Here is a 262,227-nt window from a genome sequence, read left to right as displayed (position 1 = left end):
TGTCAGGTGAAATGTTAATCAAAACTATGATTATGTGATGAAATTCATAGCTAGAGCTACGGTGTACTGATGCATCTTCATGGCCTTGACAGGAGTAGCTATCCATAACAGGTATATGACACCCGGAAACCTGTGACCGGGTGATCAAGTGAGGAGATTAGTCATAGAAGAACACTTAATATCGATCAGTTACCTTGTGCCCTTGCCGAGGGCTGCGGGAAATCAGCGTGCGACTAAGTGCGCACACGACCTAAAATTGGAATCGTCTGTTGCCCTGCTTGTTTGGCCGTTGCTAGAAGCCGGACTTGAACTCTCATGCGAGAACATACCTGAATAGGATCCACTATCAGGAATCCCATAATGCATTATTAGTATATACCTACCTCTGAAGCGACGTAAACACCGCCTGCCAAGCTCACCGTTCGCCATAACGCTCTTCATTATTCTTCAACGCCCATCCACACCTCGTAAGCCAGAATATCACCATAGGCGGTGTGGTCAGCAGCCCCAGCACGCCTCCCTGAATGAGCTTAAAGACCTGCGGTGCCCACACTTTGTCGTAGTACCAATCATTGCCCTCCCATTTACCCGCCAAAACGAGAAAGCCGATGCTAGGCCCCCATATCACGGGGAAGAAGGCCACAGCGATCAGCAGAGCCCGGAGGATCTGAGAACGGAAGAAACTCAACCAATGCACAATGCTCCTAACTTCGTGCGTCTCTTTGGGACGGTCTAAGAACATAAACCACCGAATGAACCGGTTTTTGGGTTCAGGGATAAACCCGATCGGATGCACGCCACCTTTTCTTAGATCTCGGTTTACGAGGAAGAGTTCTATGTGCCATGTAATGAGACACTGAATGATAACGGTGACTGCCGCATCTCCAGCAAGAGTATTCGGAAACAACCACAACCGAATAGGTCTTGTTACGATATCTTGGGTTGCATACATGGCTACCGTTCTGTTAGGGATTTGAAAGTTAAGAATCAAGAGATAATTGAAATGAAATAAATAACTATACCATATGCAATTGCAAAGTTGATACCACCGGAGAGAATCATGGCACCTAGTCCATCAAGAATGAAAATGTAGAAGATCTGATGAGCAGTGAACTTTTCCGTCGGCTCTTTAAATCCATCATCTACACTTCCCGCGACATCCTGTTGCGGTCTTAGATCGGGTTCAGTATCGGTGTCAGGATCAGGACTGGAGTTAGCAGCGGCAGCTTCGACATCAGCTGGGAGCTCCGCCGTCTGCTTGAAGAGAGGATTTGTCGCCCACGGCATAATTGACGTTTGGCAAGGCGGTAGGGAGGAACAATGAGGTAGGAAAGGGGCGGTATAGATAGAAAAAGAAGACTAGCTACCCGAAGCGTCATATCATGTTGATAGCTTATGTAGGAGGAAAGTAATGATGAGGACGAAGCTTTCTGCCAAATGCTGACACAAAGTGAGGGAATAGAAAGGAAAGTAAAAGGAGGCTGAACGTTAACAACAACAACAACAATAATAATAATAATAATAATAATAGAAATGTTAGCGGGGCCACTTTCCGTTCGACTATTTAATAATAAGCTTTTTTTCTTCTCCCTTTCCGTCTTATTCTTTGGGTGGCGGCGGATTAATAAAAAAAAAAAAAAAAGAAAGCCGGGGGTGTCTTCAGGGTCCAAGGGTCCAAGGAGATTCCACCCCCTTTATCACCGGGGGACCGGCTGGGGCACTCTAACATTCTCGACGTTCTTATTAGACATTCTGTAAACATTTTCTACATTCATATTGTATTGTCGTTCATGTGATTGCCGTGACGGTTCCTACCGGAAGACTCGGCATCCAGTCGGACCACCGCAGTCAAGCACAATCGGCCGAGGGAGCCGGTCATTGGTGCTTATGACTTGATCGCGATTCGCGATAGGAATTGTTGATAAGCAATGGCCTTTGTAGGGCGGGATGGACTTTTCTGCACATGGGATTGGGAGATTGGCGTATGTAAAAGTTAAGGTGAACATGGGAAAGAATTGCCAAGCCGCTTGAAACTGAGCTAGTCTCGCTTAAGTTTAGTTGATTCAAGTCCTAAGGTACGTACATGCCTCCTTATTGATGTGGGGGCTACTAAATTCGGAATTTCTAGCTCGAGGCTTGACTTTGTGACTTGTGACTTGTTTGTCACCGCCTATGACAATTAGAAATTTCTTAAAGCTGCACTTATGACTGGATTTCTAACTCCGAAGAGATAAAATCGATCATCTGGGCACCAACTTAAACTTACAGCCTAGGTACCTACCTAGGATGTCAGGTTGCTGGAAATAACCCACTGGCGCACGGTGAACGGCCCATGCCTTAGGTATGTTGATATGATACCTAAATCAGTATTGTTTTAATCATGACTTCGACCTTTATCGTCAGATACTTTAACCCGAACATCTTCTTACTGGTCGTCATAATATCAATCACCATCGCCTTCATTAGACATCCGATGTATACGAAATACGCGTGCACAAATATTATTAACGAGGAAATAAGCCTACACGATCTCTTAGTTACGCCCACTCGTCCAGCACGCACTGATAACACTCTGGACTATGCAAGATGCGCGGCACTACATAACAAATTGGTCGAATACGCTTGGGCAGCGGAAGGGCGTGAAATAAACGACTTGGAACGACATTCGTTCTTCCATCACTATGGGGAACAAGCAAATGAAATCAGGAGGCGACTTGATCCTGCTCTCGTGGCTTTCTTAGAATCCATCATACTAGCTGATGAGCTGCCACCCTTTTTCTTCTGGGTTGAAGGCATCTCACCGCCCGAGTTTATGTTTGCTAGTGACGATATTCTCCATCACGACGCATTGAGCGAGCCCGGACGTTTTCTCATTTTATACAACACAAATCCGGGCTTAGTAGGACACGCGATGGGTCTAATATACGATCAACAACTCCATTGTGCTACCATGGCTCTCGGAGTTGAGGATATCGACTTCACCCGACCAGTTGAGAGACATCGTCATCTGTGGTATTCGCTTGAGACGATACTTAGCAACTGGTGGCACATGGTTCAAATAGGCAAGATCACAGCTTCTCAAGACAGTGCACCTAATGAGAAACATGGCCCCTGGATCTGGCATTCTTATAGCCCCATGCAAGTAGTTAGTGCAATTGCCTCATTCGAACGACTCGTAAAAGCTATCGAAACCCGTATCTCACCTGACAAACTCTTACCCATTTCTAACAAGCCATTGTTCAGTCACACCGACCTAGATAAAGCCTCTGTTCCGAATCCATGCTTCATTCGCTCATTCCTATCAGGTGTTCGTCGACCACGATTCGACCGAATTGCTCCAGGTTTAGCTATTCCTCACAACCCAACTATATTCGCAGCCAATCAGAGGTATACCGTTATGAATATTAGCTCTAAGCACGGCACCATAATTCCGCCTGTCCTTATCTTCGCATCGGCGGAGAAGCGGATTGTGAGTTTAATATCTGCCAATTCCTACGTCTCGTTTAATCCATTCTGTCGGGCATTTAGCAAGGACATACCTTCAGATGGTCAGTCGATCCTATCTGGACTCTATTCAGAATCTGTAGAACGTTTCTCCGGAGACAATGCTGAAGAGGGCTTCAGGCTCTTGCTTCCATTTCCCCTTCGTGCCCTTGGCGAAGAGCACGGGGCAAGGAAGAGCGATATGAACCTAGTAGAAGAGAAAAGTGTAGCGGATCTGTTCCAGCACGGCTTTAAGCCGTTTGGTGGCGAGTGGTGGCGGGCACAGAGGTTAGAAATGCTATTCGACGCCTGGACACATTTGGTTGAGTCTGGCGTCTGGAAAGTAGGGGACAATGGCATCGACGGGAATATAGACATGTTTAAAGACGCGGATAGAGGTCAGTGGGCAGATTATCGCATTGACCCTAGTTGGTAAGGCCGGGTAAAGGTACCGTACACTACAACATGAACTCCAAGAATTCTCCTCTTATGGACTTTTTTTTTCTTTTTTTTTTTCAAAATACTATTCGGTAGCGAGGTAACTACCTATCAATGCCTACGTGTGCTACTAACCAAATCTATATCTATTACGAGCTGAACTTATTGCTCAGCGCATCGTATAGAGTTTGGTTAATAGGGAGGATACTCCCATGTCGTAGATTGCTTGGAAACCCGGATCGACTGCTTGCCGTCCATTTGTTTCCCTTTGGGTCTGTGCTCTCATACGGTCGATAGCCATCGCCACCGTAGAAATCCAAGAGGACGTGGATCTTGGCGTCGTCCTTGTTGTCGCGGTATGCGGCAGGGCCTTCGACACCAGATGTGATGATACCATTGTTTCCTCCGGCTCTAGTCCAGCTTCCAAAAAGCCCCGTGGTGGAATATTCCAAAAACACAGTCTTAGCTGATTCATCTTTCATAAATCGCAAGTAGTTTTTTCCTTCCGTATCCAGTGGTACAATATCTAGGTCGATGATGTTGGTCGGCGCATAATCAATGTACGTTTGGGGTTGCGTAAAAGTCTTGAAGTCACTTGTGTAAGCATATCTGATTCGGATATTGGATGGAGAACCAGTATGCCCGCTATCTGACGTGGAATACTACAATCCGTTAATAAGAGCCTCCGCTGATTTTACACGACAAGACCTACAAATTTCGAAGCCCAGTGGACTAAATATTGGCCTGCATCCATCAGTATCATTCTACATATATGTTTTAAATGGATTATCAACCTTTTGAAGCATCCCATATCGCTTCCGGAGCCCACACCATACCGGCAGTTGAGTCTTCCACATTGACTAATCGCTCATTGCCAAAGTTCACAAGGTCAGTGCTCTCCCAAACGAATATGCCCCTTGAGCCTGTTCGTTGGGATGCATCCCAATTTGTCTATGATGCTGTCAGCGAGAGACGACATATGGGACTTTTACAATGTAATCACCTTCCCAATATTGAGGTCAGTGCCAATAATGTACCATTTTCGGCCAGCTTCGGCACCGCCGCCTTGGACAAGATACGGGTCTCGAACACCACCAGTGCCCTTTGTTGGCCGTAAAATAGGTTGGCCTTTGTTCAACGCTTTGAAGGATAGCGGATCATTGCCGTTGCTAAGATAGAAGTATACGTAAGGATCTGCCCCGAGGAAGATAGCCCCAAGGTATCCAACTAATCCCGTGTCTGCGCGGCGTTCGGCTTGAACACCTAATTCACCTAGATCAAGCGGACTAGCTAGGGATAGATTAAGGAAAACGCCAATTGATAAAGCAAAGCGAAGAGCTTGACGAATAAACATGGTTGCGACGGTTCTGAAAATGAAAGATACAAATTCCACAGACCTAGTTCCTAACTTCATAATTACAATAGAGCAGATCCCTCATTTGTATTAACAAGCTTCGGGAGATCGAGGTCCGAACTAGCCAATCCCAAGCCCTCGAATTTTTCCATCCCGGCACTTTAGCCTTGGGTTTCCAAGAATACGTTTATGGCTAAAGGCCCGTGTAGCAGGCATCGTATATGTGGGGTACTATATCAGGTAGGCAAAAGAAAAGAGTCACGGATTGTGTTTAACATACTAAACCACAAGGCTCTAAGTGAGATATGGTTTATTTAGGTCTGCGTTGTTTCTGATGTTGGAAACGACGCTGCCGACATAGCGCTATTTTAAAGTATATCATGGGAGTGCTACGTTGAGTGACTGTATCGTGCTGTTGGCATACGCTCGAGAAATCAATACGGAGTGAATATTATATTATGAATACAGATATTATGTTCTTCAAAATAACTGCGGGACATATACCTTGGGTAGATAAAGCGTTCCAGCGCTGCCTCATATATACGCACAACTACCTTGATGAGCAAGTGAATACCTATATGCCAAGAGGTTGAATCGACTTGGCGATGCGGCCTGCATGAAGTTTAGTAGACTGAGCCTTTATATTCACGTCACAAGATATAAGTTTATACCCATAGCCCTTAGTTACGGAATCATGTTCCTATTTGTAACCTAAATGACTATATTGGTCCCCCGTTGCAACCGGAGACACAGAAGGCTTGTTTCTTCAACTTCCACATATGCCCACTCTACACAACATCGTAATCATCGATCCACCACCTCTTCTCACTTCCATCATCAACTACACGCAGGCCTATGGAATCCTCCGTATTGACGATTTTTAATGGTCCATAGAAGTTGTAAAGGAAGAAAGCAGCTAGGAGGATCCAGCAGAGACCCATGATGCCTATGATACCGGCCATGATATTTACTTGACAGGTAGCAGATGCTTCCATCGCAGCTGCCACATCAGGGGATGGATAGGAATAGATCGTAGCCATATTTTTCTACTATGAAATAAGAATGTGATATCCTAATAGCTGTTGGGTAGATATGGGGGGCATGTTTGTATATATGAGTTTGGGTACTTACGGATTAGTAATTTAGTTTGGGTTTTCCGCCAAGGCTATTGACTAAGTGCCCCTTTTATTGGCAGTATTATGAACGAACGTAATATGGAACGATATATCTTCGGAACTGCGTGATCGCTTTGGTGAAGAGTATCCTGTACCTGGAAGGTACTGACTCACTACCATACATTTCGAAGTGGCACCGTTCACTCTCCAGGCTGTCTGGAGGAAGGCAAGTCAAAATTCTCGACTAAGACTCAGATAATTGGCCCCGGGTGTTGGCGGTTTCTGACTTGCTCGAAGGAACTCTTTAGACAAGGGGTAGGCGGATATTTATGTAGTAATATTTAGGTAGGTACCTAGGTAGCTATAGTAGTTAAGAAAAAGAATAGTGAGAACATCACGGCCCATCGATGTGGTGTAGGCCCGGATTAATATGGTGTGCTACGGTCCCTTCAACCCCACGTCGAGGAAATATGCATCATTCTAACTTGGTGATGCCGGGTGCCGCGTCGAGTGTACTGATCTTCTGATGTTGGGCTGAAGGGCTAGTTGATAATTACGTTAGCTACGAATAGCACTTACTATACACCCACTCTCAGATATAGGAAGACAGGGTCCGCGGTCAGTATTAGCTGTCTAGGGCTATAGGAATGACCCAGTATGGACGCATGGCTGAGCTTTGCCGTATGAGGCTATTCCTTATCTGCTTCCATTAGCGCTCCGAAACGACGTCTTTAACGCTCATGGGTGCATTTGCCGATGTACGACGGATCCAAAGAGAGTGACCACCAAATTTTCCCGCACGTAGGTCATCAGATATTGCGGCGACGAATGCGAGGCGCTAATAATAATTAACTGTCCAAGTGACCGCGTCAAAGATTTAATCTTTGTCGCGATAAATTGTCGAACCAAGTAGTTCATATACCATCCTGGTCACATTGGAAAATGCTTGGCTCTCAAAAGGCCGTTATATTGTAACTTATTGCTGGGGCAAGCGCGTCGAGTTTCGGATGTCCGGCCGAAGAGGTATGCCATATATGCACTCGCCTCCCTAGGTTCCCAGACAGAACCGTGCAGCTGTATACTGACTCTGGGTCATGGGCATGGAGTACGGCCCGATAAGCGCGTGGCAGTATATTGCCTTCCTAAAATAGGCGCAAGCGAAACCCTCTTATGTCTAGCGAACTGCCTTACCCCAGATCTCTTGGCTAAATCTGCCATATTAACCCTACTATTGGGTAGCCTTACCATATAGGCCGGTTCCTATGCGATGAATTTCCGGGGAGAGGGTGGGGGGAGGTCAGGCCTAGAATTCATATTATTTAGCCGACTATATAAACTTATAAATAGGCCTTAAATCGCCCTCGGCTAGAGGGAATCTCTTATCGGCTACCGTTTAGTGATATCGTGTAGAGTGAGTAAACCAAGTTTGTAACACGATCTCGTATATTACGGGTAACTAGAGTGACGATCTAGTAGGGTTCATGCCCGAAGAGCACTTAGTGTCTTTTAAGAAGGTGTAGCAATCAGTAGGATCGCAGTGACAGACATATACATCGCCACGTTTGATATGATCCCTCTCCGTATATTTGATACAGAATAATGAGGTATGGGAAGCTAAGTAAGGGTTGACCAGAACGATATATCCCACGCTAGGATATGCCTTTCAAAGTAGGATATTGCTAAACTACTTTTCACATCTGTGGTGTAAGACTGAGAATAGCTTAGGCAACAAGGGGGACAACTGGGTCAAATAGCTAATTTATGTAGTTATTGTCCCATATAACTTGAATTACATGCGTAGCCACTTATATACATGTATGCGTATATCAATAAAGAGTTAATTGAAAGAAGGCGGGTCCTATCCAGTATTGTAAGATATAAATGATGAAACCCCTTATGAGACCATGCCAGTTCGAGCATTAATTGAGTCGAAAGTCCATATAGATTATATGTCAAGAGTGTGAAATGGTAAATAGTACCATCAATTTGTTCTTAACCATTACTAGAAATATTAGCAAGTTCTACTAACAGTAGTTGACAAAAACCATGATTGGTATACATGAGACATTTAAATCATCGGAGATATGTATACATATAGTCATCTCGGGCGTTCTATTCGTATGCGGCAGTCTTTTTTTTCTTCCCAAATCCAAACAACCAAAATACAATGTTCAAAACTTTTTTCCGTCATGTTCAAGCAGTGTCCCTTTGAAAGTACATCAGAACAACTGAACGTCAAATATAACAGGAAGAAATGGTGCGCACGCCGACTACAGTATTGACAGCAGCGATAGAAGTAATTTAGAAAATTGGAGGAAGAAGCATGCGATCGATAGTGATGATTAATAGAAAATGGCTGAGAGAAATTTGGGAGGGTTTAATAAGAAAAGGGGTCACTTACAGCAAAGCTAACTCTAGATCGCCGTGGATCCTCGCTTTTAATGTGACCTCAACCTCAAGATTGAGGTCAAGCCTGAGACGTAGAGTGTCGGATTTACCTCCGCCATCACCGCCGCCCTGATTGAGTGCACCACCAGCAACGTTGCCAAGTGTACCAGTCGCCGAGTTCGTCAGGTTGTTTGCGGTTTCGCCGACGTTGTTGACGGGGAGCAGTTGATCAACGCCACCAATACCACCTCCGCCAATGCCACCGAGCGGCCCTCCACTTTGCTGTTGCTGCTGCGTCTGCTGATTGCGCTGGCGTCGTCGTCGTTGTGGTTGAGGTGCCGCTTCGGCGTTTTCGGCGCTTTCGTCCTCTTCCGAATACCGCTGGTTCTGCGGTTCTGGCTGTGGTGCAGTGGCCTCCTGTCGTCGGGATTGGTTACGGCTGCGGCGACGGCCCTGGCGGGACTTAGATCCGGATCCTGAGGGACTGGGGGACGACATTTTCGATTATACTTATGAATTATCTGAGCGGACTAAGCTGTGAGAATGGAAAATATAGGTAACTGGATCAAAGGAGACAGATTTGAGAAATTGCCTTTCGTAAGGGAAAATTGAGGAATAAATCGCCAACGTTTATATCTTTCGGGTTCAAGTATTCACATAAGATAGGTATATTTACATAAGATACAGCTACATGTACCTAGGAAGAGGTTGTCTTGGCCTTGGGAGTCTTCGCATGAATGTCATACTTAGAAATAACACGTCACCAGTGGTCTAGATCGGGAAACTTGCCCCGGTATGCATTGTCCGATTCAAAACCCTGATTTTGCGCAATTGTAAGTTTTACATCTACTGGTCTATCTTTACAGCATCATCTTGTTTTCTTATCTTGTTTTCTGGATACACTTACGGGGATAGTTGGGGTGTAGCAACATCTGAGTGGCTTGGATGTTGACGTCAAGCCACAGATTAAGGGGTATGTATTAGTCGATCGCCAGCTCTCATCCGACAGGGGGTGCGGATAGGGTGTATTATGTAGGTATAACGTGAAGGTTATGTAGTTAGCTCTAAAAACAAGTATTTACCTAGGAGTACCGAACATGTACTTTATTATCGAATTATATGCTAGTCCCTCGTATATCGACTAGATACTCCAAGCTGCAGCTCGCGATGCAAATTTATATCTACTACGTCGCGGTCCAATATCTCGTCTAAATTTCCTTCCTTGTCGTAGTGAATATTCCACGAACCTTCATCGTTCTCAACGGCTACAAAATTCTGTCCGTTCTCGAGTGTTAACCACTCCTCATCTTCTGTCCAACTCCAAGGCCCAACGATGTGGCCAACGGTCTCCGATCTTGACCCGTGACGTAGTAGTCCCGTGTCCTTGTCAGCGTATATCCAGTTGAGCATCGGCGGGTCGTCCGCTATGGGCGCTACTAAGCCTTGGTGATTTTCGAGTCCGGGGTAACCAAAATAGAAGCCGTTAAACGGATAACCCTCCACTGGACATGCCGGGTGGTTTAGATAGAGCTGTCAGAGAGTTTAGAAGACGGATTGGCCGTTGGTGAGCTAAAGAAGCGAAATAGGTTCTGGCAGCAACATTCACCCAACTAAACTTACCTTCTTGTCCTTGAAGACTACGGAAGCATCTTGAGGCGGCGCAACGTCGTCGTGTGAGAAGTTTGCCGTTAATTTGAATTTTATTCTCTCCTTCGCTTGTTGGTTCTGCTTCTTCTGGGCGTCAATTGCTTCTGCGACACCAATGACTGTTGGGATGGCGCCGACCGTGAGTAACCCGAGCGTAGAAAGAGCCATAAGGCCAATTGATTAAGAAGTACAACGGATGAACTCCACTAACACTTAGAAGATCCCTCGTGTTCTAACAGAAAAGGAGGTAATACTTGTCGGAGTAGCGACTAATTTTGGCAGCATTGAAGCATGTGGAGTGACGAAACAGGTTTTAAGCCTCTTCGTGCAGGCCTTGGAGTGTACAGGAGTGTACATACATTAGGTATTCAAATGATGAAATTGAGCCAACGCCACATACCCTGTTCTTATACCAGCTCTATTCTCAGCCACGAATGCAGGGAGTTTCTCTAAACTCTACTACATAGTATGTATGTGCCGTAGTGTAATGCATATGATTTTGGTGTGGAAGGGTGTTGATTGGCAATAGGTAGTGTGCCTAGGTAAACGGAGAGAGTGGACAGGGGTTAATGCCATAAGCCGGTTGGACCAGGTCATCAATACTAAATATACGACTCAGTCAAGTGCCCCCATTGCGTCACGGCTATCCGACCTTACCGCAGTGTATGGATGAATAGATCAAGGTATTTTCTGAAGTGCCATTTCGAATCCAGAAAATAAAACATACAGAATCACCACCAAGTATTGGCTTATTCTAGGTTTATCTGATACCGTTTATAATATTTAAAATAAATCGAAGAGTTATTGGTGTATCAATACAACATGGGGTCATCTAACGACGATACTACATCTCAACAGCCCCGCAAAGAAAGCGAGGGACAGCAGGAGCAACAAGAGCAGCCAACTTCGCAGGCCGAAGGACAGCAACCAACGGAAGATCAGAATGACACTCAGGGTCAATCGCAACAAAATAGCGACCAACATGACAAAAATAAAGCGAGACAACGCGGCGACGAAGTGAACGAGGACGAAAGCGAGAAGGGTGAGGAGGCTAACCCTCAGGCCCGATCCGCGGCCGAATCTGAAAAGAAGAAACAACCTCAACCTAAACCAGCCCGCGTCGAGTCAGAGAAGCCGGGTCGATCACGACGCCGCCGCCGCCATAATCAACCGGCGTGGATGGATGAAAATATAGAAAATGACCACGAAAAACAGATGGCACCTCGTAGGCAACGTCAACCGCCACCACAGTACCAACCCCAACTCCAACCCCAACTCCAACCCCAACTCCAACCCCAACTCCAACCCCAACGACAGATGCAGCCACAATCTCATAATCAAGACGGAGGAAACAATCCACTGAGGTTGCGGTTGGATATCAACCTCGAAATAGAGATAACATTAAAGGCCCGGATCCACGGTGACCTGACTTTGTCTCTCTTGTAAGTGTTGATAACCCTTTTCTTACCCTTGAATATCCATTGCATTAGAATACTTCGAGATTGTTTGAGAGACGCTGGATACCCATTGAACTGACTCTACAAAAGTGAATAGCTAGTTCGGTTTAACAGAAGACAATTGACTAACAGTCTTATTCGCCGTTAATAGGGATGGGTTATGAGCCTGCACCACTTGGCTGTAAGCTGTGCGGGCGAAATGGAGTTACGAAACGAATCCTTCGTCGTTTCGAATATGCGATGACGGCTACATCTTAATTCGTGCCGATGGCAGACGGAGACGTTGCTGCGCTTCGATCTTCGTAGGCGTTAAGGGTAAAAATGCTTTGGAGGGGTCGAGGGGCTAGATGCACTAATATGTCTTATACAAACGATATAATTCTGTAATCATCATGGTGCTTCTATTTTAATAGGGTATAGAAGTAATTAAGTATAATATATTAGTTAATAACTCGGACTTGTTGTTCTTAACCTTCCGAGAATTTTTTGTGAAGCCTCCGCGTGAAAAGCCGAAACACGTAAAAGATAAATTTGAATTGAAGGTATGTACATAGGTTAGGTACCTAGGTACTTAGGTACTTTAGGTACTGGAAGAATGTGGCTGTTACCTCTTTGTGTTGAAAGCCACACACACCTAACGGGGAAATTTCTAAATTTGTAATTTTTTTTTCTTGCTTAAGCTTTCCCAGTTTTCCAACTTTTCAATCACTCGGACACCCTCTTTATGCATCACATCGCACATATCTTTCCACCTTTTGTCTTGCACTTTGCTGACTTAGGAGGTAGTCATCTTGGATAGCTTACCCATTCATATGTATTTGGGGACGCGAGTTTCCATCCAACCCACAAGCCCAGCGACCATGCTGGAGCTGGAGCCTCGCCTATCCGACATTTCCGTTTAATTATCTTAAGGGAGAACACCATCAGAACATAAGTACTAACTGATCTTATCTCCCCTTCCAGTACAAGTGTATGGTTATTCTACACATGGAGTTCTAAGCTTGTGTAGCCTTTTCCTAAGTTAAGCTTCTTTCACCCGCAACAAGTTATTTCATCTCAATCCAGGTACCTACACTATTTTCACCGCAGTATGGTGGTTTCCGATTTTCTATTAACAAAACACATGCAGCCACATACACTATGCATAGGTACGCGCCCAATGCATATATGGGTTACATGGATTGCGATTTGATAGGGCTCCCCTCTCCGGCTCGTGAGACTTGCTTACATAGGATTCACCTTCCCCTGCTACCTATGACGCAATTGAGACCGAGTCCCGTACCATGACAATATGGTAACTTGTAAGGGTCAGCTGCCTGGATATTTTACGTTCGCTTTACATAGTATATAGAGTTTCACGCTATCGCCCCTCCGCCTACATTTAGTATTTTCCATATCCATGACACGCGATTTACACTAGGTTGTTGATAATCTATGAGTAAATATGAGTAAATGCCCCCTTTACCGCCGGGGTCCGGGTTTGACATCTTCTGCCATATCATCCTGGTAGTATACCTTGCCATATTTATCTTCTTTAACGCAAGGCAAGTTCGAAACCTTCTCTTATCTATAGCCGACATGATGGATCCACAGACACCACGCAGGAAACTATTCAAGCCTTCAAGTATAATGAAGACGCCAACTTCTTCAACAAAGCAGAGACCAACTACTTCCGCGCATTCAAGTTTTCAATCTCACGAAGTCCTGACTCCCACAGAGACAGTTAGTCGAAGCACGGATACTTTTGGTGGTTTACTAGAGACTACAACGAGTATTGTAGATAATTTAAGAGTCGGGGAGGACGCTTCGGATCGGGCGAATGACGCTGTTAAGAGTATTGGTGGGAAGCCCCGAGAAATCCTCAACCCTTCAACTAGCGATCTCCCCGAATCCTCGACTCCTACAGACACCCTAAATTCGCCGACAGACCTTGCTAGATATTTCGCCGAACAGGGAAATTCAGAAATGAGTACCTTCATATCCGCGCTGACTGGCAGGACTCAACACGACCAGACAGGCGTGGCTAGCAACGGCATTGAAACACCGAGAGCCGATACTGAAACGAAGGGTCACGACGACAAGTTAGTGAATGCGGTGTCTGAGTCGATCAAACAATTACCTAGTGATGATGCTTCAGTCGTTTCTCCCAATGAACGAACGAAAGAAATACTCGAAAATTTAGCTAGCGACATAGCGAACAAGACACCTAATTTTACAAGTTTAACTGAGGGAGAAAGCAAAGATGATGACATAGTTGGCCAACATGCACCGAAGGTATCGGACACTGAGAAGCTAACTCAAGACAATAATATTATCGATAAAATACCGGATCATCATCGACCTGCAGATATCTCTAAAGAGGCCGAAGGGGCTACGGGCGGCCCGGAAGGACTGATATCTGGTGCTGCGCCAACTAATATTATCGGCGAACCCAACACGGGTATCATTTCGGAGGAAGCTCATATTAAGGTATCTAGTGAAGAGCCCGAATCAGGTATTTCGGCTCGTGATACTACGGACAACATGAAAGAAAATCCAGCTCCTAGCACTTCAGTAGTTTCAGATGACGATACGCAGGTTGCGGACAACATGGACCAACCAGCGCATATTGAACGAAGAATTGAGATTCCACTTCCTCGCCCTGAAAAGACTGTACGCGATCCTTCTGAACCGGCAAAGCCGGAAGCAAATAATATACCAGTTGGCCTCGGCGATCCCGATGAGCTGCCTGATGTCCAAGGTCTACCGGGTACGGACGAATTACAAGATCCACCAGAAGAAGTCCTGGATCCTTCTGTGCATTCTCCGTCTTCTAGTATTACCCCTATTCCAAAGATCCCAAAAATTACACCCATTGGCATGGCGCCGCCTCCTGATCTTCTTCGCCTCGCACATGGCCTTAGCGGAGGTGTTATCGACGACGTTGGCAGCATTGTAGACACGTCAGGAAAGGTACTCGGTCACGCGACAGGAGACCTCCCTGCCATGGTGGGTAGAACGGTTGCAGACAACGGCGAAGTCTACGGAGAAAGCGGAGAGGTCATTGGATACGTTTCTGAGAATTTTACCGGCCCACCGCCGCCTGTCGATATCCCAGAAAACGTGCTCGAGGGGTTGAAGATAGATCATGATGGCAACATCCTCGACACAAATGGCAACATCATCGGTCGCTTCAACGAGAAAGCCGAGGAGAATGAAAATTTGGCCTCTTTTATGAAACGGCCCAAGCCAGACGAATCCCAGGCCGACGATAGAAAACCTGATGATAAAAAGCCAAAAGTAAATGCTCATACGGGAGGGAGCCCTTCAGACATCTTCCTGGATGTAAAGTCTACGACTGATGGCATTCAACTTACAATTCGCATCCCTACGACATTTGGAAGGCAGCCACAAGATTCATAGGCACATGTGCATCTTAGGATTTGGAGTTGTGTTTTTTAATTACGGCCAATGGTGTATCAAACAAGGTCCCGTAACATAGGAGGTAAATGTTAATGAGCTTATAATCTTGGATTTTTTTCTTCTTGCCCCAGAGGTACGGGTACTTCTGTGGCGATATTTCATAGGGAATTAAAAGTCTCGATACGACTGGTGTACCTCTTACGAAATTAGTGTAACTACCTAAGCAAGCTATCATCTTTAGAAAACGTGTACCTAACATGTATATAAGAATATGAGATGTGAGCAATTTGACTCTTAACGACATGTCGGCCGAGAGAAGGCCTACGCCACTGAATTATGCTGATGACGTTTCTGATGGTGACCCATGTCTAATGTGGCTTGCTGAACTGCAATGAAAACAGGTTGGGGCGGCCGAATAACGTCAAAAGGGTGGCGCGCCTACCAGCATAACTGTTAATACATCCCGCATCGAAACTTGAGTTGGTGATTGGACACCCCTTTGGTACAAATTGGCGAATAGAAAAGTCGGATCTAGTTCAAGATGACCCTGTGAGTACACTTGTAGCTTTAAGATGGCTTTTAAGATTATCCAGTACTGCTTAATACTACTGAAGTACATATGATACAGAATCGATCAAGCAGCACGGGACTTAACCTAACCTAACCAAACCGCTTAACCTTTAAAGGCGATAGTTACATGGTATCACTATCCCATAACCACCATCATCCATGCCGCGTATGCAGTTGGGGTGGGTTGAGGGTGTGGTAGGTAGCTGGTAGTTCACTACGATCGAGATTCGCAAACGATACCCCCTAGGGTGCCCATGGACTCGTAGCTAAAGCTAAGAACAACAACCCTGTTTTTCTTCCTGGAATTTAGTAAACCTTACCGAATGGTGACTTTGTATATTCGATCTCCCTACGAAACACTCAACCCCCTGGGTCGGTTGGTGCGGACAGACCAGCAAGCCACAGGCATAACACCCTGTGCTTGTTTGTGGCACACACCGACCAGAGATCGACGGAGAGATGGACCAAAGAGCAGCCTCATTCGTGGCTAAACTTCATCGCGAAGTTTGCTCCGGGACTTCATTGCCTAGGTATTCCCTACTGATGACGTTCGGAGCTCTGCCTTAGGTAGTAAAAACCATTGTCATGACGTCGAACATAATGTACGAAGGGTTTTCAAGCGTGGGAAGAGGAAGGAAACCTTGTCATATCTCCTTGAAGTTCAAGCAATGTTGGTTGCTCCCCTAAATCTGTGACGTAAGTATATTAGCTTTGGGGGCCGAGTTCTCCTATAGTACTTCATTGTGGTTATATTTCATAAAAGATTAAATTCGCTTTTTCGTGCTCCAAGAAGTCTCGAAATACGGAATCTAATGACTACCTCTTACAATCATACACCCAAATCCCCATTATCACAGCAAGAGCAACATAATTCCACAATAGTGCCTACAAGACGATATAATATCACCGACCGAAATTCAGTAGAATTTATACATCCTGCTGCCATGTCTGGACCCGGTGAAACGCAGAGTGTTCCGCTGAGCAAGGATCCAGAGGCTATTCCTAAGGAAGAAAAGAACAGCCAAGCAGCGGCGACGAAAGACTCAGTGCCGAGGACTGTCCCTGATATATCAGATGATAACGAGGGCGAGATGGTTCCGGCAGCAGGCCGCATTAACGAGAAAGGAGAAGTGACCGACGATGACGGGAACCCTATTGGTAAAGTAACCGAAGGCGACGCGCACAAGTTTGCCGGCTTCATTGTCACGCAAGAGGGCGATGTGCTGAACGAGGAAGGCAGTGTAGTCGGTAGAGCTGAGCCTTTGAGTGACGTCCCGTCCGAGTTTAACTACACCACCGAACCTGCAAAAGATATCTCGGGAGAACAACCAAGTCAAGCTGGTGGTGGCGATAGTGCGCCCTCTACCGGCAGCCTGGGTCAAGCCACGAAGAACGTTACCGGGGCTATCGGCGACACAGTAAAAGGGACTGCAAATACTGTTGGGGAGGCGACTGGAGCAAAACCTGCCACGGATGTCGCCGGTAATACATCAAAGGATACTACGGGTCTTGTCGGCGATACAGTTGAAGACGCATCGGGAGCTGTAGGTGATACCGACGACAACGCTGAGGCTGCTAAGAAAACAGCTCAAGATGTCGGCGATACAACTGAAGACACATCAGGAGCTATAAGTGATACCAATGGCAACACTGAGACTACTAAGAAAACAACCGAAGATGTCAGTGTCAGCGATAGAATTGAAGACACACCGGGAGCTGTAGGTGATACCGATGACGACGCCGAGGCTGCTAAGAAAACAGCCCAAGATGCCGCCGAGGGTGTGGAACAGGCTGAAGGAAAGGGAACAGTTGACGCCAAAGATATGGTCTCCAAACCTGGCTCGAATCTTGACTTAGGCTCCGAGGCTAGTGGAATATCTCAGCGAGGGCTTGCCCCTATTGATATCCCGCCGCTTTCACCATCTGTGGCTAATAAAGTAATTGCTTTATTCGAAGGCCCATTTACAGTCGCAGACGGTGGCAAGGTTACTGACCAACATGGCAAGATCATCGGCAAGTTAGCCGACGACTCGGACCTTCAAGACTTAGTCGGCAAGAATGTCACAGGCATAGACGATCAGGGAAACCTCCTAGCCGACAGCGGCACCATTGTTGGGAGAGTTGATATTGCGCCCGAGGGCTCGATTGCCGAGCGTGTTAAGGAGGCAGTTCCTGAAGCTGCCCCGCGCCTTGACGCCTTGAAACAACAGGCTCAACAAGCTGCGCCAATACAAATTCCATCATTCGCTCCGTCTGTTGCCGAAAAGGTCATCGCCATGTTTGACGGACCGTTTCACATCGGCGAGGATGGTCAAGCCACAGATCAGAATGGCAAAGTCCTTGGCAAGCTAGCGGAGGGTCAAGACTTGGAGAACTTGGTCGGTAAAGATATCAAAGGAGTCGACGGCAAGGGAAACTTGCTTGGCGACAATGAAACCATTCTTGGGAAGATTGACTTGGTTCCTGAGGGGACGATAATGGAACGCATAAAGGAAGAAGTCCCCGAGGCAGCAGACCGGCTTGAGGCGCTCGAAGCTGCCAAGTTGCCCGATATCTCCATCCTTGAAGGCATGACTATCAATAAAGCCGGCAACGTTGTAGATGATAATGGTAACCCGATCGGTAAAGTCAAAAGCGGAAATATCAGTAAGCTGATCGGAAAGACATCTGACAAGACTGGGAAGGTTTGGGACAATCAAGGCAATGTTATCGGCGAGGTTGAAGTTCTCCCTGAAAAGGTCCATAATGAAGCCGCGCCATTCGAAGATTTCCCAGACGCGACTGTCGATAAGTTTGGCAAGGTTATTTTTGATGGCCGCCAAGTGGGTGTGGTTGTCGGTGATGATTTCCAAAAATTAATTGGGAAAAAGGTGGATGCCGACGGTGACATCCTTGACAAGAATGGCAATGTACTAGGTCACGCTGAGCGCGCCGAAGCCGAGGAGCCTGCGGAGCCTGAGGAGGAACCCGTCGACTACTCGATGATTCGTGATAAGAAGGTTAATAAGCTAGGCAACGTCGTAGATGACAAAGGTCAGATTTGGGGCCGTGTCGTCCAGGGCGTTCTTAAGCTCCTCGTCGGTAAGAAGGTCGGCGATAACGGAGAGATCTTCAATGATGCTGGGCAAGTTATCGGTAAGGCCGAGCCTATCCCCGACAGCGAACGCGAGGAAGTAAAGGAGCCTGCGCCCTTTGAAGATTACCCCGATGCTATCGTTGGTGATCAAGGCCGAATTATGTCCAACGGCGAGCAAGTTGGGATTCTGGTCGAGGGTGATCCCAAGAAACTTAAGGGAAAATCTGTAGATCCCGATGGCGATATCCTCGACCAGGCAGGAAACCAACTGGGCCACGCCGAACGATGGGAGCAAGAAGAGCCTGAGCCGGAACCAGAAGTTGATATGTCTGCCCTAGCTGGTAAGCGCATCAATAAAGCCGGCAATGCTGTCGACAGTCACGGCGATATTTACGGTCGCGTCATTGAGGGCGACCTCCACCGTTTGATTGGTAGGATGTGCGATAAGAATGGCTTCATCCGCAACGAGGGAGGCGATATCATCGGGAAGTGCGAATTAATCCCCGAAGCCGAACGCGAGGGTATGAAAGAGGGCCCTTTCACTGAGCTCCCCGGCTGTACCGTCACCAAGGAAGGCAAGGTTGTGACACCTGGTGGCGACGTAGTTGGCCGACTCGTCTCCGGTGAGCCTAAAGTTCTCTTCGGACGCACGGTTGATGACGACGGCGACATCTGTGACAAGAACGGAAACGTACTAGGTCACGCTGAGCGTTGGGAGGAAGAGCCAATCCCCAAAGACATCAATCCTATGTCAGGTCGGAGGGTTAATCGCGAGGGCAACGTCGTCGACGAGAATGGTGACCTTATGGGCAAACTTACCTCTGGCATATTGAGCGAGTGCGCAGGTAAGAAGATCGACGACGATGGTGATGTTATCGACAGCAAAGGAAATGTTTTAGGTCACTGCTCATTGCTCGCCGAACTGCCTGAAGAAACGGAGGAGGAAAAAGAAGCCCGCCTACAGGTAGAGCAAGACCAAAAGATTGCTGGTAAAATTTCCTTCTGTATTGAGCAGTCGCTGGACAAGATAAAGCCTATTTGCAAAATGATCGTTGAGGTACGTCTACAACTATTTCTTTTTCTATCTGCTTTCTATGTCTCTTTCGAGGATGCTAATTTTACATGCAGAGAATCGACGCCGAAGAGCGCAAACCCGAAGATGAACGTGAAGAGGAAGAACTCGTCAAACAAGTCCGCCCCCTGATCGAGGAAGGCGGCAAGATCCTAACCGAAGCCAACGGAGTGATCCGGGGGCTTGATCCCGACGGCCGTATAGCGGCTAATGCTAAACATAGGACGGCCGCGCGTGAAGCAAGCCCTGAAGAATACCGGCTCGCGGATCTGTTGAAGGAGCTTACGGGCACCGTGACCGAAACCATCGAAGGCGCCAAGCGCAAGCTGGAGAATCTTCCGCACGCCAAGAAAGCGATTAACCCACTCTGGGGACTCCTGTCTGAGCCTCTCTTCCAGATTATTGCGGCTGTCGGCCTCCTTCTTAGCGGTGTCTTGGGACTCGTCGGCAAACTACTCAATGGACTTGGACTAGGCGGTCTGGTTAATAACTTACTCGGAGGACTTGGTCTTACGAAAGTATTGGATGGCCTCGGGTTAGGCTCAGTGTTGGCTCCCATTACGGTCAAGAAAAAATAGTTTATTAATTTTCTAGTGATATAGGTCTGGATGGGTTAGGTACTTTGGGTAGTTAGGCTACCCTCTTGTAAGGGGTGCTCTTTGTTGTAAAAATATTTAGGGCGAGGAGGTACATATAAAGCCCCCTTTGATGAGTAATGAGTATACTGAAGGATATAGTTAGGTAGCTAGCAAATGTATTTAAAATATGTTTCTCTTCCCGAATGTAATATTTGTCCAGTTTCGTCATTGGGAATACCCTCATTGCCAGTGACAATGAATAAGGTACCCGCGTACCGAATCTGAGACTCACATGTCAGGAGATACTATGACTACATCTATAATTGAACCGGGACTAGGAATTTTATCGGGATTCTGAAGTATTTGTGACGTTATTGATGACGTTTTACAATGGTAGGGAGGGTATGACAGCCTACATAGGAGGGAGTAGCTACGTAGATGACATACGCCGCGAGGTTAAACCTACATCTCCCGGACTACAGCTCGTGACCATCACGACTAAAATCCTCATTTCTAAAAACTCCCGCCTTTGAGATCCATATTGCTGTATCAACTCTTTCCTTGCAACTCCGACGCAGTATCATTCATTATATCAACTCGGTCCGCACATCTTATTCACTCTTATTAAGGTCTACTGTCCCAAAATACAATGCCTCGGACTTTGCTCCTTTGCTTCATACACGGGTTCAAGGTAGGATCAAACAGAGCTTATGTCAATATGCCTCCTAATAATTCTATTAGGGCGACGATGACACATTTAAAACCTTCCCGGTCGATTTACAGGAGAAAGTATCCAAGAAGCTTCCAGACCACAATGTTGAGTCTATAGTGTATCCAAAGTATGAGACGAAGGGGGAATTAGGACAATGCTGTGTGTCCTTTCTATCATGGTAAGTCCTGCTTGATGAACGTGTCTCATATATATAGGTACTTGACGCTCATGAGAGATTAGGTTGAAAGAGCGAGTAATGGACGTGAGAAAAGCGCACACTGAGACACCGTGGCCGCCGCATGATAGAGATGTGGGGGTAATATTAGTTGCGCATTCAATGGGGTAAGACCATCACAGACACAACATATGCGAAATATTGCTCATACTATGTTTAGGGGTTTTGTTGCTTCAGATACACTTTTCCTAATCCTGGATGAGATGAAACAAGGGTCACTACTATTTCCCCCAATCCAAGGGCTTCTAACCTTTGACACCCCTTACAATGGCCTTGCGCGTTCTATGTTTGTTTATGGCGCGTTCTCAAACTACCAGAAAGTAAGTACGGTTTTTAATGTCATGACGGCTCTTTCAGCAGCTCCGTCGGCTCTTGGGAGATCAGTCTTCAAACAGACGACGGCGACGACGCATTTGCCATCTGCAAAGCCTTCGCGGTCGGTCTGGAAGGGGTGGCAACTTGTTGCGGTACGCACAGGAACTGTTGGTGCGATAGCTGCTGGAGGTGTCACGGCTTATATACACCGCCAACAGATTATGGACGGTATGCGTAGCATGCGAAACATCAGTACGGAGTCCGTCAAGGAAGGGTATCAACAAGGCATGGATACGTTGAGCCAGGGATTAGCATATATTAACCGTGGAAATGTTGGACGCTCCTTCGAATATCTTTCAGACCATTTTACATTTGTTGGTACGCTTATGAAGCAACAAGAACTAAGTCGAAGATTAGAACGTATGGCAGCACTTAAGGGTATCGGCATCCACGACTTCTACACATCTTTAGGGGAAAATGGTATGTGGCATGGCGGCTACTTTGTCCCCGAGCGCACATTCTGCGCCATACCAGCGAAGGATAATCTGGCCTATCCTCTCTTCTCGCGGCAGGTCATCAAAAAGACAGAAGACGAGGTACAAGCACACGTGAGCATGTTTATTAGAGATAAGAACGAAGCGTATGAACAAATGACGGAAGAGGCTAGTAACCTCGTGATTCGCTGGTTCAATGATGACTCCGACATATTCGATGATCCTCGATTCGCATCACCTCCACCTCCTGAACCTGTGGACCAACTTATGACGACAACAGAAGACGGCCAGGAGATTCCGAAGATAGACCACATCGCTGAAGGCACGGACACAAGTCAGGAGGAGGTAGAAGACGAAGGGGATGATAACAACCTTCCCGACGCGTCGCCACTAGATATCACTGTGGCAGCGTCTATCGTACCACTACCAGACGACGAGATTCCATCAGAAAGCGAAGACCAAGATGCGCAGAAAAGGACATACATGCGGTACCTTATGGGAATAGCGCAACAAGCAGGTACAGGAGTCAAGTCTTACGTGCCGACAAAGATTCCGGAGATACCTCAAATCCCGTCGGGGTCTAGTTTCAGATCATATCTCCCTATCCAAATGCCACAAATGCCGAGTATCCCGAGACCGTCCGTTGGGATGTTTGGCAAGAAGCAAAAGCAAGCGACGACGGATACGGATAAACCTATGGAGAATCCAGAGCCCGATGAAACCACAGAACCTCACATAGGGAGGCAGAGAGCCGACAGTGGCGTGCAGCTATCTTCAGTACCCATGAAATCAACCGAGCTTCATCAAGACCCAAATACAGAGGCGAACCCCACTCTGACCTTGTCTAAATAAGCTTACGATATCGAAATGTTAAGATGATGGTAGTAGTCGGAAATGGATATACGCTTCTGGTGGTAGTGTTAGTTAATGTCAAGGAAGTAAAGTTTAGTAGGTCGTCATAGACGCGGATACAAAAAGGAACCATGAGAACTTAACGTATAAACTATCCAGGATTAAGGATTCAGAGCACTATTAGGTCCACGTGAACTTTAGACTCTAGAGTGGAGAGGTTGATGCCTGTTTTGATGATCCGTACATGGCTCAGAGCAGTTATAGTAAGTGAAGGTAAACTAATCGATGTCGTCCATATGTACCTTAGTCGGACCACGCGTACAACTTGTATGACTTCATATCCCATAGTTGAAGCGATAAAGATACGTCATAAAAACATCAAGTCCGAACCTAATTTGCGTGAGCGCCAGGGAATTTAAAGGGGCAACTTAAGACTTAGACTTACCTAGTCCTCCTAATTCAGGAACAATTTATCTCCTTATACCTTGCCTACCAACCCCCCTTTATGAATTTTTACTTAAACTATTCATACTCAAAGACATATTAAACAAGATATTCGCAAACACATACCTAAGACATTCAATCATGACCGATAGTACAGGTAACAAAGACCAGAGCGCCGGGTTCCTCGGTAGCGTGACCGGGGGCGTCGAAAACGTCGTCACGGGCGGCGATAAGGCCAAAGGCCAGGGGGGACTTGTCGGAGGTCTCAGTGGAGCGGTCGGCAAGACGACAGAAGGCGCCGGAAATGCCCTCAATAAGACGACCGAGGGGCTCGGTAACACGGCCGGCTCGGCAACCGAGGGAGTCGGAAATGTTGGCAAAGGTGTCACGGGGACCTTAGACAATACCGTTAAAGGAGTAACCGGCTCGGGATAAGGACAGAAATAGGATATGCTTCGTGTCAAGAATGATAAGGGCGGCAGGAAACCTTCACTATTATAACAATAGGTCGTGCAATTGACTAGGGTGTGTGTCGAGTAGGAGAGCCGGAGGGGATGACGAGGATTTGGAACACGAAATTTGTCGCCATAGTTGGACACATATTCCCCATATACCACTATCTTATATTCATTCGCCCTTTGGTTAACTGAGGCAATCTAATCATGTTTGTTATTTAATAGTTGGCGAAGATTGTGATGCTGGTGAAACTATAAGCTCAACTCGGGATAGAGTTAGAACATGTATCGTGCTCCTAGCTACCTTTTATATTAACTATCAAGCGGTCGATATCTTATTCTCGTAGAGTTGCTAGAAATATTATCGTTTGCTTTTAATTCACTTTTACGGCCGTCTCTTATTCGGAATTCATGCGCTACGCCTCGAACGCAGCAAGGCGCGGGGCTTCCGGCGATAAACAATCGGGTCTTACAGCGTCTACGGAAGTCCCCATCAAAAGTTTTGTCCGTAGGCCAGCCCTTATTAGCTTTTGACTAGCTTTGACAGGGCTTGGCAACAGCTGTAGGCCATCGAGCGCATGTACTATCCATAGTACACTACTTTCGCTTATACATAGGTAATAACTCAAAATCTTCTCCTCAAACAATAAAAGTTATACAGGCGTATAAAGAAGCTTTTGTACTTATAATAGATCCAATTTTAATGTTTTTATTGGCATATTGAAGCTAAAATTTTGTATACATTTCTAATCTTGGCTGCCGCATGGTGTCAGGTTCCAGACAGCTGCATCAAAAGCTGTCAGGTGGCACGTATGGACAAAACTTTTGATGGGGACTTCCGTAATCAACTGAAAATTACAAGAGACTCTTAGGTACCTACGAATGATGCCATATACAATTCTAATTGTAAGGGAGACTATAAATACCTTCGTGCCATTATTGCGATTTTCAGGAAATATATTCCTATTTACAATCCACAATATTTAGCTAGAAAAATCATTTATTTTAACTTCTCGAGGTCGCTAGTTACCTATATTTGAATTGATACATGAAGCTAATTGTGGTACGAAAAGCCCCCGTTCTATTAGATACCTCCTAAATTAGTGCGACACGAGATATTAATCGCCTGTGGTCTCGTCGTTTTAATAGTAAAGCGAAGTCTAACCACAATTCTAATTTATAATTTCTCTCTGTATTGTCTTTTATAGGAGGTAGTTCATAGACTCGGGACGGTGACATGAGCAACCAAAGAAGCTTGACCTCCAAGAATACCGACCTAGATCGAGGGGAAGTTTCCAAAGGATGAGTGCTTGGCTATGCCGGATGCATCGGCTGCTGCATGAGTAAAATGCATATCCTTAACTTACACGGTGCTTAGGTAGGCAGCTAGGGAGACTAGTAATGCCGTGGCGGAAAAGAATATGGAAACGATGGGGGTTTTGGAGTTAATTAACGACTTATGTCGTGCATTACGAGAGGCATTAGGGGTAACATCGCGGGTGAGACTTAGCAACCTTGGCGATCAATCACGACATGTAAACAACCACGCTTAATATCCCCCTAGAAGACAATTTTACATCTCGCATATATTAAGGTTCTCTATTAAGATAGCGTAATGATAATATAAGTATATAAGATTCGATGGACTCAACTGACCAAAGTTAGTGGGTTGGACTTTTTTCAAGAACAATACGTAAGTGTCGAGAGAAGAATCCTTTGGTCTAGGCTAACTGCCTCACCATGTATTGCACGTACGATAATAATACTTTATGTATGCAGGACAGTGGAGTTTATCCACCCGCCCCGGATTTTACCCCAGGTTTTGAACCTTTCTGTATGTACGTATATTAATAAATCGTTAACACTATACCCTTTTGCGTAAGTATGATGTTACAGTTCACCGGCGGAGCTCAGCGAACCATAGCTCGAGGTCACGCGATGAGCACACCACCAGTGTCTCGACAACACCTTACTGTAGTTCAACCCCGCCCAACCATTACGAAACTTAGCAGCAGAAACTAGATCAGCTGGTTGCCGATCCATCATGGTTCCTCGCACATTACGGGACAGGAGAGGAGGCCAGAACCCCTCTCCCTCCTCTCCAAGCCCCTTTTTACCTTTTTACCCTCCATTCAAATAGCTCTTCGTTCCCCTCCTCTTTCTCCTCTTTCTACTCTCTCTCTCGTCTTACAGACATTGCCTCTCCAGACATTGCTATTCTTGAAGTTATTGCTATCGTCAACACCACTAGCTAATAAGGTAGCTTCCCCGCGCTCTATTGTCTCTCACAATACTATTGTTATGCAGCCAATACTAATCATTGGCTCATAATAGCTAGGATATTACAAGCTCTAATCCTATACTTATATACCTCTCATCAACTCACTATGGCGGAACCTCTGACCAGAGTAGACTCGGCCGTCCAAGGTCTCTCTGAGTCCCCCCCGAAGGAGAAGATTTCCCATCGCAGGGCCAGCTCAAGTGCAAACAACACGCTACTAAGTATAAAGGACGTGTGTAAGTACTAAACCTGGGAAGGCTTCATGGGATGCATCGGATTATAGCTGATAGTTGGTTCTATATTCAGGGGAAACAAGGACGAAGCTCCAATTGGCACCGGAAACACAAAAGACAGGATGGTAAGCCTTAATGTTTCGTATTTACCAGCACAGGCATTACTTGATGTCTCTCATTTTCTAACATTCCTGCCATGTATAGGAAGATCAATACGTCTCCATCAAAAATCGATGATAAAGACATACTGAAGAAGCCCTTGGTTACACCACTTGTGAAGTCAATCGACCTGAAAACCAATCTTGGTATGGTGGTAACGGCGCGGAACCTCAAAGAAGGCGTTACTATCAAGGACGCATTAGACGCCATCTATCATAAGAATAGAAAGCGGGTAAGCACTATCCCTCCATCAGATTCAAATCCTACGACTAACAAAGGTTATTTAATAAAGGCCGACGATGAACTTGAAAAACCATACCTAGAAGGCTTCGAGTGGTATCCCGCGCATAGGGAATATGACGAAGAAAAAGACGACGAAATGGAGGAAATGAAACAAGACTGGCACACGCTTATAATACACCTATCCGAGACACCGGGCGTCTCAAACTTTGGCGGCAAGAAGAAGAAGAAGGCAGCCGAATAAGCGTCCTCATCTGCTTGTATAACCGCTTCCTATTCAATACTTCTTTTGGATGCTCCTACCCTGTCTCTTCTATATCGGCCCAGCTCTGGGGTTATCTTTCTGGATATGTTGTTATAGATAGCTCGGATGCCATTATCTATTGTACAACCTTTTTAGTCTAACTCATAATCCTACCATAATTGCATCTAGAATAGCAGCTTGAATCGTAAGTTTAAACTATGCCTCGTCAAATCATATCGTTACGGACCACCCCCATAGCACATACCTTATCATCAGCAATCCTCGGCTTTCATATACTGGATAAATCACCCCTTACTGCAAGATACGATTACTTAGGTACCTTTGTAGGCTAGGAACTTTGGTGCCGACGTAAATCCTCCCCAATACTAAGTGAGGCGTTTCATAACTTCGCCTAGGTTCTGTAATAACGTGTGCTAGAAACGACGCTGATTGAATATTTTCCTAGTCGAGCTCGGCCTCGTAAGAAACTTAAATACCCCTCTAGCCGTAGGCGGGTATGATGAACAGTACCTAGCGCCAGTATGAAATTTCCGACTTTCGTAATTATTGGTATTATATAAAGCTTTAATACCTATTCCGTCGCCTATTTACTTTCTATGCGAGGATTAGCGTCGAAAACTGTCACATATAAGGCGTATATGCTAGTTAACAATTACGGCGTCGTTTTTGCGATAAAAACAATATGTCCACATCATAATCCACAGATAACTTATTCGATGGAAACTCCAGGCCTAAATAATTTCAATGATTTCTTGTGGTAACTCCTTAAGTAGATCTCTTTCTAAATCGCATTCCTCGAAGTTGACACTTTCTTTTATGTTCGCGCACCCGACACGGCGATATGAAGACCGTGACTCGTCGGCGAAGACTAAAGCTAGACCATGGACGGTTACGGAGGAAAATTTTGGGTGAGTCCGAAAGCCGGACATCAAGATGACTACTGTTTCGTGGAAGTCATCTGGAGCGTCGAATTGTATATGGCCTCCGTAGCTACTCGCAAAGTCAAGGAGGCTGTCGGTTTTTGGGTGATGAAGGGAGCCGATTGAATACATGTCGCAATCGACGGGAGCCGTTTTAAGCAACTTCAAGTTTCGTGCCGTACATATATGGCCGCGTAATGTTATAGTGCCGCCGACAACCTTACCCGTCAAGTCATCCGTCTGGGGGGTTATTTCTCCCCTGAGGATATCGACGTGCCATTGGATCGGGGTTGTCTGATAATAGGAAATTTCCCCATCCAGGGACGCCCATGACCAAGAGGGCGCCCTGTATGGAAATATGCGACGTGCCCTTACCTTAGGTCTCCAAAATAACGTTTCTGGCATCATATGCTTCCATAAGCCAGCCAGATAAATATCGTTCCCAGGGCCATAACTCTCCCTCATTGCGTCACCTATTCGTTTTGCTAAACCTGAGAGAGCCACGAGTTTATCGCTGGGAAACGTTAAATTGCACTGGGAGTATATCTGGATTGTATTTGGCCAATCTGTATTCGAGATTATAGATCCCGTATTTTTAGGATTTATAAGAGACTTCCATATACGGCTACCGGACTTTAGGCTAGGTGCAAGTGAACGTGGCGAATGCCATTGACCTAGGCTGGTGTTTGGGATAGTCTCACAGCACTGGGTCTCAAAACACTCCCAAAAGACTTGTTTGCTTCCAAAATAAAGATTCCGGGTCGAAAGGACTCTCTCTTGCAAGACCCACGCACGTGAGAGAAGCGGCTGCCCCTCGAAGTCTTTCTTCCATGATTCTTCTTCGGCCTCGAAACGGTATAATCTCGCAATGCTGTCTCCAGGGGGGCTAAGATTAATAATTGCAGGCGAAACCAGTGCCGGGTCACGATCAAAAAAACAACCAGTTTGATCGTCCGTAGCACCTAACGCTGCGATGTTCAATAAGCCATGACTATAGACGGGCCCCATGATAGAAGCTTCCGCCTGCCAATCTTCCTCGGAATCTTGAACTATGCATAACCTATCAATCCACAAGTACCGAACTTTCAAACGCTCAATTATCTCAAATGCATCGCGAAAAGTTCTAGGTAGAATAGCTACTGGCAAACCATTCCGAAGCTCTTCTAGGGTCGACTTCTCAAGCTGTAACTTCTTAGTAGTGGACTTAGGTCCCCAGCAATGACTCAGAGTGATATATCTCTCATGAGGATCAAATTCGCTCTGCATGACGAGTCGAAATATCTTTTCGGCCCCCTTGTGCTGTAGTTCAAGCAGACGAGTTGGCGAAAAGAGTTCCGAGGCTTGGTGAAGGCATGACTCGTGGCTTTTCAGACATCTATCTACCCAACTCTGTATAATAGCCCACGTTGGAGCGTCCGAGGTAGAATGCGATATCGTGGAGTTAACGTGGTCGTTTTCTTTATCGCTGTAAGTTAGGCGAATTTACTACAAACATTGGGCTTTGACGCGGGAATTCGTACCATTGTGTGGAACCATTATATGTCCGAATGCTTCAAGAACATCACCTGAGTAAACAACCATCTCTGGATAAGACGTATTGCTCCGCGGGAAGGTTACTTGGAATACCGAGTAGTAACCTCGATCCGCAAAAGTCTCATTAATATCGTCACGATCGTTCATATCGCCAAAGACGTTACAAACGACACAACCTAGCGCCTTCGACCGTACCAATGAGTCATAATCTACATGGTGACCGAAAACATATCGTTCTTCCTCTTGTAGCTGTAGCTTGCCTTGTGAGCAGTTAGTAAAAGCACTTTGTAAAGGCACTCCCAACTTAATTAACCTCAACTCCTAGGTACTTTTTCCCATAGCACTCACTTAATTCTTCGTCGTAATTCCCATCTTCGACATCTCTGAATTGAAATTCTAGTATGTCGGGGAAATATTTGAGCAGCCCGAGCCTCCTGTTGTTATCGGGATCCCATATACCTTCGAGGCCTTCACGGCAGACGTCGCACAGCATGTCTTAAATTCCATATCAAAGTGTCTATCAACTCGTGAAGATAATCTCGCCTTCGCACAGCGACGAGTGAGCGGGAAAGCACCGCCCACTGATGAGTGTCATTATCATGGTGGCCCTCGTTAGGGCTATGTACTTGGATTTGTATTTTGTATTACACCAGCACTGCCTCTGTGGTGCTAAGGACGTAAGTCTTGTTGGCGCAGGGCAATTAGTAGGTAGATTTTGGGCTTCGGTCAGCCGCAATAAGCCGAGACATTTACAGGGGTATCATACCCATAAGTGTGGTCCACGGCGCTTACAAAAAAGGACCTTTCTTCTCGAACACCAGTCAGGTTGCCGTTCCACATTGTCGGGTCCTTGGATAATACAGGGAGCAGGAACTTCTTCTTCTCTTTTGTCGGGGATGATATGGTTAGACAAGATGCTTGCAAGCATTATGCACTCCACCACTCTTGAAATGCCTGTCCGCCTTGTGGGATTTGTTAATGTAAGCACCCCTCAGGTTTTTGATACGAAGCCAACAAGAATATATGGTCCAATACAATCATCCAATATAAACGTTGTTGGCACTATTGTTAACTCCTTTTCAGCATCTCAGCTATCGGGCTACGTCTTTGGTGACGTGTGCATTACTGCTTTCCTGATGCAATTTTTAATCGGGTGGCTTTCCCCACCACCCCGACATGCTTTAATTCAGGTATTCATCGTGTGTGGGTGAAATTGGACGGACATCTTTATGCAGGTATTTACAATATCCGTCACCCCAGAAGCGCTTGTCTAGTAGAGAGAATTTAGTAATGAGTCGTAACTTGATAGAACTTGAAGTCAATATAAACACACTAGCCAATATTTTGTATGAAGTTTAGGATGTAAAGCTCCGAGGACCGGTTTGGTCGGGAGCCTTACCATGCAAGTGGCAGCCAAAATAATTTGGACACTGAACTTGGCTAACAAATGACTGAATTCGAATAAAACGTGTACCACTTTACGTCGCTTAAATTTAAAAATTAAAGACGTTAAAATATTCCTTAGCTTTCCTTAGCTTTGAAATAATAATATTATTTTTGGTAGTTTTTTATTTTATTTAATGAATTGCCGTTACGAGTAATAGATGTTATTTCAGATGTTAGCCAAGTTTGATGAAGTATGCAAATTATTTTGGCTCTCGCCTGCCATGTAAGCTCTGAAGATCTCGATATGACACACAAAGAAGTAGACCTACTATACTAGGTTAGCATTAGGAGGTATAGATTAGCTCATTACTCTATATAGTAGGTACATAGCACTGGCTCTTGGAACAGTTCTTCTTCGCGACGCTAGCTTGGACGTGCGCAATAGTAACACATTTAGGTAACATTTACGACCACTAAAAGGGTCGGTGCAATGTATATGGTCGCAACCACTGACACGCGTGGATTAAATATCGACTTAAGGGATATACCTACCTCATAATATGTTACAGTTAAAAATAATCAACTCCTACCTCAGGTGCTGTACAATACATACCCTATTCAGCTTACAAGTTCCATTAATTAATTATACCGAGGTATTTTCTATGTATGTAGAGACCAATAATAACGCGTAGCTCAATGTCTTTGAAAGCATATGAGATAACCCCCCTCCCCCCGTAACAGAAGCATTGTCCCTGCCCTAGCAGATCCATAACAGGAACTAATAAAGTCCCCGAACCTTTCAGTAGCAGTGGGGCAGATAGTTTTGATGCGATCGATCGTCCTTTTGCTTTCGCCCTCACCCTCCCTGTTTCTATACTACACTATAACACGATGCTAGCAATAGCAAGCGATAGCAGCGGCATCAGTAACAGCAGAGCGAAGGGCGATACGGAGGGAATGGCATCATGGAGTTCTTCGAGAATCAAGTCGGCGAGGTGCGATACTTGACTACTCTGGGCGAGACCCCTGCTTCGGTGCCCCCGGTGTCCCCCGGATCTCAACAACACAACAGTGGCAGCAGCGTTACAACCGCCACCGGTGCTAAGAGGAAGAATAGCATAGATGAATCGCATGGTCCGAAAGGTCAGGGGCAGCAAAGGAGTAAGAGGAATAGATATATCTCTATCGCTTGGTGAGTCTTGTTAGTCTTTTCGTCCTCAAGCGCGCGGGCTACGTAACGACACGCGACGTAAATCCGGGAATTCTTGTGTTGACCACGTCTATGCTTGTCCAGCAACGAGTGCAAGCGACGCAAGATCAAGTGCAATGGCGAGACACCATGCCAAAGATGCGGAAATCTCAACCTCCAATGCCTATACGCGCCCAATTGCTGCTCAAATTCGGTCAAGGACTCGGATGAGTTCAAACAGATGACAAATAAAGTCAACCAACTACAAGAGCAGGTCGACGCACTATTCGCGAACATGAACGCCCTTAGATCGGAGGCATTCCGCTTAGCCCCTATTCAAGATCGAGCACCAACTTTGCCATCTACTTCGAGTACACCTTCGGCTTCTTCGGTCCCTTCCATCACGCCTATCCACAAAGCATCCGAATTGCCTCAAACTCGACAGCCCGGCTTCCGCGGACCAACGAGCACGCGATTCAGCCTAGATGTTGCTAAGAATACATTGCACAAGATGGGTTATAGCAATTCACCTGACGTCGGCGAGTTTGAGGGCCTCGGTCAAGATAGCCCCGCGCCGTCTCCAAATTTGACGGCTCAGGTGGCTAGTACTCCTGGAGGCCCGTCTCGGGATCCGTTGTGGGAGTTTGATAAGGATGAATTGGTGCGATTATGTCGTGTGCATGATGAGGAAATTGGCATCATGTATCCTGTGGTTAAAATCGAGTCGGTCATCCGTCATGCGCGGACCCTATCTTCGTGGATGGAGGCGGCTAGGAAGAACTTCATGGTCGCTTGGTCCGGAGAGGAGGGTGGTATCAAAGATCGCAATACCTTACTGCTCAAGCTCGTCGTCTGCTGTGCCATGCAGGTTGAGGAGCACGGAAATAGCGAGAAAGCCCATAGGCTTTTTCTCAGCGCTCGACCGACGACGGACAGAATGTTAATGTCCGATCCAAGCGATGTGAAGAATATGCCAATACTAGCTCTTGTGGTATGTCTTGCCTACCTTCATATTTAAACTATAATCCTTGCCGTGTCCCTATTCAAATATAGATAAGGGATCTCACGAACTCGCAGCGTTGCTAGAGACTAATATTTCGCATAACTAGGCGGGTTATTATTTTCTCGCCAATGACGAAATCCTCGCATGGCGTACTATGGGACAGGTAGCTCGTCTATGTTTCGAACTTGGGCTTCACCGTCGTGATGCGATCGAACGAATCGGCGACGAAGAGGAACGAAATAATGCAATCAACACGTTTTGGGCAGCTTATGTATTGGACCACCGATGGGCTTTTGGCACGGGCTTACCATTTACCGTCCCGGACGATGAGATCGACCCCCGTTTACAATACCCTGTAAGTAATTGATGTATCATGCCGAGCATAGTAAAGCATATACCTCCTCGCCTTGTTTGACATTGAGGAATTGATCAAGTCTAATCTTGCTCTGAAGGATTCGCATCCCTATCTAGTCGCGATGATCAACTACTCGAAGCTCAGCGCAAGCGTATGGCGACTCGTACGAAGTTTTGAGCCTAGCACAGAATCAGACGTACAACCAGGTGCCATCGAGGAACTTGATCGTCGAATAAAGGAATGGTATACCAAAGTGCCCCGAGAAACACAACTTGAATTGACCGATTGGGAGGCACTGCCTAGATATCTAAATCCTCCAGTAAATTCACAGAAGGAATACGATATCCAGCGGTTACAGATATGGACCTACCTCCGCTTTAATCAGATTCGTACTTGGCTATATACCCCTATTCTGCACACTCATGGCAGCATCATGGAGAATATAGAATTCGCCGAGCGTGCCGTCAAGCTAGCCAAAAATACAATCTGCTACTTAACGCACTTAAACAATACTACGAATATCTATAGGAAGATCCAGGTCTTCTACCATCAGTTTCTATTAGCAGCTATTGCGGTACTCTTCCTAGCATCGTGCCACGCCCCAGTTAACTTCAGCGCCTCATGTCGCAACGAGTTTTATATGGCTCTCGAGCTAGTAAAGGACTTATCATCTAAATCATGGGTGTCGCAACGGCTTTGGAGCACCATCAAGTCGCTTCGAGAGGTCGCCCCTCATCTCGGGTTAGCGCAGGATCCTCACTCTACCGCGGCTCTGACGATGGCCGGACTGGCCACCGGTCAGATGGGGGCCCCTCCCACTCTAGCTTCCGGCTACAGTTCGCAACCCTCGCCCGTATTAGGGGTGTCCCCGTCGTTCGGTAGCGTACAAAATGGGCACCAAATCTCGAGCGAGATGTCACGGATATTCGAAGGGTATATGGGCAAGAGTACTAACCTGAACGGCCTGCCGACCCCGGCCGGACCGCCCCCTGTTAACGGGGGCGTTACAGTGCCTTATGAGATGGGTAGTAGTGTATATGAACATTTTAAGGACATGTTTTAGAAGCCCGAAGAAACTAGTAAGAAATGGTTTATATTTGCATAGCGAATGGGACTGATGAAGAAGGGAGTTATGGGTGTATGATTACGATTTTAACTTGAACAGCTAGGCACTTATAGGTATATGGAGATATCAATAACTACTCTCTGGCGCTAAAGTTCGTGATATTATTAGAGTATCATACATTGTGGTTGACCCTTATATACCAACTACCTAGGTAGGTACCTAATGTATACCACAAATAATAAGGATTACAATCATGTAGAAAAAAGTGCCGCTTGATAAAAGAGTCGCCCTAAAGTACACCAGAAGGTCACATGGCAAATACCTCCAGGAGTCCAGTATTAGTGAAGAACCCATAGCAAAGTAAAACGCCCGTAAGCACCCAACATTTTATGCACGATCCAGATCGCCAGGCTCGTTTGCTAGTTACATCAGAAAAATAAGGTAACGCGGCTGCCATCGTCCTTTTCTTACACAATCGTAACCCGCGCATCTCCCCAGAGTATCGGAAATTCCTTCGTTTAAACGCTCACGAATATCGGGTACATATTCACTTAGAATGTCGTCGAATTTTCGTTTAAACAAGCGTTCGATTTCGAACAATTCGTGCATGCAGTCCTCTTGAACAATTATAGTTGCTTGACCATTCATATTTGAAAGATTGAGACATTCTCCATCCATAGCACCGTGAACATAACAGTCACCGATCATTTCCATTTCCCTTATTGCTTCCCTACCCCGTCGTGCCCGTCGTGCCCATCGCTCCAATAGCTGCTGTCGCCTAGTGTGCTCCCGTATCGTCCAAGAGACTCTTCGAAGTACGTAAGGGGTCTTGCCGCCGGGTAGAACGTATACTTCGTCGTAAGCTTTTAGGCCATCGGGTCCCCATCTCAAAGCAATGCTATGAGTCAAGAAGAAACGTCGCCTAGCAGACATGAACTTCAATACATAATTGAAACCTAATATATCTTGATAGACCTGGTTATCTGATGATGTTTTGGCTTCAAACCACGCCTGTAGATGTGTTTCATCTACGCCTTCGAGTCTTTTAAACTCCCCAGAAACAAATTTTAAATAAAAAACTAGAGTCCTTAGTGTGCCTATATCAGTTTGAGTGATGTCGGATTTATGTTTTGTATAAAACCATTGGCTTAAGAGCGACTTGAGTTGCTTCACATCTGTGAGGTCAAGAAGCTGGTCACTGCAGTATTCTATACTGCCAACGAAAGCTCCTGGAATTCCTAAGTGGCCAAACTGCGGCCTGTAGGCAGTCTTTTCATCGACAGGCATCTTATCCATCTCATCTTTGCTCATGGGATTTTCATCTAAATGCCAAGAGCGTAAACCGAGTTGATTAAATATTTTACGCACCTCGTCCCTTATAGGTGCTCCTGTGGTGGGCGTTTCCTCATAGTCAACGCTATTGCAAATTATATCCTTAAAATACTTTAGAGAAGTATAACAATCGAACTTGTAGCTTCCACAAGCATTGTATAACTTCGTGGCGACCTTCGTGCGGCGAATTTCTTCGTTGTGGCTAATGGCGCTCCAGTCAGATACCCATGACGGGAGGTCCCCCCTATTCTTTCATCCAAGGTCTCCGCAAAGTACGTCAAGGCTTCTAGTTGCTGGTATGATGTTTCGAACGACCTGAGTATAAACCCAAGGGGTTGCCAAACGGTAATTAGGGGAGATATAGAGATTAAAAGGTAGAAGACCAAGAAGTGCATATACTCTGTCTCGCTCGTCGGAGGCTTTACGGCTACCCGTTGCTCGTAGCAGTGTAAGCAGCAATTTGCCAGCAAAATCTTTGTCGGTATTGGCATAGCTAATAGAGGTATGTAGACTCCGACTTTCCTGGATATCAATAAGATTTTCCGCAAACCAACGTAGTACTTTGACGTTATCGGGAGACAATTTCTTGTATAGCGAATCCTTCACACTCGACATTTGAATGTTCCGCGCCGCGCGGATAAACAGCTCTAATGAAGATTCTGACAAGCCATACTGGATAAGAACCCTTTTTGATACGATAACCTGTGAGTCAGTAATTGAAAATTAGCATCTAACTACTAAGGTACCTAACCTAACCTAGGTAGGTAGGTAATAATGATTTGGACAAAATGGATATACTGAAGTATACTTGTCCTAAGACCAACAGAAAAATTAGATGGCGGATAACTAACCTCTTGGAAAACCCAGATGCGATTCCACCACCGACTTAAGAGCATCATTCGAAGATCTTCAAATATCGTCTGCAAAATTCTTTTGTTTTAGGGATAGCAATGCCCGCATATGTTGGTTTTCTTGTTAGGCAAACAGGCTAATGAGGAAAAAGATGCTGAAACTTTTGCATATCCTACAGACAGGCATAGTTCTACAACAAGAGGGGAACTGAGTGACGTATTGACTATCGTATAAGTCGTCATGGAATAGAAACTGTTGCGACCTTGACGCCCGAAGACGATTAGAGGCATGAGTTGTTCCGTCACCAAGAAATACAGTTGCATTTTTAGCACGGTGATAGATCCGTCGCACGATCCGTACTTGGGCTTCTCGTTCATCAAGATCGGCTTGATTAATACACTACAAAGCTGCATTAGCCATGATTCCTTAACTACCTAATTCCACATCTTGGTGTTTGAAATTTGTACAAAGCATCAACCCAGAGCACAATATCGGAATCTTCTTGTCTCAAGTGCCTGAGTGCTGTGTATAGGTTTATCGTAACCATCATGTTCATATCGTTGACAATGATTGGCCTAGTCACAGCTGGAGAGCCACAAGCATAGGAGAGTGCTTGATATCCCGATACCGTAACTAATTCGCATCGTAAAGGTGAGTCCCCCCCTGCCCTCGTTCCAGAAATATCAACCTGAAACTGTTGTAGTAAAGTCTGTCTAAATATAGACTCATAGGATAAGGTGCTTGGGTAGACATGTCGACTGACTTCGTCGAACTCGAATAGGTACTGGACAAATGTGGTATAATCGATATCACTCTCCAACTAATAGTCATCACCTTTTATTTTTTTATTTTTTTATTTATATTATCTCGAAGACATCAAGATGCATACCTAACCACCAGATAGGTGATGCGAACCGTCCACATATTTGGATAATTGAAGTCAGCGTTTCCAATAAAACGAGTAAAATAAAAAAAAATCGCCCTTTTCTTTCTTGATCAAATTCAAATAAAAAAATAAAAAGCCTGTTTATTTGACGAAATTCATACTTTTGTTTGACTTAGTCATCCAGCATAATAGGGCTAATATCAGCCCCTGAAACCCCTGAAGCCCCTATTTATACTAGCTACCTTAGCAGCAAAGGCGCCTTCACAGCCTTTATGTACAGTTCACCCCCTGAAATAATGTTACTTTTTCGGACGTGCACGATATAAAACAGGGCTTCGAATTCTAAATAAAACAACGCCCTTTAGAATATCTCAAGTATTATAACAGGGTTTTATAGCATAGAATACTCCGAAACAACGTTTTCAGAAAACTATAACGACCTCCCAGGGCGGCAATAGATACTAGAGGGCCCAAGCGCCTGGCGGTCCTTCTTCGCTAGCGCACCGAAGAGGGACCGCCAGGCGCTTGGGCCCTCTAGTATACGCTTCAGGATCTCGGCGAAGTAGCTCTAGGGGTCCGCTGAATAACATTATTACAGGGGGCGTACTGTAGACCCTCAAGGGTGTTAAGATTGTGGGGTGCACTATATATGAACAAGGTAAACTTACAAGGGCTCACCGCTAGGGTACAGACTAAAAGTAGGCCTGACAGGGGTCTAAATAGCCTCATATTTTTGGTATCCACTAAGAAATCGAAAATCCACACTTTTAATTGGCCAAAAAACCCAAAATTTATTTTTTTCTTTGTCTGTGCGGTAAAAACGTCAAACACATCAAAAAACCGTTCGACCTGTTAGAAACGCTGATTAAAGTATATATGCATATTATTATATGGCGGCTTAGATCTTAATGGTAAGTAGTTCGTGGCAAATCAGAGATATGCCGCGTTCAAGGCATATTACCTAGGGATTCTCTAGCACAGCCCTATATCAAATATGAAATATGAAATATGTACGCTAATTTTTGCTTTAACTATATCATTTCGTAATATGAGGCTTATTTACCAGATATGACGCAGGAAATACTATCAAAAAAAAGGGATGCCCTATCGACCCAACAATTCTGATGAATACCTTGTATACCTCTAGGTGCCTAAGACTTATTATGTAGAGTTAGACCCCTACATACGTTGTAGCTAAGAGTGGCTATAGAAACGGAGTCAATGATTGGCTGTGTCCGTAACCGGATAGCTTCTCTCCATGCTCAGCCTTTTTAAGAAATAAGAGGATGGTGCAAAGAATGTGGTGCCTGTTAAAGGGGTAGAGAAATCAAGTAGTCTATCATGTAACCCAGGAGGATCGCCAATAAACATACGCTGTAACATCCGTTCGATAACCCATAGATTTCTTGAGTATCCAATGAAGTATGTTCCAAATTCTTTCGAGCCGGGAGACCCAAATGGCATATTGTCCCGGAGGATATCGTGCTCGTTGCCGTTTTCGTCTTCAATAGTGGCTAGTGACTTATGCGACTGCTGTTGACCTGCTGCGGCGTCATCTAGCTCGACGTTATCTAGCTTCCTGCGCCCAATAATGCTCTCCTGTTGCTCAGCGGGGAGGGCATTCCATGCTTTCACGTTATGCACATACTTCTGGACCACAACATAACTCCCACCTGCACTAGATGCGTCCTCTTCACTCACGAGGATAGAAGCCGGGACGGCCGGTCCCACGGGGTTTGCCGTGCCATCTACAAATCCGAGAAGGTCGCGGACATCGAAATAACGAAAACCAATCGTCTCATCCACGACGGTAACGGCATCGCCAAGGGCATCCAGTAGTTGTCGTTCGAATTCGAAACATAAATCCCGTCGCTCCGAGCGGATATGGAATAGCAAATCCCCGGGTGTCGAGACGGCAGTATGTTTCTGCCCATGTATAGTAGGAAATGGATGAAGCTCTGTTGGTCGGGGGAACTGAGTCAATGAGTTCCACGCTTCGCTGCCAATGCCCACTGTACAGGCAAATCCGGCACTGAGGTCTCGAATAGAGACATTTTTAGCTAGTCCATCGATGCTAGATAAAACCGAGCGCACCACACCGACAGCTTCCAATGTATTGTTAATGGTAACTACCAAGAAGGTAGCAGTCTGAGTGAGGGGAGCGTCGACACGTTGGGGTTCAATGGGAACCCGACCACGCGACCGTGTGCTCATATTTTCTGCTTGGCTGCGCGTGTGAATATAATGCCGGCAATTAAGATTGTTCGGGCGGGAATTGATTTTAATTGCGAGATGTTTCCTCAGCTCGTGGCTTAAAGCCGCCCGATGTGCTGCTCGATGTGATATCGGGGTATGAGATATCGGAAATTGTCTGTTCAGGGGCTTGCGCAAAACAATTCCTAAAGTCCTAAGCGTGTTCATGTCGCTTTCACTCACAGCTTAGCCACGTTCGTTATTCAAGTAACACAGAAATAGGCGATTGTGAATGATTTCATTTTTGAAAATAGGAGGTACCTAGATAGATGATGGTTGCCCACCAGAATCTCGCCCCCTGCTTACCATGCGCCAAGTGATGCATGGCGCTTACGTATGATTTACGATTTCGAAAACTCAAACCGGATGGCGCCTCTGTTGGATAGTTTACCGTCCATCTCCGATATACGGATATGAAAACAACGTCGTTCTATATCCGTGTGCAATTGCCTATCTTGAGCTTAGATCCATTGGTCCCGATTGGCGTGATATACGTGCTGCAAGTATGTCGGGACCGACGACTCAAAAGTAAGCCGAAAGTAAGTCGAATTCTATGATCCAAATTTAATCTCAGTCGCGTAGCGGGTGTCTCGTATTAGCTGGTGCGAATTCGTATTTTTTCCTCAATATTTTGTTATTCTACCTAATCTGGCCGTTAAAGGGGTTAAGAACTAGCTGAAATATTACTGACGCGAAATTTTATATCATCCTACGACGGAGTTTGTTATTCGGACTTAATGCATCCCATGCTGTTCGGGGGAATCACAAATAAACTTTATTATAAAATGCAATGTTGAAGTGATGAGACAATTCGTTTAAAGGGTACTTATAATACAGAATTAAACGGTGATAGAGGAAATATAATTTGTACCTAGTATTGAGATTGAGCATTCTAGGTCTCCTTTCAAGTGAGCTAATTACAATCCTCTTGAGCCAGCATAAATAATTTAAATAGAGAAGAAATGCCGATAGAGTAGTATCCCACCGGTGGGCGACTTGTGATTACCAGTCTAACCCACAAAGTAGATGGTCGGCAACTCCCAATGAGAATGGGAATAGTTCAACGTGAAGTTACATGTTAGGCCTAGGGATTCTTATCCGCTCCCCTCGATGGCGGCGTAGCCTTCAGGGTGACAATCACTTTCCCTTCGGTATCATCGTCGGTCGAGTTCCAGTTCAAAGTCCAAACATTATCTTGACCAGAGGGCACAGCGTACCACATTGCCTTTAGATCCCCGTCGGTGCTCTTGTGCAGTAGAAATTCTCCATAAAATACGAACCCGGTTCCCGACCTATCGCCAGTTGTAGTCGAATTAGTGAATTCCACCTTATGAGAAGAAGATGTCGTGTCTGGGACTATGAACGTAAGGTTCGACCAAGTTGGTGTGTTGCCGGTGGTCGTGGTGTTGGGATTGGCCAACAAAGTATTGTCCGTACCGGCATTAACTGCCTGTGAGTTAACATAGCTGCATATACGAGAGGTTATCTGCGCGGCTTACACTCAACCTGAGCGGCTTCGCTGTCGTTTAAGCTAGTTACCTGCCCGATATAGGCACCATCTGCTGTAGAAGTTAGAATTATTATATTCTAGCAGACAGGTAGAATAACATACCGCCATCCGTGAACACAGGTGCGCCGCCGATTCCATCGCCGTAAGCGAACAATGCAAAAGGGGATGTAGGAGCACGTTCAACAAGAATTGGTGACCCAGCTATAACCGCTGGGATGCCAAGAATGAGGCTCTGTAATACGTGCATGGCTAGTGCAGTAGATAATTTCTTGCGAGAAGCGCTAAGACTTGAATATGATGATTGAAAATATAAGGTTATGACTTAGAGGAGGTTAACTAAGTTACGTTCCAAGGTTGCTTGTTGAACTTAACTTTTGATGGACAAGGTCTCCTTTCATATCCTCGATGCTTTACTTACCCCAACTATACCCCAACTATAGATTCGTCAGCTCTTCCTTCGACACGGACGTCTTGTCTAAAGATAGAGTTGTTTTCTCCGGCCTTAGCCTCTATATTCGGACTGTGGGCCGCGGGGTGATCGGGAGGTGCGGCAAGCGGGAACTTCGCAGGGTTCCCCCATGTAGCAACGCGTAAGCTCTTAAGCGCGACTAACATCACAGCTTTAATGCGACTCTCTCTTTCGGTAGATGATAGCATTGCTAATATTATACTTGACACTGCACCTCGTGATTTTAAATGGATTATATAACTACTTTTATCAAGATAATCAGCTAGCCATTGCAGGGCTTACAAAAAATCTCGTAATCTCCAAAGCTGATAATTACGACGATAATAGGGCGCAGGGCGTCTAGACGGTGCCTCGAAACGAAACCGTCCGCCAGATACAATATAGGTGGCTGTGGGTCACATATCGTAGTCCCTACATAGACCATCGCTTAACAATACCGTATTAATGTAATGGGATCTGGGATCTAGATCCTCGTCATGTTCACGGTCGATGTTCGTCGACGACTTCGGTCCAATTCCGGGGGAGTAAGACGCCGGCTCATCACATTCAAGCCACAGGCTCCACACTCCTCGCGGAATTCTGTACGTTTCGTTACGCGTACTACCGCAATACGAGAATATCTTCGACTCATGATATGCGCTCAGGTCGCCAGGGCCGACACCAGGATACTCTTAAGGGGGTGGATATGTGGTCTGATTGTCGGTCGTATAGCTATTCAATATTGTAACGCAATACTACGGTATAATGGGTCTTCACGATTCGGGGTTCTTATGGTGCCGATTCCTTCAGTCGGCAAGTGTGACATAGGAGAAGCTATCGTGGACATAAAGCCTGCCTCAGCTGCGCTCATAATGAATAGAAGTCATGAAAATATCACAGTCTTTCATTCTACTTCTTCAACTTCAAAGCCTACCTACCTAGGTAGCTTATCCCTACAACTGTCTTTTTTCATCTTACCCAAACTTATAATTCGAAGACTCAACGATACCGGAGCCTCCTTTCAATATGGTTGCTTCGAAAGTATCAGCTCTCTTGTTGCCGTTGCTATGCGGCACAGTTGCAGCATCCCCCTTTTCACCTTCCACGAATTTGTATCCTCGGGCAGCATGCTCAGGAAACACAGCAACAACAAGAAACGAGTGGTGCGATTACTCCATCGACACTGACTATACCACAGAGGTGCCCGATACTGGAGTAACTAAAGAGTATTGGCTGGATATCACCGATGTGACTGTTTCACCAGATGGAACTTCTCGCTCAGCAATGGCTGTTAATGTGAGTCAATTAGAGCTTAAAAGATTTAGTTTCACCGTTTTGTTCTATATTCATTTCCATCTTCTTATTTTGAACCGAGTAACTTACTTCATATCCTAGGGCACTATTCCAGGACCAACTCTCTTTGCGGACTGGGGTGATACAGTTGTAGTTCACGTTACGAATTCCTTAACTACCTCTAACAATGGCACATGTGAGTACAAGCTGAGGAATATAAATTTGCATTATCTTGACTGCAGACCTTTTTCGAGTCTCCTCCCCTGAGACTTGTTACCATCTTTTCGTTCCTTTTCCTACACAGTCAGGTTTTAGTAACCTTTCCAGATATTTGTACTTTACAGGTCAAAAGGTTTCACTAGCTAATTCTTTACAACAGCTATCCACTTCCACGGTATACGTCAGAATTATACAAATGAGAACGACGGAGTCGTTTCTATTACTCAATGTCCAACGGGACCCGGGGAGACTCGGACGTATACCTGGAGGGCAACCCAATATGGGACAACTTGGTACCATTCTCACTTTGCGCTTCAAGCGTGGGAAGGTGTTGCTGGCGGCATAATCATCAATGGCCCAGCTACTGCGAACTACGACGAGGATCTTGGGACCATACTCTTATCAGATTGGAGTCACTCAACGGTGGATCAACTCTGGACCCAAGCACAGACAAGCGGTCCTCCTACGATGGAAAATGGGCTTATCAATGGCACTAACGTTTATGATGATGCTGGTTCAAGATTTCAAGCTTCTTTCACTTCAGGGACCTCTTATCGAATCAGACTCATCAACGGAGCCATCGATACGCACTTTAAATTCAGTATTGATAACCATACGATGCAGGTCATTGCGACTGACCTTGTGCCAATCCAGCCATACGAAGCAACGGTGATTAATATTGGAATTGGTAAGCATATAACCATAACTATTCTCCCGGTTTAATACTAACTACTTAAAGGACAACGTTATGATGTCGTCGTCACTGCCGACCAGTGAGTATCCTTTATCAAGCCGGATGACTTCATAGGATATATGGGAAACTAACCTAGAGCATCGCAGGGCTTCGACTGCTGATAACTTTTGGCTCCGAGCTATCCCCCAAGCAGCTTGCTCCGAAAACGATAGCGAGGATAACATCCGTGGCATTATATCTTACACAGATACCGTCTCAACACCGGAGACAACTGGATACGATTATGTTGATTCTTGTGACGATGAGTCAGCAAACGTTGTTCCTTATCTTAGCAAAACAGTAGGCAGTACTTCAGCTGTCACAAACGAAGTAGCAGATGTCACTACCGTTAATGGGCTTTTCAGATGGACTCTAAATAGTACATCTATGCTGGTTGACTGGGAAAACCCTACTCTTTTGCAGGTCATGAATGGTGAGAGCACTTTCGAAACCGACGACTCTGTCCTTCAGCTACCCGATGCAAACGTGTGGGTATATTTGGCGATCGAGACAGACCTACCTGTTCCCCATCCGTAAGTAACTTCATATGCTCAATTTCCTCTAGGTATCATTCAGTATAAGTCTACTTGATACATTGGAATCGCAGACCCAATAAGATACTAAGAAAGAGTGCACACTAATTATATCCTTAGGATTCATCTTCACGGCCATGATTTTTTCATCCTCGCTCAAGATACAGGTTCATATTCCAGCAGCGTCACTCTCAACACGGATAACCCACCCCGTCGGGATACTGCCTTGTTACCCTCCAGTGGTTATCTCGTGCTGGCATTCCAAACCGATAACCCTGGAGTTTGGCTCATGCATGTAAGTATCGATTTCATTCCTTTTTTTTTCTTTGGTATATATTACAAGCACCTTCTGTATTAAAGGGCGATTGATTTCAAAGCTTTGGCATAAATCTACTGAACCTTTTTTCTTTTTTTTTTAAAAAAAAAAAACAAAAGTCTTTAACCACGTTTATAACTAATCTGGAATATAGTGTCATATTGGTTGGCATACGAGCCAAGGGTTTGCATTGCAATTCATAGAGAGATATGACGAAATAGCAGCTATAACCGATACGGAAACACTCACAGACACATGTTCAACGTGGTCTTCATTCCAGGCATCATCAGGTATTGACCAAGACGACTCTGGAATCTAAAATTATCTCAGAGGAAACTGAAATTCTTTTTCCAAAGAGATTCATAGTACTGATGGCGGCACGCTGTCAATATAATGAATTATTTGCAGCGAGGTTTTCCATATCATAGTGAGACAGTCAGCTATATTGTATATTATTCAGGGTACTTTAAATATAAATTCTATGTCATACAGGCAACGTAACATTTTCTGCGTAGTGTCTAAGTGTTGCTCCAACGATCTACGCGACAATCTCTGGTGAAGTATCGATATGTCCATCCCCACAGCATTTCAAGCAGCAACTTTGATACTTTATATAGATACTCTTACATTGAGATAAGCTACTAGGATATTGAATTGTAGTAGTTACCTTCTGAGAGAATCAGAATCTCACTCGGCCAACGTTAGGATAGAATTTAATTACTTAGGTAGGTAAAGTACAGATCCGTATTGTTCTAGAGGGAGGGGACTAGAAGAACCTACGGTTTAGCTTCATAGTGTTTGTTAAAGCTTATAGAGAAACAAAAGGATCAATCAAAATTTGCGATTCGCACATCTCTGAGACTAGCAGATTTCATTCCGTTGCCAGGATGTGTTTCTAGATCTATGTATGTATTTTCAAATAATGACCTCGCTACGCGGTTGCGCCAGCACCAACATCAAATTGTGTCTTAGGTTAGGTAGTACCGGGGTTGGTAGCTTTACATCTCCTTGTAGGTAGTTGTACCTCTATTTCGGCCCCCACCCCCTATCGGCCAATCAGATGGTCACCAGTCGCATTGAAATAACCATCTTTAAACCTCTCCAGGTCCGTAGCAGCGTAGCTGCCACGCTATAGGTCACTTTTGACAGGGTCGGTGGAAGATGGATGGTGTTCGGAGCCCCAACGAGAGGTAACCAAGTACTCGTTTGTCGCCGCTCGTTTGTATCTGCAAACATTCATTTAAATCTGCATTTCTCTACGCTTCTTTCTCTCTCTTGCTTCTTCTCCTACTTACCTACTTCAAGCACATCAGACCCCAACATCACACTTAAATAACCTACATATATCTATTACATTTTCTCCTACCTCTACGTTGGACTTGAGAAAGACCAACGACTACTTCAAAGAAATACACTTCAGGTCGCAGAATATATCGACTTTACGCAACTTACGAACACGGGATTCCGCCCTTCTGTCTATCAAAATGCATCAAGGAAAAGTCTCCATGGTCGCAATGGCTATCGTAGCTTGCGCTATGGCAGGGCCATGGACATATGCAAGCTGCCAATCTGCATGTGCTGCCGGAACTCTCTGGATCCCCGCCTTCGGTACTCCAGCGTATGCTACTTGCCAGAGCTACTGCGCATATTTTCTGCTGGCTCCCTGCCCTTAGCTCAGTCATGATATCGAATGCATAACGCGGCCTTTGGTAGTCTGTTTCAGTTGGATTTTGATGGCACTCTGGCGTTTAGAATGGATCATGGAAATCTGATAATACTATGGGTGGGGAGGAGGTTGGTGTAGGACTTGGACTACGTGGCAGACCACACAAATTGATGTTTAACAAGTGGGAGACTGAATGCAACTTTGCGGTGTTACTAAAGTACCAATAAAATCTATATGGACTTGTTATTATTGTCAATTTTGATGGCTGGCTGATGTGTAAAAAGTAGCAAGTGACATATCATATTTTCCTCTCCGTAACGTGTAAGTACAGGTAGGTTAGGTACTTAGTTTAAGTACTTGTAGCTCTTTGGCACCAACAGCAGATATGAACACTGCCTCTAAGTTTAATCCATTAAGTCTTTGTCATTGAGATAGTTTTAATCTGTTAATTACCTACTTCCCATGTATAAGTGAAGCTAAGGTATCGATGTACCTCCATACCTACCTTTCGGGCCGTGTTTAGCCACAGCAGCCACGATACACTGGCAAATTATCACTATCCTCTCCACTTTTTACTTGTACATAATATTTACCTACGTCATACCCCTCATTTTTAATGTTGTCTTAACGACATCTTGTCAGGGTATGAGTGGAGCTAGGTAGACAGGAACAAGCATACATAGACGTACATAGTAAAGGTACCTAGGTACCTTATAAGGGGCGCGCCCTCGGAAAAGGATAGAATTTTAAGCGTTAATAAATTCATACTACCACATGGCTACTATATAGTAGCTTTGCGACTGTTTCAAACATTCACTCTACGTATGACATACATCAAGGGTTCTTTCCGACAACTCTCTATAAGGGGTAGGGACACATGAGCCATGAAAACTAATTTTAATAATAGGTTGTGGTAGACCGACGATAATTGACTATACTCTAGTGTAGGTGTCAGTCAATGCTGCTAGCCAAGGTCTTTTCACCGACGGTATTAAAAGTACATTAGTTTATAACATTATAGCCAGCAAATCAATTATCTATGCTGAAAGAAATATTCGTCATCTGGGTCCAAAAACGTCGGATTAATAATGGTAATCCGTTGTTTATTGCTATTCTTTTTATTTTTAAGTTTCAAATGACATACTCGTGTTAATTACCCTGCTGTCGACAGACACTTCAAGGTTATACGATAGTAGAGCTGTCAGGGTGGCTACAGGGGGTCTCTACGACTATATAAGAGGCGCGAAGCGCCCTCGTCAGAAGTTAGAAGGCCAGGCGTTACTAACTTCAATATAATCACTACTTGGTCTACCTACCCTGTACACTCAATTTGTGCATGATTCACCTCAAAAGGGCATCTAATCCTGACAAGAGCGCCATGGAACGTGAGATGTGCAAATTGGACGTCACGTTCTTCGAGGGGCTGAGCTGAAGAGCCAGCAATGAGACTGATTCTAAACAAGGTAATGGTTGGGAACTTCATGTTGGTGATGGATTTACTCGGTAGTAAATGTAGTAAATGCGAGTGTGCTATGGTAGATAATGAAGCTGGGATTTATTGTCTTGGTGGAAGCGTGAATAAGGTAGGTAGTTTGGAACGAACCTCTTAGTTCTTAACACATGCTTTAAAATACAATTGCTATTATTCAATTTTTCAACACAATTGTCCTTGAATAATTCAATTATTATCGTTCAACACAATTGTAATCGTTCAACACAATTGACATTGTTCGTAGCTGTTATGTTTTAAGGTATATAAATTGAACATCCAAATCCAAATTTCCAACCAGAAGTTTCAGTATCTATCCAGAACAACCACCTTCCATCCTTCAATATTACCATCTCGATAAACCTCACACAAGATATCTTATTCTTGGAAAAATACCTGGTATCTATCACCGCCTCCATATCAACTTCAACCTTTCCTCGTATCATACCTAAATCTTCCTCCCGACGACAACTGCAATCCAAAATGGGCAAATGCACTTGTGCTTGTGGTTGTACAGCCTCTGCTCCAGATGGCAAGGCTCACTGTGACTCCTGCCGAAAAGGAGATTGCGTCGGTGATTCCATGATTGGCGAGCTCAATGTATTCTCAGGCACGTCGACCCAGACAGCCTGTGGCTTGATGGAAAGAGAGATTTTCACGCATGAAGAAGATGAAGAAGATGAAGCTGATGAAGCTGATGACGCTTCCGCCTAATTGTGGCTATAGTCATACACCAAGATGACTTTATCCTCATATCATTTTAGGAGTCTTTATCTCCCTATGTAATTTACGAATAAGAAAATCAATATAATTTACTTATACACGTAAGCCAAGTCTTATTAATAGATACCTACCTAGGTACCTCCCAGGCAGGTGATTAAATACCTACTAATAAGTTGCCTAAAAATGCGTTCTTAATAGTTTAAGAGTTTAATAACTATCTGTTTAATTTTTAAAAGTTTAGTAGTTTAATAATAACGCCTTTGGCGAAATTGAAAACCCATTTCAACTTGCAAATAATAATGACGATATGTGAGATCATATAGCTTTCGTCCTAGGAGAGGTACAGATCAAATACATGTACAAGGTATGTTATGACTTCATACGGACTTATTACTTAAAAAAAAAAAAACCTTTGGATTAGACGTTCCGTGTAGTATAATTACCTCATAATAGTTTCTATGTTACGGTCGACATCTAGTTGTAACTTTCCCTGGCAACTAAATCTGTCGGTCAACATGTCTTTGTTTTCAAACCCAACGCACTTCCAGCACTTCAAGAGCCCATTTGGATCGTACTTCTTTTTAACCTCGAGCAAGGCTTTATAGTTATCGCCCCACCAAGACTCTTGCCAGTTCGCAGTGAAGGGGTTCGCTTCGTTCGGGTAAGTCCCCCCATCGGTACCTGTCAACTCCTCCGCAAGAAGCGTCCCTCTTGTCACAGCTGTCATATTTTGCAAGCGATCGACGTATGACGCGTTCCAGGCAATCGCTAGGGATGTCGAAATATCCCAGAGGGAGTTATACCAGGCTGGCTGGACAGAAGTTATTGGCCTCGTATTATTTCTCACTCTCAGCTTCGTCCCGCTCTCTGCTACGAAGGGCGTATCTACCGGACAATAGAAGTTCCGCGGGTCAAATCCTAACTCCTGTGTAGTCTTTATGAAATCCATCAATTTGATAATTCCAGCATCGTGATTAAAGAACTTCTGGGGTATAAGCCTCGTTGCCAGCACACGCGTAACCCCAGCTGTGGTTAGAGCCCCTGGTAAGACGTATTTATTCCACACGTCGAGAAAGTTAGGGAGAACCTCTACTACACTACTACCCCCGTGGGCAAGTGCAAATTCCGATGCATTTCTCATGGAGCCCCTAGCAGCGGTTCCATCGTCGGTTAAGTTGGCTATCCCCGGTACAGGATTCATATAAGTCAGATATATGCCTCCCGCATGGCCTCCCCATCCTTGTTTACCCCAAGCCAAGGATTCCCGGGCCATTAACTCAATCCACTCTATGGATGTTTCTGCTGTGATATTTGAAGGCAGTTTGATGCTTGCGACTGCGACTGGTATTAACGGTTCAACACGGTGAGTAGCTTCCAGCACAACGCCGAATGTCCCTCCACCGCCACCCCGTAGAGCCCAGAACAAGTCTTCGTGCTGGCATTGATTTGCAACTCGAACAACCCCATCAGGCGTCACGATCTTAAATTCAACAACACGATCAGCTCCGAGGCCATACACTGGTGATAATACGCTATGTCCGCCACCAAGGACCCACCCCCCAGAAGCTGCAACTGATGGGGAATAACCACCAATAAAGGTGCTTTCATGTTCATATGCGAAATTGTAAATATCTCCTGTGCTGACACCGGTGCCCGCGGTAATGGTCCGGCCCAGTCTCAAGTCTGATCCACATCCCTCTGGGACGAAGTCATTATGGAGGGTAAGGCCTCGCAACTTGTGTACCCAAAGAGCGATTGACCTTTTCTGGCTGTTCCTAGTCATGTAATCATGTCCACTATTCTTGATAACTAAAGGAACTCCATGAAACTGGGTAAAGTTCAGAGCTGCAATGATATCCGAAATTCTCTCGACTTCAATATAGTACGACGGAACACTGCCTTGGTTGCATGAAGCCCCGAGGGCGGGCTTGGCTGCTGGAACTGCTGTATTATCCAACGTACACTGATTCAAGGGATCCCCTAGACACATCTCACCCTGAAGATTCATATAGCTGCTGGGCCTGTCTGCGCGTATTGAATTCGTAGTATAACCCTCTCGGACAACAGTGCAAGCCACCTCATTTATCGCGACTTTATTCCCGTTATAGAACGAGTAGCATGGTAATGCAAAAGGTTGAATTCCATGGAGACGTCCGCCTACGGAAATATTGAGTGAAGTCCATGACTCTTGACTCTGTCCCTCGCCACAGACCACGAGTCGAGCAAGCGACCAAACTAAGTATATCGTATATCCTTTCATATTAAGCGAGTTCGACGTTCTATACAAGAACTCAATAGCGGCATAGATAGTGGCATGGGAAGAATACTAAAGCCCGACTGGTATGACTTGACTTGGCCTGGGTAGATCGTAAATATTTTCTATTTGTGTAACAGGTACGGACATTGAGGATGTACGTATATATTTTTGATAATATGTGATTGGCGTATTTACTGTGGCTAACGTGGCTAAGACTATGGCTTTATAAGGGCATTCAAGTCAGTCCGAAGATATAACCAGGTAGCTAAGCCCTATAAGCCAATATACCTGACCTGACTTGACTTATCGAACTCGCTGGTATGGATTGCCCAATCTATTCTATTACTAAAAATTCAAAACCATAGAGTTAGGTAGTCCCTGATAGAAGGTATGATTATTGAACCTGACTGGTTGTGTCGTATTACGAGGGTGGTGATATTATGTGAGCCTGTTAGGACTACCCCGTTAACTCCGTAACTGGAATTTGTCGCATGAATACTACACAAAGTGACAGCTAGTCTTATTCTGTGAGCATTACCCCGGAGTCTGAAAATGAACTAATAATAAGGGGTTTTAAAATATTAACTTAGGTACCTACCTATCTACCTACCTATCTAATACCTTTTACAGTCTGTATTTATATTTCAGTTAAGATAAGCGCAAGGACATGGTACTTGTAAGTAAGTGAATCATTTTGGGATATCAACTTACGAGCGAGTAACGGGGAGTAGTACCTGAATTAATTTCTTATCCTGCATCCTTGGCGGCTGTCTTCATTAAGGCCGCGTATTGGGGTTGGAATCCCCAGGCTCCAACGTCAATACCTTCCGGGGTGCATCCAGTACGTGATCCCACTCCTCCCCTAGGTAACTCATCGCTACTGATGCAGCTCTGCTAGCCCAGCCAGCATACCACCTCTTTGGACAGCGATGCATGATACAACACCAATAAGTAAATATAACAAGTGACGTTGAATGTCTTTGCGAAAGAGCAGAGATATACTGCTCCGGAACAGCGGCTGGCCAATCTATGAACTGACGCGAGTTTCCAGGGTATCCATTAACCTCAATAATCCATTCTTTCAGGCATATAATCGACTGCAAGCAAGCGCGCTTAGTCTCGCCCGTAGTATCCTCGGGATAGTCGAGCGAATCAAGACAGGCTAAGATATTCAGTGCGAGTTCATCCAGACACATCTTGGGTGATTGTAGGCGAGGCTGGGTGAGGAGCATCAATGAACTCTTTCGTAGAAATGGCGCCAACTCAGTAGCCAACTGGAAGGAACCACGTAAAACATGGAATAGCTCAAGATAGTTGTCTATCGTGTCGGGTGCTTTTAAAAGGGCAGCAAATTGGAAAATTATAACTCCAATTCCAAATATCAAGACCGCCATCCAATTAGTCCCATTCACCTCCGGCCGTGAGTGTCTGAACAAGACCGATGCTTCGATATGATGTTGGTGTGCGGAAGTATATAGATCTGAGCGCGATGTACTCTGAGACCATTGGTGAAGCTCATAGAGCGCCGTGAATGTTCGATTTACGTACTCAAAAGTGCTCGCCAGGCGACTGAATTCATGACCAAAGATTCCACTTTCGATATTTGGTAGCAACGATAGGAGGTACGTCTCCTCCATGACTCGAATCATTGAAATCGTTGCCCTCGGGTTTAAAATTTCGTGCCACGCCCCGCATAGGCTCACATTACCAAAGAGAGCCTGAGGATTCAAATCAAACTTGGTGTTTCTAAAGTGTGTAAGGTCATTCGAGGTATTACCGACATTGGATTTCCAGACGGAGGCTTTCGCTTGTGACTTTGAAGACCGAATAGGGGCCAATTCATAAGCGTTTGTGGAAGTAAAAGAGCAGGATTCGTTACGTCTATGACAATTAGCACAGATTGGTGACTGCAGATTGCACTAAGCACGCTGTTAGATGATAGGGAGTTTGGGTATGTATTGGAAGAATGCCTCACCCTTACGCGACGCCTCCGACAAGGCGCACAGCTATTACGGGACTTTCTGTGATATTGTCGGGAACCGCTCCGACGCTCTCTATTTTGAGCATCCTCCATGGACAATGGGACTAAAAATACCTAACACTCAACTATAAGTTTTTCCTGAGATATAATATATTGGTGCAGTCTTTCAGGTATCCCAAACGACCTTAGATCTTGTAACTTGTAAACGATGGAAGCCCTATGTACGAGGGTTGAACCAAGACTATATAATTCGGTGCCGAGACCTATTTATAATATCCGACAAGTTGATCCTATCATGGTAGAAGAATAAAACATTACCAGGATGTCTCGAGCGCAGTTATACCCTACGTACGCGTGGCGGTGCAGACAGATCGATCTATCTCTTACTGTTCTAGGTCTAGTGTACGAGCATCCTGTAAACCCTCAAGAGCCCCTATTAATGTTACTCCACCATGCATGGCTTCCGGTAAAGAGGCTATGAGGTGTCATATCTACTTCTCTGCAAAATAAAGTAATACAAATTAGATGAGGTTGCCAGGTCAAGAATCTTCTGAGCGGGCCGGCCATAGCCTATCTTACCTCATATTTCTATTAGCAACTACAGTGAAGTCTCGCCATATCGAATTACATAGAAGAAACATTGATATGCATTCGTTATAGAGTGAATTCGTTATAGAATATAGGGTGCACGGGCCGTATATACAGTAAGCACTAAAAATAGGGGAGGGCGTACATAAAACTCAGAGCTTAAGCCGTTTTACAGATGCATTACATAGGTGGGTAGCCAAAATAATATTGACTTCACTATACATACCTACCTCATATAGGTACGCTTCAGGTTTAGTGTACGAGCTGAGGAGTTGCTCGTGCAAAGTTCCAATTGTATATCATATAATGAATATCCTTACGGACTCAGACTCGGACTTCAATTGCCGTGTCATGTGTATATAAAGCAGTTGCTTCACTCCCGTTTCCTTGTAATCCTCGTAGAATTATATAGCATGCTCTAAATAGCATTAGGCTCAACTTCTCGTCAATCTCTGATACCTTTTCTAGCTTCTCTAATATTCCTTGAAAAGATGCAGTTGAAACGTCTCGCCTCAGTTTTACTTACTCTCTTTAATTGCTCAAGAGCTTGTCTTCATGATCATGTTCGTGCGCCTCAACGACGCCATATAGAGGATGCTCTCAACAAGCGAAACGTATCGGCACCAGTGAAAACAGCAATAACGAATGTGCGAGTCTTCAATGGCTATACCATAGGCAAGCCACAGACCGTCATCATCGATGGCGGATACATTACCGATCGCCATGAAGGCATCAAGAAAACTATTGACGGTGGCAATCGCATTTTAATTCCCGGGTTGATAGACTCACACGCACACGTGTTGGACGTCGAAGGCCTCGAAAATATGACTTCATACGGTGTTACGACGATATTCAACATGGCCTGCTCAGACTTCGAACTCTGCAACTCTCTCAGGTCAAATCCAGGCCTCGCATCACTTTTTACCACCATGCTAACTGCCCTATCCCCAGCCGGTGGCAACTCTAAGCTCAACCCAGTGTTGCCCGAGCAGCGGCTTTATCCTAACACAGACCCCAAATCCCTCGTCGACTATTCTTTCAACAACGGCTCCGACTACTTCAAGATCGTAGGTGCAGCTGATGGGCCGACCCAGAACCAGTATAACGAAATTGTCAAATATACGCACTCGTTGGGTCACTTTACCGTCGCGCATTCGACTACTGTCTCTGCCTACACGAAGGCAGTGTTATCACAGATAGACGTCGTGCAGCATATTCCCGATGACGGTTTATTGTCCTCCTCCGTCGTTGGATTAATGAAGGAACACAACCTAGCTTCTACTCCGACTATGGAGATATTCCGCCAAGCGCACCTTATACAGCCAGCGATACTATATTTTCTCCGTGGGAACAACACGGACAATACGACATATGATAACGTCCTCAGCAATGTAAGGCACCTACACCAAGCTGGCGTTACCATACTGGCGGGGACAGATTCGGTCGGCACTCTACCCTCAATCAACTTTCCCTATGGAGACTCGCTCCACCAGGAGCTGCTGAATTTGGTGGGCATTGGCATGACACCCGCGGAGGCACTACGAGCTGCGACGATTGTCCCTGCAACAGTGCATAGGTTGAACGATAGGGGTGCAATTCGACCTGGTCTGCGCGCCGATTTAGTCCTACTAAACAGCGACCCTCTAGTGAATATCTCCAACACCAGAGATATTGCTAAGGTTTGGGTTGGCGGCATAGAATACGCCAATGTTGCGAAGCCAGGTAGTGAGGCTTGAGAACTTACCCAGGTAGAAAGCAGATGGTGAATTTTGTCAATAGGGGGCGGGTGAGAGCATTCGACTATAGATGCACTTGTTATTCTAAACCACAGGGTTGAGTACTATTTTAGATACTCGCCCAACTTGAAAATACCAATACTTATTCAATAATATAGGTCTTATATTCATATCTAAGTAGACTTCGCGGCCGTCTTTATGTAGTCTGACAGGAACAGGATTTTGTGCCTAATATGTAAATATTTCTTCAATGATAATACTTCTTCTCCCTACGCCGTATGAAATATTATGCCTTGTCTTTCAGCTCATCCAGGTCTATACTAGTCTGCAAGTTTACGTAATACTATTTGAACAAAGTCAACTCTATAACTTAGGTACCTAGCCTAAGCTTATATAAAGCTGGCTATGTTTACTTACCTGGAGGTACGATAAGATCGAAGTTTCTGAGAGTCTGGTTGTTCACCGTGGCCTTTCTCGGCGTTCTCCCTTTCGTGTGGCTTAGCCAACTTTGGTCAAGTCAACTCGAGTTAACTCTAATCTTATTCCGATCATGTTTTCAATTAGTCAATTTTACCTAGACTACCTAGTCTAGGTATACATTATAGTATTATAACTATACGAGTATATTATCGAGCTCCTTCCAGTAGCTTTCGCTCCCCTGATGGTCAAGCCGGGCCCTCACCATCGAAGAACTCCTCGTCCAGTAAACCCAGCAAAGCCTTTTGTCCCTCCCACTGTTCTTCAGCGGTAGGCCTAATTTGCTCGGGAGGCAGTACGAAACCAAATCTGCCCGTGTCCCGGAGTTCGATGGTATAGGAGAACTCGGCATATCCAATGCTGTAAACGTGGTCAGGCGCCGCACCTGTCGTTGGATACAGAGTCGCTCCGCTAGGTCCGAAAGTAAAGGTAGTTCGCGCGTCTGAACTATCCCGAATCGTTTCACTGACTATGCCAGCTGCCTTGGTCCACTTGCCAAGTTCGGGCGCATATAGCGTCTCCTTGTACCCAAACGGCGATAGAATATATTGCCCATAACTGTGCCAGTCTATGTATAGCTTGATGCCCGCGCCATCGCGTAACTGACGTACAAGTTTATCTAAACCCTGGTTCTCCGGTGTGTCAGAAGGTGCCTCGCCCTTGTAGCTCTGCGAGCATGGGTTTGTGGAGGCGCCTAATGGGTTCGCATCCCATGCAAATTCCCAATTACGGTTAATGTCCCGACCAATGCAAGACTGGTTCCCAGGTGGTGGTTGGCGGTTTTTACGCCACAAGCGATCAGTTGTTTGAGAATACACAAAACCTTTGGCTTGTTAGTTAATCGTCCCTTACGAGGTGTGGACTATATAATACTTACCGTCCGGGTTCACAATTGGTATAATGTAGAAGTCATACTTATCCAAAAAGGAACGAGTGAGATTGTCGCCGCCACTGTAGCCATTAACTAGCTGGAGCGTTATATACTCGACGACCTAAAAAATAAATAAAAGATAAGCCTCATATTATGTATATCAGCACAGCGCCAAGGCTCACCGGCGATGTAATCCATTCTCTCGCATGCACATTTCCATGGTAAAGCACTGCCGGTTTTCCGGGTCCACTCGCGCCCCATAGATGGAGACCGTATATATTTCTCCCCTCATAAGAGGTGCCAGATGAAATGAGCTCTGAGTTGTTTGGGAATGACTTTTGCAAATCCTCGAAATATTGGATATGATCCTGATAGTCGTGGTACGAATCATACCACGAGAGGTCCCCAGTCTGTCTTTTCCAGACAGAGTTAGAAATAGACTCGGATGCGATCGAGTCTCCCAGGTTCTCGTGCATGACTTCATAGTCAAGGTCAAGTGCTTCGAACGTGGCAACCTGATCAGGGGAAATGAGGATATCTAGGTGCTTGTAGACATCTCGGTTCCACTGTTCGTAAAGTATTCCCGAGAGTTTCTCTTTGGTAGACGATGGGTGCCCATGCGTGTTTATCCGCAAGACCTTGTATCCATCATAGGATACGACATCGTTCCTAGGAGATATTGGAACGCTTGCAACGAGCGAAGCTAGAATTGGAACTAATAGAGAAAACCTCATTGCGAAGAACGAAGCAGCAAATCAAGAGCTTATGAAGCGAAAAGAGAAATCCTGCAAAGCACCTGCGTATATATAAGGTACAATACCTAGGTAGGTAGGTAGGTAAGGTATATATATACAGTCAGGGCTTGGCTTGCTTACCATGAACAAACAATAAGGTGATATGATCCCTGATGGCGAGTTCAGCACTTAGCACTACGCGGTAGCATTGGAAAATGAACTGTTCTCTTTCAAAGATTCGTAATTGGTGCGAATATAAATCATTGGGGGGCGATGTAGGTTTTTTGCTTCATTTTGGAGAAATCGCCAAGCAGCGAACATCTTGGGATGCAATTCTACCTTCCAGATTGACTCTGGCGGCATCGACTGCGTGATTCTTAACATCAATTGCGCCAACCGGGCAAAATAATAGTTATGTCATATATAGAGTTAAAGTCTTGTCGTCATTATAGTGATCTTGTTTACTGGTGCCGGCATTGATTATGATATGAGATGAGATGATAACCTTCTTTGATACTTTCTGTGCCTTGTCAAACAGGGGGAGGGGAATATCAGCAAATTGCAGTTGCACTCCTTAGAAGAATATATTGAAGGTACCTAGGTGGTTATATGAATCGAAGACCCATTATGCACCTATACACTATATACTAGGTACATAACGAGGTATATGGTCCGAGCTCCAAGCAAACTCCGGATTCCGAGGTTCGAGCCATTAATTATTACTCGAATTAATGGGAGCTTCGTAAAAATGTCATCATTCGCATTTTTGAGCTTCTAAGTTCCATCCTCAGCTCACGATCCGTGACGTGGTTCTCAGCTTCTAACAGCTAGCCTGTTACTATTCTACCACCAATACATTCCAATAGTAGTATTTACTTTACTATAATAAAAACAGGAATTGTTTGTGTGTGTGTGTGTGTGTGTGTGGCAGCAGTCAATAATGTCGCTGACCAGAGCTGAGAAGATCGTCTCGTCCACGTTACGGAGAGGCACCAACTACCCGACATCACGAGCTTTGCTAACCCCGACTCTGACATTGGGCGCTCTGAAAACCTTCCACAACACCACGAAATCGCCAGCACCATCACAGCCCGGGATATCAGGCCTCGGTACCATCCCGCCCTCATACTTCCAACGCCCCTCCCTCCCCGCCAACACCATCATACGCTTCGTACCCCAGCAGACGGCATGGATTGTTGAGCGCATGGGAAAGTTCAACCGTATTCTCGAGCCTGGTCTTGCTATCCTAGTTCCATTTCTCGACCGAATCGCCTACGTCAAGAGCCTGAAAGAGGTGGCCATCGAAATACCTAGCCAAAGCGCTATCACAGCCGACAACGTAACTTTAGAGCTAGACGGTGTACTTTATACCCGGGTATTCGACGCGTATAAGGCCAGGTATGTCTAATATCCTATATACACCGTTCTATTTCACTCACGTATTTCCGTGTGCCCAACCATCTTTTCGTTCAACAGCCCACTTTACTAATACGCTACTCCTCCAGCTACGGCGTAGAAGATGCCGAGTATGCCATTTCGCAGCTTGCCCAGACCACAATGCGCAGCGAGATCGGTCAACTAACCCTCGACCACGTGCTAAAAGAGCGCGCCGCTCTCAACATCAATATAACCGCAGCTATCAACGAAGCAGCACAAGCCTGGGGCGTCACATGCCTACGTTACGAGATTCGCGATATCCACGCCCCGGCCGCCGTTGTCGAAGCTATGCATAGGCAGGTTACGGCTGAGCGGTCCAAGCGTGCTGAGATCTTGGAATCTGAGGGTCAGCGCCAAAGCGCCATAAATATTGCCGAGGGTAAGAAGCAGAGTGTCATCCTGGCATCTGAAGCCTTGCGTTCTGAGCAGATCAACCGCGCCTCTGGTGAGGCTGAGGCTATTCTTATGAAGGCCAAAGCCACGGCGTCCGGAATCGATGCTGTAGCCCGCAGTATCAGTAGCGGCGGCTCTTCGGCCCAGGGTGCCGTCAGCCTAAACGTGGCCGAGAAATACGTCGATGCCTTCAGCAAGCTAGCACGTGAGAGTACCGCTGTCGTGGTCCCAGGCAACGTGGGCGATATTGGTGGTATGATTGCTACGGGTCTAAGTGTGTTTGGCAAGGTAGGCGAGGCCCAGAGCCGCACCATGGCCAAGCAGCTAGTAGAGAAAGGCGAACCGACTTCAGAGGAATCAACTGGTCCCAAAACTAGCCAGAGCGTCGTAGACTCGATGGTGCGCGAGTTCGACAACACAGCCAAGAGGAAGTAAAGAAGCAATTCTGTAAGATCCCATTTTGAGGAGCAGGTGCATTATTATGAATTACGGGGACAACGAGGGAAGGCAGGTAAAGGAGAAGGGGCATGAAAATTTTAAATTGGGCTGGTAGAAAGCTCAACTGTATCACCAGGAAGCATCTCTTGTACCTTCAATTGGTATTTGAAAACTGTGAGCGGGGACTATTCGGTAGTGGTGAAGAAAAAAATATTTATAAAAAGGGTAGAGCATGGCGTCGGCGAGCATTAAGGGGGAGCATACACAATCCCTTCATCCCTTTGACCTCCATCACTAGGTTAGCATACTCGCTATCCCCTTATCCATCTAACCCATCTTATGTATATCTATTGTAACTTCCCGAGACATTATCACACGCACCTCACAACCCCTCGAAAGGCAAACCGTAGACTTAGGAGATGGTAGTATCAGGTGTCTAGGTAAAGCTCGCCCGGGAACATCGAGATGAATATAAATCTACTCTCAAATTATGACAAGTGAATTACATCTTCCTTACTGTTACGCTGCTATTGTGCATGCAAGAACCTATTTGGAATTGATCAATGTTTATTTAGTCTTATACGACGACAGTAAAGCAAGTCAAGTCGGCCAAGTTGACTAATAAATTTACAATAGCTAACCGACTAAGGCACCTACCTAGTTATCAGCCTACTGGAAAGCTTCAACATCAAATCCCCAGTTCGGACCCAATAACCTCTAATGCTTTCGTCAGTAGCATTAATACACTCTCATCCCCGCTGGCCCCTGTCACTTTAATCGCACTAACCAGCAACGGATAGAGCCTAAGCAGATGTTTGCGACTCTCGCTCTCAACATTAGGCGTATCTGGGATGGCTTCCGGTTCGCTCTTGAGCTCGACTAGCCTTTCGAGCACCCGCGTAAGCTCCTTACGTTGGCTCAATGGCTGCGGCATATGCCCACGCAACGGTTGGTCTGCGATATAGGCTCTTAGTGTAAGCGCGGCTCTCAGGATAAGATACGGCGCTGCCGTTTGTGCTAACCGCACATACAGAGCATGTGGAGATTCTAGTGTCATGTTACCCGCCACTGATGATAAATTGGGTGGCGGGAAAGCTGGAGTCGGCGGCTGGACTGTGATATGAGGCATTGATGTTTCGATGTGACTTGTTACTAACGCAAACAACTCGTCGAGGCAAACGTAACACATCTTCTCACGCTTGGCTGGGGGTGGATCCACCGTGCGACCATTTCGTGGCTTATATAGGTTCAACAGGCCAACTACATCACCTTCACTATTCCCATATATGAGAGAAGATTCTGCCGGGGCCGGGGTGTGTATAATAGACATGCGAAATAGGTTTTCTGCGAATACTTTCCTCGTCTTATCCGCTACTACCTCTGCGCCTAAGGAGGGGATGATGAGTTCGCGGAGTTTCAAGAACGAGGATATATCGATGTTCTGATCTTCTGCGATATTGACCCTGTCTGGTGGTGCATCACAATCTGCACTGATAATTCCGTTCGCAATGGTAACGATCATTTCCCAAATATCTTGTAGATTTGACCGTGAAATGTCGAGTTTCTGGAGCTGCGGGAGGGTAGCCTCGAGAATGACCAGAGCGGACGTTGTTGATTGCTTCCATGGTTGCTCTGCTTTGGTGATAATGGGGAATTGATACTTAAGCACAATTGGCCGCGACAAAGCCGTTAGCGCAGTCAGGAATGCGCCGTCGTTGTAAATATTTATATCGGCAGCATGGTTCACGATGAGAGATTGGAGAATCGACATGCTGGCTTTGGACATGGCAACGTAAGTGCGCTTCTGCGAATTTCGTTGATTCGACATGTCATATTCTTCGAGGAAAGCCAGCGAGATAAATTCAGATGTCTGAGATATCAGAGCAGACGGGGCCCCTTTTAAGTCGGTCCTGAGCATTTTGATCACATCGAGTACCTGCCCCTGCAGGGGTGTAAGATGTTCAATATCTGCCACATATGTCCCAGGAGTAGCGACTTGCATGACCTCTCGTAATAGTGTTAGCATTCGGCGAATATGGTCAACGGTGAGGTCAGCCTGTATGAGACGATAAACATCGCGAAGAGCCGCGACGTAGGCAAGAAGACAATTTTGATTATCTGTGATCCTTCCCGTGTTGCCATTCTTTGAAACTGGCACACCGCGGGACCATAAATCCCAGGCTAGAGCAATCGTGGTCTTATTGAAATTCTGCTTTGCACCATTCTGGCTTTGCGAGAGCATCTGAGTCAGCGCTTTGAATGTTGCCGTGCTTATTTCCAAAACTTGGAAATCAAGTAAAGAAGCAAAATGCCCCAGGAGTTGTTGCCAATAGGAGTTAAATGTGGGATGAATAGTCAACACATCAAGATAATTGGCAAGGAGGCTGGATATGCCATTGAGCACAACGACGGCCGTGTCATACCAGTCATGGCGGATTTTCTCATCAATTTCGGGTCTTCCAACATTTTCAAGTTCTTTCTCTATAGACGAAAGAAGCTTGAAAATAACAGATTTGATACAGACAGACCATGCCTCTGGGCTAAGCCTGTCTCCGTACGCATCAAAAATCCGTAGTAATGTCTGGATAGCACCTTGATGAGTTATTAGCATAGTAGCAGAGCATATATAATCTCTGGACACTTACTGTTTCTTAAGTCAAGTCTCTCATCGGTGGTTACAGTGGTCAACCTTAGTAGGAGGAGCATCCATAAAGCTGAATCAGACGATGCATCCTCTGCATTTGAGGCCTTCTCGACCAATGACACACCATTAGGATCATTAATCAGACTATCAGTGATCGGAAGCGACCGACTCCTCCCTGAAAGGAAATCGGAAAGCACCCAGAAAAAAGTAACAGTCTGGCACAAATACGTATTAGTACGCTGAATTTGGGGGGAGGGGTGCGGGGGTCAATCCGCGACTTACCGTTAACGCGATATTCAAATCGTCGTCCTGTGAGCAAAATTTATACAGGGTATCAACAAGAATCAGAAAGCATGACTTAGGCAATGACCCAAGGAAATCAGAACAGATCAACTGTAAAGAATTGAATGCGGACCTAATAAGTTTCCCAGACCGTGTCAATAGGATGAGGGATTGGCTTTCGACATCTCGTGTGCTCTCATTAGCGAACCTTCTCTGAATGAAAATGCTTCCAATAACCTCGAACGTGATTTCCCAACCACTCAGAAGCGCATCACCACAATCATCAAGTAGGCTCTTGAGACCTTCGAGAAGGATCCTGTGGATGTCAATATCAGTTGAATGGGTGGCCACAGAAGTAGCACGGTCTTCCGTTTGTAATGGCAATAAAGAATCGCGAAGGGCTTCCAGTAGGCGCAGCTGAACTCTGCTACGTGTCTCATCATCAAGACTCACGGCAGCTCTAGCGGCTTCTAACACAAGTTGAACGAGTATCTCTGCGGCACGAGTGCGAATCTGTGCGGCCGTAGGAGCAGAACCCAGAGTCTTGATAAGTTCAGACGTGATTCGTGCCCAACCTGAGACGTCAGGAGAATAGGTAAGGAGCCTCTCAATATTAATAGCCGCAACTTCGCCGATCTTCGCGAGAGCAAATTGATCTTCTTGGCTGGGCCCTGTGGGTGCTGTCCCAGATCCGCCAACAAGCCTCCGGTGTGGTCCAGTCGGGGTCCGAAGGCCTGGCAGTGGGGGCGACGAGGGCGATGACTGTGGTCGGCTCGACGGTTCTGAAGCTTGGTCAGACTGTTGATCTAAGAGGCTACAGATCGCGTCAACAACTTCCACAAAAGCAACGTTAGGAAAATCAACCGTGCTTTCAAAGAGTCTCGATGCTGCTGTTTCAACAGCTCTTATTTCCGTACTAAAGTTGGCTAGGAGCGAGGCAGCTTCGTTCTCTGCTCTTGGGTCCGGACCCTTGCCGGCGATTGGGGTTCTGCCAGGGGATTTCCCAGTTGTGAACAGAACAAGATCGGCCTGCTGAAGCGTTTCTAAGACAATCGACCACGAAGAGCTTAATGTCGGCCCCAAAGCTATCCCCAGATTTAAGAGCGCACGCAAACATAGGAGGTTCCGAGTATTCAGTGTCTGCGGTATGGTGTTGGCGTCCATAGATGCTTGCCTTTGTCTCTCACCAGCGGCGCCCACCGGGGTTACTAGACTATCAACGCTTAAAAGGCCTCTAGCATTACCCAGAATACTGTTCGGGCCTTCTACAGAGGGGCTAACAGTAGCAGATTTGGAAGAGCTAGTATTAAGACAAGCACTGAATACGTTTGGTGGGACAGCTGCTTTACCAAGTGTTGTAAGGAAAGCGTCTCTTGGAGTTGCGAGATGGAGTAATCCCGCAACATGGGCGAATTTTTGGAAGGCTCGGACGAGACCGTGATAGTATTCCGAATCGAGTGCGGCATATAAAAAGGTAGAACAAGTTGTGAGGATTGCTGGCCAGCATTCATCGATAATGGCCGCACATATCTTAACATCGTTATGCAAGGGGTGGTCCTTAACAGCTAGGGGGTTAAGAGGCACTGGATTCTTCTTGAATGATCCAGATCTCTCAATAGAACTCATCGTGGCAGTCCTTTCTGCCATTTTGTTCGAGGCACCATTATCGTCTTCATTTGGACCTGGCGATTCTCGCCCCATCTCTTGCTGCTTAGCACTGCGTTTGCGAACTCGATTGTCGGGAGGAACTGTGAGCGGCAAGATAAACTTAGCCAGTCCCTCAGACAACGAAGTAATGCAAGATAAAGTCAACGCATATACGTATGACTCGGGGATCGCAGGCGGTTCGGTCTTATCTAGCTGGTCGATGCAAGCAACTCTAACCGTACTCCATTGAGAGCTAATCCCGGTATTATGGCCTTCATTAACAGATCCGCTGATAATTCCAGTGACCCCGCTGGCCTCCAGCATCGCCTGATCTGAAGAGCCCCCTAGATTAGCATACGGGTTAGCGACGGGAATGGTGGATTGATGGCCTAAGCCAATAACCACTGGTTTCTCTGTGCTAACTCTAACGAACGTGGCGGTCAAGTTTTTTAGAATATCTTTCTCTCCCTCCTTATAATCGTAAAAGGCGAAAATACGTCTAAGAAGGGGAGGCTCGGAGAATATACCGCGGAAAACTTCCATGCATAGTGCTCTCCTCCAAGTAGCTGTGTCTTGGTCCAGCAACTGAGTAAGAGTATCAAGAGCCTCGCCACCCTCCGATAGTAAAATATCCAGATGCTTCCGCAATAGCGTGTATAGAATACGTACAAGCCGGACTGACGTCGCAAAGTTCGGTTTTCCAGATATCGCCTTAATGACGAAAGACATTACTCTCGTACGAAGTATATGTGCTTGTTCCGGATGACGTGACTCAACAAAAATAGCAGCGTGCTGGCTCAAGACTGATTCTATCAACTCCAGGCCAAATGTCTGAGGGAGTCCGGTAAATCGGAGATATTCTGGTCGCTGATTCTCTGTCATCAAGCATATGTCTCTGAAAATACGGTAGGCATCCATAGACGCGGTCCGGAGTTGAACATCACCATTACCAGTAGGGGCATGGCCAACAAAACTTCCATCGGATACTGATTCTAAATCAAGTCAGCTTCTGTAATTAAGTTTGAGACATCAAACTTACTGTCTTCAACCGCCACCTTTTCAAATACGGTCATAACAAGCTGCTGAAGTGTAGCGGCAGCAGTATTGTTAACAATTCCATTTTTAGTCGTCTGCAAAATGAAGCAGATGTTCAGTGCAGTGACTAATAGGTCACCTTGGATCTCTTTCGAATAATTCTGGAGTAAGCTAGGCAGAGCTTGTAGAATCTTGAGTTGCACATCAAGACCAGCAGAAGTAGCCTCTCGCAAGGCTTCTAAGACGGGGCTCAACTTGGATCGCGGGAGCGCAGTAGCAAGAATGAGCCGTGACAAGCAGACAATGGCTATCCCAGTAAATTTGGCATTTCTTGTCCCACACGCGATGACGAATGGGTTGACGAAGTTGACCTTTTGGGAAAGTTCTGGTTTTTATCATGAGTATTTTCCAGCAGAGGGGCTTGTCTAAAACAAGGGCATACCAGCAGCTAGTTGGGCTTCATTTGCGGCACGAATTCCCTTCAGCTCTTCCAAAGACTTCTCAGCTGCCTATACAATGAGTTAGTAAAAACCTAAAATGCAGAGAAATAAACCTGAAAGTCTATTATCTCAAGTTATAAGTGGAGTTTGGGTGAAGACATGCCTGTCTAAGATCGTTATGCTTTCGTTTACTCTCTTGTATGAGATTAGTTAACTCCGTGGAGAGGAGCTGAGTGGTCATCTTGGCCAATCAGGTTGAGTAGAATCCATCTGACGAAAACTACTCAAATCTCAGGTGTAGAAGTAAGGCGCTTATAATTATAAGGTACTTAATTTCATTGGGAATTGAACAAAGAATAAAAGTGTAGATCTGTTTAAGTTGAAGTTTAAGTTTCACTGGTGAGTTCAGGGTTCTTGCCAGATTCGTCGTAACTACCCTACCGGGATACCGGGAAATTGCTATGTACCTAATGTATGTACCGTTAGGTAATGACTACCTACATAAGAAGCTGCGCCACATGTTTCGGCCATATCCCTTACTACTTAGAGCCCACATGCGCAGATGAACAGCTACGTAATCACTAAAGAACCCGTGAAAGCAGCTTTGAAATATTGGGTGCCATCCAGGTCCATGCATAAGGTACATGTACCAATGTATACGTAGTACAAACATATAGCGCCCGACAAAAACCCCACCATCCCGCATCATCAAGATTCCATCTTTATCAACAGCATGAGGCTGCTTGCTCCTCTTCTCACAAAGTCAACTACTTACCTTCTCAACTTTTAAACAGCACAACCCAGGTCAAGGTGGGCCTGTCAAGATATCCAACCTACTCGACTACGTCTTTTTCTTCCTTGAAGCCCAGCGTCTACGTTAAATATGGCTAAAGTCCCCCGAAATTTCCGCCTTCTAGAGGAGTTGGAAAAGGGAGAGAAGGGCTTAGGAGCTGGTATATATACTCTACCCCCGCCAAATCGCCCGTTTGCATCTTGCAGGCCCCGGCTAACGTGTGATATATGATATCTATAACAGAGGCTTGCTCCTATGGCTTAGATAATCCCGAAGATCTACTAATGTCCGATTGGAACGGTACCATTCTTGGACCTCCCCACGTCAGTTGCAACTTCGGCGCACCGTTCGTTCGCTCGCGAGGAAGTTCAAGCTAATAGGTTCGACCGTAGAGCGTACATGAGAATCGAATCTACTCCGTCAAGATGCACTGCGGTGATCAGTATCCCGACAAGCCTCCCACGATTCAGTTCGTCAGTCAAGTCAATCTGCCCTGTGTCAACCAGAAGAATGGAATGGTAGACCCGAACCAGTTGCCTTGTTTGGCGCACTGGAAGAGGGAGAACACCATGGAGACCATCCTAATCGAGCTCCGAAGGTTAGTCCAACGAAACTTCTTGAAAGCAACATCAAATTAGGCTAGAGTCTAACGGATTTCTGACTATCGTTTGATAATAGATACATGGCATCCGGCGCATGCAAGAAGCTCCCTCAACCACCCGAGGGATCAGTATACTCTGGCAATTAGGATGGTATTATGCACAATCCCAACACGTGGTACACCGACATCCAATATCATATCAACTTGATAGTATCAAGTTGATACGCCTTGGCTTTTTAGTCTTCAGCACATTATTTACGAAAGGGGGCGGGCGTCACGAGTTTCTATTACCCCTAAGGACGCAATACGACTTCGTAGGTACTATCGGTACCAACGCAGGAGACGTCGATTCGGAGGGAGCTTTGGGAATTAGCCAGATTCATAGCATGAAATAAAAAGTTAAATCACCAAAGAAAACCCCTGCCATTGATGCCGTAGGCAGGTATCTCATGTAGTGAGTGCATGTAGGAAATGCAACAGATTGATCTCACGCTTACGAGTAGTCTGACAATCCCAAAGTTCCCCCGGTCCTACAGCCCAAACGCTAACCCAATATGGTAAAGCCTACTGTCCGGATTTGCTCTAGCGCCCTTTGGGCTCAACTTTAAAAATAAAATAAAATAATTAATTTTTAATTGATTCTTAATTGATTACTAATCAATTCGAGATCGATTATAAATTAATTCGTAATTAATTAAATTTTTTAAAAAAAATGTAAGTACGACGGATTGTACACAAACCAGGTTCACGTGCTGATTAGATAAGAGATTAGATAGATAGCTACAACTATGTACATGAAGCTATTCGCACATCGCACTATACATACTTATACCCAGACGTATGCAACCACTCGAGTTTAGCTAATTACCCCCTGTTTCGTGATTATTTCGTTGATAGATTCCTTTTGTTTTGACAATTGAATGAGTTGAATTGAATTGAATTAAATCGTTAGATTAGTCTGATGTGGGACTCTAAAATTTGACCAATCAAATCTAATCAATTAGTTGTGGCCCGTATCTTACTATATTAAGTTAGCGTTTGGGCTGTAGGACCAGGGTCACTTTGGGATTGTCTGTAGACTCCACGCTTACCTATGTATAAAAGTACCTAACAAGTACAAGGTATACGAGTACAAGGTACTTCTCAATGCTGATTTGAACACACGTGACCACGCGCAGCTAATGCAGGACGGAAATGATTCCGCCATTTCATCGAAACTTATATTTTGAACTTCGATCGCAAAATTAAAATCTCCCCGCGAACCCGGAATTGGTTGAAATACTACATATGTACAGAGGTGGCCAACACTTAGGAGCCTCCATGTCCATATGCCACAATACTTCATACCAGCCCGCAACTCAAGGCATCGGACAGCATGTAATTCAATCTCTTCTTATCCAACACAGTATCGTTGGACTAACATGACGAATTAACAAAAACCTAGGCTTCGCTCTCTACCGCGCACTCCTCCGGCAAGCCCCGCTCATCCCTCTCCCCGATGACCTAGCCAATTCCCGTGGTCCCGTCAACCCAATCAAGCACCTAATTCGACGAGCCTTCCGCCGGAACACCTCCGTCACTAGCCCTCGCCTCGTGTATCCCGCACTTAAGGCGGGGTACCAGATCCTCGGCCTCCTCAAATCCGCCAGCTCGTCTTCTCTCGAGAGCCCCAATGCCGACCACACCTCCATACTGTCATTCCTCCGTGATCGCCATGACGAGCGCAGCCGCTCTCTCGCTGCAAAAGCCATACATCCCCCCTATAGCCGCACCCCACGTAAACCGTCCAATGGGCCGTGGCCAGCTGCAGAACCTCTTCTCGTAAACGTAACGCCTGCGCCCACAGCCCAGAACCCCAACCCGAAACCCGTATTCGAAATACCGTCACGGCCGCGACCCGCGTCGGAACTTGGCGGCTCTGGGCGGAGGCGCGTGCCGCATATTGATCTGGCGTCGGATATCCCGTTCCTACGTACCAAGAAGCCCCAGCCGATGTACCTAAGCCATATTCTGAGACACAGGATCCGCAAGCGTGTCCAGCGCTTAGAGATGGTACAATCATTTTACGATGATGACATCCCCGCCGCGGAGCTCGAAGACAACTGGGAATGGATGTTGGGTACAATGTTACTTGAGCAGAGAGCAACGCAGGAAAGGGGAGAACAGTATGGGGGTAATAAGGTCAGGGATAGGGATAACAGTCGAGGTAGCGATGCTCGTTTAGATGTGAAAACTATCGAGGCAGACGCCGCACGAGGCGAATTCCGGAATGAGACATTCCGACAGACAGTATACCTTCAGGGCGTCATATACACGCAAAACGTGCTAAACCGCGAGCGGGAGGAACAAGTTGCACGGGCAGATGCCATGCGCAGGCTGATTGTAGAAGAAGAGAAACTAGCTAAGCAGGAGAAGGCGGAGAGGGATGCTAACAGGAGGAAGAAGTGGGAGGCCAAGATGCAAGAATTACACGGCGCAATGTGGAAGGAACTCTTCCCAGACTTGGATAAAGAAGATAGCTCGAGTATCTAGCCAATATCCCAGACGTTCATCTCGCCTCGTAAAATATAAAATATAATACGCCCAGGTATATAGGTCATAAATAGTCTCTTCTAACTATATAGATACCTATATATACCCCTTCTCTATTATTTGCACATAATAGCCAATAATACTCTGCGTCCAATATAATTCTAAACTGAGGATGGTATACGAGTAAAGAGATTTATATAGCGCAAAATCCAACGCCATCCCAAGTTCTAATCATCTAAACCAACCGCACAAATTTTACTTTGTTTAACTCCAACTTTAGGTATCTCATCATAAATATATATATAAGTCTAACCAATCACAGCATTCCAGAACGAGCTCACGATGTCTTTAGGTCTAAAAGAAGGGGCTCGTCCAAGACAAGTAGCGCCTGAAATCAATCCTAGTCACAAGAAAATCAGTCCTCGTCATCAATTTCGTTAAAAGAGTGCACATCATCTCACCTGAAATAAATTGATTTACATCCAAAACAACTCTCCTCGGTGACGCCGCCGGGGTCGGTACCTCGGTTTCGTGGTGCGGAAAATAGTACGAAGGATTAACAAATGCATTGGCCGTCACGTCGTCAAACCCGGTGAAAGACGGGGCGACTTGCTCCGCATTCTGTGCACCACCGTAGAAGTTTGAGTAGGTGGGCATAGACATAGATTGCCAAGAGTTGTCTGGCACTAATGAGGGAACTGTACTGGTGGTGGTAGTGGTATCAGACCCGGTCGAGAGGGAAGGGTCTCCTATAGTAGACGGAACGGTAGCAGGTATCTCTAAAGTGAATGATGCGTCTATGTGCGGTATATGCATTGCATTTGGGTGGATATTTTGCACATGTTGGGTATGAGATTGTACCTGTACGTCAGAAAATGCCCCTGGAAGGATCTCAACCGTGTGTACATCGGCCGTGGTCGAGATAATCACTCCGTTCTGTGCAAGATAAGTCTCCACTTCGTCCGAGTCGAACCATGTGCCCTCCCAACCGCTCATATTGATGTACTGAGAACCTCCTAGTAGGGTGTCGTTTACCCTCGTTGTTCGCTCATTGAAGGGTCCCGTCCCGAATCCTGAGCTCTGGTAAGTCAATGAACCCGAAAGACTGGATGGTCCCGCATGATCAGGGAAGTGAGTACCGGAACCGCCAAGCCTATGAAAAGGGTATTTCCAATTGTTCAAAGACTCATTCTTATTCCTATCGAGCATAGCCACGGTTCGCGATCTAATCTCATCGACGGTCTCGAACAACATGACGAACCCAAAAACGCGCGTGAACTTAGCCGGAGGTGGGTTGGGCATTGAGATAAGAGCTGCAGCTCTTTCAAGTGTGTGGCGGTGCAACCTTCGAGCAAACGTCCACTCGTTGAAAGACATGGTATGTGGACCAGTGAGCCTATTCCACGGATGACGCGCCCAGGAGGAATGTGCTGGGTCTAAAAAATTCGTGTTGACGGGCACGTTTGGACCAAAGCTAGCGTTTTCGAAAGTCGGTGCTGTGATAACTTCATAGTTGGGGGCATGAACGTTATTTGAAACAGGTTCCAGGCCAAATGTTGCATCAAGTTCCGGCTGGGCCACGGGCTCATGTGAAACTGTAATACCACTCAATAGAGCTGGCGTCTGATCATTAGGTAGCGTGGATACAGATTCTTCATTGATAACAAGATCTTCAGGATTCTGTACGTCTCCCTGGCCATCGTCGGAGTGTCCTTCTAGACTATTATGCTCATCGACTTGAGAATTTTCCCGTTCTTGAGTCCGTTTGATAAGCGTCTGTAGCTTTTGCAGTTGTTGGCCGAATTCGGGTGCCTGAGCTAGGAGTCCACGTTGGGAAGCATAGTTAAACAAGTCGTGATACGCATTATTGATTTCGCTGTTCACATTCTTAAGGTCGTCTATCTTCGCTTGAAGGTCTGTGATGGCATTTTCTTTCCTATTACGGTACGCCCGCTGTGCAAGTCGAATTTGTGTCCGTCGCCGCTAGGCCAGATGTAAGTATACATCTTCACATTAGGTAAGAAGGTTTCTATGAAGTTATATATCTTTAAGAGCAAAGTGATATACTAATTTAAACATGGAGGGGAACTCTATACAAAAATTGGTGCAAGGGAGAGGGATTGAAGGCATCCACTAACCTCGCCGGGATCTTGGTCCTTCGTTTCAAGGCGCGGGCGACCTCTAGACCGTTTCGTCTCCTCCGCCGGACCATCTGGTTCACGGTCGGCTGACTTTCTTCCCCTCTTTCTAGGGTTAGGAGCATTGTTGGTAGGGACGACGATAGCATTTGGCTTCCGATCGACTTTAGAAGCGGTCCGTTTAGGATATCGCCCACCATCATATTGCTCGGCGCTAAGCACAGCCAAGTTGGAGTGAAGGTGCCGCATTGGTGGCGCTTCCGGTAATGATGCCACCATCCCAGCAGTAGCTAATTGAAGGTTCGTGTTTTCTATCTGGGAAAGGGATTGTACCCCGCTATCCCAGGAAACGTCTCGGGCCAGTGACGTATCAGTAGACCGACTGGAGTCGTTATCCGCGCTATTTAGAGGGTCTATCAAAGATGAAGACGCATAAGTATAGACATTGGCTCGGAAAGGTGGTATTGACGTCGTCAAGAGGGGCTGCGATGATAAGTCATTTTGACTTGGAAATAATTGATTGGGTTGGCTCAGTTGTCCTCCGTAGTCCTGCAGATTGTCACCAACAGAATTCGACTGAATGTTGGTGTTTGACTGGGGTACTGAGGACATAAGAACACTTTAATAGGGTCATTGACCCCATGCTGTGTACCGATATAGAAGCCGGAAAGCCTCTTAAGTGTTCCGTATCAGATCCGGGGGCTAACGGTGTAATACTGTAATAGTAGTAGAAATTCAATAAAGCCTTAATACGGCTCACCTTTTCCCCAGATATTTCGTTAGACGATGACGCAAGTACTTAGCTCGCTCGCAGAACCTAAGAAAACCACTGGACGGTCTGTACAAGTGACTGAAGTCCCGAGGCTATGATTGTTGATTGGTGAACAACTTGGACAGTAGGTAAGAAATGACAAATGACAAATGACAAAGCTTTGTTCAACGCTCTGATTCGATGCATGCTGTGTAACATATAAAGAAGCACGTGATACTGACTAATCTACCTAACTGGCAGGCATTATGTACATAATGTAGGTACCTACATGTGATATGTACATACCTTTGTGGATCCGTCACCACTGGGCACGGACCACTATTCGCGAGGACCCACTAGTCCACGAATTGGGAATGCATACAAATTGTAAATAGCTTCCTAGATAGATTCTTCTCCTTTACTTACCTAATCAATCATACAACATTACGAGACCTACTAGATACGTATTACCATTGTAATATAGTATCACGGGTCCTTGTGTTGTGATACTAAGACGCACACCTTATGGTGGAGTTCAACATTCAGGGGAAAACGGAATAGGGGGTAAACATGTACCCACCTAAGTATAGGTTAAGTTAGGTACGTAACATCGTCTATTCAAGATCTATTCATACTAGTTATACCCAAAGTCATTATGAGAATCTTACAAGAAATTCAACATAGAAATATGTAAAATGCGCCACCAGTCTCTTATGCCTTGTTAGCCCTTCATGGCTTCGAAAATCCCATGATAGGTACAGTTCTCGTTCATGACTCTATATCTCTCTCCTCCACTGACCCCGCGGCTTGTTTTTCTCGTGTTCTTGAGTATGGCTGCGGCACGGGGTAGCCTATACTTCTCTATCTGCTTTAGGATTGCAGGGACATTATCGCGGGTTACGCCGGGCTCGATCAAAAGCCGGAATGCTTCTGCATCCTCAATGCTGATATTGGCGCCTTGGCCTTGCATCGGTATCATTGCGTGAGTTGCATCGCCAATGAGGATAGCGCGACCCGCAGTCCATCTATCAAGGGGCCCCGAGAGCTTTGTGTCAAGGATCTTCTACTTGTTTTCAGTCACATCTAAAGATGGATGAAACAGCAAAGATTTAAAGTACCGAGGATCTGATAACTTATTATTTCAGTAAATATCGATATAAGATACAGTAAAGTCCATAAATGATTGCAATCTGACCATGTACCATAGATTCAATAGCAGCTTGATGCCATAGCATGCTTCAAGATACTAGACAATACTCATCACAAGCTGAGGCCTTCCTGAGCACTCCCATATGGCAATTTAGGTGATTAACAATAACATTGTATGTTCCAAGACGTTCTCTTTCATCAAACAACATGCAAGTCACCGCTCGTTCAGGATTATTGTCCTTTACAATAGAGGGATTCGCATCTTTATCAAACAACGCGTAGGTATACCCAGTCAGGAATAGAAGCATTCACTTTATAACTTATATCACGAAGTGGTTCATGATTCACAGTCAGTACTACGATAGCCTCAAAAACCAACTTACTATAGTGAAGCAAGGCACCTCTTAGTCCTAGATATCTAGGTGCTTATATATCAATGATCTCCTGAGTGTTTTCCACCTTTATAATATTAGCCATCTTCAACTACTACACTGGTTTACCTTGTCTAGACTATTAAGCTGCAAACCATGGCTCCTGCCAATGCAACTAAGTTCTACGCCAACATGCCCGAAGCAATCAGAGACTTCAGACCATCAGGTCCTTCTCTACTAAGGCAGACTGACAACACTCTCTTAGTTCTCTGCGCTTTCTATGTACTAGTTGCTGGTACCATCGCGGTCATTCTCGTCACAGATCGAAAGAGGATCCCGCGGCGTATGAGGAGGAATTTCATCTAGGAATGGAGATTACATTGGAGATCACCCATGGATAGGCGCGCCAGATTCTGCTAGAGTTTACGTTATCCGCGTTTTACAGTTAATTACGATTGACGAATACAAATGCTTCTTCTCCTGAATATATTGAGCTACATGGTTTTTGCTGGTCTATTTAATCTACTGACTCTCTAGGTGGGTAAATAAAAAGGCAATCTCTACTACCCTTCCTCCCTAAGTCTGCACATCGATGGAGAGGTCACAGCTTCGCTTGATTCTTACCTTCGGCCCCGAATTTCGGCCAAGCATCTCTGTTTACGAAATACGGGTCCCAAGTTTATGCCTCGCATACATTTTGATAATTCAAAGATGTTGGTGACGAGCTTTGATTAATTTGAATATGGAGTCTAGTGCTCAAAATCACAGCTACATTAAATTATCGTACGATGTCAATAGCGTTCCAATACGAGTTGTTATGCTGAGTGACTCTGTCCAGGTAAGGTAAGGTGGTAATTAGCTCATATATGAGTGATTGGGATATAATAATTGAATCCTCTCACTATTTTTGTTGTTCAAGGTCTTCAAGCCTTGCACGCAACCAGGCTCCGTACCCTGCAAACATACCAACATGTTTCCATGACTCGCAAAAGTCCGCCAGTAACTTATATCGCTCCTTAATGTATTCTTGCTTACCACCCTCATCCCGTTCTTCTAGTTCACAAGCAATTGCGTAGGAAACTTTGCTCAAGCATACGGGACATAGATAGGGGGGTTGTCGGACATCTTCCGCTATCCGCGACGAGCCCTGCATAACACAGGCGTAATAAATGCAATGGTCCAAACCAAGGCAGTGGCCGAGCTCATGCACCACCGTCCTTGCGATTCTAGAGAACCATAGGCCCTTTCGGTCATCTAGAGTTAAGGGTTCTTTAAGACTTTTTACTGCCTCCATGGCCACCCATAATGGTCCAGACATAGTTCCCCCCTCACTATTCGCCCTAGGGTGTAATCGGAGACCCTTTACCGTACCGGCATTGTCGACGTAGGACTTGCAATGAGAGGCAGGCCACATGTGCGCGAAATCGATTCCGGCATGGCCATCTAGCGCGGGATGATATCGAGCAGTAGAAACTACCGACACACGGTTGCCTCCATATGCCCTACCGCAGCAGAAGTCATCCTCCTCGTCCTCGTACATGTCGTGATCGACGAGTAGAATGATAGAATACGCTTCTGTAGGTACCATCTCGATAGCGGCGTCAAGAAGATCCTCAAGATTTAACTGTCCTCCAAAAATTCCATCCGGAGATGGCCTTGCGCGAATGCGAGTGCAGTTGTTACCTGCGAGAAGGCCAACGTATTGAGTGCCGTTGCTCGGCTTAGCCGTCTTCTTAGACTCTGTCCACAGAACGAATTGCAACTGGATGGGAAATGCTTCAACAGACAACCCATGGTAAAATACTCTCGTATACTCGACGGCATCATTTGACGGTGATTCTAACTTCTCACTGGCCGATTTCGGACTCTCTTCAACCTTTGGTTCCAGCCATTTCTTCATATAGCTCACGCCAGATGTGATTTCAGGCGTGCTTGCAACATACAACGTCTTACGCTTTTTGTTAAGTTTGCGGTTCTTGCGTAGCGGCTCGTTAAGCCACGATCGGAACGACTGAGGTGGATATTTGGGATTGTTCGCCAGTTCATCGTCAGGTAGAACTAGCGGGCCTGGGAATACATCGAACAGCTTGCTCGCAGATTCCTCCGTGAGTCTCTCCAAGGCTCCAACTTCCTGGCCCCTTGCAGCCAGCGGGTTTCGGCCTGACTTCGTTGTCGCAGCCAACCTTCGATCAGGAGTAGGCCAGTTGTATCCAACTTCTTTGGCGTATGCCGAAGGTTCTAGCTGTAAAGCTTCGTGAATGCAATTTTTTCGAGCTCTTGACATATTTTCCGACCTGATGAGAAGAATAGAGTTATGTTAACTTGTCAACGTATACAACTAAGTTTAAATGCTGACTCTTGAATGAGAGAACAGGAATCAATAGTGATTGTTGCCTGGGTACCTGTTTGTTGGACTGTCAGCAACAAAATGATTTATTTAATTATACGCTAGTTAGAGTATTATTCATCTATCCGGTTCGATTCGTCCTCGTATCCTTCATTGACGATGAATCTATCCCTTTACAATACTTTACAATACAGCTTTTTAAGCATGACCCAAGTTAGATTTCTTATGGTGGGTTAGGTAGTGTCTATTTCTTTATCAAGCGCTTTTAATGGCATGCTTCATTGAATACTGACCTGCTCGATAAACCGTCTCGCATGTCTTACTTCAATATGATACATTCCATGTTACCGCGGGTTATTTGTGAGGAAGTTGAATAGCTTCGTTGCCCGTTGAAGATACCTACCACCTAGGTAGGTGCCTAATTAAGCCTCGTCGTGGACGTTATGCTCATACAATTTTTAGAGCCCCAGTGAGATTGTAAATATGGCCTATAAAATAGCCTCACATTGATATATCTAAGTATCAGGCTTGATCGACCTCCTTTTCACCACTCATCTCATCTACATAGGGAGCTTTGTTAGCTTATGTAATAAATTTACTAAATGAGTGCCAAGTGGCGATGAAGTCTTTTGCTGTAAAGCAGTTGGTATGCAGTCTTTTTCCCATTCCGCCAGCTGTTTTATCTCCGTACCGGGCCGCCAGTACCATACTTCTCAACAATTTCTCACTTCTGTTGAACTTATATACCTTAGGTACCTCTTAAAATATCGCTCACCTCAATTACACCGAAGGTTATTGGGCCTAGACCTACTGAGCTAAAGCTTGACATTTAGGTACACTTAGCGAATGCTTTGTCTTTCAAAATCACCAACGACATTAAAGATTAAAGTGTTTACGACGTGCGCTATTAGCTTGGCGTCATGGGGTCCGTCGAGCAAGGGTCATCAGTAGTGGAATCCAGCAACGATGAAGCTGTCATCAAATCCCATATCGAACAGCTCACCGCAGCACAATTACCCAATTCAGCCATCTACAATTTCCTACTTTCCGATGTACAGATCCGTCACGCCTCAAAAGGGTCAATGACTGCGCGTTTGACGCTCACCCGGAACCATATCAACTCGGGCGGTGGCATCCACGGCGCTGTCTCTGCTGCTATCGTTGATTGGGCTGGCGGCATGGCAATCGCTACATGGGATTTACGTCGCCGCACTGGCGTCTCAGTTGATATTCACGTCACGTATCTATCGTCTGCCGCGGAGGGCGATGAGATCGAGATCACTGCTACAGCCGATAGGGTTGGTGGCACCCTAGCATTTACTCGCGTCGTCATATACAAGGTCGTCGATGGCGAAGCCGGCCCGGTCATTGCGAACGGTTCGCATACGAAGTATGCTAAGCAGCGGTAGTAATGTCAGTTGCTGTACCGTGAGGCTTGTATTTCAAATATTTTTCTTACCTCTAGGCTTAGAAAGGAGTCTATACCTATATCGCGCTGTTTGAACATGATACCGAAACGCAGTTATTGACTAAGACAAAGGATCAGTCTAGTCAAGGCTGAGTATGCGGAGAACCTAGATCTGAGACCATAGATGCCCACTAACTTTCAGGAGCAAGCATGATGTCTGCCGCGTGTCGTTTAGGACAAGGGTCTAGCTTAGAACTTCTGAATAGAGGCTCCGCGGTATAAAAACGGGACAAGATCCCACCATCGGTAATATTCATACCACAATGTTACCCTTGGTTCACGTTGACATTAATGCGAATGGTTCAACTACCTAATATATTATATATTAGTCGGTTATTAATCCTCCTATCTCTTCCAATTAATTCCTTCTGCAATGAATGATATTCAACCAGGTGCTCACCCCTTTCAAGACATTGCCGTTAATCAATCAGGCAACCTAATCGCAACTTGGATATATATTATAATTGATTATCTTCTTCTTAGTATAGCCTAGATAAAAGATACCCTCTTAGTAAAAAGTTGCCATCTTGTGTTAAGGCATGTCCTATCAAAACCCTTATTCCCAATGAAAAACCCCAGGTTCAACCAGTGACGAGGCCACGGTAGATCGAAATGCTAATTCATTGCCATCGTCCTTATACTCATCATTGCAAGTACTCACCCTTTATAGTTAGGTGAGATAGCCACAATTACCTAGGCATATGTTAACGCATGCAATCACCTTCAAAGAAGCAGTGGCTGCCTTCTCTCTTTTAACATCAGCTAGGGCATGAATTCAAAGATAAGATGAGGAACTAAAGAGTACTAGAAGATCTTATACATCGTTAAGGGTCATCAGTCGAACCTCGTAAACTAGGATGCTAGATCTTATGAGTCATAGTTGTAGTAAGAACGCTGTCTATCATTAGGGAAACGATTGTCTTAAAGGTTCAAAATTAAAAGGCTCGTCTTAACTCCCATATAGCATCCTTAATTGGAGCCTGTCTTACAACATTGTGCATATTTCATTAAGGAGCCATAGTCGCTTCCAAGCTTATCTCGTTTTAATCTAGTCACCTTTCCCTGACTCATGAGTTACTCATCGTATTATAAATCGTTTCTTAGAAGGTATTTATTAGAAGTACTTTCTAGAATATCTCAGGAGCTCTAAACCTGTGGGAGCGCGAGTCCATTTTGGGTTATGTATCTAAGGCCAATATCTGTTGGAGCTTCCTTTGATCTACACCCCCGAAGTCAGTTGATAAGTTAGTAACCACTCATTGAGTAAATCGAAGCAAGTCTTCCAGGGGCATAGTATCTATTTATGTCCTTATATGCCTTGAGAGGTACTTACTTATCAGAAGGCACCTACGTCCGTTTATGGCCAAGTTGGATCGGATAGCGCATGTGCTATATCGTCTTGATGGCTCGTAGGGATAGGCAAATACGAACCGAGTGCATCGGGCTGGTTACCCTAATAACCACTACCGGCACACCCGGAGCGGAGCTGTCACGGCACTTGAACCTCACGGGGGAGACTTTGGGAAGTGGAGTTAGGGAATAAGTGGGGGACGGGATCCGTAGGATCAAGATCGCCCGAAAGTGAACTGACAACCAACCGCCGCAAGCGTGGTCAGTTTCGTATGCCTGTTAGGACAAACAGGATAGGGTGGTTTTGGACGTGGAACGTGTGTAGACCAGGTCTCGCATTAGGTAAATCGAGCAAACTACCGGGCAACACTAGCGGTGGAGGACCCTGTCCTCCCCTCAACGCCAGGACAACTACTACGAGGTGGAACGAGACACGTCGAGGTAGGCTTCGAGACAGAAATTGTTACTTTGGATGGTATTTGGGCCATCTGGCTTCTAGAACGCCCTTGCTTCAGTGATCATCTACAGAAGTTACGGATTAGGATATTCTTAATGTAATAGTGATGTGCATGAATAGTCTTGGGTGATGCGGGTGATCATTTCTAGAGACTCTGCCCGAGAACACTCGTTTAGAGGGCGTCGATATCGTGAGCAATGCCGACCACACGCCAAATGTGTTTGCAGTCTGGCTACCTGCGCATGGTAGCATCCACACCGGCACACTCTAAACGGCGACGTGCTTCTTGAACATGCGAAGGAAGAAGACGTGGCTGTTGACGAGACGCATTACCTACTCCTCATCGATATTTGACAGGTATGCCTAACTTGGTAGTACATGAAAAAAGGAACGTCTTTCGACTAGAGGCCCGTATTCTAACTATTGCGGGCTACTATGTTTGCTCCTGGGTTGTTTTTAATAGCCTTCTCTCTATGCATTGAAGTTCGACCGGAATTACCGGTACATATGCCCGGGAAGGACAACGCATGAGCGGGAACGATGTGATGACCCTGGTGATTAGCGGTCCTGCACCCCCTTCAGTGATGGCGTGAGCTCCCAGATCCCCGATGTAGGAATCGATGGGAAAACTTCCCCAGACCGGACTACACGTAGCTAAGCGGATTCTCCCCAAGATTTGGGCTCTATTGGGAGTTAACGACTAGGCCTAGGTGCATCGAAAGTCCCACACGAACGAAGCTGCTTTCCTGAGCCGCTTCGTATCTCTGCAGTTGAAGCATGCGTGTGTGCGTGTCCTTTTCTAGATCTTCAAGCTGTCGGCAGTGGCAAGGGTAATCCACCCACACAGTTACCTATACTGTACGCATCAAGCAGTACTAGAATGTATGTTGCTAGCGACCTGCCGTAGCATGTAGTTTAGGAAGCATGACTCTGGGCGGCATAGAGAAGGGGAGTCGCAGCAGTGAGCGATAGCAATATGCATCATCCTGGATCTTTGAGGCCAAGGTATCCGTCAACCATGGGCTACGACGGATCTTCCACGCTGTAAGGACGGCTACCGTTGACCAGGGGGGTGATGGTGTAGAGGAGGCCAACTCGGGTGGATTCCAGAGCTAGTAGGCTTGGAAGTTTGCAGTCCATCTTGGTCGACGAATAAGAGCTGCCCTTCTCTATAGGGAAAAATATGACACATGTATGTTAGGGAATAGACCGCTGACAAGAACGCCCCTGGTTCGCATTCGGTGTAACGGTGAGCTGGTGTGTCTCGCCATGTTGAAGAATATGAGAGCCGTCGCCGGTCGTCATCCAATCGTAGGGTTTTGCGTAAACCCACTTGTCGGTCAGCTTCGACGAATGATATGGCCGGAACGCTTCTATCTATCTAAACGCCTAAAATCGAGGGTATGTCTCCGATCAAGAAACAGTCGGTGGAGAAATGTCCTCTTTTTCTTCTTTCGTATATACCTACATACTTCGTACATACCTAGGTGTACATATCAGGAGATAGATATGTGTATACACTACCTACCTATCTAAAGCATCTAACCTAGCATCTGAATAGCGTGATGTTAGAATGATGTCCTATTTTCAACATTACGCTGTAGATCTATGCGTTGTGCAGAAGTATTGCAATTTTTCTGATTCTTACTGGAGCTTCCAGCTCACGCCTGAAAAGATAGAACAAGCGGCATGACCCTTCAGCTCGCATAGGTATGGCCCGAAATAGAAACAAGACAGCTGCAAAATATCATTTTAGGATAAGAATGGGAATATGCCCCAGGCGTGCTTCTAAAGAGAAAGCAACTATGGTCATGAGCAATCTGTACCTACAGCAGAGCCTACAATAGCTACAATAGATATCCTGTGCCGCAGGTGGAGTAGCCTACAGGATGGTATTATAGGTAGGCAGGTAGTATTAACAGACGCAGGAGTACGCAGTTCTGCGGCGAGGCAGGCATGGTGGATTATGGATAGACTCGATCAATCAAACAGACAGGCTTCGCGTGTAATTTCGTTGTTTGAAACGCGAAGCAGCTGTCATAATATTCCTTGTACAATATAAATTTCTTTATATCAACGTGCCCGGGATCATGTTATTATAGAGGAGCGTTATTGTTAAGTTTATGTCTCAGCTTTAGATATCAGCTACGGCGCTTTGTCACCTCATGTGTTTGGGAACTGCTCTGTGCCGGACGTGTATATAAGACTATAGCTACCTAGGTAGCCAGTGCATGGATTGTGTTTAGTAGGTGCCCAAGGCTTTTCAAGGTGTAAGGGTGTAAGGGTATATATACTATCATTAAAGAATGTTGGTGGGGAATAGAAAGCCCTTGATATCTTAAACATGGAGAGGGATCGCGGGAGCGGGAGGTCGAGATTACGGATAGCGGAAACGAGATTCTAGTACGAGCAGGGTTAAAAAGATTCTAGTTGGCTCTTGGTGGTAGTGGTTCGGTCCTTGGTAGTCAGCGAACTGGGCATTAAGTGTCCTGCCGCTTTTGGACAGGATAGGGTTCCCGGCTCTACTTTCAGCCAGTCTACCGGCTGAGAGAGGAGGACAAAAACAAGAAAAAGAAAAAAAAGCTTGCAGTCAGATTCTGCACTTCACTCAAAGCATCAATAGCATTGGAACTTATTCATGGACGTATGTAGTAGTATGTATGTATGGAGGTGGGACAACTCAGCACATGGCACCTGCAGTAGCGACTGCATCTCAGCAGCAGGGTCTTGTGTGCCGCTGTAGGTATCGTTGTATTGTAAAAATCGGAAAGGAACACCGCATCCGCTATGTTGGCGGACCGGGTGATGGCAGACGTTACAGCGCACGTGGATTTTGGGAACAGGGTAAAGCCGTTGACGAAATGCCGATTTTCCTTTTTCTTTTCTGTTATCTAATCCCACGCTGAATTTTGCCCGGGTGTATTACCTAGTCCTACGTGTAAGACTAATAAGTATCATGTTAATGTTAATGCGGCTTATATCAGGCATGTTGTTAAAATGTACCTCGATGTACTCGCGGTGGATTAATACAACACCATCCATGGTTAATTGTCTTACGGAATGCGGAGATCGAAAAAGAGACAGCAGGGAAAATGAGAATGACGGACATCTGATACAATGACATCCCTGACTTGAAATGTCGTGTAGATAATAGTATACATATAGATCGTATTAATTATAGCAAGGACCGTTATAATTCACCAGTTAATGCTCTATCTGTCTATGTCGGTATTTTAGACCAAAGTATCTTTTTTGACAGGCGTTCGGTTAAGACAATGAGTTGTTCTGATTGGATATGCTGGCAGGATGGCGTCGACATCGTTTGATATACCCTTGTACCTCTTCAGCTTTCAGGCTTGCCGGATTTAGAAATATACAATATCTGTCTGACAATGGATTTCCAAATGTGAACATAGAAAAACGCCTCTTCGTCATAAGGGTCTGGTCATAATTAGCCCGTTTGTCAAATCTGGGGTCTGGCCCATGGCGCTGGGAGCCAGAAGGGTGTTCCGGATACTTGACCGGCCTGTGCGTTTGCATCGGACTTAGAACCTGGAACGAAACGCGATGAGTGAGCCAACATAACAATACGACTCGAGACGCCCTAGAAAGTTTGTTATAGCGTCTAGTAAAGTACTACCTAATTCAGCCAACACTTCCAATACATACTGGAGGTGGCTTAGCGGGGATCGTTTCAGGTAAGAGTTGAGCGAAGCGATCGTTTGCTCCGTAGTAGTAGGGGAGGATGATGGATGGTGGGTTGAAAAGCTACGCAGCTTTTCCCCATCAATCAGCCCTTCGCATAATACAGGCATTCCTAGCAGCCACAGTAAGATAGTTAATATGTAAATGTACATACATATGTAGAAAGGAATCTTATATGTCTCGAAGGGGAAAGAGTGTATGTAGCTGTACCCAGGTAATGTATCGGCAATAGAGTTGTGTGGACTATGGCGTTCTTATTTATCTTAGGTACCTACATGTACATAATAAGCACGTTTTCAACGGTCGTTTTAGTAGCCATGCTAATGATCTGCTCATTAGAACCTAGTACCCTGCAACATCGTCATGGCGTAGCGTCATTGATGGCGACAATCTACCGAAGGAGGCGTTACCAGGAACAGCCGAGGTGCTGATTAGGACGAGATGAACACTTGAGATGGGATAAGTGCCGGGAATTGAAAATAAGCCTACTGGGATTAAAGATGATGCCAGGCTGTTGGTAAAAACCTGTTACGCGGTTTGTAGAGGAATCTCGTGGGGGAGGTCCCTTGAATCTGAAGGTCGAGACGAAAGACAAGGGGGGGTAAGTTTCCGTCTGACTTGGCATTCCTAGATCCAGGTAAAACATTCACAGGATGCATCGCGGCGGTAGCGGGCTTGATTAAGCTAGCATATACTATGTAAGAGTTGGTGCTACTATGCGGCTTATATACTATAACTCATCGCGAACCATGGTCGGACGATCCGTGGAGTCTAATGTAGGTACGGCAACGGAGTATGTGTGTGTGATCCCGTCTCAGCTTATGTGTGGTAGGTAAGTTCAAAAAAAATACAATGTAGATAGCCCTACATGACCACGGTCTCTTCAACTTTGGCTGGCATCTCACCATCTCACCATTTTTGCATCTTACCTTAACTCCCCCAACCCCAGATCGCGGATATCAATCTAAAAGCGGATGAAGATCTAGGCTGAACCGTGAGTTCTGATCATCTGGATGCCAGCTCCAGAGTTACCAGGAGACGCGCGAGGTTGAACATTGGTTTCGATAAGGCACCCATCTCTCAAACCGGGAGTCTCGAAGATGTGGCGGCAGGGATGATGACAAGAGTAACATGTCATGTTTTTGTTGGGCTGATATTGATTGATTGCATACCATTGCAACAATACGCGAGTCCATACAAGACAATTTCCCGTAGCTTCATATCATGAGTAGTAGGGCTCAATTCGAATATTAATACGGCACACACGACGGTATATAACGCACAATGGCTTACATCTGGATATAGTATTTGGCCCATCAAACCTGCGGTTGAGAAGTGAAGGCCGATCCCCCACTTCAAGCCACCGACTTGTCATGTATGCTGGTATGCCAATAACTATCCCATACTGGCGGTGTACGCATAGAGAAGATTTTGCATCGTCTTCTCGGCTTTAACACAGGTAAGGTATACCTGTCTTAAATATCTAACCCACCCATTACTACCGTAACCTCACCCTCACCCTCATCATTAGAATTATTGTTATCTTCTTCCTATACCGGTGACGAACTAGCCGGCCCGCTGGTAATATACATTAAAATATACATTAGCAAGCGAACCACCCGTCGAGTCCGAATCATTTTTGCAGTCCAATTTTCATGCACACCGAACCGGAATACACCCCACTGGTAGGTTCTCATCTGCAGTGCTCCGACGAAACCCTGGATATGCATGCACGCCAGTGGCCATTCCGCATGAGCTAGACGAACAGCATAAGCGAGACAAGTGTCTAAAGCCCTATCGAATGCCTCATTATGTTACTACGTTGGCGGGTGTGGTGTGTTTCATCGCGCTAGGTTGGTCAAGTGGCTCCCGAGGAAGTATTGTACGACGAGAGGAGGCGTTATTATTGTTTAGCTATTATTATCTCTCGCAGTATATCGCATCATCCTTCGGCGGTGTCCTCGTCATCATCGATCAGTATCACCATAGCTGCAATGATCATCCGCAAGTGCATGAGCAACGAATCATCTTACACTGTCAGTCATATGCGTTGAGAAATTTCTCCCTCTGGAGCTCCAGACTCCGGCCTGATCTCCGTCTTCCCGACAAGATCGGTGTGACCACGATGGGTCATGATGAGCCAGCAGTAAATACATACATAGGACATGTATGTACTAGGTATGCTATGCTATGTACTATGCAGGGTCAAGAACGTGACAAGTTTGGGATGCCCGATGCTGCTTTGACAGCTGGCCTCACATGTTACGACCAGCTACGCGCGATGCAGCTTCGATGCATTGCGCAGGTCAATGCCTTGGCGGCCACGAACCGCAGAGCTACTATGTAAAGTACAAAGCGTGCTCCTTCGTCCTAGGTCCCAGGTTAGGTATTCCTAAATAAGTCCTGGATACGTAGCTAGTTCTGCCGCTATCCAGGTTGTTAGGGCATCAATGCCGGTTCGCGTCGCGCCAAATCTTTAGGTAACCTAGGGATCTTTGGGTTGAGGGTTTCTTGCCGAAGCCTATCTCAACTCCCAAGGAAAAGCAGAAGAAGCAAGGATAACGCATCTCCGCGTCTCCCATCCAATCCTTCCCCTCGTTGCGCGAAGTTCCGTGGCGCTCTTACGTACATGGTTAAAATGGCCGATCAAGATCTGGGCAAACGTCAAACGTCAAACGTCTGCTTGTCCTTCCAGCTGTCTCTCTTAACTCGTTCCGAGTTAATATTGACCACGACCATTTCCTAATCCAGGTATTTTATATTGCTTCTTAATCAATCAGCATTGAACTATCTTGAAATGGTATGTGGGTTGTGGGAGAAGTTTCTCTGGCATCACTAACACTCGGGTCCTGGTTATTCTCACGTGCCTTGGTTTCATTGAACATGATACACTTGATTGATGTATTGTATCACTGCATAATTCTATAAACTAGTAGCCCGTCCTATTTCGTATACATAGATGTATACCTGTCTGACAACTTACAATACGCGACGTATATTATTCCCCCTCCCGCAACCCCGGGGTAGATGAAGGATGAAAGATGAAAGGAACGAAGGATAAAGTATAGCTCGAGTGCTAGCGAATCGGCGCCAGCGAGCTTGCATTAGTCTAATTCTGTTCTTATTCCTCCTACTCTTTCTAGAACGATAATGAAAGGAGTGTGGCGCGTCTAGTGCTAGATATGGACTTGGCCGGCTTTCAAGTTCACGGAGACTCCATTTGGCATGCCAGTTGCGACTACGTATACACTACGATACACTAAGACTAGAAGGCTAGAATACTAGGCGACTAGGCGACTAGGCCATTATGTAGACGAGGCTAGGGCTTAAGGATTCAGGAACCCGAAAGATTACTTCGCCACAAGAACGCTAACTACCCCTTTTATTATTAGTCTTAGGTAGAACCCTGAACCATGTCAAATCTCTTAGGGTCCTTGCAGCACGACATCAGACCAACCTAAAGTTTTGACGTGCTACAGCAGATGTCAGCATTATAAGGTAGGGGGAAGAGATGGATGCCGCGCGTGTTAACATGGAGGTGGTGAAGGTCGGATCGTCCTACCTATTTTAGCGTTTGATGGCTTCTCTTCTATGCGCATTCTGAACATGGGCTATAGAAGCTTCTGAAACATGGCCGGCCCAGGCCCGGCTAGAGATTCCGTCCGATCTTTGGAATAAGAAAACGGGATGGGCCTGGGTCCAGTTAGCGGTAGACCCGTAGCTAACCAGCTTGACCATCTTGACCAGTTAACCTCATGCATTTTTTCTTTGGTTTGGGCGCGGCATTCTTTTGCGGACCGGGTGCTAAGCTGATTCTGATTCGGCGAATTCGAATCTTCCATGACTACACGAATGTAACGGGACAGCAACCTAACGCAGTACACTACTGAATATTGCCCACACCTAATCAACCAAATGTGGGAGCATGTCACGCTCGGCAGGGCACCGGCCTCTTACATAGTATGATTACGAGAGAGGACTACATAGGACGAAGACGAGGATGGGGGACGACAGGAGAAATAAAATAAAGAAGAGAAAGAACACGAAAAAAATCTTGATGGGTTAATTTAACAAGACCTATGTAGTGGTCTTTTACCGGTAGGTCACTCAAGTCACCTTTTTTTCTTAATAAAGAACGTGCCATACCCTAGATACACTAGGTAGACGACCATGGGCCATGGCAGATCTTTTTAGTACATGGGGTTCCGGAAATCGTACCTATACATGGACGGCGTTAATTACTAGGTGGCATCGGCCCTCCTCGAAGCTACTTTAAAGAGGGACGATGCAATTGATGTACCATACTTGGCAGTGCCCGCGGATTACACATTACACATTTTGATGGGTAGTGGAGCATTTCTGTCTTCACCGTCCACGTCCCTCCACTTCGCATGCGAGGGGGCGTAGTTCTTTCGCGCATATCTGCACTTACTGTTCGGCTCTGGAAGGGGTTTTCTTGTACACTACATACCTTTTGTTGCCTACCAGTCTCATCACCCGCTACTGTATTATGCGCCTGTGTATGTAGTAGTCTTTTTCTCTACTGTATCGTTTATGTATTCTGGAGGAATTGTCTTAACATACATACATACACATACATGGAGGCCATACAAGCCGGGGTTCGGGTTGGCGGACTGTGCACACTGTGCCAGCTTCTTCTCGCCGGTTCAAAATCTGAAAGAATCCGCATATAACCAACCAGGCTCAGGCTCAGGCTCCAGTATATTCCAAAATACTCATTTTGAACCCCTACTCTTATCCGCTTTCTCCTTGTAAGTACCTATATTAATACTCGTGTAAGTCTTAAGAGCACTTACATTTATTTGAATCTACATATAGCATGCTAGATCATATATAGGTACGCACGTGGGGATTAAGAAGCGCGTAGGCGCGTTGAGGTTCCGCGTTCAAGAGGTCTAGTGCGGGAGTGCCACCATCAATCCCTCACCTGTCCGCTGCAGAGCACAGACAGATGAACAGGCGGCCCATGTATGTACAATACACTATGTACAATACGTACAATACATACAATACATATATCTCCAGACGGATACAAAAGCTTGAAGGGTCGCCCCCCTGTCGCTCTCTACATATACATACTACATATTTCGTCGTTGACAACGTCGACAACGCCCCATGTAGGCTCGTTGCTGTACCTCGCTGCGAGGTAGTCCTCCTGCAGCTAACCCCTGCCTGAAGAAGTATATGTAGTGTACTTTTATACAATCGAGCATGGTTCCGTCAGCAGAGGCCAGCTCGTTCGGTATGAGGTGTATGAGGTACTAGTAGCCAAGGCGGAGCCTAGGTAGGTACTCATTATACCAATCATAAACCCGCAGTACAACGTGGTCGAGCTTCGTGTACATCTATCAAGGGTATCTATCTCCTTAGGGTCTACCCTCGAGGGCCGAGTACATACCTACCGGTTGATCCCCTAGACCTTTGGGCCCACCATCGTCATTCCCCCGTACAATCACAGTGCTTAATGTTGGCATTTTTCTCTGGAGCTTTCTGCAGTTATTGGCCAGATCATACCACCATCGTTTGCGTTGAATATCTACTGTGCCATCTGTACATTCTTGGACCGTACATATTTGTCTAGCCTATGCCTTTCCGTTGGTAGTATGATATACCATACAGACCTAGGTTTATTCTTCTCCACATCGTAAATCCACCCAAATACATGACAAGCTCCAGAATCGCCTTCTAGACAGTCACCACGAGGACGTCGTGTTGTCTTCATTTATCGATTCCTTACTGGCCTTGTTGATGATCTTGGGAAAACCTGGCTACGGTAACGACGGTCTATATCTCCTTTGCACGACCACCCTATCGATGCTACTGGAAGATCCCGGAAAGCGGAAAGACCCCCACGAAGCTATCGCCCACCTTGCCGAATCATCTGTCTTTTCTATTTCGTCTTCTTAGGTTGGAACTTTTCTCAGGATTTGTAAAACTTGGGAATTGCATCACCATACGTACGACCAACCTCAATTCGTATAAGCCAACTCGGACGAGCATCTCACCGGCAAGAGGAACCTTGGACTACCGCGGACTCGTCCTTCTCCTAAGATCCGTTCGAACAACGGTACCATTCTAAGCTTGTGAGCTCCCGAGTTCACAAAACCAAGGTCTCAGTTTACACTTCCAGCCATCAGGACTGAGCAGTTGAAACCGACCGCCTTAAAACCGCCATCTTAACTGTCTATCGTTTTCAGAGCGCACCTCGATTACCTTCGGCTGCGACCAACCCTCGTGTGGATCAAACCGGCCAAAGGCTTTATCACTGCACGAATGCGAAATTGCGAGACCTTGGAAACTAATCCCCCGGCCAGGCATTAGCACCGCAATTCTTAAAGGATATCAGGTCTCCCGGCGCGAATCTTCCAAATCGAACGGAGCATCGTACTCCCGGCTGTTCTCTTTAACTCCGTATACCAGGCCGCCACCTCTAGCTTTCCCGCCAGGCCTGCCTGGTTTCACCCCGCGACCTATCAAAGCGACTTGCTTGAGTATACAAACGAAGCACGAACTAGAATTTTGCGTTCAGCTCTAATTACCAGTCACCAGTGACAGTCGCAGCTCCATAGTCTCGAAGCAGATTTCAACAGCAGGGAATCGGGATCGAGACTACCTACTCCTCGCGGTACCTTTTACTGAGTACATTTACATAGTCATGCGCCTATATACAAATTTCTGCGGGTAACGATACGTCATTGCCGCCCATTGAGAAGTTGAAGTAGGAAATTGGTATTTGAATGGCCAGAGCAATTCTTTCTAATTAGGTTGGCTTGTGATTAGGATCGTGTGAAAGAAAGATTGTTGGCCACTAATCAAGCTTTTACGGCAAAGCTGCCAGTGCATAAAACTCGCCTACGATTTGCAGAAGAGGTGCTTGGGTTTTATTCAGCCCACTATCGAAGAGAGGTTACGAAGACTAGGAACTCGGGCAAGAGAGAGGTCAACAATCGCGCAGAAGAAGGGGATAATAGGCACCTTTTGCACGAATCGTGTTGCTCAAACATCATCGTCGTGTGCCAATCTTGCTTGGAATCCCACAGCTATCGGCCTGTTCCGTACTAATTTCGTTTTGGGTGAAAGATCGGTTGGTGGGTTTTCTTGGACACAGTATACCAATCATACGGCACCGTCTCGTGAGCATATAAATCACGATCCAGAGTGTTTGAATTTCAGAGATTTGCCGTACGGAGACGTTGGGTTTGGGTACCTTGAATATCAGCGCTGGTAAAACGGGCCTTGTGTTGTAGGCGGACAAGGGATATACGACACGTAAAAGTTAGTTCCTCTAACCTTCGTCTTTGATTCTTATATGAACTCTTCAGCTCTTGGCCATCGGAGAGCAACCTCTCCTAGTGGTCTAGTTCGGATGAGGGACTCTTTCCTCAGGCCGTCTCGGATATATTGGATATATTGGTGTGGGTTGCAAAACCCGCTCTTAGTTTCCACCTTGTCCACTATTCCTACTTTATTGGCTTGCTCTGCTTTTCCCTTGCTAACAATAGATCAATAGGTAAAGGTCAGAATCCGTTTAGGTTCTCGATTTAGAGCGAGCCAATCCACGATTAGCTAAAGTGCTTCACGATTTGCACATGAGGTATTGCACGAGGACCCTCGTAAGTTTCTACCTGAACTCAAAAGAACCAATGATAAAACCGAGTACACTTTTAACCTTTCCATTTGCTCCAAGTAGAGATGGCGTTTCATACTCATCAAGGCGGCCATTGGGTCGGGCACGGACCTGGACATGGCTATATGCCAGCAATGAGCCCGGCAATGCCCCCTTTGTCAGGGCCTCAAGTTCACCACCAACCACATCCACAACCAAGTGGCCCTCAACCGCAACGGTAGGTAAATTAGTTGCATATGAATTTTTGTGATTCCATACGGAACGTAGACTAAACTTTAGCAGCCCCGAAACGTATCGTTTAGAAGTCCTACAGCAACCGGCCATGGCTAAAGCCGCCAATGGCAAAGACAAAGGTATTATCTGCTTATTGCAACTTGCTTAACTGAATACTAACTTGAGTAGACCGCAAACCCGTCGACCCGCCTCCTATTCTCCAGCTACACGTTCCGAGTGACGAGGACCCCGACGGCGTATATCGGCAAAGTGAGTAGATGATTTTGGCATTGAAATCAAGATTACTAACGCCCTTCAGGCCCCTATCTTATAGCAGTAGCGTATCTCGAATATGCCCATCCTCCAGGTCCGAGCGGCCAAGCTACGCCGCCAGCAAATATGATGGCAGGAACAACAGTTTCGTCCTTACATCGGCTGAAGGATCCCACTAACAAGGAGGGCGCGTTCTTTGTGTTTGGCGATCTAACGATCAAGAGCGAAGGAGAATACGTTATTCGCTTTGACTTGCTACAGATGACGATGGATAATCTAGACGACGGCGAGTTTTGGATAACAATATGCTCGGTGACGAGCGACCCTTTCAAAGTCCACGCTGGCAGAGCATTTCCAGGCATGGCAGAGTCGACTTTTCTCACACGATCTTTCAGTGACCAGGGGGTCCGCCTTCGACTACGCAAAGATTCAAGGCAAATTGCAAACAAGAAGAAAAACCTGCGTATGGCAGATCAGATGGACAAGCAAACAGCGCACAGGCAAGGAAGTGCTTCACAGAATGGCGGTATGCCGCAAATTGATGATAGGTCTTACCACGATTATGGAGACGAACCCGTAGCGAAAAGGCATCGATCAGACTACGCTACGATAAATCCTGGGACTCCCACGCAGGAGGGAGGTCCGGATATTCGTTGGAGCAACTATGGCCCCCCTGCCAATCCAACGTACGCTTTAGGGTCAGTGACTACGGGACCGCCAACTTCGGCGGCAACAGTATCAATGCCTCCGCCAACCGGTCGTATTGATACCCATTTCTCTCCTCTTACCCAAGGACCTCACGGATTCGAACGACAGTCGCCAATAAATCACTCGCCGATTCAGTTCAGTAATACTGCTCAGAGTTCCTCTCATCCATTCATATTTACAGCAGGCTCCAATAATGGAAATAATCCGCCCCTAAATCTCGCTCCGATTCCACCTCATCCCCAATCCGCTTTGGCTTCACCGATACATAGCGTCTCTCCTAGGTCACACGGTCCGCTGAATGGTGCGCCACCATCAGGAACCGCGTCACCAGTGGGCCCTAATATGTACACTACAGCACCCCCGACATCGAACGCACATCCGAGTCACCAGTCTCCTTACACTAATCAAGGTCCATATCAAAGCATGCAGAATGCTTACGATCACGGCAGTCTTCGAGAACACGGCTTAGGAACACCGTTAACAGCGACGATGCCATCCGAAAGTATGAACGGATCATACCCTATTGGTGGCGCCGACTCGTTCGACCACCATCTAAATCATATGGTTAATAAGACGCAACAAGACCACTAGGATTGGTCAAGTTGCTCATATACGCATAATTACTACCGACGGCGTCGTCACCTTACAGATAATGGATGCTACCAACATAACAGTTCATACCCCCTTTTTTGCTCGAGATCGACCAAAATTTTAGCGGCTTAGAATAATAATTATTGCAAATTTCTCCATGTTGGCACTTCATGACGGCATTTTTACAATTACGCGGCCACCCATTCGTTTTTTAATTCACTTTCCAAAATTAATCGTTGGGCATCGTACGGAACATTGCATCGAGTGGGAATTTCCAGTTCACAGGCAGGCAGGCAAGGCGGCGTTGGCGCGTGTGAATATGTGCGTGTGTGTGCGTGGATTGGTATCGTTTGATTTTCAGGGAAATTGATGCATGGTGAGGGCATTTTTGACACAGTCGTATTTTCACCGGTTCGCCCTCTTGAGTTTGTATTGGGAATACGGGATTTCAAAAGCACTTCTCTGAAAGATACCCAAATGGAGGCTATTCTGCGTCACTGGTTTTCCCACTATTACCACTTCCTACCCCTCTAGTTCCCCTTTGTTCCTACTATATATTGCGGTTTACGCACATCAAGGGGCTAATGGATTCGCCCCTGGAGTTTTGATATTACGATAACCCCTGCCCATGAGCAACTCCTCAAGAATCCCCCTAATTGTTAGAGTACAATAGACACGAAAAGCATCACTGCAATGCTAGCCTTGAAATCTGCAATCTGCAATGTGACTCAACTTACTACGAGCTTGGCACAAAATACAAGAATCTTACTTCACCGATCGCATGTCTAATTCCGTGACTATTTCTAGTAAGAACAACTCTTTTGTAGTTTCCCCATACAATCCAACGTAGTATAAAGCCTCTTCTACGAATTTGCTGGTGTCACGGCCAGAGCATCTCCGCTTGCCAACTCAGGAGATAGGTGTGATAGAAGTGCATTGTGCAGTTCTTGGTGACGTGTTATACACGCCGGGGCCGAGCATCACGGTAAAAGGTTCGGCTGTAGCCTCGTGTAGGTCTGTCGATAGAGATTTACGCTTCTCTATTAGATCTAGATGTCATTAGTCAAATTACTACAAAGCAGGTTGTATCTGCTTCTCCCGTCAGGTATCATGATACACTATAACGGAGGGGTCAAGATGTCCTCACAAAGATTTGCCTAGGTCCTAGGTAGCCAAGCTAACTAACCCCCGCAAGGGGCGGAACCAGACTTGCAAACTATTCGGGATGTACCCGCCACAGCGAGAAAGACAGACGCAAGGAAAATCAGGGTTGCCAGGTACGAGTACAGTGCATTACTACAGTCCCTCTCCCAGCCCTCTTCTTGGGCGTATCACTATTACAGAATTAAGTCTCATGTTCAAGTCTCCAACAGGCCTATAATCAGAGGTGTGGCAGTTGTTGTAAATATGATGAGGTGTTTAACTACTATGTGCTGTTTACTGACCAATTCGTCACGATCATTTGGTAGAAGCCTCTATATACCCTACAACCCCTGTCTAACGCGTCTCCTCTTACTGTTTGGGTACTCTCTAGACAATTTATTACGGACTTCATTAGAAGATAGATACAGTAGCTTCCTGTATTCCTATCCAACGATAGTGATTTTACCGTCAAAGGGACCCAGAATCAAACAGAAAAGGTAACTAGGCTAGGTACACTTTTACACTCCATTCTCAGCGGAGCTGGCCGGGTAGGTCATTCGTTGCAGGTGGCACATCTGAAATAATTTTCGCACTTACGTATTTATATTTCCTAATACTTCTACTCATGCTAAAATTTCCGTATCGTACACTACTCGAGACATAGTCATCTTGTTTCGATATCATCAAAGTTGGCTATATTGTCAGTGCTCAGTATTCTAAACGCTTTGTTGTAGTTAGACGATGAGCCTCCTTTTTCAATTTATTCTTTTTCCCCTAAATCTCGTCTACTTTCCTAAGGAATATGTACATACATGCGTGGATATAATAGTACAACTAAGCCACTCGGACTGCAATAAATCCCTGCACCGGGCTGTACCGGACAGTTCTTTGGGTATTATTATTCGGCATTTTCTAGTGTATTATCCTCTAGGCCCCATCTTGCCAAAACGCTTCTACCCAAGGCACTGGGGTTCGCTAGGCTTTGTGCTAATTAAGTGTATATACACTAATTGCTGAGTGCATTTAGTTTCATAAACCCGGGTTTTAAGTGGACGGGCTCTCCCGAATAGAATAAGCATAGAAGACTTCGAAAACGCTCAGACGTCCTCAAAAAGTCACCATCTAGAAATCACTAGTTATGTTAACATACCTAAGGTAATAGAGGGAACATCCAACAACAACAGCTCTTTCGGGAGGCTTTCTCTACTTCTATTTGTTATGCTTTGTAATTATACAGATTTCCTTTATACGTGTTAACATATCTATCTACCTATCTAGCGTACATACCTAAGGTAATTTGCTCTTGTACATTCATATCCATCCCATCCCAGCCGTAGCCAAGCCAATAGTTCAACGGTGGTCCAACTCAGTCGCCTGTCAAGCTTTTTCAAAGCCTCAGGCATTTCCAATATCTGGACCAAACCCTCTCGTATCGTTGTTGGACTAAGAACAAGGCGCCCTATATTTCAATCCCCACATCAGTACGGCGTCTGCTGTTGTCAATTACGATGTGCTCAAACCGTTGCATTTGGACCCACGGCTGCTATTGCGCGACTTGCTTCTCCAAGTTGCGGGAAATGATTGAAACGTGGAGTTCTTTGGAGCCCATCCCCTGCTGTTATACCCTGCTTTCTGTTCGTCCACGCGCGCAAACCACGACCCATGCTCTCTTCCCAGCCACCCTGGTCTCCTTACAGAGGACCCTATTCACCAGATACCTTCTTGTACATACAATACATACATAGTACCTACCTACAGATACAATAATACCAGAGAGATTCGACAAGCCTCGAATAACCGACGAGGATCTTTCCTCGGCCCTAGCCTCCGAAAATATTCTCCGAGATTTGCCTTGAATCGCTACCCACAACGGCCGAATCCGGTATCGCCATCTTTGACGCTAGCCGGGGAGTCGGAGGCGCAGTTCTATGACAAGCTTATAGGGTATATACTACACCCCCTGAAATAATGTTAATTTCTAATCCGTGCATATACAAAAATAAGGTTATAAGGCATTTAAATTACGCTAGTATAATGTATACGTTATAAAAAGTAACTTATTATACGTTAAAAAAATATATTATAAATATATTATAAGGTATTATATAGGTTTTTTTTTACTATATAAATACTTAAAAAAAATTAATAAAAATATAACATTAAATTAATTTAAATCGCAGTTAAATATTATAATAAGTAAAAATTTCTTTTAAGCCTTTAATTTTATAAACACCTTTTTCCGCTTTTAATAAGCCATACCACATTAAGTTATAAATTTAACGTTAATTAACCCTTTTTTTAAATTTTATAATACTTCGTAACTTATTTATTTCGTAACTTACTTGCTTTTTAATTACGCCGCTTTAACGAGGGTTTTATTATTAATTTTAATCCTTTTTCCGTATCGCCACTTGTTAAGTAACGCTATTATTTAATTAGCGAATTTTAAAAGGTTATTTTACTTAGTTTTTATTAAAACTTTGCGATAATATACCCCGGCGTTTAAAACTTATTATATTAAAAAACGGTGATACGATTAAATATTAATTATATGGATAAATAACGTTAAATCGTATTTATTTTTATATATAAAAATCTTTTTATTTAGTTACTAATAAATTAATATATAAGGTTTTAAAATATATATATTTTTTATTATTTTATTAATTTTAATGTTTTAAAAGTTTAATAAAAATTGTTATAGCTAAATTAATTAGCTGGGTTTTTATCGGATTAATTGCGCCTCGGGGTATAATCTTAAAATATCTTTGTTAAGTACTAACAAAGGGGTATGAACTAATATTATTTCAAGGGGTGGAGTGTATATATATACAAGGTAAATGAATAATACGTACGTACGGATTAAATATACCAGATGACGCTATCCGCAGCCACAGCATTAATTAAAAAAAATACAGCAGGCAATTTACTTTACCTCCTGAGTCCCATCACACCGTGACTACATACCTAGCTTTCTAAGTCCTCGACGTCGTGCACGACTTTGATAGTGGTGTATTATACGTATATTACTTGAGACTTGGCATCAAGATTGGACCAGGTAACCGCTGTAGTAAATGACATCTCGCTTCAGCACCAACGGGAGCTATTTTCAGAGCAGCCTACATATGCAAGTCTGCCCGCACTCGGCGCGGATGACTACCTATGTATGGTTGCAGCTTAGAAGACGCGTAGAGGAAGGGGGGGTTACAATACTAACACACCATCAATCCTAAAAAGGCAATGGTAAATGATCACATTTTCTTGATCTGGACAATGGGGGTAAATTGACTGCATGCGGAGTACAGGTAAATCCACCCTCAGAGGCTGCTTTTAGGTAGCGAGCACATTAATATTCCGATCAAACAAGGTCTAACTACCCGTCTCCCAAGCTGGTTGACAGAAATTGTAACGACGGGATAGGAGCTTTAGTATATGCAAGATGAATCAAGTCTATGTAGGTACTTAATGTAGTACGTATGACTCGACATAGAAAAGTAATTAACGACGAGTTGTCAGGTTATAATCATGCTGTCCACAATATGGCCTTCGCCTCTTGCCCTTAGCGTTGAGCACAATATGTCAAGACAGGATCAATCAAAGTAGAGTATTATATCCATGTCACAAATGATATAGTGAGAGAGAGACGGTAACCCGGCCTACCTATCTTAGAAACCCGGTCCAAGAAAGTAGGATCGCGAGCTCTTCTCATTTAGTACTTCCATTTACCGAGCGCGAGATTACATAGCATGGCTGAAGTGCGACAACTACGACATAACTCCGCCAGTCGTTTTGCAAAATACTACAAGATACGCGACGTTGTCTGTATGCAGTTGAGAAATTCATATGGACTTTTGGTTAACGTAACAGGCTGATCAAGAGACAAGTGACATCAACAGGTATGTAATTGAATTGTTAACAAGAAATGCAGCTTAACCCGAAACCCCCTGTTCTACATACACGGACTCCTCACCCGGATACCACGTTTTTTCCCCTCACGAGCTCGAGACCGCTCTTAAGAAGGCTGTCAAAGCTGCATGATACCCCAAAACCCGGAGGATTAATAACAAACACCTCTCCTCTCATACCCATCAGGAATTTTTAACGCCAGTCAAATGATAGAGTTCTATGACTACATCCTAGCATTTTCTAAACCCCGCAAGTACATAGAATTTTCAAAGAACTCCTTAGCAACCTAGGAGGTAATCAGTCATAAACGCTTTGCCCCTTTTCAAACTTATCTCCGACACTAACTACCATTTCCCGAAAAGAACCATTCGATCATTAACATACTTATCTTATACCCCCGCATTCAGGGATGCACGGTACTGCACCCAGAGGGTTACAAGCAGGGAATCAGGGGTCCGTTGAGATGATCCCTTCAAGGTCAAGGGTACAACTTCCGCGAGCCGTCGTTACATCGCTTTTACGGCGAACTGGACCTGCAAAGACCAATAAGTGCTCAGTGTTGAAAAAGAAGATCCTTAGATGTACTCATCTTTAATGTATATGTAGCTTTCAAACCGCCGCTAGGGCTATCGGAAGCGCTAAATTACGACTATTCAAATGAGTCTCAAGATATTAGAGAAGATCCGCCCTAACTTAAGCCTTGCTAAGTCCAGCAATGTTCATTGGCCGTTGTTAGTTCAGCCCTTGCTATTTACACACTGTTATCCAGACCCAGAGTCAAAGATCCGTTCATAGTTTTGGCTGTTAAAACTATCCTAGTTGTCTTCATCGAAGCATACTACAATCATTATCATCACCGTTCCGTTTAACATATTCCTCAACGAAACGACTACGGAACGAACTCCATAAGCCCACACTGCTTGCCAAGCAATTTGCCGCTGTTGCAATTACGAGCTATCTTCTTGTAACTTTCGTCGTACTGCTTACTCTATGTACTGGTACTACCAGTCGATTCTGGAACCTAATCTCCCGGAATCCATAGAGAGCAGAGTCTGTCCCTCTTCCTTACCAGCAGAATGATATTTTCGCAGTCTCTAGCGCCGAGCTACATAGAAACTTGAGAGATCAGCCTTAGATACCGAGCTCTGCCGAGCTCGAGTATGGGCGTTCCCGGTTCGAGCTCTTTCCCCTCAATATCCGTATCTGTGTGTTACCGCTGGTTATGTTACAGTCACCGGGTACAACTCTATGCGAACTTGACGTGTAATAGCCTCACCAGCATACAGGAAACCTATCATATGTACATTCGTACGATGCACGGCTTTCGGCACCAAGATCGTGATTTTCTCGGGGGAGGATAGACCCTGGGAAATCATGTATGATAGCCAAACCGACAGTTGGCTTTTCGAGCCGTTAGACCCGTGGTGTAGTAATTACAAGCAGCCCAGCCCAGCCTAGCCAGTTTCTGTAACGGTCGGATCTGGAGCGGCCAGATGAGGAGGCCCCGTTGTAGCCGCTTTTTAAATTAATTCTCCGGCGCACTTGAGATATGATGCATAGATGTAGAAGCTTCCGCCTGGTTGGCTCATTTACTTAACCTGCGGCAGTTGTTGCTGGCCGCAATCATGCGGCCCTCAGTTTTCTTGTTACAATAGTACACCACTACGACATCGTGGATTGACTGTAGCGTAACACGATATAAGGTACCCGTACGGAGAAATTACTTGTCGTGTCATAGAATCGCGTAAGCATACGTATGTCAGTTACATAGCTGCACGCGTATTGCAATACGGCAACGAGTACAGCTATTGGCTGTTGTCATCTGACTACCTTCTAGGGGCCAACACCAGTCTATATTTCATGCCATCATGTTTTCTCTTGAGAAAATTATGTGCTCTTCCCCTACCGTCCACCCTGGCTTGGTTTCTTTCATCTTTTATTCCAGTAGACCACGTAGATGAGACATCATGTCACAAACGCCTTTATGCGATCTACAGCTTTATTACGGCGGCAATATTGAGATGCGCTCCAGGGGTGGATAAAGTGGTGTTTGAAAACCATAGGGTGGTCAACGATGAATAGGCCGACATAGCTGCCTAAGAGGTAGTCAATGACCATATCAAGTAGTCGATCCAAAAAGAACAATGGTTCGTAGGCGTCATCTGTAGGTAACATGTTTATCATGGATCAGGGATTTCGCTCCTCTGGATACAGGTGTTGCGGCGCAGCGCTACAAGACATGAGGAGTACACTCTTCGAGACACTGTTCCTAGAAAAGTCGATGTACATCATCATCGCTATTAACTACAGCTGGCCTCAAAGCTCAAGGGCACACACTAAAACCAACCGTAACCTATTTAGTCGAAGAACAGCGCTAAACGCGATAGATATTGCTCGTGGTATATTTGAATCGTTCATAGTAACTTACTACTTAACCAGAGGTGATCAGTACCAGAAAATCCTCATGCGTGGCACAAGCAAGTTGCTTTAACCTAGATGATTATCCAACGTTTTGTCAACCATTACTAAACTACAGCAATGCTGTTTTGTGAATGATGTGATATTGGTCTAACCCCGATTAGTAGTTACTGATGGGAGCTTTATCAGAATATATTTATTAGACTCGTGACCAAAGCGATTTATAATCTACCTCTAATAAACCGCATGCTAATTTGTGTTTAGGTATCAATACATTGATACCGATAGCTCCCAATAAGACTCCTCTAGGAGTTGAGGTAACAACGAAAGATTTAGAATAAATGATGATTGGGTACAGCTTATTTAGATAACAGTTACTACTTGAGATATATATGAACCTTTACACATAATTCTAATAACAAGTAGCAATATATATCCGTTAATATCTTCAAGTGTGATAGTATGGGAATGGAAATTATAAATCAGGTTAAAATTTTATAAAGTTTATAAGACACATGTTGACGTGTAGTTAAGCTGAAACGACTTCAAAGAGGTAGATTTCATCAACTAGTAGTATCATAAAATAGCTTTCCGGATTCTTTACCAGAATGCCACCCATGATATTTGATCTAGTAATAGCAATATTGCCTCCTGGGCTAACCTGAATCAATAAATGAAGTCTGATGAGAAAAGAAAATGACATGCTCTTAAAAATGACAATATAGAAGAATAGAGTCCGGGGAGATGAGTATTATCAATTTAGTGAAACAACCTACGGTCAAATTATTCGCCTGAAGTTCCTAAACATAAGTAGGTACCTAAATAATCTCTCTAACTTCTATATTGTAGCACCTGTCCTTATTTATATATGATTTGTTGTCTCTTTTGCGTAGAGTATTGGAGGAACATCCTTACCATATCTCTAAATGGGTAAGCAATCAACCGGTAGTAATATCAAACTATCGTTGGAATAACATTTCAACTTGCTTAAGGTATCTTCATTAAGAGTTTCCCGTGTGATTCCCTAGGTAAGTGGTAACATCGTTGTTGTATTGGTTATTATTAGGATTATAGAATTAAGATCTAGCTATTGTTTATATATGCGTACCTAGATGTAGGCAGTGACTGCCTCACTTACAATGAGTGCCTGAGTCACTGTTGCTAGGGATCCACACCCGCGCCTACATAATGAAAAGTATCACGGTATTGAGGTAATCTTTTAAGTTAAGGCCCAGCAGTCGGGGGCTGAGTACCTAGGTAGGTACCTAATATACTCAACACCTTTCCATAGTCCGGCTTACGCATAGATACAAGACGAAGCACCATCTCCACGCTTAAGCCGCTTTGCTAACGCTCGATCTAACCTTCGATACGGCTAGTACTAGTGAATAGTACTATATTTGAAGTAGCAATATGAAGGAAGGATATACTCCCGAGTCTCATGGACACCCACCAACCCAAGTTCAGAGATCTCAACCCGGGTAGGTATGGGCGACCGAACACGCTCTAGATCAACGAAAGCTTCCAACAACGCAACGCATTTCAATACATTCCGCACGCTATATGTATTCAATACTTTTCTATAGTCGCTGCCTTGGTCTCTAGACCTAGTGGTCCACCCAACGCTATGCGATATGTGATAACTCGCTAGCACCTATCAGTTATGCATGTTCTAATGGTTTCTTTGTCCGAACACACCTGGTGTATCCTTCCACGTCTATATGTATGTAAAAGTATCTACCTGACTCCCCATGCGACCTATATTCGTTTCCATCCCGGCGGCCTTTAGTGTACACACTCGGTATTCCAAGAAAAAGCACCGCTTATGGCTAAGTTTCTATTCCGTCCCCAAATCAAGCAGGTCTCGGCACGGCTGCAGGTGGGGTAAATATCAACTTCCTTATACTATTACGCGAAGTAACTCTTCCAGAGGACTCCTTCCAGATCCTCTAGTTGCTCGTGAGTAAAATACTATTCAATATGTCAGTAAGTTAATTGCTAATATGGAGTAAAGACTGCGGCTTACCTTTTGATCAACTCCCCAGCTATCTTGTCTTGTCTTTTTGAACTCGGATAGGATACTCTTGGTAGCTTTGCCAACCACGCCTGGATCGCTTGCTGCACGTCTTGCAAGCAAGGCCAGAACTTCAGGCATCCAACTCGGTGGCGGCGTCGCGTATGGGAACGCCTCGATCAATGCTCCAAGGCCTAGAACAGCAGCATGTCTTTTCACGATTTGTTGTGTGACATTGACTGGCGTTTCTGTACCAGGCTGTCTCTTCTTCGGCATCGGGTTCCTCGCTAGTTGAGTCTCGAAACGCGACTTTAGGGTAGCAATGAAGGGGTTACGTATGGTAGCCGGGGAACATCTGATCATACCTGCCAGCGTCGCGCCTGCAACAGTTCGAACTTCAAGCTGGGGATCGGCTAGCATGTCACCCACAGCGTCAAAGAGTAATTCTCGCTGCGGAGCGTCCATCAGGAACAATCGCCGGAAATAGATGACCTGCATGTTAACAAGTGCTCTCAGACGCTGGTGCCAGCTTGTGGCGGTTCTTCCTAGACGGATCAATGCCGCAATGAATGGCGCGTCTTCCCCGGTACGGAAGGGAATGTTCGGCAGATGGCGGTAGACATGGTAGGCTAGACGCATTAATTCTGGGTCTTCTTTGACGTCCATCATGTGTAGAAGCTGGTCAATAAACGGCTCTGGGAAGAATGGAATCAGCTGGATGCACTCCTGCGACGAGAGCGTGTTGTCTAGCCATGTGAGGACCGTCTTTGACCCAGACGTATAAGAAGACGGTGTCTGTTGGCCAGGGGTACGCTCGTGGCGCCAAGCTTCCAGACGAGCAAACACGTTTCTGATGGTAGCGGTAAATTCATCACTTGGCTTGTAGGGCCGAATGCCGATGTTTGAATCTGCCTTATTCTGTTCTAGCAGAGCGCTAACATTCTCGAATGACTCGTGATATCGAGTTCTATAGATAGTGGCAATTACACGACCGATGGATTCGCGTACGGCTTTATATGGGTGGTCAATGTGCGCTAGGAAGTCTTCCAAGATGGGTTCCTCGTGGCGGTAGTGCCAGCCACAGTCGTTAATGAGGAATTCGAGAAGCTGCACTTTTGAGGATTCCTTAAAGGCAGCGTTGGAGTTCATGTCCAGGCGGAAAGAGCTCAGGCGGCTAACAAGCTCGCTAGCACGACGAGGATCCTTCGAATCAATGATAAAATGAAGACACGTGGCCCAGTACGAGAGGTTATCGGGTGTAAGATTGTCGGCGAAAATATCGAGGATCATCGGCTGTGCAAAGCCCCAGACTTCCTGCTTCATACGGACAGGATCATAAGCTGTACCAACCATCAAGGCACCCAGGATCTCTGCTGTAGCACGATGCTGGTGCTTGTCGCTTCCATCGCCGTACACTTCGCCTACCAATTCTTTGACATCATCGAACTTGAGCTCGGTTTGCCCGTATATCATGAGGTCAAAGACATGCATGAGCAGTACAACATTGGAGGTCCTGAACCTGTCGGAGGACGAGTCCCGAGGCTCCTGTTTTAGATAATCGAAGCATTGAGAAAGCCACTGTCTCGTTATTAATTTGCCGATTTGCTGCCTAGCAGCCTTCTCAACGTCATCGTAAGCGTCAAACTTTTCTGGGTCTGCTTTAAAGGCATTGAACTGTTTGCCCCAGACTAACCAGCCAGGGTGATCTGCGTCAACGTAGTATTCTGTACTTTCAGGGTGCTTGAAGCTATCCAAGAAAGCTTCCGTAAATTCGGCATCACCTTTCGGAACCGGGATGACGAGTTTGTTGATATCTTGCTCCTTCTCGCAGAGGTAGTCGCGGTAGCTGTGCCCATATACAGCACGCTGATCAATCGCAGTGAATATGTTGGAAAATGCGTTTAGGTAATTAGCCCTTAAGCCTGGGTGGGGGTCGTTTGTTCCCTTGACGACGAGCTCGATGAACTCTGGTGGCGCGATGCCCTCGAAACGTAAACAAAGGTTCGTCGTAAAGATGGCACAACGGCTAGCCGTCTTCCAGTGTGATTCCTTTGCAATCTCTGTTAATTCAAGGCCCAATGCTGCCTTTTTCTGCTCGACCCTCTTCCTGCGCTCAACAATGAAATCATGTCTTGCGTCGATGGCCTTCGAACAATCCTCGGCCGGCTTGATCAAATTAACTATTTCCTCATCGGTAATCACCATCAATTCGAATCGCTTGCCAAAGTCCATCAGCGGATAAATAGCAGTCGCTCCAAGATTCTGAATTGACGTTTTGTCGACGTTGGCTGATTGGATGTATAATCGCATCAAGTCAGGGGCAAATCTCCAGTCCCTCATTAACGTCCTAAGCAAGCTTGTGAAGAGTAATGTATACATTGCCCCCTTAATACGATCGTGGTCGACCTCTTCGAGGGCCTTGCGGAACCTCTCCAGTATGACAGGGATGACGAGCGGCCGGCCGCCTATCAATGCCTTTAGTGACGCATCTTGCGCACCCTGGGCAATTCGCCTCACGTCCGCATATGAAGAGACAGAGGATTCGGCAAGGTCAAGGAGTAAGCGCTTGTCCAGCTCGCTCTTCCTCCGGATTGATGCATTATGCTTGACCCTCTGTAGCTGATATGCATCGGCCCTCTTGATAAGAAGAGGTCTGGGATACACCTTTCGCAAACCACTTATCTTGAAAGGCGCAATGTCTGCCCTGTATAGTCGGACTAGGCGGTCTAATGGGTGTGCTGACCTCTCAAATCCCACGTCCGTAATCCACGTACGATATGTGTTATATAGAGCCGTGAAGCAAGCAACGTCATCTTCCTGGTGGGAGTTGAGGAAAGAATGTGTTCGGGAGAGTAGCCGGCCTATATCTTCCCGGAGGTTATGGATCCGGTCATAAAGCGGGGTGTCCGGTGTAAGTAAGTAACCGCTCGGATACTTAAACTGTGGCTTTGTCTCGTCATCTTCTCCCACCTCAGCTAATGGGTTATTGTCATCGTCATCATCATCGTCGCCACCATCAGCCATAATTTCGTCCTCTTGCTCTTCAGATTTCCCATTACCATTAAGGTGTCCATTAGCCTCCCCAGATGCTCGTTTCGGATCAAATAGGGCCGCAAGGCCTGAGATGACCAATCGCAACTGAGTTAATTGGCGAGAAACCTCGTCCGACCATTCTTTGTTCTTTCCTTTCCGACTAACGGGGGGGTTGTCACTCATAAACGACTCAAGTCGTTGCATGGCCCCTCCAGCTTGGGATTCGAACAGTTCAACCGCAAACTGAATCTCCTCCTCAAGAGGTCGATGCCACCGGATTGTTAAGTCCGCCGGTGATGTTGTCTTGCCCCAATCATCGACGTCTAGGCCGCGCTCTATAACATCAGGCTCGTAAAGCGAAGTATCTATGGGGTACGTGTGCGTGAGGTTAAGTAGTAAATGGTGTATATAATTGCTGATGTGAATAGTGGGGAGGCCTCTGCACTTTTCTTGCATGTACTCTGCAATCTCGAAAAGATCTTTTTTATACTTGAGCACCTCGCTTCCCACATGAACAACACACATGCTCAAAATACTCACGTGCCACACGAGAGCCCTATCCCGAGGAAGGACTTCGGTGCCGCTGCTCCGATCGGATGCAGCACCGTTGAAGTCAATTTCGTTCCGTATATTAACAATCAACATAGGAACGAATACCTTTAGTGTCTTTTCGGGGTTCACTTTGCAAAGCGCGTTGCAGATCCAAGCCATAGCATCGCGAGCTTGGTGAACTACATGACTCGATACAAAGGTAGAGAGCTTCTCTAAAGCCATGTCGAAGAGCTCAGGTGATAGGGAAGCAAACATTGGGGTCAAGGCAGCCGGTAGGGTGTTGATGATATTGTCTTCAGGGGATCCAGAGCGTACCTGCGCCGAGTCTGGTAAATTCTCCAGTAACGTGAAGACTTTTCCTAGCAGCGTCAAGATGAATTCACCGAAACCCGCGGTTGAGGAGCGCACGATGTCCGCTTCGTCTTCGTCGGTCAACTCGTTCTTATAGTCGATCTTAACATCTTGGCCCTCGCGTTCCATCCGCTCCATTTCCCCCTGGACCCATTGCATAGCAAGGCTAGTATCATGAACCTGGCTATTCTCTTTTACCAAAGTCACGAACGGGATACTGTACGAAACGCTTTGTATGAAGTTTAGGGTATACTGTGTTTTGTTAAGATCATTAGCATCAATACCGGGTAGAGCTAATGCTAATAGAGCAGTGATGTGGCATCTGAAGCCTTTCTGACTCGACATGATATTGGCAATCATGTTCAGGCCACAGAGACTAGAGGTAGTCCGGTGAACTTCAACCAGGCCCTGCAAACTCGGGTAAAACCTCTGGAGCGCGCCGGGCAGCATCAGATCAGGCTCTAGGTACGTAAGATTTTGCAGAGCGTTAAAGTACAAGCTTGTGATAGCTGAACTTTTACCAAAGAGTCCCATAAAAGTGACTTCTCGCAAACTCAAGACAAATCGGTGCTTCAGAGCATCGTTGATCTTTCGTTCGGCAGGCGTGTCCTGCTCTTCACTTTGTTCCCTGTTCCAACGAGACACAAACAACTCGCTGAGGTAATAGGTCAGCTGAGCAAGCATCTTAGACCAGGAACCGTGATTCGATGGGTGGAAGAAAGTATCGATAGACTCCATGAAGCCTTCGAGGCTATTCAATATCGAATTATCCTTGTCAAGACAATGAGGCGATAAAGAGGATATAACCCAGCGGGCGACAATATAGGGTATTGGATGTTTCTTCTTGTCTTTCTCGAGGAAGATGCCCATTCCAACCGAGTAGTCAAGCGAAGTGTATGGTGAATTCGCTTGACCAACAGGAATCTCGGTCAAACGAAGAATAGCAGTAAATATGAGATCAGACTGCTCCCGTGTGAAGACACCATGCTCGCCAAAGGGTACATGCCGACATGTCAGATAGTCTCTAGCAACCCTGGAGAATATATCGATGAAGGCATTGTCTACTACCTTGGAGCGGGTCATTAGCGACCAAAGATGGAAGAAAGTAGGTATGAAATCGGATGGCTGAGATTGCAGCTCGGTAGGAGGAGCCGGGGTCGTGGGCATTAGAATATTCAAAAGACCAATAACGATGTAGGCATTCTGTATGTCCGAAGTACTGAAGTAAGGTAGTACCTCCTCCAGGATAGCGCGCCGTTCTTTGGGGTCGAAGTATAACTGCGAATAGAGGCACAATTTCCTAAGGTGCTTACCACCCCGCCTTCTGGAAGAGTGGTGCGCAGCAGCCTCGCCAGGTAATACTAACGCCTTCAACTCTGTCCAAAGGGGTCTCCAGTCGAGGATAAGGTCTTGTTCGGGCTTAAGAGCTTGCTTCCTCCTGATAAGCGTTACAACCATCTTAGAAAACCGATCAGCCGAATTATTATCTAGACCGGGCGCAAGCGACAGATGGAAGTACAACTGTACGAGCTTGGCGCGCAACTCCCGAGGCATGTCGAACTTGAGCGCCAGCCATCCCTGAAGCTGCCGCGTCCAGTGAAGAGCACCAGGGGAGAAATCCTCAGCCTTGACGGCTATATAGAGCTGCTTCAATATTCCCTGCAAGGCGGCATCGCGGGCGGCATCGTCTTCGACTGGGTAGGGTAGTAGTTGGAAGTATGCAAAGGTGCGCGGTCGATAGCGCTTGGTATCGTCGGTATCGAGTAATTTAGAGGGTGGCAAGCCAGGCGAGGTTGCGCGAGAGATGGTATCGCCTACAGCATAAGTATTGAGGAACTGCGAAGCAGCAGAAAATGCAGCAGCTGCAGTCGCAGGGTCGAGCGCTTCATCCATGGCGGGGGTGAAAGATGCTGTATATCGTATTATATCGTATCTGAAGCTCCGCTTATAAAATTGTAATAGCGAATCGAACTATTGTTGGATTAAGGATATGTAACACAACCTTTGTTTTATTTAGTTAGTCTCGAGGGCGAGTCTCTATCTCTCTCTTCTTCTTTTTTTCTTTACACCCTGGTAACGAAGATGATAGTTGACAGAGTTTCTTTGTGGAAATCGATGGTGGCGTTGATCTCGTGCTGCAGCCAAACCAGGACGCACGCTGACATGTCGCAGCTCCCGGAGCTTGCGTAGCTAGCTTCTCTGCAGTTTAGAAAGCTCTAAAAGGTGAATGATCTGCCCAATGCACCGCACCACCGCACCAAACCTTTGGGTAGAATAAGTTGGGGTCCTAACGGCTTTTTCACTTTCCCCTCCGAGCCTCGTTACCAGCACGGGATCGCACCGGGTGAAAAGACTTCAAAATTTACAAATTATCGTACGGGCAGTAAAGAGAAACTGACGCCGTTGATAATGATGTTGGGGGGGTAGTAAAGCAGTAGTAGATGGAGGTGGGACAAGTCAGAAAGAGAAGGGGAAGATGTAAATCGACGCTGGTTGAATACTAGTGTAGGTAGTTGATGTCGAAGTGGGGAATTTAGTAGGAAAGTCAATTGTCAATTTAGGTCGGTAGGCCAGTTACTGCGCCTGCTTTTTGTTCTCACCAGTGCCAGTAGGCACACAGAGCAAAGCTAGAGGCAGAAGGACGAGTACGTAATTAGGCAATTGCGATGATTACCTTAGGTAAGAGGTAGTTACTCACGCACTCGCGAGCGCATGACAAGTCTCTATAGCAGCCTAAGGTGGTACCTGTAAACTGTACCTGTAAACTGATTATCAATTCTTCCCAATACACAAACTCCTTGCAGCGACTTTGACTGAAAACAATCAATACAATAATTCCGAGCGCAAATCTTCAATATTTCTTTCCAATATTTATATAATAATATCTCAAATGCGTTGTTATTAAATAATGTAATTTCTATTTCTTTCTACTTTTCTTCTTCTTTTTTTTTTTCCCCTTTTCCCTCCCTTATTTGTTCGTTACGATCTTATTCTTGAGCCCAATCTAGTGCATGCAAATACCAGATCGTGAGCCTTATCGACAACAGAATAACGCTCAGTAACACCAACTTGCAACAGCTCAACAACTACTACTCGCCACAAGTATAGCATAACACAAATGTATTCCTGTGTGGAAAGTTACAGCAATGCAATCATAGGAACGCATTCATACTTATCACATATCATTTAACAGCTTCATTTCATGAGTACTAACAAGATGTTGTTGGCTTACAAAGGGGTCACTTTCATAGGCTCAGCTTGCTCGTCAGCCAGTACCCAAGGCATGTTAGGATGCATGTTAGGATGTATCGTAGGCTTCTGTACTACATCATGCACCTAATCACAGTGGATAATCCGGTCAAGTCTTTGGATCGCACCCGATTTGACGGACTGAACTCCCGTATATCGGACGGGTCGAATTGCCTAACCGTCACGACTCGCCACATTTCTTGGGAGCATCTTCAATTAAATAAAATTAAATAGCCACAAAATTCTCTTGCTTTTCTATTCCGTCGAACTAATAGGAAGAGAAAACATTATATCCCTCCCGCCCGGTTACCTGCGTCCTCCTGGCTTATCCGATTTACACGACTTGCGGCACAGAGGATAAGTACATTGCTTTTTCGTATAAGCTCTTGCTGACAGCAGATCAACACAGTCACATGATATCTTCTTTCTCTTAGCTCATAGGTTGACGTTCGTAGGGATCCTATCATTAATCGTATCCCCCTTACCGATGCTTCTGGCTTCTGTTTCACAACCACGATATTGTAGTCCTGCAGCCTAATATCGGCTTACACAAGGTAAGTTGTCCTAGGCCAGAAGCAAGCCAAATAGCCCGACGCATGGCCATGACGTGATAACAGCGGATACCAGAAGACGTTGATTCGGGGGCGCATCGGCGTGGCGGCATACACATATATATAATATATCATTGTCTGGAAGAAGGCAAAAAGTAAGAGCAGAGAGTAGAATTCAGACGAACCTATAAGAATGTGACTACTGTAATATTCGAGTTACCTAGAGCTGACCGAAACGTCATCGGATCTTGCCTACCTCATATGTAGGTATGTACACAGTTCTTATTCAAAGAGTTGTAGGTTGGAGAAAGAGACTTGTCTAAATAGATTTCAACCAATTCGGAAACTAAATATACTCATATATTGGTAGCCTATTCGAACCCATAGCGTCTAATCATTCTTAACTAACCGTCTACCTAACTACTAAGGTCCTTAACCATTGGATATTCACTCTTTCTTCTTATTCATCGCCGGCAGCCCGATCCATAAAAGGAAGATGGCAGCAAGAAAGGCGAGAATAATAGGCTGCAGCACCTCTACGCCCCTTGCCTGTGCAATCGCTCCGACTGCAAACGGTAGGATAGCTGCGCCACTGCCACCGAACGCCGCAGCAAATCCGATAGCACCGACGTGTAGATGTCGAGGGAGTAGCTTGGACACGGCGACGATCGCAGCAGGGAACAGAGGCCCGATGAAAAAGCCCTGAAGTCCTACAGCTACGGCAGAAACGTAGAACTGGGGCACAAGCCAGAAAAGGAGTTCGAGACCCATCGTTATAGGAAGGTATATCATGATTGCGCGCTTCTCTCCTAATCTCGGTGTTATGAACCCTAAGACCACACGTCCGATCGTCAAGCCGAGCCAGAATCCGGTGGCCGTCATACCGCTAGCGAAGGGCTCGCCGTTTCGTACTTGAATCATAAACTCGACGATCCAGCCTCCCAGAGAGACCTCAAGACCGACGTAACCAAGTAAGAACAGGGAGCAAAGCCAAGTGACACGAGCCGCAGGCTTCTTAAAAAGGGCTTCCTTAAGACTACCCTGGGACGATTCGGAATGCTTCGTTAGGGATTCCCTGTACTCGCGCCCTGTTGCTTTCCAGAAGCAGCTGACTGAAACAACTACCTCAAGCCCAGCCATTCCGATCTAATCCAGTCAGCTCTATGTCTTCCCCTTTAGCATCGACCAACTCACCATAAGATAGTAGAAAGCGTACCACGGCAAGTTACCCTTGGTGATCATAGTCGTGGCAATTAGCGGGCTAAGAACAGCACCGACCCCATAGAGGCCATGCAGAAAGCCGAGCATCTCATTCGCGCGAGCCATGTTACCGATCCACGCATTCCAAGCAGCGTCCGCGATGCCGTTTCCGAAGCCCGCGATAATAAACGTGATCACTAAGACTGGGTAAGGCGGATGGACAGCAATGATTATGTAGGCCAAGAGATGGCAACCCGAGGAGATGAAGGCAACACCCCTTTGACCTGCCTTAAGGTGGATGATATTGTTCAGGAAGGCTGCTACCGTATATCCCACGAAAGGTGACAGGAAAATAAGCGATACAATCAGATACGTAAGATCATAGTGTGCTTGAATCTACGCTCGGTGTCAATCATGCGTTTTATTCAGATCGTGGCTCCGTATAATCCAAAGAGCTGCCTTACATATGGAATGAGAGGCTATCCAGTGGGTTCTTGTCAGCAAACTTGTTTATATCTAATATGGATTCCAATACAATAACTCACACCGTAAGCGGCGTCATTAGCGCCCATGACGACGAACGACCAAAAGCACGAAGCAACCCGTGGGATGTTCTTGCGCGGGTAGTTCCATCTTTGCACAACGTCCGTAGTCGTGCTCGGAGGTGGAAGCGAACTCGTATCCTGCCTTGGAGTAGTATCGCCGTAATTGCTACTCGTCTGACGACTCGATCCCCGGACTGGTACGTCGACACCATCTTGTTTCGACAACGGAGTTGATAAATAGACTGGCTCTAGCTCTACCTCCAGGACTGAGGTCGAAGAACTTCCATTTTGCACATGCGTCGCCATGACGGCAAGATGACTTGCTCGTTTTCTTTGTCTTCGAAAGCTACGAGGTACCACGATCTTGCGATTTCTCAAACAGACGAAAACTAAAGAACGAGAAGCATAGAATCCCAACCTAGAAATTCAATAAGACCACGTTGTCCTTGTCTCTTATGTACATGCCAACGGGGAAGCTTCGGTCAACGACCCGGTCTCCAGCGGACTGGGACCCATAAGCAAACAGACCGCCCGCGGTAGGTTCGCCACTTTCTTTCTTGGCCATCGTGTAGAGCAGAAACCAGGTCGGGGACCCCAGAACCGCGTCGGTAGAATATCGGATACTCCACATCTCGCATTGGGGATTGGGGGGGTTGATGATTACGAGGTTCCGTCGTGGGGTGGATATGCCCCGAAAAAGGAATCTCCGCCTGCGGCTCAACTCCGACATTTCTGTAGATGAGACCGGCATCGGTTACTGTCGCATCTGCTCCTCGGGCCGTAAATCCTCTTCTCATTCCATCGTCGCTCGCCGGCTTGACTCACCGGTCAATGATATTGGGGCGGGGGTTGAGGACGCGGAGCGGTCTTCGTATAGGGTCGCGATCGCAACACGTTACACAGATTTGTAGATGAATATGCTAATACATATCTTCCTAAATGCTGCAGGAGGCCCCTAATATATTAAAATCAAATGTCATTAGCGCATAGTCAACTTCTTAGCGTGTGAGTGCAGCACTCTATAATTCTGTAGAGTTCGACTAAACTCGAAGAGCATTATGCTCCGTTTTCTTTTATAATGGGCGAGTAGTTTTCCAAGTAGCAGTACTGAAAGGCACCCAGGTAAAGGTTTTAGTCGAAAATAGATGGTTATCTGATGTAAGAAACAATCCCGCCAGACTTCGACTAAATAGGTAGCCGGGTGTACACCTTGGAGATGAGCAACCAACAGTATACCGAAAGTGTTGGTTAATAAGAATCAGAATCAGAACTCCCATATGTACAAGGTATTATAAGGATATAACGGAGGCTAGGTCCTATAGATGAACATACACTGATCAAGCTAATAAAGAATACGATTATACTCCTTACTACATACCATCATCTCGTCTACATCCACCTACCCTATAGGGTTTTATGGTACTTAAAACTTATACCATACATAGGAAGTATTGGGATTTAATAGGTAGGGAACGCACAAGAGTCACATGAATCTAGTAATAAACCTATGTTAGTCAACATAATAGATACCTAATTTCTTTGTAACTGCTTGTTGCTACGGGAGTTGACCACTCCGTTGGATGCTGCATAACTCAAGCAGCTCCCTTCTCTCCTCTATTGGATACACGTGATCATAATGGGCCAAAACCGTCCCCCTATCCAAACGCCGTGCAGGTAAGTCTCTTGATCCAGTCCCTAGAGCTTCCCAAAATTCCAGTTCTCGGCTAGATCCAATCCTTTCCGAGAAATACCGTAACCAATGATGCAGGTTTCCTATTTAATCCATACCGCAGACGCCCCTTTTCTTCCCAACTCCGGCTTATGCGAGTGTATGATATGATACAAGTTTTCTTCCTCGTTCACAAAACTGATGTGACTCTGTCTCCTATTTTTGATGCTGGTTAATAACATGGCTGGCAGCCCTACCGCCCATGCAGCTTTCGAAACCAGTGTGACATGTTCTTCCATTTCTGGTGCTTTGCTTTTCGGTCTTGGTCTTCTCTGTCGGCTACTCGCACTATATTCCGAACTGATGATTTGCACCGAATGCTGGGGGTTTCGCTAAATTCGATTTCAATGGGTTTGAGGGTTAGGGGGTTGGCTGAATAAGATGCCGAAATAACCCGATGCCTCGTAGACAACGAAGATGATGCTGACGATGTAGAATTGCTTTGTGAAGCAAGGTCAATTGGAGTGAGCGTAGATGGCGAATCCAATACGGCTACTAACGAACTCGCTTGGCTCCGATCCGGGAGGCTTACTTCCCAATCGCCTTTGAACCCTCGCTTATTCTTCGATTCTTGCTTAGGGCTACTTCTGGCTCGGTCGCGTGTTTCTATCTCCGTGGCGTCCGACTTCTGTATGAAGCCAGCCCCAGTGGATGTCGCTCTCCTAGGCAAGACGTTCGGTGTAAGCTGATCGCCCATCCGCAGGGCACCTGGGAGTTTCCGTCGGCTACCAGAGCTAAGAGCACTAGGCTTTGAGGCCATCTCCAAATTTACACTCACGGACCGGCTGCGTGCTGATGCGTTTGCGCCTACCGGTGTGGTGGGGGAAGTCGGGGATAGGGTACCAAAATCTGCCGGCTTCCAATTAGGGGACCACCCGTGACGAAGTATTACCCATATGGCTGAGATGGTAATGAATGTTTTCTGCCAATCTTCGACTCGCTGAGTCGTTCGCTCAGAAGCGTTTTCTCCGTTGGCGGGAGAAGTAGGTGTTGATAACACAGGAGAAGTCGGGGGATAACGGTTAGCAGACTGCGAGACAGTTGTGTAGGAGTCTAGTATATCGAGTGAAGAATTTGTTAGGGTGGCCATGATAGGATGGCGTCGGCAGTTAGGATCGATTATGCTAAAGGTGAATTTGCAGTCGGGCACAGGTATCACAGGCGTGGAACCCGGCGAGGTCGGCGTGACTGGTAAGGATTTAGTTGCCATCTGCTTGCGAACCCATCTGGCTGTTGTGGTGTTTCCATTCGAATCAACAGTGACGAACTCATAGGAACAGGAACCAGCACCGTTGAACCGTGGCGTTGCGGTCCAGACTGTCCCGTCGGCTAGCACAATTTCGGCTTTGTCTTCCGTCAAAATTGGACTTAATATCGCTAACAGCTCGCGGGACTTTAGGTTATCGTCATCGCCATCGCTTTCTAACCCAGAAGCTTGCGCATCATAGTCTTCACTCTTGACCAGCATGATATCCCGGATACCTAACTCTCGCTTGATGCGGGCGATGAGAGGAAAGCGCTTCAGCAAGGGTACGATCAAAGGCCCAGCTATCGCAAAGGATGGAAATACGTCAATAGCTGGCCTTGGGCGCTTGTTAGCTGCTAATTGCTGCATCTGAAGCAATAGCTTGGGTCGTATATGTATTAGAAGCTGCTTGCTGCCCAGCCTTGGAGGCGGGTGCGCAAGGAGAAAGGTAGTGCTTTTCCGCATGGCTCCCCTCCGGTTGCGACGAGCCGAAGACGACACGCGGCTCGCGTCACTATCGGATGCAATTGAGCCTTCATCCTCGCTCATTACTTCTGGCTTGGCCGTCGTCGAGTCGCATCGGGGCTCTTGAAATCTCACAGTAGCGTCGGGGGTCCTAGGTATATATTCCGAGAGAGGACGAGGTCGTCGTAAATCAGGTGAAGTAGGTTCATTAAGTGAGGGTGAAGTACTAGGGTGATATGAGGAAGATCGTTTTATAGGTGCTGCAAAAGCAGATCGCAGAAGAGGATTGCGTCGATGACCAGGCTGAGGGTTCGGCCGATTTGAATACTCATGGCCATGCAGGCTCGCTCCCGAATGCAGGAACATTATGAGAGAAATTCCATCCAAGCTTCCACTTTCCGCGGCTTTGAGTGGGGAGGAAGCTTTTTACGACAGGCTCAAGTTGAATATCTAGGTAGTCGCCGGGTAAGTCTCAATGAACAAGCAACCAAGTCCTACGCTACCACAAGACCGATCATACTGTGTCTTATGGTATACAATTCTACGGCTCCCACAGATTCCAGGTTGACCTTTTAGGAATAAGGCGGGGAAGGGGAAGGGGAAGAAAAGAGGCTCAAGGAATATGGAATAATAGTCGTATATTCGCGGAGGCTGAGTTTTAAGAGGGAACCGGAGCCGTAAAGTAGGAGATGATCGCATACAACGTCGAAGCAGTATTAAGGCGTTAGGTACATAAGTAGTTAACGCAGTAAAAGGTTATTGGGGGAGACGTAAGGTAGATCAAGTGGAGAGCTGAGTCGTGGCCTGACAGGCTGAACGCGTATCGGCCAAGGATTGGGGGGTTACTTCAATGCAGTGGTTAAGGGGGCGGTAGAGGAGGTAGAACAGGGTAGGGGTGGTTTCGAGGGGTAAAGACAAGCCAAGGATATGTGTATATATTCCCAAATATACACCCATACATAACATACATATATTAAGCATATATGTGTAAGGACATATATATGTGTACGGGAGCGGCGGCGGATCTTGATCGTTGTTTGACCATGTGCGTGCCCCGTCGACTTGGTAAAGTCCCACTGCTTTTCACTGATTCCACTGCTTCAGCTTCAGCTCGGGTTCGGATAACAGGCCGAGCTTTCTCGCTAAGACCCGCTGTCGTCTGAAAAAAAGGTCCCACCAGAAAATAAGAATCAGTCTTATTAGATTCAAGCCGAGGCTGGATTTTAGTTGCTTTAGGTAGCTTTGGTATCCAAGCTACGAAATGCAAGTTACGGTATGTATGCACACACATACATGAAATACATACGTGTAACGACTCATTAGCTTTGACGTTTATTTTTTTTTTATCTTTTCCTTTGCATAAACAGATTTACAATTTCGTCAGCAAAGAAAGAAAAAAGAGGATCGTCGGGATTGCGTATGTAAGCTTGCCAAGTTTAAATTAAAAAAAGAAATACACGATACATGATACGTTTAAAAGATAAGATCGTAAGGGATCGCAAGGTATAACAAGGGCGGTGGGAAATAAAAATGGTAGGCTGGGTAGTACTGGATGTTGCAGTTCATTATTATTGTTATTGCGGCAAGTAAACCATAATTTGTGGTTGGAATGGAAGAATGCACTTCTTAATGTTCCATGTCTGTATGTCCCACAATGATGCGATTACGAAAAATCGGTATACAAAAAATCGACAGGGGCGGAAAGATCAGATAGTGTCATCGGAACCTGGTTGGCCGGCAGTTAGTTATGCAGATGGCTCTTATTACAGCTATTACAGCAGAGTAGCAGTGTGTACACCTCCTTAGTTCTTAAGGTTCCAACCTTACTACCAGGTCTACAGGTATGTAGCAGTCTGGGCAGCTGTATTGGAGGCTTGTTAGGCCGCCCCATAGGGCAGAAAACCCACCGCGCGGTTTTCGGCGTTCTAGGCTTCCATATTCTTCTCCCTTTAGTTGGTGCGGTTTCTAGTCTGACCACGGATTCCTATTGGTTCGATGCATGTGCTCGGCATTGTATAACCGGTCTGCTAGGGGCCGATCACACCGATAACATTCCCACATGTAGGTACACCATCTTCCGTTCCTGTATGTATGTAACGATGTCTTTCTGTAAGTAATCGCCAACTTGGGTAATTGCTCTGTTGACGATGTCTTCATCATTTGATGATTTTACGATTTCAACTCATGACGAACTTAGCGTATCCAAAATCCATAAAAGGTAGCAAATTTCCGACGACGTCACTTCAAAAGGTTAAAGATCGACAATATTTATTCGTCTGCCTAAAGAATAAAGAATCTCAAAATAACTACCTCGGGTACCTAAAGACGTACCTAAAGACGCAGGCTTTACTACCTACCTACAACAGCGGAGCGGTGACTTCGATACTATCCTCCTTAAACCCGCTAAGACAATAAAGCAAAAAAGGTCGAGACCAGAGCTGCAAGATGCAAGATATGTTGTCCCATCAGCCCATCCACCTCGTTAGTTAGCCTGTAGCCCTTCCGCACGTGTATCCAATCAGGGCTTCATGAAGGAATCCTATTCATATGTCGGTGAGAATATAACATAATACAAGGTCTGATGATCATAGAGCCATGTGCCTTGAGTAGCTCAAGTTAGCAGTTCGTCTCCATAATGGTCTCTATCGAGTATCATAGAGTCCCTAGACTCGGCAACGAGGTACGAATTCGGTCATCGTTTATCCTCATATTCTCCGTCCGCACCGAGGTTCGACTACATAGGTACATGTTATTATTCCACGACAATATGTACATACTCACAAGCGGCTTGTTCGGATAGTTGTCAACAAAGATTTTCAACGCTTCCCGGGAACTAAGAAAGAGGCTACTTCTAGTTTGCCGAGGCCGAACTTCAAGTGCCACAAACCCGCGAAGCACAAAACCCGTTCGGGTCAAGATGTAGGTTAGTGTGCTCTTACAGTGCTCAAACCTAAGACAATGACGACATGCCGTGATTCCCGTCTGAGCGTACCTAGAATTTACAATATAGTTGACATCAAGGATCGACCACTCATCATCACTTATGATAACGTGGCTACGCCCCAGGTTTATCCCATCTTAGAATTACGTTCGCTTTCGTTTTCGCTTTTGCAATAGGCGGTACCAAGTTAGAAATATGGAAATATGCAGAAATATCAGATGCATGCGCTTCAAGCCGTTATGCCTCATGCATGTTTCCACAATATCCACAATATATGCATTGAACAGCCACTGCAAAAGCCACGAAAGCCAAGATTTTACACATTGGACATAGGTACATATTAACCTTAAATTGTGGGCGATCGAGGGAGACGAGCTATGTACCTTATGTATGCGAGGCTGGTCACATTGGGAGTGACCACTGCTTGTTTAGGATAAAGACTTATGCCTACTATGTAAGCCAAGATTAATAATGACCATCGAATCGTCTCGACAGCAGATGATTCTTTCATAATTTCCATGCCTTCCAGAAGTATTCGTATTCGTATAATATACGGAGTGTTACCTAATCGCATGATTAGATATCTAAGATAAGACACGTGCGCAATTGATTCTCATACTATTAGCCACACCCAAGCTGCCAAGCTCAAATCGTTGTGGCTCGGAAATTCCAACCTTTTTCAGCCCCTGTTACATATTCGACGCCGGTCACGAGATACCCAAAGGTACCTAACCTAAGGAGGTACGTAGAAACAACAACTCGTGGCCATCTTTACTTTTCAATCATGCCCTCTCTCAATTCTAAAAATCCTATTAGATCACTAGTTGGTTCATTTATCGCCTGGAAATCATTACTACTACTTATTGTTATCGGGAGTAGCGTCGGTCCAGCTTACGACACCTCGAGTACTCTACTATTCCCTGAGATAACTTCATCCCGCGAACCTCCATTTGATTTGGCTACAAAGCTAACAAGATGGGATTCTATCTATTTTATACAAGCCTCTCGTCGAGGTTATGTGTTTGAGCAGGAATGGGCATTTGGCATGGGGTTTCCAACTGTCATTTCTTATCTTAGTCAAGGTCCTTAATCCCATTTTTTTCATCATATTTTCTTATGTGATACTGTCTATTGCACCCGTTCTATATGCTGATCTGTTCCAATAGGACTTTCTAGCTTAGGAATTCAGGCCCATGAATCCCTCGAGCCGCTTATCGGGATATTGATAGCTCATACATCCCATCTGCTCTCTGTGCTTGCCTTGTATCAGCTCGGACTCGTTGTCCTAAGAAATCAGCGGCTGTCATTTATCGCAGCGCTACTGCATATCCTGTCTCCAGCTGGACTTTTCTTGTCAGCTCCATACAACGAGAGTACCTTTGCTTTTCTATCTTTTACCGGCTATCTCTTCTTTGCGAAGGGTTTACTTGGGCCAAAACGAACCTTTGCCCACGATGTAAGCTTGGTCGCTTCAGGTATGTGGTTTGGCTTCGCCACCACATTTCGTAGCAATGGCCTATTCAACGGGATCCCATTCGCAATTGCACTGGCCCATGAACTTACTATGCCACCCACTCTAACTAGTATTCGACGACGATTTGCCCTAATCTTGGGAGGGTCGGCGATAGCAGTTAGCTTTGTGATTCCACAACTTATTGCATTTCAAATATTCTGCTCCGTTCCTTCCGGAACCAAGTTAAGACCTTGGTGCACGAGCGTGTTTCCTAGTATTTACTCCTTCGTTCAAGCGCGTTATTGGTTAGTAGAGAGTCGTTTCTTATGTCGATGACGCTAACACCAGTGTTAGGAACGTTGGCTTTCTGCGTTACTGGACTCCATCAAATATACCCCTTTTCTTACTTGCTGCGCCAATGATTTACATTCTTATAACATCAAGTCTAGAACTCATCAGACGGCCTCTGAGTATCACATCTAAGGAGTCCATTCCCGTTAGCCACGCTTATCTAACAATACTAGTCCGTTCCATGGCCTTATCCCAGTTCATCTTAGCCGCTTTATCCATCACAAACTATCATATCCAAATTATCACGAGGATTTCATCGGGATATCCACTTTGGTATTGGTGGCTGGCAGGGCTTGTTGCTGAGAAAAAGACTTCGGTATTTGGAACAAACGTGGTGAGATTTATGATCATGTACGCCGCCATTCAGGGAGCCCTCTTTGCCTCATTCCTTCCTCCGGCTTAATGCGCATCATGTGTGTTACCGCGTACTCTATTGATGAACTCTAGGTTCCAACCTATATAGTCGTCGTTTCTCCTTTATCATAGCATGTAGAACAAATTAGAAATCATAGCATCATTATATCGCAGCCGCTCTATAACCAGTGCCGCCGAAGAGATGGTAGTTATTCATATCAAGCATCGCGGTCCGTAGCCTCCAGGGGGTCTAGTTTATGACCACAGTGTAAACATATAATCACAAGACAAGAAAATTATTTCGTAGCAGGCACGTTCTCTCACCTTTTGAATACAGGTAAGGTACGATATTCTACAAGAGGCTGCTGCGAAGCGCCTTCTACCTTAATACTAAAATAAACGTCGATATCATCCTCTAGTAGTATTTTAAAGGTGTTTGCATCTCCAATGGCAAGCACCACCTTCTATTTACAACTCGACTAGTTAGATCGCCACATTACTGACACCTTGCCGTCAAGACTACCTAGACAAAGACCTCTTCTCCTTCTACACATACCTATGATAGAGTATCGTCTAATTCACCCCAAAGATCTCCGAATTGGGCAGGCACTCTTCTCTGGCGATCCAGGAACGGCAACTGCCTACAATCTATCCACGCCACACCAACGCAGGACTCACGATCTTTTGAGTGTATAGGAAAGTGCGCTGATAATGAAAACGCACTCTACGCCTCCTGCCCGAACGTCACTCCTCAGTCATATATAATCCAGAGGTTCCTCTTCATAACGTACCTTCTATTATTTTATTTCTTATCAACTCCCTCCCAAATATTCGGTTACCAAGGACCAGTAATTCTACAAACCACACACTCACTCTTAACCCATACATACTACACACCACCAACAGGTATATCGTATATCATCCCATCTGCTTAGCGATATATTGCCTGGTCCTTGATAGACATATTCAAGAATTCTTCTTCTACAATATCTACTACATCATCCCCAACCCACGAAAGCACTCAATAACCATGGAACATTCTGAGCACCCTCGTACTTCCCCAAACCGCGCACGCGATCTTCGCGATAGCGGAAACACCGGCATCGAATCGATGCTTGCACCGGACGTCCAGGACTGGCTTAAACTTACCGGCTGGCACGATATCGACTATCGTGCGAAGAAGCTAGCAGCTTACCGAAACACCGGTGCTGGAAAGGAGAAACATGACATAGGGAAAGCCAAGCTAGCTACTGGCGTTATCAAGAAGGACCTTGACTCTGTTCTTGCTGACATCCCTCAAGATTCGTCACTTGTGCGGGTACGTCATACTGAACCTGAAGGTTTGAAAAATAGTATCGAAGTGCATCGTGGTAGGGATAGCAGGGACCTTGTTGTGCCTACGACCCATGCCCGTTCGGTGTCACCCCATCGTTTCCACCACCATGAACATGACAAATACCCTATTCGCGGTTACTCACGAGTCTACTATAATGACTACGATAGGCCCTTGACACCCCGTGGATCGCCTCTACGTTATATTGTCCGGCCGACTGGCCGTCCTACACACACTACTGAGAGAATCGAGAACTATGACAGTCCAAACAGGGAGCGAGTAGACGATCAACGAGATTTGACCCGCGAGATGATACACTTACGCCATCCTAAACAACTCGTTCTCAAGGGCAAAGGCGGTAAGTCTTACCCCAGATATCTAAAGGATATGTGCTTCCTCCTCATAATAGACTGCTAACAGTTGCTGCGCTCTGTAGAGGTCTGCTTCTTTGTGATGAGATCATACAGTTGGTCTCATGTCTACGACTCGATGGTAACTTATATCCCTATACGCATATCGACGACACGGAGTAAATAACAATTTAACAGGATGATGGTCTGTGGGCTACCCAGCGCCCCAATGCGGAAATTCTAAGCAAGGTCTTCGCCAGCGGCAAGACCGTGGTCCTCTTCTTCGCCGTTAACAAGTCTCACGGTTTTCAGGGTTATGTCAGTATTTCCAGCGTGGCCAGTCCAACACTTTTTCATCTTTCCCTTCTCCTTTTCTTTATTTCTTACTTCCTAGATCTACATCTCTTTATTGTTCTACGTTGGCTAACTTCTATGTTTTTAATGTAGGCCCTCATGAAGTCACTTCCCTCTGCGGATATCCGTCCCATGTGGTGGTACGGAGTCAAGTGGAATATCTCGGAGCCTTTCAAGGTAGAATGGATCAGTACGATGCATGTCGACAGCAAACACGTAGTGCATATCTCAAACCGCCTCAACGAAGACCTCCCGGTTACGCGAGCTCGTAACGGTCAAGAGATCGACGAAAACGCCGGCCGACAAATGGTTTGCATTCTCGAGTCTCGTGGTGTAGAGGAGTATAAGCGAGCCAGACGAATTGGTTCTCTTTCTAAGCAATAAGCTTATGGCTCTCACTTCGCACAAGTGACGCCTTCAGACAAGATTCTTACTCGCAAACTCGTTAGCAGATGCTGGGGACTAGCATTCAATAGACTTTCGATCTTACTTCACCACTTAAGTGGTATTACGCGACCAGATTCTTTATCTTTGCTGTACTAAGACGGGAAATTGGTGTCTTTCAACTCTTGACATCGCGATACTTATCTCCTCGATTATCATGACCTTCATATACGATAATTGGGTCACTCAACTCTCCGGTACTGCCTGATATCGGTACTTTACGCGGAATGACTTTCTTGCTATCATAGATCTTCTGTTCCATCATATGAACTCCTAAGAGACTTAGACTAGGTATGACTTTCGAGACTGGCCTACGCGACAAGACGTCGGAATATTACGTGTGATGTCTCCTGACACTAAACATCTATGGACGTAGCATCCTAATTTGGCAGGTAGTTGGGGAAGATCTGGAGGATCACCATCATACATGGATGATAGATCGCATCATAGTAATCGGAGATTTTCTTACGTTCTATCGGAAACTACTGACATAAGACTTTAACATACGTGCCGCTTCCATACTAGTAAGTCTGGACCATCGTAGAGACCACTACAGAACCGGCTAGGGTGATGATACTAATGAAGCATTTGCTTCTATTATGTACGGCTCATTAACCAATATTCTTAGTTGCGCAATAAACCGACGGGTATGTGCTTCCGAAATGATGCTACCACTATTAATCATCATATATTTTTAGTTACGATGTGTATTGGCGGATACCTGCTAAAAACATTAACGACCCTCCCTGGTTCTGGACTTGACGGAATCACCGGTCTACTCAGCTAGCAAACATGAATCCTTTCGGCCGGTTGCCGGCGTTGTGTCGGAAAAGTTCTAGGCTACAGCTTTTTCTCAAACACTGTCAATGCTTAATGATAGTATCATGGGGATATCGAAATGATAGGACACTGTGTAAGTGGCTCGGCGGCTCAACTAGGATATTACTTTTACGCCAACATCGTCATGTGCAGTTCAACTACTACAACCTTAGGGGTACCGCGGGCGAAAGTAGAAAAAAAAAGAACTTATTATACACTAACCGCCACCTGCGAGTCATGCTAAGTACGGCAGTAGTCCTTCTGCACGCACCCCGTACTTTGACACCTAAAGTCGTAGGCGTTGACTATAATCAATTGACTCTCACGCCAGCTACGAACTGGTCGCTCTCGTGGCAAGTCGAGAAGAGCTATTGCTTTTGCTATGTAGTTCGTGACCACGCCGTCGTTGGACACTATCCCATACCGGTAAGCCCGGGTGGTCGCGACAAAGGGCCACGAGTCTCGTCGTTTGTATGAATTAATTAATTGATTAATTGGTAGTACTGAGGAATTCTCGGATTCATTCGTCAGTTGGTGGCTTTGTCGGTTTCCTGCAGCATTCTCGTCATGCTTTTTTAGAATCTTCTAAAGTTCCACAGAATAGATTGACGTTGAGGCGAGCATGGTAATATATGCCGTGTCGGTTGAGACATCTGCAGTGGCTGGCTGCAGGTATTAATCTATAACTTACTTGTCTTGGTCAATGCGAGAGACCGTGTCACGAAAACGAGGATGCCATGTGCGCGACGTCCGTGGACTATTTTGACAGAGATTAGTTCCACCATGCCATGTGCCATCCCAAGTGCACGGTTCTAGAGCTGGAATGTATGCATCAACTTCCCAACCCATTCCTGGACTTTGGCAACCTGGCCGAAGACCGACAAGCCAGCATTCAAGGCGTAGGGGCCACTTTGTCGGTGCTCGGACTTCGATCCTATTTACCGACAATTGGGTTGATGCTGGTGTCGGCTCTTTCTCACCAGCCCTCTTTCAAGGTTACCGTTGTCTGAGACAGCAGGGGTTGAGGCCGATGAGGCTGGTGAGGCTGGATTTCTCGTTGAAAGGGTTCAAATATGATCCTAGTCGTTTGTGGGAGGGATTCGTTAACGACAATTGGTGTATTCTGTACTTAAAAGACTTGAATGCTACACTTGCAAAACAAAAAAAAGGATTTTAACCAAAAAAATGTATACTAATAAAAACCTCGCGGATTGTTTCCAGACTGGATTGTTCAAGCTACGCTGTTAAACCCGTTGCTTATGTTTGTAATGATATTTTCTCGATCATTGACACCGACTTCCATGAACCTTGCTCTACGTAGGTAGCATAGCAGGCCAATAGACGTAAATGTTATTATCATCATCATCATTATCATCATCCATGAACCTTGCTGTTTGTCTAATTTAGCGGTAGACAGCCGTCTTCTACATAATAAATCGACCATCTGATCTTTTATTAGACGACTAACTCGGGGAGCTGAAATTCTGCTCCAGTTATTGTCATTTACACCGGTTTACACCATAACAATTTTGAAACTTTTCCCTGATGCTTCCTTGCCCTGCGCCTTTTTATTGTTTTGATCGTCGTGAGACGTTTGATTATGTAGGCAGCTCGACGTTGCATTCTATGCAGCTTAACACAACCGTACTTTACATAGTGTAATTGCGGTCTAGACGCAATACGAAGCCCTGCAGAAAAGAAACCTGCTATTTTGTAACAGGGGCCTGAAAGCAGGGGTCTACGAACCCCCTTGCCCCCCTCTTTCATAAACCGGTCATAGCTTCAAAGGCTGAGCTATGCGAAGTAGCCCAGCTTCTCCGGTAAGGCGACCGGTATGACGGCTCATTTGACTTTTTACAATCTATCTGTATGTCACTTGGGGCTAGGAACTTTTGGTTTGGTGTCAGTTCAACCCAATCTTCTTTCGTGCCGTCGTGTCGGTGGCTTGAAGAGACGTATCTGTGGTATCTGTAGCGTATATGCACACGCGTGAGTGGGTAAGGGAGACAAGCTTCTCCTTGACCCATCTAACCACATCGACTCTAGCTAATAAAGGGATCACATACATATGTTCCTGGTAATACGGCATTAATGAGTTCGGGGTGGCATGAGGATGCATACATATGCAAGTGTACCTGCATACATACCCTCCGTTCGCATATGTAGATGTGCAAATGTGCCAATAAATTCCAATAAATTGCGAATTGCCTACTGTATGGAGAAATACGTCTCTTGGATTCTCCAATTTTAATATCCAAGGAAAAAAAGTGTCCGTGTCGTGACAGGACCATCGTTCCAGTCCCTTTTTGTTCCTGTTTCTCCCCTTACTTATGTCACTCCATTTTCTTCACGCACGTATGGGGTTGTGTCTACGAAGCTGAAGTAGGGATTAGACGAGGGTCTCTTAAGTTTTGGGAGCAGAAGCCGACGGGAGAAAGGCGATCATCACGATCCTTCATACCAACTTTTTTGGGGGTTCATGCGGGACACTTAATTATTCGAAGCTGTTTGATGAACATACAAGTTAAATCGTGGTCTTGTATCTTCGCCAGTCCGGTAATTAGCTTGTCGACTTCGTATCACGATTCCTTCTCGACATACACGCGACACTGGGACATGCGATGCTAAGCATAGCCGGAACTTTTACTTGTAGGATATGAGAGAAAGTTGTTTTGATATGCCGACTGAAGCATACTTGAATCTAACGCCCTGATCGACCGCCGACACCGCGACTGTTCGATAATAGGCACAGAATTGGTCCCCTTCGTTTCAGTTTGCGGTAACAATCCGATTGTATTGGCATCTGAAGTTTGTAGCACATGTCTATTTCCTTAGAGACATTGTCGTGGGAAAGACAAGAGGCGGGGGATAGAGAGACTTGGGGTTTAGTACCTGATTCTTTGATCCTGTCGCTCTAGGCACGAACAACGAGGCTTATTTCAAAGCTTGACTTATTCAACCCTGTTATCGACACATCGTCTGCGTGGTAGATTATTTCTCGAAAAATGGGTCATAAATCTAAATTTACGTTCCCCATGCCGGGGCGCTCAGCAAAGCAGCCACCCGCCGCGGCGGTCTCGAACCCGCTGTCGAAAGCAGAAAGGATTTTGGGAACTGGCGGACAGAATCTCGGTTCTCCTACTGGAACGAAGGACCCTGGCCGATCGTGGGAAACGGAATCGGCCGGCGGTATCAGTATATCGATATCCGAGAGTAGCGCTAGTCAATCTGGTGCTCTGGACGAAGAAGAGGATGGATACGATGGAACGACTTATGGTACAGCTCTGTGGGAGAATGAATCGGAGGCGCTCCCGCGGAGGTTGCGTAGTAATAATGGCCTTTTTAGTAAGGAGTTAAAGCCCAAGAGGTCAGCCGTCACCCTTGGTGCTCGTAGTCGGGATGCTTTGACGGACGACACCAACGCTCATCGGCCTCAAACTAGTTCTACCATTCAGTCGCATTACGAATCGGATAAGATGCCGCTCTCGATATCGCAGCAGACATCGAATTCGGCGATGGCCAAGGGACTCCCGACGAAAGCTAATGCACTGTTGGATATTGACGGCGCACTCTACGGGAAGAGGCAGCCAAGGAAGAAGCCGTCCAGATTAGATTTCTCAAAGCTAAGATTAAGGACTCGCAAGGAACATCACAAGGATTCCAATGGGGTAGGGCCCGTCTTAGGAAATAACTATGTGATAAAATCCCCATCTGTCTTGTCACACACGTCACATTCTGTAGTCTCACTGACGCGATTGCCTACGAGCCCTGGGGAAAATGAACAGACCCCGAGGCCGGACCTGATAATACAGTCTCAACCTCCGGAAGCATCGACACGAACAGGCCGCTCGAAAGTAATAAGTAATGCTAGCACATTGCATCAGCTCTACGATCATTATGAGCAAATGTCGTTTCGGCATGCCGGAGCATTGGAAGAGGAGGACGAGGAAGAAGAGGTGATAGGTAATAAGGGCCAGTTGAACCAGGAACACCTCCTGCCCCGGACTTACGAACCAACGGTCTCAGACGTGTCTCGTGAAGATATGATCACGCCGCTACCGAATTCATCGCTTAGGGACCCGAGCTCCAGATGGAATCACAGCCGGAACACTTCACAAGCAAGCAAGGTCACAGCTATGAGAGCCGAGACGCCGAGTACTTTGCAGATACGTCCATCATCGAGGGATGAATATGCTGCGAGTGTGTCGAGCCGCCATACACGGACCTCGAAAGCTACGCCGTCGATCATGAGCACCATGGATTCTGATAGGCAGCAACAGAGCGTCTTATCGCTGACGGATTCGGAATCTGACGAAGGAGAGACCGCGTATTCTGGGCCAGGTTCGTCACTGCGATCTTATGACAATAGCTTTCGTGATGATTCCAGCGTCGCTTCGAGTCAGCGACAACGGAGCACATCGCGACTTTCTATTAGCAGCCACTCGACTAACCCTAAAGGAGCATCGTACGCGCAACTTAACGACTATCTCACCATTCCTCATGCCTCCCCGAAAACTAAGAACGTCCGATCACCGTCAGCTAATACCCTCCACTCTACTAATTCATCCTTAAGCACGGCAACTCGGATCTCTTTGCCTATCCATCAGCAAGATCCTCAATCCCAAGGTGCTCGCGGGTCAGTTTCGACAGTAAACACCGTGGGCTCTATTTTGTCTCCTACGTACAGTACCAATACCCATTATAGCGTACAGGAAGCGAGAGCGATTGCCTTCATCCCGTATGCTTCTACAGCAGAAGCCGCATCATCAGTTTCGGTGGATCAAATACCAATCAGCTTAAATCACGCGCTCGCACAGCAAGGAAGACAGCGTAGTTCGCAGAATTCTCATACTTCAGACCAGCCGACACCACCGCTGTCGCCAACCAGCGTGGAGTTCTATATGAAATCGCCAGAGTCTTCACGACGAGAATCCACAGTAAGCAAAGCAAGCGAATCGCAGAACGGGCGGATGATGGCAGTAACGAAACAAGAAGAGATGCTTCTTGCTGCACTGCGAAAGAAGAGGGCTAGGATGCGGGAGAATATAATCGCCGAGCTTGAGGAGGGTAGGAATAGCCCTGGAGGTGCTGGCCTTGAGAATGTTGATCTTGAGCAATTAGCATCGGCGCATTTGAAAGATGCTGAGAGGCAGGCAACTAAAGAAGTCAAGGAGGCTCGTGCCAGGGCAAAACAATCTAATAATCTCCCAATGAGATCGTCGTCACTCGTTGGGCGAGCTGGTCGGAGTTCTAGCAGCGGACACGGTCGAATACGTAATCATTCTAACGGACCGCGCCGCATGGAGGCGTCGCCATCGGCTAGCTATAGAGACTCGGTAGATAGAGCCCCTTCCCGAATGAGAGCCTCTCCCGGGCCCGATTCTCGACCAACCGGAAAATCCCGTCACGAGCGGGTGCTTCTCTACCTAGATCGACCGATTGATAGTATCGATGTGATCGACGAGGCAGAACCGAGCCCCGATTTGAGCGAGTTCATGGAGGACGACTTGGAGTTTCCACCCGGTGAGCGTCGAAGCAGGACTCGATCGAAAATCAGCAGTAGCCCGTACGGATCATCCTACAACGGCCGGCCACGACCCGACTCGAGCCCGATGAGCCCAAGGGGGGTCCCGATTAAGAACCTACCGAAGGGCAGCCCCCCAATCAATGAGGATATCGATGCCGATGATATAGACTTTGACGACTTCCCAATGGCGGGTGGCCGACCCAAGCTTTCTACCCTCAAGCCGGTGCCGGAGAAGGGCATCCCCAGACCGGATAGCCCCGTTTCCCCGGCAGACGGATTCTTAGCACCGTCTACTCTTGGTCATAAGAAGGGGAAGAAGAGTGCTGTAAGATTGAGCGCCGTGGGCCAGATTAATTCACCAGTGCCTTGGTGGGGAGACGACGACTGAAGAGTTATAATTCACTGATTGCCAAGGACAACATTAGCAACGATCACTACTCCCATCTCTTCCCGAGTTGTCGAGTTGGCATAATAGCTCGCATCACAATTTTCCTATGTTCTCGAAATATGCATGCACGTAAATGGCTGTTTGTTTAGCGCTTGTTTTATTTTTATTTTTCACGACTGTCAGGCGAGTGAGGTCGGGTGGGAAATCACACGGGGTTCATATCGAATATACTGGGAGCTCGGCATCACTGCTTACGACTAATACACCACACATACCTAACCTAACCTACTAATATTATTATCATGTCTCCTTCATCTCAGCAAGATTCGGAACAATGCGATATCATCGGAGGGCGCGACGGGTCAAAAATCTAATTTTTCGAAATCTATTTTGTCGTTTCTAATTACTTGGCTGTTAAAGTTAAAAGACGGGCTTTGCGGCGCGGTCTGAGCTTCAATGGCTACCGGGGATAATCATATTAGAATGGAAAAGAGGCCACGGGGAGGGCTATATGTAATATCAGGGATCGAGAGGGGTCACGGAAGGACTGCATACGATTTTATGTGCAACTAGGCGATGTGTGTTTGTTGGATTTTATGTACCTAATGTATGGGTGTGGTGGTGGTGTGTGTGCTATGGTGCATGCAAGCATTTGAGGGAGCCCTTACGATTCAGAATTCATCGCGATGTTCACGAAAGGGTATCATATTTCTCTTGTTAGCCATTTCTTGCTCTTGAGAACACACAAGACGGAGCAATAGAGAGAAAATTAAACGAATAATACCTATATAGAAAATGCAACCGTGGACTTGTTATATGTAGGTGTATGTACCGGTACATATACATGTGTGGATGTAAAATTGATCATCGTTGGAAATTCATTGGTTGTTGGAGTAATTGCTAAGGAGGGGGTAATAAGCGGCATTAAACGGTTTGAAAACTTCAAGGAAATAGCCAGTTTGGCCGAGGTAAGTTTTTACGAGAATTTTCATCGTATAACCTGTTCACACGCTAATACATATCTTACAGTGGTCTAAGGCGGTGGTTTTAAGTCTGATTTCAAGATCTTGAACACCATTATCGAGAGATGCGCAGGTTCGAACCCTGCAGCTGGCAACTTCATTTTTGGTAAATTTTTATTTGGTTACTCTTTTTGTCTTTTGATTTGGTTTTTTCTTTTTTCTTTGCACTTTCTCGTTTCTATTATGCATGTTGTCTTTCTCTCACCTGAGCTCTCTATCAGGTACTTCATTCCCCGGGAAATTCCAGCGGCCTGGAATAACAGGTAAATCATTATACAACATCGCGATGATCTAACAGTGCATCAACCACGTTGAGGATATCGATTGGCATCTACCTTTTAGCTGTGGATCCGTAAAAGATCCAAGCCCCGCGATCCACGATCTGACCTAATAAACTATCCGCAAATCGAAGCTATTCGGTTTTTTCTCTGCAAGGGAGTGGGAATAATAGTATGGCTTGCAGTTGGGATACTGTTGAAAGTAAAATAGGTAGGCTATTAATCCTCTCGCATCTCTGGATTTTAGTGATGCAGGTAGAACAAGAAATAAGCCAGTTTCCTTCCTGTTCACCCCGCATCCCTCCTTTTGGTGCGGTCTTCTTGTTTACGGGGGCTTGCAAGTCATGACGGCATTTATAGTCGAAGCCTTTTACATAGAGCGGAAGCAAAAACTATCCACCAGGTACTCTAGACTGGCATAGTGATCGAAGAATCATGCGTTGATATCATGGTCCCATGACTTGATACTAATAAAATAGAAATACATAGTAAGTAAATGGTGAATTTAGGTAATACCTAACCACGCAACATCTAAAGCAACCGCACTAACACCATTACCTTAACGAAAGGGGAAGGGATGAAAAAAAAGGTCAAACGGCTTTAATGCTAGCGGTGTGTAAATCGATTCGAAACATGCGTCGTTCGAAGTGACCGGAAGAGATCAAGGGCCTAGAGCTCTTTTGGACATCCCCCCCACGAAAATCAGATCGCTCCGTAACGATCACGATCACGAAAGCCGAAAGAGGTCAAGGCGCAATAAACAAATACATAACAAGCTAAACGGACTGGACCATACATGAGTAATATACGTGTCATCGGAACAATACTGACTTTAATTGAATAGCCCCGGATATGAAGACTAGTGTACGGCGGAGTTCGGGGAACTTAAATGGTTGTTAACTATTCCTCCGTGGCGTGGGAGAACCTTCGAATCAAGATATTATTAGTATTATCGTTTGCTACGGCTTGAACCGTCTACATATGGCTGGTTCGGTATCTAGGTACGTAATAGGATGCATCAAGGCTAGGACAGGATCTGGCGGTATCCCACAATTATTGCAACCTATTTTAGTACCTATTATTTGCAGAATCGCGGTGGTATGCCTGTATGCCCATCCTGTAGTGTCCAGGCACAACATGCATACATAGCTCGAGCCTTGATGATCCTTACGTATTGGGGGAAGACTCGAGCGCCTTTGATATCATCAACCTATGCCAACTTATGTATGGTCCGGCCCTAAATAAGTAGCACAGGTACCCGTAGCCATGACAGCACATACAGGTATTGTATGTAGTTCTGCGGCCTTTTGCTGAATAAGAACTTCTGCAAACCCTTTTGTTCCCCTTCTGCCTTTTCACATTCACTTTTCCAACCTAATCTAAATACGGGTTCTAAAGTTGACTGCTATATGTCAAGTTTATCCAAGTTAATTTGAACCCCGTTGACACCGAGTGTCACAGACTCGTTGCTTGCTACACTAAGTGGCGTCACATTCAGGGGTTGAGAAGAGCTTGATAGGTCTGGTCCCATTTTGGGAGTGACCTGGATTTGGGTGGTTGAAGCGCGTCCGCCCGAATTGGCAATACCTTCAATGACTGCGCATCTTTTTTTAGTCCAATTTATTTAATGAAACGCGACGCATTGAATATTGTCTTCAATTCAAGTTTTATTTTATTTATTTTATTGACGAAAACCGGCACGCGATTACGAATTTCCACTATTATTGCGGCAATTTTATAACAGGAAAAGATTTTCGCAAAAAGCTTTTTGAGACATCAATCAGCTAATTCAGCCATTGTTTAAACAAAAGCTTCGACCAGTTAGGAGGGGCTTAGAAAATAAGGGAAGAGAAACAAAAATATCAACGAACGAGGCTTTCGCCAACTTGGCCAAACTGTGGTCATAACTTATTAACCATCATGGCTCTCCTCGATGGTGCCCCGCAACCCGCGGGAGGGCCTCTCCTCTTCGGCGTGCCCATGAAGCAGCTTTCTCTTATTACGGTATGTGCTGGAATGGCTAGAAGAGGGATCGTCTGGCGACAGCGCAGCATGGCTAACATGTTAACACTCTTAGTTAACTTTCCAAAACTCGGTGTTGATCATCCTTATGCACTACTCCCGAATGATGCCCCCGAGCGGCGACCACCGATATTTCACGTCGACGGCTGTGTTCTTGACTGAAGTGATCAAGTTGGCGATTTCTTTAACCTTCGCTATATACGAAGTTTCGAGGAACCTTGCGCCCTCGACGCCTGCGACCGTTATATTCGAGCAGATATTCAACTCTGTTTTTTCTGGTGACGGCTGGAAGGTAGCTATCGCAGCGACGCTATACACCCTGCAGAACATGTTACAGTATGTTGCGGTGGGGAACCTTGATCCAGTCCATTTCCAAATTCTATACCAACTCCGGATTCTTACGACTGCGATATTTACTGTGACGATGCTCGGCCGATCCGTAACCGTGAAGCGTTGGGTTTCTCTCATTATTCTGACCATAGGCGTTTCGATCGTGTGTATCCCATCCTCAAACTCGAAAGATAGCTCATTCATGATCCACGACATGGCGGATCACTTCTTCCCTCGTTCGGTGCATGAGCTAGGCCAAGTAGCGAACGGAATGGGCGACGTGGCGAGGGAGCTCACGAAGCGTGGCATGGAAACCATAGCCGAGGTCGGCCAGACTCTTGCGAAACGTTCTGCGACATACGAAGGAATCGAGGAAGATCAAAACACAGCGCCTGTAATGAACTACTCGATCGGACTGTCGGCTGTATTTGCTGTAGCGGTGATTTCTGGCTTGACGGGGGTTTACTTTGAGAAGGTTCTTAAGGATACAGAAAATCCCGCTTCTGTCTGGACTCGCAATATACAGCTGTCGTTCTATTCGCTATTTCCAGCGCTGCTGGGCATCGTATTTAAAGACGGCGAAGAAATCGCGAAGCATGGGCTATTCGATGGGTACAACTGGATTGTGTGGGCATTGATCATCCTGCAAGCGTTCGGTGGTGTGCTCACCTCGCTTTGCATCAATTACGCGGATAATATTGCCAAGAACTTTGCTACGAGCATTAGCATTGTTATAGGCTTCCTATTCAGTGTATGGTTCTTCAAAGTCCATGTTACACTAACGGTATGTTTTGTATTATCCAGTAATCTCTATTTCATGCGAGGCGGTTCGCTAATTGCTATCCTTAGTTCCTCATCGGTACCGCTTTGGTACTCGTCTCGACATTCCTCTACACAGGTCCTGATCGGAAGCGCGGCCGGCCGCCACCGATCAACATTGTCAACTTTGAGAAGACGACTATCGACCCGATGAATACGCCAAGGTACACGGATGACAAGCTTAGCGTTCCCAATCCGCTTGAGAATATGAAGGGGATGGGTCTCTCAACCTCGCGCCCTGCTTCACCACTGCGATTCCACAATCGTGTGCCATCGTCTCAGGGAAAGGACAGGGATGAATGAGCGTATATGAATTATGGACTACCTAAGAGAAGGAGGAATACGGAGTGTCGTGGCCTCTGAGAATATGAGAAGGTACTGCTTAAGATAAGTGCCGAGCCGAAGTTAGAACGAGGCTCCCTTCTTATACACAGGGGACTATTAGATGCATTACAAGATGTTGATCAATCTTGATAATTGCACAAATCCGACTGAATTGGAATTGGAATGATGATACCGTGTGCTTTGGAAAACATGTGAGCAAGATCGAAGTAGATTACGATGGTTAAGGTTATGAGGAACGGGGGTATAACAAGGGAAAGAACGGATTTTGTGCATACCTACCTAGGTACTGCATAGGTAAATATTCTTCTTATCAATATTTTTCTGCTTCCAATTGTAACCGTGTTGACGCTCCATGAAGATGTCTAACCCCTATCCGAAGAGTCACGTGGTATCGAGGTTTCTCCTTTAATTTATAGTAGGAAGGAGCAGGCAAGACGTTAGTCATAACCTACTAATGTGTCCACTCAACCCGTCTCCTATGTCAATTCGAGGTAGTTGCTACCCTTAAGGAGAATTAGATAAGATAATCAAGTTTCAGGATGCCTACGCGCTTGCTTTCTATATACTTCTATGTAGGTGCTTTCCTCCCTTCAACTCCAAATCTCTTCATCACGGTTGATCTTTTCCAGGATCTCTAAGTGTCTTCCTATTCTCGCGAATAACGCCCGGCATGTCGACGCCTGGCCAACATCAGCCGTTTCTTTTGTATCACTAGAAGCCCTCGTAGTTTTATTTGTTTATTATCTCTGTACCTTTGAACATTTGTCAGATTTACGAGAAGCGCCATTCCTACGATCAACGTCATGTCTAACGGGGCGGAGCCGGGCGAAGGTAGCTATGGCTATCGTCTCCCGTACAAATTAGCGCATGATAGACATATCCAGAACATTATTGACCATACCACTACTCTTTTTCCAGAGTACAACTATCAATTTCCACGATTACAACTTCCTAGCAGCACTGATGAAAACGACGGAGAACCTGAAGGCGATCAGGACTTAGATGATTTTGGTAAGTTAGCAAGCCAAGATAACTATTTAGAAATACTAGAAGTTCCTAATAATACATAGACCGCACTCTACTTGGTCGATCGCATAGGCCTGCCTACCTTCATGAGTCGGAACATCGTGATCAGCGCATATCACTACCTCTTACCAATACCCCTAATCAAGCAAGACGTGTTGTAGGAGATGCAAGCCATCATTTTAAGGCGTTCGCGGCGCGTGATTCAGATTACCGACCACCCTTCTCGAGTATTGCAGCTCAAATAGACAACATCAAGCCGAGTCCAAGCTCCCAGTCAATATTTGAGCGTCGTGGTGGATCGAGTAGAATAGGAGAATTACAACCTGGAGCGCAAATGATGACGCCTCCTTTTTACACCGGTTGGTCAAAAGTCATCTTTGGCTTTATAATATACTAACTATAGATGAAAGCTCCAAACTCAAATGTAGCGTTTGAAAGCTCGCTCACTAGCAGCTCCCCTACAATTATTGGCGGATCTAGCCCTTCTATACGTCCTAGCCTCAAACAAAAGGCTAAAGTAGCTAACAGTCCTCTTGTATCTCATAAAAGAGCAAGCCGGTTAGATTTAAACCTCAACCATGCTCCGGATGAGCCGCCTATTGTGAATTCCACTCGCCTAATCGATCCAAGGCAGGCACTGCCTGACAAGTTCCGGGCTGTTTTCCCTTACGAGCTCTTCAACGTTGTCCAATCTAGATGCTTTCCACTTGTATACGGCACAAACGATAATGTTGTCGTCTCGGCCCCGACGGGGTCTGGCAAGACAGCTATTCTAGAAATGGCTATCTGCAAGCTTGTAATGAGCCCAGGTAGTGAGAATTACAAAATTGTCTATCAGGCGCCAACAAAGTCCTTATGTTCGGAGCGAGCGAAAGACTGGCAAAATAAATTCAGTCATATGAATCTAGAATGTATCGAACTTACCGGCGATACTTCACAAACAAAGGCGAGTCGAGTAGGTAGTGCATCAATTATCGTCACTACCCCTGAGAAGTGGGATTCTATAACCAGAAAGTGGTCAGATCATCGGAAACTACTGGAGATGGTCCGCTTAGTTCTAATTGACGAAGTACATATTCTGAAAGACGTCCGCGGCGCCACATTGGAAGCTGTAGTTTCTCGTATGAAAACTATTGGGGCAAATATCCGATTTATTGCTTTAAGTGCTACCGTCCCAAACATCGAAGATATTGCGAAGTGGCTCGGACGAGACCATTCAAATCAACATGACGCAGCCCGGACTGAGGCATTTGGCGAGGAGCTACGGCCAGTCAAACTACAGCGATATGTTTACGGATACGAGGGTTGCTCGAATGATTTTTCATTCGAAAAGTCTCTCGACGGGAAGCTGGCTATGCTACTTGCGAAGCATTCAGAGAAGAAGCCAATCATGATATTCTGCTTTACCCGAAAGTCGTGCGAGCTAACGGCTCGGAAGCTAGCTGAATGGTGGTCAACCTGCAGCGTGGAAGACCGGGCTTGGCCAGCACCGACAAGGCGAGTCTCAGTAACAAGCGCAGAGCTCCAGGAGATCACACGATATGGTGTGGCTTTTCACCACGCGGGTCTCGACACACAGGATAGGTTAGCGGTAGCACAGAACTTCCTCGATGGCCAGATTCATGTTATCTGTTGCACATCGACCTTAGCAGTTGGAGTGAACCTCCCTTGTCACACCGTGGTTCTAAAGGGAACAGTTGCGTACTCCGAAAATAAGCTTCAGGAATATTCAAACCTGGAGGTTATGCAAATGCTTGGTCGTGCTGGTCGACCACAATTTGACGATAGTGCTGTGGCCATTATTATGACTCGAAAAACAAACGTTGATCGATATAAAAGCATGATATCTGGGGATGAGACTTTAGAAAGCACGCTTCATCGAAACCTTGTCGAACATCTCAACTCCGAAATCAGCTTGGGTACGATCCAAGACGTTCAGACTGCGAAGAAATGGATTGGAGGAACATTCCTCAGCGTACGAGTACGCCAATCTCCGTCACTCTATCACCTTGAAGATGTCCGCAATGCCGAAGACGCCGACAAGAGGATGGAAGAATGGTGCGAACGTGATCTCAGGTTACTACAGCAAAACGGGTTAGTTACCGGGCAAGTTCCATTTAGGTGTACAGAATATGGACACGCTATGTCAAGGTACATGGTCAACTTCGAAACTATGAAGGAGCTCCTATCAATTCCTCGGGGTGCGGCACTTCAAGAGACAGTAGGTTTGAAATCGTCAAGCCTCAATGCCTAGCGGCGGACCGCTGACTAAGTTTATAGCTCGCTACGCTCTGTAAGGCTGTAGAGTTCAAAGACTTCCGATTCAAGCCCGACGAGCGCGCCGTATTCAGAGACCTGAATAAATCCCCTTTTATCCTCCATCCGATCAAGGAGACTTTGACGCAGACCTGGCATAAAATTTTCGTCATGATCCAGGTCCACCTTGGGGGTGTGGAGCTGCCAAACGAAAAGGGGATCGGCCTTCTTAAGCAAAAAATTGCGATGGACAAAGCTGCTATATTCGACAGAATGAATCGCCTAGTACGCTGCTTTGTAGATTGTCGTGCATTTGATGGCGATGGGTTAGGTACAAATATCGGCCTTGAACTTGCCCGTGCCCTCGCTGCAAATTCGTGGGAGAATAAGCCATCACAGCTTTCTCAAATCCCAGGGACTGGTCCCGTAATGGTTCGGAAATGGGTTAGTCATGGAGTCCATACAGTACTAGGACTCGCCGACAGGGACTTCGGCGAAATCGAGCGTATTTCGAGCAGGAACCCTCCGTACGGGTTGAGGCTGTTGAAGACTCTGGAAAACTTTCCCCGCCTGGCCATGGAAGCTCATCTAATCGCTGGTACTACAAACTCGTCGCAACTGGAACATAATGTGACGGTAACAGTAAAAGTTAACCTTCACTATTGCAATGCGAATGGCGTGCCGAAGTGGAACGATAAAATACCGGCGGTGACATTCATAGCCTTGACAACAGATGGCAACCTTGCGTACCTTTGGCGAGGGAGCTTGAATAAAATCAACAAGTCTACTGGCCTAGATCTGACATTCCCTGTGGCGGTTAGCGGTTCCGAACAAAAGATATCTTGTTATTTCAGCTGCGAAGAGATTGTTGGGACCCAAGTCACCAAAACACTAGAGCCTAATATACCTGAAGCAGCGTTCAGAAATAGAAAGATCCAACCGATACAGCGTCAGACAGCCACCATAGAATCTTTAGAAGATGATATGGACTATGAGGACCTTCCAGACGAAGACATGTTGAATGCTGCTTTAGCTTCAATGGACCAGAATGACGAGACAGAGTCGCAATATTTCTCGGGTCCGCTGGATGATACTGAAGATTTTCCACTCATCGATGATGTGTTACCCCAAGAGAAGAGTCGTCTGATCTCCGAACCTGCTAAGATGGAAAATGGAAGATGGATGTGTAACCACCTTTGTCGTAACGGCCGTCCTACCGGCGCGGGAAAGCCTTGTAATCACAGATGCTGCCACGAAGGGGTGGATAAACCTCGACCGCCACCACGAGATAAGAAGAGGGACAAAAGTGCTGCGGGAGATGAGACAGTTGAAGGCTACTCTGTCAAAGTCCCAGAAAAGTATTCAGAAGTCAACCAAGCCAACAAGAATTCCAATACCGACAGAACTGGCGGGAAAGGATTGGTAGGATCTATGTCTGCTACTCTTTCTGAGTCCTATGATGCGGGTGGTAAGCAAACGGTTGGTACAAGCCTCCCGAAAACTACCCTGCCTAACACGAAGAGAAAGCGCTCGACAAAAGATGGTAAAGGGATGAGACTCGCTAAGAAAAAAAACAAGGCTATGAATCATGATGTAAGCAAGGATGTATCGGATGTTGAGTGCATCGACCTCTCTACGGACCAGAGCAATTATAAGACTAATCGCCCCCCTCCGAATTTATCGTCCCCCCATGGGACGGGTCAAAACGCTACCAATTTACTGTTAACAATGAACACTTCGAAAGCCCGCTCCACGCTTGTTCCGTCCCAAGAACCCTTTAATAAGATGATAGGGGCTTCTGGGAAAGCGGATGCAGCCTGGGGTGGGAGCAAAGATTATATGCAGTATGATAGCGACATGTTTGACGACGAATTCCCTGATCTTCAAGAGATTGTCGCATCTAAGCAGTTGAAAAATGTCGGAAAATCTCAAATAATATTGAAGAGAGATGAAACCCTATATCCTGGCAATGTTCAAGTCCTGAAAGAAAGCATAGATCATGGTTAGGAATCGAATCTTAGCTTTACTACGGTTGATGAGTTGCAGAAAGCGTCTGAACGCTTCGATTTGCCTTCGGCTAATTCTTCTGGCTATGGTACGCACCTACAATTGAACCCGACAGCTCAGGAGACGGGCGATCGCTCACCACCCCTTTTCTTTGACTCGGACTCTTTTCAAGGATGTGAGAATGCGGAGGGCCCCCAAGAGATCAGTGCAGGAGAACCTGCTTGGTTGTCAGAATTCGACTCTGAGCTTGTGGACAGCCTCCGAGGCTGTGTCAACTTCGTGGATTAGATGCTAACGGAAGGAATGGTTGCTATAGTTACGGATGAGATTATTCGCCTCTTATTCCAGGGGGGTCGGGTTTATGCGTTGAAGAATATGTTACAACGGAAACTTGCACCGGCACTTTTGCTAAGGTACGATCAATGTGCGAGTATAATATAGGTATGTAAGGCTTCTAGCTTATAAACGAATTTTGCCCAAGTGTAGTTGGGGCCCGCGATGATTTGTTCGTGCGTTGTTTTAAGTACCTCAGGACGGCAGGCGATAGGCGGGTACCCGCATAGCCGTTGGTTGTCATCCGGGACTGAGTAAACCGTTTGCGAAGGCACCTAGATATCTGAGCTCCTCCTCTATTCTTCTCGCCTTTTCCGTTATCCTTTTACAACCATATCCCCGCCAGATACGCATACATTTTTGTCTCGAATTAGCCTGCGTGTGCCATCGATTTGACCGACTTGTACACATAGCGGCGCGCATATTCTTATTTTTGTCTCCAATGGATTACGAAATGGGTGTCTCGCTCAAACAAGCAGAAGAATGGGAGGCTTCATTATACCCTGGCGACCCGACTGCCCTAGTATATTTTGCCGCTGAACGAACTAAGACTTGGGAAACTCGTCTCAAGGAATATTATGAGCGGAGAGCGGCGTTGGCAGAAGTCGAGATGAATGCCGACAAGCTATTGCTTCGCTACAGGGAAAAGAAGCGGATTGGCACTGAGTTTCACGGTTTTATGAGCTTGCCTATCATACTGCGCCGTACGATCTACAAGTATCTTCTCGATAAGGGCACCGTTTTCTTACCGAACCTAAAAAGCAAAATGTCAGATATTCCCGACACTAAACACGCTACCTATAATTTCGCGACCGAAGGTCTCCATTTTCCCTACTTACGGTATCGAGGCCTCCCAGGGGACTGGCGCTTCAGGGACAGGTCTGTGACACGTCCTATTGGGTTGATAAGCGGTGTAAGCAGAAGCGTCCATGAAGAAGCGACAACCATATACTTTGGCTGCAACCGCTTCGTCTTCCCCTACGGCCTCTGCAATTTGCCTATAACTTCGTGTTATTTTGACGACAGTGATTTCTGGCACAGGCAGTTTTTCCTGGAGGAAGGGTACCTCTTGCCACCCTATGCACTTCTCCGTTGCGTTAGTTTCACCTTCGACAGGCGAAATATAGACCTCCCATCCTACCTTGAGGTATATAAAGGACATAAGCAATTCCACAAGTTAAGTGGGAATGACAATCAAGAGTCGGAGCCATTACAGCTGATTGTCTATCTGATGAGCTTCCACGATACGATGAGAAGAAACCTACTAGAAAGCTGGAACACTGTCTTTTATGAACTGAGGGCGCTACGTCTCGAGCGATTAGAACTGAGCTTCGAGGAGTGCTACTGTCCGTTTGGGTGTTGTCGGTTAGTCAATGAAGTGCTAGAGCGGCTTCGCCTTATTGAGAACCCATCCACGGTCATCGAGATAACAGGGTGGTATGATGAAAAGGAAAGAAAGATGATTAAGGAGCGTCTAGATAAACTCGCCGAAAAGCATGACGAATTAGATTTTCAATCCGTTATGAAGGAGGATTTAGATTTTCGATTCGTTGGGAAGTCTATTAAGAAGCTCATGGCGGAATACGAAGCCAAAGGGCCTCCGTTTTGAGCTCTGGGTAGACATACAGGTGCGTCTCGGTTGAATTATACGGGAGGTTATTATTCTATGATATATTACTGACGGTAAGCTTCTAGGTTGGTATCGTATATTTCCGAGTATTAATCTATACCAACCCACCAATGTATGTAATAATCTAGGTAGACTCTTATTCCAAATTCAAGGAGTGCTTGCTTCGCCTCCTAGGACAATCCCAACCATACCATCCAGCCTTATAGTCATGACCAATCTATCATTCTACTCCGAAACCCCCATTTCACGTAACAAAACAAATTATCTCACTTAGATAACGTCGCAGCCTCCTCCCTAGGACTTTCTAGCGACGCCTACATCGTTCCAGGCCTTGCGGACGATAGCCGCAGCGTCGTCTCCGAAGAGCTCCCCGGCCTTGTCCACCGTCACGTCTGCGAACTGAATAAAGGTGCAGCGGGAGGGGACCTGGCCGCTCTGCATCGTCTCCCACCAGATTTTGCCGGCTTTCTCCCATCTGTATGGTTCGTTAGCTACTGTATATATTGGCTGAGTCTATTAGGTACTTACGAGTAGCCGCCAAACGCAACGGAAGCGTTGTAGAACGCCTTGTTCGGGATACCCGAGTAGAGATGCACGCCCCCGTTGTCCTCGAGTGTTAGCTTGTAATCTTTGAAATTGGCTGGCTGAGGATCTTTGCCCTAGTAGCAGTAAGTTAGTATCAAGTCTCCTTAAATTACTTGGATGAAGGAGTTCTTACAAAACGGGGGTCGTTGTAGGCTGTTCCGGGAGCCTTCATGCTGCGTAGAGCAACGCCCTTGACGCCCGGCATTAAACAGTATTCGCCGATCAGCCAGTCGGCCTTGTCGGCGGTTTCGTCCTCGACTCTCTGCTTGATCATGATACCGAAGACGTCTGAAACGTGTTCGTTTAGGGCACCGCTCTGGCCCGTGTAGTCGAGAGGTGAAGTGTGTTCGGTAACGGCGTGCTAGACAAGAGTTAACGACATTACTAGGAATTCGTATAGTGGGTATGTGTCTTACGGTGAGCTCGTGGCCAATGACGTCTATACAGCCAGTGAAGTTGGTCAGAAAGTCGTGTCCGTCACCATACACCATCTGGGCAATCTCCGGATCCCAAAAGGCGTTTTCGTAGTTCTGTCCGAAGTGCACCGAGCTTATGACGTGCATGTTCTTGTTGTCGATCGACTTCCAGTTGAATATATCGGCGTAGAAGGAGAGCACACGGCCGGCATTGTCGTAGGCATCGTTGGCGGCCTCGTCTTTGGACGCTTTTTGGCCTTCTACTCGGACCACCTTGCCGGGGAGATGGGATTCGTTGGAGTCGTGGTTGGCATCATACACGGCACGGTAAGTTTTCTCAGTAGTTTCCGAGGCCTGCTCGGTAGTTATACCGGCTTTCTGGTCGGACGACTCGGTACGGAGGCCCTGAGATTCTTGATACTTGGCGTGGATACTTCTAATATGCTCCAAGTCCCGTTTGGCACAAGCGCGGGTGTTATCGTCAACATCTTCACAGTCGGCAATGTGTTGAAGCATATGATCAGGCACTATGCCCTGTCTCTGATTAATTTTAGTGGATTTGTTACCGCGAGGTGCACAGAGTGCTGCGAAACGTTTTTCTCGTTTGTCACAGTAACTCTTGTGAAGGGTGAGGGCACGACGGGCAGACTCGCGGATGTGGTCCTCGTTGTTACTGCTGTCGGCAATAGCGCTAAGCATGTAGGGCGGAACGACGTAGCAGACATAGTGGTGGTTGCTGGTGGCCATTTTGGAAATATATAAAAATGATGGTTGGTGAATAGGTGTAAGTCTTGAGTAGAGACGGAATAGGGGTATGTAGGGAGGTAGAGAAGATAGAGAAGACGAGTTGGAGGACGGAGACGAATAAATATATAATCTCGATATGCTAGGGACTAGTAGACTCGAGGTTCTAGAGGAGGAACTTGGAGTAGTAATACGAGGATAGTTGGATAATGATATCGAAAGCTATGTCACTGGGGATAATATCAAGGGTTTAGATCATGGATATATTCGAAGAATGGAGTCAGGTTTCCTTGGAAATCTAGCGCCACAGAGACCTTAAGTAGGTACGAAGAGTATAACCTACCTAGGCACGTAGATCACAAGACGGCAGGCGGGCTACACGAAAGACCTTGCCTCGATATATTTGTTATACTCTAGCTACCGTAGATACGAGACAGGCATGAGGAGCATAAGGGCAGCTGCGTCATGAGATAAGGATATCGGCGAAAGCACAACTAACAGGACTTGTAAGGTACTAGGGTGTATGGCATGTCTTACTGATATAGCTGTATGTAAGACTACGTAACCTAGGTAGTATATCCTATTCCCGAGATAGTATATTGGTTTGAATCAAGAATAGTGCAGACTACATACACTACTACTGCCGGTATCATGGCCCGTTGTGGTCCACCGAGAAGGAAATATCCACCCCCGTTGGCGGTTATAGGCTTCCAATAGCATGAGCGTGAGCATTAAGCATTAAACACTGAGCTTGAATAATACGTCGCCTTGTTACTACCGTAGCCAATCAAAGCCAATCCTTGCCTCGAACCTGTCCGAATTTGGTCAGAAGCCTGGGGCAGGCGTGGGAGGGGGAGTCTTCGTCATGCACGTTTACGTTTATTTCTGGAACAGAGACAAACAAGGAAGTACCTAAGTCTTGATCGATGAGATACTACATAGTAGCATTTCGCCCTGAGAGTTCCTGCTACACCCGTATATTAATCGTGCAACAATAATTATGATCTATTTCGTTTCACGACGACGGGTGTGACTTGATGTTACGAGGATGACCGAAAAAGATAGAGTGAGGAATTCAGCTATGGTTCGCATGAAATGCTAGTCTCGTGATGGGGGTTGCTTGAACAGGTGGTTAGCCAACGTAATGATACTATAATTCAAGAAATGTGATCACGGCGCGTCGTTACGTGTCAAGGTGTCTAAGAACAAGAAAACGTCTATGTAGAAGTTGGAAGTGATACGTAAAAATGCACCGTAGCTCCACTAACTTTATGGAGACGGGGGCAGTAGACAGGGGCTTTCAGTGGGGACCTTTCTAGCGGACAGGGGGAGTTACATAGCATCATCAGTTTACATACTGGCTTCCAGTTTATAGTAGGGCAGTGTTAGAGCGACCAACGCGTCATGGCGATGTATTATTCAATTCACATATGTACATCAACCTGCAACGTTAGATATGTATTAAACGATTTAAAATGAGAATAATACCTTCAAAACAACATAAATAAAATATACTCGACAAGCTATTCGGCCGACCGAACATCCGCGGTTAGAAACAAGCTCGCTGACTGAGGCCGAGGTCAGCTGGTCTTTGTTCTTATCGTCGTTACATTCGCCCCCCTTTACGGCTTTGACGGGCATCGACATACGTATATCAGCTAGGCCGATAGAGGCGGATATCCCGTTGACTGCCTAACCTATGTATGATCTAATCTCATATCAATAAGTTATAACTTATCTACAAGTAGTGAAGTACCTGTTTACTTTAAGCCGAGATGTTTTGGTGGGAATAGCCTCATCCTGCGTTTAGTATGACATAAACTTTCATGAGTATCGCAGGTCGTAATCTACTATGGTAAAGGGGAAGAAGGTTCAAACACCAAGGAACGAAAGTGTCACCCTTAAATAAAGAGAAAAAAAGAAGATGAAGGGTAAGAGCAGATGTGTCTGATGCAGTACGTATGTAGATGGGATGCTCTTCTCTCACAATGTCTAACCATTGTACGCCTTCTATCGTCTCAAATTTCTCGCTTCATTTTATTTTATTCCGTAGCCTCAACCCTCTCGCTCTAATTAAGGCCTCGTAATACTTAATTGGTGCCATTGGAGATAATTGGAAGGCATATGAAAGTCATTGCGATTCACCCACTCTCGTTTACCATCAATTCAAGCTGCCGTCTCTCACTATCAAACAAACCCCTTTTTGTGTCCTACATACAAAACGACTCAACCCAGCCTCAAGAATCGTTCTAGAGAAGACAGCAAGATGTATTTACCGTCTCTCTTCCTCGCTTACTCTACTCTCGCCTCGGCAACGACATACTTCCTCACCGTCTTCGCCCCGGATACCGAGGTCGACGGCGCACTACTGAATGCCGCCGCCCAGGGCTTCTACACCGGCATCTCAGGGCCCGAAACCTACTGTCCTAAGGGCATCTCGTGTCCTGAGGTGCAAGGATCTTTAGTCTATGACGGCCTAACTGGGATGGCTGTGAGTCTCTTCCTTCTTGATCGAATACTGCTATCTGCATAATTATTGCCGCTGCAGCTTCTCTTTACTCATATAGTGTACGTTTATAGGTCGAAGTCCCCGGCGGCCAGGCCATCTACGTCGCGCCCGAAGGCCAGATAGAATACACACAGGCGCACTCGGCATACGAGCCAGCAGGTTCGTTAACAGGAGGTTGGTTCAACAAGACAGTCTTGTCGGACTGCGATCCTGCTCGCGATGTGCTCGACTTTCTCCCCGTGGACGGATCTAGCACCGGAGGTATTAAACTATGTCCCCAAGTCGAAGAATATATGGCTGGTACAGGTGCCAGTTACCGCTTATATGCTGGGACAGCCGCCTTCAATCTATCCGGTTGCGTCGATGCCGTCGGTCTCACCTTGCACGGTGTTGCGGCGGATTACGGGTGTTGGCAGTACGCCTAACTCGAATGCAAGAGCCGTTACGATTCCAAAATTATGCTTGTTATTCTGGACAACGGTATGTTTGGGGAAAGGAAAAGCTAATGAATCAGCTTGGAACTGTATAGATTTATCCCCGAAGCTTCTGGATGCAGATACTATTCCGAGATTTTGCTGAAGTAGGCTATTGCATGTCCTCTTTATGGATTTATAGCTTGGGACGACTTGGTACGATACTGCAGTAGTATTAGGAGCCGATTTGGAAGGGGAATCATGGAAACACGGGGCGCTGTTTTAGCTTTTTAGTTAACTATATGTCGACAACTTGGTCGTTCCAGTTAGGTATACAGTAAGTAGATGAATGCATATCAGTCCGAGCCTATTATATTACAAGATGACGACCACTACCACTCAATCTAGTAGAACCTCGACATCAAACTCCCGATCTGTCCTAAGCTGGTACTCCGGCAGAGTCGCGGGTCCACAACTCCCTGTACCCAGACCGTGGTGATACCAGTCCAACCTGACAATATGATCATCCCTCTTCCTCTTGCGTAACTCGTACGGGTGCTTACACTCGTCTATATCGCGTGTACTATATGGCGTCACACTAAAACTCGCACCTTGATGTTCTCCAAACCGTGCTCTTAACAGACGATTCGGGTACTCGTCCTCGCCACCCCACCGTGTCCGCAACTCCACCCACCGGATATCCGTGCGGTTACCACTGTCCTGTGGGAACTCGTAATAATTGAACAGCGCGTCGGCTGCCCAACCCCATGTGTTGACCTGCTGCGCGCGCTTCTTGTCGATGTATGATTCACCTGGGCCCCGGCCAAACCATTCTACTACGCGGATGTCGCGTAGTCCGAAGGATAAGCCGAAACGCGCGAATGTGGTGGGGAGGAGGGAGCCGCTGGGTTTGGCTTGTACGCGGATGCTGCAGTGCTCTGATGTTAGTGTGTATGTTATCGTTGTGTCGACGGCCCAGGCTAGGACGGGGGGAGCTACGCGTCCTTTTACGACGACGACGCAGCCGGATTCTGTTTCGGTGGTGGTTATTTGCGAGAAGTGGTGGCGTGTCTGGTGAACTCTACGGTCTATCCATTCTTTGCCGTGGGGCCCGCCGCGGTCGTTGTCCGTTAACGCGCGGTAGAAGTCGAGGGTTAGAGGGACGGTGATGATGTTATGGTCGGGTCTTGAAGTGTGGGTTAGCGAGGATAATGTGCCGTTGCCGGTGTCAAAGCCGAATATGCTACCGGAGCGAATTGTTACGTAGAGCATCCCATCTTTGCGCTGGATGTGTGGACGGTCTGGTGCGGAGAGGGTTTTAAGGAGAGCGAGGGATGGCGGCGGGGTTAGGGGGAGTTCGCCTCGGGCTACGACTCGTCCGGGCGTTACCCATTTACTGCCGGTGCGTGCCATAAAATCTAACTCGAGCCATGTGTCTGTAGAAAGAGTCTTCGGTAAGCCGCCGAGGACCAACGTTGCTTTAGCATGCGGCTTAACGCCCGCTGGGATGAAGATTTCGTTTCCGATCATCTGTTGCCGATCGGAAACGAGGCTCCAATAGCACTTGAGATGGTCTAGAGTTAGAAAGTCATAACGGTTTACAATCGTCACTTCGTTGCCTCTTACGGCAACTACTTGGACCGGTTCGATGGCTTTGCTGTATTCATCGAGACCTGGTCCTGGGTTATGTAGCGAATCGCAGAGTCCGTCCATAACGAAATTGCCGTCGTGAGGCTCGTCGGGTTGGAAATCGCCTCCGTAACCAAAGAACTTCTCGCCGTCTTCGGTCTCGGTGAGAAGGCCCTGTATGATAGCTTATTAGTTCTAACGTAGTAAGAATTGCATCAAGTCAATATGGACTTACGTGGTTTGCCCACTCCCACACGAAACCTCCCATTAGTCGTGGGTATTTGTAGAATGCTTCGATATACTCATGTACGGCGCCTGGGCCATTGCCCACTATAACACACGTCAATAACAGGGAGAGGGGGTATTTTCGATATTACTTACTAGCATGGGCGAACTCGCACATAACGAAAGGCTTCTTCCAATCCTTTTCCTCTGCGTATTTAGTCATCTCATCAACGGATGTGTACATTCGACTAAAGATGTCCGCCGTCCGGGCTTCTTGGTCGCCTTCGTAGTGTATAAGACGTGTCTTATCGATCTTCTTGATGGCGTCGTACATTGCCTGGTGGTTACTGCCGTAGAAAGCTTCGTTTCCAAGAGACCACATGATAATACTTGGATGGTTCTTATCGCGAGTCACCAACTGTACCGCGCGATCTACGTAGGCATCTTTCCAGTCAGGATTATCGGACGTGAAACTCGCCGGATCACCACCAACTTCGCCAAAGCCGTGACATTCAAGATCAGCTTCATCCAATACCCAAAACCCCATCTCGTCCGTAAGATCGTACAGCCTAGGGTCATTTGGATAATGGGAAGTGCGGATAGCATTGATATTGAATGCTTTCATCAGCTGGAGATCGTATTTCAGATCTGCGTACGGGACCGTCCTTCCGGATTGCGCGTTATGCTCATGACGGTTTACGCCGCGGATCTTGATCGGCTTACCATTAACGCAGAAGACGCCATCAATAAGCTCGGTCCTGCGGAATCCGACTTTTTGAGAAATGTATGTAGAACCAACGGACAGTACTAATGTGTATAGGTAAGGTGTTTCCGCCGTCCATTTCTCGGGGTTCTTGATTAGATACTCGTGCTTGTACTGTTGCGCCTGTCTTGTGTGAGAATTGAGGGTTACCGTTTTGCCTTCGCGGTCGAGAAGCTTAAATGTGACAGTCTCGTTGGCTTTGTTCAGCTTAATTTCTATCGTGAGCAACCCATCCCTGTAATCGTCGTCGAGGAGCGTCTGAATATGGATATCTTCAAGACGAACAGAAGGAAAAGAATGCAACCAGACATCTCTGAAGATGCCGCTGAGCCACCATTGGTCCTTAGAGTAAAGTTAGAATTGATAGAGACTGTGTGTCCTATATATATTAAACATACCTGGTCCTCGATATAGCTTCCGTTGCATCGCTGGTAAACCTCGACGCAAAGAGTGTTTTCTAAATCGGGTTCAAGGAACGGGGATACATCAAATTCGCTCGGATTTCTTGAGCCCTGCGAGTAGCCAACTTCTTTTCCGTTCAACCAGACGGTAAACGCCGAATCGACACCCTCAAATCGTAACCGCCATTGATCCCCATCCTTAAGCCTATCCGGCACCTCGAAGCGCGTGACATACCGCCCGCATTCGTTATCGTCATATGGAACGTGCGGGGGATTTACTGGAAAGGGGAAGTTGACATTTGTGTACTGCGGACCCTTGCCAAATCCCTGAAGCTGCCACATGCCAGGTACCTTGATGAGCTTCCATTCCGTGTGGTCGAAGTCAGGCTTAGAGAAGTCTCGGGAACCCTTGAAGGGGCCGGGAGATAATTCGAATCCCCAAGTACCAGAGAGTAGAGCGGCCCTAGATCGGGTCACATCACCAGAAAGAGCATCCTCTTCAGTGTTGTAAATATGAAAATGACTTCGGGGCGGGAGAGTATTTCGATGAATGACTTTAAGATTATCCCAATCAGGGGTTTGTTTAGGTTGAACCTCAGTCTCATTTATTCTAGATTGGCTGAAAGCCGATGAGGCGACATGTGATGGTTCTTGACTAAGACTGAAACTGGAGCTTGTGACATGTAAATCCATATGGATGCTAGTATCCTGGCGGATTACCAAGTCGACCTCATCGGAAGAGGGCTTAGAAGTATTAGAAGGCATGGCGAAGGAATAATCGAATTTAGAAATTTCAATCAAAGCACTGCTAAACTAAACCTGAGGAAAGCTTTATCTCGTAGTCAATCCGACTGCAAGCCAGTAAATGAGATGCGATCGCCTCGTAAATCAGATCCCGCGAAACAGACGCCGTAAGTACCTAGGGTAGGGTAGGGTAGGGAATTCAGGGTTTGGATAAGTTCATAATGTTACTATTTTAGTAGTAAATAACGAATGTAGGTAGTATTCTGAAAGACAACTCCGCTGCGGCGTCAACTGCTTAACTGAGTTAATATAGACTTAGGTAGGTAGTTAGAGGAAACTGTTTTAGAAGTGTTGAAGGTTGGGGATACATAGCGGTATGTTCGCCTGAAATTAGAGTGACGTAGGCTTCTAGCTCGCTAATTGGCTCGGATTGTCCCGTGCTCATGTGGAGGTTGGGGATTTGAGGTTCGAGGTTCGAGGTTGGAGACCGAGCGTAGAATAAGACACCAATAATAGAGTCCATGCTCTACTAACCATAGAGAATCTTCTCATGCCACGGTTATTTATTGAAGCTTAAAATACTCAACAAGTTCATAAGATGATCAGGGCAATTTTTAATATTTATTATCATTTAATATCGTTGTTTCTCTATGCACTTTTTACAGGTATGCAAGGGTTTAATGGGAGACTGCACAGCCCCCAGGCCTCTACTTTACGACTCTACACATTTGTTGAAATGGCCAGACAATCGCCCGCGAGGGTAGACTGTATCATTTACCAATTACGCCATTGAACCAGAGAACGCCGTTGGCCAACCATGATGTTTTCGACTATAGGATCGTTCCAAAACTTGTCAATGTTAGCTTATTTTCAAGAGCCGAGAGGTAAGTAGTAGTTATCGAGGATGCAAACTTACCCGAAAGTCTTCTTGATGCTCTTCACGTAGTACTCTTCCCAGTTGCGCTTTGTCACCTCTTCTTGGCCTACTGGTACGCCACTCCAGGTAACCCTCATCACAGTCACGCCGTCTACATCGTTCTGGTCAAACTCAATCACCTGTTTAGAGTAATGGCCGGCCGGCCATTGGTTTAGACGCCACGTTTGGGTGATCTTGGTCGGTTCCTCAAGTTCTTCATATTCGCCGGAGACATTACCGTCGAACAGCTCGAACTTGCCACCTTTTTGGGCCCCATCAAATCTCTTTGGAGGTGCGCGGGTAAAGGCAGCTAGACGTTGCGGATCAGTGAACGTCTGGTACAACTCGGCAGCAGTAGTTCGGAATTCCTCTTGGTCGGTTACCGTTGTCGTGTTGACGACGCTACCACTGTTCTTCTGGGCGCTAGCACCAGTGTCAGCCTTTGGTGTAGCACTAGAAGGCACATGGTATTTGGGCGCGGTAAATCCACTCGAAGGATTTGTGCCAGCAGCGTGTTGGATATCCTTCCCATGTTCGGCAATCAAAGCTGGTGTAAGATTTGCGAATTCCTTCCGTAGCTGTGGTGTGATCTTAGATCGAACCAGATCCTTCACCGGTTGCTTTTCCTGCGACTCCGAGTAGATATCTATCTCGAACTTTTTTTTTTCAGCGTTAGTACTAGTAATGACTGCTACGTTAACTACGGGATACCTACAACAAAATCATCTTCATCAGTATCATGAGCAACTTCGGGTACCGTGATAGTACCCGAGACGCTCTCTTCTCCGGGGGCGGATCCTGGTCGAAGTTAGACGACTTCCCGCTCACCAATACTCGTAGTAGTTGCCTTACCAGAGTACTCTAAGACGAGCTTAACGTCATAGATGGTAATGACTTTGCCTTTTCGTTGGCTCACGTCAACATCCCCGTCCATGCTGACAACCTTATTAATCTTGGCGGTGACCTCTCCATCTTCGGCCGAGATCTTGGTTAGATTCTCTTCGAACCATTGCCTAGTCCATTCACCGGCATTCTTACTGACCCAATGCCAGTTGTTTGGGTTGTGGAGAACCATGGTGGATTTTGGAGAAGGATAATTCGCACGAAGTTTGGATTTGGTTAAAAAAGCTAGAGAGGCGAGGCTGTGTTAGCAATCGCCAATTCAATAGGAACAATCGGAAGTTGCAAGTAGTGAAGATTATCAGATATGAGTCTCAAGGACTACAGCTATTGGTCATCAAAGAAAGGGAGTACAAGTCGCTCTATGACTGGTGCCAGCTGGTGTATCATCAGAGATTTCACAAACGAGGAAGAATGTGAATGTGAAGAACGTAGAAATAGAAATATAGAAAAAAGTGAGGCTTACTGATGACAGATGGACGGGATATTGTTGACTACAGAATCAATCTGCAAGCATATCTGACGAATTGAATAGAAGAATATATCGGCATGGAGGGCACCCGGCCGACAACAAGAAGATTGTTGTAAGGTTCTAAGGTTAAAAGAAGATGCAGCGGAAAGCTCTAGAATTTCGACGAAGTTTAGGTCGAAGATGAAAAGATTCTGCCAATGAGAAGTGGATATCCCATGTTCGGCGAAATATCGGTCCGTATAATCCATATTTGTGAATATTTGTGAACTTGAAATGTTATGTATTATGTAATCCAAGGTCTACACTAGTGTATCGAGGCGAGCTCCACAGGAATTGTTTTCACTTGCTTACTTCACTTCAATCCTAGGTAGCAACTGCCTCCTAATCTCGGAATTCATTTACATATATACAAACTACTGTAGTAGTTGTCACCTACGTATGACACACTTACAAATCATTACCTATTGATGAGAACTACTATCAAGATTGGACGATCAGACGAGATTAAGCTTTGTAAAATCTCCTAAATTGCAGAATTGCAGAGCACCCGAGGTGCGTGTGAGGTGATACGGTACGAAATATGTTCTAGCTCGCAGATAACCACCAGTAATTATCACGTCTCAATCCCGGATGTTACATGCCACTGCGCTTCTACCAAGCAGTCAAGCTTCGTGAAACTAAAGACAATATATTAGAATTGCTAGGAGAGCCAGGTTCTAGCCCCTAATTCTTTCTACATATGCAACTCGGGTTACATCTGGACCCTCAATTAACAAGCGTCGACATGCTTATATTATTGTCATACATATTTTATCATCTTCAGTGTATAATTAGATACCTACCTCTATGTAAGACGTTGCCACTTATGTAATGGAACAAGTTCAAAGTTAGAGCCTTGCAGTGAGAACCAACCCCCTCAGGTCTCATCTTCGGGTCGGCTTCTATCCGCTTTTAAAATATCGAATCGAATCGGCCAAGGAAATTCATTCGTTTTTAAAATTTCCACGTGCAAAACATACCACGGCTATGACGGATCGTATACTATTTATATTAGCCGGTCAATGCTAACGAGCAGTCGGACTATCCGTACCTGGCAGGTCCTTTACCGTGGGCAGCGTGGGGATCAGGGTGCGGGGTGACTTTTCTCGAACTATTTTTCTGGAATCACCATGAGCATACGGAATACCTAAAACGTAGATACGAATATTTACTTCGCAGTCAAACTACAAAAGGGCTTCCGTGCAGTTAGACTCAGAGATTCTTAACATTATACTACAGTTCTTGGATTATATATGTGCTTATATCCTTGGTGTGTTGCTCTGCAGCGGGAGGCAGATTTCGCGGGCGATCGATGCATATATTAGACAACGACAATCTTCACTTTATATGTATGGACGGACTACTTTAAGTATGAGGATAATTGTTAGTCCTGCATTACGATTTTATACATATTAGCAGGAATATAATATATAGGTAGCTTCATAAACTTTCCCAATGGTGGTGCAGGTACGGATCCGTACACTTACAGACTTAGAGGTCCAACACAAAGGATGGTCCAATCACTTTCTATCCTATCCGTGCTAAAGTGGAGAGTTCTTTCAAAGCTGCAACTCTTAAGCGCCCGCAGACCAGAACCACGAGGAAGAAGAAAATCTTAACCAATAAGATGCGATCATGGTCTTCCGTTTCCAAATATAGATAGAGGTCGATCCACACATCCAACCAATAGTTTATTGTTGTTGGAATATACCAAGTTCGAAGTACCGGTCCCCCTGATCCCAAGTTAGTCGGCCCACCGGGACCACCCTTCAGCACTTCCTCGATGCTTTGCAGTCCTACCAAATTCCTCATTCGCTCGTTCAACTGCATCTTGATTAAAAGCATCCCCAACGGTATACATGGGGGGTCCATTGGGATGCAAATGTAAGGGAACCGGCTTAGATTAACCATGCTAAGGTCATTTTTATATGAGATAATAACGAGAACTGTGTAGAGGCTCGTACAGGGGGTGATCTTCTAACAAAATCCTACAATGGTCAAGATTCGGGACTTATGCAGTGCTATGAGCTAGGCTGTTACATCAGGTAGTATACGATGTATTGTCTGCAGTTTTAGCATCTCGATTTGCCAAGACGAGCCTTAAGACAAGACCTACTCAGACACTAAAGGGGGAAGGGGTAAAACATCGTACGGTTCCTATTCCTACTTGTTAATAGTTATATGTACCCAGGTAAGGTAAGAGGAATATGTGTAAGCGGATAAGGTCAAGGTCACGTCCGTTCTCTCGGAATTTACCTACGCCCATCAGCCATTAACCCGTTGATGAGCCTGTGCAGCCTATGCAGGCATCCAGGGATCTGCCAAGAAAACGCCCCGTCCCCCACGTCTTTAGACCAGGGGATCTAGGATCATCACCCTATCCAGTTCATCCATCGCTTTTTATCTTTTACACCCTCTTCTCCCACATCGCACAGCATCTTCTCAGCCGCGCCTTTACCATATCCGTCGGCCTTTATATATTCCTTCGCCCCCTATACAATATACAGAATATCGGGTCATGGGAGTAATTGGTGACAAGACAGTCTCCCATATCCTCGGCTGAAGGTCGAACAGGCGAAGGTAACGCAATAAGCGTCGACCGTCAGTCCATTTAGGATATAAACATAAAGGGCATTTAATTAACGTCCCGCCCGCGCCAGCACCCATCCCTGACTTCTCTGCTGTCGCCCTACCCGCGCGTCTCCATTGACACGGGCTACGGCCTCTATAAGTGAAGTTATGATGACCAGTCCGCGTGATGGTACAACCTCTCGACTTCGCCAGGCGCTCAATCCATTGCGGACGACAGCTCTCGGGGGTTACCATAATCAGCTAAACACACCGCACTCTGCCGTGTCAATTACTTCGTCGCATACTTTTGCTGGACTCCAAACGCCAGCCAGCTCAATACAGCCTTACAACCCTCAGGAATGGGCGCCCACATCTGCGGTGGGCCCTGAGCGAGCGCATCAGTACCCGCCGCCGTTGACACTAAATCCACAAGGTAAGCCACTACTTATCTGATGATATTTCGAGTTTTTCCGCGGTGAAAGCAAGCTGACGGGGTTGAAAGCGCCAGTCCCGGCGCCACCTCCGCCTTATTCCCCTCCCCGGAGTCAAAGGCCGAATAGTACGGTTCATGAAACGCCGCCAGCAAATATCTCTGCTGCGAGGATTCCCGCTTCGAGTGTTCATCGTCCTTCACCGGAGCCACCAAATAATCAAAACTTTCCTCCCCCGCCAGGCTCAAATGGACGCGGCGGCTCTCGTGAGAGGCGTTTTGGCCTACCATCATTAACAAGGCGGAGAGACCGAGGCACTCCCGAATCCATATCACCTCCCGATTCCCACCCTCCTACTTCATTATCCCGCCCCCAAACCCTAATGATTCAGGTTCCTAGTCCCCTCAATTCAGCAGAAAACAACGTCCCAACCATACCTCCTAACTCCCGCAGAGCAGCATCGGCGAGTGCGGTTGAGACGCCGACGTCGGCTCGATCTAGATCTGCGTCGCAATCGAGATGGGAGCCCGGTATGCCCCTACCTCCACCACCACCGGGCCCTCCTCCTACCCAATCCAGATCTCAAAGTCTCAATAGGACCAGTGAGCCTGTCGTTTCACCTCCTACAAGAAGACCACCTCCCAATGGAGTAACTGCGCTTGGTCCCGTCCCGCCAACTCCCGCCGACTGGGTAGGTGAAGAGCAGCAAGGACGTGGCAAATCACCCCATCCAACCGGATTGACTATTGATACAGCCGTTGCTGCTGCGTCCAGCCCGCCGGCCGTCCCCGATTCGGGCTCCGGATCCGGCTCTGCAAGCGCCGGTCTAAATCGGACGGGAGCCGTTCGAGGTGAAAAGTCTTTGCGCGAAAGACGGAACGAGAGTCGGACACGACAAAAAGCAGAAGATGGGATCCAACCTTTATCTGACATTATAGTTCCTAATGGGTCAGGTTTATCCCGCAGATTTTCAGTTCATAAGGGGACACCTCGAAGCGGTGGTAAAACAATCGCCGACGTGCCAAGATCTGGGGATGACGCCAACATAGATTCCAGAAATTCGACACCTCGTCCTTCTGCCGGACTACATCCAGAGACACCGACGCCGCCCTTTTCCCCACGTCCGCAAAAGGCTTATCCGGTCGCAGAGCCGGGTCATCCCATCGCCCCGAAGGCTCTCCCTACACCACCACCACAGAGTCGATCAGCTTCCAATTCCTCTCAGGCACGACCAGATCTACGTGGTCTGATGAATGGCATTTCATCGGCCGATATTACTTATCCCACGACTAAACAAGCCGTAGTTGGCCAGACAGCCGAGCAATTCTGCCGGAGCAGCATAGAGCGTTTCCAAGCTTTCGCCAACCATGAAGCACTTGCAGAGTCAGATGCTGAGCGGGTAAAGCTGTTTGCTGATTTCATAGTTAACGAGTCAAGGTTACGTCGCGAAAGATATGCATCAGCGATCGGGGCGATGGGTTCTGAGATCTTCGATCTCACGCGGGACTTATTCCGGCCTATGAAAGTGCGGCGCGACTCAACGAACTCACAATCTGGAGAATGGACACCGCAGATATCAGAACCAAGATCACAGCGGAACTCAATGACGTCCGTTTTCCGCGAACAAGTACAGTCCAACTCTGCGCCGCCTTCTGCCAATCTTCCAACTTCAAGCTCACCTGTTAATGGGCCTACAAATGGGAATTGGGCCTCACAGTATATGCCATCGTTATCGCCGATTCTTAGTATGAGCGTCAGCGAACATTTAGATGGGTCAAGCTCACGGGGCCGACCAGCAAGTCGTTGGTGGGAAACGGAGTCGGGTGGCGGAGAATCGAACCGAATAGAAAGAACAAAACGCGAATCTAAGTATATGGGTGTGCCAAAAGAGGCACGAGAAGCCCTACAATGGGAGGATGAACCAGGCACTACAGACAGCCATGCAGGATCGAGCAAGCATTACTCGGAGAACGAGTATCCCCCTGAAAAGGTTGGGTGGCATGAGTCGAAGGAGTTGAGCACACCTCAGCCATTACGAAATTCATTATTGTCCCTAGGTTCATCGGCACCGAACACCCCCAGTCCATCTCATCTAGATGTATCACGACTAGTAACGCTACCACCACCTTATCCACGACATCATCCCGCAGTAAATAATAACCACCCAGAACTAGCATCTACTCGCACGAGGGTGAGGTCTCTAAGCGATATGCAAGAGGTCCAGGCGACGAAAGAACGATTCATACTTGATAGCCAGAGGGCACGCGAGGAAGCTGTTCAGGGAGCCTCGTCAAGGTTAAAATCACTACGCGCAAATCTCCACCAGGAGATCAGTGCAGGCAACATGTCATACGCTGAAGCAGCCGCCATCGAGGCCGACACGCAAGCATCTGAGAATGCAAAGACCAAGGAGATGGACAAGCAGGAGTTCGATCGGTTCCAAAACGCAGTCGTCATGCCGCTCAACGAGCTACTCACAGGCCGCATCGCGCAGGCTACTTCGTTATTTGATGAGCTACGCTCGCGCCTTTTTGTCGAGACCCAAGCGCCCAACCCCAACATGCCGCAGGAGGAAGGCGACGAGCAACCGGAGCTCCTGGAGAAGCTAACCCTGCTCAAATGGATCTTCGAAGCCCGCGAGATGCTACACCGTGAAATATACGACTTGCTAAGCGATCGCAACAATCGGTACAAAGAGATGGTAATCACCCCGTACCGTCTCTCCGGCAACGAGGAGAAACTACGGACGGCAGAAGCATTCTTCGTAGACGATGCGTGTAAGCGGCAGCGTGCGTTCGCGGGCGAAGTTCTACAGCGAACATGCGAGTTCCGGGACGTGGTAGAGGAGAACGTAACGCGGGGTGTCGATATGCAGCTCAACGCGTTCTGGGACCTGGCACCGCCCCTTCGACGACTACTCGATAAGATCCCAGCCTCAGTCGACGGACACTTCCGCATCCAGATCCCGCCGGCTGAGTACGACGAGAACCCTAGCTACCACCACCACCCGCTACAGTACCTATTCAGCCTGCTGCTACACGCCGAGAAGAGCACGTATCAGTTCATCGAGTCGCAGACCAATCTCCTGTGTCTACTACACGAAGTCAAAGAGGCGGTGATGAGCGCGCGTGCGAGGGTAGGTGAGGCGGAGGGTCACGACCCACGTGTCATCGAGGAGGAGCGTGCGGCAGAACAGACGAGGCTCACGGACGATCTCAAGGAAAAAGTGCGCCTTGTGCAAGACCAATGGGAGAGCGCTCTCGGCGAGGCCATGAAAGGCGTCAAGGAGCGCGTGGGCGAGTGGCTCCTGTCGACAGGGGGATGGGACGAGAGTCTCGAGGACGGCGGAGTCGGCGGCGTATAACCCTCCTTTTTTTTCAAACCTTGCTGAAGCGCTAGACGAAGGTTCCAAAAAAAACGAGAAAAAAGTTTTAGGTGGGAGCGTTGGTGTAATGAATTCAATCATGTGTGCGCAGTCGAAGATTAGTGCTTGCTTGCTTGCTTGCCTGCTTGTGTGATACCCCTTTTAGCTAATGGCGTATATGATGATTATATGACACGGCCGTTTTTGTTTACTCTTTGCTGTTCTGGAGCGGATGGGATCTACAGAGGGTGTCTGTCTTTGTGAGCCGGCGGATCTATGTATTTAGGTAGATATAAATAGTAAATATCATCGTGGCCTTGAGCTGTATCATCTACGTGTATTCATGCTTTTCGAAGAGTAATTATTCGTGAATTGAATTGACTGGGTTGATCTAGTGTTATATCTTTAACTGGAAAAATGGTGTCTACTTCAGAATATCGTGGTAAGTACCTACTGAGGTATATTGCTAACCTATCAAAATCTATTATAATCATCGCAAATATTAAGACGGGGGGGTCGAAACATAGGTCGATTAGGGGTAATCTTAATCGAAGAAATTTTACTCAGCTTGGATCTAAAATCGTGTCCCAGTTAACATCATCAGCCTTTTCCCCATATGACCAGAACTAGGCATCACATTGGAAGTTAACAAGCTTGGGAAGCTATATTATTCACCCCTGGCTGATTCATGAGAGGTGTTATGGCGATAATGCGGAATACGCCGGGAGAAACGCAAACAAAAATAGGTAGATTACTACCTACATAGATTAACGTAGCCTCGTAAGATACCTATTTAGAAATCACACTGTTGCTGCCCAACTTTGAATCTAGGCTGCCGATATCTCCGAGTGACCAAATATAGGAGAGATCGAGTCGTCCGTCTGCTGCAACGGGAAATGTCGGGACTTCAATGTCTACTCTTTTCTCTATGAAAATATCACTATTTTCTTTACATCCGTTGGTAACATCGTTGCTTGCGGAAAGGATACAACTTCTATTACAAGAAAGGGAAGGCAATGGGTCTTAAATCTTGCGTACCTATAGTTGAATCTCCTAACAAATTACCTCACTGTTTATGATTTGAAACTCATAGGCGATTGGGTTTGTATGAAGTATAAATACATAGGTTTCTAGAGTACTATGGTCCATGGAGTTAAATAGTTTTTAAGCTGACTTTGCCCGCGTCGTGCTACGAACCCCCTATTTTACCGTACTCAGGAAAAGAAAAAGCACGATACTACCGACAACACTAGGGACATCTCTGTAGACCAAATCCTATCTTGTTAAACCGTTTCATGGGCTGGCCTTCTTGGCCACTATCCATCGAACATGATTGGTTGATGCCTGCTACGTTTGAGTCTTAGACTCAATGTCCAGGAGTAACAAAAACTTACCAAAAAGAAATGGTAACTCAGCTATTCAGCTTGAGATGGTTCTGGCACGAAGAAGGCACTGTCAGGTTCAACAAGAAATTTATTGAGGCGGTATATTCTCAAACTCATTTCGTCAACGGTGTGAGTCGTAGGTGGGTTTCTCGAGTAGTGGTGATTTTGTTTGTGTGGGGTTATACTGAATAGACCAGGGGAATATTAGTTACATTCCTTCTCAGGAACTATACTCTATCAATAAAAACAATCCGAGTTCTTTTTGACACGGTACTGTAGTTATGAGTTCTAATAAAGCAATTTACAATGGGTATGTCGTCTTCTACCCACAGGGTAAAGTGCTATATCATTTTCCGAAGAATTGAGACTAGCGGTGATGGTTGAGCCAGAAGAAAAAGGTAAATCGTAAATTATCTTTTGGAAATTTCGAGTGATATATATACTACTCCCAGGGGAAGTAGATGGGGGTTGAAAGGCGCCATTAAGTTGCAGAATCTGTGTCCTACCCCCGTATGGTCATGATCTCATCAGTCCAGTTAAATTCCGCCAGCGAAAGCATTAAATCAAATGCAATATTATCCCATACAATAAGCACGGTGAAAATATGTGCATATAATAAAGGACATAGTAAACGAAGACGACAAGGGGGGATAGGGGGGTAAAGTTCTTACCTTGCAGAAAGTGTTGACAAAGGGGAATTGGGCAGTGATGCGAAGTCGAGCAGGCTTGTCGGATACCTCCCCTCCCTCACGATCGATACCATAGTGGTGTAATCGGGCGGAATGTATGCTAGTCGTCTTCAATGTGCATATGCCCATACAGCAACTCTGTTAGAATCATCTTAAATGATAAGCAATCTGGTCGTATGCTTGGCAATATTCCTTGTGAAATATTTACAGAAGAAAGGACCAAGAAAAAGGGATTCGGAATGAAGCCAAAAGTACACAATAATGTGACGATGGGTGCAACGTATAACATTGAGATGATAATTAGAAGCTATAATTGGTACCTAATGTTCGAATTGGAGAGCAAAAACTTGCCTGCAGCTGTGTAACGAGACAAGGCTTCCATTTTCACACCAGAACTCATTGATATCTCGGGAATGTCCCTTGGTCCCTTGCCCGAATCCAATTTCGCCATCGGAACAGGATTCGAGAAGAAGCTTCTCTAGTTTCTCGGAATATCATGATATGACCTCAACCATTAGCAGCAGGACTTTACTCTGCACTGATCACCCAGGGCGTTCCATTGCATGCACTGGATGAATGGTATCCTGGTTGGAGAGGCCAATGCCATTATGCTATTTTCGATTGGATCGTCGGAGCATAGCAGTAGGCTGTTGATACCGAAGCATGGCGGCGCCCATTAGATGTAATAAGGCCACCGAACGCCCGGAGCTTTTGCTCAGCATGGTTCTAAACGCTCCGATACTTTGTATAATGTCCGTAATTGGAGAATACTACCTATCTAAAGTATGATTAGTTAAGTGAGTGTTGGATTTGGGATTAATAGGGAAGGGGAAGGGGAAGTGTCCATTCCTTCTGAATTGTTGTAGTACGCCCGGGTAGTGAGTACACGCAGTCAATGTCTTGCTATTGGATATGCACTTCATTTCGACGATGCATGTCAGAGTTCAGTAGTGAGAAGCTGCATTACAATAGCCAGTAGCAATATAACGGCAGTCTGACGTGTCCATGATATATGACTGATTAGGTAGGTACTTATGTTCGACTTGATAACCTGACACGCAATCGACTTTTTGAGTACCTATTGTAGACGCATTGCACTGAATCGTGATAGACGAGAGGTAGGTCCAATCGATAATTCCAGCCAAATCTGCCCTGGAGTCGCACGAAGAAAACTATTCTGAAAGTATTTCTACCATCTTGGCTGTGGTAGGTTGTATTATGTTGATCTCTAGCTTAATTCGGTTATTAGTAGAAGACCGTGCATTGGTAGAAGCTGATGGGCTCGCAGGTGTCGGGGACTCTAGAATGGCCATGGATGAATATTGAAAGGGGAAAATTAGTGGGATAATTCAGGAGACGAACAGGCCTTATTAGCAAAGAGAGACCTGTGAGAATGTAGGTAGAATCTGAGGAAAATACGAGAAACGATGAAATGGCATAAGTGATATTCGATACTCTTATAGAACGTTGTTTAAAGCCGTGTAAAACATGGAGCAGAGGAAAATGACATACATGGCTAGAAAGACAGCTGGCTATCATTAGATTGTATAAAAAGGAATTGTAGCATCGCATGAGGGGTATACATGAGAGGGTTGAATATGTTATCACTATTGGTCTTCTACTTCTTCAATTCAACGCCGTGTCCATAGGCTGTCCTTTAATTTCTTACTGTCGTTTGTGATACTGTGTCTAAACTGTATCCCGCTCGAAATACTAAGTTGGCCGAACCTGAAGAATAACAAATCTTCGATATTACGAAGCGAGATACCTAACCAAGCTATTAATTGAAATAAGGGGATTCTTTAATATTATAGTGTTCCTTTCTGAGTTTAGATTCCCACATAACTGTAGCTAAAATACTCGTTGCTTCTGTCTCTCACTTCCTACTCCTATTTCAAACAGCACAGTAAAGATTATGTACATATCTACCTCAAACGACTTTAGCTCATTAGTACAAAATGTCGTGTCGCCGGCTGTTTGGCCTCACCGCAATATTTTAAGTACTTAACTCTTTCCCTCCTTCCTACTTTTCGTTCCTATTCTCGGATGGATCATCATGTGGAAGATCTCCTTCGTCGTCGTGGTTCCAAGTGTTGCTTACTCCGTTACTAAAATAAAGCACTTCGCCTATTCTGTCTTTAAGAGATTTATCAAGATGGATCCTACTGAATTGTCCCAGGTGACTCAACAGGTATTGGAGTTCCTTGGTTCGATTGGGAAGTCATTTGCGGCGTATATCGCACTACCACGTAAGTCTTCTGAGGCTAAGTCAAGTGTAGACTACTGCAATGGTGATATACTGACGAATCTATGTTAGATGTCTACTGGGCAATCATCGCTTGGGCGATTGTGTTTACGGCCGTTGTTACGCTTGGGCTGAGCTTAGGTTTCGGTTCAGAAGGTGTTATTGCGGGTGAGATACAGCCACTTTCGTTGTTCTTTTAGCCTTGAAATCCACAGCGCAAGCATTACTAATATGCATTAAGGCTCGCTCGCCGCTGCCTTCCAGTCGGCTATGTACGGCGGATTCACGCCGGCCGGGGGGATCTTCGCATCGCTGACGAGTCTTGCGATGCTGGGTCTCCTCGCACCCGCAACTACAGCAATTGCGGCAATTATTGCCCTGATTCCAGCGGTGATAATCTTCAATTCAGTTCTAGACTCATAAAGATACCGGTTTATTTTTATGTATTTACTTCCATGGCAATTAGGTGGGGGATAGTTGATTGGAAGATATGGCAGTGTAATTTGGGTACTAAGAAATGTTATAAAAATCATGAATATGTACATCGATGTTCGTGAGATACATACGCGAGCTGAGTCTCAGCCCCTTAATTACCACCCTAGGACTACATGAGAAGCAAAAGGATCTCTTGTGAAGTAAGGCAAGGAGTCAAATTGTTGCCTCATTATTCGGGATTGGTAACTGCGTCGGATTGAAGAAGCGTGGACCGCTCGGTCTCATTCTTCGTGCAATCCCTTGCGATACAACCCGTTCGTGTACGCGATTCACACGTTTGGGTCTATTCCACATCAATACAAGATCAAAGAGTCGGGTGTATTCCTGACATCTTTGGGGCAGAGGTTCTAATCGATATTCATGGTGTTGTATAAGCGAATCGGCATTATTCCGTAAACTTCCCCTCCTATGATTTTGTACTTCAACTGTCCTTGCCTGGCTTCTCGTACTCTACTGGCAAGTCCATGCCGACCCGACGGGCGGTCAGCCTGACGCGCTCTTCCTCATCCATACCCATACCCGGATTATATCGCTCCAGCAGAGTCGTATATTGTCTTTGTGCCTTAAGATACTGTAGTAACTGGTCGGCTTGGGCGATGGCGTGCTCTTGAGGTGGATCGTTTGAGAAGCTTTGTCTTAATTGTTGATGTAAAGGCGAACGGACTTGCGAAGAGGAAGACGGGAGTGGTTTGGGAGGGAGTTCTCGAAGGAGTGATCGGTAGAGGGAACGCAACTGTGACGGCTTCGACATGGCGATTGGGAGGATGCTGATAGTGTAAGAGAGTAGGCGACGCTTATTTTAAATAGACACGGGTTGACAGAGATATATAGGTAGGTAGGTAGGTACCTAGGTAAATATCTTAGATAATTACGTGTATATTTGAATGATGCTGATGCGGGATGTGGATGTTATCGGGGACCTTTTTTATTGCATCGTTTGCTGCGATAAGATCGATAAGATAATGCAGGTACACTACGTATACATAGCGGGGTCCATAATGTAGCAGTGGTCTGCTTTATGTACCGAAGTACCGCCCCAAATTATCTTCAATTTGAAATTTCTTATCGCCGCTAAATACGATCTTTTACTTTTATTTTTTTTAATGTGTATTGCGATTCATTGCGATCCCTCACGTCGGGGTCTAGAGACGCATACCACCCATGTTATATTCCGTCATGTAGCTTACCTATAGTGCGCTTATACACACGACAATCCTACATCCAGCAAATCTGCAAAATGTCCTTGTCGAACCAACTTAATGCCTGTCTGGCGATGCCGCCCTCTCTGCGACTCGCTGTGATCGGGGGTCCCCCGCGAATACGACCAAGTCGGATCAACCTTGCTTTGAAGGTTTATAGATCTACCGCCGCTTGGAATTACGATGAAGCCGCTGCTTTCCATATCCCCGAGTCTCGACAAGGTCGCGTCGACAATGTCTCGCTCGAGACGCTTTGCAAAACATCCCATATGCGATCAACTCCCGATGAGCCTCTCCTCTCCGGACTAAGTACCCTCTTTACTAGGAATCCGGCAACGTTCCAATATGGAGAGACAGATTTCTACAAGCTCAAGAAAAATACCCTCATCCCCGAAGTCTGTGTCCTCGGCCGATCGAACGTTGGCAAATCGTCTTTCGTCAATGCTCTTGCTGGCCGAAGTCAACGAAGCCAAAACTCGCTGGCACGTATTAGCAAGCACGCTGGAAAAACTAGAGAGATGAACACATATGGATTTGGACCAGCGCCGCTGCCGAAAGATATTGCCGCGTGGGCTGCCGAAATTAAAGGAAAAGAGGATATCCCAACTCACACCTTTTACCTTGTGGATATGCCCGGATACGGACACGCATCCTTGGAAGACTGGGGACGTAATATCACACTATACCTAACTAAGAGGATAGGCGTAAAAGGAGCCATCATCTTGATCGATGCCGAAGTTGGGCCCAAGGAGCTGGATTTGCAGTGTTTGCAATTATTGAGCTCTGCCAATATGAGAACCTCCATCGTTCTCACTAAAGCTGATAAGGTTAAAGGTGGCCTACCCGCCTTGGGTGATTTATGTGCCAAGTTACGGGACAACATTCTCGAGATTGAAAATTCACAAGAGAATTATAATTGGAATTTGGATAGAGACGTTTTTGTCACTGCCCTTGGCGCGAGAGACGCTGCTGTCATACATTCGACAGCATCGCATGCGAGATTTGCTGTAGCTCGTTTAGCAGGCTTGATAGAAACCAACCGACCGAACTCAGAAGAGAACAAGAAGTGGTCTGGCAAGGTTATCTCGTTTGAAGACTTGCAGTATGCGCCAAAGGATTCCTTACCCAAGAAAGTAGACACCTCTGAATCTGCTAAATTAGAATGGGCTGCGGGCAGGGGGCACGAGGCTCGTTATGGAATCATCCCAGGTGTTTTTAGCTCCTTACATTCAAGGATTATCACCCAACCCCAGGCTCGAAACTTCCACAGTAACAGCCATAGGATGAAAAACCCAGGCCCGCAGGATTCACAGGAGATGGTTGACATCCTAGACGACTTCATAAGAAAACTTAAGGCCAATAACACAACTAGTAGCTTTGTTCGAAACGTGCGGCGGAGGAAGGATAAGCGTCTACCCCCTGAGCCCGAAAAACGCAACATCCTCGGCAGACAGGAGGAAAAACTGCAGAAGGCCCTGAGCAAGCGCTTCACCGAGGATGTGGCTAGGTCACAAAAGATACGCGAGCAGAGGTTGACGGGGGAAGAAGAATGGCCCACCGACTTTCCTTCGTCGCGGGGCAAGAGTGGGAAACAGAAAAATGAGGTTATGACTCCAGACGCGTTTAAGGCTCTAGTGACGCAATCGGCGTGGGAAGACACCCCGTCACCATCTTCAGGAAAAACCAATAAGAAGAAAAAAGGCCAGAATAAATCTGGTAAGAAACAAACGAAGCAAAAAGAAAAAGAGGTAGTGATGGATGAGTTTGATGCCAAATTTGCCAAAGCATTTACGGGAAAATTCTAGGTGGGGATGATGTTGGTGTTCTAGTATAAAGGGCCAACGCCTGGGCTGGCTTCGGACTCGGGTATAGCGACATATCATATGGGCAACCTACCTTGAATAGATACCTGTCGTGAGTCTAACACGATGGCTGTACATGATGTACTCTACTATGGTCACACGCATATAGGTAGCATAAGGACATATTGAACACAACTCTTGATTCTATTCAACCATATTTTACTTCGTATTAATATTGTTCAACTACGTAGCGGCTGCTACGAAATTTGATGCTCGCGGGGCTTTGGGCGGGTTTTTGGCCCGCCTCTTGCCCCTCTCCAGATCTGCCGCTGAGGCATCTGCCCGTCGAAAAGAGTAGTTGGGCACGAAGACGTCGACTAGGTTGTCCCAAAAACCGAGGTCGTACAAGTTCTCAACATCGCGCAAGCGCCAGACGCGCTCCCACTCACCGACACCTGGAGGTATGTTCGGATCTGGCGGCGTGCCGTCCTCTGTGCGCACGATTACCTGGACTGCGTCGACGGGCCATCGCGTCCAGGCTGCCTCGTGACGCAGATTTTTAACCCGATCAAGTGGCAGGGAGCGCTTGAACGCACAGCCATCATCCATCTCCATTTGCCAGTCCTGCCATTTCATGCTCTCATTAGTAGTCGTGCCGCAGTAAATCAGGTAGACGTGGTATCCAAGCAGGCCCCAGACCAGAGGTGTCGTCATCAGCGTGAGTAACGTGATGGACCCTACACCCACGTCGTCCTGGATACCCAGGGTGAGAACCATCAAATACTCGTGCCAGGACCAACTCGCTGGTTTGGGGAACAGCACAAACGACTTGTTGCGCGTACGCGCTGCGTCGGCGACTGCACCGAGGCCGAGAACTCCACCATACAAAGTCAGGACGGCGGTTGATAGAAGTAAGAGGATAAAATAATGCTGATTGCCGTAGCCGACGCAGTTGTTGATGAAGACGCAGTGGTGGTCCATCTTGTGAACGCAGCGCTTGCAGACGGAGCAGTGCTTAGAGCGCGCGGGCTTCAGTAACCCACATGTTCGGCACGTTTGACCTGGTCGGAAAAGCGCAAAGTCGTACGGGTAATGCGACATATAACGGGAGTGATTAGCGGGAGTAACAACACCCGGGTCGCCAGTGGCGGAAAGGTATAAGAATAGATACGGTAAGATGATGGATATGCTTCCTAGGGTTTTATGAAGGCGGCTCAAGCGCGGCCATACCCCTGGTAGGAACATGAACTCGCCTACGGACAGTAGCAACAGAAAGAAAACGAGTACTGTTGGGTGCCGGTCGTACATGATATAAGTACCAAATCTACCTAGCGCCGTGGTGAGGCGGCCTGAGGTGAGGCGCTGATCAAGGCTTAGAATAGTATTTGGTATATACACCCATATCGCGCGGTGCAGCCAGGCTATTGGAGTATGTCTATACGGTCGTAATTAGTAATGAAATAGGTACTATACCATACTATTAAACGACATGTCGAATAGTTGGCCCGTGGGTTACGCTCATACCTTAGAGCCGGTAGCCTGCCGAAAAAAGCGACAAAGACCATAAAAGAGATGGCGAGAACGGCCAGGGAGATCCTGGTAAGGGGGCCCATTGTCACGGACCGGAAGAGAGGATGATAATAGGTGATATATGCGTTAATCGAACATTAGAAAGGGATATTTCGAACTGGTTCATGGCCAAGTCATCAGACGCAGGAACAGGAGTCGGTACAGACTCATTTCATAAAGCTGATACGTAAAATGCTGATGATGAAAGGTCACAAGAATTATTTGCGGACTAGGTGGCCCTGTTTTGATTATGACGAAAGGACTATTCCGTATAATAGGATGAAATGTGTTTATATTTGTTCAATTTCGGTCAGCGACGTACGCGCTCGTCAGCTGGTATGGGTACGGGTACGTGTATGACTTCTATTAAAAGAGATGCCTATCGCGGCTGTCGGCTCGTGCTGCAGGTACAATACATGGGGTTAGGTACCTAGATTAAACCTGAATTTTTATTGGTTAGCAAGTTGGGGCGGTGCTCAAGTCATTCAGCCGCTTCTGTCAGGATAAAACTGAGGCTACTGAGGCTATTATCCGTTAAGTCGATAAAGAACCCCCGAAATAAGCATAAACCTTAAATCCCACATGACTATCCCCAAATTGGATTTAAAGTGCCTGGGCAGCTGGGAAATCGCGATCCGCATCACGCGTCTTATGAAACTCTATTCACGGGACTTTTTATACAAACTAAAGCCTGACCTTTTTTTTATACCACAATAAAAGGCCTACTCTACCCGGATACACGTCTCTTCATCTTTTATTACTATATTTTGGATCCCATGTTGTCGCGAAACGTGCCCAACGTTGCCTAATGAATATCATAAACGCGTTCGCTATGAAAGCCAAACCTCTGAAAGTTATCAAAATAACGAGATCGCGAACTTACAATATTTAATTCCCTACGGTCATTAACTTATTTTTAAGCTATTCGGGTGAATTTCATTTTGATCGACACTCATACTACACTCCGGAAGACTATTATTTATCTCAACAATTCTCCAAAGTTCACGAGGTTAAGTGAGAATTAACCAGATGTCGGCCCCTATCGTCTACGAAGGGACCTTAGCCCGTAAAAACCCTTCTCAGAATGGCCTGTTTAGCGGCAAGCGTTTTTGGGTTGGGCATCGTGTGCCATCGCGGCTCCGCTTTGTTCAAATGATCCAGGTAGGAGGAACATACAACTTGTTGATCCACCATTCTGTACATAATGTTAACACCACTTAGAACAACGGGGGCCAGGTAGTTCCTCTCGAGAAGGATGCAGATTATCTGATCGCCGACCACGCCATAAAGAATACTTGTCTACCTGGATCATATTCTTATAAGTGGATCGACGAGTCTTGTAAAGATGGCGTTTTGAAGGAACCTGAAAATTACTTGTGTGTTCCTACTAAGCAGAGTGAGCCTACTAAAACGGGTAAGCCTCAACCTTCTGGCTCGGCCGCTCCTCTGAAGACTAGAAGGACCATGTTTACTGCCGAGGATGACCGGATCCTCAGGAGTTGGGTTGCCAGTCACGCAAGACAAGGAGCGAGAATAGCAGGAAATACAATTTATAAAGAGCTCGAAGAAAAGGTAGGCGTTTATTATGCTCATTATTTTCCAACGTTAACAGTAAGCTGAACAACTTAGTACCCACATCATACTTTTCAGTCGTGGCGAGACCGGTGGATCAAAAAATTACAATCTCTCCCTTGGCTGGAAGAGCCTGATAGAACGCCATCTCCTCCACCAACTAGACGAACTTCAGCCCATGCCTCTCCGAAGACTCCTGGATCTCTTGGGAGGCGCGTACCTACTCGGAACGCTGCCGTCACCCGGGAGCGGACCGAATTTACCGACGAGGACGATGAGCTACTCATGCAACACGTCATGGATTGTGTACGTCAGGGCAAGGAAATCACAGGGGTGAAGATTTTCCGTGATCTCGCTGACGACGTAGGTTTAATGCTGCCTTCGCCTCGTTTCTTCGCTAACCTAGTCTAGTTCCCGCAACATACAGCGGAATCATGGATGACCCGTTGGACTGAGAAGCTTGGGCCGAGATTTATGATACGACCTGCTGAAGAGGAACCCGAAGAGGAACCTGAAGAGGAACTTGGAGAGGAACTTGAAGAACCTGAAGAAGCGGTAAAAGCAGCACTAGATACGCGAACAGAAATGGAAGCCGAACAGCCCCAGGACGTATTGACGCCGCTCAAGAGCTCTCGAATACGAAGTTCGACACATTCATTGCATACTGTAGATGAAGCGCCGACAGCAGTTACTAGTCCAGCTGAGGCTAACGTAGTTAAGAATAAAGGTAAAGAACACCAGATTCTTCATACTGAAGTTCAGACAACACCCCAGGCACCTGCACAGGAATCAGAAGAACCAGCGGATGACTCCGATCAATCATTTCCTAATGATATTTCTATGAAGGAGCAATTTCTTTGCGATTATCAGGCATATGTGGAAGTCGAAGGACTCCAATTTGTACCCTGGGTCACGATAAAAGGGCGTACGTTCGAACTTTGGGATCTATGGCAAGCTGTCGCCTCTCAGAAGATGGACTCTAGTGAGCGCGACTGGCAACAAATTGCAGAAAGGCTTGGGTTCGACTGGGTTCAACACGAAACTATTCCCGATGAGATCAGAGAGTATTATGAGAAATATCTTGCCGCTTTTGAAGAAATTTGGGAGAGTTTCGATGCCGATACGGCCGATGATAGCGAGGACGAAGAAGCCGAAGAAGATGAAGAAGATTCAAATGCTCGGGAACTTTTACCATCATCACCACCAATTATGCCCTCCTTAAAACGATCATTTGATGCGCATCGCTCGCCATCCGATCACACATACCCACAGCCGTCACCTAAGCGGCGAAGAATCAATCGAGACGCGGAGATTCCGTCTACTCCCGACCATGTGAATAAAACTTCCGATCTGCGCTCCCAAGCTGATAACGGTACAACCCCTAGCACCAGACGGTCGACCCAGCGTACTGCAGGTGAGAGGATTGAAGATAACGAATCTCGAGATGCAGTCCCTGAGCTTCCAGTCTTTGAAACTCAGGTAAATTTTGAGATGGAGTCGCAGTGCAATATTACTCCGTCGCAGCAGCTTCATCAAGAATCCGATGCGATATCTCTGGATCCTGCAGACGCATCACCTACGCCCAAGGTTAGAACTCGGGTCACTAATCGAGGAACCCCTACACCAAAAAGATTAATCCGGAACCCTTTCCAGGAAGACTCCGATGGCGAGATGACAAGGCCAACAACCACCAGTCATAGCTACGATAATTCTGTAAGGGCCACTGTTTCAGGAATAACTAAACGCCGTTCTCTGCCTAAATCTTATGCTCAAAAGTCGCCACCTACTAGCGGTGCTTCCACTTCAGTAGTAGCTCCCAGAGAAGATATTCAGCACTCACGCCTAGAGCGGTCTCAGCTGTCACGCCGCTTAAGTTCGCCTAAAGAAACGCCGGAAGATATCATCGATCGTTTTTGCTCTTTAGGTTATCCGAGAGGGATAGTACTCCAATCGCTACGGGCCACGACCTGGCGTCTCGGTGACGCCGGTCACGTCATGGAAATACTGAAACGAGGCGAGGAGCTGCCACAGAGGACCCACGGAGTCTGGACACAGCGCGATGATGATGCATTAAAGTTGGTGACAGCGGACGAGCCTCCAAAGGATGACAAAGAGAAGAGGAAGCGCATAAAGGCTCGAGAGCGGCTTGAGAAGAAGCACGGTCCAGAATTGATGGAGCTTCGGCGCAAGTATTTGTGGGAAGTTGTGTAGCACCCAGGCTATGCTCGTATCTGGCTGTGTATCGAGTCTATGTGTTTTAGGTATCGTTACCTCAATAGTCATTACATGTACATAGTCTGGAGATATAAATGTACCTACACTCTATGTTAGATCAAAGCGTCTATACCTAGGTATGTTTAATGTTGCTTCTTGTATTGAAAGGGAAACATGAAACTTTAGATATGCGTAAACCCCTTGTTGGGAGTGCAGCTGTGCGCTAGCTACGCGCCGGCTACGTGCTATACATGTTATGTAGTAGCTTATGTAACCTATATGTGAACATATATAGGAGACGACGCGCTTATATCTTAGACTTTACACATCATCGTTAATAGACCCTATCTCTCTCACTGCTACGGCACACCCATATCTGACCTTAGAAGTTCTAACGTTAGACCTTGTCCACCGACACCGCTAAAGCAACCGAGCGAGGCTAAAGAAGTCATGCGTAATTTCGACCGCTTACAATTTATACATATGCTAAAGCCCGAGAAACAACAAAATGTATAGAGCTATGGCCGCTCGAGCGGATGTATGACGTGGTAAGGGTTTTAAGATTTAGTTTGAAGTTATTTACTAGCTAGTCATTCGCTATATTGTATAGAAGGGGACCAAGGTTCCCTTTTAGATTTGAAAAGGACAGGCGTTAATAATACCTTAAAAATATATATGCTATATGTTGGTCGGGGATCCACGTCAGCTAATTAGGGTTACAGTTGTGGGCAGCTATTCACCATCTAGTCACTTGTCACTCTGTAGTGGTTATAATGTACCAAGGGCCGCCCCTGACAGTACCCGTGCAACTATTCAACTCTAAACCTCAACATATTGCCTACCTTAAGTATATATATAGGTACCTACCCAGGTTTTGGGACTTTTTTTCCTCTTTTTTCCCTTCCTCTGTCATTTGTTATATCCAAATCTTTAGACCTTGGTTTCATATTACTTCAATACTTGCTACTTTCCTCCTATAGCTACCTACCTATATTAATATCTAGAGGTAAACTTACCTACCTACCTTAGGTATCTACCTTATATATACAAGATGTCTATATACGCCATTATGGATGAAGCTCTGTTCCGACTATTCGACCTTTTGTTGGAATTGGTCTATGATATAATGCGAGTACTTCTTACCGGATATTCAACCACCTTACAGGACCTTTCGAGACTATGATGCCGCGCGCAGATCTGCTAAGGATCTGATTAACTTGAGTCAGGTTTGCAAATCACTCAACCTCATCGTGGCGCGGCTCCTAGCCAAATACAAAGTCCATCCGTTGGAGGCGGGACTCATTCCCTACATTTACACCATTCTTCAAAATCCGGATCTTGCATCGTGCGAGACAACATTTAGGCTGCGTCTCTCGGATTATAATGGTCTACTTGAAACTCACCATCTTCACGCCTTTGACGCAAGGGCGCTGTCTCTGAGGATTCTACCGCCGAGCTCCTATCGTACTGACCTCGTTCCGCGACAGGGTAATAATGTGATGGTAAACGCCAGGATGCATGACGGCCGTACGCATCTGATGTATCTCTTGCTCGCGAGTCTCCCAAACCTGGAATCCTTTTCCATATATAACACTTGCGACACCCATTTCCCACTAAACGCGCGGTTTCCAACCGTCAAACACATCAGGGTGGTGGGATACTCAGATGTCTTTTCGAGCCTTGATATATGTCACTTTAGGCGTCACCTCGTCTGCTTAAGCAACCTCGAAGTATTCGAGGCCGTGAACATGGTAATGTGTCGCGGATACATCCGCCTGGACCGAGTTCACACCATTCGCCTGTTATCCTGCCGGATTTCGACCAATGGCTTAGATACTGCGGTCAAGTTCTGCTCGCCGAACTTGAAGACCTTTGTGTACCGCTCGGGGTATCACAACCTATATCTGCAGCGAAATGTACAGTCTGAAGAGAATAATGGGTCGCGGAAATGGGACGCCAGCCCGTGGGATATCGTAGCTACTCTAGTGTCGAGCCGTGCAAGAGGATCGTTAGAAACGCTCGAGATCGACATACGCGAGCATTTCTGTCACAGGACCTGGGGTATACACACACATTCACCCCTCGCAAATCTAGATATGCTGTATAACTTCATCAACCAATTGAAGTGTTTTCCCGCTCTTCGAAGCATCATTCTCACACAACAAACCCTCTGGGAGCCATGGATCGACGAGATTGCAGGGTACAATGGACAAGGCAGCCTTTGCGGCGAGATGCGGTTAATCGACGTTTTGCCCCCCTCGCTCGAGTCCTTCGCGCTCTACGACGTCACGGCCAAGTTCTTGCCGTGCATCGTTAGTTTCGCGCAGTTCGTAAGCCGCGGGATGGGTTTTCACAACTTGAAAGAGTTCACCTTACGACCGTCGCCAAATTTCATCAGACATCTCATACATGCGAGAAGCCACCAGGATAACCCCGAACTACGGTTCTTCGACGAACATGGTACGTTCTGCCGTGTGAATCCGGAGCTCTTGTCTTGCTGGGGATGGATCATAGTGGTGCTTAAGGATAGGGGAGTGCGCGTTGACTGCGTCCCTGAGGTGCACCCGCTTGACACCGAGGACCAAGAGGTCCTGCGGCGGTAGCGCGAGTTGCAGCACTGGTGTGATAAGTGCCATTTTGACTCTTCCGTTTGCGTTAAACGGGAGAAGTGGCTTGGTGTTTACCCGGATTGAGCTGAGTGAAGGATGCGATTTCTTGAAAGGAGAGAGATGAAAGGAGTTAGGCGTATATGGATTGGCAGGGCGAGTATTGTGTTTTGAGAAGGCTTTTGGTTTTGGATATACTAAAGTGTATAAGGTACTACGTCTGGTTGCTTCGCAAGGGATGATCAAGCTAGGTGTACCGTAGTTCGCGGGATTCTTGAGAGGAGTTGTTTGACTGTATTGCTAGTTAGGGAATATGGGGTTGTGAGAAGTGTTTGCTATGTATGATTAATAAATTGACTTGTTCAACATGGAGATGATCAAGTAATTGTTCCATTCAACTATTAATTCGACAGTAAGAAATGTTGCAAGTCTTAGTTGACGGGCGTTCTACGCCAATATTGCTTTCCGAGGACGGTAGTAGATAAGATGGCAACGGAACTATAGAAGAGGCGAGCAACATAGAGAAGTTATAGCTTACTCTCCTTACCAAGCTGGAATCATCAGGGCGGAATCATGCGTTTTAAGCCCGTCGTGTTTGCTTCACGTTAATTTGTCTTACATGTCATAAGGAAAAAGACTAAATACTTTCAAGCGGAATCTCTTAGAATGTTGAATAAAAGATATCATCTATTGTTTTCATACGAAATTATCTAGGCTGCTTGGAGCCCTTTGAGTATCATAAGACGTCGCGGTCCTGGCTTTCAGAGCCTCTACCAGTTGGACCTTTCTAGTTTTAGCATTAGCAACTATTAGAATAACCTATCCTTTAGACGAATCCTAGTTATAACTCCTTTTCCCAAAACAAGATACATCCACTAGTACGACTTCGCTCATTGGAAGCCTACCGTTCTTAGAAACCGACTAGGAACTGAACTTCTTCAAGCAAGGCACAAATACAGACAATATACACAATGTCCTCGTGGTATCTATTCCCTATCAAGCCAGTACCGTTCCTATACTCAGGTGACGGCGATCGGAATCTCCCAGACTTTAGCGACGACGAGTTCGGCGACCTGGTAGCTGTACTCAAGGCTCTGGCTCGGAGTAGCTACCCGCGTCTGGAGGCACTGCCTCTCGCACTAAACGCCTACAACTGCAACCAGAGGACTGGCGATGAAGGCGACCGGCCGTGGGCGTACTTCTACCCCATCACCATCATCCCGCCCGCCAGGCTCGATAAAAATAATGATGACCTACCAAATTACCCCCAAATCCGGCTCGACTTCGAGGTACGACAAGACTTGAAGCGGCGGTGGCGGCCCATACGCTACGGAGACAACGACGGCGATGGCAACCAACCAATGGAATTTTCTCCTCCCGCGCGGTATCGTTTCCTCTGCTTTATACACAAGCACAGAATCGATCGCAAGAATGTTTTGCAGAAGGGCGTGCACACGATTAGTATCTGGGATCGCGAGGTAAGGCGGACCCCTCTACCCCTAAATGGCTTTTCCTATCTGATACCCGCATCACGGTCTACATATCACTCGCTAACGGAAACATATATGCGTAGTGGGACGAACTCACCTGGCACGACACGTATCACGTAGACAGGATATCGCGCAGAAAGGACATCCGAGAATTCTGGGAACACGTCGAGGCACCGGAGTTCATCGATGACGTGTACTCCCGAGAAGATTTCATGAGCCGGATTCGCTACCGAACTGTATATCATATCTGCGAACACATCGAAGAGACCCTACGGGGTCCTGGTAAGTGTCTCTAGATAGACTCTTGCCCGTTTTCCGTCCATATCGCTTAATTCATTTCCTTCCGGCCTAAAGACATTGCTGCTAACATAGCCGTCTCTCTCTTTTTTCCGACAGTACCCCCCCGACACACGATCTACGCCGTGATGAGCACGGCCCTCTTCCACATGAACAACGCGCGCGACCCGCAGGTCTCCATCGTGCCGGACCGGCTCGAGCTGTTCGGGGGGCAGCACAAGGGCCTGCTACCGCGGTTCTTTGCGCACTTGCTATGTCTGTGTCTGGACGCGCGGCCGGGCTGGTCGCGCGCGCGTCAGAGGCGCTTTGTGCTGCAGTTTCGTATTCTGGAGCGTCTGCAGTGGATGAGATTGCGTACGCGGGAGTATTTGGAGGTTCATGATAGTAGTGGTAGTAGTAGAGATGGCGATTGTGGGGTTAATGCTAAGAAAAAGGATGATGGCGGACGGGAGTGGATGTATGAGGTTTTGAATATACCTTAGGTGTGACAAGTGATCCATTACGTGGGATTAGTCGCTGGCTGAGGGCTGTGATAGTTAGCATATTAAAACAGAACTTGTCACATCTGGATTCGATAGTAGCAACGTTTGTCCCCACGAGAATCATATTCAAAAAGTGGCTTAAGATGGTAGGCTTGGCGAAGCATTATATGGAAGTGTGATGATGATGATGATAGACCTAGGGTCTCTAGATGGCCTAGATCCTAAAGCTTGAATCTAATTCATCGTCACGAAATCGTGATCCCCTCGTTCAGTAATATCTCATATCCACGCGGTAAGCCACCTATTGGCTTTACCTAGCTGCTCCGGCTACTTCCACTGCTCGAACTGCTGCTGCGGCTGCGGCTCTTGTGCTTCTTATCCTTTTTATGTTTCTTGTCCTTCTTGTGCATCTTACTGCCACCATAGGCGCCAGCAAATGCAGCAGCGGGAGCGAATGCCGAGGCCATACCCATGCCCCCTCCGCCATGACCTCCTCCGTATCCACCTCCGTGACCGCCCTGGCTGCCTCCGTGGGAAGAACCGCCAAGGTAATGCGCGGCGGCTGCTGCGCCTATGGCTGCTAGTGGGGTACTGCCTTTCTTACCCCCAAGTACGCCTCCTACTAATGACCCTAGCCCCCTATCACCGGTATTGGGATCGTGCTGATAGTCGCCACCTTGTTGTCCGGGTGGGTACTGTTGGTGCTGTTGCTGCTGCTGGTACGGCGGTTGTTGGTGTTGTTGGTGTTGTTGCTGAGGAGGGTATTGATTCGGGTAACCCTGCGATGGGTAGCCTTGGCCCTGCGCCGAGCCGGAACGATTGTCGTAAGGGGGCGGGCCGCCGGGGTAAGGGGAAGGGCTTCCTTGTGGTGGGGGTGCACCGTAAGGTTGTTGTTGCGGCGGATAAGGCGAGTACTGACCCGGAGGCGGCGATCCGTAAGAGTTCGGCGTATGTGACGGTGGCGGTCCACCGTACTGCTGTCCGCCGTATTGACTGTTGTCGTGACTCCAGCCTTGGGGCTGGTACTGGTTTGGAGGAGGACTCTGGCCCGGGTACTGTTGCTGCTGATGGTTGTAGTTTTGGGGCGGGTATTGGTTATGGGATGGTGGATAACCACCACCACCACCGCCGTAGTAATCTTGGCTTGACATATTTGGCGTGAAGTAGGTTCCCAATATCTAGAATATCACGATGACAGGTTTCTGTTTACTTTTTTGTAAAAGGTTAATAGGATTGAAAGCAACTATTGGTAAGATCTACTCGAATTTTATATGGGTATTTGAGAGGCCTCTCGCTGACGAGAAGGAATGAAAGGATGACAGAGGGGTAAAAAGTAAGGGGCAATACATAACGGTCAGGGACTTTGGAACAAGGGACTTCATGTTACGTACACGATGATCCCTGTCATTCGCGACATGCCACCGTCTGCGCCATGAATCGTACCCCTGAGCCGCCCCGCGCGCTAAATTACGAGCTAGGTACATACATATCACGAAAGTCGATATGATGTTGTTTTAGTTATTTGCAAGTCGAAAGTCTGTGAAATTTATGTAGGTTTAACGCTCACCTCCTTTAATACTACCTTTCATCTGATCGTGACACCATGTATCACTGTTCTTCAGCCTTGTGGGTCTCATTATGTAGTAACTGTAGGTATCACGAAGTGTCCAGGGAGAGAGAATGTGGGGTTAGTTTAGTCGAGATTCTCCAAGTCTAGGTATCCATGTCTAACTCGTTTCTATATCAATGTTTGACTTACGTGTAGTTTAGCAACATTCTTACGCGTACCTAAACACTTGGACTACCTATACGTGTTAATAACATCTGGCTAACCAAGTTGTTAAGGCAAAGAAAGCCAGGATAATTTTATTTATTCTTTTTTGCTACAGGTGCGTCGCAAATACTGAAGGTATCTTGAATATCTTAGGTACTAGGTACGTAGCAGTAGCGCGTCGGTGACGGCTGTGTAGAAGCCCAGCATGGGGACATAATGAATGTGGCTGGGCTCTTAATAGACGACGAAGTCAAGCTTATAACTCCGAGAACATCTCCCCTTATTTTAATAGAAGCATAATGACATTTTGCTAGATTCCTCCACCATACCTGAACTCCAAACACGAAAGACATCGAAGAAGCTTGCAGATACCTAGTACCCTCTTTTACTATTTCTCTCCGCGATTAAAGACCTCTTGCCGTCTCCAGCCGAGGAATTCCCATACCGCAAGAATAGTAACGCCAAGCTGAACGATGAACATCGGAATCAAGTTATACTGCCACCCCCTCATAACGCGTACGTGACTTTCTATATCGTCTCTTGCATCGACTAGGTCTAACTGAAGAACAGCTGAGAACCAATTCTGCGGCGTCCAAAACTCCAATGGGTACTTGCTACCATTTAAAGTGGTAGCTAGTGGGACGTCAATGCTTTGCCCCTCGTGCGCGTTTGTGACTGCGAACACATACGCGAGTGCCCCGGTGGTGAGTAAGAGCGCCGGGATATTTAGCGCTACCCAAAGGTAGTATATAAATCGTGTGAAAGTTCCCATCCCGCCATATTTCCGAGACCAGGACCGGAGCCATAATGCGAGGATGCCGCCCAACCCGATGAGAACGAAGGCAGTTCCAGCGGCGCCGTTACTCGTATGCCCTTGGTCAGTCATTATATGTAACGGTTCGCCGGCCAGGTGGTATGTCGAGTCGCCATATTTGAATGAGAATCCCTTGCTAGCTGTCCGATGTAACCATGACACCATGCTACTGACGAATGCTAATTCGATGACCGAGTCGACCATAAGCAGGCCTACGGCAACTTTGAGAGCAAGCGACAATCTCGACATTCTGTTTTAGGATTTCCTCTGATGTGTGATGTGTTGTTGAAGGTGATGGGGGGTAACTTGGGATCGAGAAAACGAAAACCCGGGAGAGAAAGGAAACTAACATACATACCTGCTCACTCGATGGGGGCGAGCCTTATCAACTTTATGATTGCTCATCTTTTGGGGATTTAAAGTTCTCTATTTGTTAGGGCTGACAAGGTCGATTGTTGCACTTCTTGGGTAACTTTGCTATTCATGTCAGCTGAGGTTTTGTTGGCCAGTTATTTGGGGGCGATGTGCATGTAAGATGACCGTAGCATTGGTCTCACCCAACACCATGGATTTAGTAGTGGGCTTTGTCGCACGCCAGCCTTACTGCCAAGACATGGTCGTCAGAATATAGCTTCTAGATCTACAGTTTATCATGTGTCGTGAAGCTCTCTATTCTACGTCGGCACATAGGTATATCTTTCGAGGTATATTGATGTAATTCGGGGGTAGTAGGTCCCATCGTACGTGGAGTTCGAAGTTCAATACAGAGCTAGAAGCATATGCCAGCGGCCCTTGAAGGTTGTTGGCTGTTGTTGCACGACGCATTTGTCACGCTTAGAACAGGACGATCGGCGAGTGAGAAGAGATCATGTATGTGACATGGATGCAGTAGTAAAGGTAACGCCGATAGGCCATCATATTATGTATTACATCTTAAGTCATGAATTATTGCACCAACATGAAGTAGGCTACAGTGTCTTTCCATTCGAGAGCTTATACGCAACGTACAAGCCACTCACCTATCCTTAATGAGGACTTGCTTTTCCTTCTGTAGGTTTTCTGCCACTTCCAGCGGAATGTTTAAAGATGTGGCTACGATACCCGCTGGTGTTAGAGCGAGCCACTGGGTCAGGGAGATATCTTCAACTCGGTCACTCTTGTATATCTCGATCCATACCAACTCATCGGTGTCTGAAGTATTCTCGATGTAGTGACCTTAGATCATTAGCTTATACAAGTCTTATAAATTGAGATCCAAGCTTACCGCTATTGTCCGGGAACACGCCGGTATCTCCAGCTCTAAAGTCAAAGGTCCGAGCAGCAGCGCTACCTATAAACACGGTCGCGCGTCCTTGGCCTTTATGGAAGTAAAGCCATTCCTCGGCCTAAGAAACTCTGTTAGATATGAAACCGTGAGATAATACGCAGGGCTTACGTTTGGATGCCAGTGCAGCTCTCGCAGACCACCAGGCTTAAGAGTGACAATACTAGCGGCTATAGTTGTCGCAATGGGGAACGTTTTCGAGTCAACAATACGAAGTGTACCGCCTTCTCCGGGGACCTTTTCCAAAGGATGGTCTTTCGAGTAATAAGCGAATGAGGCGTTGCCGGTGAGCTCGCCATTGCCTCCAGTCACGTTATGATGGTCGACGGTTCCGTTGGAGATATACGGGTTTGGAGATGGCACTGAACCGAAGACGGACTCAGGAAGTCCGAAGTTCTTAGCAAGAATCGACTTAGGAGTATGCGTGATCCAGTCATCCACATTAAAAGTTGTCCTTGGATTCGTTAGCGTGGCTTAGATGGTGATGAGGTTGATGATGATGGCTTACCCCACAGCATCGAAATCACCGTCGTCAAATATTAGGAGGAATTCATTTTCATCCTCAAGACCTTGGACGGTATGAGCTACACCCTTAGGGAAGTACCAAACATCTCCTTCATCGAGTTTAGCAACTTCGAATTGACCGTCCTGGTTTACTCCTGAAACCAAGATCGACCCAGCGTAGACATATCCCCACTCGGCCTGAGGTCATATTGTTAGTGAAGAAATATTATATCTAGTTGATGAAGTACTTACCACTCGATGCCAGTGCAGCTCCCGGATCGAGCCTTTAGTCAAATGCTGCTGAGCAGATGAGATCTGCTTACTGCTAGGCAGATCTGTGACAACCTGTTCTCGAACCCAGCCGCCTCTCAAGATCCTCGTCTTTGAGTCTGAAAAGCTCCACTTGAGGTTTGGTACGACACCATTATCGGTGCTTTGCTGACCAAGGTTGTCTGGATTTTGGAGGTCAAGGGCATGGTTTGTCCCACCTAAGAAGCGTATGGTTAATATGATGGTTCAGAATACCGGCGATAGCTATGGTGGAAAGTACCTGAGAATGGTGCACCCTTTCCGTTACCGTCAATCGGCTGGCCGTCTTCGAAGCCACCCTTACTTTGACGCTCTATAACAGAGCCGCTGGCACCCCATGCTGCGAGAAATAGGGAGGAGGTTTGGAGAACCCTCATATTGGCTACAAGCGTACGGTAGTGGAAATAAGAGTACTGCAAGGCGGATGTAGTTCAGGAGATCATGCAGCGAGAACAAACTGTTATTACTGACTTATATACACCTCTTAATCTACGGATTTTCATCCGGCAGGGCACGCCATTGCAATAGCCAATTTTGAGCTCCCCTCCTCATTCACGCCCAGCCAGGGGTATCGACTCTACGATCCACGAGCAAAACCACCCCAGATACCTACATCGCAGCGCCAAGCAAGGTTGAACCCGGAGATGTTAATGAACTTGATGAGATTTCCGCGCGACGTTGCCTATTGCTCATATGCGGGGGCTTATAGCACCATCCATATTAAAATAACGTCATGTCTTGGCAACCCATCAATGGGGAATAAATGCTGCATAGTTTGATGAGCGATACTCCAGGGTAACAGCAGAAGGAACGAAATCTCGAACTATCTGCGCCCATCATGATCTGCCAACTGTTAGTGACCGCTTGCGCCATCTTGCGGCCTCATTGCAGATAATGTTGGTTCTCAGTAGCTAGACTCACAACTAAGCCAGGGCAAGATTGAGGCATGTTACATAGCGTTTATTTCCAAAAGGGGAAAGTGAGTGGCGTTTGCAATAGCATAGTCATTACGCTTGCGTCTAGACATATCGACTAACCGGCTTAACTATTCTTTTTCTGCTTTACTATGTAAGGCTTGCATGAACATTATCACGTATCTATAAAGCTAAGGGACGAGAGTAACGCATGACTACTGCAAGGCACCGATAGATTGATTCAATACCTACTCCCTCTATTAACTTATTTAGTTACACTCTTTGGAATGGCCTTAAGTGACGATTTCTACGTCTAGCTTTTAGAATAAACTTGACTAGGTTCCATTAGTGGTCCTGAACGTAAATAGGATAAAGACTATTTTGGCCGCCTATGCCTAATACCAAACTTATGTTATTCGTGAACTAGGCGAAGGTTAGTGTTGATGATGAAGTTACTGCCCCACGATTAAAAGCTTATAGTTACCTGATGTGATTCTATCCTTACTAGCCCAGTGAACTAACCCATGTCCCGGTAGCTGTCATCCAGACTATTGGAATCGAAAGCTTAGCGCTGCACCAACTAAAGCTTTGCTGGAGCATCGTATTGTTGGCTTATGCATCCCGTAGCCTGAACTGGTATATATCTATGTAGATTGACCTCTTTTGGAAGACTATTGTCTTACCTAGGCTCTGGGAGCTGTAGAAACAGATAACGCAAAGCGCCGATCAGGTCCGTATGCGGTTATTTGAGCTTCAGCTTTTTTCATCCCCGTGACTAGACTTGACCTCATACGAGGTAGCTGATTACCTCAGTGGTAGCTCACAGCAAGTAGAATTCGACTTTTGTAGTCGATGTCGAGATAATACTAAGATCGAGAGCTTCGTGATGCTATTCAAACGAATTATGGCAACATCTGAGGGGAATTGGGATCGTCAATACTTCGTGGGATAGCATCAAGTGAAGGAGTCATGAGGTAGCTTGTGATTTTCAATGAAATGTGATGCCAGAATCTATAGGAACTTCCAAGACAGATTTTACTATATAATAGGAGGCAGTTGACACCTCGATAAAAGGTTGAACTCGGATCTTATTGTCTCTTCTCTATAGGCCAATATCTGAGACAACATACCTTCAAGGTTGGACATCACTCTCCATAATGTCTTCCCCAGTAGCCTTACTGCTTGCTGCGTTTATCGCTGCGCCGTCAGTTTCGGCTCTGTCTTTACCTCCACTAATTCCTACGATTCCTGGTGTCACCGAACCCCTGACGAGCAACGCTCCGCCTCTACCTATTTTGCAAATTCCAACGCCGCCATTAGAGAGTCCCCCTTTTGAGGGAAGCAGCATCAAACCTAAGAAGATAGGTTACTTTTGGACCGCTTCCGGCGACAATCAGCATAAGGGCAAGTATAATAACGATTATGTTAAGCTGTAGGATTAAGTAGCTAATGATCTATAGACTTTCTGGCGACATATAGTCTTGACGATGTGAGTAGGTATAAGTTTATGAGTCGCTTTGGAGGCTAACTATTAATAGGACACATTTGGAACCCTTCTTTGGGTTACAGATGTCCCCTCAAGTGGAAACAGCCCACATCATCTCGGTCCCTCGCACGACGGGAAGACTTTGATTGGTGGCGGGCTGCTATCCCTCCTGAAGACGCAAGACACTGCTTTTTACTTCGACACTACGGACCCATATCGTCCGACTTTCAAGAAGAGCAATCGTGCACTACTTTCATCTATAGTTGATGAGATCCGTGCGAAACCTGATGGGTAAGTCTATTATTATGCTGAAAGTATTAAATAGGGGCTTACTAACTCTGACGGCAGAGGATTTTTCATCACCTATATGGGCTGTAAGTTAATACGTCGATCCAGTCAAGTATTTAATACCTGCTAACCTCTACTTAAGCTGCTCTGGGTACTTCACCAGGAAGGCTGGTTGAAACTGATGCTGAATTTAACATCATCCATGAGTGGCCTGAGAATGTGGACGGTCTACTTAACATCCTCGGGGAACAGTTTTCTCCACATGGTTTAGCAGTTGATTTCGACAGGAATGTTATTCTTACTTCCGACTTCATTGTTCCCCTAAGCATCTTAAAACCGAGTTTAGGAATTCAACGAGCTGATACCCTACGGCTCTGGGATCTTCCATCACGCGAGATTATTAGCACTATCGAGATTCCCAATGTATGTGATATCAACTCTTCACTATTAGCAGATCCCTTTCTAATGATCAACACAGGGTGGCGGTATTCAAGATGTCAAGTTCATTCCCGGAAATCCCGAAGGAGCTGCCCTTGCAACTGCAGTTCACCTAGGCCAGGTCTGGATTATCTACCCCTTCCGTAAGGACGGTAACGGCAAGCAAGGTGTAGCGAAGCTGCTCTACGACCTGGGACCTAAGGCTCGCGATACCGTTGCCATCTAGTAAGTGATCTCTCGTTAGATCTATGTACAGTTCCCGGTCAGGTAACTAACCACTCTTCTTGTTAGCTCTGATATAAGTGCGGATGGAAATTTCGCTTATTTCACATTAACAACAGCAGACCATATAGCTGCTCTCGATATTTCAGACTTAGACAATGTGAAACGATTGGATGACCCGGATGAGGATCAACCAACAATTGGCCCCCACTACATCAAGATCACGCCAGACCAGCGACACATCGTAGTAACGGACTACTTTGTACAGACAGGAGATATTGGTCTAATTAACACTCCAGCGGACTACAAGGCTCTATATATCGACATCCTCGACGACGGGTCCTTGAGCTTCAACCGCAGCATAGAGTTCCAACGCGAGTTTGCAAACCGTGGCGGTGCTAAGCCGCACTCAGCTGTTGTGTTTGACTTTACTGATCCGGAGAATCCCGTTTACTACTGAGTTGAGCCGACCAACGGAGTTGCCTGGGAAGTTTGAGGCATCAAATTACTACTCGGGTCGAAATGAGGATAGAAAGAAAGAAGATGGGTGTGCTGCTCGGGGTTCTATAGCTCCTATTGGATGAACGTTTCCTAACAATGGTCCTTGTCCCACGCTTCACTTGACACGTCAACTGGATGTGATACGCGATATATGACATTTTAGTATTGGCCTCACATGATGTATGTATCTTATAATATGAGTGTATTGGTTAGGAGAGACAACCGCGCCGATGAATTCCTAAGGTACTTTATTCACCGTTCGATATAACGATAATTTTAATGCTATATGTAACTCTCTCCCTTGTGAACTCTCATTGTATAATACCTTGGTAGGTATCTATTACTTGAGAGCGTTGATGAATGACTTATATCACACTCCGTAAATGTTGGTAAAATGCCTAACGCCGCAATTGGCAGGGGTGAATTTCATGAAATGGTTGAAAGCCAACAGGCATTCGACTAAACTGTAACTTCGCAAGTCTGCCTTGTTTATTGAACAAACATGTCTCACCATTCCATAGCTTAAACCTTGACAAAGGAGGCCCCCCTATGCCGTCGGTAGTAGCACTTTCTATTGAATCCCGCTTCTAACCCCAGCTTCTGACAGGCTCACAGTATGTAATTCTAGTAACGGATACCGGCATAGGTAGTTCCCCGCATCATACAGTGTATTTGTATTAATTGGGCCTCATAAATAAATCGTATGCATTAATTTGGCCGTTTGAAAGAATGTAAGGCAGGCAGGCAGGCAGGCTATGCTGTGCCACCGCATCTATTTCTGAGGCCTAAGAGGCAGCCACAAGAAGGCAGGCTATGAAGGCAGGCTGAGCACCTGAGGCAGCACGTCTTCAATATCGTCAAAATAGCGGGGTTATATTTATATTCCTTCTTCTCATAATATTCCCTTCATTTAGTCTAACCGTGAGGTTTCTACCCAGTTGATCGCTTCAACACCATATCAAACAATGTCGTCCAAAGTTATCGCAAAGATTTCCCCTTCAGACCTTCAGGGTCTTGATGCTCCCCCTACTGCATCAATCACCGATGTCAAGTACCTGTCTTCATACAATTGGATTGAATCACCTAATCCAACCATAGCTGTCCCTGGTAGCCCAGCACTTTGGGCTGCCCCGAAGGTTCCCCAGAGGCTAAATAAGGACACTGGCCTTATCTACATTGCCCAAAATGCGGCTCGTCACCCCGAAAGCCCACTTGAGCCCCTGTTCCGTGCTATCTATATCACAGACCCATCCTTTGACATCCAATCCGTCGACGTCGTGACTGATCGCAATAATATCCGCAAACTTCTGACTTTCGTTGATCCTACTTCTTCGAGAAACGGACTTGAGGAGTTCACCATCAACATTGAAGTCAACAAGAATACTGCGATATTCAGCCGTGATGAAACCGCCACCCATGAGATCATCGGCCCTAATGAGTTTAGGGGCTTCGGACATGAATTTGAAAAGGCCTGTACGACTAACAAGATCGTTGGTAGTACTGGACACCATAGAATCATCTCGTACCGCTTCGGTGGACTGAGTATCATCGTCCGCCATGAGACAGACGGATATGTGGATACCAAGGCGGGCTCATCGTCGTCTTCTACCAGTAAAGCAAAGTCGCCGGTTGACCTGACAAGCGTATTAGAATCACTCTCCCTATCGCCGACGAACAGCAATGCGGGGACTAGTATCAAGGGGTCGAAGCTAGTTGTTCAACAAGATGGCCAAGCGGTTCCTCTCAACTCTACGCTTGAGATCAAAACTCGCGTGTCCCACAAGCCCCTCGAGATCCGTGAGGTCGCACCACAACTCTGGGTATCACAGACTCCTAGACTAGTACGAGCTTATCATCAGCGTGGTGTGTTCCAGGTCCCGAAGGTAGAAGATGTCACCGCTCAAATCAAGAGATGGGAACAGGATAACCAGAGACATTTGACAAAATTGGCTGCATTGATCCGCAAAATCGTCAAAATCGTGAAGGATTGCAACGAGAGTGTAACGCTGAGGTATGACGCAGGAGAACGCAAATTGATTCTGTCCAAACTCTCGACTCCGAAGAAGATGCTCCCTCAGGACTTGTATTCGAAGTGGGATGTGAGTAGTGATACCAAGATAGGGGCTGACACAGATGCTACCAAAGGAAAAGCCTAGATTGCAGCTGCCGCACCTTTCCGAGAATGTCCTATGAGGTAGTTAGCACTTTAAGATCAGCGAGTTAATTAGAGTATAGCCTATCATGCATGCATCCAATGGCGTTAATATCTCCCAGGTCCAATGTCCAGGTCCATTACGGAACGGCATTGTATCAGTAACATAAACGCAGAGAAATTCGATATGAAGATTAAAACATGTATTAATCTATATGAAAGAACCGTATTTCTAGATACGGTCCCTTGCCCAGGGATGTTGGCGATCATATCCATCGTATGGAGCGAGGTCGCGCTCAAAATCGCCATATTCCTCGTGCGTCTCGAAATGCGTAGTCCGTACTATCTTTCCGCGCTCAGGGGGTTGTATTACTACGTGGTCCTTGAGGTGCTCTATCGAATCGGAACGCATATTGCCCTGGGAACCTATCGTCGTCAGAACGACGCCGCGATTAAAATTGTTTATCCTGCGGTAGTATGCGTGTGATGAATTCGCTTGGGGGTTATTTGTCATATCTGAGCCAGGCCATGACGGTATACCGGCTCTGGAGCCCGAGCGTCGAGTCAGTCGATCTCCAAGCGATCGTGGTGATGAAGTGAACCGGCCGAGCAAACGAATCTCCGATAGGATCTCGGCCGCACTCGGAGTGCCGAAGATGAGGAACATGCAAGTCATCTCGGCTAGAGCCCAGAGCATCATAGGCGCTGTGTGGTAAATTGTATCATCTGACCTAGAATAGTTGAGTATCGCACGAAGGCGCAACCCTGCTGAAGCACAGCAGCTATAATATTTCCTGATATTAGCGTTCCGTTGGCTGCCAAATTCACACGTATTGAAAGAAAAGAGAGTAGAAAATATAAGCCTAGCTTAATATTGAAAACTATAAAGTAAAAATAGAGATGGAAATATAGAAGTATAGAAGATGTAACCATTCGCACATACAAAGCACCTATAGCAAATATAACAGAGACGCCGACTTTTCTTTTTGCTGACATATCTAAGCGCCAGATGACGTGCTGCGGCAGAAGCAGAATTGAAATGTCCGAGCAAAGATTCAGCACAGCTGATGTGATGTTGAGGGCCTTCCTGTTGACCGGACAGGAGCCACCGACGAATAGGGAGTTCCAGTTTTTCTCAATAGGAACGCAGGCGAAGTTCATGAGGAAGAGAGTTACGATGTAGAATATGACATTCGCGCCCAGCACGCCATAACAGAGCCAGAAGAAGTTATTCCGTACGCCGTACGGAATGAGTGAACGGATCCAATCCAGAAGTATCGCCGCTTTTATTGTTAGGACAGCTCCGATGTAGAAACTGCCACTGAGGAATACCGGAAAGAGGATATCCGACATGTCTTTTAGCAGGACATCCCATTGATGAACAAAAACGCCAGGGTTCTCTACCAGCCGGTAATCTAGGTATGCGCCTACGATATAGCAGCCAAGAGATATTAACATTAATACTATGACTGAATGTTAGAATGAGTAATAAATTCTAGTTGGTGAGGTACTTACCGTCGGGAAACCCAAATTTCTTGAGACAGAATAGCCTATGACATATCCGGAGGAGGACGGCTGTAGTTGTGAGAGCCAAACAAGTTGGTATTACGGCTTGGGCAATGTAGTTCCTGTTTGGCGGATTGCCAAAATTTGACGCGATACCATTCGGCGGATTAAGGGCGGGCACGTCAAGGGACGTATCCAACTCGGCCGAGATTATCGATGAGAGGACCGCCATTGAATTCTGATTTTCCCGCCGGACAACCCCTCCCTCATCGCTCGAGTCGTCCCAAGGCCAGAGCGAGATGAAAACGAGAGATTGCTGTCGGAGCAGCAGCAAATAATGGTTATAAAGAAGGAAGTCCTTTTAAGCCGACACATGGCCGCGAACGAGTGGGTAAGAACTCTATCTATACATTAGGTTCAATTAATTCATTCACTCGGAGTGGCAGCCCCTCAGACAGGATGCGTGGCCGCGCGGGCTGACATGCATGCGAATCAACGTGGTAAGTGGGTAAGAAGTTGTCGAAACGGAGCTGCTCGACTCAGCGCTATAGGCCAGCTGAGAAATGGTAGGGTGGCATCACGTACCACCCGTAAGCAGGCTGTGTCTTTTTATAAAAGCCTACTCGCCCTGCGTGTTTACTGGACTGCCAAGATCTAAGCTGATAGGTGTATAAGATGGGTCAGCATCACCAAGGTCGTCATATTGGTTAGGGCTATTCTGATGCCCCCAGGTACGCAACTAACTTCGGTGGGGGGGTTATAACGTCGGTAAGGTATAATTGTCTTAGTCGTCCCGAGGAGTTGATGAGGCATGGTCTGTGCTAGTGATGGAGACGGCTAGAGTAAATCTCGAAGGATCTCGACTAAAGTCCTGCACAGTCAAAGTCGATTAGGTACCTAACCTAACTCAGGATGTAGCTAGGGTATATGGCATGCATAGAAGGTCGTATCGAAACAACCAACTGCCACGTTCCGTGTAACAATCATTGCCTTAAAAGGAGCAGCCAAAGCAGGCCATCTCACAGACTCGTAGATTGGGTGCGTGGACGCGAGCCAATTAGGAGCTTTCGCATCACATAACTTATGTGAGACTGCGAGGCACCGAACCACGAAGCGCCTTACATTCTCAATCACGTCCTAAATCACATCCACATGGCTTTTCGTCTTATGTTAGTCCGCCAGCCCACGTGTCTTGAACCTCTTGCTTTTTTGTTTTCCCCCGAGAGTAGATCAATAACGTGTTATGTTGACGTATATTCGGGCAGCTTTCTTTTCTTTTTGATGCCTCATACGATATATTTCCGGGAAGAAAAGAAATAATGAATGAATGACTATTGTCAAATATCGTTCAGTTTTCTATGCCCGAAGGCGGGGTCCATGTTGACTGACGTGAGCTCGACTTGGGCAGGCTTTATACGACATCCTTCCATCAAGTCCAATCTAGAAGCATTTTTTGACATGACAAGCTTTTGAATCCTAACACAAGGTGAACTAGGTAGCGGCTAATATCAAAACCCGCTACCTCCACCGACTCTGTCCTTAATATTACGTGCTTGTAATAGTCTAAACAGCGTTTCGAGATCCTTTGCGGGGCTGAAAAGTAGCGTACCTATGTATGCGCTCCCAAACCGTGGGGCCGGCATGGCATGGCAAGGGTCCCGCTGTGATTCTAACCCAGGAAGGACTAGTTACGATGTCTTCACAATCTATCGCCTACAGTGTAGTAAGCTCTAAGACGTCTCTTTTCAAGTTTGATGGAAAATATAAAATAGCTTTATATGGAATCATCGTACACGCTCGAGGACACCTTATGTCTAAGATATGCCTCTGTTGAAGCGACAAGTTGACATAAGTATCTTAAGTCTTCCCCCAACTATATACGGTGCCGAGGATGAGATTTTGAAGTGTTTCTAAAAATAGCCAGTTTGAACCCTCCATACAGGTCGGACTGCCGGCGGACTCATAAAAGCACCTAATCTAAGATAAGTGACTGAGGTATTTGCTCCTGAAAAGTAGAATTCAGAGCCAATTATTCGATGATAGAATGAAATTGCATTTCTATGGAGTAAAAGAGTCAAGCGGAAAAAGCTAGGGCTGGTACTTGGACACTATTATAACATCTAATAATTAGCAAGAAAAGGAGAACGAAGGAGCTGAACTAAAAATCTATTGGTAGCATAGCGCTATCGAAATATTACGTATAACCGCGTGGCCGACAAGTTTTAGCAGATATGAGGCCTTAAACATCCAAAGCGGTATACATTAGGTACCTATGAAGTAGGTAGAAATTGGGCAAATTCTAATGGATTATACGATGAATGAGCGTTTTCATCTAATACACTAACTTACAAACGAATACTAGTTTAAAGTAATTACCTGGTACCTACCTAACTAATAAGGGAATGTATATAATCTTGCATGGTTATAAGTTCAATTCAAAGATGCACCCACGTATTAGGCCCGTTGAACTGTTCCCTACTTTGGCGGAAAACGCTTTCGTTTCTTGCGAGAATATAGTATCATGAACATCCTTCTAGTGAGGAATGGGTTGGAAACCCCCCTTATTGTTCTATATATACGCTAGACATTAGAGAGCTGTTTGACAAACCCGTCGCCATTTGTTAAGAGTAAACGCTTGCAATATGACTATTAAAACCCATTGGTTTCGAAGTCCACCAACCAAAGCTACAAGATGTTCACCGCTAGATTCCTGTGTACTGCTTTCTATAAGGATGCGATATTAAACCGGATTTATCGTAAGCTGACGTGGAAGCGTTATACAGCTGGAATCCGCCTGGGCTATTGAGTTGAAGCTAGTCAATGCTGCCCGAGCATTTCCAAAGCGCTGGCAAATCTGAAACCAGACAACTTGCAGATTTCGACCAGCCATGGAAGCCAAGTATCGCGTACAGTTTGAAAATGTTTCTATACCGATCATTGTTTTGTTTGGAGCAGTGCTTTTGAGCCTGGCTTTAGTTCATGCTGAAGGAAACGCAATCCTTGGTCTTAGGTCACGATCCGGAGTTTCAGTTGGCAGGGGAAAAGGGGGCTCGACTCTTTAAAACTACTAGTTCCGAATACCATGGGGGCTGATATTGATAGATGGACCTAATTTAGTCTTGAGCGCTTTGTTCCTTTTATATTTAACTGTGTCCCTTTAGCCAAGTTATCTCTATAATGGTTACTTGGTGAGATAAAGAACCATATATCAAAACCTATTAAAATCGGATAATTTCTACGCAACCTTATCGACGGATTGATAGCTTCGTGGCGTCCCAAGGAAAATATTTTGATTGGTTAGTCCAGGTTCCTTATGAATCAAGGGGGTGCTGGAAGATACGGTATATGAGCTTTACGTTGTATATTGACTTAGTTTGCCAACTGTATAAGTCACATTCTCGTTAAAGTACCGCGTACTATACTTAACAACTGTATCTTCGTCGGCATTCGGGTCGATACTAGAACGACACAGAATCCGTCATAGTATTAACCTACAGTTACACCGTCATAATCAATGTTCAAATACTAGAAAATACCTATCTTACAGCTTCATAGTACCTACCCCTTATAATATTTGGCTTTGTCTAATACATATTCTAGGATTTTCTAGTTCTAAAATTCCACAGATATGGCTGTATACCTAGAGAGTAGAGCTGAGGAGCGCAAGGTTATAGAGTGATTACTTCGCTAGTATCATACTAAAAACTACCCAATATATACTATAAGATTTGTCGATTCAATATCCACCTCGGAGTTAATAAACGCGCGAGAATTCTATTTTCCAACTCTTCACCATCATTGATCGTTTTGGCTCGCAGGGTAGATTTGCATTAGCCCCTAATACCTTGGACTCTGTGTATCACAGATTCTGCAGATCTCTTGGAGACAACCTAACTGAAGGCTGTGGCCATACAACACGAATATTCGAAAGTGTTAGGGCAACGACCGGTCGGTAGCTCCGTATTTCCATACCCAAAGCTACTGTTATAATTCCGCGGGGTCAAGGTCAACGTAAGCTTACACTCCATCTCTCCGCGAAGGGGGGCTCTTCACCTTATGATGAAGCAGTTAATTGGCTACCATCACACTTACAAGCGTTAACGATGGTGTGGGGTTTGACGGCGATATACCTTGTGCAAACGCTAAAGTTGTGGTAGCTCAGATCAACACCCCAATGCCGAGATTGCGTGCGGTAAACTCCGCGGGGTAGGGTAGGATAGGATATTGAAGGCTTAGACTAGACGGATTCTAAGCCTGTAGAAGTTTCACTGCTCAGCATCGTAAACCGATATTGGAAAAGGTCACTAGGAAGTGAATAATATTGTCAAAAGCTCGTGGTCTATGGATATGTAAACTCTAAGGTCGTAATGCAAATGAAGATCGCTCGTGGAGAATATAAATCTACTTAAAAGCACCATCTAATAAACCTCGAGCACATAACGCCCATCCTCCTTGAGACGGTCGATTTCCTTCGTCGCGTCTACCTTCTTCCCGCTCGACTTAGCCTCGGCGGCAATAGCCTCCTTCAGTACGTCGGTGACATCAGGAACGGGCCATGTGGGACCACAGAGGTAGAAGGAGCCTTCCTGTTCTATGTATGCCTTGATGATGTCGCTAATAGTCTGGCGCATGCGGTCTTGAATGTAGATCTTCTGGGGCTGATCACGAGAGAAGGCAGCGCCAAGAAGGGTGATGACACCCGCGTCCAGATACGCCTCCCATTCCTCGCCATAGAGATACTCCTCGCGTTGATGACGCGAACCAAGATATAGGAGAATTGCGCCGATATCCTTGCCCTCAGCTTTTTGCATTGCGCGATATTGCACGAATGCTCTAAAGGGAGCAAGTCCAGTACCGAGGCCAGCCATAATGAGGGGCGCATCATCACGTACTGGAAGCTTCATAACAGAAGGCTTGACAGATGCAGTAACGGCAGCTCCGACAGGAAGGCGACTGAGATAGCGAGTCGCTTGACCGTAACGTGTCCGGCCTTTAGAATCAACCCAGTCCACGACTACGATCATGAGGGCTACTGCATTCGGGGTTACCGCTTGAGCAGAGGCGATCGAGTACTCGCGACGCTTTAGAGGCCCAACTAAACGAACAAGCTCAGGGAAGCTGGGGTGAGCGGATTTGAACTCATCAAATACGTCGGCAAAAGTGCTGGTGTCGACCTCTGTTCGCCGTTTGAACTCTTCGGCGCCTTCTGGGGTACCAAGAGAGGCTAATTTCTTTTTCTCAAGCTCATCGGTAGCAAATTCGGCCAATGATTCGTAAAATCGCTTAGGAGGCTTGCCAAAAATGTCGATGTTCTGTACCAGCGATTGATATACGGTCCTTGTCTCTAGAACGCTAGGGTCATCCCTGGAAGGTACCTGGACAAGGTCGTCTGCATTCAAGCCGTATGATTCAATGAACTCGCTGACCAGATCGGCATCATTGTCTGCGTGTACTCCAAGAGCCTCTCCAATTTTGTAGGTAAGACCAGAGTTTCCTAGGTCGAATTCAATATGGAATATATTTCGATCATAAGTTCCGGGTGTAAGCCTGCGATTCTCTTTAACGTGAATCGTGTATGTCTGGACAGTCAAGTCCGGACGTAGAGTAATGTCGGTATTATATGCCTCTTTGAAAACAAGACCTTTCGCCGCAGACTCCCAGCTGCTAAGCTGTGCATCCTGCTCCGACTCTTTCTTATCAAACGTAGTAAAGCTATTTGTCTTCAAGACCTGGGGAAGACTTTGTGTTGCGTCACTAGCGTTCTCGGCCCAGGATTCTGGAACCTCGAGGTGTTTGAGAGACTTCTCTAAAGCATCAAGACATTCTTCTAGAGTAGGAGGATTAGCTTCAAGTGTAGCCAACTTCTCTAGAATTTCTTGCTTAAGGTCGGGTCTTGCGATCTTGAGGAAAGCGAGCTCAACCAGTAGTCTAGCAGCATTGGAATCGGTCTCGAAAGCCGGAGACGAAGAAGAGTCCAGTACGTAAAGTGAAATATTTCTCGCTTGCACATCCTTGCGGATGGCAGAGGGTATCCGCTTTTCGACATCTTCATCCTTGAAGTTGGGCAACTTTAGGATCAATTTACCATTATCCTTGACGCTTTGAGACGCAGCCACTTCCTTTAGTAGCTTCTCGTCGCCCACCAGGACGACATCGGCGTCTTCAGCTGCGAAAGGCGCATCGATCGTGATTTTCGAGGTTCTTAGATCAGATCGAACGACGCCACCTTGCACTAAATTATCGTGGGATTCGTTGAAGTAGACATTGGTTGTGGAATCTTGTGACAAAAGACTACCAACGACAGTGGGGGCAACGAGGGCAACCGAATCATCGGTATCCCAAAATACGTACTGTTCTACAGATTCGAACTGCGGCAACTGGATACTGGAGACCGAACCCTTAAGCGTAGCCTGAGTAACTGTAGCGGCGAAGCTGGACGGGGTAAACGCATGCGATGCTGCATACTTTACATCCGTAACAATGGGAGCCGAATCCCATTTGCTCGCGAACGAAATTGCGGTCAAGACATCAGAATACAAGATAGATTGGACTGAAGCGTCGGACACGGCGAGTTCGTTCGGTACTTGTCCTAGAACTGCGACATGCGCGGTAGAAGCGGGAAGCGCCTTGATAAAGGCCTCTTCGATGAAGGGCCTATAAATTCTGACGACGACGGCTCCAACCTTAATTCCATCAGCAACCAACTTAGGCACGACCTGCTTGGCAAGTTGAGCCTCGACGCTGCCGAAAACAACATAGACGATTTCGGCGGCGTCATGGCCGACATATTCGAACGGCTCATAGTCAGTGCCGAGTTCGTCGTTGAAAGCCTGGAGGAGTTCCAAAACTTTACCAGCACTGTCGAGGCGGTTGTTCAAGGATTCGGCTGTCTTAGAGATCCTCTTAAAGATCTCGGCTGTACCGGTTTGACTCAATGCATCGATAACCCTCAATGTCTCGCGGGATGTACGAACACCATCATAAACATGAATAGTCGGTAAAATCTTAGCCATCAACGTAGCAAAGAGCGAGACGTGCTGTGCCTCATATGCAGAACCACTTGATATAAGACCTAGTCCGAGCTCTTCAGAAAGTTGTAGAGCAGTGCCATATTCCGCGACAAGGCCTGCATCAGCAGCATAATCGGTAGCAGCAACATGGGCGACGAAAGGGCTTGCGACTCCGTACAGTAGAGCCAACTGGTCTAAGGCGGAGCGGAGGTGGCGCAAACTAAGCGATGGTGCCAACAGAGTTTGAGGAATATTTCTCTTGCTTAAATCGAAGTCTTTCGAGAAGATATAACCAAGGGCAAAAGCGCCGGCGCCGGAGCGAGTCTGAAGAGGCAAGACAGTAGTAGTATATCCATGAATGTTCTTCTCTCCATTCTGAGCCCAATCCTTCACAGCAACGTCGAGGTCGAATGTCTCAGGAGAGTATGAGAAGATCTTATCGGACAAGGTGTAGGCGATTTGTTGAACAAGAAGTTGGCCGGTGACATACGTAGGGCCGGATATCGAAGACAAGGATACGGGTTGACCGAAAGGCAGAGTCGACGACTGCCGGGTGAACTCGGCGCGGGAGGTTTTGGATTCCGGCATGGTTACTTGATCTGCTAGAGGACCACCACTACCTTCGGCCTGTTTTAATTGCATTCTAACTGGTTCTCTCGGGCTTTTTGGAAGCCAGAATTTGTAGTAATAGGAATTTGAATTTGCGAATTCCTCCTGGAGACGAGGGTACGGTGAATTAGACCAGGCAAACCCGTCACGATTTAACTAAGATCGAGACAATTCTAAGAGAATGGAAGGTTTATAAAGAGGCTTATAATTTGAAATGGGCAATCAGACAAAAACCCCAGGTATGACTGATTGAATCCAGGAATAGCCACTCTCCTTCTCGACGAAAGAGCACGATGAATACTTGGCGTAGGGTACCAAATAGCCTCACGACCAGCACAAAAAAAGGGAGACGGCTTCGAAAAGGAGACGATGCGGTTTTATTACTTCTAAAAGTCCTCCCCGGGAAAAAAATAAAGGCTTAACCTACCTCCACGCCAAAGACGCTCCATACATTTCCGAATCCCATTTTCGCTTCTTCGCCAACCAGCGGTTCTCGGTGGTGAACCGGGCGGCGAACGTGCGGGTGTCGAGGGAAAGGATGGCGCGAATAATTTGTTAAATCGCATTTAGATTGCGAGAATGCGCGATTCGTCTTTGTACAAGATGATCACGCAATACAGGCCTAAACTTTAATTAGTTTAGCGCATAATCGCATGCCATATTCCACCATTTAGATGCCGCAATTGAACCCGGCAGCTGCTAAATGAGCTAAACATGCCTTATCGATTCCCGGTCCGACAGTAGTGTGGGTAGGGGTCTTGGTTCTAGAAATCTTCTTTTGGATCAGTACAAGCGAATGGCGACTCAAATAAAAAAATTCGATTGATGGCAACATCATTCAGCGTTCAGACGTCATTGTAGGTTCAATAGACGATAATTCCGATTACCGCTCGATTGATATTTACCTCGAGTTACCTTGCCAAAAGAGCCGGCAATAAACCTTTTAAGAAATGTTCTATCGGAATTTACTCTGTAGACCTACCTAGGTATCAAGTAATTACAGTTTGCTCCCGTCCCTAATTTGCGTATATGCATAATGCCAACCTTCTCCCTTCATGTCCTCTCTTACTTTATAGTTGTCTTCTGCAATCTTCAGAACATTCATATCCAGATCCACAATTGACATCCCCTCGGACCGGCCCATCTTCCCAAGGGAGCCAATATGGGGAACGCTGACTTGACTCAACCCCGCGAAGCTAGTCTTCTCCCCCTTTTCCGGCGGTCCCCCCGCATTCACGAACACAACCGCGCAAGTGTTCTCAAATGCCCGACTGACCACAGTGCTGTTCAAGAATAGCGCCTCACCGTCGGGATTAAGGGCATATCCCTCATCCGAAACGTCCTTCATACTCCAGAACGTAGGGACACAAATGATTTGCGCACCATCTGAGATTAGCTCCCGGAACGCCTCTGGGAACGCAATATCCCAACAAATCAACAACCCCACACGTCCTAACGGCGTGTCGAAAGCCACATGCGGTTGCTTAGCTGACGATACTAGATGGCGACGTTCCGGATGCCAGAGGTTTTTCTTCTGATATCGCCCGAGTACCTCTCCATTGGAAGATATGAAGTATGCGATATTATGTAAAGACCCGCCTTCCAACTCAACGATCGTACCAGGCACGATGCAGATGTTCAGCTCTTTGGCTAGCTGCTGATACTTTTCCAAGTATGATGCCGAGTCTGCACACGAATCCTTAAAATTCGGCTCATCCGGAACCCAAGAGGTAAGGTGGTACTCGGGTAGAACAGCTAAACTGCATCCTTCCTTAGCAGCATCTTTGATGAACGACTCAGCCTTGGCAAAGTTCTCTGCGGGGACGAGGGGCTATAAAAGAGTAAGCAATTGAGATCTTGGAAAAATATCGCAAGTATAATGCGGCCTAGTTATAATAATTTATTCAAGACAATCATACTCATCCCCCATACGGGGTCCATTTTACCTCCCGACAAATCTCATTAAAACCATTTATATAGGAGAGGTAGCACACCTTAGGATGAAGCTGGATGAGAGCTACTTTATGAACCGGAGCCATTTTCAACTGTTATAAGTTGCTTAGGTATTGGTATTGCAGGTTTGGGTTTCCGGGTGCATTTAATTGGTTTTATGAAAGATGGAGATAAACCACCTGCCGTCAACGGTCATGGAAGACCAAAGTACCACGATGTTATGTAATCACCGCGTTTTACGAATAAATATTCCGTACTAATATCCACCTTTACATTCATACACCTCTTCCACACACTCGCCTGTCTCTTAAAAGCCTTTCTATTTGATAGTTGCAAAACTCAACAATAACGATAAATGGTTAATATAGTCTCGATTTCAATATTTAGGTCTTTGAGCACTACTATCTTCGATACCCCTATTCAAAATCGCTTAGTCTCGTCCCCGGATAAGATGATACCACCCATTGATATATGCCAAGCCTTGATTAGGACCACCGTGGTTAATGGGAAATACGACTGACGGCGCGTGCGGTGGTGAGAACAAGTATAGTTGTAATGTGGTGTACAGAAACTGTTGTAACATGGATGGGCGATGCGGATCTCTTTCATCAGACTGTGGAGAGGGAAGCGTTTCTCTTGTATTAGGTGTTGACATAGCTACCTTAGGTAGGTAGTGGTGGCAATCAAGCCCCGGATTTATGATACACTATTATAAAAGGGTAGGTAACAATCAGACTCGGTGAATTTTAATCATGTGAGTTATGATAAACAAAGCAATATTCTTCTCAAATGCATTAGAGGTGGCTCACAAGATACGGAATTTGCGCATGTCTCTGTGAAATATCATTTAGAAAGGCTTTGCAATAGCCAGACACACAGCATATATATTCTATCCAATACCCTAAGCCTCCCTTAATATGCTAGAATGCTATATGAATCTATGTTAGGTTTCTCCATGACATGACCCGCACACAGAACATATCTGCTATCCATACTTCTCTTACGTTATCTATTATTTCACCTTCCACGCTACCGAATTCGAAGTTTAGTTCGTATAGGACATCCAGTATGCCCCCTAGTGTTGTTAACTGTACAGGCGATATCTCGAAATATTCTCTACCAAAACAGTAGAATCTCTGGGGACCTGGATTGCAGTTGTAGTTTTCTTCTGTGAACGATTGAAGTCCTAAATGCGAATCATCCCTGTCGTACGTCCAGCTCTCTTTGCGAGCTTCAAGTTTTGCAAGTTGTGCAGGGTCAACCACAAGGTACACCGCTTTCATCCAAGGAAAGTTTTTCAGTACGTTGAGGACGTAATCCAGGTAGGATAAAGATACCCTGCTCCCGTTCATTGGTAGAGCGACATAGCGTACTGCTGCTTGTGTGAGGAATCCGTAACGATGAATATGGCGCAGTGCCATGCGGTCCCAATAACCATCTAGAACGATGAGGTCTGATGACGTGTCAAGAGTGACACCAGGGAAATCGTATGTGGGGGGGTTGTATAGGGTTGAGCCCATTATGGCATCGTTGGGCCAAGGTATGTAATGCGTCCGGGAAACAGCCAATTCCAAGAGGCGAGTATGCTCGTGTCTTTGGCGATAGCGGATCGCTGCCTCCCGTGATCCTCGGCAGGTTTGCAACAATGTATCTATATCGTTCCAAGGAGGTAACGTGGAAGGGAGTTCACGTGACGGAAGCGTGCGTTTGAATATGATTTTTGAATCAACTTCCGGGTCTGAATGATCCCCTTTCGGATCTTTTATTTCCTCAAGCCTAAGGTAGTAAGCCGTGGGTAGTCTCGATTCTAGGACCAGGGTCCAGATTTTGTCTTGAATCTTCTGTGGGAGGCCCGAAAAGGACGGGAAGTAGGCTCGAGGATACATCTTGGATATGATAGATTTAGAGTAGCGAAATACGTTCCATGATGAGTAACTCTTAGTCTTTTAGTTGCCGATAACGATGTTCTTGCAAACACAAAGGGGATATGTGTTCAGTTTATTTCTCTATTCGTCTGGGTAAGCTTCATAGGTTGGGGTCGCCGTGATGGTGAAGTAAAGGTTCTTGTACTTTTTCTTAGAACCGTTGTGGTGTGCTTAATATCACGGTGTCGGGACTAAAGCTTGGAACCCTCGAAAATGATGTTGTAAGGAATAGAAAAAAAAGAAAAAGAAATTGTAGGATGATGCAAATTATTTTATGCTACTTTAAGGACCGTTAGCAGCTGCTGTGCAATTGACGTTTAGGAGGTTATATACGCTGCAGGTACACTAGTGGCTTGCCCGCCTGCGCAAGCGCGTACGGGGGAAAGGGGGGGAAAAGGAAAAGGGGGGGGGGGGAGGAAAAGGGGGGGGAAGGGGATCATGCGCAAAACCAACGCTACAGCTAAAGTTTGGCCTCTAATTAGCTAGCCACACCTCAACGCACGTCCGATAAACTTTTTATGAAATCAATTAAACTATTTCAATATTGTATAAAAGGTTTAATAATTAGTATTGTTAGATAGAGCTCGTTTTGCGTGACTTTTCTACACTATTCGCATATATTTCAAACGTTATGCGATAAAATGGTAAAGGAAAATGTCGCCAACTACGAAGCGATTCTAAGGATCTAATTGGTTGGAAAAATTGTGGCGGTACGAATAAAATATAGTAGAGTAGATGGGTACTATAGTCAAACAACTCATGTTACGTGACTCAAGTGTCCACGTTACAGTTGCCGTAGTTAGTGGTATCACGGATGGAAGGTACGGGAAATGAGTCAAGGTCTCGATCGAGGAAAGCACAATGTGTACGTCCACGTAAGTGTTTCATTTATATAGAAAGACCTTCACTCCCACAACTTCCGATTCATAGTTCGGACAAGGAATACCCTCCCCATCACCTAGGGAAAAAAAAAATATAATGCAAGCACTTACTACTATTTTCACAGCGCCATCGTGGTGCCTGACTAGGTTTGCCGTATATATCGACAATAATCCCTTTCATTCCAGTACCCTATCCCCTACAAGAGGATGGGCCGATCCGTCGTTCTCAAAATGTGTGCCAAGCCAGTATACCGATCAACTACAAACCCTTAGCCCCGGCGTGTGTCCGAATTATATGAGCATCGCAAGATCCGTCTACAACGTGAATGATGGCAAAACTCTCTGGACTGGAGGATGTTGTCAAAGGTTCAGACGCTCTAATTCCTAGGTGACAGCGTATCTAACAGGTAGTTGTAGCGGGTTCTCCGACATGTCCGGGTATTTCTGTACCTCTACCGTCACTACGCCCATGGCATTTCTTCTCTTGCCGAATATTACTACAACGGACATCTATACCACACTCTCTGATATGTGGATAGAGCATGAACAGATGACCGTTGAGTGGCAAGAGACCGATCTAAAGAATTTCCCACAGGAGATCATCACGGATTACAAATCAATCATGGGAATCACGCTCGCTACTATTACGGATAAAAGTTCTACCTCGACGGTTACGACTCATTCCGTTAGTGGAAGAACTTCGAGCACAGTAGCAACGTCAACATCAACTACCACCGTTCCTATACTTACCGTTATTCCAATAGATGATACATCAGAGCCTACGAGTGGACCAGTTGAAACGCATGCTATAACCTCCACACATACTCCGTCGTCGTCGGTATCTTCAAGTGGTGGTGTTGTGCATCCATGGCGGATTTCAGTTTTATTGACCGTGTGCTTGGTATGTTTCTGGATAGTGTAGCGGCTGAAGAGTGAATGCGAGAGGGTAATAGTAGGTACTTGTAGTAGGTGGGCAAAGATATGTCTCCTTGAAAATGCAATGGTTGATAACCTAGCTACTTCAACTTAATCCAAAATGCCTCAATTTATACGATCAGTCAAGTAGCATTTCACCTAATCCTAAATTCTACATTAATTCTGAGGCGATTTGTAGGTACGTATGAATTACACAGTGCGAAGTTATTGGCGCCTTATCCTTCCCCCTTTTGAAGTTCTCGCGTAAACAAAACGCAGAACTTCCAGCACACATTTGGTATTTGTGATGTGAACTTCACTCTAATTATCCTGTTGAGAGAAGCCCTGGAAAATTAAGAATTAGGTACTTTTATACACTCGGCACGACTTGTTTAAAAGTGAAGGCTTGACACCCCGACTGCGCCGACAAAAATAACACTGCAATGTTAATTTCATTAAGAGCACTTTGTAAAGATGGGGTTTACAATATCAATGAAGATAAATATATATTTTATTGTGTAGAACACAAGGAAAAGGCATGCTGTTTCTCCCCGGTTAACCACAGTTCTGGATCTGGTTGCATATCGAAGGATTCACGATGCACGACGAACCGAAAAAAGTACACAACGATAAGCAACGATTAAGAATTGCATCTCCCATTAAATATGCAGTAATCAAGAGCAAATACTTGTCATCTTTTAATCCTCGTATTTATTATCAAATGACATATATCCTCCAGTTGAATTCGCTACTATTGGTATAGACGCAGCAATTGTTACTACACCGGATAGCCAAACACGCGCCTAGGAGGCTTGGACCTCTTGGAAGTTTCTCGGGCTGAATCTTAGATAGTTGATGACTTTAATGTTTAACCTATATTGGGAATTATACTACGCCATACAGATGTTACAAAATGATGGCATCTCACATCGGCTTGAATACGAAATATAGACTAGAAATGACGAAATTGAAGGAAGAAGGGGCGTAACACATTGTCATAATCATTCAAGCTTTCACGATGGTTTTAATCACACGTAAAACTCAGAAGTAGTGTAGTAGATACCAAGCCTATCTTGGGTTATTTGGGTATATTTATTTGCTATCACTCGCGTGTAATTTCAGACCTCAAACCGAGGCAGGACCGTGCCCAACGACTCTTCGCGGTATTGTTGGGAGGCAGCGGAGGCCATCACGGCTCTCTAGATGAATCGGAACTGGCCGTTGTCGTTGCTGATTCGCTCTCCGAGGTTGACGTCGGCGCGAACCCACTCGCCGTCGAGGTTCTGTAGCTCGGCTCGTAGGACCGGGACGCTGTCGCCTCCCTCGATCTGGAAGGAAATATCTCTAGCGGTCTCGGAGAAGTCTGTTATATTAGTAAGATGGGAAAGTCTGGTTAGGATATAGGTAGTTCGTCGCTACTTACTGACACCACCCCAGTCGAAGCGGCCTGTTGAGAATGTATTAGTATCTAATAGCAGAGAGGGATCAACTGATTGTGGTGAGGTACTCACCATTGTCGTTGCCGATGAACTGGTTTAGGTCGATCTCGCTGTCGACATTGTTACCGTCTTCGGCTCGGAGGCGGGCTCTGAGGATGTGGCCGTTATCCACGCGGATGTCTTCAGAAGAGATGTAGAAGTTGGACATTTTGACGAAGTGTTCGGGAAGTTGTCGTGAGGGTGTAAGTTGGTATGGGTTTGGTGTTTGGTGTTTAGTTCTTGTATTCTCGGGCAAGACGCGGGGGGAGGAGGTTTGCTTATATAGGGCTGCCTGCTTAGGAGGTAGTCACTACGTATTGCACGATGCTGTGGTACAATACAAAACTTCTTTGCTGTAAGCTCCAGCTTCCATGTAACTCTAAACGCGACTACGTTAGAAGTGATGCAGACCCTCGTACACGTGTCACGGCAATGAGCCCCACAGGTAGCTCTCTTGTGGACTCGAGGGGGGGGGAGTTACCTTGAGAGGGGCACCTTCACAAAGCGGATATACGGCCATGGTGGTTTCACACCAATGCGGGTGGTATCATTATTCGGTTACGGCACGGAACGGTGGAGTTGATGGTTGCGGTGCCCACGTCCCACATTATCATCTCCTCCTGAATGTACATCTCAGTGCATCTCAGGGTTCTCATAGGCCCGACGCCAAGAGATTGGCACATGAACTTCCACCAACTCCTCCCTTTGTCCCTCCATCCCTCCTCCATGCCTCCTCCATCCCATATCTTTATATCCACTACTCGATAGTTCGTCTCTTCTGATCAACATCATAAGAGGTCGTTTTTATTGAATTTTGTCATTGCGGTGAATAATTAGATGATCTTGTTGACTTGTTGTCACTACCTAATGAACGAGCGGTCTAGATCGACTAGTCGTTATACTATAATTCTTAGGCGGCGAATTGAGGGACTTTTTAGAAACAATTAGAAACAATACACTAGACTCCTTTCCCACCGCCCATTTAGCAAACAGCTGGAATCCACTCATGCTACCACGCACATCGTATGCGGTACCACAACCTTCGTAGTTCTCGAGGCGGGGTTTTCTCCTATGCGCTTCACGTCAAGCACCATAGCTTCATAGCTGGGCGAAGTCACGGCATAATACGTGTCACGTAGCTTAAGGTCTGGATTCTTCAAGACCCCTGTATTCATCTAGTTTTCATTATGCTCGGTCACCCAATCCTAACCTCAGAATCCATCAGCTCGCGAGATGCGGACCGTACGATGGGGACTCCAGGCCCCGCGGTTGCTTCCATCCATGAATATTCGTCATACCCAGCCAACCGGGACAGGACCCTTGTGAGCATCCTAGTCATTGAGGTAGCCTACTTACGAAATACACAAGAATGACTAACGGTTTGTTCAATTTTAGAGACGAATTGATGACTTTAAAGACAGCAGTTATACGTTTTGGGGCTGGAAAGGAGCCCCCAAAAGTAGCATGCCATACAGCGGCAAAGACATGTCGTGTCTCTATATATATTACGGCCAAACCTAAGTCACAAGGTAGGTAGACAGACTATCCCCTACCGAACGATGCTTGAACGAACGCACACGCAGGGGACTATCTTCTCATCGTAGCGATTCGAACTATATCAAAATAGGACACCTAGGTTTAGAAAGGAATTCACGATGCTAGCAACTGCTCATATTATACGTAGTAAATGGCTGTAGCACGTATGCCGTTACATTAACTCAATGCTAAGGAAACGACAAGCAGCAAAAGTTGCCATACCCCTTATCAAAGAAATAAAATCAAATGTAAAACGCCAGGGGTAATTAAGTCCTAGATACCTCATACCTACCGTGTACGCCTTTTGAGGTTATATAGAAGATGATATAAACAAAAGGCTCTAGAGCACTTGGCCAAAGTCCTTATAGGGGACACCGAAGGATTCTCGCGCTTTGCGGACCGCACCCTTAAACTTGTCTAGAGGGATGCTCCTGTCTCTTCCCGGCAAGCTAATAATGGAATTCTTCCCATCGACACACCATGTTATGTGTTTCTGGAGGCTTTCCTTCATCCAGAATGCGTATAGCCTAATAAATGACTGCTCTTCCAGCAGGTCGAACAATAGATTGAATGTTGCATCCGATTGGGCCAAGCTCTTGGTGATAATATTTGCTGCAGCATATCCGATGTCCTCCTCTGGATGGTTTAGCATAGCAATGAGGTCTTGAAGCATCGCTTCTGGCAACACTGGCTGTAATCCTAAGAGGGATGATAAATCATTGAGAACCCTAGCTTCGAAATTGTTCAACTGCAGCGTCATAATTTGCAAAATCTCTTTTGACAGAACAGACCGCTGCCGGGCGAAAATTGAAGCTACCGCATCACGGGCGTCCTTATTTGAATGGTTGAACAGACGCGCCAACTCTTCAAGGACACTGTCTAACGAATCCGGCTTTCGGTTGCAGAAGAACGCTACCACAGCATCTAGGATTTTCCCGTTCGCTGAGGTTTCCTGGTTCATAACCCCCAACAAGTGGACCATCTCCTCAAGAATACCGTCCGGTAGATTCGGTATCCTCTCCATGCTTCTTATCAAGCGATACTGGACGGGGTAACTAGGATGGCTCAGTAGACGTATCGTATCTAACACGATCTCAGGCATCACGACGAACTGTCGCACCAATTCGGGCCTCATCTTCTTAATAATATTCTTAACGCTTGATTCGTCATGGTGCCGTATATTCGAAACAACCTTGCGAAGAACTTCCCTAGGTAGGGATGATTGCTTGCTTAGAGCCTGCATTGCAGTATACTGGATGTCTATGCTTTCACAGTCCAAAAGAACTGCTAATTTTCTAATAATCATTTCCGGGAAGGTTAATCGAATAGACAACAATACATCAGTTATCATCTTCTGTAGTCTTTCATCTTCGACTTGCAACAAGGCTATGAGTTGTTGAAGAATACTATCCGGCATGGATGATTGAGTCGATAGAATAAGTTCCTGGTCATGTAAACGTGTCCTTGGATCTTTGAATTGGTCTAATATAGTCTGTAGGATTTGTTCTGGTAGAGAGCGCTGACTACGTAAGGCTTTTGTCGCAATCCGTCGTTTCCTTGGATTATTTAGTAAACTGCCTATTCTCTGAAGAATGGCCATCGAGAATTTGACGTATTGCGACGCCAAGATACGAGTTGCGGCGGATTGGATGCCTGTGTCATGGTTCTCCAAATAATCTACCATCTTGTGGATGATGTTTTCCGGCAGGTCTTCATTGAAAGATAAAACGAGTCTTGCGCCATCAGACAGGTCGGGCTCCTCAAATATGCCCATGATTTTATGAAGGAGATCTGGATCTTCCTTCAGTTTGTAGCCACAAAAGGCATATGCAACATCTTTTCGGACCGTACTATTTGGGTCCTTCAACATGTTCAGTAGCTTTTCTACAACTCTGGGCGCAATGCGGCCCGATTGTTTAGCTGTTATCCACGGTCGAGCCTGGGCTCTTTTATCCCATAGTATTACCCTTGGTTTTTTCAATCGTCTCCTTTGGATCAAATCCAGCATCTTTAGGACTATATGATCTGATAGACCGCCTTGATTTCTGAATATCTTCATTATACTTTTCGTATTGGCCACATCTAGATCTGGTATAATAACCACCATCTCTAGGAGAGTCTTCTCCGGTATTAGAGGCAAAAGTTCTAAGAGTGTAAGTGCAAAGAACCGTGTGCTCGTATCCCCTTGATTCACGTATACGATTAACTCCGAGAAAGTCGCCTCTGGTAAGTCTGTTGCTATCAACAATATAGCGCTCGCCAATTCTTTGATGTATGGGTCAGAATCCTCTATTAGGTTTGTTATCGTATGAAAACAGTTACCCGGTAACGTATACTTGCAAGATAAGAGCACCTGAAGAGCTTTAATTATCAATTCTGGGTCGCTACTTTCACAGTACTCGGTAACTTTGTTAACCGTATCTGATGAGATTATAGGGCGCTTTTGCAGCACATCTAGAACAATGCATTGCAACGACTCATCATCCGTCGCCGACAAGCATTGCCGCAGCATCTTCTCCGGATATTCAACACCAAATTCCCATTCGGAATGGGTCTCTCTCGTGAATCTCAGTCCGAATAATAGCCATTCGCTTAAATGATATTCCAGGTTGTCGCGAAGATAGAAATCCGCGATCTCCCTTAGTTCCACAACTTCTTCGAGGCAATGTAGAACAAGACGATGATGTGTGAATCCGAGGAGGTCGTATGGCTCTGTCTCGATTATTTCAAAGAACTTTTTTGCGTCCCCCTTGGCATGAAGCAGACCAGTAACAAAACGCCACATGATGTCAAAACGCGGGTTGTATTTCTCTCTCCGGAGAAATTCGGCGGTGCTCATCCCCAACTGCGGTAGCTGCCTGTCCGGCCAGTGCTGCACAAAGTACTGCGCTGCAAAATATTCTTGGAAGGTCAGATGTAAGAAGTGGTAGCTGTTATTCTTCGCTGCGCTACTGCGGTCTGAAGTGCGAAGGAACGAAAATTCCTTGAAGTATATTGAAAATACGTCGTATTTCGGTTTGGCGAGATATTCCGTTAGGTCATTCTGCCTATCCAAGAAATTTTCCATGTATTTCGAGTCAAATTCCTCCGTGCCTCTAATGATTGCATCAAATGCGAGGGCCTGCAGCACGTTAACTTCTCCTTGAATCAAATCCCGAGTTTCCTTCAAATTTAACTGCACGGCCACCCCCTTGGTAATCGTCTCTAGCCGGCCCTGAAGTCTCTTTTCTAACCGAACTACGTCCTTCTTCCATATAATACTCTCGGTGGCGTTATAGAGCTGGGTCATAGTTCGCGGTCCTTTGCCTTTATCTGAAGCTTCTTGTTCGAAGCTATAACAGAAGGCATCGAGCTGTATTGGGATCCTTGCTAGTTCTTCAACTCTTGGATGGTTACTTAGAAATGACTGGATTGTTTTTGCATTGTCTGGGGCCACGGCTTCGATATACTGAGATACCTGCTCATCGTAGAATCCAATGGTTTCGAATTCCCGATCAATATTTTCAATCGCGATTTGGCGAACAGCGTACGGCCGCGTAGTAATGATCACCCGAGTTTGTTGTAAAAGTGACAGTAACAATTCGGACTCGCCTGAAGATAGTTCTTGCAATACTTCATCTAGCCCGTCAAGGATAAAGAGAGTCCTACTTCCCTCTTTGGAGATCTCATCATGGAGCGCCTCAACAAGAAGCTTCCCATCCTGAGAGTTATTACTGAAATAACGCTCGAACAAGAGCCGTTGAATGTCATATTTCTGCATGTCTTGGCCTTTGAGCTGACGCAAAGGTAACCAGATGACTCTATTGATGATTTCAGACCACATCTCGTTGTAAATGTGGTCATAAACGATCTTCTTACAAAGTGTGCTCTTGCCCACTCCAGCCTGCCCACGAATGAGCACCCGTCGGTAATCAACTTTATTTGCTAACAAGATTGTTAATAAAAACACCATTAAACATCCATGTGTAGCTGGGGATAGTGGTATGTTAATTAATGATGCAAAACAAGAAACCCACCTTTCTCAGCATCCTTTTGCGGCCGGAAGAGGTCTACTAGCGAGACACGATCCGACTCATTGGGTTTCCAGATAGCTAGACGGCGATGGAATAACAATGAGGACGGTTCGATACCCCTATTTTCTTTTTCCTCCTGTTGTACAATGGCCAAGTTGATATAGCACTTTTCCATGGGTAACCTATGGTTAGTACCAAGTCGTTCAATATTGAGCCGCTTGACTGTCTCATTAGTATAGTAGTTGCGTATCATTTGATCAGCGTAAAATACTTTAGCTTCATGGCAAGTAGGCCATGCCTTCTCCAGCAGCACATTTCCTGGTGTTTGCGATGGTGTTTGCTGGTATCCCAGAGTAGTATGGTATTCCCGCGCGAGGTGTAGCTTAGAGAGCAATCGCTTAGGCATAGAGAGTTTTGTTGACTTCGCAGGCCCAGCTACCAAATCGACCCATCCATGGACACGCGCAGACTTAGATATGGCGCGTTGATCGGTCAAGAACCCTCTCAGGACCTTAATAACCTCGCCGTCTGCTTTATGGTGGATGGCCTGCTCTAGAAGTGCACAGAGCCCACATAAAAAGTCTTCGTCTTTCCTCAATGATGGCTTGAGGCTCTCAAGTAAAGATCCGAGGAGGACGTTCCTTCGTCCCCGGATTATCAAGTCCGTAAAGCGAAGCGCTACATACCATTGCCTCGGACTTTTTAGGTTTTGGACACCCTTATTTATATCCCTTATGCTATTGACCTCATCAATGACGTCTGTTATCAATTTCACCATATTCGCTACTTCGCCTAGTGCTTCCAGGCCTTCCAATAATTTATTAGGGTCCAAGGTCCCGACAGAGCCAGCAATTGCGGCACCACCCTTGATTACGTTCCATACACTTTTGGCAAGTTTTTCCCATGGGCTAACGTCGCTGTGGATGCCACGCAAGGCCTGTTTTGCATATCGTGCTGCCTGAGAGAGACGCAATTCAGGGTGCCCGCTCACATTTTCCAGCAGGTCGAATAGGGGTTGCATGATTTGGGTGTCGCTGATACCTTCGAATTTAACTTCGTTCATAACATCTAAAATTGTTGACAAGGTGCGCAGTAATACATATTGGGTCACGTCATCAGCCGCCGAACAAGCCGTCGTGAGCCGGTTTGTAAGGGACTGAATAGCATATCCAAGCGGAAGTTTCTGTCCAATGTGCTCGACCTGAGTTGAACGTAGCATAATGCTAAAGGAATTCAGAACGTTGATGTCCGGAATACCGCTCCCACTTGAATCGGCTGCGACGGAATTGGCAAAGGCATTGAACAAAAGGGCGTAGCTCTCCTCATTGCAAAATGGGGATAACAAGGCAGCCTCGACAGCATATGATCGTTCTGGATTATTGTAAAACGTTTGTACCATAGAGTACAATAGTGAACGAAGTGCGGTAGCTTCCCGATTGCGTTCCGAGGTCGGTCTCTGCCTTGCAATCGTCGGGTCGTTATCCACAGCCTGGTTATCCAAGCCGAGTTCTAGTCTCTTTAAACGTTCAATGAGTTCCTCCGTTGTTCTTGGCCTAGATAAGAGCTCCATGGTTGTCGTACTAGTATTCACCTAAAGTTATATTAACTATAAGAGATAATAAATTTCTGATAACTGAAGTGATAGAAAGGTTGAAATCACCTCCTATCTTAGGCTGTTAGAGAGTCGGGGAAACGCCGTAAGGCACCAAAACTCTACCCCGGTTTCAGCTATAACCGATAATATGCAGTGTTACCACAAGCTAGCAAGTGCGACTGTACCGCGTGTCCAATCATATTGTCACCAGGTTAAACTCTATACCACATCGACTATTTAAATATAATAAACTGAACACTACTTCCTAAGTACCTTATACACCCTCCGCAAATCACAGCCTACCCGATCCTAAGATACCCATCCACCTACCACCATTCGACCCAAGTCATATTCCCGTAGAAATAAAGTAAACAAAACAAATGAAAATACCATAATTATCCTTAGTTACTACGGCACGTAAAAGGTGAAGTGGAGGCAGTTGTTCTTACTAGCCACATCCGGCACTCCACTTCCCCCCTTAATGTACGCCTTGCCCTGTCCCAGCTTCTGGTACTCCCAATCAATAGCCGCCTGGTTTCCCGGGCCCTTCCAGTTACCCTCGGTACTAGCAAGGGTCTTCTCGCCGTTGGGTTTCTTGTCAAGCGCAGCCGCCGGCGCATCTTTGAGGATGTCCTCGGTAAACCCGTTCGACGCGTTGGTCCCATCCGTCGAAGCAACGGTAGCGGCGCCGTCGCACCCCTGCTGGATCGAGATATCGCCGTGCGCACGCCCGTCGTCGGCGGCTTTGACTTGGAACTCGCCCCATGTGGCGGGCTGCTGGTCTCCGCGCTGCACGCGGCCCTTGAACTCGAGCTTCAGGGGTACGTGGACGGTCTGGTTCGGCCCCACTTCGACGTCCGTCAGCGGGTGGTCGAAGTTAGCGCCAGCCTCGCCGTTGCCGTTCCAGTAGTTGTCGTAGAAGAAGTACCTATGCGCTTTGCCGGACTGATTGGTCAGGAGGATACCGGGGCCGGAGGAGCTGGCGGTCATGGGCTGTTCGGCTAGTCCTCCAGGGGCTGCAGCGAATGATACAAAAGAGGCCGCTTCGACGAACTGGCTAGCGAACGGAATGTTAGCGTCGGGGGCAGCATTACCATCCTATGTATTAAGTGTTAGTAAAAGGCTAATAGTATGTAGTTATTCTATCATGATATTGTCATACACTGTAAATAATTAGAATGTCCTTGCTACCGTTACCGGCCTTGCTCTGCTCATTATCGTGAGGGTTTCCATTATTGGGCCCCCTATAAAGTTGTTAGCAGTGGATAGTTTACGCTATACAGTATAGGTGCATAATAGAACTTACCACGCGCCAACACCGATATAAGTTCGTCCATCAGCAAAGGTCCTCACGAACTCTTCCAGGGGCTGGAAGTCCTTCGGAGCCCCGATGCGTTTGACGTTGCCATTGCCATCGAGGAAGACATGGCCGTTAAGCTGATTCTTCTTATCCTGAGAGAGCTTATGGTAGGCCGCGTTGCAAGCCTGCATAAAGGTCTCGTGGCCTTTGAATTTTCCAGCTGGGTCACCGACCTGTTGGCAAGTCATGTTTCCACCAGCGCCGCAGATGTTACTAATGTCGATTGTGTCGTTTCCCATCCAGCCGTGCTTGGTGATCTCGCATTGCTCGCCGATAACTCCCTCGTGGATGGCGATGATGGCCCCAGAAGAACCATCGGGAGCCTCGAGCTTGGCTTGGCCGTTTGCTGGGATCTTTAGCTGCTGATTTCCATTGTAGCCATTACACTGAAAGATCTGCTCGTGGTTGGATCTGTTGTGAATAATGAGGAAATGCATATCGATTAGAGTACTGAGTAGAGTCACTTTTATATATAGTTGACTTGTCTTGTCTTGATGCTATGAAGAGATGTTAGTTAGTTAGTAGGGAGATATGTGATAATTTATATTCCAGAGGTCACCAGCTGCCTACAATCATCCCCTACTTTTGACAGCCTGCTCGGGCTGAAAATATTCAATTCGCACAACGTGATCAATCTTTGGACAGATCCATGATACAGGATCGGCTGTGAGCTAGACTAATCGAACTCTTCCCCTGTAGCCACAGCGTAGAGACAAAGTCCTATGGTAAACATTGTATTGTCATATGAATATCTTTCGTAGTCATACGATACAATACTACGGTGAGGTTAGGACTTGAAGGCTTCGCCGCGAAGTAATGTTGGTGAGATCTAAGCTCTTATGATGTAATTGGCGGCTGGCCACTATTATTACTCTGGTTAACCAACTAGAGTTGTAACCCAAAAAGGTTGACGAGGTTATACAATACAAATAAAGCTTTCTAATTTTGCATAGCCTTGCATATGCTAGGGGGTGGCTAAGTACAAAACAAGCCGCACATTTTTGTCAGTCTCGTGCTGATCCTATTCCCCAAACTGTTATACATAGAAACTCGAACTATTGAATATTCAATAATAAGCTGACGGAAAAAAGGACTTTTGCGCTTGTTACCTTCTCGTAGTTTCAATGCCAAGTATTACGTCAACTTAACCAATTACTCTTAACTAAACTAACTTAAGTCAAGTTACCTAGTTATCTAATATGCTTATGTTGGCAGGTAAGATTTACGACGTTAAGAGATACACTATTTTCGAAGTCAGCATGATCATACCTCGAACTGACAACTCGATACAAAGCTTGCAACCAAACGTAATACCAGAAACAAGTATACGTATAAGCCTCAGTTACGTTAGGTCATCTAACACAGGACTATTCCAAATTTTACCAGACTCTTCTAACCAACAAGCCAATATAGCTAATTAAGCAGTGTAGTACAACTCAAATAATTGACTGACCTAGGCAATACGCCGTAAGGGTACCGTCGGTGTCTTCTTTATGTCAGCGTGAGGTGTGTCTCCGCCTCACCTCAGCCCGGTGTAGGGGCTCATAATAAGCTGGTATGGTCACCTCTTCCCTAAAAGTTAAATATATATAAGTTCCTCTCCTTAGCTGTCTACTCTGTCATAATAAATCAAAACAAGATCAGAGCAACCTGAATCCCCTCAGATTTCCGAACTTATTATTTTTCTATAACTAGCAACTTTTTCGTCTATCTATTTTGACAATGGCTATCAAGAAGCGTCAGATTCTCTGGGACTATACCAACACGGATATCCCTGACAAGATCAACCAAGTACCTTTCGGTGGTAACAGCCCAGTTGCCTCCGTTGTGAATTGGAATACATGGGTACCCCCTGGGCTCAATGATCGAGCACCATTCCGGCCTATGGTCCGTGTTCTCGAGAACACGAAAGGCGGCGAATGGGCTCAGATACAAAACTCAAAGTACCCCATTATCCTTTACTTCAACGAGCCCGAGCGCGCCAATATAAGCCCAGAACAGGCGAGGGATATCTGGTATGGCCAGATGCTCCCCCTGAGGAAGAATAAGGGGAAGCAACTCGGTTCCCCGGCCGTTGCCTCTGTATGTGCCCAAATCGAGTTCTTATATTGATTATTAACCGAACTAATAATCCTCAGGATGAAAACGGCCGCAAGTGGATCGAAAAGTTTATGTCCCTTGTGTCAAGCGACCCTCCTGACTTTCTGTGCTTGCACTACTACTCAACCAATCCCAACGATGCCATTAAGTATATTCAGGACATGCATAACAAGTGGCCTCAACATAAAGTCGTAAGTCTAACATCACCGAACGTGAAGCCTCTTCCGCGACTAACATATTTGAAGATGGTTACCGAAATTGCGTGCATCGACCGCAACTACCAGGCCGTCGTAGACTTCACTGTCCGTATCTGCAACTGGCTAGACAGTCAAGACTGGGTCTTCGAATATGGTCTCTTCGATTTCCAGCGTAAGGTTGCCGACGGTTTTGTTAGTCCCGTCGCCCAGCTCATGGATGCAAACGGCAACTTTACGGAGCTAGGTAAGATGTACGTTCATCAGCAACCCATGAAGGCACCCGGTGTTGCTGCCAATGCCTTCATCTCATTGAATGCTATCGAAGAGAATGGTTCGCAAGCCGAAGTGAGCGATGGTGAGAAAGCCGGAGAGCCGTTATCTCACGAACCCAACGGTGAGACTGCCCAAGCCACCGATGCCACCGAAAATGGTGGACTAGTCCAGTTCAGCATCGCAGCAGCTCTTAGCCCAGATCAACAAAAGGCTCTAGATATCCACAATAACAAGCGGAAGGGCAAGGGCCTCAAGCCCCTCGCATGGGATAACCAACTTGCCAAAAATGCCGAGGATTACGCAAAGCATCTCGCTCAGATTGGCAAATTGCAACACTCGAGTGGTGACCAGCGCCCCAACCAGGGTGAAAACCTTGCATGGTAAGATAATGAGCTCGTGTAATGAAAATATGAACATAGTCTAACTCGGACATCTCTACAGGGCTTCCAGTTCCAACACGCCTCTCGCCATGTCTGCAAACCTGTGGATCGCCGAAGAAAAGAACTACCACAATGAGCCGATCGGCCAGGGCGATTTCGGATCATACGGTCATTACAGTGAGTTTTTCTTCAACCATGCCGCCGTGTTCGCAACTCTTCTAACACATTTTTTTTTCCACCATTTAGCTCAATGTATGTGGAAATCGACTACCAAGGTCGGCATGGGCTCGGCCAAGGACGCCAAAGGTGGTGTTTATGTCGTCGGAAGATATTCTCCTCCCGGAAACTTCACCGGGCAGAAACCGTACTAGTAACCTCGTCGGCCGCTTGTCGTCTTGGCTCGGGAGTTGTCATGTGGATCTCGGTAGATTGGGCGGGTTTGTCGAATTGTTCTGGGGAGGAGGTTTAGCTTCTTTTCTCCCCCCTTTTTTTTTGTTTGTACATAGGTCTAGGATCACTCGTTATGTTAACCAACATGGTTTAAGTATGTATTTTGTGATAGGTACTTTTTTATTTTATATTTTTTATCGAGTACGGTTAGGTGAGTAACAAGTCTAACAATTATATAATCCAAAGATAGATCGCATAATCGGGCATGTAAACTCCGTCCCTTGTAAATTCTGGATGATGCACAATGAACAAAGATAAATTAAGCTTCATTAGCTCGTATAAGCAATTTCGGGACTCCAACTCTTGGCAGCCCTATTGCCGTATGTAGTTGGGGTAAACTGACGATCTAAAGTGCGGGGTGCATGAGTTGACCGAAGCAGGCAGGAGTTCTCCTGAGCCTCAATCCACCGCTTCCGTCTTGACTGACCTGCTGACTTACACGCCGGTGGCCTCGTTCGATACACCTCCCCCCTATCTCCAAGACATTCCCCACATTCCCCAAACTCTTTCGTCATTAACGCTACTTACCCCTGTTGCTCCCTCGCTCGTTCATGTAAGTCGCCATCCGGGTGCGGTAATGCCTGCATTGCCTGCATTGCCGGCTAATGTTCAAGGGAAGGACCGATTTGTTTCTTTTGTCTTGATGACCCCTCGCGGCAAGACCAGAGTTAAAAATGAATATTTCGTCTTTACATGTATGGTGTGCCATTCCTTTGGATCTAGATGACTATGCATTGATAATTTGTACTGTATTATCGAGTGTGTACACCATGTTGTCGACTTCTCTGTATGCCCTGGCTGGCTTAGCCGCTTGGGGTAGCGGCATTGGCACTGTTGCCCAGTCCATAATTGCGGATGACACGATATTCCATGGACAATCACCTCCAGTATACCCGTCACGTATGTTAAGCGGTACCCTAAGAGAGTTCGAACACATACTGACAATTTCAAAGCCAACGGAACCGGACTTGGAGATTGGGCAGACTCCTATTCGAAAGCACGAGCCCTCGTGGCTCAGTTGACACTAGAAGAAAAGGTCAGGGGTAATCCGGGGCGGCTCAAATGACTACTATATCTAACTTAGTATACAGGTCAACCTTACGGGTGGCGTTGAAGTTAACAGCTCTTGTTCTGGTATTATCCTTCCTATAGAGAGAGTTAACTTTACCGGTCTCTGTCTTAGTGACGCTGGTAATGGAGTGCGCACTACCAACTTCGCGTCGAGTTGGGCTTCGGGCCTTTCGGTTGGTGCAAGGTAGATTCATCATATTTCCTCAATTGAACATTTTAACCTCTCTACTTAGCTGGAACCGCGAATTGGCTTATAAGAGAGCCGTTGGCATGGCCGGCGAATTCCGAGCGAAAGGGGTTCACATTGCTTTAGGGCCTGTCGTCGGCCCCTTAGGCCGTATCGCGTCAAGCGGAAGGAATTGGGAAGGTAACGCGCTGTGCCTTACTTAACCAACAGTCCTATGTATTAATTACCTATTGTATAGGCTTCTCAAATGACCCCTATCTGAGTGGTGCTCTAGTTGCCGACACTATAAAAGGGATACAGTCAGTGGGAGTCGCAACAAGCACGAAGGTAGGGAGTACAGATGACCCTTCTGGACGGAATTGGCTAACACATACCCTTAGCACTTCATCGCCAATGAGCAGGAGACTAATAGAAATCCTGAGGGCAACGTTACCGCCGTTTCGTCGAACATTGACGACAAGACTATGCATGAATTATATCTCTGGTACGTACTACGGCGTAATTATACGAAGGGTCAAATCTAATTTCCTATTAGGCCTTTCCAAGATGCCGTAAAAGCCGGTACTGTAAATGTAATGTGTTCATATAACCGGATCAACAATAGCTATGGGTGCGCCAACAGCAAGACCCAAAACGGACTCCTAAAGACTGAGCTAGGATTCCAGGTATGAAATGCACAATTAGTTCTCACAGCATAAGTATCTGACCAAGTCAACAGGGCTTCATCGTCTCAGACTGGTGGGCTCAGCATTCAGGTGTTGCTACAGCACTTGCAGGTTTAGACATGACGATGCCGTGGGCCTCGCCGTATTGGTCCAGCAATCTAACAGAAGCTGTGAAAAATGGATCTGTTCCGGAATCTAGAATAGACGACATGGCAACAAGGTAAGTTCGTATTAAATACCCTGCTGTCACTCCTTTCTAATTGGCGTAGGATTATAGCTACATGGTATAAGATGGGCCAGGACGAAGGCTTTCCAGCTCTAGGTAAAGGAATGCCGTATGACCTCTCCAAGCCTCATCAGCGAGTCATTGCAAAGTCAGCAAGCAATAAGGATGTCTTATTGCAGGGAGCCGTCGAAGGCCACGTCTTACTGAAAAATACCAATAATGCGCTACCCCTCAAGTCGCCCAAGTTACTCTCCTTGTTCGGATACTCTGCGAAATCATTTGACGTATATACGCCTGGGGGTGGTGGCTGGAACGGAGGTTCACAGGCACTAGCGCCAGCTGACTTGATTCCAAATGGCGATGATGTACTTCATACGCAGATTGCTGCTAATGGTACGCTGATCAGTGGCGGCGGATCTGGCGCAAACATGCCAGCCTACGTCAGTTCTCCCGCGGCGGCACTGAGTCAACGTGCGTATGAGGACGATACAAGCCTATGGTGGGACTTTCACAGTGGTAGTCCTCAAGTTGACCAGTCTTCCGATGCTTGCATTGTTGTTGGTAATGCCTTTGCGTCAGAAGGTTTTGATAGGCCTGGGCTGCATGACGATTTCACGGATGCTCTCATTACCAATGTCGCGTCTCAATGCAACAATACCATCGTGGTATTCCATAACGCAGGTGTTCGCCTCGTCGATCAGTTCATCGACCACCCTAACGTAACAGCCCTCATCTTCGCGCATCTTCCTGGCCAAGACTCTGGTAGAGCTTTAACTTCAATCCTCTACGGTGATATCAACCCTTCAGGCAAGTTGCCATATTCGGTGCCGCGCAACGAGTCAGACTATGGTCCGGTTCAAAACGCGACTGCTCCTGACGGCATATATGAACTATTCCCACAGTCGGACTTCACAGAGGGCATCTATATCGACTACAGAGCATTTGATGCCAAGAATATAACACCTCGCTACGAGTTTGGCTTTGGTCTAAGTTATACCACCTTCGACTTTTCAGGCCTTCAGGTTTCCACAGTCGATGACGCCGATACTTCGTCGTATCCCTCAAAGCCGATCGTTGAAGGTGGTCATGAAGACCTCTGGGACATCGTAGCGAAGGTCTCCGCGACGGTGACTAACTCAGGCTCTGTACTGGGTGCCGAGGTAGCGCAGCTCTACGTCGGTATACCCAACGGTCCTGTAAAGCAGCTTCGCGGGTTCTCAAAGTCGGTACTTGAACCTGGAGAATCAGTAGTTGTCAATTTCGAGTTAACGAGAAGAGATCTGAGCACGTGGGATGTAGTGGCGCAGAAATGGCTCTTACAAAAAGGCGACTACCGAATCTTTGTTGGATCTAGTAGCCGAGCGTTACCTTTGACTGGATCTTTTTCAATCTAGGTAACTCTACTACTTAAATAATCCCCAGGAGCATTTAAGGGTTTTATATGGCTGTAACTCCTTTAAGGAAAGGGCGTATAGGCGAGGTTGAGTTAAATGATATATTTGACAAAATGAGGGGCAGCCAGTTATTCTAGCAAGGCAGTCAAACCAATAATCAATTTAATTTAATCGAACTTAATTTACTTTATATATATGATATTTGATCAGCTAACTTAATAACTTATTCTATATTTATTTACCTCCTAGTAGTATAAGGTCATCGAGTCCAAAGTGGCCATTCCAGAACCTACATCATAGGATCGGACAGGAAGGTGATAGCTAAGCTCACGGATTAGAAACAAACCCCCTGGCCTTCCCATATTAAATCACGTAACTATTATAGCACTTCAATCAATGTCTTGTACCGGATTCTTAGGTTCCTGATTCCTGTTCGTTCCGAATTATGGAACTCATTCTTCACGGAGAAGACAGGTTCGCTATGGATTCATCAAAAATGGCTAAACTGTAGAATTTTACAAGACTACCAGGGGATGCCGGAGAGCTTTGGGGGGATAACTCCTCGTTACCGGCTTGAAAGAATAAAAAGCACGAAATAATCCGATCGATAAGTTGATTTAATAACTTGCTATGTCTCGGATAGAAGTACTAGGTAGCAACCCTAGGAGGTATTTACCCAAATTTCATCTAGAGCCAGCTAACATCCCAACTACAGCAACTATTCCACCTAGATTCATCTAGCTACGACTAATACCGCCAGCTCAGCTAGACTTCTCTTTCGTATCCCGGAACCTATGGGACTTGTACGCCTCAGGGAGCGTACCACCCACGAACCCATTATTCTCAAAAAACGCCCTGACCTCCTTCTCCTCGGCATCGCTCAGCACCACGTTCTGCGAGTCCCAGTTCTGCTCCAGGTACCGGATCCTCTTGGTCCCCGGGATAGCAAAGACGTCGTCGCCCTGCTTGAGCAGCCACGCCAGCGCGAGCTGCGACACCGTGCACCCCTTCTTCTGCGCCAGGGCGCCGAACTGCGCGACGACCTGGGCGTTGCGCGCGCGGTTCTCGGCGAGGAACTGCGGCATGACGCGCGAGCGGGCGTCGCTTTCGCCTTCGCCGAAGGAGGCGGCGCCGTTCTTGCTGAAGTCCGCGGTGAGGATGCCGCGTCCTAGGGGGGTCGCGGCTACGACGGCGACGCCGAGCTCGCGGCACGCGGCGAGCAGGTTGGTGCCTTCGGCGCCTTCGATGTCCCGCGCGGAGACCGAGTATTCGGTTTGCACGGCGGCGACGGGGGCGATTTTGACGGCGCGGCGGAGGGTCGCGGCGGAGACCATGGAGAGGCCGATGTATTTGATTTTACCCTCGCTAGGTTTTCGTTAGCTCTCGGTGTTGTAATTTTGGTAGGTAGTTAAGATTAGTAGTACTTACTCTTGAAGCTCTTTCAAGGCGAGCATGGTCTCCTCGATAGGAGTCTCAGTGTTGACGCTGTGGATATAGTCTATCGTTCCACGAGTTAGAGATGATCTCAATTGAAAGAAAGATTAAAATGTCATGTTCTCAGGGGTTGTAGAGTCTAATCGTGTCCTTAAGGAAACACTCCAGGGGCATTGAGATTGCCGGATGGGTTAAGTAGAGAGAAAGTAAGATACAACTTACAAAGGTCAATCTGGTCAACACCCAAGGCCTTCAGGCTCTTATAACAGCCCTGCTTAGTGTACTCATAAGAGCTGTTGGCCTCAAAGGTCTTGCTCCCCTTGACGATACCACACTTAGAAGCAATAAAGATCTGGTCCCGCTTTCCGGTCCTCTTGAACCATTTCCCGATGTGCTCTTCTCCATCACCGTACAGACTGTGCCATCGTTAGTTGTATACTATCTACCTACTTAAAGTTAAACATGATACACAGATCGTGACTTACTCTGCGGTATCCCAAAAGGTTTCTCCCAACTCAAGGGCGCGGTCAAGCAGCTTAAATCGCTCCTCGTCATCTAACTCCTTTCCGTAAACAGAGTAAGATGCTCCCATGAGCCCGAGACCAATAGCTGGCACCAAGGGGCCGTTCTTTCCTAGGTGACGGAGGATAGGCTTAGCAGGCATATTCGCAAATGATTGGTGACTAAAAAGTAGAAGTGTTAAAAAGTTCGAGTAAACGTCTTTGAGTCCAAAGACTATAGATTGTGTCTGTCAATTCTACTATCCAAGCGCTAGCAAGACGAGGAAAGCTCAGATATTTATATTCCGTCGCTCTCACGAAACCCATAGCGCACCACCATCCATCAGCACAAACTCACGGCCTCCTCAATGCACCGCAACCCGAAGCCCGTGTGCGGAATCCACATATGACCGTCCGAAATATCACTCCCTATACGTCTTATGTCCATTAAACCCGATAGTGAAGTGAAGCTGAAAGGTTGAGCGCGCGATCCAATATTAGCAAGGCGTTAAAGGGGGGATTCCCACATTTAGACGACCGAAGTGGGATTGACCAATCAGCGCCCAGAGTTTCCGAGCAGACCAATCGACGTCTCTGCCAGCATCCAGTCGAATGACGTACATCGAAGCCGGCCAGACAAATCGGGTATGGCGAAGCCACCTTTGGTCATACCGGCGAGCGAAATAAAGAAAACGAAGCGAGACGTGATCACCCTTACGTATTCGGATGATGCCTACGAAACTTTGGTAGTATGTAGATAATTTATTTAATAGGAGCTTCTAGAATGGCCTCTCTTCTTCCCGACTCCAAAGATCCCCTTTCCTCAATGTTCAAAGGAATAGCATGATAAAGCAAATATTTCAGAGCAGAATCCTTCCCCAACTTATGATACCACGACCAATATACGTAAAAGCTAGTCCTCCATTACCTTTGCCTCCTACTAAATCAGAAGTTAAAATGCGAGTAAAAAAGTTTTTATACTCCTATAGCAATTCAAGTTGACTAGCAGTGTCGGAAGGCGAGCTTGATTTAGGAAATGAATTCCCCCAAGTATGCAGCAAAGTAGAGAGTTTGATGGTAGGCGCGGATGACTTCATAGATGATATCGTAAAACCAGCTACCTCCCCTTCGGTATGTTAGTAGGTTCGTAGCTCTGGGACGAAATTAAGTACGCACCTAAAGTCAACAGTGCCAAATTCCTCATCGCGGAAGGGGGGAGCCCGTATGAGCCTAGTACTAGTGATGCTGCTGGGCACCAAACGTATGGCCACCATGACGAGGCGGAAGACTGCTTAAGGATCGAATTGCCGACATTAGCTGCCTCAGCAGCTGTGTCCTCTAGTGTTTCAAGAATATCATTCGTTATATTACGTGCCTGATGGAGCAGGCTCGTATGATCGTCATATTTCACTGCTAAATTTTCTGTGATATTGACAAGTCGCTGCATGCCCTGCAAGGTCATGTTAGTAATAATAAGCGCCCTAAAAGTGATATGCCTCACCTCCTCTAAATTGGCTTGCCTGGAGTCCAATTCCATCGCTTGGAGGCGCGAAAGCTCCTGTAGTACTATATTAGCATAGAACCGAGAATATCATAATAATGCGACCTACAACTTGGGTTCGTAAATGCACTGCAGAATCGGTAACTACCGCGATTGCTTGGATCGCTGTGTTAATTGCAGACTCTGCACGTTGATTGGCGAGTTGCATTGAGTGCTCGTAGGAGGATGCTACTTCAGCTTGCCCCTCAAAAACACTCTTCAATATAACCTCAAGCATTTTCTGCAGGTCAGCAGCATTCTGCGCCCCCAAATTGACTGCATCCGCGGTTTCCTAAAACCAAGTTAAAAGAGATTTCCAGCTAAGTAGGATTGACTGTACTGGGTTACCTTAACGGTGTGCATAAGTCGAGCAAGAAAGAAGTCTTCTACCGATTTTAGACTATCTTTCAAATGGTCTACTTTTGGCGAAAGTTCATCGATTATACTACCCGTAGCCTGTGCGCGAACGTCTAGATCGTTCATGCGCTGCTCAAACTGTTTGTCGATGTCATCTGTAAATCGCCCCATGATTTTTGTTAGGCGCTGAAAGAGAAGAATGTGCTGATCTAAGGGTCATAAGTCCATTAGTATAGATTCGAATTATAAGGAAACTATTTCCATACCTTTCTCATTTTCTACTCTAGCGGCTTCGCAGAACCTCAAAGCTTTATGGCGGTAACTAACCCAGGTGTTCTAGGCCGAGTCGGATTCGCCTAAGCCAGAGAGGCAGCTGTCAACTTCTATAGAAGAGACGTGTAGGTGTCCCAAACTTTGAAGTGGTAGCTGGCTTAGAATGGGTTCTCGAAAATTGGCGCATTCACTTGGGATTTGGAAGCTTCCTCTCTCCAAGTCGCAGATTGCCAGACTGGCAGCGTACGAGTCAACGAAATCTCTAATTTTACGGCCACTTTCAGTCAGAACTGATGCCTCATTCTTGCCCTCAAGAACTTCGCAATTGTTCATCAATAGGCGTGCGGCTGTCCTATGGCATAGGGGCTCAGATTCTAGTTCTCGCAGTTCCTTAAGGGTTATCTCATAGGAACTAGGTAATCGCGGTCCGGAGCTTAGGAGTTGTGATAGACCGCCACCTGTAGTAGCCGAGCCGGTAAGCACCTCCGTGTCTAATTTCTAATAAGCAAACGTGTAAGAGCAGCGATCAAGCGGCGACATACCTAATTCCACTTTTGGCACACTGCGCCATGAAAATCCATTGATCAAGTGGGCGTGTAACAGCAAGAAGATGACCGCCTTCCTCGCCGAACCCATAATTCCCCGCCGTTGGTTATTCATGGTGAATATTTTTTACCACCCAAGGAGATAGCAAGAGAATGTAATTTTGAAAGAGAAATGAAAATTTGTTGAAATGATTAAAATTCACGGTATGGGAGTAGTGAAGTCCTTCTATTGTAGAAAGTGAAGAGAGGAAGGATTGGCAGGAGGAAGGGAGGGGGTATGTCACCAATAATAGAAAAACCCTTGAATGTGTGTGTCTCTTGGGTCTTCATTCGATAAATTCGACGAAATTTCGCTCCTCAACTGCACACATCCTGTTCAATTCCTGTGTGACTTATCTGAAGTCAGACGAAGATTTGATGGAGTGGTGCAAAATATCACGATAATCAAAAGTGGACAAAGTGAAAGGTATCTCCTTTAAAGATGTAATAAGAGAGATTATTAATATTAAACTGGAACTATGAGAACTACCTAACATCCATCGATAATTTAGTCTATCAGAAAAGAGGAAGGGGCGACTATATCCAAGGCAATTACGATAGGGGAAGTTGAAAGAGGTAATTACGTCAGCCTCTATATCTGCATATCATTCATATTCTTTTATCATGTTCATTCAAGTTACACGGCACGTGATTCGACCCGATTTTTTCTAGCATTGCCAAGCATCGCGCATCGAGCTCTGCAATCCAAATTCTAGGATTTTGAGTTCTGCAGTCAGTCAATTGGCTTCACAGCGGAGACTCCCAAAATCCACAATGTTGGCGCCGAGTAGGGGAAAGGTGCTCGAAAGAGCCCTTTCAGGTACCAATGCCCCTGTTACACTACCGGCTTTCCTCGTACCGGCCTTCCAGACGGCAGCCCCGCGGCGCCAGTTCTCAAATACATCGAATAGGCCCTCGAAGCTTGGCCGAACGCCGATATCGATCCCGCCCGGTGTTGAATTAACTATTGGCGAGCCCAGGGTCAAGAAGGACCCTACTACCTACCTAAGAATACCAAAGCGGACAGTCACCATAGCGGGGCCATTAGGAAAACTCGATCTCGAAATTCCTCCTTATCTTACGATCGCCCATGACGAAGCTGCGAGGAGGGCGGTACTTAGTATTGAGAATAACGAGATCAAGCAGCAGAAAGAGATGTGGGGTATGTGCAATACTCGTTGTGGTCATTATCGCGATCATGGCAGAATGTCTTGATTTCATAAGGGCCAGTTAGGACTAATTTGGGGTCAACTAGGAACCACATGGGCATACCTCAACCGACATATCATCGGCGTATCAGAAGGACACACCGCAATCTTACGATTAGTGGGTGTTGGATATAGGGCGACCGTTGAGGAGCGACCAAGGAAGGCAGCTTACCCGGGACAGAAGTTTGTATGCCTAAAGCTTGGTTTCACACACCCCGTCGAGGAGCCAGTCCCCGACGGCATAAAAGCCAGCACGCCGCAGCCGACAAGAATTCTACTCGAGGGCATTAACCGAGAGGAGGTCATGTCTTTCGCGGCTAGGATACGGAAGTGGAGAGTGCCGGAGCCATACAAGGGGAAGGGTATCTTTGTCAACGACGAGACAATCAAGCTAAAACAGAAGAAGATCAAATAGATGATCTTGGAAATGGTATCATTCCATTGCAGGCGTGTATCTATGTACTATACGACGGCAGATACCCGATTAAACCAAAAAAACTATGTACTTGTATACATTATCCGTTATCCATGTCTGAGGTGCCGATTTTATTTCTTCGAGAGCACCTCCTGCACCACCTTTAGAACTTGCGGGTGGGCAGCAGCTGGAGCAGCGACGACACCCTTGTTGCTCGCTAGCGTTCGCCCAATACTAAAGTCCAGCGGTTTGCCGTGAATATCTGTTACGGCACCACCAGCTTCCCGGACGATGAGGTCACCCGCGGCGTGATCCCAGATCTTCTCCTGGTATGTCTCACTGACAGGTAATCGCAAGTAGATGTCACCCGCGCCTCGCGCAATAGAGGCATACTTGGCTTGGGAGTCCATCCGCACGCTAGGGTTTGTAATACCGAGCAGCTTCGCGATTTCAGCTTGGTCTCCGTGGGACGAGTGCCCGGCCTCTACGCTCTCGCAGAATGTTGCTGCCGCGATATCTGTGATTGCCCTCATAGAAATTCTCTTCTCCTTAGCCAATTCACCAGTAGTCAACGCGCGGCTTGTAGCACCTTGGCCCAGCACGCCAGAGAAAAGGACACCTCTTCCCTCGTCCGTCTGGCCGGACTCCATGCCTCCCGTTAACGTAGCAGTATCGTCGATAGGGAGATTCGGGCAACCCAAAACACCAACTTTGACGTCGCCATCCACCATTAGGGCGAGGCATACGGCGTATTGACCGCCACGTAGGAAGCCCTTGGTACCATCGATGGGGTCAATAGCCCATATACGACCCTTGGCGCCGCCCTTGCTATTTCCGTAGTCAATCATAGTCAACATGGCCTCCTCATTATCGATAGCCCCTCCAAGCAGGCTCTCGGCCTCAGGGTCAGAGAGCTGGGTGGTTGAAACCAAGTCCCAGATTGTATGCTTCAAGTTCTCGTCTTGACGCAGCTGAGCGGCTTCTTCCTCAGCGACGATTTCATCATCGGGGAAGTTGGCCTTCAGGGCACTAATAATAAGGGCCTGGGCGCCAAAATCGCCGATTGTGACAGGAGACTTGTCATCCTTGGAGACGGTACCCTTGGCCTTCTCGTGGAAGACTCTCTTAGTTAGGATGGAAGCGCGCTGGACAGCTAGCTGTGCTACTTCGAGCTCTTTGGCGTATGACGACATATTTTTATTTGATATGACAGGGCTGAGGATTTGTTGGCGGGATCCAGGAGAAAAATGCAGGGACAGCGAGGTAAGGCGGGGCAAGGCTCTGAACAAGAAGGCGGCCAGTATCACGATGAAAAAGGAGGATAGAATAAGGAACTTTGTAGAATTTATCTTTTTATCCTTTTTGGTCTGCATATAGCAATGATTTATGTAATTTATTTATAAGTGGAATATAATGGGGATTTACGTATATTCGTTGCCAGCACAATGATTTAAGGTATGTAACTTATACACAATCGTTATAGCCCCTCATGTTATCCCACTATGATGCATGGTTGTGGTTGTGTACAGCATTCAACCTCACTAATGTCGAGACCCGAGACCTTTTACAAGGTACAGCTTCTCTACCCACCATCGTTTAGCGGCTAGATTTAAGTGTCGTCCAACCCGATAGCCTCAATTCCAGTAACACCAGCCCTAAGGCATAGGGGAGTTTTAGGTGGGTATAGGCTATCGGGGTCATAGTCGGAGCCATAACCCGGTCCGTCACCCCTCCGACGACCGTGGCTTAGGTAAAGTAAATTGTACAGCAATTGGAGAATCAAAGAAAAACAACAAAGTTAGGTACGTACCTCCTTCATTACCTAACAAATAAATACATGCCTACGCATCTGGCCTCGAATTTGGCCATTCAAGTCTAAACAAACTAAATACAATCTATTGGTGGAGTCTCATACAATACTACTAATTTAATCAACCAACTTACCTACATACTATTGAAACTCCACAAAGTAAACTGTGCTTCCAAGAGCTAATCGAGGAGGGTGTAGAGTCAATCCCTTAAGAGCTTCTAAGCAAGCTCTAGAATCCTGATTTAATACTTAATACCACCCTACTAGCAGCCTTGTTCTTCATTGAACCGAATCAACCATGAATGCTACTAAGCGGAAGTTCAATGCCTTATTACAAGGGATCGGCGCGAAGCCAATACCTCAGTCGCCATCAACAGAAGCGCAAACCGATATTTCAAATTCGCCTCTGAATCGACCCTCGACCCCAAACTCGACTTCGCTACACGACAACGCCTTGACCCCGAATAAAGAGATGCCTTCCGGAAGCGTACCCTCGACCCCCAGCGATCTCCTGAAGCGCCGCCGCGTAGGTGTCCTAGAGTCTACTCCAGGGAACGAAAAACCAGGCGGGACTATTATTTCAAATGTTGTACTGAAGAAATGGGCGCCAAATGGCAATGCCGTCTCTCCGGCGAAAGGAACAAAGACTGAAGCACCGAAATATTGCCCTGGCGATCGCAACGAGCTGATCAGGCGACTTGGAACATTTCAAGAACTAACGGAATGGACTCCGAAGCCGGATAAAGTCAACGAGATCGAATGGGCCAAGAGAGGTTGGGTCTGCCAGGGAAAGGAGCGCGTGAGTTGTACGTTATGCCACAAAGAGTTGGTAGTCAAGATGAATAAAAGAGAGGTAGACGGTAAGGAGGTTCAGATCATGGTCGGCTCGGACATCGAGGAGGGCTTGGTGAAGAGGTTTGTCGAATTGATAATCGATGCGCACCAAGAAGATTGTCTATGGAGAAGACGCGGATGTGATGGTGAGTTCTCTACAACCACTACCTCGTGTTAGGGATATTGGTATACTAACCACAAACAACAGACACTCTACTCAGACTATCCCTAACGAGTCCACCAACTGCGTTAGCCTCCCTTCGCCAACGGTACGATGAACTTTGCGCGCGACAACATTTTCTTCCCTATCTCTTCAACCTCCGCTTGCCGGCAAACTTAGATTTACAAGCTGTCAAGTCGCAATTGGCTCCAAATTTCTTCAGCGACCCTCCGCCACCAAGTACGAATCCATCAGCTCCAAACGACGTAGCTCTCGCCCTTGCTCTTACAGGCTGGCAGGGCCTGACAAACCCACGTGTTGGTGCAGTGCCTAATTCGGCGACTTGTGCTACATGTCTACGTCGCTTAGGCTTGTGGATGTTCAAGAGCAAGGAGATAGACGAAGAAACAAAAGAGATCCTCGTTCCGGCACCTATGGATTACCTTGATCCTATACGTGAGCACCGGTTCTTCTGTCCCTGGCGAAATGCCGCGGTCCAGCACAACCCTGGTGCAAAGAAGGTAGACAATAAAACTGCTTGGGAAGTACTTGCGCAAACAATTAAAAATAACTCCTACCTTCGCGCGCAAGCGGAGAAGAGTACCCAGCGCTCTTTTTTCCATCGCTCCTCGGCATCCGTTCCAACAACGCCGGTGAAAGGAGGGCAAGTAGGAGATGGGCGTTCGCCCATGCTAGGATCGGATGACGAAGAGGATATGAGTGCTAGAGACGCGAAGGACAAGGAAAGATGGGCGCGCTTGAGGAAAGTGAAAAACCTGTTCGACACAAAGAACGGAGCAAAATTACGACGTTCGTTATCCCGGCCAGCAACTGCTACAAGTCGCCCAGCTACCGCGCATTCGAGGCAGGGCAGCGTCCCGCCTGAAACAGAGGGGGAGAACAAATAAGGAGACCTGTCACCACGGGTTGGATTTTGTCAAGGCGTTTATGCTGATGGATTTGGTCTAGTAAATTTTAGCAAGATACCCAACTAACTCACATCATCTTTGTTTAACTAATGTAACTATTCGATAATAATACCAATTCAAAACTCTGGTGTCCCCTTTCTCCCCTTGGGTGGCTATTGCTTTCTCGTGTGGTTTCTTGTGTTCTACGCCTCGTCAGCGATATAATTTCCCGTTGCTTTATTCTATTAGAGTTCGGTTTGACCTATTCTCTGAGTCGTATTCAATAGCTTTTATAGTAAATAGGTAGATATGATAAACGATACATATATCCAAGTCAAGCCAGGATATCGACGAAGATTGCCTAATAGATGCCATTTGATTTCTCAGCTTCGTATGAGGCGTTCAGGGGCAACAAAGGTTGAAACAGCCACAGGTGATTATTCATAGGTGATTTGCTTAAGGCAAGTTTAGTAACCTAGTAGTTTCCTATGCTGACTATTAGCTATTAGGTAATCCAGGAACAATGAACTGTATGACTGGTAATTGGCTACCATCAAAAGGTTAAAAAAAGAAAATGCATGTGCGGTTCGTCACGTCGTCAACATAACGTAACATTTTCAACCGCCTCCCATGCCTACGCTTTACGCACAAATATCGCTTTGTATCGCCACCTTGCCAATCTGGACACTTCACAGCTGCAGAAGGAATCACTTAATGTAAGAAAATGGGGAGCCAAGGGCATGCCAAATAGTGTATTGCTATGCGACCAACGAGATCACGCCTGATCAACGTTTTGCAGTGTCCGTCTGCGGCTTTTGTGCGTGAACCAGGATCATGTTCGAACAGAAGCCGGCTCGGGGTCTTTACCCCTGGTGGCAATGATCCACCCGGCGCCGCTAGTTCGAATTCTGCCCTAGGCAATTCCTAGTCGGATCTGATGATCTGATGACCCCTGGTCTTACACTGCAGTCACTCTATGGAAGATTCTACTCAACTGCCATTATGTGTTATGTCATATCTAATTCCTACCTCTCACACCATGGCGACTCGCGGCTTGCCGAGCCATGTGTCACAGTCGGTCTATGGCCGGCGGCGAAGATCCGGCACTCGCAATTCACCGCCCGGAGTTGCAAGCCTATACTGGGCCAGGATGACCTATCAAACCTCACCTAATCCTGGGTGATTGTGGAGAGAGTCGTTGCGCTTTTTGTGCGTAGAATTGCTGAATATAACTTACACGGCTCTTGCTTGTTTCTAAGCCAGTGAATCCCAAAGCTATTCCAAAACACTTCTTTTAATTTACTATTAGTTATACTTCTAGGTTACTCATATAACTATCTAACGTCGGTTGATACCCTATCCGGAATCTGAGTTGCTAGCATCAACTCGTATCTTCGTATTCAAAGAGACAAACAGACAAACGGTTACTTCTCTGAGACTTCTTTTCGAGATTTTATTCGCCAGTGGAGTAGATTCCTTCTCCTGTTTCTACTGGTACCAACCTACATATACCCCCTTCAGGCTGAATTACACATCGTCCGCGTACCGACGTCCGTACTTCCCAGAACGGATTCTTACTTTAATATATTCCAACAACCGCACACAGTACTTTTTACCAGTCACCATAGTTTCTATACGTCTCCGCCTTGTTAGATCTGTCCGTATTCATCAGACCAAAGGGATCAGCATCTCATGCGCAGGCCGCACTCCTAAGTACCTGTCTTCCGAGCGGCAGATAACACCAGTTATTCAATAATGGCTACCCCAGATCAGACCGTCACCACAAATTTCTTACTGGCCAATCTACATTGTCCCACGTGCGTATCCTCTATAAAAGATGTCTTGGAACGCCTCCCTGGTATCCGTTGGGTGTCGCCCAACGTCGTTACCTCGTGGGTCGCAGTAGAGCACGACCCCAAAGCGTCTATCACCGAGATGGCGTCGAAATTGGAGTCTTCGGGGTTTGAGGTCTCTAGTGTAGCCTCAACCAATGGCGAAGAAACTCTGGCCAACTTGCTACATGGAGATCCATCTAACATTCCCGGCCCCTCAGTAGCCCCGACTTCGCCAGATATCAGCCTACGAGACAGCCCGCTAGGTCGAATCTTCAAACTGCCAAGCAAACTTGCACATGGGCATACATCGATTGCAGAGGCAGAGAAGGAAAGAGAACATCTCAATAACTGTGAACTATGTCGAACTAACGGGCCGAGGCCTAATACATCCAATACAATATGCTGTGGCACAGTATCGGAAAAAGCCGATGATCTGTCAAGAGATCGGAAAAGAGGCGATGAGAAGTCGGTTCGAGAAGTGATCACAGCAACCAAATCACTCGCGGTCGAGGACGATGACAAACCCCAGCCATCCAATGAGGGACGAAGATGGAGAGCTTCTATGGCTATCACCGGGATGACGTGTGCTACATGTGCAAACGACATCAGCTCACAGCTAAACAAGAAGCAATGGATCACTAAGGCTACGATCAATCTACTTTCACACAGTGGCGTGGTTGAGTATATTGGTACCAAGGAAGACGCCAATCAAGTCGTCGAGATAATTGAAGATACAGGAAGAGGCGCCGAACTTGATCAAGTCGTTAACATTGATGGCGAAGATAGGCCAAAGCATCAGAGAAACGTCGAGATCCGCATCGACGGATTCTACTGCGACCATTGCGCTGACCGGGCTACGAATAGTCTCAAGGGATTCCTTCAACACCTCGAAGTTATCACTAGACCTAGCCGGAAACGACCCATTCTTAAGATAGCCTATACCCCTGTAGTGCCCAGCTTCACTATCCGACGGATCCTCTTAGCGATCGAAGCAAGCGATCCAGCATTCAAGGCCACAATCTATCACCCACCCACGTTAGAAGAGCGCTCAAAGAGGATACACGCACGTCATCAGAAGCAACTCTTCCTTCGTGCCCTATTCACAACAATCGCTGTCATTCCAACGTTTATCATTGGTGTTGTGTATATGAGCCTTGTATCTAACTCTGATGCATCTAAAATGTACCTCATGGAGCCCTGGCGATCCGGGATCAGCCGAGCACAACTTGCCCTTTGTATCATGGCAACACCAGTCTACTTCTACGGTGCTGATATATTTCACCGACGTGCAGTAAAGGAAATCAGGGCGTTGTGGAGACGGCGAAGTCAGACACCAATTCTCCAGCGTTTTTATCGATTCGGCAGCATGAATATGCTCATATCGTTAGGGACTACGATCGCATACATCTCTTCAATCAGCCAGATGATTGCTGCCGCCGTGGATCGTCCAGAAATGATCAATGACGAAAATTTCTACTTCGACTCTGTTGTATTCTTAACATTCTTCTTACTCTGGGGGCGACTCATCGAAGCATACAGCAAATCCAAGACAGGTGATGCGGTAGAGGCCCTGGGCAAGCTTCGCCCGACTACCGCTGTGCTTATCGAAGATGTCACAGATACTAAGGAGACAGAGACGGTGGTCCATACTGATCTACTCGAATTCGGTGATCTCGTCCGTATACCCCACGGAGGCTCACCTCCTTGTGATGGAAAGGTCGTGCGTGGTGTGGCCGAGTTTAATGAATCTAGTCTAACAGGAGAATCCCGCCTGGTAAAAAAGGTTGCTAATGACAACGTTTTCGCGGGTACCATCAATGTTGGTAAACCTATCTTGATTCAAATCACCGGTAGTGCTGGCCAGTCGATGCTTGATCAGATCGTCGACATCGTCCGAGAGGGTCAGACCAAACGTGCACCGATGGAAAAGCTAGCAGATCTATTGACTGCTTACTTTGTCCCATTTGTAACTCTTATTGCTATCCTCACTTGGCTTATCTGGTTATCAGTCGGCGTATCCGGCGCGATTCCTGGGCATTTCCTCGATGTATCATCAGGAGGCTGGGTAGTGTTCTCGCTTCAGTTTGCCATCGCTGTCTTTGTTGTCGCGTGCCCATGCGGCCTTGCTCTTGCTGCCCCCACTGCGATCTTCGTCGGCGGTGGCCTGGCTGCGAAGTACGGTATACTCGTTAAGGGCGGCGGTGAGGCTTTTGAGAAAGCGAGTCGAATCGATTGTGTCGTCTTCGATAAGACTGGTACACTTACTATGGGCGGTGAGCCGATGATCACGGATAATATGATCTTCCCTGGGCAAACAGTAAGCGAAAAGCAGCAGGGTGTTTTCCTGGCGGCACTTCGGGCTACAGAGGAGAATAGCACTCATCCCATCGCAAAGGCCATTGTCTCATTTTGTAGCTCCAGGACATCTGAGCGTATTGACGTCTCAGATGTCGAGGAGCTACCAGGGAAGGGCCTGAAGGCGAGCTATAATGTTGAATCATTGCCCTTCAGAATTATTGTCGGCAACGAGTCACTTATGCGTGATTTTGCAGTTAATATCCCACTCGATGTTGCTACGAGCCTTCAGACCTGGAAATCAGAGGCTAAATCAGTTGCACTCGTAGCTGTCGAGACCCCTAACACGCCAGGTTTATATCAAATCGCAGCTGCCCTCGCAATCTCCGATCCAATACGGCCCGAAGCCTCTGCTGTGCTTCAGGCTCTAAAATCGAGGGGTACGGATGTGTGGATGCTTTCGGGGGACAACATCATTACAGCCAGGGCCGTCGCGCTACGCATGGGTATCCCCGAATCCAACGTCATCGCCGAAGTCCTCCCCGCAGAAAAACATGAGAAGATCAAGTGGCTACAGTCTACACTTAAGGCCCGCAGAGGAGACGTCGAGCTCACGGACCGCCGCGCATTCATCGCCATGGTGGGTGATGGCATCAATGACGCGCCGGCACTGACGACAGCGGACGTAGGCGTAGCAATTGGCTCCGGTGCCGATGTTGCCATCTCCAGCGCGGACTTCGTGCTACTGAATAGCAATCTGGAGTCCATCGTCACACTACTTGAGCTAAGCAAAACGGTATTCCGTCGCATCAAGTTTAACTTCGGCTGGGCCCTCATATACAATCTGCTCGCCGTACCTATTGCCGCAGGCTGCCTGTACCCCATTATGTCTAACGGCCAGCATGTGCGTCTCTCGCCCGTCTGGGCTAGTCTGGCGATGGCGCTCAGCAGTATCAGCGTCGTGCTGAGCAGCTTGGCACTGCGAAGCGGCTTGCCGTGGATGGGATTCAGAGCTAAGACATTTACGAGTGAAGAACAGGAGAATGACAAGGAGGATGGTGGGATAAGTGCCCAAGCTAAGAATTTAATAGGTATCTGAGGGATTTTTGGTTATACTTTGGCGCTATGGGATAGTTAGGGTACTTGTCCGGATATGAGGACTTTTGAAACAGAAAAGCTAGTGCAGCATAGGTACCTAAGTATGTTTTATCTACTAGGCCATACATAGTACGTAATAACGACTTAATTTGTCTAATGAAGTGTACTGTTTTGTTATGCTATGTATGAGATTACGCGATGGGAGTATGAGGTGATGTTGATGTTGTTAAGTGAAGTAGAAAGTGTCATTACCTAGGGGCTGTACTAACCCAGAGGGTAATGGGCTATGTTGGTAAGTGGTAAGTTAATAAAGATAGGTTAGGTAGATATAGACTTCTGTTCAGATGATTATTGAGACATTGTAGATAAAGAAGGGGTACTTGACTACCTCATGCCCCTTTAGGTGCCTGCAGTAGTACCTCGCTCTTCACATAACAATATAGTCGGTTTCATATTATTAAATCCGTACGTAACAATAGCGTTATAGGCTTGATGGTACGTAACTATACTATCTAGCTCTTGTGTAGTGATCGGTACCTTATACCCCATGGTCTCCCAGAGTGATGGTCAGGGGTAAGCCCCTTAAATTCCATACTTATTGGATCTACCTCATTTTTTTCCCATTGCCACTGTTTAAGAGGACATATACCATATTAATTTATATTCATTCAGCGCACTAAATATTACGATATTTCCTCTTTCTTTATATAACCGTAACATTGTCTAAGCTTTTTACCCCTTATTAGTCCCTGCTCCCAAGTATACACCTGCGAGTCCTTGTCCTCCGCAACATTAGCATAGCAAAAGACTACGGATCTTCCTCCCTACTTCTTTCTGGCTATGATTATAGTTAAGAAGACCACGTTATTGAATATACTTGTTGTTACACAAAGAATATCAACCCCTAGTACCACTATCATAGCTACAAACCCTTTATCTTAGTAGTCCCAGTAGACTAGGGGTTCCAAACATGTGATATTGTCTCATATATGTGGTGGCTGCAGTATACGGCGATCAGTAATTGGGTCAATCCCTGAGGGGTTGATGCGGTACGACTTCAAGGACGTCCAAAACAAAAGAAGAAAAAAAGAAAAAAATATAATCCCTCCAAGCAGCTCATACCGGTACTGGTCGTAATGGCGGGGCCTTACCACTACACCACGGAGCTACCCAGAGGGATTATATGATGGTCTATCTGTTATTCGGGCTTATAAACCACTGCATGGCGAGGATACTGTGTGTTTCGGTACTGTGTTGGATCCTTAGGGCTGCTGAGACATGTGTACAAAGAGCTTCTGGTTATATTAGTTGGCTTAGCTCCAGCTTGGGTTCGTGGCTCTGCGTCTTTAGATAGAGTCGTTTCTTTTTTGTTATTTACGTCTTTGTACGTTATATATAGGTACATAACATTAAACTACTTGAGTAATCATTCACAGTTCAGGCCTACGAGAACATCATAAATTATTCGAATCTTTTCATTTTATTTTCTTTTTTACTTTTTTCTTTCTTTATCAAACGCGCCCCCCATCGCTTCAAGGATGAAAGCCCAGTTTTGCAAGCGCCAGGTCGAATTCTCCCCAGTTTCTACAACGCGACATGACGATCCCAGTCATCACGTTCGTAATGATGTAGTCTGGGTTCTTCGAGAAGTCCTGGTATAATGTCGGAACCAAGAATATGCCAGCGGACAACTGAGGAATAAGGTCGTCGAAGGAATGCCCCATGGCCTTGATCTCGTCTTCGAGAGGATGAAGCAGATATCTTATTTTGATATCAGCCATCGTCTGTGCCAACCAGCTGCGATTCCGGGCATATTTAACCTCTATTGCGGTCTCGGTAATCGAATATCTTACCCACGGCCGCATACGAGATGGTAAATCGGCGATGCGCGCCATCTCAGAGAACACGTCGAAGTAGAAGGTCCTAGCAATATCAAGCATGACTGGGTGATACTTGACAGAGTCATAGTTATCAAAGATCACTTTGCGACCTCCTTGTGCGGTTCTTGGCGATACCATGGTATGTAGCGCACTGGTGTCTCCTAACCCAATAACCACCGGACTGGACCGAGCTTTATGGATATCCTTAGCAGCTTGATCGAGCAGCTTGCGCAAGGACGGATACCGTTCGCCGTTAATAATCCATTCCAAGTCCAAGAACTTCCTAGTGTCGATTGAGCGGCCTCCTTTTACCTGGATTTTACCGTGTAGTTCCCGGAACAGTCTTCCTCCCCTTGCGACGCGATCAAGGTACGATTTTATAACATCCCTAGTATCCTGTCTTTGAATATTAGGATTCCGGAACGCCTTTCGATAGGCACTGAGTATTATCTCAGCTTTTACAACTTCGGCATGAATCAATACCTCCGCGTCCTTCCAGCTGTTACCCTCATTCTTATAATACCGAGCCCTGATTTCCTCTTCATATTCGTATTCTAACATAGGGAAGAGCAACCTTTCAGAGCCCGATATACGTGGGACCTGTACCCAGGGATAAAAATGAGAAGCCACAGTTGCTCTTTCGAGCTCATCCTTCGCGGATGGAGTCGTCTTACAGAGCACATTGGTGGTATTTCTAGCCGCACAAGTAATTGCGACCTCCCATTTCCCTGAAAGCTCGCCGGAGAGTGGCCTCCTTTGCCTCATCCAAGCAAAGTCTCCGCGCTCGAAGCATTTAAGCACCTTTTCATCAACGGTTTCAATAGTACTGAAGGTTTTCCTATCCCAGTACTTTCCCGTCGATGTGTCCCCAAATAAAGTCAGCCGCCGGTGAGAGTCGGATTCACTGTCAGATACGTTGCCTAAGGCCAGGCTAGGGAGAACTTGTTGGCCAAGCGCATTGTAATATTGCTCAAGCCTTTCATCTACCCACGCAGTATAGGAGGACGAAAATAAGTCCGAATCTGTGAGGCGCTTAGCCGATACGTGTATCCCAGTAACGTGAAAGTAATGGAGCAAGACCCGTTGAGTAAGATGCTCCCTGAACGGATTCTTGAATAAATCTACTCCACACGCCAACACCTCCGCAGCCGGGCCAAACACCACATCCAAGGGGTCCCGTCGAGAATCATAGGGCGTACGCCAGTCCTCAAATAACCATTGGTCGTGTAGGATCACAAACCCATTTGGGAGGCTGCTCGCCTGTATAATTTGACATTCCACATGTCCGAGATTATTGTTTTTAGAGACTCGTTTATCCATATATGAAAATATATTGAACGCGGTTGTAGGGATAGCCACTGCCGTGGATGGGATAAAGGAATCCCAGCTCATTATCGTAACCGATCGCATAGACGATAATCTATCGTAGCCAGAAAATCCAACAGCGTTAAACTCTGACCAGTACTCGGAGTCCGGAGAGGGCACTTTAAATAGCTCACTAGGGCATTCTTCTCGCACGATTCCGGTTATATCTAAGAGACGTTGGCGGTTTTCGTTAACAAGCTTGAAAATATCAAGCTTGGTCTTAACAAGAACGACAACGTTCCAATACAGACGGTGAATTCCCGCTTTTATGTCTGCATCGTCCAGGTAAAGCCAATTACCGCCGACGATAATAGCTAGGATTTGGGGGTCTTGCAGCAAGATGCTTTCCGATAAACCAGGGACGAAGTGCTGGAAAACTGATTGGAGTCTCTCTTGCATAGCGGCCATCTTGATCAAATTTCTGATAGGTAATTGTAGAGTTCTGTTATGAAGGATTTATGAAATGATTACGTATTTTAAGACTGTATCAAAGTGATTTACTTAGTAAAAACTGTGATGATGTAGACTACGATCCAAAAATTGAAGGAATTTTGAGAGCTTTAAATATAACTGAGATACAAGAAATAATGCAATATGACTAAATTGTTTCATGAAAGCTCTAAGACGACGATCGCAAGCAACTGTATTGTCGTAGGACACTGCCTTTATTCCATCTTATTTATGGATAATTAATTCATATATAGTGCCACCAAAGATCATACAAGTTCATTGAGTCCTAAGCCCCTATGTGGATTATTATTAATTGATGGATAGTTTTCAGCTAATATATTCTTTTAAAGCACAATCTATAAAGGAGAACCATCAGATATGGGATGACACCAGCGGTATAGGGGTAATAGGGGCAGGTAGAGGGTTGAGGAGAAAAAGGTAAAGGAACACCATTTTCACCAGCTCATTAATTTTCCATTGTATAGTGTATGATACAGAACTCTACGAATGTTTATAAATCACTACTATTCTAGAAGTCATATTACATTTTCGTCAATCCAATGTTATATTGTGTTACCTCTTCAGCAGATAATTCAACCTCATTCCACAATTTCGGTCTATCTCTTTGTAACACTTAGTTTCTCTCTCACTAACCCATCTATCCCCAACTCGAGCATCAAAATTCCTGATAATACGGTAATACCCGCTCCCTATACCATATTACTCCTCAGCATCGCCCTCATTATCAATCTGGAAGGTAAGAGTATAATAAGCATCACTCTCATCGCTGCGTTTGTCAGCCGCAGCATCCGCCATCACGCGCGCGTGAACCTGCTCGGGGACAGTCTCACAGCGACTTTTCTCCTTTCCTACGGAGTAGGCCGGGCTCTTGATGTTGTCATCTAGAGCTTCAGGTTAGCATAAGGCTCAGATATAGACATCGTATGGCTTAGAAGGCCTTCCATCCTTCATTGTGCCTTATAGAGACAAAATGGTGAAGGAAAGACGTATGGGAAGACATACTGTTCGGCATGGGCGCAGCAAAGGCGCTAGCCATGAACATAGTAGCGAGGTAGAGCTTGGAGAACAGCATGATGCCTTTAAGTGAGGTTAAGGAACTTGAAGACGAAATGGAGGATATGTCACGAGATAGCGAGTGTAGAAGCTTGGTGTTATTCTTGAATAAAAGGGAGAGTCAAGGACCGTCTCTTCGAGGTACTTATACACATTATGATGGATAGGGGTCACGAGACTCTCAAGTCGATGATAGTATCGTAGTTATTCCTATCGTCATATACTCTGTCTCACATTAAGTCAGGGTCGGACTCTTCCGTTCGTATGCAGCCAATGTCTAAGGCCATCCAAGTTGTTATCAGTTGATGTCCGTTGACGCGAAAGAGATGATCGCTTCGAGCCCCATGAATGGATATAGTCTTATGCCAGCTTCCAGGAAATATGAATAAGCCCGTCTGCACACACGTATGAGACGTTTTTATTGGAGGTATCCGCCGAGACAATGACTTCAGAATATTAAAAAGATATGCATCTTTCCGTTGTAAGTATCTGTGATATCAAAGATGACGTGGGTGGCGTAGGCATTTTAGCCTCTCATAGTAGCTTCTCATAGATCATACTTCGACCCTCAAGATATTTCTATGCAATCTCACCGATAGTCAAGGCCCATGGACAGTTATCTTGGTTCCATAGGACGTCAGAGAAACGGAGGGGCTTGAGCCAACCCGAATACCGCTACACGTGCCGGGCTTGAAGTATAAGACATACAGACAATATAACACGCGTATTGCTGATCCCAGCGGATAGACCCGAAAAGAGCTCGAGATTTCCAATGGCTGTCGGGTTAACTGATCTCATCGTGAGCAAACTGGCAACTTTCGTTCCCAAGTCTATTCAAATGGCCATAGGAACCATCCTAAATTTTACGGTGCCCTGCTATCGTCAGGAGACTTCATGGGGAAGGGAAGAAGGGATCGAGTCTTTAGAAGCTCTGCTCGAAGAGGATATTGACATTAGGGCAAGAGCACCATCGAGGAAGGAAAGGGGCTGGACAATATGGATTCTGACCATCCTTAACGTCATTTTCTTCGGGGCGGCCTTGGCTCTATACTTTGCTGCTTGGACAAGATATATTGAGCGCAATATGTGCCTCAGGGCCACATCTACGTACTGTAGGTTATCCACGCTCGACCTCACCTATGTATAGAGGTGCGATACGGCTTGCTAATATTCCCTTTTGCTAGCTCCCGTTCTCGAGGAAGTCGACATACCACTAACCAATACTCTACTTAACGGAAGTCTTTGGTTGGGAGATAACCCACCTATCTGGCGAGGCCTGCCAGATTCCAACGAAACCAACGAAGCTTGGGACAGCTTCGAGCATGTGAAGCCCATTGCCTTAACTAAGGACCAAATAACTGCCATGGGCAAAGATCCCGCCACGGTCGCCAAGTTTAATGACGACTATTGGGGCTTAGGAGACGATGCGTATGTTGGCGCGCTTGACTTTTTCCATCAGGTTCACTGTCTAAGTGTGTTACGGCATGAGGCCTTCAGGTACTGGAACCGGGAAGGCGAAACAGTGCCTAAGTGGAATGAAATCCACTGGATTCATATACAACATTGCGTCGGAATGATGATGGAACATCTTCTCTGCAATGCCGATGCTGGATTTTTGACTTACAACTGGGTGGAACACGGATTGCATCCGTCCCCGGATATGAGTGGTGAGTTCACTTTTTTTTTCCCTTCAACCTTCCATCATGGCTAACCCAGTATATTGCAGTACGGAAGCAGTGCAGAGACTGGCGCCAGCTAGTCGATTATCGCGACGCGCACGGGGTGAATTTGACCAAGTACGTAGAATGGACAAAACCTGAAGGGGTCACGGAACTCGAACAGCCTCCAGACTGGTGGGAGTATCACGGCCAAGGCGATAGGGCGTATTACGCTAATGGAACCGTGATTAAGAATTGATGTTAGAATAAAAGATATAATTTAAAAATAGATTATTAAGTCTTTTTATTAATAATAAAATAAGGCTATGATCGACTTAAAAATAAGACCGGTTTTATTTAAAAAAAAAAATATAAATTAACTTTATATAAATTAAATGGAGTAATAATATATTTTTTTTCCATTAATTTAACGTTAAATTTAATTTAATAAATTATAAAATATTATAATTTTAATATTTTTTTATTTTTTTTTATAATTATATAATATTTTAAAAATTTATATTTAAAATATAAATTTACGTAAATAAAAACTTTTTAATTTTAATAAATTATTTTTATTATTATATAATATAAATTTATAATTTTATTATTATAAAATAATTTTATAAAATATTTTTAAAATAATTATTTTTTTAATATATTAAGTAAATTATTAATTTTATAATAATATATATAAAAAATTTAATTATTTTAATAAATAAAGATATATTTAATATTAATTAATTTTAAATATAGGTTTTAATTTAATTATATTTATTTAAAATTATAAAAAAAATTAATTTTTTAAAATTTTAAATTTAAAATTTAATAATAAAAAAACGTAAAATTAAAAAAAAATGTTATTTTAAATATTAAGCTTTAATTAACAATTTTATTAATAATAATAATAAAAATAAAAATAGTTATTTAATTATATTTAATTAATAATAAATTTTATTTTTATAATAAAATTTAAAAAGTAAATAATTATATATAATATTTTTTAATAATAAAAAAATATATATATAAACTTTTTTTTTAAATAAATTAATAAAAACGTTTATTTTAACTTTATCGAAAAACGCGTTTTAATTTATATTTTTAAAATTTAATAATAATAATATTAATAATAATATTAATAATAATAATTTTAAAAATTAAAAATTTATTAATAATTTAATTAATAATATTAATTTATTTAATTTTTAAATTAATATCGTATTTATTATTTTTTTTTACGCCGTTATAAACGTTAAAAATTAAAAAAAAAGTTAATAAACATAATTATAATTTTAATTTATTAATTAAAATTTTAAATAATTTAAATAAAAAAATTTTTTTTATAATTAAAAAAAAAACCTTTAAAAATAATTTATTATATAAAACTTTTTATAATTAATAAATTAAAAAACTTAAACAATTAAATTTTAAATTATTAAAAAATATTTTTATATAATTTATTTTTTAAATATAATAAAAATAAAATATTAATAACTTTAAAAAAATTATTAAATATTTTTTAAAAAATCTTTTTAATAATATTAACATTAATAAACATATTATTATTTAAATAATATTTATAACCTTAAAAATAACAATTTTTTTTAATACATTAATAATAAAAAAAAAAAATTAACATTTATTAAATTTAATATAAAAAAATAAAAATAATAATTTAAAAATCGATTTTATATTATTAATATTAAAACTATATAAAATATTATAAAATTTTAATAAATCTTTACTTTTTATTAATATTATTAATAATTAATTAATTAAATTTTACTTTATTTTAATATTACTTTTATTTTTTATTATTTAATTAAATAATAATATTTTAAATCTTTTATTTTATAATTTTTTATATATATTAATTATATATTTATTATTATTTAAAAATAATTTTTATTTTAATATCGTAAAAAATTTTATTAATTAATTTACTTATTTTTAATTAACACTTTTTAAAAATACTTTATATTTTATTAATTATATTATTTTTATTATTAATATTTTTAATTTTATTACGTTTAATAAAATTATATAAATTATATATAATATATATAAATAATATTTATAATTTAATATTATATTTAAATATTAAATTTTATATAATTTTAAATTTATATTTTAATATATTAAAAACTTACTTTATAATTATTTATATTTAAAAATAATATAAATTATAAAATTTAATAACGTAAATAAACCTTTTAACTTTAACACATTATTTTTATAAATAATATTTAACATTTATAAAAAATATTAAAATATTTTAATAAATTTTATAATTATTATTAATTAAATAATATTTATTTTAAAAAATTTTAAAACCATTATTAAAAATAAAATAAATAAATTTTACATTATATATAAATTTTTTTTCTTTAATTAATACATAATTAAAAATCTTATTTAATTTAATTATTATAAATATATTTTAAAAAATAAAACCTTTATAATTCCGTTAAACCTTATATATTTTAATAAAAATAAAAACGTAAATATAAATCTTATTTATTACGTTAATATAACCATTAAAAACTTTTTTTTTAAAATTTAATTTAATATTTAAAAAAAAATAATTATTATTTAAAAATTTAATAAAAATATTAAATAATTTTTTTATTATTAATAATAACATTTAAATTATTAATTATATTATATTTTAAATTATTTTAAATTTATATATAATATTATATTAAAATTTATTATAAATAATAATTTATAAAAATATTATTAATTTTTAAATAATTAAAATATAATAAAAATTTTTTAAATTATAATTATTTTATAATTAAATTAATAATTTATTAAATATAATTTTTAATATTTAAAAATATTTTATAAATTTTATTTTAAAATTATTTAATAATTTATTAATAACTTTTTAAACTATTTTATAACTTTTTAAATTAATAATATTTTTTTTTTAAAAAAATTTAAAATATTATTTATAATTAATTTTAATATTTTTAAATAATTTAAAAACTTTAATTATAATTAATATAAATAATTATTTTTTAAGATTTATTTTTAAAATAATATTATTAAATATAATATTAATAATTAAAATTTAAGAAAACGCATGCACTCGCAAGTTCGCGTAAGCGTTTTCACGTGCTTGCAGGCTCGCACGTGAAAATCCGTCGGAAACATTTAATCTTTTATTAATTTTCTTATCATTTATTAATGAATTATTTATCAATTATTTATTATTTCTTTATTATTTCCTTATTATTTTTTTATCATTTCTTTATTAATTTTACATAATAATTTCTAAAAGTTTAAACGTAAAAAATGTCTTCAACGGATTATTTTAAAATTTAAAATTTAATTTATTTTTAATTTTATTTACTTTTATTATACTATTTTATTTTTATCTTTTTTATTTTTTTAAAAAAAGTAAATAATAAAACGTTAAATTTTTTTAAATTTAATATATTATTTTTATTAACGTAATATATAACTTATAAAAGTTTATTTAAATTTTAATAAATTTTAAAATTTATAACGTTAAATTTACTATTAAATTAAAGAAAACGTTATAAAAATATTTTTTTTAACGTAAAAAAATATTTTAACCCTTTTTATTTTATTATTAAAACCGGCTTTAACGTTAAGCCGATTAAAGCCTAATAAATAAAAGTAAAAAAAAAACCTTATATAACCCTTAATCTCGGCATGGAAAGTTCGATGCCAACACGCCAGCACGCGCATTCCCCGAAGCCCGGGCTAAGATTGTAAGCAGTCTGCATTAGCGTGTCCCAATACGTACCTCATCAACCTATCAGAGCTTGGGAAAGACATCTCTAAGCCCCCGAAAAGTGAATGATACCAATGGATCGGTACCTCGACCTACAAGTTTATTTCTAGGCGAGCCGATGTACCTTGGGATGATATACCATCATCCTCTTGTCCACGCCGCGAAGCTATTATGTACCTATGTAGGTAATATTTAGACATCATGGATCGGGTCACGATGGATCGAACCAGGCCACTATTATACCGGCTGAGTCCGATGCATGAGGGAAGGGACTTACATAGTACAGATGATGAAGAATAAATACCTAGGACCTCGAGAGATGTCCGTCACCAACTCATCTTTCTTCATCCAACTTATTACTCGCTCACTTATAAGCCACTTATAAGCAACTTATAGATCCTTATCCAAGACACCAAATAACATCAAACCTCTCTCATTATCTCTCATTATAAACCATGGCATCGGGACTATTCTTCGACCCCTTAACGCTCCTGCGCGTCGCACCACTAGTCACATCAACAGCCTCCATCGTCATCGCAGGCGACTCGCACGTCTTCCTCAGCGCCCTCGTCTCGCTAAAACAGCAGCGAGCCAAAGTCAACGAGGTCGTGCCGCGCTACTTCGAGGCCTTCTTCTGGAGTGCGTTGCCCTCCATCTTCATCACCTATGGCGTGTCTATAACTTTCGGCCTCGTCAACTCTTACTCGAGATTTCACGCTGCTTCCTGGAACTGGTACGCGGCTGGCTCGGCTCTTGCTTTTGCTCACTTCGCATTCGTGCCCAAGATTATGTGGAAGGTCAAGGATGCCATCGATGCGAAGGAAGATCCTAACGGCGGAGGTGTCAATGCTATTCAGGGTTGGCTGGATGTGCACCACGTGCGGACTGCTCTGGTCGATATTCCGGCGTGGGCATGTTTCCTCGTTGCCACGGTAAAGGCTCTCAAGTCGATTTAAGGCGGGTTAGATGGCTTTGAGCTTTCAAGAGTGCTACTAGGACAGAGGATAGACTCAGACTCTCATGCTTAGGTACCTATCACATATGAAGTGGTGGAAGCTATAAGACTTCAGACTGATCATAAGCAGGTTAATGACCAAGCTGTAAGATATGTATTAGGTAGTTACTTTAAACGCCAACTCTCTTAATAGTCTTGAAATATCTACAATATCAACCCTTATAAACTCAAGATTGTAATACTATAGTTATTCACTATAAAATAAGGGCCCCCAAATACTTAAATAAAGCACTTCGGCTTAAGATGCACGTTAAGTACTAATACTAACCGGCAATCTTGGAGACGGCGTATTTCTCCAATTTATCCATCAATCAGAACGAGGGGAACTATTCAACATAGTCTCCCCTCTGTAAATCATAGTCCGTCTAATTAAACGAACAGTCTAATAACCGAACCCCGCAACTAATAATCTCTTTGTGAAAGAGACGACATAGGACTGTATTTATAGCAGAGGACCGAACTACCCCGAATCCGATCTATAGTCTTTCCCCACACGAAGCTCAACCCCTCCAACGAACCCCACGATCCCGGACTCGGAGGTGGCATGTCTTCTATGTAAGTGCTGCCATTTGTCTCAATAAATAAAACATCGTTTCCTTGGCTTGACTACCTAAGATGTCCTACGTCTTTATCCCTTTTTACCGTATCTAACCATTATCTAACCATTGACTTTCACCAGCACCCATCCCTCTCATTACTACCCTTACCTTTATATACTACATTCATCCCAGACCCTACTTACTTAGCCAACACCCCCTTCCTCCCCTCCCTTTCGGTATAAGGGCCGGCCCAGCTCAAAATGGCCGAGATCACAATCACCGGCTTCCGGACCCGCGACGTGCGGTTTCCCACGTCCCTGGACAAGACCGGGTCCGACGCTATGAACGCCGCCGGCGACTACTCCTCCGCGTACTGCATCCTCGAGACGGACTCTAAATTCACAGGCCACGGAATGGTGAACCCCCCTCCCCCCCCCTTTTACTTACTTCACTATATACCCCCCTTCAAATAAGAAAGCGAAAAAAAAAAAAAAAATAACTAACACAACTCAGACCTTCACAATCGGCCGCGGCAACGACATCGTCTGCGCCGCGATATCCCACCTGGCCGAGCGCATCAAAAACCGCACCCTCTCAAGCCTAGTCTCCAACTGGGGCCAGACCTGGCGGCACCTAGTCAACGACTCGCAGCTGCGCTGGATCGGCCCCGAGAAAGGCGTCATCCACCTCGCCCTCGGCGCCGTCGTCAACGCCGTCTGGGACCTCTGGGCCAAGACCCTCGGCAAGCCCGTCTGGCGCGTCGTCGCCGAGATGACCCCCGAAGAAGTCGTCCGGTGCATCGACTTCCGCTACATCACCGACGCCCTCACCCCCGACGAGGCCCTGGCCCTGCTGACCAAGGCCCAAGAAGACGGGAAAAAAGACGCCCGGTTCAAGGACGCCCTCGAGAGCCGCGCCGTCCCCGCGTACACCACCAGCGCGGGCTGGCTGGGCTACGGCGAGGACAAGATGCGCGCGCTGCTCCGCGAGACCCTGGCGAACGGGTACAAGCACTTCAAGCTGAAAGTCGGCGGCTCCGTCGACCAGGACAAGCGCCGCCTGGCCATCGCGCGGGACATCATCGGCTACGACCGGGGCAACGTGCTCATGGTCGACGCGAACCAGATCTGGAGCGTGCCCGACGCCATCGCCCACATGAAGCAGCTCGCCGAGTACAAGCCGTGGTTCATCGAGGAGCCCACGTCGCCCGACGACGTGCTCGGCCACAAAGCGGTGCGCGACGCCCTGCGCCCCTACGGCATCGGCGTCGCCACGGGGGAGATGTGCCAGAACCGCGTCGTCTTCAAGCAGCTGCTGGCGAGCGGCGCCATCGACGTGTGCCAGATCGACGCGTGCCGGCTCGGCGGCGTAAACGAGGTCCTGGCCGTCCTGCTCATGGCCGCCAAGTTCGGGGTCCCCGTAGTTCCGCACTCGGGCGGCGTGGGGCTGCCCGAGTACACGCAGCATCTGAGCACGATCGACTACGTGGTCGTTAGCGGGAAGCGCTCCGTGCTGGAGTACGTGGACCATTTGCACGAGCACTTCCTGCATCCGTCCGCGGTGAAGGACGGGTACTACCAGACGCCGACGGAGCCGGGGTACAGCGTGGAGATGAAGGCGGAGAGCATGGATCGGTTTAGCTACCCGGGCGAGGAGGGGGTGAGCTGGTGGAGGACCGAGGAGGCCCGGCCGATTCTGGAGGGGGAGAAGATATAGATAGATTCGGAAAGGGGTAAAGGAAAGCTGCTTTGAATGGGTTGAAAAGGAATTTGCTAGGAAAAGGGGCTACGCATTAAATAGGTAAGCATCGTGGCACTGCGATATACTCTGCATCTAAACCGGCCATACATCAAATCCAAATAGGGAAAACCATGTCATATTAAAATCACACACATATCCAAGATACACCCCCATATCACCTCTAGTTACCTTGGACTTTTACTTCATATATTATCAACATATACACGACCATACATATACACACGAATTGCCAACCATACAACCATACTCGTAGTTATAATTATAGCCGTCTGATCTTCATCCACTCGTTCGTGCCCAGTCCTAGGTTCAAGCCGTTTCGAGCCCACCATCTGCGGACCGGTCTAGGATCTCCGATGGCATCCTCGAGCGCCTCCTCGATATCGCAAGTTTTATATTCCACCCTGTGCGTTCTCCCATCGACTTGGTACTCCCCCCGGGCGTATTGCTTCCACCATTCCAACACATCGACGTACCCTTGTTTCGTCGGCGCGACTAACACCTGAGAGTCAAAGGACAGCTTATCCCCCTTGAGTTCCCGCCACACGTCTAGTACCGCAGTCTGTCCGTGCGCGCTGGCGATCTTGCAGACGCCCTCGCTATGAGCTGCCGGAATTCCCGAACTTTCCCACCAACGTAGTACTGCCGTCTGCCCATACTGAGCGGCAGTGAGGAGACTACGACCAGGTTTGAGCGGGATGTTATCGTGTTTCAACGCGGCATCCCTCCACCATTCCAAGACAAGAAGGTGTCCTTTTGCTGAGGCCGACTCCAGCGCTGCCTCAGTATACTTAAGCGTGAGGCCAGAGCGGAGCCACCAATCCAAAACGTGAACGTAACCCATACGCGAAGCGTTATCTAATGCTTCGGCGTCATATTCCTTCTTCAGAAACGAAGGAGACGTGTTCCACCAATCGAGAATATCTATCCTCCCATATACTCCAGAAGCCTTGTTCGGCAATAGTTTGGAGCTGAAGGACGCCCAGAAGACCTTGCTGAGATGTGTTTCTAGGTAGGTGAGGACATCCGTAAGCGAAAACTTAATGATAAGTTTTACCGCCAAATAAGACACGAAGCGGAGTCCCTTGGGCGCTTCTGAGAGTTTTTGACAGATCGCTTCCGTTCCGGGGCACGAGAGAATCAACCACTCGAGATCATGTATGTATAACTCCATAGGGTCAGATAGGGCCGCACGATCAGTTCTCCATTCCGGTGGGGTCTTCAAATTCGTAAATATGTTAAGAGCCGTAGCCAATTCCCAGTCGCCGACGTGTTCGAATATAATGGACCATATCTCCGGCGGTAAGGTCTTGGTGGACCGACCAGTAGCGGTTGTATGCAAGGCCTGTTGGGTGGCAACTTCGACATCATGTCCTAGGCTCATCAACTCTGCTTGGTTTTTTATTATGCCGACAAGGTCGTTGAATCCATCCCATGCTACTGTTCGCTTATGCGCGCTCTGTCCCTCGTAATGCCATAATACAGGGGCCATAACCTTGACCCAATTCCATTTGCGCTTGATTTTGCTAAGCTGCTTCTTCGTCATGGGGTTCTCCCACATCTGCCTCGACATGCCAGGTACTAGCAGAATCTTCTTGGAAACATCCCACGCTCTTAGTATTTCTAGAAGGGTAGTGTCGGCGATGCCGGACATCATCTTAGCGAGGTGGTCGGCATCGATAGGGGCTAGGACGAGTAGGTCAGCCCATTCGACGAGTTCAGAAGCGGTTTGTCTGGCTGATTCTATGGCATCCCTGGTCCTCTGGTCAGCATCGATAGCCAACGTGGCCAAACTCCTATTCTCCATGACAATAATGTCATGAGTTAGCCGGAAGGGTATCTCGTCGACCAGGGCACGGGTTTCGATCTGGGCATCCTTGAGGAGGCGGACGGCGATAGCCTGAGCGTAGGCGACATCCCTTTGGCCATTTGCGGCAACCAGTAGACGTAGTCTTCTAGTTCGTGGCATTAGGTGTAACGATGAGGAGGACGAGTTTGCGGTGAGAGAAGTAGGAAAAAGACGGGGATCGAAAGCAGAGTCGGTAGAAGAATCATCGGCCATATTGACGCATTATGACGGTGGAGTATCAGCGTCAGTACCAGTACCAGTATTGTACCAATGTCTGTGCTAATAAATGGTTCGGTACGCTTCGGGCACCAATGCGTTTACCGTCGGTATCGTGATAGCGTTGGTCGATATTAAGAGCGGGCGTGTAGGCACGATAGTTTCGACGATGATCTCGATCACTCGGGTACTCGACGGCTTATCCCTGACGCTTTACTGTGTACAACTATGTAGAGGCAAAAGCGGATCGAGTATAATGGCAGAAAAGTGTAAATACTACTGTAGTGTATTAAACGTTATGTATGGACAGCCCCACGCCAAGTCGCGATAGACCCTAAAAATCCGACGGGCTCGAAGAACTGGAGAACTTCTAGGTGGCGCTTTAGAACAAAGGTTTGTATCAATTGTTTATGTAAAGATGTAATAGAGTACGAAATTGAATGCAGTTAAGTGAATTGAATTACCTATGACTCGCGCATGTAAATACCTCCGTAATCTATAAAAGTAAAAGTGGTATGAGTGGCGGAAGTTGAAGCACGATATTTTCTGGTCTTGGACAAAAATGTTCGTACGATCGATACATGTACATGCATGTACAATCTCTTATACGGAAACGTCAAGTACATATGTACATGCATATGATGGAAGCCGAAGCTGCTGGGACTCGCTTGCTCCACCTCTGTACCTAAATCAAGACTTGATAGTGGGGCAGGCTAGCTGGCTGGTCAAACATCAATACGCAGGTACATGTCCGGATCTGTATGTACGCACCCGGTTCGTTTTTCATTTTTTAAATTTTTCAAGGTAAATAGTCTCAAACCTTGGGAAGCTGACCAAATAAAGACACCCGAGAGGCCGTAGACAGTCCGGGCTAAGTACGGGTCGACAGAACCCCCTATTTTCTAACTTGTCAAAGAGGTATCTTCAATACTCAGGTAAATATACGCATCATATATATTGCCCACAGCTATGCAAAAATCTACAATAAAAAGATAAACATCCCAACGTCACGAAGCGAACCTATTACAATAAGTGATATTCCAATTCTAAGAAGAAATCCTAATTTTTCATTCCACAACCAAGAGAGTCCCCATATTCTTCTTACCCCCCGGTCTACATAGAATATGCGCGCTATGGTGTGTACCGTACAACAAAGCATAAAAGCATAGGACGAACAGGTATCTGATATCCTAGCCTTAACAATTAAAACCGGTATAAACAAGGGGGGGACTGATAATAGTTGCGGTGGTGAATGTAGACGTGAATATAGAGGCCGCCATGTGTAAATACCTCGTCTTCCTCCGTGGTATCGAGGAAGGAAAAAAAATTATTGTTAAAAAAGAAAAACGTAACTCGAACGCCATGTCGCTCGCCTGGTAGAAGAAGTCATTATCAGCGCAACCCAATCACACTCATCTCCAGTGTCCACACTCTCCGAATCCACACTTTTAGAGTGCCCTCTACACCCTCCACGTCTTGCAGATCCACACCTTCCCACCAGCAACGCCGCGCTGGCTTTCTCCAGAAGAGCAGTAGCTTCTGCGCCATGCCAACAGCATTGTTTCCCATGTCGTTACCGCGTATATCGCTACGTAGTCGAGCAAGGGCCAGACTGCATACAACAGCTTTATTGGGCTCGCCAGCACGGTGGCCCCACCTGTCATCGTGGTTGAAACCGCTGTATTAATCGTTAGAAATAAGCAGTTCGTAAATTGGGATAGGACGAGACGCAAAGAAATATCACTTACCCAGCTGTCAGCATCTCGATCAAGTGCGCCTCAGTCGTACCGGGCTCGTCACTTCTCTTGAGGCCCGAAAAAATCCCGTCTTGCTTGAGCAAAGCTCTAGCAGCGGCGCGCTTAACCTCGATCATTTCAGCTTGGTTAATGTCCGGTCGAGGGGGAATCGCATAAAAGTCAAGGTCTTCTCGCAGGACAATAATACCAGCTCGCTTGCTTCCGTCCTCACCTCGGCCACCCAACGAGTCGATGGGAACAGCACCGCCTTCCGGTGAGGCAGTAGGAGAGGTTTCAGTAGGGATAGATTGGGCTACGTTCCGGAAGAAATCCAACATGTATTGTAGAGATGCAGGATCATACTGGGAGATAAGGTCAGTGATATGTATATTTATATTTGAGACAAGATTGCGAAGTGTAGAAGCAGGAAGACATGTGTTAATCGGCGCAGTAGACGCCTCGCGTGTGATGTTTGAGGTAACCTGAGTGCAATGCGTAAGGGAGTTATCATTGAGTGTACTGACATCGACTTGAACGGCATCCCCCTCGGAGAAGCCGCCCATATGACCTTCGGGAAAGAGGCCATTGGGGAATAAGGAGAGAAGGACAAATTCAGGTAGCGTCAGCAACTCGTCTCTAGATAGTACGAAGCGCGTGCCACTACACGAAAGACTCAATTAGTATCCAATCAAGAGATTATCTAGTAAGAATGATTTACCGTAAGTCCATGGTGATAGTTTCGTCGACGCCGACATCTATAATCCAATTTCAATATTCCCATTCAATTCAATTCAAGGGTACTATTTCTGGCGCCTCTTACCTCCGATAGCATTAACAGGAGGACCTCCTTGCTGGACTTGAGTAATAATACTCGACGCACCACCGGCAGCCGCCATTAGATACGTAAATGAGAGTAACGGACTATATCCTTCGGAATATGCGGGAGGTGGTTCGTTAGGATCGTCGACTTTCTGGCTCGACTCGCCCTTGACGTCCTGTGGGAGCGCCCGTTTAGTTTCTGCAACGGTGTCGTTGAACGAAGCAGACCTCTCGAGAGGGCTGTCAAACGCCGAGTCGGAGGGCGCGTAGGCTGGAGCAGCAGTCGCTGATGATGCACCGGCTTCGGAAGTAGGCCCGCAGGTGGTCGGCGCAAGCTTGAAGTGATCGTCTACGGTGTATAGACTTGAGAACGGTGGCGGAGCAGGACGAGAGGCGGCTAACGAAAACGATGTAGAAGCAGAAGCTTCAGAAGTCGGGTAGGGGTATTGCGGAGGAGGTGAACGTCCCCGGCCGAGATTGTCTAGATTGTCTACTTCGTCGTTCTCGAACCTCAGATTCCCTTCGTCTTCGTCGATATTGGTCGGTGGGAGCCCGGCGGACACGGACTGTCCGTGACTTTCCTCCTGCGATTCAGACAACTTGGCGGTGTAAGCTGCGAAGTGGAAAGCTCCTTTTTTTGAGCGGCTGTTGGCGCTGGATGTTATTCACGGCCGAATGCGTCGTCGCTTCGGATTACACACGGCAGCAAGTTGGCTGATGTCTCTGTCGCATAGGGAATCGGACACTAATAGGTTTAGATATTAAGCATCACTTGGATGATCAAAAGTGGTCGCAATTGTACAAGATCAAAAGTGTTAAACAAGTTCAAGAACAAGAATAGTAAGTTTAAGTTGCAATTATGAAGTTGATGATTCTGGGAATCCCAGGCTCGACTTCCTTAATTTTATTGGTACTGACAAGGCCCCCTGAAGCTGGAGTACACCGATGTATCTTGTAGCTTTATTTAGCAGAGAGGGTACTTAGCAATCTTGGTACAACCTGTACGACCAACAAGCCTGGGGTGCCGCCTTCCATGTTTGGTCACAACATTATGACTGGTTGACTAACCGCCAATTGTTAATCAATCCAATCGATCGAATCAGGTAGAGTTATCCATAAAGATGTCCAATCGATAAGGCATTTCATTATTGTACATAAGTAGTATATATCAAGCACATGGTCAGATGGTATGCCCATGGAACAGCTTTGATTCTTCTCCATCAAACAATTGAACCTGGTTCTCAAAGAGATCTATCTAGATTATCCATGAATTTTTACGGTACGTTAACGGCTTTAGCCGTTAAAATGATAGACATTTAGAATTACAGAAACTGCTGACTACCTTTATGTCTGACTCACTCTTACCTTGGACAATTCTCCTTTCAAGGTTATTTGATGTTTTAACATTGAACCTTAAAATGTTGAAACCGTTTGTGTAGCAATCCATTTAACTACATGTACGTAATTATACGTACCTGAGTACGTAAGGTTATGTATGTGTGTTGGGCCTACGAATACATGTACGTAGGAAATAAAGCCAATATATCCAATATTCTATAGCCCTTACATACGTGTATCCAACACATCGATGGGTAAGGGGTATAGATACACAGGGGCGAATATACAAGTGCTATTTAAGCAACACAAGGTTCCAATAATAAAATAAGTACCTTATAGAGAATATTCTGATAATCAATGTTGATAGATGATTATATTTGTCTCAGTCTAAGCAATACTATGGTAGCAAATAGAAGCATGTCCTCCTTTCTCAGCTCGAATATGACGAATATCATGAAATATCCAAGGGTCAAAAGAAGATAAAGAGTTACATGCACATCCCTAACAACAAGTCGTAGTATCACAACCGTGAAATAAACTCGTATTACCATCTCCACGGCTACTATAAGATATCATGTTTATTTCCTAAGTTTTAGGGCCACCGCAGGAGGCAAGTAACCCTGCTTTTTAGTGACTAATAGTCCTGTCAACCCAATGCCTCTTCTACACATGAACGCCGGGCTTCATGACAATCATCCTCGACCCGTCCCCGTAATCGATACCTTCATCCGCTAGGCCTTGGTCCTCATTCCTCCATCGTCTTGACGCATTCCCATTCGCCTCGCAAGTTCTCCTTCCATAACGAAACTTTATTGTCGCCGCCGCTAACGGCCAATACGTTCCCGCTGAGGCTCCAGCTGACGCGCCACACCTCTGCGTCAAAGTTTAAGACCTTAGAGGACCACTGACCCTGGCTAGCGCTATCGCTCGTCCAGATTCGTACCGTCTTATCTTGTGATGCCGATGCAATATAGCTCTTCTGTAGCACCGTCGGGCTCCATGCCACATCTCGTACCCAATCTGTGTGCCCTGCCAATGGCTCCCTCTCCTGCTTGTATCCTTGCGTCGCAGGGTCGTAGGCCCACAGCTTAAGCACGTTGTCGCAGCCTCCCGTGACGAAACGGCGTTGGCCAAGAGCACCCAGGCCTGGAGGTGCAGAAGAGACTATGCTACCAGCCGTTGTGGAAGGTGCCCAGGAAACAGAGTTAACGCCAAGGCCGTGCGCCGGGAACGAAACGTGGGAGAAGTTGTTGTCCTTAAACTCGAGGACGGACACGTTTCCGTCGGATGACGCGCACGCCAGAAGACAGCCCGATTCGTGCGGTGACCATGCGACCATGTTCACCGAGGCCTTGTGTAGAGCAAAGTCGAAGATTCTTTGCCATTGGTTCGATTGTTCGCGCCAGATAAAAACCTTGCCGTCGTAGCCTGCCGAGGCGAGGATGTTGCCGTACTTGGGGTGCGCCCACGAAACACACCACACCGCGCCTTCGTGACTATACCCATGATTGTTAGAGTACTATTGCTTTGGCAGGGAGAAATGGTCCATACCCTTTTAATGTCTCTGTCAGCCGTTGAGTTTCGCCTTCGATCTCGAATATCTTGATCGTCTTGTCCGAGGAACATGTTGCAAGCCGTCGGCCATAGTAATCGAGGACAGCATCATGCTACATAATGTTAGCGAAAGCTTTAATGTGGCCGCAATGGATGTTGAAGGAAGATTTATCGTATCGAATGGAATCGAGGCACGGTATGGATTTCGCTCGGTGTTTTACATACAATCATGTCATCGTGGCCAGAGTTGGATATTACTTGCGCCTGTAGTAGAGTAAACGTTAGTAAGTCATAAACCAAACAGCTATAGATTTAATAGCCAACATACCATCTTGAGCAGAGGATATAACTAAAGAGATAGCTTGTGAAGAGTATAAAGCTCGAGACTCGACCAAGGAAAGCCGTGTTGGTATTTGATATCGTTCTTAATAAGGGTCACCTTGGCTTTGATGTTCAAGCTGTCAAGTCGCCTGTACCTTCGACTTGGCAGCTGAGGTAAACAAGTTCCAGTTCCAAAGCTCCACTGAAGTTCACCAAGTCACCAAATACATATCAATGGCATGCATTCTTGAATGTTACTGGTTGGTGGATCAGTCCAGATTTCATTAAGCTTAGGTAAGTTTCACTTCAGTGCTTTTTCGGATTAATATTTTTCAATAGTGTACGGAAGTCCCCATCAAAAGTTTTGTCCATACATGCCACCTGACAGCTTTTGATGCAGCTGTCTAGAACCTAACACCATGCGGCAGCCAAGATTAAAAATGTATACAAAATTTTTAACTTTTATAACATATCCAATTTTAGCTTCAATATGCCAATGAAAACATTAAAGTTGAATCTATTATAAGTACAAAAGCTTCTTTATACGTTTATATAACTTTTATCGTTTGAGAAGAAGATTGTGAGTCATTACCTATATATAAGCAAAAGTAGTGTACTATGGATAGTACATGCGCTCGATGGCCTACAGCTAGTCAAAAGCTAACAAGGGCTGGCCTATGGACAAAACTTTTGATAGGGACTTCCGTAGGGGCCAGGACATGGCTTCCACTGTCATGCCCATGGCGGGGTCCTGTGGGGATTTGTTTGTAGGTTAGGTTAGGTACGTACCTGCGCTAGTAAGGAATGTACGTACCTCTATCTGCTTGAGCCGATAAGAGAAGAATTGACATCATGGTTTAGGCCGGTCGGTATATTGACCGTGTCTGCCGAGGCTAAAGCTTACATCGCAAAGGAAGTCCGAACGGTACCTTTCCTCGTGATGCTACTTCAAAACCAACATCTCCAATTCGTGAGAAGCCCGTTTAATCATTATTTCTTCAACTTCGTCTCTTCCCCGACATGTATTATTACCTAACGTACCCCATATCTAATTGTTAGTATACATGTGCGCCCGTCTATCTTGCGTAACTTCCATGACAACCTGACTCGGTAACCCAGGATACCAAGGTTCTGTCCAACTCAGAACACAAGGTTATTTGGCCGGTTCCTTTGTTCTACTTCCTGGCAAACATCTCTAGGTCACCACCACTTTCAGGTTTCACGCACACACATACATATGCTGAAATCCTCACCAATTTCTCAACTCTCTTCTTTCCTCAACTAAACTCAAGTAAACTCGACCCTCATTCGAAAAGAATCGCCACTAGCCGAGTACCATACCCTCAACGACAACCAAATCCTCCCATATCGCATCGCCACCCCGTCCTAGTCCATCAGAATGGCGGACAATCTCTGCGGTCCTTCAACCGCTCCTAAATCACTATCCCGACACTTTGAACAGGACCGTTCTCTACAACAAGACCGATTCACTTCCTCCGCCGGACCCTCCAGCGGCGTTCACGATGCGACACAGGTTAGTGTTCATCTCAGCTCAGCCAGTTCAATGTCTTCTTCTAACACTATCGCAGAGCTTCCGCAGCCTGAACTTGGGCGACAACAGATTTACGTCGGATTTCTCAGGATTCCAAAACGCATCCTTTATTGATACCCCTCCTGACGTTAGAAATTGGAACCACAATCACCAATTAGTCCCCTACCCGTCTTTTGCTAACGACGATGCCTTCTCTTCCATCGATCATGTCAGCACTGCAATGCGCCCTAGAGTTGCCCCCGAGCGCTTCAATACTCCCTCCCAAACTGGTGCTGCCGTCGCCACTGCCGTTCCCGTCATATCCATCGCGTCTCGCCCAAACCTCCGCTCAGACGACTTCCCTCAGCGTCGCGCAGACTGGGCCAACGAGTTCAATCAGAGGATGACCCCTCGCGACATCAGACAGATGAATCAAAGCTTCAATCCTCCCGGACAAGTATTGAGACCTATGAGCACCTTTGGGGTAAGCATGTTACCGCAGCATATAACCATGCGCCCTGCTCAAGTCCCCGGCCCCAAAGACGATATCGACTTCGACGCCGAGCTACGTGCCTGGGCAGCTGCCAACAGTCCCGAGACGCAAGCTCAAGCTAACGCGTGGCTTCGCGTCGAGGACGCCTCTGCAGACAGTCGTGTTCGCGAAACGCAGGCGACTACGCAGTCCGCTGATTCCCATCAATTTGCCATGCAGAATCTGACTGCCCTCGAGGAAGATGCCGTCCTAGCAGCCCAGCACCCCCGGAACAATTTGGCCGAATCAACGACTGAGAAGGAGGAGCCGGCTCAGTCTCGAGGTAATGAGGACTCGGAACTGGCCATGGCCGCACAGCAGATTCTAGATTCTGTCTCAGGGGACAAGTCTGACAAGTTTAAGAACTCTGGCTTCATTCAGATGATGCAGAAGATTGCGGCGCAGGAGCTGGTCGTTCGGGATAACAACTTGGTTGAATCCCCCCAGACGACTACTAACTAAATTGATATTGATTGCTGATACCGACACCGAGGCGCCGTCACCGAAAGAGAAAGTGGCGTTGAAGCCCGTTGCTGTCGAAGACTCATTGTTTATGAGTAGGACTAGGACCGATTAAGGAGCGAGATGCTTTACAGGCACGCGTTGATTTTACTGGTATGTAGAAATAGCATACGTCATGATACCCTACAGTGCTGTGTTCTATTACTAGCTGTGCATGTTTCTTTATGGGGAGTCGTAATTCATAACTCGGAATTTTCTGTAATAAGCAAGCTCAATGTGGATGTCGGTTATACGTCTCTCTGTACTTCTCACCTCTTCTAGCTGACGCCATGCTATGTACGAACCACGTTTACTTATTAATTCCAAGCAATATTATCCTTATACTTAGGAAAGAAGCTTCTCGATAACATATTTAAATAGCACTTCTGTGCTACCGATGCTCACGAACCGTAGTACTCGGGGTAAGGGCACGGGAAAGGAGGCGTCGACTCCAACCCGAGATCCCGATATACCGATATCACGAATAAGGGGTAATATAATCCCCGTATCACCCGCTCACCCTCCTCCCCCAATTAGAGGATAGTAGCCAAACAAGACGCAAGAGAAACCATAGCAAGAAAAGGGGTGGCGGTGCTCATAATAAGAGTCCAATAAAAGAGCACATGGTCAACTCAGGATCGCAGCCTTGTGTCGTATCCGCATTGACCGTTCCAAGTCCGACCGTGCCGCGACGGCTCAAATACGCCTACCCTACGAGACGAGGCAGCCAGTGCGGAGCCCGCGGACCTCACCGGCGGTAAGGCGTCCACCCAGAAATCAAATCCAATATTCGCCACGCGGCTGCGAGTATCCTAAGGCGGCTTCCTTACATTTCCCATCCCCCGGTTAGTTGCCGTGGTTCCTGCAAGCGGCTTACATGAACACCGGGAAAGAATAAATAAAATAATTTCCTCGGGTATGTACCTAAGGTACGATATGTATTTCGGAGTCGGACTTACGGGAGTTGAATGCATGTATGTCGGTGTTGCATACATATACTTACATGCACAAGATCTATTATAGGTACACACATACTTATGCTTGGTATGATATCCAAGGGGTTATGAGCGGCTGACGAGAGCCGCTACGTAATACGGACGGCGCGTGGAGCGGCCCATAAGGCATAAGGCAGCCAATATCGAGCATTTCCACGGACGTAGGCCAACGTACCTAAGGCAGTAGTAATATAGAATGCCTTCGTAACCCGATATTGTTAGGCCCATAAGCACGGATGGATTCGTAGAGCACTAACGCGGCTCTGCACGCCTTGTGGTATTAGATCGAGCTCTGCCTAATATCCTATGTAGTGTATGCGGAGAGGCAACGTGGCCTGGCCTCGTTGAAGAACCTATCTTGGTTTGGCGCTGTGACGAGTGAACCAAGAATTAGGAACGAAAGGGAAGACGTGTGTATGTATGTACACTATGCAGGACTGGGGGTCCTACATAGGGCTGATAAGGCGTGCTGTGTCGGCCTGGGAAAGATGCGGATACGGTCCTTTTTCTCCTATAATGTCGTGAAATGTCTCAAGCATGTGAATTACCAATGATTTTATCTCATTTGATATTCGGAATGCATGCCATATCATATGTAATACATAGAAACGGGTCCTCGAGAATCGGAAAGCAACGGCGTAAAAGACTGCGCCCTGCGTCTTGTAGAAAAGATGGTGGAAACGCACAAACGCACCTCACCGCAGCCAGCTATCCACCAATATGCAACCCTACTGTGGATAGCCATGCAAGACAGGGTCCCTAAAGTAGGCAATCTTGGTGAGATTTCCGTAAGACACTGGTTTATGTATACGAGCCTCTCCGTTTCCATTCCCTTTCCGTTTCAAATAATTCTTTAATCTCAGGATATTCGTACGTCGGCCTTCCGTGCCGTGAAACACGATATAGCCACTTTCGGTATAAGGTGCGGTTAAGAAACGAAAAGAAGGCAGGACATGGCGAGAACAACTCTTACCGAATAATCTGCCACCATCATGTACGATGCAGATTGTAGTATAGTCGATAGTGTAGTTCTGTGTGTAGTCGATACTAACTGCATATGTAATGCATAGAAAGTTAAGCGTGAAATCGAGTATGAGTCACAATTCGAGCGGCAGGGCTAAGAAACACTGAAGCTGCAACTCTGTAATGGAATTGGTTGATCCGATTTGCTTGAAATGCTCCTGTCGCCGATCTTGTTACCCATGTCGTTGATCTATGGCCTATCCAATTTGAGTTTCGATTCCGCGATTCCGCCAAAGACAGAGCGCGGGGAGCTTTTTTGACTTTTTGCAACGCCCCATGAACATTGTGGGGTTGAAAAAATGCGAGAACGGAATGGATGGACATTTTAATTTTTCGATGCGACCCGCGTTGCGCACGCGTCTGCGAATTTTCGAATTCTCGAATTCTCAAGTATACGCAATTGAGTTGACGACTGCGCGCATGCGAAAAACGTATATACCTCCTAACAATGGATCTGCGACGTCATATAGATAAATCCATATCATCCAGAATCAACCAAATGTCGGTTCCTAAATCCCCTACGACTACATCGATGGATCATCGTCAGTGGAGCCAGTGAGATAATAACTTTTGAAATAAAGTGTGGAAAAAAAAAAGAAAGTTGGCGGAGACAAGAATAAGCGAATTGATCAGCATAATAACCGTTTAATACATAAAAAGCTAACCCCCCAAGACTCTAGTTAAAGGAAGAATACAGTACTATACTAGGGGTAGCGTACCGTAAGAGATAAACGTACCTAAGGTATGTGATAGATTAATACGGAAGTCCCCATCAAAAGTTTTGTCCATACGTGCCACCTGACAGCTTTTGATGCAGCTGTCTAGAACCTGACACCATGCGGCAGCCAAGATTAGAAATGTATACAAAATTTTAGCTTTTATAACATATCCAATTTTAGCTTCAATATGCCAATTAAAATTGGATCTATTATAAGTACAAAAGCTTCTTTATACGCCTATATAAATTTTATTGTTTGAGGAGAAGATTTTGAGTTATTATGTATAAGTGAAAGTAGTGTATTATGGATAGTACATGCGCTCGATGACCTACAGCTGTTGCCAAGCCCTGTCAAAGCTAGTCAAAAGCTAACAAGGGCTGGCCTATGGACAAAACTTTTGATGGGGACTTCCGTAATGAACAATCGTAAAATCGAGTTCGAGACCGAAGGATGCCCGACTTGTATGTAACATACTGGCAGTCTGCAGAGTTCAAAGACTCGTAATTAAAATGTAGCTAAGCGTTTAGCTCGACGTCGCCATCCAATATCTCCATTCCAGGCCCATTTAAATGTCACATCTGATATGGATACGTACGCACTACATTGTGCGTAAAGCGGGTTTCTCGAGGCATTTTGTCGTTGCTGAATATCACGAGGAAGACAAGAGGATAATCTCTACTTCCTATGGTCAAGAAGATTTAGAAGACTTTTCCTCATTTGGCTAACCGACAAACCAAAGAGCCAATAGAGTTCATTTGCGATATGTAGGAGCGAACGGACAATAATGGGAATATCGTAATCCGTCACAAGCCTTGGCTTTAAATGGTTTAGAGTCTTGGCGATGCAGCCCCAGAAACCGGCAGGACGGACAGAGAGATCCAAAGTTTTAAATTAAGAACTAAAAACGGTGTT

The 262,227-nt window shown here is 45.9% G+C and overlaps 82 protein-coding genes across 82 annotated transcripts in view; 41 read left to right on the top strand and 41 right to left on the bottom strand.

Moving 5' to 3' along the window:
• The window catches only part of F5Y00DRAFT_230575 (uncharacterized protein), a 2,018-nt gene extending 305 nt beyond the window's left edge, over nt 1-1,713 (bottom strand). Inside the window, exons 1-2 of the mRNA XM_048006925.1 lie at nt 1,024-1,713; nt 1-955 (exon numbers count right to left, since the gene is read on the bottom strand). The exon at nt 1-955 is cut by the window's left edge and continues 71 nt beyond it. Coding sequence (XP_047867134.1) covers nt 416-955; nt 1,024-1,287 — 804 coding nt within the window. The 5' untranslated portion in view covers nt 1,288-1,713 and the 3' untranslated portion in view covers nt 1-415. The remainder of the gene's footprint in view (nt 956-1,023) is intronic.
• Nucleotides 1,714-2,126: 413 nt separating this feature from the next.
• Nucleotides 2,127-4,030, top strand: F5Y00DRAFT_16984 (uncharacterized protein). Its single transcript, XM_048004844.1, has one exon. It carries the CDS (start codon nt 2,381-2,383, stop codon nt 3,917-3,919), a length of 1,539 nt encoding a protein of 512 aa, XP_047867133.1. The 5' UTR covers nt 2,127-2,380; the 3' UTR covers nt 3,920-4,030.
• An 8-nt stretch (nt 4,031-4,038) lies between these two features.
• Nucleotides 4,039-5,306, bottom strand: F5Y00DRAFT_230570 (glycoside hydrolase family 43 protein). Its single transcript, XM_048006924.1, has 4 exons — nt 4,925-5,306; nt 4,716-4,872; nt 4,634-4,665; nt 4,039-4,583 (listed from the first exon to the last, which is right to left on the bottom strand). Exons 1-4 carry the CDS (start codon nt 5,273-5,275, stop codon nt 4,071-4,073), a joined length of 1,053 nt encoding a protein of 350 aa, XP_047867132.1. The 5' UTR covers nt 5,276-5,306; the 3' UTR covers nt 4,039-4,070.
• A 3,097-nt stretch (nt 5,307-8,403) lies between these two features.
• F5Y00DRAFT_16967 (uncharacterized protein) lies at nt 8,404-9,548 on the bottom strand. The gene is made up of 2 exons (XM_048004841.1): nt 8,792-9,548; nt 8,404-8,596 (listed from the first exon to the last, which is right to left on the bottom strand). Exons 1-2 carry the CDS (start codon nt 9,274-9,276, stop codon nt 8,584-8,586), a joined length of 498 nt encoding a protein of 165 aa, XP_047867131.1. The 5' UTR covers nt 9,277-9,548; the 3' UTR covers nt 8,404-8,583.
• Nucleotides 9,549-9,810: 262 nt separating this feature from the next.
• On the bottom strand, nt 9,811-11,078 carry F5Y00DRAFT_230566 (uncharacterized protein). Its single transcript, XM_048006923.1, has 2 exons — nt 10,399-11,078; nt 9,811-10,308 (listed from the first exon to the last, which is right to left on the bottom strand). The coding sequence occupies exons 1-2, from the start codon at nt 10,591-10,593 to the stop codon at nt 9,901-9,903; spliced, it is 603 nt and encodes a 200-aa protein (XP_047867130.1). The 5' UTR covers nt 10,594-11,078; the 3' UTR covers nt 9,811-9,900.
• F5Y00DRAFT_16925 (uncharacterized protein) lies at nt 10,996-12,080 on the top strand. The gene has a single exon (XM_048004835.1). The coding sequence runs from the start codon at nt 11,248-11,250 to the stop codon at nt 11,869-11,871; it is 624 nt and encodes a 207-aa protein (XP_047867129.1). The 5' UTR covers nt 10,996-11,247; the 3' UTR covers nt 11,872-12,080.
• Nucleotides 12,081-13,334: 1,254 nt separating this feature from the next.
• On the top strand, nt 13,335-15,291 carry F5Y00DRAFT_267894 (uncharacterized protein; the record flags this gene model as incomplete). The annotated part of the gene is made up of 1 exon (XM_048012151.1): nt 13,335-15,291. The coding sequence occupies one exon, from the start codon at nt 13,335-13,337 to the stop codon at nt 15,282-15,284; it is 1,950 nt and encodes a 649-aa protein (XP_047867128.1). The 3' UTR covers nt 15,285-15,291.
• Nucleotides 15,292-15,586: 295 nt separating this feature from the next.
• Nucleotides 15,587-20,781, top strand: F5Y00DRAFT_267892 (uncharacterized protein; the record flags this gene model as incomplete). The annotated part of the gene is made up of 4 exons (XM_048012150.1): nt 15,587-15,641; nt 16,866-17,207; nt 17,379-19,987; nt 20,059-20,781. The coding sequence occupies 4 exons, from the start codon at nt 15,587-15,589 to the stop codon at nt 20,578-20,580; spliced, it is 3,528 nt and encodes a 1,175-aa protein (XP_047867127.1). The 3' UTR covers nt 20,581-20,781.
• Nucleotides 20,782-21,229: 448 nt separating this feature from the next.
• Nucleotides 21,230-23,372, top strand: F5Y00DRAFT_251826 (uncharacterized protein; the record flags this gene model as incomplete). Its single annotated transcript, XM_048009866.1, has 5 exons — nt 21,230-21,271; nt 21,322-21,470; nt 21,533-21,634; nt 21,688-22,974; nt 23,348-23,372. The coding sequence occupies 5 exons, from the start codon at nt 21,230-21,232 to the stop codon at nt 23,370-23,372; spliced, it is 1,605 nt and encodes a 534-aa protein (XP_047867126.1).
• A 401-nt stretch (nt 23,373-23,773) lies between these two features.
• On the top strand, nt 23,774-24,172 carry F5Y00DRAFT_259734 (uncharacterized protein; the record flags this gene model as incomplete). Its single annotated transcript, XM_048010923.1, has 2 exons — nt 23,774-24,049; nt 24,140-24,172. 2 exons carry the CDS (start codon nt 23,774-23,776, stop codon nt 24,170-24,172), a joined length of 309 nt encoding a protein of 102 aa, XP_047867125.1.
• Nucleotides 24,173-26,103: 1,931 nt separating this feature from the next.
• F5Y00DRAFT_16628 (uncharacterized protein) lies at nt 26,104-27,572 on the top strand. The gene is made up of 4 exons (XM_048004787.1): nt 26,104-26,604; nt 26,675-26,726; nt 26,806-26,992; nt 27,053-27,572. Exons 1-4 carry the CDS (start codon nt 26,475-26,477, stop codon nt 27,242-27,244), a joined length of 561 nt encoding a protein of 186 aa, XP_047867124.1. The 5' UTR covers nt 26,104-26,474; the 3' UTR covers nt 27,245-27,572.
• Nucleotides 27,573-27,919: 347 nt separating this feature from the next.
• On the bottom strand, nt 27,920-29,728 carry F5Y00DRAFT_230547 (heterokaryon incompatibility protein-domain-containing protein). The gene has a single exon (XM_048006922.1). It carries the CDS (start codon nt 29,449-29,451, stop codon nt 27,997-27,999), a length of 1,455 nt encoding a protein of 484 aa, XP_047867123.1. The 5' UTR covers nt 29,452-29,728; the 3' UTR covers nt 27,920-27,996.
• Nucleotides 29,729-31,782: 2,054 nt separating this feature from the next.
• Nucleotides 31,783-34,864, top strand: F5Y00DRAFT_230535 (uncharacterized protein). The gene is made up of 4 exons (XM_048006921.1): nt 31,783-32,296; nt 32,399-33,284; nt 33,403-33,651; nt 33,749-34,864. The coding sequence occupies exons 1-4, from the start codon at nt 32,070-32,072 to the stop codon at nt 34,712-34,714; spliced, it is 2,328 nt and encodes a 775-aa protein (XP_047867122.1). The 5' UTR covers nt 31,783-32,069; the 3' UTR covers nt 34,715-34,864.
• Nucleotides 34,865-34,908: 44 nt separating this feature from the next.
• Nucleotides 34,909-36,028, bottom strand: F5Y00DRAFT_267883 (uncharacterized protein; the record flags this gene model as incomplete). Its single annotated transcript, XM_048012149.1, has 2 exons — nt 34,909-35,136; nt 35,189-36,028. 2 exons carry the CDS (start codon nt 36,026-36,028, stop codon nt 35,056-35,058), a joined length of 921 nt encoding a protein of 306 aa, XP_047867121.1. The 3' UTR covers nt 34,909-35,055.
• Nucleotides 36,029-38,908: 2,880 nt separating this feature from the next.
• Nucleotides 38,909-40,208, bottom strand: F5Y00DRAFT_267881 (uncharacterized protein; the record flags this gene model as incomplete). The annotated part of the gene is made up of 1 exon (XM_048012148.1): nt 38,909-40,208. One exon carries the CDS (start codon nt 40,206-40,208, stop codon nt 39,006-39,008), a length of 1,203 nt encoding a protein of 400 aa, XP_047867120.1. The 3' UTR covers nt 38,909-39,005.
• Nucleotides 40,209-40,938: 730 nt separating this feature from the next.
• On the bottom strand, nt 40,939-42,058 carry F5Y00DRAFT_16599 (uncharacterized protein). The gene is made up of 3 exons (XM_048004784.1): nt 41,653-42,058; nt 41,540-41,599; nt 40,939-41,486 (listed from the first exon to the last, which is right to left on the bottom strand). The coding sequence occupies exons 1-3, from the start codon at nt 41,795-41,797 to the stop codon at nt 41,125-41,127; spliced, it is 567 nt and encodes a 188-aa protein (XP_047867119.1). The 5' UTR covers nt 41,798-42,058; the 3' UTR covers nt 40,939-41,124.
• Nucleotides 42,059-43,024: 966 nt separating this feature from the next.
• On the top strand, nt 43,025-45,411 carry F5Y00DRAFT_267879 (putative multicopper oxidase; the record flags this gene model as incomplete). Its single annotated transcript, XM_048012147.1, has 7 exons — nt 43,025-43,294; nt 43,394-43,487; nt 43,671-44,198; nt 44,250-44,283; nt 44,351-44,776; nt 44,897-45,071; nt 45,247-45,411. The coding sequence occupies 7 exons, from the start codon at nt 43,025-43,027 to the stop codon at nt 45,409-45,411; spliced, it is 1,692 nt and encodes a 563-aa protein (XP_047867118.1).
• A 4,033-nt stretch (nt 45,412-49,444) lies between these two features.
• On the bottom strand, nt 49,445-51,372 carry F5Y00DRAFT_267873 (FAD-binding domain-containing protein; the record flags this gene model as incomplete). Its single annotated transcript, XM_048012146.1, has 2 exons — nt 49,513-51,372; nt 49,445-49,460 (listed from the first exon to the last, which is right to left on the bottom strand). Exons 1-2 carry the CDS (start codon nt 51,228-51,230, stop codon nt 49,445-49,447), a joined length of 1,734 nt encoding a protein of 577 aa, XP_047867117.1. The 5' UTR covers nt 51,231-51,372.
• A 631-nt stretch (nt 51,373-52,003) lies between these two features.
• On the bottom strand, nt 52,004-53,294 carry F5Y00DRAFT_259725 (uncharacterized protein; the record flags this gene model as incomplete). Its single annotated transcript, XM_048010922.1, has 2 exons — nt 52,004-53,108; nt 53,209-53,294. The coding sequence occupies 2 exons, from the start codon at nt 53,292-53,294 to the stop codon at nt 52,004-52,006; spliced, it is 1,191 nt and encodes a 396-aa protein (XP_047867116.1).
• A 993-nt stretch (nt 53,295-54,287) lies between these two features.
• Nucleotides 54,288-55,532, top strand: F5Y00DRAFT_267872 (uncharacterized protein; the record flags this gene model as incomplete). The annotated part of the gene is made up of 1 exon (XM_048012145.1): nt 54,288-55,532. One exon carries the CDS (start codon nt 54,288-54,290, stop codon nt 55,530-55,532), a length of 1,245 nt encoding a protein of 414 aa, XP_047867115.1.
• Nucleotides 55,533-56,071: 539 nt separating this feature from the next.
• On the bottom strand, nt 56,072-58,135 carry F5Y00DRAFT_230530 (uncharacterized protein). Its single transcript, XM_048006920.1, has 3 exons — nt 57,063-58,135; nt 56,887-57,001; nt 56,072-56,832 (listed from the first exon to the last, which is right to left on the bottom strand). Exons 1-3 carry the CDS (start codon nt 57,612-57,614, stop codon nt 56,198-56,200), a joined length of 1,302 nt encoding a protein of 433 aa, XP_047867114.1. The 5' UTR covers nt 57,615-58,135; the 3' UTR covers nt 56,072-56,197.
• Nucleotides 58,136-58,542: 407 nt separating this feature from the next.
• Nucleotides 58,543-60,384, top strand: F5Y00DRAFT_230528 (uncharacterized protein). The gene is made up of 2 exons (XM_048006919.1): nt 58,543-59,012; nt 59,120-60,384. The coding sequence occupies exons 1-2, from the start codon at nt 58,555-58,557 to the stop codon at nt 59,877-59,879; spliced, it is 1,218 nt and encodes a 405-aa protein (XP_047867113.1). The 5' UTR covers nt 58,543-58,554; the 3' UTR covers nt 59,880-60,384.
• Nucleotides 60,385-60,419: 35 nt separating this feature from the next.
• F5Y00DRAFT_230527 (uncharacterized protein) lies at nt 60,420-66,390 on the bottom strand. Its single transcript, XM_048006918.1, has 6 exons — nt 66,094-66,390; nt 65,933-65,999; nt 65,495-65,875; nt 62,809-65,447; nt 62,528-62,741; nt 60,420-62,474 (listed from the first exon to the last, which is right to left on the bottom strand). Exons 1-6 carry the CDS (start codon nt 66,169-66,171, stop codon nt 60,571-60,573), a joined length of 5,283 nt encoding a protein of 1,760 aa, XP_047867112.1. The 5' UTR covers nt 66,172-66,390; the 3' UTR covers nt 60,420-60,570.
• A 96-nt stretch (nt 66,391-66,486) lies between these two features.
• Nucleotides 66,487-67,867, top strand: F5Y00DRAFT_230524 (UBC-like protein). Its single transcript, XM_048006917.1, has 4 exons — nt 66,487-66,883; nt 66,967-67,046; nt 67,116-67,321; nt 67,402-67,867. Exons 1-4 carry the CDS (start codon nt 66,814-66,816, stop codon nt 67,469-67,471), a joined length of 426 nt encoding a protein of 141 aa, XP_047867111.1. The 5' UTR covers nt 66,487-66,813; the 3' UTR covers nt 67,472-67,867.
• A 695-nt stretch (nt 67,868-68,562) lies between these two features.
• Nucleotides 68,563-69,925, top strand: F5Y00DRAFT_230523 (uncharacterized protein). The gene is made up of 2 exons (XM_048006916.1): nt 68,563-68,701; nt 68,769-69,925. Exons 1-2 carry the CDS (start codon nt 68,653-68,655, stop codon nt 69,854-69,856), a joined length of 1,137 nt encoding a protein of 378 aa, XP_047867110.1. The 5' UTR covers nt 68,563-68,652; the 3' UTR covers nt 69,857-69,925.
• On the bottom strand, nt 69,926-72,916 carry F5Y00DRAFT_230520 (uncharacterized protein). Its single transcript, XM_048006915.1, has 3 exons — nt 71,995-72,916; nt 70,318-71,839; nt 69,926-70,256 (listed from the first exon to the last, which is right to left on the bottom strand). Exons 1-3 carry the CDS (start codon nt 72,604-72,606, stop codon nt 70,165-70,167), a joined length of 2,226 nt encoding a protein of 741 aa, XP_047867109.1. The 5' UTR covers nt 72,607-72,916; the 3' UTR covers nt 69,926-70,164.
• A 440-nt stretch (nt 72,917-73,356) lies between these two features.
• F5Y00DRAFT_230517 (uncharacterized protein) lies at nt 73,357-74,254 on the bottom strand. The gene has a single exon (XM_048006914.1). It carries the CDS (start codon nt 73,722-73,724, stop codon nt 73,467-73,469), a length of 258 nt encoding a protein of 85 aa, XP_047867108.1. The 5' UTR covers nt 73,725-74,254; the 3' UTR covers nt 73,357-73,466.
• Nucleotides 74,255-75,089: 835 nt separating this feature from the next.
• F5Y00DRAFT_230516 (uncharacterized protein) lies at nt 75,090-76,640 on the bottom strand. The gene has a single exon (XM_048006913.1). The coding sequence runs from the start codon at nt 76,547-76,549 to the stop codon at nt 75,167-75,169; it is 1,383 nt and encodes a 460-aa protein (XP_047867107.1). The 5' UTR covers nt 76,550-76,640; the 3' UTR covers nt 75,090-75,166.
• Nucleotides 76,641-77,303: 663 nt separating this feature from the next.
• F5Y00DRAFT_230515 (thioesterase family protein) lies at nt 77,304-78,498 on the top strand. Its single transcript, XM_048006912.1, has one exon. The coding sequence runs from the start codon at nt 77,533-77,535 to the stop codon at nt 78,019-78,021; it is 489 nt and encodes a 162-aa protein (XP_047867106.1). The 5' UTR covers nt 77,304-77,532; the 3' UTR covers nt 78,022-78,498.
• A 6,628-nt stretch (nt 78,499-85,126) lies between these two features.
• On the bottom strand, nt 85,127-85,400 carry F5Y00DRAFT_230509 (uncharacterized protein). Its single transcript, XM_048006911.1, has one exon. It carries the CDS (start codon nt 85,320-85,322, stop codon nt 85,143-85,145), a length of 180 nt encoding a protein of 59 aa, XP_047867105.1. The 5' UTR covers nt 85,323-85,400; the 3' UTR covers nt 85,127-85,142.
• Nucleotides 85,401-91,118: 5,718 nt separating this feature from the next.
• On the top strand, nt 91,119-93,119 carry F5Y00DRAFT_16357 (velvet factor-domain-containing protein). Its single transcript, XM_048004739.1, has 5 exons — nt 91,119-91,226; nt 91,304-91,457; nt 91,523-91,593; nt 91,643-91,723; nt 91,773-93,119. Exons 2-5 carry the CDS (start codon nt 91,306-91,308, stop codon nt 93,023-93,025), a joined length of 1,557 nt encoding a protein of 518 aa, XP_047867104.1. The 5' UTR covers nt 91,119-91,226; nt 91,304-91,305; the 3' UTR covers nt 93,026-93,119.
• Nucleotides 93,120-99,895: 6,776 nt separating this feature from the next.
• F5Y00DRAFT_230496 (uncharacterized protein) lies at nt 99,896-100,229 on the top strand (the record flags this gene model as incomplete). Its single annotated transcript, XM_048006910.1, has 1 exon — nt 99,896-100,229. A coding segment is annotated over exon 1 (218 nt), but the record flags the coding sequence as incomplete, so codon positions are not given.
• Nucleotides 100,230-102,400: 2,171 nt separating this feature from the next.
• On the bottom strand, nt 102,401-108,335 carry F5Y00DRAFT_259713 (uncharacterized protein; the record flags this gene model as incomplete). Its single annotated transcript, XM_048010921.1, has 2 exons — nt 102,401-102,463; nt 102,519-108,335. 2 exons carry the CDS (start codon nt 108,333-108,335, stop codon nt 102,401-102,403), a joined length of 5,880 nt encoding a protein of 1,959 aa, XP_047867102.1.
• Nucleotides 108,336-110,484: 2,149 nt separating this feature from the next.
• F5Y00DRAFT_230481 (MFS general substrate transporter) lies at nt 110,485-112,977 on the bottom strand. Its single transcript, XM_048006909.1, has 4 exons — nt 111,988-112,977; nt 111,907-111,921; nt 111,437-111,838; nt 110,485-111,388 (listed from the first exon to the last, which is right to left on the bottom strand). Exons 1-4 carry the CDS (start codon nt 112,291-112,293, stop codon nt 110,690-110,692), a joined length of 1,422 nt encoding a protein of 473 aa, XP_047867101.1. The 5' UTR covers nt 112,294-112,977; the 3' UTR covers nt 110,485-110,689.
• A 513-nt stretch (nt 112,978-113,490) lies between these two features.
• Nucleotides 113,491-116,096, bottom strand: F5Y00DRAFT_16169 (uncharacterized protein). Its single transcript, XM_048004715.1, has one exon. The coding sequence runs from the start codon at nt 115,791-115,793 to the stop codon at nt 113,910-113,912; it is 1,884 nt and encodes a 627-aa protein (XP_047867100.1). The 5' UTR covers nt 115,794-116,096; the 3' UTR covers nt 113,491-113,909.
• A 2,788-nt stretch (nt 116,097-118,884) lies between these two features.
• Nucleotides 118,885-120,699, top strand: F5Y00DRAFT_230474 (glycosyltransferase family 76 protein). The gene is made up of 3 exons (XM_048006908.1): nt 118,885-119,450; nt 119,535-120,126; nt 120,176-120,699. Exons 1-3 carry the CDS (start codon nt 119,153-119,155, stop codon nt 120,573-120,575), a joined length of 1,290 nt encoding a protein of 429 aa, XP_047867099.1. The 5' UTR covers nt 118,885-119,152; the 3' UTR covers nt 120,576-120,699.
• Nucleotides 120,700-121,556: 857 nt separating this feature from the next.
• F5Y00DRAFT_259710 (YTH-domain-containing protein) lies at nt 121,557-122,947 on the top strand (the record flags this gene model as incomplete). The annotated part of the gene is made up of 4 exons (XM_048010920.1): nt 121,557-122,217; nt 122,296-122,351; nt 122,408-122,527; nt 122,657-122,947. The coding sequence occupies 4 exons, from the start codon at nt 121,557-121,559 to the stop codon at nt 122,945-122,947; spliced, it is 1,128 nt and encodes a 375-aa protein (XP_047867098.1).
• Nucleotides 122,948-126,643: 3,696 nt separating this feature from the next.
• F5Y00DRAFT_16104 (uncharacterized protein) lies at nt 126,644-130,077 on the top strand. The gene has a single exon (XM_048004703.1). It carries the CDS (start codon nt 126,832-126,834, stop codon nt 129,739-129,741), a length of 2,910 nt encoding a protein of 969 aa, XP_047867097.1. The 5' UTR covers nt 126,644-126,831; the 3' UTR covers nt 129,742-130,077.
• Nucleotides 130,078-132,961: 2,884 nt separating this feature from the next.
• F5Y00DRAFT_259708 (nucleotide-sugar transporter) lies at nt 132,962-134,515 on the top strand (the record flags this gene model as incomplete). Its single annotated transcript, XM_048010919.1, has 3 exons — nt 132,962-133,045; nt 133,119-134,177; nt 134,243-134,515. The coding sequence occupies 3 exons, from the start codon at nt 132,962-132,964 to the stop codon at nt 134,513-134,515; spliced, it is 1,416 nt and encodes a 471-aa protein (XP_047867096.1).
• Nucleotides 134,516-135,360: 845 nt separating this feature from the next.
• Nucleotides 135,361-139,846, top strand: F5Y00DRAFT_267863 (P-loop containing nucleoside triphosphate hydrolase protein; the record flags this gene model as incomplete). The annotated part of the gene is made up of 7 exons (XM_048012144.1): nt 135,361-135,388; nt 135,476-135,568; nt 135,628-135,942; nt 135,994-137,804; nt 137,864-139,261; nt 139,292-139,318; nt 139,361-139,846. 7 exons carry the CDS (start codon nt 135,361-135,363, stop codon nt 139,844-139,846), a joined length of 4,158 nt encoding a protein of 1,385 aa, XP_047867095.1.
• A 787-nt stretch (nt 139,847-140,633) lies between these two features.
• Nucleotides 140,634-141,788, top strand: F5Y00DRAFT_259706 (uncharacterized protein; the record flags this gene model as incomplete). Its single annotated transcript, XM_048010918.1, has 1 exon — nt 140,634-141,788. One exon carries the CDS (start codon nt 140,634-140,636, stop codon nt 141,786-141,788), a length of 1,155 nt encoding a protein of 384 aa, XP_047867094.1.
• A 303-nt stretch (nt 141,789-142,091) lies between these two features.
• Nucleotides 142,092-143,557, bottom strand: F5Y00DRAFT_267854 (Metalloprotease; the record flags this gene model as incomplete). The annotated part of the gene is made up of 4 exons (XM_048012143.1): nt 142,092-142,284; nt 142,338-142,468; nt 142,528-142,755; nt 142,811-143,557. The coding sequence occupies 4 exons, from the start codon at nt 143,555-143,557 to the stop codon at nt 142,104-142,106; spliced, it is 1,287 nt and encodes a 428-aa protein (XP_047867093.1). The 3' UTR covers nt 142,092-142,103.
• A 2,263-nt stretch (nt 143,558-145,820) lies between these two features.
• Nucleotides 145,821-146,772, top strand: F5Y00DRAFT_267851 (uncharacterized protein; the record flags this gene model as incomplete). Its single annotated transcript, XM_048012142.1, has 2 exons — nt 145,821-146,045; nt 146,135-146,772. The coding sequence occupies 2 exons, from the start codon at nt 145,821-145,823 to the stop codon at nt 146,486-146,488; spliced, it is 579 nt and encodes a 192-aa protein (XP_047867092.1). The 3' UTR covers nt 146,489-146,772.
• F5Y00DRAFT_230463 (glycoside hydrolase family 2 protein) lies at nt 146,749-150,779 on the bottom strand. The gene is made up of 4 exons (XM_048006907.1): nt 149,492-150,779; nt 148,487-149,435; nt 148,341-148,435; nt 146,749-148,279 (listed from the first exon to the last, which is right to left on the bottom strand). Exons 1-4 carry the CDS (start codon nt 150,257-150,259, stop codon nt 146,876-146,878), a joined length of 3,216 nt encoding a protein of 1,071 aa, XP_047867091.1. The 5' UTR covers nt 150,260-150,779; the 3' UTR covers nt 146,749-146,875.
• Nucleotides 150,780-150,840: 61 nt separating this feature from the next.
• Nucleotides 150,841-152,688, bottom strand: F5Y00DRAFT_230459 (activator of Hsp90 ATPase). The gene is made up of 5 exons (XM_048006906.1): nt 152,521-152,688; nt 152,007-152,282; nt 151,870-151,952; nt 151,155-151,810; nt 150,841-151,087 (listed from the first exon to the last, which is right to left on the bottom strand). The coding sequence occupies exons 2-5, from the start codon at nt 152,227-152,229 to the stop codon at nt 151,069-151,071; spliced, it is 981 nt and encodes a 326-aa protein (XP_047867090.1). The 5' UTR covers nt 152,230-152,282; nt 152,521-152,688; the 3' UTR covers nt 150,841-151,068.
• A 2,511-nt stretch (nt 152,689-155,199) lies between these two features.
• Nucleotides 155,200-159,051, top strand: F5Y00DRAFT_16018 (uncharacterized protein). Its single transcript, XM_048004686.1, has 2 exons — nt 155,200-155,569; nt 155,639-159,051. The coding sequence occupies exons 1-2, from the start codon at nt 155,305-155,307 to the stop codon at nt 158,929-158,931; spliced, it is 3,558 nt and encodes a 1,185-aa protein (XP_047867089.1). The 5' UTR covers nt 155,200-155,304; the 3' UTR covers nt 158,932-159,051.
• Nucleotides 159,052-163,160: 4,109 nt separating this feature from the next.
• F5Y00DRAFT_259700 (uncharacterized protein) lies at nt 163,161-163,673 on the top strand (the record flags this gene model as incomplete). The annotated part of the gene is made up of 3 exons (XM_048010917.1): nt 163,161-163,254; nt 163,323-163,418; nt 163,492-163,673. 3 exons carry the CDS (start codon nt 163,161-163,163, stop codon nt 163,671-163,673), a joined length of 372 nt encoding a protein of 123 aa, XP_047867088.1.
• A 69-nt stretch (nt 163,674-163,742) lies between these two features.
• Nucleotides 163,743-164,661, bottom strand: F5Y00DRAFT_230456 (uncharacterized protein). The gene has a single exon (XM_048006905.1). The coding sequence runs from the start codon at nt 164,494-164,496 to the stop codon at nt 164,167-164,169; it is 330 nt and encodes a 109-aa protein (XP_047867087.1). The 5' UTR covers nt 164,497-164,661; the 3' UTR covers nt 163,743-164,166.
• Nucleotides 164,662-164,839: 178 nt separating this feature from the next.
• F5Y00DRAFT_230455 (uncharacterized protein) lies at nt 164,840-166,961 on the top strand. The gene has a single exon (XM_048006904.1). The coding sequence runs from the start codon at nt 164,983-164,985 to the stop codon at nt 166,747-166,749; it is 1,767 nt and encodes a 588-aa protein (XP_047867086.1). The 5' UTR covers nt 164,840-164,982; the 3' UTR covers nt 166,750-166,961.
• On the bottom strand, nt 166,939-168,668 carry F5Y00DRAFT_230453 (zf-DHHC-domain-containing protein). The gene is made up of 2 exons (XM_048006903.1): nt 168,271-168,668; nt 166,939-168,181 (listed from the first exon to the last, which is right to left on the bottom strand). Exons 1-2 carry the CDS (start codon nt 168,357-168,359, stop codon nt 166,990-166,992), a joined length of 1,281 nt encoding a protein of 426 aa, XP_047867085.1. The 5' UTR covers nt 168,360-168,668; the 3' UTR covers nt 166,939-166,989.
• Nucleotides 168,669-169,344: 676 nt separating this feature from the next.
• Nucleotides 169,345-172,098, top strand: F5Y00DRAFT_267850 (TRF2-interacting telomeric protein/Rap1 C terminal domain-containing protein; the record flags this gene model as incomplete). Its single annotated transcript, XM_048012141.1, has 4 exons — nt 169,345-169,476; nt 169,537-169,887; nt 169,945-170,250; nt 170,299-172,098. The coding sequence occupies 4 exons, from the start codon at nt 169,345-169,347 to the stop codon at nt 172,096-172,098; spliced, it is 2,589 nt and encodes an 862-aa protein (XP_047867084.1).
• Nucleotides 172,099-173,152: 1,054 nt separating this feature from the next.
• On the top strand, nt 173,153-174,704 carry F5Y00DRAFT_267849 (uncharacterized protein; the record flags this gene model as incomplete). The annotated part of the gene is made up of 2 exons (XM_048012140.1): nt 173,153-173,205; nt 173,267-174,704. The coding sequence occupies 2 exons, from the start codon at nt 173,153-173,155 to the stop codon at nt 174,702-174,704; spliced, it is 1,491 nt and encodes a 496-aa protein (XP_047867083.1).
• Nucleotides 174,705-175,678: 974 nt separating this feature from the next.
• F5Y00DRAFT_259694 (uncharacterized protein) lies at nt 175,679-176,976 on the top strand (the record flags this gene model as incomplete). Its single annotated transcript, XM_048010916.1, has 3 exons — nt 175,679-176,185; nt 176,281-176,479; nt 176,594-176,976. The coding sequence occupies 3 exons, from the start codon at nt 175,679-175,681 to the stop codon at nt 176,974-176,976; spliced, it is 1,089 nt and encodes a 362-aa protein (XP_047867082.1).
• Nucleotides 176,977-177,133: 157 nt separating this feature from the next.
• Nucleotides 177,134-178,298, bottom strand: F5Y00DRAFT_15974 (uncharacterized protein). The gene has a single exon (XM_048004682.1). It carries the CDS (start codon nt 178,125-178,127, stop codon nt 177,291-177,293), a length of 837 nt encoding a protein of 278 aa, XP_047867081.1. The 5' UTR covers nt 178,128-178,298; the 3' UTR covers nt 177,134-177,290.
• A 437-nt stretch (nt 178,299-178,735) lies between these two features.
• On the bottom strand, nt 178,736-180,255 carry F5Y00DRAFT_230449 (uncharacterized protein). The gene is made up of 2 exons (XM_048006902.1): nt 179,321-180,255; nt 178,736-179,266 (listed from the first exon to the last, which is right to left on the bottom strand). Exons 1-2 carry the CDS (start codon nt 179,811-179,813, stop codon nt 179,139-179,141), a joined length of 621 nt encoding a protein of 206 aa, XP_047867080.1. The 5' UTR covers nt 179,814-180,255; the 3' UTR covers nt 178,736-179,138.
• Nucleotides 180,256-180,579: 324 nt separating this feature from the next.
• On the bottom strand, nt 180,580-182,078 carry F5Y00DRAFT_267846 (putative oxalate decarboxylase oxdC; the record flags this gene model as incomplete). Its single annotated transcript, XM_048012139.1, has 6 exons — nt 180,580-180,779; nt 180,829-180,949; nt 181,000-181,342; nt 181,397-181,590; nt 181,645-181,880; nt 181,943-182,078. The coding sequence occupies 6 exons, from the start codon at nt 182,076-182,078 to the stop codon at nt 180,580-180,582; spliced, it is 1,230 nt and encodes a 409-aa protein (XP_047867079.1).
• Nucleotides 182,079-183,772: 1,694 nt separating this feature from the next.
• F5Y00DRAFT_259690 (uncharacterized protein) lies at nt 183,773-185,509 on the top strand (the record flags this gene model as incomplete). The annotated part of the gene is made up of 7 exons (XM_048010915.1): nt 183,773-184,023; nt 184,095-184,104; nt 184,154-184,392; nt 184,450-184,475; nt 184,532-184,812; nt 184,868-185,052; nt 185,119-185,509. The coding sequence occupies 7 exons, from the start codon at nt 183,773-183,775 to the stop codon at nt 185,507-185,509; spliced, it is 1,383 nt and encodes a 460-aa protein (XP_047867078.1).
• Nucleotides 185,510-186,515: 1,006 nt separating this feature from the next.
• Nucleotides 186,516-187,706, top strand: F5Y00DRAFT_251801 (uncharacterized protein; the record flags this gene model as incomplete). Its single annotated transcript, XM_048009865.1, has 1 exon — nt 186,516-187,706. One exon carries the CDS (start codon nt 186,516-186,518, stop codon nt 187,704-187,706), a length of 1,191 nt encoding a protein of 396 aa, XP_047867077.1.
• Nucleotides 187,707-187,820: 114 nt separating this feature from the next.
• F5Y00DRAFT_15953 (uncharacterized protein) lies at nt 187,821-189,564 on the bottom strand. Its single transcript, XM_048004677.1, has 3 exons — nt 189,218-189,564; nt 188,646-189,165; nt 187,821-188,484 (listed from the first exon to the last, which is right to left on the bottom strand). The coding sequence occupies exons 1-3, from the start codon at nt 189,438-189,440 to the stop codon at nt 187,935-187,937; spliced, it is 1,293 nt and encodes a 430-aa protein (XP_047867076.1). The 5' UTR covers nt 189,441-189,564; the 3' UTR covers nt 187,821-187,934.
• A 4,062-nt stretch (nt 189,565-193,626) lies between these two features.
• On the bottom strand, nt 193,627-196,860 carry F5Y00DRAFT_251800 (uncharacterized protein; the record flags this gene model as incomplete). The annotated part of the gene is made up of 1 exon (XM_048009864.1): nt 193,627-196,860. One exon carries the CDS (start codon nt 196,858-196,860, stop codon nt 193,627-193,629), a length of 3,234 nt encoding a protein of 1,077 aa, XP_047867075.1.
• Nucleotides 196,861-201,623: 4,763 nt separating this feature from the next.
• On the top strand, nt 201,624-202,677 carry F5Y00DRAFT_230439 (uncharacterized protein; the record flags this gene model as incomplete). Its single annotated transcript, XM_048006901.1, has 2 exons — nt 201,624-201,952; nt 202,004-202,677. Coding segments are annotated over exons 1-2 (769 nt in total), but the record flags the coding sequence as incomplete, so codon positions are not given.
• Nucleotides 202,678-203,499: 822 nt separating this feature from the next.
• On the bottom strand, nt 203,500-204,791 carry F5Y00DRAFT_230437 (Cyanovirin-N). The gene is made up of 4 exons (XM_048006900.1): nt 204,461-204,791; nt 204,013-204,358; nt 203,925-203,948; nt 203,500-203,864 (listed from the first exon to the last, which is right to left on the bottom strand). Exons 2-4 carry the CDS (start codon nt 204,146-204,148, stop codon nt 203,701-203,703), a joined length of 324 nt encoding a protein of 107 aa, XP_047867073.1. The 5' UTR covers nt 204,149-204,358; nt 204,461-204,791; the 3' UTR covers nt 203,500-203,700.
• A 1,064-nt stretch (nt 204,792-205,855) lies between these two features.
• Nucleotides 205,856-211,098, bottom strand: F5Y00DRAFT_259684 (armadillo-type protein; the record flags this gene model as incomplete). Its single annotated transcript, XM_048010914.1, has 2 exons — nt 205,856-209,439; nt 209,532-211,098. The coding sequence occupies 2 exons, from the start codon at nt 211,096-211,098 to the stop codon at nt 205,856-205,858; spliced, it is 5,151 nt and encodes a 1,716-aa protein (XP_047867072.1).
• Nucleotides 211,099-211,530: 432 nt separating this feature from the next.
• Nucleotides 211,531-212,919, bottom strand: F5Y00DRAFT_267839 (uncharacterized protein; the record flags this gene model as incomplete). The annotated part of the gene is made up of 3 exons (XM_048012138.1): nt 211,531-212,220; nt 212,285-212,366; nt 212,429-212,919. The coding sequence occupies 3 exons, from the start codon at nt 212,917-212,919 to the stop codon at nt 211,531-211,533; spliced, it is 1,263 nt and encodes a 420-aa protein (XP_047867071.1).
• A 1,285-nt stretch (nt 212,920-214,204) lies between these two features.
• Nucleotides 214,205-215,803, top strand: F5Y00DRAFT_267838 (glycoside hydrolase family 128 protein; the record flags this gene model as incomplete). The annotated part of the gene is made up of 5 exons (XM_048012137.1): nt 214,205-214,564; nt 214,621-214,773; nt 214,828-215,432; nt 215,494-215,609; nt 215,679-215,803. The coding sequence occupies 5 exons, from the start codon at nt 214,205-214,207 to the stop codon at nt 215,801-215,803; spliced, it is 1,359 nt and encodes a 452-aa protein (XP_047867070.1).
• A 753-nt stretch (nt 215,804-216,556) lies between these two features.
• On the top strand, nt 216,557-219,425 carry F5Y00DRAFT_251799 (glycoside hydrolase family 3 protein; the record flags this gene model as incomplete). Its single annotated transcript, XM_048009863.1, has 9 exons — nt 216,557-216,782; nt 216,836-216,918; nt 216,974-217,137; nt 217,187-217,320; nt 217,379-217,467; nt 217,521-217,624; nt 217,676-217,805; nt 217,859-218,025; nt 218,075-219,425. The coding sequence occupies 9 exons, from the start codon at nt 216,557-216,559 to the stop codon at nt 219,423-219,425; spliced, it is 2,448 nt and encodes an 815-aa protein (XP_047867069.1).
• Nucleotides 219,426-220,059: 634 nt separating this feature from the next.
• On the bottom strand, nt 220,060-221,661 carry F5Y00DRAFT_267834 (putative aldo-keto reductase). Its single transcript, XM_048012136.1, has 4 exons — nt 221,345-221,661; nt 221,082-221,275; nt 220,854-220,923; nt 220,060-220,790 (listed from the first exon to the last, which is right to left on the bottom strand). The coding sequence occupies exons 1-4, from the start codon at nt 221,521-221,523 to the stop codon at nt 220,187-220,189; spliced, it is 1,047 nt and encodes a 348-aa protein (XP_047867068.1). The 5' UTR covers nt 221,524-221,661; the 3' UTR covers nt 220,060-220,186.
• Nucleotides 221,662-222,131: 470 nt separating this feature from the next.
• F5Y00DRAFT_15825 (uncharacterized protein) lies at nt 222,132-223,588 on the bottom strand. Its single transcript, XM_048004653.1, has 6 exons — nt 223,523-223,588; nt 223,248-223,465; nt 222,970-223,191; nt 222,861-222,917; nt 222,536-222,809; nt 222,132-222,485 (listed from the first exon to the last, which is right to left on the bottom strand). The coding sequence occupies exons 2-6, from the start codon at nt 223,425-223,427 to the stop codon at nt 222,343-222,345; spliced, it is 876 nt and encodes a 291-aa protein (XP_047867067.1). The 5' UTR covers nt 223,428-223,465; nt 223,523-223,588; the 3' UTR covers nt 222,132-222,342.
• On the bottom strand, nt 223,589-224,608 carry F5Y00DRAFT_267830 (uncharacterized protein). The gene is made up of 2 exons (XM_048012135.1): nt 224,072-224,608; nt 223,589-224,020 (listed from the first exon to the last, which is right to left on the bottom strand). The coding sequence occupies exons 1-2, from the start codon at nt 224,187-224,189 to the stop codon at nt 223,593-223,595; spliced, it is 546 nt and encodes a 181-aa protein (XP_047867066.1). The 5' UTR covers nt 224,190-224,608; the 3' UTR covers nt 223,589-223,592.
• Nucleotides 224,609-224,703: 95 nt separating this feature from the next.
• Nucleotides 224,704-225,802, top strand: F5Y00DRAFT_15810 (ribosomal protein L6). Its single transcript, XM_048004651.1, has 2 exons — nt 224,704-225,275; nt 225,369-225,802. The coding sequence occupies exons 1-2, from the start codon at nt 224,888-224,890 to the stop codon at nt 225,734-225,736; spliced, it is 756 nt and encodes a 251-aa protein (XP_047867065.1). The 5' UTR covers nt 224,704-224,887; the 3' UTR covers nt 225,737-225,802.
• A 65-nt stretch (nt 225,803-225,867) lies between these two features.
• On the bottom strand, nt 225,868-226,929 carry F5Y00DRAFT_251797 (3(2),5-bisphosphate nucleotidase HAL2; the record flags this gene model as incomplete). Its single annotated transcript, XM_048009862.1, has 1 exon — nt 225,868-226,929. The coding sequence occupies one exon, from the start codon at nt 226,927-226,929 to the stop codon at nt 225,868-225,870; it is 1,062 nt and encodes a 353-aa protein (XP_047867064.1).
• An 801-nt stretch (nt 226,930-227,730) lies between these two features.
• On the top strand, nt 227,731-229,682 carry F5Y00DRAFT_15679 (zf-C3HC-domain-containing protein). The gene is made up of 2 exons (XM_048004634.1): nt 227,731-228,526; nt 228,589-229,682. Exons 1-2 carry the CDS (start codon nt 227,845-227,847, stop codon nt 229,446-229,448), a joined length of 1,542 nt encoding a protein of 513 aa, XP_047867063.1. The 5' UTR covers nt 227,731-227,844; the 3' UTR covers nt 229,449-229,682.
• Nucleotides 229,683-230,912: 1,230 nt separating this feature from the next.
• Nucleotides 230,913-234,837, top strand: F5Y00DRAFT_15702 (heavy metal translocatin). The gene has a single exon (XM_048004638.1). It carries the CDS (start codon nt 231,204-231,206, stop codon nt 234,675-234,677), a length of 3,474 nt encoding a protein of 1,157 aa, XP_047867062.1. The 5' UTR covers nt 230,913-231,203; the 3' UTR covers nt 234,678-234,837.
• Nucleotides 234,838-236,208: 1,371 nt separating this feature from the next.
• On the bottom strand, nt 236,209-238,329 carry F5Y00DRAFT_251795 (uncharacterized protein; the record flags this gene model as incomplete). The annotated part of the gene is made up of 1 exon (XM_048009861.1): nt 236,209-238,329. The coding sequence occupies one exon, from the start codon at nt 238,327-238,329 to the stop codon at nt 236,209-236,211; it is 2,121 nt and encodes a 706-aa protein (XP_047867061.1).
• Nucleotides 238,330-238,865: 536 nt separating this feature from the next.
• On the bottom strand, nt 238,866-239,848 carry F5Y00DRAFT_15643 (uncharacterized protein). The gene is made up of 2 exons (XM_048004625.1): nt 239,395-239,848; nt 238,866-239,273 (listed from the first exon to the last, which is right to left on the bottom strand). Exons 1-2 carry the CDS (start codon nt 239,462-239,464, stop codon nt 239,092-239,094), a joined length of 252 nt encoding a protein of 83 aa, XP_047867060.1. The 5' UTR covers nt 239,465-239,848; the 3' UTR covers nt 238,866-239,091.
• Nucleotides 239,849-240,217: 369 nt separating this feature from the next.
• F5Y00DRAFT_267827 (uncharacterized protein) lies at nt 240,218-241,362 on the top strand (the record flags this gene model as incomplete). The annotated part of the gene is made up of 3 exons (XM_048012134.1): nt 240,218-240,557; nt 240,630-241,112; nt 241,172-241,362. 3 exons carry the CDS (start codon nt 240,218-240,220, stop codon nt 241,360-241,362), a joined length of 1,014 nt encoding a protein of 337 aa, XP_047867059.1.
• Nucleotides 241,363-244,808: 3,446 nt separating this feature from the next.
• F5Y00DRAFT_230422 (uncharacterized protein) lies at nt 244,809-246,090 on the top strand. Its single transcript, XM_048006899.1, has 2 exons — nt 244,809-245,897; nt 245,955-246,090. Exon 1 carries the CDS (start codon nt 245,325-245,327, stop codon nt 245,823-245,825), a length of 501 nt encoding a protein of 166 aa, XP_047867058.1. The 5' UTR covers nt 244,809-245,324; the 3' UTR covers nt 245,826-245,897; nt 245,955-246,090.
• A 192-nt stretch (nt 246,091-246,282) lies between these two features.
• On the top strand, nt 246,283-248,291 carry F5Y00DRAFT_15621 (enolase C-terminal domain-like protein). The gene is made up of 2 exons (XM_048004624.1): nt 246,283-246,839; nt 246,937-248,291. Exons 1-2 carry the CDS (start codon nt 246,684-246,686, stop codon nt 248,137-248,139), a joined length of 1,359 nt encoding a protein of 452 aa, XP_047867057.1. The 5' UTR covers nt 246,283-246,683; the 3' UTR covers nt 248,140-248,291.
• On the bottom strand, nt 248,182-250,448 carry F5Y00DRAFT_15618 (flavoprotein). The gene has a single exon (XM_048004622.1). The coding sequence runs from the start codon at nt 250,241-250,243 to the stop codon at nt 248,444-248,446; it is 1,800 nt and encodes a 599-aa protein (XP_047867056.1). The 5' UTR covers nt 250,244-250,448; the 3' UTR covers nt 248,182-248,443.
• Nucleotides 250,449-251,638: 1,190 nt separating this feature from the next.
• Nucleotides 251,639-253,533, bottom strand: F5Y00DRAFT_251791 (uncharacterized protein; the record flags this gene model as incomplete). The annotated part of the gene is made up of 5 exons (XM_048009860.1): nt 251,639-251,924; nt 251,995-252,642; nt 252,701-252,737; nt 252,803-253,414; nt 253,503-253,533. 5 exons carry the CDS (start codon nt 253,531-253,533, stop codon nt 251,639-251,641), a joined length of 1,614 nt encoding a protein of 537 aa, XP_047867055.1.
• Nucleotides 253,534-254,659: 1,126 nt separating this feature from the next.
• F5Y00DRAFT_230415 (WD40 repeat-like protein) lies at nt 254,660-256,322 on the bottom strand. The gene is made up of 4 exons (XM_048006898.1): nt 256,022-256,322; nt 255,919-255,957; nt 255,691-255,806; nt 254,660-255,635 (listed from the first exon to the last, which is right to left on the bottom strand). The coding sequence occupies exons 1-4, from the start codon at nt 256,022-256,024 to the stop codon at nt 254,885-254,887; spliced, it is 909 nt and encodes a 302-aa protein (XP_047867054.1). The 5' UTR covers nt 256,025-256,322; the 3' UTR covers nt 254,660-254,884.
• Nucleotides 256,323-257,232: 910 nt separating this feature from the next.
• On the top strand, nt 257,233-258,891 carry F5Y00DRAFT_15533 (uncharacterized protein). The gene is made up of 2 exons (XM_048004603.1): nt 257,233-257,548; nt 257,604-258,891. The coding sequence occupies exons 1-2, from the start codon at nt 257,414-257,416 to the stop codon at nt 258,537-258,539; spliced, it is 1,071 nt and encodes a 356-aa protein (XP_047867053.1). The 5' UTR covers nt 257,233-257,413; the 3' UTR covers nt 258,540-258,891.
• Nucleotides 258,892-262,227: the final 3,336 nt, after the last annotated feature.

Source organism: Daldinia vernicosa (genome assembly GCF_022497035.1).
Source record: "Daldinia vernicosa strain CBS 139.73 unplaced genomic scaffold F5Y00scaffold_11, whole genome shotgun sequence".
Classification (NCBI taxonomy): domain Eukaryota; kingdom Fungi; phylum Ascomycota; class Sordariomycetes; order Xylariales; family Hypoxylaceae; genus Daldinia; species Daldinia vernicosa.
This window is presented reverse-complemented; position numbering and strand designations above follow the sequence as displayed.

Bases quoted from the DNA above. Each gene is read 5' to 3' on its own strand.
- F5Y00DRAFT_15825 (XM_048004653.1), bottom strand. From the start codon at position 223,427: ATGGGGCGATTTACAGATGACATCGACAAACAGTTTGAGCAGCGCATG. The intron at 223,192-223,247 runs GTAACCCAGTAC...ACTTGGTTTTAG, and splicing joins GACTTATGCACACCGTTAAG to GAAACCGCGGATGCAGTCAA. The intron at 222,918-222,969 runs GTAGGTCGCATT...ATAGTACTACAG, and splicing joins TGCATTTACGAACCCAAGTT to GAGCTTTCGCGCCTCCAAGC.
- F5Y00DRAFT_16357 (XM_048004739.1), top strand. From the start codon at position 91,306: ATGGCGTTTCATACTCATCAAGGCGGCCATTGGGTCGGGCACGGACCT. The intron at 91,458-91,522 runs GTAGGTAAATTA...AAACTTTAGCAG, and splicing joins AGTGGCCCTCAACCGCAACG to CCCCGAAACGTATCGTTTAG. The intron at 91,594-91,642 runs GTATTATCTGCT...TAACTTGAGTAG, and splicing joins CGCCAATGGCAAAGACAAAG to ACCGCAAACCCGTCGACCCG.
- F5Y00DRAFT_230535 (XM_048006921.1), top strand. From the start codon at position 32,070: ATGGAGTTCTTCGAGAATCAAGTCGGCGAGGTGCGATACTTGACTACT. The intron at 33,285-33,402 runs GTATGTCTTGCC...TCGCATAACTAG, and splicing joins TGCCAATACTAGCTCTTGTG to GCGGGTTATTATTTTCTCGC. The intron at 33,652-33,748 runs GTAAGTAATTGA...CTTGCTCTGAAG, and splicing joins ACCCCCGTTTACAATACCCT to GATTCGCATCCCTATCTAGT.
- F5Y00DRAFT_230520 (XM_048006915.1), bottom strand. From the start codon at position 72,606: ATGTCCTCAGTACCCCAGTCAAACACCAACATTCAGTCGAATTCTGTT. The intron at 71,840-71,994 runs GTTAGTGGATGC...CATCTGGCCTAG, and splicing joins AGGACCAAGATCCCGGCGAG to CGGCGACGGACACAAATTCG. The intron at 70,257-70,317 runs GTGAGATGATGT...TCTTGTGACTAG, and splicing joins TGTAAATCAATTTATTTCAG to GATTGATTTCAGGCGCTACT.
- F5Y00DRAFT_16967 (XM_048004841.1), bottom strand. From the start codon at position 9,276: ATGTCGTCCCCCAGTCCCTCAGGATCCGGATCTAAGTCCCGCCAGGGC.
- F5Y00DRAFT_16628 (XM_048004787.1), top strand. From the start codon at position 26,475: ATGGCGGAACCTCTGACCAGAGTAGACTCGGCCGTCCAAGGTCTCTCT. The intron at 26,727-26,805 runs GTAAGCCTTAAT...TGCCATGTATAG, and splicing joins GAAACACAAAAGACAGGATG to GAAGATCAATACGTCTCCAT. The intron at 26,993-27,052 runs GTAAGCACTATC...TATTTAATAAAG, and splicing joins ATCATAAGAATAGAAAGCGG to GCCGACGATGAACTTGAAAA.
- F5Y00DRAFT_15702 (XM_048004638.1), top strand. From the start codon at position 231,204: ATGGCTACCCCAGATCAGACCGTCACCACAAATTTCTTACTGGCCAAT.
- F5Y00DRAFT_16925 (XM_048004835.1), top strand. From the start codon at position 11,248: ATGGGGTCATCTAACGACGATACTACATCTCAACAGCCCCGCAAAGAA.
- F5Y00DRAFT_230437 (XM_048006900.1), bottom strand. From the start codon at position 204,148: ATGTCCAACTTCTACATCTCTTCTGAAGACATCCGCGTGGATAACGGC. The intron at 203,949-204,012 runs GTGAGTACCTCA...CATTCTCAACAG, and splicing joins GTTCATCGGCAACGACAATG to GCCGCTTCGACTGGGGTGGT. The intron at 203,865-203,924 runs GTAAGTAGCGAC...CTAATATAACAG, and splicing joins CTTCGACTGGGGTGGTGTCA to ACTTCTCCGAGACCGCTAGA.
- F5Y00DRAFT_230456 (XM_048006905.1), bottom strand. From the start codon at position 164,496: ATGTCGAAGCCGTCACAGTTGCGTTCCCTCTACCGATCACTCCTTCGA.
- F5Y00DRAFT_230455 (XM_048006904.1), top strand. From the start codon at position 164,983: ATGTCCTTGTCGAACCAACTTAATGCCTGTCTGGCGATGCCGCCCTCT.
- F5Y00DRAFT_16599 (XM_048004784.1), bottom strand. From the start codon at position 41,797: ATGCACGTATTACAGAGCCTCATTCTTGGCATCCCAGCGGTTATAGCT. The intron at 41,600-41,652 runs GTATGTTATTCT...CTTCTACAGCAG, and splicing joins ACCTGTGTTCACGGATGGCG to ATGGTGCCTATATCGGGCAG. The intron at 41,487-41,539 runs GTAAGCCGCGCA...ACTCACAGGCAG, and splicing joins CGAAGCCGCTCAGGTTGAGT to TTAATGCCGGTACGGACAAT.
- F5Y00DRAFT_230524 (XM_048006917.1), top strand. From the start codon at position 66,814: ATGGCTAAAGTCCCCCGAAATTTCCGCCTTCTAGAGGAGTTGGAAAAG. The intron at 67,047-67,115 runs GTCAGTTGCAAC...GTTCGACCGTAG, and splicing joins CCATTCTTGGACCTCCCCAC to AGCGTACATGAGAATCGAAT. The intron at 67,322-67,401 runs GTTAGTCCAACG...GTTTGATAATAG, and splicing joins ATCCTAATCGAGCTCCGAAG to ATACATGGCATCCGGCGCAT.
- F5Y00DRAFT_230449 (XM_048006902.1), bottom strand. From the start codon at position 179,813: ATGTCGAGATTGTCGCTTGCTCTCAAAGTTGCCGTAGGCCTGCTTATG. The intron at 179,267-179,320 runs CTGTTCTTCAGT...AAAGTCACGTAC, and splicing joins GCCGCAGAATTGGTTCTCAG to GCGTTATGAGGGGGTGGCAG.
- F5Y00DRAFT_230530 (XM_048006920.1), bottom strand. From the start codon at position 57,614: ATGAGGTTTTCTCTATTAGTTCCAATTCTAGCTTCGCTCGTTGCAAGC. The intron at 57,002-57,062 runs GTGAGCCTTGGC...TTTATTTTTTAG, and splicing joins GAGAATGGATTACATCGCCG to GTCGTCGAGTATATAACGCT. The intron at 56,833-56,886 runs GTAAGTATTATA...AACAAGCCAAAG, and splicing joins ACCAATTGTGAACCCGGACG to GTTTTGTGTATTCTCAAACA.
- F5Y00DRAFT_230528 (XM_048006919.1), top strand. From the start codon at position 58,555: ATGTCGCTGACCAGAGCTGAGAAGATCGTCTCGTCCACGTTACGGAGA. The intron at 59,013-59,119 runs GTATGTCTAATA...CTACTCCTCCAG, and splicing joins TTCGACGCGTATAAGGCCAG to CTACGGCGTAGAAGATGCCG.
- F5Y00DRAFT_230422 (XM_048006899.1), top strand. From the start codon at position 245,325: ATGGCATCGGGACTATTCTTCGACCCCTTAACGCTCCTGCGCGTCGCA.
- F5Y00DRAFT_15679 (XM_048004634.1), top strand. From the start codon at position 227,845: ATGAATGCTACTAAGCGGAAGTTCAATGCCTTATTACAAGGGATCGGC. The intron at 228,527-228,588 runs GTGAGTTCTCTA...CACAAACAACAG, and splicing joins GAGAAGACGCGGATGTGATG to ACACTCTACTCAGACTATCC.
- F5Y00DRAFT_230527 (XM_048006918.1), bottom strand. From the start codon at position 66,171: ATGACCACTCAGCTCCTCTCCACGGAGTTAACTAATCTCATACAAGAG. The intron at 65,448-65,494 runs GTAAGTTTGATG...GACTTGATTTAG, and splicing joins AAAGGTGGCGGTTGAAGACA to AATCAGTATCCGATGGAAGT. The intron at 62,475-62,527 runs GTAAGTGTCCAG...TAACTCATCAAG, and splicing joins GAGACTTGACTTAAGAAACA to GTGCTATCCAGACATTACTA.
- F5Y00DRAFT_230453 (XM_048006903.1), bottom strand. From the start codon at position 168,359: ATGGGCCCCCTTACCAGGATCTCCCTGGCCGTTCTCGCCATCTCTTTT. The intron at 168,182-168,270 runs GTATGAGCGTAA...ACGACCGTATAG, and splicing joins GGCAGGCTACCGGCTCTAAG to ACATACTCCAATAGCCTGGC.
- F5Y00DRAFT_230566 (XM_048006923.1), bottom strand. From the start codon at position 10,593: ATGGCTCTTTCTACGCTCGGGTTACTCACGGTCGGCGCCATCCCAACA. The intron at 10,309-10,398 runs GTAAGTTTAGTT...ACTCTCTGACAG, and splicing joins TAGTCTTCAAGGACAAGAAG to CTCTATCTAAACCACCCGGC.
- F5Y00DRAFT_15618 (XM_048004622.1), bottom strand. From the start codon at position 250,243: ATGGCCGATGATTCTTCTACCGACTCTGCTTTCGATCCCCGTCTTTTT.
- F5Y00DRAFT_267830 (XM_048012135.1), bottom strand. From the start codon at position 224,189: ATGAATAACCAACGGCGGGGAATTATGGGTTCGGCGAGGAAGGCGGTC. The intron at 224,021-224,071 runs GTATGTCGCCGC...ATTAGAAATTAG, and splicing joins TGTGCCAAAAGTGGAATTAG to ACACGGAGGTGCTTACCGGC.
- F5Y00DRAFT_15953 (XM_048004677.1), bottom strand. From the start codon at position 189,440: ATGGCGGTCCTCTCATCGATAATCTCGGCCGAGTTGGATACGTCCCTT. The intron at 189,166-189,217 runs GTAAGTACCTCA...ATTCAGTCATAG, and splicing joins GAAATTTGGGTTTCCCGACG to TATTAATGTTAATATCTCTT. The intron at 188,485-188,645 runs GTATGTGCGAAT...GAAATATTATAG, and splicing joins ATATTTGCTATAGGTGCTTT to CTGCTGTGCTTCAGCAGGGT.
- F5Y00DRAFT_230509 (XM_048006911.1), bottom strand. From the start codon at position 85,322: ATGCATATCCAGGGTTTCGTCGGAGCACTGCAGATGAGAACCTACCAG.
- F5Y00DRAFT_230516 (XM_048006913.1), bottom strand. From the start codon at position 76,549: ATGTCAAGAGCTCGAAAAAATTGCATTCACGAAGCTTTACAGCTAGAA.
- F5Y00DRAFT_16018 (XM_048004686.1), top strand. From the start codon at position 155,305: ATGATGACCAGTCCGCGTGATGGTACAACCTCTCGACTTCGCCAGGCG. The intron at 155,570-155,638 runs GTAAGCCACTAC...CGGGGTTGAAAG, and splicing joins GTTGACACTAAATCCACAAG to CGCCAGTCCCGGCGCCACCT.
- F5Y00DRAFT_230481 (XM_048006909.1), bottom strand. From the start codon at position 112,293: ATGGCGACGCATGTGCAAAATGGAAGTTCTTCGACCTCAGTCCTGGAG. The intron at 111,389-111,436 runs GTGAGTTGGTCG...TGACTGGATTAG, and splicing joins ACGCTTTCTACTATCTTATG to ATCGGAATGGCTGGGCTTGA.
- F5Y00DRAFT_230415 (XM_048006898.1), bottom strand. The intron at 255,807-255,918 runs GTATGTAAAACA...AACATTATGTAG, and splicing joins CTGGCCACGATGACATGATT to CATGATGCTGTCCTCGATTA. The intron at 255,636-255,690 runs GTATGGACCATT...TCATGGGTATAG, and splicing joins CTGACAGAGACATTAAAAGG to TCACGAAGGCGCGGTGTGGT.
- F5Y00DRAFT_16984 (XM_048004844.1), top strand. From the start codon at position 2,381: ATGACTTCGACCTTTATCGTCAGATACTTTAACCCGAACATCTTCTTA.
- F5Y00DRAFT_230547 (XM_048006922.1), bottom strand. From the start codon at position 29,451: ATGCAGAGCGAATTTGATCCTCATGAGAGATATATCACTCTGAGTCAT.
- F5Y00DRAFT_15643 (XM_048004625.1), bottom strand. From the start codon at position 239,464: ATGCTGTTCTCCAAGCTCTACCTCGCTACTATGTTCATGGCTAGCGCC. The intron at 239,274-239,394 runs GTATGTCTTCCC...CTGAAGCTCTAG, and splicing joins TGCTGCGCCCATGCCGAACA to ATGACAACATCAAGAGCCCG.
- F5Y00DRAFT_16169 (XM_048004715.1), bottom strand. From the start codon at position 115,793: ATGTTCCTGCATTCGGGAGCGAGCCTGCATGGCCATGAGTATTCAAAT.
- F5Y00DRAFT_230515 (XM_048006912.1), top strand. From the start codon at position 77,533: ATGGGGTCCGTCGAGCAAGGGTCATCAGTAGTGGAATCCAGCAACGAT.
- F5Y00DRAFT_15974 (XM_048004682.1), bottom strand. From the start codon at position 178,127: ATGTCAAGCCAAGATTACTACGGCGGTGGTGGTGGTGGTTATCCACCA.
- F5Y00DRAFT_230570 (XM_048006924.1), bottom strand. From the start codon at position 5,275: ATGTTTATTCGTCAAGCTCTTCGCTTTGCTTTATCAATTGGCGTTTTC. The intron at 4,873-4,924 runs GTGATTACATTG...ACAGCATCATAG, and splicing joins CTGACCTCAATATTGGGAAG to ACAAATTGGGATGCATCCCA. The intron at 4,584-4,633 runs GTAGGTCTTGTC...AACGGATTGTAG, and splicing joins TCCACTGGGCTTCGAAATTT to TATTCCACGTCAGATAGCGG.
- F5Y00DRAFT_16104 (XM_048004703.1), top strand. From the start codon at position 126,832: ATGGGTCATAAATCTAAATTTACGTTCCCCATGCCGGGGCGCTCAGCA.
- F5Y00DRAFT_267834 (XM_048012136.1), bottom strand. From the start codon at position 221,523: ATGCCTGCTAAGCCTATCCTCCGTCACCTAGGAAAGAACGGCCCCTTG. The intron at 221,276-221,344 runs GTAAGTCACGAT...ACGATGGCACAG, and splicing joins ACCTTTTGGGATACCGCAGA to TCTGTACGGTGATGGAGAAG. The intron at 220,791-220,853 runs GTAAGTACTACT...ACGAAAACCTAG, and splicing joins GCCTTGAAAGAGCTTCAAGA to CGAGGGTAAAATCAAATACA.
- F5Y00DRAFT_230523 (XM_048006916.1), top strand. From the start codon at position 68,653: ATGCCACAATACTTCATACCAGCCCGCAACTCAAGGCATCGGACAGCA. The intron at 68,702-68,768 runs GTAATTCAATCT...ACAAAAACCTAG, and splicing joins CTCAAGGCATCGGACAGCAT to GCTTCGCTCTCTACCGCGCA.
- F5Y00DRAFT_15621 (XM_048004624.1), top strand. From the start codon at position 246,684: ATGGCCGAGATCACAATCACCGGCTTCCGGACCCGCGACGTGCGGTTT. The intron at 246,840-246,936 runs GTGAACCCCCCT...AACACAACTCAG, and splicing joins AATTCACAGGCCACGGAATG to ACCTTCACAATCGGCCGCGG.
- F5Y00DRAFT_230474 (XM_048006908.1), top strand. From the start codon at position 119,153: ATGCCCTCTCTCAATTCTAAAAATCCTATTAGATCACTAGTTGGTTCA. The intron at 119,451-119,534 runs GTCCTTAATCCC...CTGTTCCAATAG, and splicing joins CATTTCTTATCTTAGTCAAG to GACTTTCTAGCTTAGGAATT. The intron at 120,127-120,175 runs GTTAGTAGAGAG...CACCAGTGTTAG, and splicing joins TTCGTTCAAGCGCGTTATTG to GAACGTTGGCTTTCTGCGTT.
- F5Y00DRAFT_230463 (XM_048006907.1), bottom strand. From the start codon at position 150,259: ATGCCTTCTAATACTTCTAAGCCCTCTTCCGATGAGGTCGACTTGGTA. The intron at 149,436-149,491 runs GTATGTTTAATA...CTTTACTCTAAG, and splicing joins GAAGCTATATCGAGGACCAG to GACCAATGGTGGCTCAGCGG. The intron at 148,436-148,486 runs GTAAGTAATATC...CGTGTGTTATAG, and splicing joins GTGCGAGTTCGCCCATGCTA to TGGGCAATGGCCCAGGCGCC.
- F5Y00DRAFT_15533 (XM_048004603.1), top strand. From the start codon at position 257,414: ATGGCGGACAATCTCTGCGGTCCTTCAACCGCTCCTAAATCACTATCC. The intron at 257,549-257,603 runs GTTAGTGTTCAT...ACACTATCGCAG, and splicing joins GCGTTCACGATGCGACACAG to AGCTTCCGCAGCCTGAACTT.
- F5Y00DRAFT_230459 (XM_048006906.1), bottom strand. From the start codon at position 152,229: ATGGTTCTCCACAACCCAAACAACTGGCATTGGGTCAGTAAGAATGCC. The intron at 151,953-152,006 runs GTAAGGCAACTA...AACTTCGACCAG, and splicing joins GCTCGTCTTAGAGTACTCTG to GATCCGCCCCCGGAGAAGAG. The intron at 151,811-151,869 runs GTAGGTATCCCG...GAAAAAAAAAAG, and splicing joins CTGATGAAGATGATTTTGTT to TTCGAGATAGATATCTACTC.
- F5Y00DRAFT_15810 (XM_048004651.1), top strand. From the start codon at position 224,888: ATGTTGGCGCCGAGTAGGGGAAAGGTGCTCGAAAGAGCCCTTTCAGGT. The intron at 225,276-225,368 runs GTATGTGCAATA...GGGGTCAACTAG, and splicing joins GCAGCAGAAAGAGATGTGGG to GAACCACATGGGCATACCTC.
- F5Y00DRAFT_230517 (XM_048006914.1), bottom strand. From the start codon at position 73,724: ATGATACCGATGCAAGGCCAAGGCGCCAATATCAGCATTGAGGATGCA.